Source organism: Maylandia zebra, linkage group LG20, assembly GCF_041146795.1.
Source record: "Maylandia zebra isolate NMK-2024a linkage group LG20, Mzebra_GT3a, whole genome shotgun sequence".
Lineage (NCBI taxonomy): Eukaryota > Metazoa > Chordata > Actinopteri > Cichliformes > Cichlidae > Maylandia > Maylandia zebra.
Genome location: NC_135186.1, coordinates 8228218 through 8513452, shown reverse-complemented (window position 1 = coordinate 8513452; position 285235 = coordinate 8228218). Strand labels below are relative to the sequence as shown.

Sequence of the window (285235 nt, the reverse complement as noted above, 5' to 3'; positions counted from 1 at the left end):
TACACATATTTAGTTCCATACTGACTAGATAGCATCGCAGTTGATTTGAGCTTTGCCACAGGATATATAAAATTGCAGCAGATCAGCAGTTTCTAAAATACTCAGAACAGCCAGTCTGGAGCCAACAACCACGCCAGACTCACTTTCTTCCCCGTTCTGATGCTCAATTTGAGCTTCAACAAGTCGTCTTGAACCAAGTCTACATGCATAAATGCGCTGAGTTGCTGAGTAGATATTTGCGTTTACGAACATGTGCCAAATCTGCCTATTTAACCCTGTAAAGCCTAATGATTGCCAGACATTTGTTTTTAAACTGAGGTGTTTATTGCTACATTTGAGTAGTTTATTGCCTAAAAATGCATTGTGCAATTTATTTTTGATGTTTGGCATTACAGGGTTGTAGAGAGTTTGCGCATGTCTCACTATATGTTTCAGCCTCTTTTGGAGTTAGATTGAATATAAGACATTGTTACTTTAGTGCTTAGCCCCCGAATTCTAAAAGGTCAGGTCAAAATATTGGTGATTTTAAAAAAAACTCAAGTGGTGTTGCTAGAAACTCTCCTGCTTTTCCAATAATATTACAGCTACCTGTCAACATTGATGAGACAAACACAGCCCACCCTGTCTCCAGCGAATGCATTAAAAGGTGATGATACAGCACTATGAAGCAAATCTCTTTAATCAAACTCAGACTCTAACTTCACTGTAACACACTGACTATGCATAAATTCTAAAACTATCTGAAAGTTTGTGTTTTATGTGCGGTCTGTATGAGTAATTTTGAACATTTTCTCACTTAAACCATGAGGGAGTAAAGCAAGGGAGTAAACTGAAAACAGAAAACAGCTTAGTATAAATGAACAGGAAGTGCATTTTTGATTTTACTGTGGGAGAATAAAACAAGCTGTATTCACACAAAATATTGCTGTAATACTTACAGCATGTTGAGAAAAACTTAAACCGTGGCGCATATTTCCCGCTCATTATCCCCACCATGCTCAGATCGGTAAATTATTTAAAGTGTTTTATTTCAACTTTAATCAGGGATTTGTTGCACTGGAGGTTTAGTGGATTTTTCAGTTGTGCTCTGCTGCTCTGAACATTGTTTTGTCGCACAGCACCTGTGTGTTTTGACAGACCTGCCAATGGGAGCAGTGAGGTCAGATCCCGTGAATATTAATTGCCTGTGAAACACGCTTTGAAATGGCAAAAGTGGCAGGATACTGATGGGAATTTATTTATTTATTTGTTTATTTGATGTTAGCCTTTTAAATTGGTGCAGAAAACAATGGTGGAAATGTTCATAAATACCAAGAATGTTTATTTTTGTCAGAATCTGTTGCATTGATATTTCTGCATATATACAGAAACTTTGAGCGAAAGTTAGACTAACTACTGAGAGATTTACGGCTTTTATGGTCGCTTTGGTTGGCTAACACTAACATTGTGGGGGTTTTTTCTGTTTCAGGTGATCGTTGTGAGTTTGACCACCGGCAGGGCAGGTGCATGCCAGGTGTGTGTCGTAACGGAGGGACGTGCCGGGAGCTTTCGGGTGGGGGTTTCCGATGCGAGTGCCCGGCAGGAGCCTATGAGCGACCGTACTGCACCGTCACCGCTCGGTCCTTCCCACCCAAGTCCTTTGTCATGTTCCGGGGGCTCAGACAGAGATTTCACCTCTCCATCTCGTTAACGTGAGTAGTCTTGAGTAAACATTCTGTCATTTCCTTTCCTCTCTTCTTCTCTATTATTTTTTTGTCTCTTCTTTCAGCTTCCATCAGATATAGCAGGATGGATCATTCTCTGATTTCCTCTTATAGTGTCTCCACTTTTCTTTAAGCTGTTTTTTAAAATTATATCATCTCCATCTTGGAGAGTGATCCTTTTATTTATGGCTTCCCTGTATCCTCCCTCTACCTCGCTTCTTTAAAAGCATTGCTTCTCCATTTAATCCCATCTGCTGTGCTTTGCTGTCTTTCTTTCTCTTCTATGTTCTTATCTTCCATCTGACTATCCTGCTGCAAAAAGCTCTGAAAGGAAATGACTTCATGGTTGGAACCAACTCAGAAAAAAACATGCTTCTTAGTCAGTAGGGCTATTAATTTAAAGTGCCCAATTAATAACTAAAACCACAGACTGTATACGAAAGAAGGCCATGGCACCATGATGTCACGTTCCCACTTTTGAAACTTTGAGTTTAGCATTACGGCTTGATTTTTTGGGGAAGAAGTGACTATGTATGAATGAGAAGGTAAAATGTTAAGTAAGCAGCTAATGTTAGCACAGCATATCAGGACAAACACCACCTCATCAAGCATGATGGTACAGGGCTGATGAATTGAGTTTTGTTCATGTGAGGTTATATTTGAGCCCTGGTTAGGACCAGAATATTTTTTTAATATGTCCTGATATGTAAACACAACTTTCAGCTGCTCCCTCATCGTGAGTCATCACAGCGGGTAACTGCATGTTTGGTTTTTACAATAGATACCTTTCCTCACACAACCCCCAAGAGATTTGTGTCTCCTCCTTAGGTTAAAAAAGGGAATCTTTTGCTTGTTAGGGTAGGCTGACGTGTAGTCCACCACAGTGGAGCCACATGATGTCCTGGCATGTTTTACCTTACCAGGCACAGACTGTGTACATTCTTTTAATCATGCGTGTACAAATGTGTATGGGGCACATTTGCCGCAAGATTTTGGCCAAGGTTTCAAGAATCTCACAGCATTTCTACACAAGTCATCATAATTTTTTTATTTACTAAGATTGTAAATTAAACCGTGGCACTGACTTTACCTACAAGAGAATTTTTGCAAATCTTTCCATTTTGCTTGGCTCGCTTGCAGCATGTTTTTATTTGAGTTAACACTTTCTGCCTGAGCATATATGTAATGCTAATGTTGTGGCAGAGGTCAGTGACTCCTTTTACCCATCCAAAATCATTTTTCAGTTGCTGCTTGCCTCTAGACATACAAAGCCCACAAGAGAATTGAAGTGGTGCTTAAGAGTGGTCAGGCAGGGTTATGGGATGGATGGTTGCCATGGGTGATGTCGTCTAATGATAGTTGCTAGGGTGATGTTGCCCATGGGGTTGTTGCTAAGCTGATGTGGCTACCATGGAGTAGTTGCAGTGAGACATTGCGGTCACTGTATTGCTTGCTAAATGAGCATTATTGGTGCATAAAAGCACTACATGTGGTTTCTTCTGTTGATTTGTGGTCACCATTAGTTAAGTTAAGGAATGAAGCATGAAGGGCATGTTTTCTTTTTTTTCAGAGAAGCTTGCTTTATGAGCATTTAGCAGGTATCGTGTTAACATTTCTCTGTGTGTTGTTGTTGGTTTAAAAGAGTCCCACGCTGGGTGGAAAAATCTGTGTATAGAAAGGAGTTAATCTTCCATTTTCTTTCAGTAATTTTAATCAAGGACTTCTTGAGAAAATAATGTGTGGTCTTTTTCAGCACCATGCTTTCACATTCGTTCAAACCCAGACAGATCTGTGAGTTTTGTTCTTAGTGTGTAGTTCTGCTTTATGGCAGCACCAAGCAGCAAGACTGAAAAATGAAGCCGGCAAAGTGCCAAAAAACTGCAGTTCCTTGAGTTGCCACTGGAGTCTGAGAACTTTAAAACTTGGTACAAAAAGCAGCTTTGGTTTCTAGTTAAAATCCCCCTTGATGATTTTTTTTATTTTATTTAGAATGGTCTTTTATTAGTTTTTGTTAAACTGTAATAAGTCTTAAATCATTGGGTGTAGTCACATTTTAAATGGAATTAAATTCAAATAAATAACATGGTTTGCTTTGTGCACAGTGGTACCACAGTGCCAGAGGTCTGTGCTCCAGTTTTCATGAAGAAAATTCCAGTATTTTATTAACATGTTACTAAATAGCAGTAACCATTTACAACTGGTGGGGAAATAATTACTTGGTGGTTGCCATCTGGTCTCATATTTCCATTAGCTGAGAACTTACGGCTTCATACTGCCATCCAAATATGTTTACTTTTGGCTCCATGTGAATAATATGGCAGCTTCCTACATGCTAATCCTGAAGCTTCAAGGGAAAGACTAACAAGCTAATGTGTGACATCACATTGGCTACGTCCATCTTTTATGTACAGTATAGGAGGGACATAAACTATATGGAAAACAAATTATTATGAAAATAGATAAACATGTTTTAAATTTAAGCTCCTGTTTCATGTGTTAATTGAGGGCAAAATAGACTTCCCTCCACAAGATGCCTTTTTTAGATTTCTATAGATCTAACTACATATGAAAGCATAAGCGACAATATGACTCTGCTCTCTATGAATATGAAACCACTGCCATGACTTGAGCTCAAGTTTTTAATGCATTTGAAAGGCAGTTGCATGAGAGAGAGTGTGTGCATGTGTGTTTCTGACAGCGTTTGTTTTCTTTTCTTCAGCTCTGCTTGAAATTGACTGCTAAGCTAACCGAGTTTAAGGAATAGAAATGATCATAAACACATGATTCCATCTTGTAGTTTATTGCTTTTGGGAATAAGTCACATCATATTAATTTGTTTAATGCAGTTCTTGGCGGCACGTAATGAATTTCACAAACAGCAATAACACTGACAAAAACAGACCTGCTGAACATATAAAGCATGCTTCTTTGCATTTATTTACTCCTTCGGCTCCTCTGTGTCTCCGCTTGGCTGACTCCACACATTATCTCCAGTTACTCTATCAAAGCTAAGGTTACAATTTTATTATTATTATTATTTTTTAGCTATTTCTGGTGGCACGGATATATTAGATATGCATACTAGATATTTTGGCACAGTGCAGTCGGAGCGACAGCAAATCCATACAAAGAAGGCACATATTTGCTAACCAGAAACCCTGGGTTTATTTTAGACAATGGCAGCGTCCTCAGATTCACCAGAACGGCGATAAGATGCTCTTATTTCCTTACAATTCTATAGTGCAGGAATGATTTCCATTGGAATTTAAATCAGGAAAATAAAATGCAGATATGATAATTTTAACTCAACAAGATAGGAAACAGTAGAAGAATATTTTTCTTCAACAACTTAAAACCGTTTGAAAGGCAGACATTTATAACCATGCTGCTCTAGGGCTTCTTTCCTGTAGCTGAACCTGACCTCCTGCATCTGTGCACTGGATTTATTTGACTGTCTAGCGGAGTTGGGCTGGATCCGATTTGTGACACCACTGAACCTCACTGAAAGTAGAGAAACCTTGAATAAAAATTTCCCTGCAGGTGCTATTTGTCACCTGCCTACAAATTGCAGTGTACGATTTTACAATTGAGGCGCTTAGTTGAAGGGAATAGTAAAAACAGGCAAACTGTTGTGGTATCATGTTTAAAACAACATCTCAGTACTTTTTAACGTGGACATTTTATGCAGTGAGAATCTTTTCTGTCTTGCCACCAGGACAGAGTATTTCTCATCTGTTCTGTGCAAAATAGACTTTTTATTTGCGTCTGAGCAGCTGAGGGAGAGGAAGACTCCAGCAGTATGGTTTATTAACTCTGGCATAGTCTGAATACCTTTTGTTCTTCCGCACTAGCCAGGAGTCATTTTTGTTCTGCTGTGTCTGAGATAGTTTTTTGTTTCTGTTTCTTCCTGTATCGGAGTGAAAAATATAATTTAAAATGTGTCATATTCTCTCTGCATGCATATAAAAATGTACAGCCATGGTAAAAAGAGAGTACACCCTCTATCAATTCTAAGGTAATAAAAATTCTGATCAGGCTTTAAAATTATTTAAATATAGCTGTTGTGGTCTGGGGTCGTTGTGTTTTGGACTTTCAAATCTTCCTAATTCATTATTGTTTTGTACTTTGAAAGTAGGTTTTTGTTTCTGTCTTTGGTTTTCTTGTCCTTTTGAGTTTTTGAATCCCCATCAGTTTCCTGTTGTATTATTTTATGTATCTGGTATAGTCACAAATTACGTTAGGTTTCTTAGTTCTCTCCCTGTCCTCTTAGCTTCTTTTCTGTGTTTTTGCCTTTAATATCATGTTGAGTCAGTCTTGTCTTTGTGTCAGTTTGCTCTTTTGTATGTGTCAAGCTAATCTGTCTTAATCCTGGTCCTTATATTAGTTACTTCCTGTTTTATTTTGATAGTCACTCATCTCTGTGCTTTATGTTTAGTTTTGCTTCCCTTGTCTCGTTATGCCTAATTTGTTCCTGCTGTGTTTCCCAGCTGACTTCACTCCCCTAATCACTCTCCTGTGTATATATGTGCCGGTCTCCCTTTGTCCTTTGTTGGAGCATCAGCTCATTTTCCCAGTGATTCTGGGTCCTTGTGCTGCCTAATGTCTTTCTAAGTGTCTTCATTGTTTAGAAGTTTTCAGTTCCTTTTGCATTTTCTGCTTACTTTTGGTTTGTGGATCATTCAGCCTAATAAACAGCTCGCCTTTTGTTAAGATTATTTCGTCTCCAAGCACCTACATTTGGGTCCTCAACATAACACTTGGCCTGTTCATCCCACAGACCAGTGTTGGGAAGGTTACTTTTAAAATGTATTCCATTACAGAATACAGATTACATGCCCCAAAATGTAATCTGTAACGCATTCCGTTACGTTACTCAATGACAGTAACGTATTCTGAATACTTTGGATTACTTAATATATTATCATGCTTTTTACAACAACGTGAATGTACTATTGCTGTGTGATTTATTACTATTACTGAAGGTCCGCGACTCCGAACTGTAGTAAACGGACCTCTGACTAATACGGCGGGGTCCCTGTCGGCTCGTAGCCGAAAAATAGCTTTACTTTGTTGTGTGGGTCAACTTTTCTTGCGAGAGACAGAGAGAGGCGTTGAAAGACTGCTCCAACGGAACTTATTGTTTCGGAGGAAAACACGAACACGGTGTACAGTCGAGTCTTAATAGCTTACTTACAACTGGGCTCGTCAGGCACTCTTCTTGGCTGCAGTGGTTATTATTATATTTACATGCTTCCAGCTCCCGTTTTTGCTCGATGACAACTCGTACTTTGCCTTTTTCTCCCTCCCTCGCTCACAGACACATTAACGTGTATGGCAGTCCATTCTCCCTGTAGCACGGACTACACTGCCCATGATGCTACATTCTTTAGAGCTATGCTTGTAGCATTCTGCCTGTTAGCTTAGCACAACAACAACAACAACAAAAGGCGCTCTCTCACCCAGGAAACACACAGTCGCAGAGAGAGAGCGTCGCCCTGTAACCATGGCAACCGTAACGCTGCCGCCTGGAACAAAGAGCATAGCTGTCAAACAAAACCCAAACAGTCCTGACCCGCGACAATATGAAACAGGAAAGTGTCAGAATCAGAATCAGAATACTTTATTGATCCCTGGGGGAAATTATTTTTTGTTACAGTGCTCCATTTTAAACCAACATTAAGACAAGACAGACAATACGCTAACTAAGAATAGTACAATATATACATATATATACATACATACATACATAAGTCACTTATAAATAAATATTTGGAAAAGAAACATGTGTAGTTGTAGCAGCAAACAGTGTGTTAAGTGGATGCGTTGTACAGGGAGATGGCCACAGGCAGGAATGATTTCCTGTGTCGTTCAGTGGTGCTTTTCGGTAATCTCAGTCTCTCACTGAACGAGCTCCTGTGACTGACCAACATGTCATGGAGTGGGTGGGAGGTGTTATCCAACATTGTCTTTATCTTGGACAGCATCCGCCTCTCCGACACCACCTTGAGGGAGTCCAGCTCCATCCCCACAACATTGCTGGCCTTACGGATCAGTTTATTAAGTCTGTTGGCATCTGCGACCCTCAGCCTGCTCCCCCAGCATGCAACAGCATAGAGGATCGCACTGGCCACCACAGACTCATAGAAAATCCTCAGCATTTTCTGGCAGATGTTGAAGGACCTCAGTCGCCTCAAAAAATAGAGACGACTCTGGCCCTTCCTGTAAAGTGCTGTGGTGTTTTTAGCCCAGTCCAGTTTATTGTCAATGTGTACTCCAAGGTATTTATAGTCCTCCACAATGTCAACACTGACCCCCTGGATTGAAACAGGGGTCAAGTGTTTCCTGGTCTTCCTGAAGTCCACGATCAGTTCCTTGGTCTTTGCCACGTTGAGCTGCAGATGATTCTGCTCACACCACGTGACAAAGGAGTCGACCACAGCCCGGTACTCTGTCTCATCATCCCTGCTGATGCATCCAACCACCGCAGAGTCATCAGAAAACTTCTGAAGATGGCAGGTCTCTGTGCAGTGGCTGAAGTCTGTGGTGTAGAGGGTGAAGAGGAAGGGGGAGAGGACAGTCCCCTGTGGTGCCCCTGTGTTGCTAATCACCTTGTCAGACACACACTGTGGGAGACGTACATATTGTGGTCTTCCTGTCAGGTAATCAACAATCCAGGACACCAGAGAAGCATCCACCTGCATCGCTGCTAACTTATCACCCAGGAGGATCGGCCTGATGGTGTTGAAAGCACTGGAAAAGTCAAAAAACATGACCCTCACAGTGCTCGCCGGCTGGTCCAGATGGGTGTAGACACGATTGAGCAGGTAGATGATGGCGTCCTCTGTTCCGAGGACGCCATCATCTACCTGCTCAAGTACCGCAGTGTAATCCATTTATTTCAACAAAGTAACTGTATTCTAAATACCACCTTTTTAAACGGCAACTGTAACGGAATACAGTTACTCATATTTTGTATTTTAAATACGTAACGGCGGTACATGTATTCCGTTACTCCCCAACACTGCCACAGACCATAACAACAACCTTAAATGCACAACAGTGCATGACATATTACACCACGTCATTATGTATTTAACAAGAATTAATCCAGAATGCTTTTTTTTTGGCAGCTTCAAAGCAAGTCCCCAGTTGGTATGAGGTGCTGATATTTGGCTTTCTCTTTGACTTTCTAGGTTTGGCAGGTCTGCAAACATAAGCCGGGCTGCCATGTTCTTTTTAGACAGACAAGACTTTCTCTTGGCAGCCCTTCCAAACATCCATACTAGTTCAGTCTTTTTCTAATTATACTGTCATGAATGTTAATATTTAACATGCTAACTGAGGCCTGTACCTCTTGGGTTTTTGCAATTTCTCTGAGCATGACGCAGTCTGGATGAATTTCCGGTTATGTCCACTCCTGCACATCAAAGATTCTCAGCTGTCTTGAATGTTTTCCACTTGTGAATAATCTTTCTCTGTGTATGCTTGGATAAGGCCTTTTAATGCTTTAATGCTTCAGAGGCTGATGGGCAGAAACAGTTGCTTCTTTACAATCGTTGCTGATGTCCTTCGTGTTTGGCATTGCGTTGATACACCCCAATGCTTCAGACCAACAAACTGCCAAAACTTCTACTTTTATAGCGGTAGTCATACTGATTATGATGATCAATTAATCACTGATCATCACAATTTGATCATCGATGCTAAGCATTAAGGGTGTACTTAGTCTTTCACTCCTTACCTAACAGTTTTGTTTTTACCATGGCTGTGTTAATAAATTCTCTACTGCATACAGCATTTGTCAATAAACTTCAAATTTCTATGTACATCCGTCTTTTAGATTTGCCACTCTGGAGAACAGTGGTCTTCTCTTCTATAATGGACGCTTTAACGAGAAACATGACTTCATTGCCTTAGAGATCCAAGAAGGACAAGTGGTGTTCAAATACTCCACAGGTATTGTATCTTTATGTGCACTCTTGTTTGGTTTTGTTTGCGTGAAATTTGTGCTCTATAAACAGAGACCATATGTCTGCTGTTGTTGTTTGCTTTTCTTTTGACCCATGAACATGTGCAGCAGGCCTGTAAAAACAAGCGTTCCTCCTGAGACACAAAAATCTGTTTATCTAAGAGTGGATTCAGGTAATGAATGCTGCTGATTTGGTCTTTGCAAACAGTTCTTACAGAGGTTTTGGGGTCATTGTAAATAAAGTCGATATATTTGGAGCATCGACACCCTTAAAAAAAGAGGAGACCCATAAGAGCTACATTTGAATTCATTTTAATGGCATATTCTTCATTTACCCGTCTGTAGGTGAGTCATCCACCCAGGTGAGTCCCTTCCTGCCAGGGGGTGTGAGCGATGGTAACTGGCATACAGTTCACATCCACTACTACAACAAGGTGGGTTTACATCCCAATCCCATCTTCATTGTGATCCTTGCATTTGAGCTTCCACTTTGGATTCTTGATGTACTTTTGCACTTTGTAAATTTGACTTGTTTTTATTGGTACTTTTGATGCGTGGGCAGAATAGTTTCTCAGCCTTCGAGCCGACGAAGCACTTTGAATTGAGCCAAAGTATTTGTGTCTACACGACTATGTGGGTGTTTGCGTGTCATCATTTTTATTCATGCATATTCGCCGCACATCTCCTTTAATTTTCTTCATGTTCTTTTATTTTCCTCAGCCTGCTACACGTTATGTGAGTATGAGCGTGTGTCAGAGCGCATATACACTTTCTCCTTTCTTAGCTTCTTTTGCTCCTCCTTTCTTTCACCAGCAGACAGTAAGGAGAATGAATGCGCTGTCTTTCTGCTCTTAGTCTGTTCTCTTGCCCATGTGTTTGTTTTTTTTTTCCTGTATGTCCTACTAACCACAGCTTCTCCCTTTTTTCTTCCTGTCATTGTGCAAAGTATTTGTGTAAATACTAATCTCATGTGTTTACTGCTATTTCGTATCTGATGTAGTGTTTCAATGCAATGACGAAAACTCTAGATTTAGTGAATGCTCTTGTATTTCTTGAATCTTGACTGGTTTTCTGTTTCTTTGGACTGTGTCTGGATGTCCAGCCCAAGCGCAGTATGAGTGGTGAGGCTCAGGGTCCGTCAGATGAGAAGATTGCTGTGGTGAGCGTTGATGACTGTGATACAGCCTTGTCACTTCGCTTTGGTACGCAGCTTGGAAATTACAGCTGTGCTGCACAGGGCAAACAAACCAGCAGTAAGAAGTAAGTTTTTTTCTTTTTTCACTTCTTAATTGCAACACTTTGCTGGGACCCAAACTTCTAATGGTCATATACCAATGTCAGCCGGTTTCTCAGTCATAACCATTGACGGTACAAAAAATGGATGCAAATTACAGAAAACTGTAAAAAGGAAAAAGTGCAAATGCAAGTGCCGTATACCTGCTTTCTATCTGAAGGCAGCCAGACAGTGTTACAAAACAGCTTAAGGTCCTATAGAAGTATATGGGATGGGTATGTGTTCTGTAAACACTTTCCTGCTGACTTTCTGGACTCAGTCACTCATTTCAGGCATTACTGAATAGAAAATATCAAGCTTGAGCTAAAAAAAACTTGCAATCTGGGATGTAGCAAAGTACTGTAGATGACCAGTACAACATCTGGCTAACATTGGTGAACATTCTCATGTAATTTGTAGTGACGCATTTTGGTTCATTTGGATTTTCCTCAATATGGAAAGAAACTAATTTGCGGGGAAAAGCTACAAGTTTACAAGCTCATCAACTGATTTGGACCAGAGTAAACAAACTTTAGGTGTGAAAACGCCCTACCTCATACTGTGTTTTAAAATATGTGTGAGCTAATGTACAAAAGACTGTCCTGCGCCATCATGCTAGGAGTACTTTCTGGCACACGCCATGACTTTGAGATCAGTGTTTATGCTGTATCAGTATGCTAATATCAGATACAAACTGCTCAGATACAACAGATACAATACGCAGCTCACTTTTGAATCTTCATTTTCGGTGGGAAACAGCCGTTTGCTGACTTGAGTGATCGGGTGACTCAGTTTCTAGCTAATGTAAGCTGGGTTTGCTTGCTTTTAGCGCTGTAAGAGAGGCATTGTGGCAAAGCTGGAGAGGAAGCATAAGTATCGCATCCTTTAGCTTTTATCACAACCGTTTGACTGAATTCAGGCTCTTAAATTCGGAGACTTAAATTTCTCAGTTTTAAGACGTTGAAGCAGAGCGTAGGAGGACTACAGTGTAATACTGTAGCTTGTTCTATAGCATAAACTTTGGTATATTCATACTGAGATAACTAATTTTAACATGAAATGAATCTATGAAATTTTTTGGTCAAAATGATAAATAAATACTGAATGATTCATTTAAAAAAAAAAGAACCTTAGGATGAATTCCTGCAGGTAAATTTGTTCTTTTGCCATCAGCATTGCAAATGAAAGGATGAATAGTAACTGACCCAGAGCTGTGGGAGGTGTTTGCACAGGATTTGCCAGCTTCTTTGCAAAGACATCTTTCATTAAACATAATCTGTAACTGAACAGAGGCTTAACAGATATTCAAAGACAATTTCCACTGAGTAGAAAACCAATAAAGCTGGTCATTATGTGCAGCTATGAGCAACATGCTGGCCAGCTGGTAGCTTTTTAAGCTATCTAAAGGTAAAGTGAGTGTGTGAAGTGACTGAGGGTAGCAGCATTACATTGGGAGATACATGCATTCACCGAGCATGTCTGTGTTCGCTTAATTACCAATTAAAGTTTCATACATCTGAAATGCTAAAGTTTAAACAAAATATTTATCCAGGCTTGTAAAAATTACCTACAGCAGAGATCAATATTTTGAAAAGAAAACAGAAAGGTGTTACATGTTAAAAAACGTTAAAAAACGCGCTGAAAGTTTAGAAATCTGACAGGATTTTAAAGTAACGATCAGGGTGATGAGGTGACGGTAGGGGAACTATGCGGGGGACTCAAGGCTTTAATGAGGCACGACTCTTTGACGTCTCTATGCTCCTTCATGTCTGTCTGTATCTCTCTGATGGTCTTGTTACCAGGCGTCTCATTCTGCTACACGGATATGTTCGTTTCTTTTCATTATCTCCGCTCGTCTCTCCGTCTCACACACACAATCTCTTAGGTGTGACTAAAAGATCCAAATTGTTGGTTTTAAATGCGTTGCACTGCCTGTTCCATCTGACCTTGTCGAACTTTTGTTCATTCTTTCTCAGCTACAGTTTGTGTGTGTCTAACCAACGAATGTCTCCATATATACTAACAAGTGCAAGAAAACACATACACATAAAGCGTATCCGCACATGCACTGAAAGAGCAGCGTGTCATAGTGTTGATGTCTGGCCTCGCCTCTGTAAGCTGTAATCACGTTTGCCGCGTCTGTCAGCACTAAGTGAGGCTGAGGGAAAAGAAAACGGATCAAAGAGGAAGGCTAAAGACTAACACGTCAACCCTCTCTTCCTCTTGCTCCCTTTCCATTTCTCCACCCGCCTCTTGCTCAGTCTTGACATTCTCTTCCAGTGATGTCCTCTGCTGACAAAACTTTGTCTCTCTTTGGTTCTCACTCAGCGCAGTCCCATAACTGTCACTTTCTATCCCGCCGAAATTTTCCTCCTCGTATTCCCTCTTTCCTTCCCAATACCCATCTGTCTCGTCATCTGCCTCTTGACATTTGGTGTAACTCACACTTAATCTCTTGTTTGTTCATCTATCTTTCAAGCTTTTTTCTTCCTTTGGCATTGCCATTCCCCCTCTTCCTCCTAGAGCAGGCTGCACTTAGGCTACGTTCACACTGCAGGTCTTAATGCTCAATTCCGATTTTTTGATCAAATCCGATTTTTTGTCTCCTCGTTCACACTACAAATAAAATGCGACAGCAAACGCGCTCTAGTGTGAACGCTCAAAGCGGCCCGCATGCGCAAAAGAAGATGTCACACACAACGCGCTCTGTTTAGACCAAGAACAAACAGTATTGTTTGACTGATGGCCGTTAATATAAAGACTTCGGACTTTACGTTTCCCAATTTTTGCTTTAAGTTATTTTGTTATTTACATAATAATGTAAATAACCTAATAATGATCCTTATTGCTGTTTAAGAGAGGAGCGGTGCTTCAAAGGATAGCTGCAGATTTCTGTCAGAATCTGCAGATTATACAGTACAAATAACATGTTCACGTTGTCTTCCCAACAGTTTCACTGACATCTACACTGGATGGCTAGGAAGCGTTCGCGATGTCTTCTCGGGCGCTGATAATTGGCTTCAGTCTTGTGTCGGTGACGTAAAAGGCGGATTTAATGCGACTTGACCGTTCAAACAGCAGTCGCTTTCTAAAACATCGGATATGTATCGGATTCAGTACCACATACGAAAGTGACCCAGATCGGATTTGAAAATATCGGATTTGCGCCGTTCACACTGTCATAGCATGATCGGATATGGGTCGCATAGGGTCAAAAAAATCGGATTTGATGCGCTTTCGCCTGCAGTGTGAACGTAGCCTTATATCTACCACCTTTTATTGCCGGATTGTGTCTCCTTTCTCCTTCTTCATCTTGTCATCCACCTCTACCTCTTCTCTCAAGACGGTTGATGTAACTCCTGTTTAATCTCCTGTTTGTTCATCTGTCTCTTCATCTGTCTCCTTTTCTTTCTCAGTGTATTTGTGTTCAATCTGTCTGTTCCTTCTCTGTTTCCATTTTTACCTTAAAAAACACCATCATCTAATTTATCCTCAACATCCCCTGCTTTTCTGTGATTTCGATTCTGAATGATGACACATTTCATTTACCTCTGATGACATGTTTAATCTCTAGGTTTGTTTAATCCCTCTCTCATACCCTCTTTCATGTTCTGCCTTCTTTTCACCCCTTCTTCTTTCATCCCTCTCTCCTCCCTCTCTTACTTGAAGAAGAATAATCCTGTGTTTCTTCCATAACCCCATTTGTTCTCCACTATATTTACTCCTTGCTTTCTATCTTTGTGTTTCTTAGGTCTCTGGACTTGACTGGTCCATTATTTCTGGGTGGAGTCCCTAATGTGCCAGACAACTTTCCCTTTGGCACCAGGGAGTTTATCGGTTGCATGAAAGAGCTGCACATCGATAGCAAACCGCTGGACATGGCTGGATTTATCGCCAATAATGGAACGCTTCCTGGTCAGTGCTGGGAACCATGTTTGCTTTCCTTCAAACATGTATTATTGTGCATTAGTAACATTTAGCTCCTTCTCAATAGCCTTTTCACCCATTGTGGCAAAACACACACAAACGTTAGTATTTAAATGAAGTAGCTTTTAAGGGTTTGTGTGCTACGAACCACTTTGTGCTTCTAAACATTATAGGAAACAATAATGGGGTAGAGCCACTTCTTCACATATAGTCATATATAGTTAGGCTTCATTGCACTGAAATTGGATTTTCACTGGTGGACTGGGTGCTTGCATTACTTTTTATTATAGTCAGTGAAATGAAAGGAAAACATTTGTTATACATCATTGTTTTGTTGTGCTACTATGTGTAACTGTTTGCATATCTTTCATTTTCATATCGTATTTTTGATGACTTTTAACCTTCCAGTCGCATTCAGGGCAAACAGTTACAGGGTGGCTGTAGCTCAGGTGGCAGAGCAGGTCAGCCACTAATCAGAAGGTCGGTGGTTCGATCCCAGGCTGCACCCTGGCTGCATGCCAAATATCCTTGGGCAAGATACTAACCCCCGTGTTTGCCTACTGGTGGTGGTCAGAGGGCCCGGTGGCGCCTGTGTCCGGCAGCCTCGCCTCTGTCAGGGCAGCTGTGGCTACAATGTAGCTTGCTATCGCCAGTGTGTGAATGTGTGTGTGAATGGGTGGATGACTGAATGTAGTGTAAAGCGCTATGGACTAGAAAAGCGCTATACAAATGCAGGCCATTTACCTTTACCAAATCTGTCCGATTTAAACATAAAACACTCAGAAATATTGTGTTTTACATCCGATTGCCTCAAGGCCTTATGACATCCTCCACACTATGCACTTGAACATATAAAAATGATGATCACCACTTTTCATTCAATTTTGAGTGTTTTTAACTAGACTGAAAACTTTAAACACCCTGAATTACTCCGACAGAGGAGTTTTAGAAATATTGGCCAATTTCTTTCAGGCATACCAAAAAGAAAAACATTTCCTTAACATTTGTTTTAGTCAATTATTTATTTAATTACGCTTTGCCTGACCAGCGGGTTGTTGTGTTTGGCGTTCCAAAGACTTGTTGGCAACAGGGAACTTGTAGAGGTCCCTCTGATGGACAAACAGTGTAACATCAACACTCATTACATGGTTGAAGGGTGTTTCTCCAGTCTTATTTACCTTTTAATTTGATCATTTATTGGTCATTGTAGGTATTTGTCGTTCCTGGTGTCATTATGATACCAACAGACCAACAAATAGCCAAAAAATCGGTTGAACTTTATTTTGAAAATGCTTGTGTGTGTGGGTAATGTTATAAAGCTCACAGTGACAGCATGAAGACTTATCATGTACAGTATGTTGCAATTCATTTTTATAACTTCAGTGATCTCTGCTGCTTCCACTAGGCTGCAGTGCCAAACATCCCTTCTGTAAGTCCAACCCGTGTCAGAACGGAGGAACCTGCAGTGTGAGCTGGGAGACTTTCTCCTGTGACTGTCCCCTAGGATACGGTGGGAAGGACTGCAGCCACGGTAAGAGGCCGAGATTTTTCTTATCCCGTAGCCCTACAGTAACTACACTAATAGCAACCTTTAACAATGTTAATTTTATCATGCCACTTCAGCATAATTATTAGTAAGTAGCAAGACAGTTGCTGGTGGAACGAGCATTTTCTAGCAGTGGCTGGGATTTTAACGTTTTATTTTTAAAACCTGATTTTCACAGGACTTTGTTTTTCGGCTGTAATTATACTAACACCTCATTAATTTGTTCACAGCTTACCTAAGCTTAAATCCCCCAGATAACACCTTTTCACTTAATGTGGCTCAGTGAGTGTTGACCTGCATAATATGAATGCACCGTCTTAAATAAAAAGGAAGAATTGATGATGGAAAAATACAGTCCAACAGACTGAGCTAAGAATAAATTTAGCCCATGAGACAGTTGTTACTAGATATCTGGCTGTATTTCCTGTGTATAACTGAACCGTAATAAACCTTTAGAGATTTCCCTCTCATGAGTGGACATTCACTAGCCCAGGTGGTTTTACTCATTTATTTTTACTGGCATGTCTTGATTGCGAGCACAGACATCCAACTCTAAGGGGAAATAAAGCGTCAAGATTCACTTGAGGGGAAAAAAAGAAAAAAAACATGGTGTTTATTGATCTCAGTGAAAAATGTTCACAAGTTCTGGGACTTAGTTTGTACTTCAGAGACTGCAGTGTAACATATGTTTCATCATTTAATTTTGGAAGCTTTTATACCTTTGATTGGTAATTAAACAACAGAGAGCAAACAACTGTGGAAGCTATTTGGGCATGAAATGCATTAAAGATCACGTCATGCCCGAACAGACATGGTCTGTTTGTCCTTCAAACCAACAAACCAATAGTCCTGATGATGCTACATGTGCTTTGAAAAACACACAATATTAAAGTGAACAACTACAAGAATTATGTTGCCGACTGACGGATAAGGACAACAGTATCATCTGGAAATTGTTTCGGAAATTTCACTAATTTTCATTTTCGTTTTTTTCTCTTCGCCTCAGTGATGACACACGTACACCGCTTTCTGGGTAACAGCGCCCTCTGGTGGGACCTGAAGAATGACGTAACCATCTCCGCACCCTGGTACCTCGGCCTGGTGTTCAGAACCAGAGCCCGTGAAGGGACTTTGCTGCAGGCCCAGGCTGGCCAGTATATCAGCCTGGTGTTCCAGGTGGGCACGAACACATTTAACATTTAAGAGGCAAGGTCGAGATGGTTAGCGGAGGAGGGATATTGAGGATGTTGAAGATAAAACTGCAGAGGGTTGATGTGACGGAGGAGGGATGGGCTGAGATGGATTGGGCAGCCAAAAGAAGAAGAAGTAGTATTAGTGGAAATTCAGTGGTTTACATTTTAATAATAATAAAAGAGTCTACAGCTGGGACTACTGTTCCCTTTTAAATAACACCAGGCTCCATGGAGTCTGAAAGCAGTTCACATTTCTTTAAAAGTATCCATATCTGGTGTTGAAGAAGCTTCTTATGTTTCACCGTCTGAAACACTGATTGTGAGTACATCTATAAATGGTGCCCTTCCTTTCACCAACCTTTCCACTATCACCAGAAACTCAAAAAGCTTTAACTGCATTTAGGCTTAAACACAATTTGAGCTTGTTTATATACGTTAAGTTTCAGATGCTAAATCCAAAGAGTGTTTTAAATTAGCAGAATCTCGGTGGAAGCTGAGCCAAGACGTCGGATTTCACGCTCCTACACACAGTCACACTCACACAGTCATAGCAGTGGATCGTTTTTTTCTCCCTCTCCCTCTTTTTTCTTCTTTTTGTTTTTCTTTTAATGTGATTTGCGAATTTTATTTATTCATTTATTCTTCTCGCTCTCATCAGGTAATTAATGGTCAGCTGGTCTTTTCGGTGACCCGCGGCTCAACCAGACCGGTGCGTTTGCGGTTGGATCAGGTTCAAGTGGCAGACGGCCGGTGGCACGACCTCCAGCTGGAGCTGCGAGACGTTCGCAGTGGCCGCGAGACTCGCTATGTCGCCACACTGCGGCTGGACTTCGGACTCTATCAGGTAGTGCAAATTATCATCGAAATCGAGCACACTTACCCTAGAGGCACATAGTACAGTCGATTTTTTTAAAGGGGGGGAAATTAAAGTCCTTTAATAGCTTGAAAAAAAAGTAAATTAAATATTAAATTTATCCTGCAAGCATAGTTTAAATGAATAAGAAGGTTTTTTGTCGTATCTGCTTTATGAAATCAATAAGGCTTAATTTGGCTTAAAAATTAATTTTTTTGACTGTGTTCAAATTAAAAGAGGCAATTCTTTTTTTCCAGTTGTAATTCTCCATTTATTCTGTCTGTTTGAAATCTGCAGCTCCCTGATGGGCTATATTATTTGGTGTAATCGCCAGAGAAGTACTTAATTGAAATTTTAAAGCATTTAATATGAATCGAGGAAAGCAAACCTATTTAATTTCCTCTAATCCAGAATGTCCCCATAAGTACAGACGTCTCTCTCACTTCCTGCTTTGAGCCAAAGCGATGAAGGATGTATTTTAGGATGCTAAACATGAATAAATAAATAACCAATTGTATGAATTCCTTAAATTAAGAAAGATATTAGTTTATTGTAGATTGGGCTGGTGAATTTTTGCGAAAACCACCAATCAGACAACCCCTTGTAAGCAGCACTAGGCAACGGTGGGAAGGAAGAACTCCCTTTCAACAGGATGAAACCATGCTCAGGGAAGGGCAGCCATCTGCTGCAATTGGCTGAGGGATGGGTTGGAGAGAAAAGTAAAAAAAAGAACATAGGGAGACTGAGGACACATATAATGATATGCAGTGATGTATAAACACATGGAGGGGAAAAAGACGTCAGTGGAGAAGAAATAATCAGCGCGTTACAGAAAGTCCTTCAGCAGACTGAGCTCATTGTAACATGAGAAGGAGCTAGTTCAGGGTCACCTAATCAGCCCTAACTGTAAGCTTTATTGAAATAAAAAGCTTTGTGTCTAATCTTAAAAATACTGGCATACATAGCAGCTAAAAGGAAATGGCAAGGTTTTGGCGTGCTTGGTCAACAGGTGCTTAATAAAGTACTCTTGCAGTCTGCGTTTTTGAAAGCAATGTTATGCAGGGTTAAATTTTCAGCTGAGATTCTAATGTCGGAGTTCATTTTCCTTAATTTACCTTACATATGAGCCATGGGTATAATTCGCATGACATGAAAAAAGTCTTTGGAACATACAAAAACGTATTTCACACACGTCTTAAGGTATATTCATAGTACATTTCAAGTATATTTCATCAAAAGTAAACCTTGTTATCTTCCTATCTTTTTATTTCTTACTGCATTATTACTTCTCCCTCCTTCCGTTCTTTGCCTAACAATCCTTGACAGTGTTATACAACATCCTGCCTTTTTAAAACAAATACAAAGCCTATATCAAAGAAACACACACACATACGCACATACATATAAATGTTTAGAACATATACAGGTTTTTCTAAAATCCTGCAGAGCGTCAGACTCCCCAAGATGTGGGCTTCTAATCCTCGTTTCACTAATCTCCGGTGGATTATTATGTCAGATTGTACTGTGCGATGTTTGTTTCCGTGCATGCGCTAGTATGATGTATGCGCCTGTACATATGTGGCAGTGACATGAACACAGAGAAGCACGTGCACAACCACCGTCCGTATTATAATCATCTTTGGCTCGGTTTAAGCAAACACAAACAGCCTTTGTCGTGTTTTTATGTCGTGCTATTCCCTAAATCGTCTGTCAGCACGTTATGTCTTTCATCTGTTCATTGTAGTTCACCAGGCTATTCTCCAAAGTGCATCAAGTAGCACACTGAGCAAATGGTGCAGAAAAACATTTCAAATACAAAATTATTAAACAATTAAACGGCAGTTGCCTTTGAAAGGGGTTTTGGCACATGTGCCGCTGTTATCAGACATATCTCAGCTTCCATTTTAGCATCTTCTACTGCTGCTGAAACGGTGATGAATGCGGCTCATTGATTTTGCTTTCATGATCCTCGCAAGCCAAGTTGCCTGTCAACATTTCTTCACAATTCTGCTGGAGTTATCACTTGAGCATTGACCTTCTCTGCAGTGATTGCATATTATGGTTTTCTTCTGTTTAATGAAGCCAATCATTCAGTCGAATTCTTTTCACGCTCCTCTCCACCTCCCCTTCTATTTGACTGACACAAGCCTCATAATAACCTGGCGCTGCTCGCTGATATATCGGTAAATAACAATATAGCGGTTTCTGGAAATCAATAATCCTTCCAGGGAAAAAAATCGTATCTTTTTCAGTTCATTTTGATGTAAACTCATAACAGAAACATCTTTTTAATTATGTTTTTACTGATGGTCACTAGCTTGTAACTATTTTTTTTTTACCCTTCATTGCTGAGTGTGTTTGCTGCTATTAATAATCATATTCTTTTCCTTTCCTGTCTCCATCTGTTCCCCCACCTCTTTCCTTCTTTCCCCATTAGGGAACAGTGATAGTGGGAAATGAGATTCATGGTTTGAAGGTGAAACATCTGCATGTTGGAGGAGTGCTGGGATCTGGGGAGGTTCAGAACGGGATAAGAGGATGCATACAGGTAAAGGATGGAGTTTTTAACTCATAAGATAAGATAAGATAAGATAAGATAACCTTTATTAGTCCCACATGTGGGAAATTTGTTTTGTCACAGCAGGAAGTGGACAGTGCAAAAGTTATGACGCAAAAATTCGAATACAATAAGAATAAATACAGTACACAGCTGTACAGAATAGAATAAAATAATATACTATATACAGTAGAATAAAATAGAATAAAAATAGAATACGAATGCTATATACAACTGAGTAAAAATACAACGATGCCAGAAAAGATTATTGCACTTAGTGTTATTGCACATGTGTGGATGTGTGTGTTTGTTCAGTTAAAGTCTTTGTTGTGGAGTCTGACAGCAGTGGGGAGGAAAGACCTGCGAAATCTCTCCGTCCCACACCGTGGGTGCCGCAGTCTCCCACTGAAGGAGCTGCTCAGTGCTGTCACAGTCTGCTGCATGGGGTGGGAGACGTTGTCCAACAGGGATGACAGCTTAGCCGCCATTCTCCTGTCACTCACCACCTCCACTGGGTCCAGAGGGCATCCTAGAACAGAGCTGGCCCTTCGGATCACCCTGTTCAGTCTCTTCCTGTCCCCAGCAGAGATGCTGCCGCCCCAGCAGACCACACCATAAAAGATAGCAGAAGCCACCACAGAGTCATAGAAGGTCTTCAGGAGTGGGCCCTCCACCCCAAACGACCTGAGTCTCCGCAGCAGGTACAGCCTGCTCTGCCCTTTCCTGTAGAGGGCGTCTGAGTTATGAGTCCAGTCCAGTCTGTTGTTCAGATGAACACCAAGGTACCTGTAGCTGTCCACAGCCTCAATGTCCATACCCTGGATGTTCAGTGGTTGCAGTGGAGAATGCTTGTGCCTGCGGAAGTCTACCACCAGCTCCTTGGTTTTACTGGCATTGATCTGGAGGTAGTTCAGCTGGCACCAGTCCACAAAGTCTTGAGTCAGTCCTCTGTACTCCTTGTCGTCCCCATCAGTGATGAGGCCGACTATTGCAGAGTCATCAGAGAACTTCTGCAGGAAGCACTGGGTGGAATTGTGGGAGAAGTCTGCAGTGTAGATGGTGAAGAGGAACGGAGCCAGAACCGTTCCCTGTGGGGCCCCTGTACTGCAGACGACCCTGTCCGACACACAGCCCTGAGTCCTCACATACTGTGGTCGGTCGGTGAGGTAGTCCAAAATCCAGGTAGTGAGGTGATGGTCCACTCCAGAGTTCTCCAGCTTGTCCTTCAGAACCGAGGGAAGAATGGTGTTGAAAGCACTGGAGAAATCAAAGAACATGATTCTCACAGTGCTTCCAGCGGTCTCCAGGTGAGCGAGGGAACGATGTAGGAGGTGAATGACGGCATCATCCGCTCGAATGCCAGGCTGGTAGGCAAACTGAAGTGGGTCCAGTGATGAGCTTGTTAGGCGCCGAAGCTGAGCCAGGACCAACCGCTCCAGGGTCTTCATCAGGTGGGATGTCAGAGCCACCGGCCTGTAGCTGTTGAGGTCCTTGGGGCGTGAAGTCTTTGGCACTGGTACAACACAGGAGGTTTTCCAGAGCTGTGGGACTCTTCCCAACCTCAGGCTCAGGTTGAAGAGGTGCTCCATCACCCCACACAGTTTGTCCGCGCAGGACCTGACGACCCTCGAGCTGATGCCATCTGGGCCCGCTGCCTTCTTGCCATTAATCCTCCTCAGTTCCCTCCTAACCTGGGTGGTTGAGAGAGACAGGCTGGAGCCTTGTGTTGAGTGTGTATTGGATGCTGTTGTTGGGGGTGGGGAGGAGTGAGCAGGGTGAATAGAGGAGGTGTGAAGTGTCTGAGGTGTCAGAGGTGGAACAGCAGCAGTGGGGGTGGGTGAGTCTGCAGCCGATGTTGTAGACTGTCTCATGGTTGAATCAAATCTGTTGAAGAAATGATTCAGTTCATTTGCCCACCTCACATCCCTACCAGGCAGAGAGTTCTGCTGTTTGTGGCCTGAGATGGTTCTGAGGCCTCTCCAGACTTCACCAACGTTGTTTTGCTGAAGCTGGTTCTCCATCTTCTGCCTGTAGCTGTCCTTCCCATTCCTTATCAGTCCCCTCAGCTCTCTCTGCACCCTTTTCAACTCCTCTTTGTCTATGGATTTGAAGGCCCTCCTCTTCTGCTTGAGGACAGCTTTAATTTCTGGGGTAATCCAAAATACAGTGAAGATAAAAAATAAAAGTAAAAAATGACTCTGGGATAGGCCGGTGAATACGCTAATACAGCTGCTATTGTTTTTGTGTGTTGTGTTGAGGTAACGTGACCCTCACTTTCTCTTCCTACAGGGCGTTCGATTAGGCGTGAGACCGGACGCCCCCGCTCTGCCCCGCCCCTCTAGAGCTGTCAAAGTGGAAACTGGCTGCAGTGTCGGTAATCCCTGCCTCTCGTCTCCCTGTCCAGCTCATAGCCGTTGTTCCGACCAATGGGAGAGGCACACCTGTCTATGTGAACCCGGTGAGTGAAGCAGATGGTGTGGGCTTTGCAGTTGAGCTTGATGCGAAGTATAGAGACGTCTATTTACAGATGTAAACTAACATGCAGTATGCTGGGGATCTCGAGTTATTAACCATTTTTAAAAACAACCTTTTTGTTCAGGAAAAAATTACTAATATTTTGACTTTTGATGTAAAACTGTGCCATTATTGGCTTGATGAACGCGTATGTACGAATGTTGTAGGTTTGTAAAAAAATTTATTTAATATAAGTGTTAGTGTGTCGTTTTCATGCTACCGTCACACTAAGGAAAACAGTTACTGGAGACCGTGGCACGAGTGAAATGTGACTGTTCAAAGTAATTTTGGTACGTCAAGACAGCGGTAAAACAGCATGAGGTTTGGCAATTACTTATAGTCTGTTTGTGATAACACAACAGTTAACCGATAAATCATGAAAAATCACAAGTCTGTTTCCACCTGTTGCAAATCTGTTACCGTCCACATGTACACAAATTCACTACTCACATTCAGAGTCCAGCCAGAACCAGCCATAGATTTGAAATAGAAATTCAGAAATTCCTCCACAAATGGTGACATAATTGCTACAAAAAAGATGATTTAACGGAAAAATTATATAGACACTTGGCAACCTTGCTTTTATATAGGGATGTAAGTAGAGCCGGTTAGCAACCAGCTAAATTGAGTCCTATAATGCAAAGAGATGTGTTGCAGACAAGTTGCACTCCTCAGTTCAGACAGACTTAGACTGATTACAGATGGCTTGGCAATCTGTATGAGAGTGACTGCAGTCGATCTGAGTCAGTTCTTCGTACAGTCAGATAATTTTGTGACATAATGCTCCTCCCACCCCTAAATGGACCCCTCCCCCAAAATAAATAAATAAATAAAAAAATTTAAGATTGCTTCACCATCTTTGTCCCGTCTCCTGCCTTAACCAACGTCTGGTAAATGTAGTATGCATTTTTTTTCCCACCCTCGGTCTTACAGCTACAGAATAATGCAACATGTTCACAGAAATATGTGAATTTGTAACACCTAAAACAAAGATCAGCACATTTAACAAGTCTCTTATTAAATGTGAAGACACAACATCACCGCTAACTTTTTCACTACAGGTGAAACTAATAGTCATAGTACCCCGCTCCCAAAAAACAACTACAAAAATGCTAAAAAGGATTGATGTGATGTGATTGTTGTAAAATGAATAGATTAACAGACAAAATGTAACACACCAAAAAGTATTTTCCATTGTTATTTTCCACTCCAAGCCAGGCAAAATGGTCTAAAGTTTTGACCATTGTAGACATTCAATGTAAAATAGCTGAGGTTTGAGAGTAAAAGGTTAAAGAAGCCGGCTTACTGAGAAACAACAAAAAAGGGGAGTAATTATAATGTGTCCATATGCGTAGGTGTCTCCCAGTGCTGTAACTGGGTTAAACTGATATTTGGGTTTGCATAATGAGTCCCCATCCACCTGAGACCAAGAGAAAGAGACCGACTGCAGGCTAACTTCCGAAAGCTCCTTAGTAAGGTGAATATAATGAGGTGGAATTAATGTGGAGGAAAGGAATATGATTAAAAGAGAAGGAGAGGGGTGGAGAAGTAAAGAGACAGAGGAGAGAGTAAGGAAAGTGTATACTGTATAGAGAGATGCAGCGAGGAAAAAAAACAATTGAAAGATGAAAAATGCAGAGGAGGAACAAAGGGAGTGAAAATATTAATGATTAATGAACAGAAAAAGGCGGGTGACAGAAATAGTGTAAAAAAAATGAAAAACACAAAGTTTGGAGGAAGGAAGGGGAAAAAAAAGAGGGCACGAGAAAGTCAAATCAAACAGCCTGAAAACACTAGTGACACGTCTGGGAATATACGTACACAGGGATGAACTTGGAGTTGAGAGAAAATTAACATGACAGCTGCACACATGAGAGTGAAGCAAGGAAGAAGAACAGCGTAAGGAGTGATATTTGATATTTATTTGGATCTAGCAGTTAGCAGCAGTGCATGCAACAGAAGCTCTTCAGCTCTAAAAGTATTGATGTAACATGTAAGGCCAGCTGAACGGGAGGCGATTAAGAGAGATTATTTATATTATGGGTAAAGGGGTGAGGATACAAAAGACTGGCTGGCAAGTTAGCAGAAAAAGAACCATTAAAGAGAAAACCAGAAGAAAGACAAAAGTTGCCTATCCACGTTTTGAGATTAGTCACCTTCCTTCAAATCTGCTTCAATATTTCTTCAGATTTTTTCTGTACATGTAGAAAAAACTATTCTCTTAATTTTTTTCATAAAACTCAAATATTTCTTTAAGATTAGGAAGAACTTTTGTAATGTAAAGCAAACACCAGCGACAGAAACAGTAAATTATAATCAGGCAGCATCCTCTAAGGCTGAGACGTGAAGCTGAGAGTGAAATGCAAAAAAAATCAAATTCAATAAGTTTCTATTTGAGGCTGGTTCCACATACGGGTCAATGCCAGTAGACCCAATGATGAAACGTCTGGAAGGGCACCTTTCTCTCTTTATAGAAAAAAAATGTGCTCAAAGCCTGACAATAAGAAAACAAAGTTTAAAGCATTTTTTTTATGAAAAATCTACTGATGTGTTTTTTTTTCTTTCTTATAACTCATTTGTTAAAGGATCAAAATTATGAAATGTGTTTTCAGTTTTCTTGTTTCCTGTTTTTTCATTAGCCAAACTTCAGTGTAGCGAATTTCAGCTTTACTCCCTCGTCTAAGTATGGCCAAAATGATAAACCCGAGTCCACAAATTAAATGGTGCGCTTTTATATCCAGTTTATGGTTACAACACAAAACTAACTGGAAAAGTGAAACTGATGGAGAAAACTCATCCATCCGCCCATTCATTCATTATCTTAACCACTTAGTCCTCTGTCACACAGGCCTACAGACTGATTGGTTACCCCCTCAGGGATTCCTTGACTAGTTTGCAAGTGGTTGTTAAAGGTTGCAGGCGATTGCTGCAACCTGTAGCACCAGTTGAAATTGGTCACAAAGAGAGTGGTGCCTCAAAAACCTCCATGTGATCACTTTGGTTGCTAGCAGATTCCCATAGGTAGGTGTAGTATGTATGAAAAGTGCCATCTTGTCAAACATTCACCTTTAACTCTTTCAGCTGTAGTGAAACTTGGAAAAAGTGCAACACAGAGAATGGAAAACATTCGCCTTCACCAAGTAAAAGTTGCGCGAACGACATTAGTTTCACTTAAGACAAACATTCTCTGAATGATGGAGATTTTGCGAATTTCACAGAGACAATCACAGCAATCACTCACCTACAGGTCAGAGAATTACCATTTTTCCCCTTTGACTGGTGGTTGCCATATGGTTGTTGAATTTCTAGGTCTATGAGACTGGGGCTTCATGCAGTTTGGGTTTGGGGGAGACCCTGCAACAGATTGCCAGCTTGTCACAGGCCTAAATTAGAGAGATGGACATCAATCAGCCAGTTTTAAATCACATGGAGAGGACACAAGCAGCCAAAAGGGGTTTCATTCAGTCTCAACACAGAAAGACCCCAACAGACCAGCAGATTCAAACCCAGGACTTTCTTGTTATAACACAGCACTAACAGTGCTGTTCTGTAGAAGTATAGGATGTGATTAGGTTGCCATTCCACTCTTTAAAAACAGACAAGCAAAATGGGTCACAGTTGTCACATATCAGACTGATTTTGCTTTGTAAGGAAAAGCAGCAGGCTTGAAATGAGATTCATGAGATTGGTAGTATGTCGTGCTTTTTAGCCGAATATGCCTGATTGCTAGGTCAGACTACCTCAGCACATAAGAAGAAATAAATAAATAAACATAGCAGCTTACACCCTCCCACGTCTGTGGAAAAAAAATTCAGGAAAGAGCATCAGGTATAACACTCCAAAGTCTTCTGCATAGACTGCTACCACAGCAGCTACCTTTAGAAGGCAGAAGTAGGTGATGAAAAGTTATCCAAGAAAGAAAAAGTGATGAAAATGCTCATGATGCTTGAGGGAGTGAAAGAGGAGTCAGTTTGACTATGTGGAGGATATAGTGAGACAGCCTCAGGCCTTGACAGCATGGTAGAGGAAGCAGAGAGGCACTGCTATCCCTGTAGCATCCTGCACCAGCCCGCAAGCTAATGCTAACACCTTGACTTGTTAACTTGGAGCATGCACTCAGACTCGGCACACACACACAGATGCCTTCACACTGAGACTCAACCACACACACACACACACACACACACACACACACACACACACACACACACACACACACACACACACACACACAGCGTTTCCACAAACTTAATATGCGTGCACTTATTTACTGTACACACATGCGCTTTCATTATCATTACATTTCATCAGCACAATGAGCATTAAAAATTGAGACTGTTATAGAATGAATGCTGCTTAGAGACAAATCAAAGTTTAATAACGGCAGAGGGAGAAAGAAGTAGATGCGCACTCTGAATAATTCCCTTTCATGTGTGTGTTTGTGTGTTTTGTCCTGGTGCTGAAGTTAGCTTAATGGGTCTTGGGTAACTGACAGCGCATCTGACCTGCAAAAGGCCTCCTAGAAGAAACACACCGCCTCTCTGTCAATCACACACACACACTGAAACAAGGTTCTGCATGACGAAGCAAGGAGATATCTGCCTTCTAGTCTCCTCACTGTCTGTGCGTGTGCGTGTGTTTGTGAGAAAGCATACAGCAAGTATGACTATGTGCGTGTTGCTGCCAGCTGCTTCAGACTAATTGGCCGTTGTGAAAAATGAGATCTAATATGAAAAATTGCAGCCATGTTGATTTATGTCCATTTGAGTTCTCGGACTGTTTAGAAGCCCACAAGATCATATGCAGAAAACACAATTGGAGAACGAGAACTCTTGTAACTGCTTTTACTGCAGTAGAGAGTAATTCATCAGTGTTTTTGCCTTTTGTCAAGGTGTTACAGACTGTAAACAAGTGCCAAATAAATATTTCTTTAAATGGAGTTTGGCGGTGGAAGTGCATTGTTGGTTTGGGCGTGGTGTGCAGCTGCAGTGTATTAAACGCCGTGCCTCTGGGAAAAGTGGTGGAGATATATGAGCTTCGAGTTGTAGTTTCCTGTGCTCTAACCTGGAAGAACAGGCCAGTAGATGCCAGATCCTCAGGGTGCTGAATCAGGGTAAAGTTGTACTCTGTGACAAATGACTCCTCAACTGGAAGTGTCATTTATTGATCAGATGTGATATCAAAATAAAAAACATACAGGTAGACCACTGTTATATGACTATATGAATGGTGCACTGCAAGTACTGTGTAGTGTGTACTTCTTTAATCAAAAATATCTCTGAAATGATTGCAGCTCAGGGGTATAAAGTGTGTAATAACATCATGACACTGAGTAATGTCTGCAGGGGATACAATGTCACAAGTAAAAGCACTTTAAAATAGCTTTACTACATTAACTCTGTCTCCAAATCTCCAAATCAGCAGCAACCTCTGCAGCAAAGTATTTGCTTCAGCAGCAGAGCCAGAACATTTTTATGAAGTTGATCGGGCTGAGACCATTACTTGCATGGTGCATAAAGATAACACAGGACGTGATCCTTCAGGTCTTAGGCCTACAGCAAATCACTATAGGCACTTTGATAACTTATAACTAGTGCTGTAAGCGTTAATCTTGTTAAAATGACGTTAACGCCATAACCGAAAAATCTCTGTTAGCGAGTTAGCGCGGATCGCCCTGTGCGTGGGGCTGCACAGCGTCAACACGTTAGCTCGTTAACGCATTAATGCATCAAAAGAAAGAGCAGGAAGTTCGATTTGTAACACTTTCAGATGATGTGAAAACACTGATGGCTGGAATATTTTGTCATTAGTGTTAATTAGTCAATGAAGCTCTCAAGAAAGTCAAGTCAAATAGTTGATGTCACTGTTAAAATGTGTGTTTGTGGGAACAATAGCATGGTGAAAGGGTTCTGCAGAACGCTCTGATAGAAAAGGACAAATTAATGACTTTAACAACTGTTCATTGATTTTTGTGGGGTAGCTAGAGGGTTGGCCATACGTCAGTGTGTGGTGTTCATGGCCTCCTCTTGATGCTTTCTTTTACCCAGCAAATATTTCTACACTGAAAAACTATCAGGTGGAGATCTTCTCTAGATGTCTAATCATGGTTAAGAAATACATACTCAAATGAAAGTTTGAGTAAGATGGTGGAGGTCGTGGTGATGCCAGTTGGAGGTCAGACATACAGAAGGAGGTTCATTCCTTCTGTATGTCTGAATTAGAGTAGAGAGAGTCTGTTTTGTTTTTAATCAATAAAGAGACAAAGAGTAGAATACAACAAAATTAAAAAGTTTCTTGAAAAGAGACAAACTCATTAGCAGTGAATCAAACTCTCACACACAGCTTCATGCTTTTGGATCCACAACTGAAATGACTGAATTAATTGACTTGTCGTTTGATTGATCCCGAGTTTATGATGGTAACATCATGACCAGAGTAAGGATAACTGTAAGAGTCTGATTCATTCAGTTCACCATGCAGCGAATGAAACAGAACTTAAATGTATAAAACGGCAGCTTAACTGTGTTGTAATACTCATCTGTGTATTACAAAAAAACCCCCAAAAAGATAAATGCAATTTCTTCCTTGTTATGAACTGATCTATATCTCTCACGTTCAAAGACACAGTATCACGTGATCTCTATGGAAACGTCGCTGACATCTGCCTGGCTCCGGTTCAGTTTTTGGCATTGTTCCACGACCAGTTTGTATCAGAGAGACGACACTGGGGTTTCAGTCGTGTTTGCTTGTCAACCTCTTGACGCTATGCAGCAGGGCACAGTGGGTTGCCTTTGCACAGAAGGTTCCTGCTAAAACATGTAACTAAAACAGCACAAACCGAACTAAAAGTTCAGTGCATATTTGAACGAGTGCTTTCTTTCTTTCATCGTGAGCCGCCGTTGTCACATAGTTACTGAACTCGGCGCTCAGTGTGAGCATTTTGTTTGGGAAATTTCGACACGCACAATCTTTCCACTGTCAGAGAAGACAGTTGGATACACAGAGGATGAATGGACGGTTCAGTGAACAGATGACTCATTGGTCTTTCCTGATTGTAGTCATGTGGAGAAGTCAAGCTGATGTTGTGTTACAGGAAAGTCAGACGCGAAGCTGTGAGTCACGCTGAATGTGTGTAGCGCTCGAGAAGCACAACTTTTCAAACCAACTCCTGCACCCTGACTGCGAAAGATGAAAAACACATGCACGCCATTCTTTGTTCTTCAGGCTCGAGCCTCTTTCTCGCTCTCGTGTTGTGTCGAGAAGGCCAGTGTCATTATACGCGTCTGAAAACAGCCAAGGCCGTTGTCGTCTCCCTTTTTTCTGTTGCCATGGTGAAACTGTAAAGATGTATAGTGCTGATAGAAGAGTGTACGTGTGTGTGTACCTATGTGTGAATGTGTGTGTGTGTTCAAGAAAAGCAACAGATGTAGAGAACAATAAAATTAAAGGTGGAGAAGACAGAAAATAGGCACAATGTTTTTGTGCATTTGTTGTTAGAAGAAATTGTGAGATGAATAATTGGAAACTGAACAATGGCTCCAATTAGCTTCATTGTGTGAAGTTTTGGAGATGAAGCTGGGTTAGTGTCTGTTTTTTTTAAAAATTATATAGCATGTTTGGGTTTGATTATGTACAGAGAGCAGAAAAAGTTAGAAGGCCATGCAATTACTGAAAAAGGATTCATTTGAATGCTGGTGTAAGTGAATACTGAGTACTAGCAGAAGCCAAGGCCACAGGCTTGAAAGCAAAGCGCCTTCTGTATTTTCTTTAGACGGACAAGTGAAAGCAGACCTTGCACATGTTTGTCTGCTTCGCTGAGAGGAATGCAGACCTCAACAAGCTGCACGCACACATCAGCCAGTCACACTTTGATCTGCAGAGACGTCCTTCTGTTCTGTGCCAGTAAATTAAAAAGAGGGCCTGAAAGCCAAGCTGGCTTAAGACACGAGGTGAAAGCAGAGATTTGTTGATCGGTCTGGAGCTCTGGATAAAATATGATGAAAACAAGTTGTCTGTGTTTGTGTTGTACAAGCAATCAATCATGACTGATTGGTGAGGACAAATTGTTTGACTCTCTAATGCTGTCAGGTAAGAATTTAGATTTTCTAAAACCTTGGTTTTTGACAACCTCGGCTTCACGTTGTGTTTATTAGTAATTAACATGCCTAATGTAGCAAAGACCTTTAATTCCCACGGCAGCCATAAACAAATGCACGATAGGTCCACATACAATAAAGGCATGAGTCTGTGCTACCTGATTAGATAGAAATCCAGGCATTTACATGTTATTTCTGTCTATTTGATAACCACAACCTTGCTAAACAAAAATATATGTTAAGTAAATGAAACCTCAAATAATAAAATATTGGCAGATTTTTCTGTGGCTCCACAGTTGCAGATGAGAATCCCCTGAGAAGGAAAAACCCAGCTGTATCAGTTGGATTCATTATTAATTATTACAGGCAAATCTTAGTTTTATTTTTATTATTCATTTGAGTCTGTGGAATGTTTTATTTTAAATTCATTGCTTTTATTTCTGGCTTCACGTGAGTGTAGATTTTTTTGTCATTGAGTAGTCCTGTAATATTTAAGTCCCCCTATTAAAAAAAAGGCTCCCTAATGACTAAATAGCACAATTATGCTCTTTTTAATTTAAAAGGAGGTCTAGGTGAGAGGCCTTCACTATTTGTGCTCAATACACTGCAAAATATGCATAAAGCGCTCAGCTTTAGTCATTAGATTAAAGAGGGGTTTTTATGTGCTGGCCTGTATTACCATATAAGAGGCGGGTGTGTTTGTGTGGAGTGTCTCGGGATTGCATTGAAGTGTATGACGGCTTCGTTCCTCATGCTGCACACAAGTATACCTTGGGAGTGTGCGCGTGTGTTGTTGAAGTGGCTTGTTCAGCTGTGTTGAAGTGTACTGTCTTTGCTTTTTATGTAGCACATTTCTGTGCTGTTATGAAAAAACGACATTTACACTTTCTTTTCCAGTGACATTATATTGCTTTCAGTTTTTCTGCACGTGACTTGTTGTCCATAAGTGGCACAGATGTTCCTGTACGCTATCTCAGCTGCTTGGTTGTGCCTCAGTGCGCACGCAAGGTCCACATACAGTAAATATCCTGCTACTAAGTAGTACAGTCTGCAGGTCCTATCTGCTTTGGTAGACTCCTGCCTCTATGCGTCTGGTGCTTAGGGCCTGTTCTTGTGCTGCCGTGATCAGAGCCTCTGTGCTGCCCTTTTAGCAGTTCTTTTCTGGCCACTGGTAAGATTTCTTGATGTCAGCCACTTCCTCTATTTGTCAGTGGTTCATCCCATTCAGGGCCATGGTCGTGTAGATTGCTCCTCTTTCTGTTCCTCACCGTCTGTCTTCAGCTGCCTGAGGCGTTCTTGGAGCAGCTCTTCTTGGGCGCCTGATATATTCACAGATGCTCCATGTTTCATTCTGGATTGTGCCTCTGACACTCACTAATCCTTGCCCTCGCCATTTGCAGTGCTCATAGAGCCTCAGGGTGCTGGACTTCCGGTTGTGAGGAGTTTTTGTTTCTTCACATCAGTGGCATCTCTCTCCTCCTGTGACCAGCTTGGTACGACAGTGGGGTATGTGCTGAGCAGTAGAGAGGATGTATTGATGGCTTGGATCTTATTCCTACCATTCAGCTGGCTTTTTAAAACCGTCTTATCTTCTGGAAGTACTTGTGGCTGACCTTTGTGCATCTTTATCATGGTTTCCCTTGGATTGTGGGATACCCAGGTACTTGTAGCTGTCCCATATATCTGCTATTCCTCCTTCTGGTGGCTCCACCCCTTCAGTCCAGGTTATCTTCTCTCTCTTTTTTACCATTTGGCCAATATACCCACTTATCCAGGCTAAATGGCATCCTGATGTCCTCGCTATCGATCCTGATGAGGAGGATTGGTGAGTGTGAGGTGACTGATGGTCACTCCAGTCCTGAATTTATATCTGTATCCAGTCTTAGTGATGAGCAGGCTTACAGGACTGACGCCTGTGCAGAACAGCAGTGTGAACAGTGATATATTTTGCATTTGATGGTGACACGTGTGGTTATTACCAGGTACTTCTTGGTGAGTTTGGATGTTGGCTTTCTGCTCATCCATAGTTCTCACATGTGTGGCATATACCCTCTCATTGGGTCGGCATATGTGATACATAATAGCATCTCTGCATCAGTTCTATATTATCAGCCGTTGTCCATGGATGCTTTGTTCCAGTAGCCTACTTCCCATCAACATGTCTTGGTTCCTCCACACCTGACGTGCATATATATTGCCGTATAGCAAGTGGAATGTTTTCTTGATGCTACTCTTGTACTTGTTTTGAACTCAGAAAAAAAAAAAAAAGGAAGAAGCGCTGTGTTAGTGTTTCAGCGGCTGACAGTGTAGCAATGCACCGTTGCGGCATGTTTTCCAGTGGCTCGCCCAGCCGAAGTGCGTCAGGAGAATGACATTTGTGATAATCGCTGTTTGATGTTTGAGATGTTTACTTGCGAGTTGACAGGTTATTATGTGTGGTACACAGATGGAAGACGCAGCGCCATACTGCATATTCAGATCTCAGTGTTTGCTGTGTTCTGCTTTTATTTCATCAAATTACTTGGAAGGGAAGTTCTTTACACACTAAGGTTGTCTTTTTTTTTCTGTAGATCATTGTTTCCAAAATAAATCCGTTTTTTAACGTTAATAAAACTTGGACATACTCAGTGTTAATATTTAGGTAGCAGTAGGATGAATGGATATTTGCTTAGACCCACTTAAATATGCATAACAAGTCTCCTGATATTTTTTCTTATAAGTTATTATAGCAAATAAAATTGAGGGTTAATCAGCCTATGACTTCCTCCCTGTGTCCATAGAGTTTAAAGGATGTGCCACTTGCTCAGGTGGAAGATACATGTCCAGTGAATTTAATCAAAAATATTATTTAATCTAACCTGCAAAACAAAACAAAAAACATTTAAGAACCAAGTTTTCTTACTGTGCTGAAGGTTTTTGACATCTCTCTTTGTGTCTCTCAGGTTATTATGGGAAAAGCTGCACTGACGCCTGTCATCTGAATCCATGTGAGAATGAGGCTCACTGCCACAGGAAGCCCAGCTCTTCCCATGGATACATTTGTGACTGCGGAGACAACCACTACGGGCAATACTGCCAGCACAGGTACACAGGCAAACGCCCACGCAACTGATGTAACATTTGAACTTCGGGTTACCTGCGAGGTGCCAACACAGACTACAACTCTTTGTAGTCTCTAGCCCACTTAAGCTCTGTTCAGTTATGTGCGTGTCTTGGTAGCTTTAGTTCAGCCTTGTTGCCCCACATCTCCAGCGTTCCATGTAATCCACTGTGGGATGAGCGGAGTCTCAAGTCAAAACACACACACACTCAGAGGTTATCTGTGGTTATGTTAAACTGTGTGAAGTAAGCGTAACCCTGACCTGACCCCGTGCCTCTTTCCTGCCTGTGAAATCCACACAGATTAAGATTTATCTCATGAGCTGCTCATTGTGTGAGCTTTTGTCCCAGATGAACATCTTTGATCTGGTGTGTTTTTCACAAGGACACACATTTTCACCTGCAAATGAAATATCGTAAAGTTTTTCCATATATTTGATTGGCAGACAGTGAGAGTTGTATGAAAATTAAATCAGCACTAAGACTGGATTTATAATAATTTTACAAAGATTATGCAACAAGTCATATGCGTGCACACACATATATGGCTCATTAACCATAGGTGGTCATGAGAGTACCTCTTTTTTCCTTTTTTTTAAGTTGCCACCATGCACTGAAGGATGATAACATCAGAAATGGATCGACATTTTATATTATGGCTACTTTTATTTGCAGATTTGCTGATTTATATCATTTTAAGGTTCAGGTTTTTATGCCTCATCAGAGTACCTTTAAAGTACTATTTATTTTAGCGAGTGAAATGACATAGTGGGCTTGTTATATTTTATAGAGGACTACTTCTGTCTGTCATCGTCACTTTAGGTGATGATTGACAGCTATTTGCATGAAGGTTTCTGCAAAAGTAAATCTTGCTGCTCTAGGTCTGTTAGTAATGGTTCCCTGCAAAACAATGCATCGATAATGTTAAAAGCATACATGTATTTCCCGGGTCATGAATGAGCCTAGCTTACCAATATCCATATCACAATAATGAGCCAGTTCCTATAGAACAAAAGTTCAGACTAACATCTAAAAATTAAAAGTTTTAGCTGTTTTAAAGCAAACGTGAAAAATAATCTTAAATGACTTGCCAGTTTGAACACATTTCTCATTTAGGAAAGACCCCTACAAGGCATATATTCATCAAAGCACAGCTGGAGCAGCTTCCGCTTAAGGCCCTGTCTTTGTTTCTGTGCACCCTGAGTTATGATCAGACAAAGTATTTTGCATTTAAGCTGCCAAAAATACACAACAGGGAGAGTCAACCCTGATATTCAGTTACAAATCACTCACATCTGAATTTTGCTCTCCGAGACTTTCCACAAGGTGCAATTAAGAGATGCTCACAACAGTCTGCATTAACTGCGAGAAGCACTCATCTCTTCAGTGAACCATTAGACGCTAGACATTAGAGTTTAGGAGGAAAGCACATTAGCTGAGATGTGAGCAAATAAGAAGTGTAGTGAACATAAAAAAAAGTTATTTTTATAGAGTTGAAATTCAGTGTCAGTTTAGTAGTTTGAGAAAACAGGTTTTAAAACGAATCGGTGAGCTTAATAAATGTTTTAAATGGGTGAAGGAGGCTTTCCTGTTTAATATGCGACTGTTCAAAGTGTGGCTGTGCCAGCAATAAGAAACATTTAAAGTTTGTGGCTATGTAGGAAGTCTAATGCACCTTGTAAACCTTATTGTCAAAAGTTAATCGATATATTGTGTATAATCATATCTTGTTTCTGTGTCTCAGCAAAAGTGCAAGTTCTTTGTTTGTACATCTACCTCCACATGCCAGTATTAATATTTCCTCCCAGTTCGATCCATACCTTTGCTTCCTTCATTTCATACTTGTTTCTTTCATCTCTTTGTTCCCACCAATTATTTGGAAATCAGAGGGAATGTTGAATCCTTTGAAGAGCGATTAAAAGTTTTTGACAGGCTGTGTTGCTCAGTTGGTGTTTTTCTCTTTTATCTGATCTATCTTGTGTTAATGACTCTGTGTCTCTGTGTGCGTGTAGGATTGATCATCAGTGTCCCAGGGGTTGGTGGGGATCTCCAACCTGTGGACCGTGCCACTGTGACACCAATAAAGGCTTCGATCCTGACTGTAATAAGACCAGCGGACAGTGTCAGTGCAAGGTAACCAGGAGAAACACACAAAGTACATACAACGATGTTGTGAAAGGTAGTAGAAATACTTTTTTTCCCTCTGGGTGTGTCGGTTTCCTCTGGATATTCCTCCCATAGTCCCTAAGCTGGATAAGGTGTTAAGAAATTAGATGAATGGATGGGTAGTTGTTGTATTACTTAAATCCTGGAGCTGCTCAAAAAGTAATTACAACACATTTTGCTATGGAACCAAATATTTAAAATTGTCATGTTTAAAATTTATGCTGTTTAGATTAAAAACACCTAATTAGTAAATTGATCATCTGCAGACCACCCAGTAAACGCCTCTCAGGTTGATAGGCTATCCAGATGTGTATATATAACAGCAACCACGATATGTTGATCATCCATAGATATTGAAATTTCCGATCCGTAAATACACGCGTATTGATATACTCCTCTGTAGCTGCTATATTGAATCCTGTTTTATCTAGGCTTTAATCCTGAAGATAATCTTTAATCTGTGTCATTTCCCCTAAATCCACACCTCGTGACTACATGAAGCACACATGATCACAGATCGGGGTCCAAGGGTTAAATTGGGAGGTTTTACTGAACAATCTCTATATTGAATTCCAGCTGGCAAGTAGTGTGTAGGTGGCATAAACAATGAGTGTGTCGGAAATGTGGTGCCTATAGCCGATCACCATGTTGATTTGACCCCGGACAAAGTAGTTATCAACAATTTAGATTCAATTTGAAGTTACTTTATTCTTCTCATTGTTGTGCTAACACAACAATGCTCTCATTTAGCCTACGTGCCAATCATGTCGAGGCAAGTATTGCAGTCAATATCTTAAAGTAAGGTTTAAAATGAGATCTTAACAGATTTATCTTTCTATACATTAACAGTTACTTTGGGAAGTCCTTCAGAATTACATTACATACACTGGTGATGCTGCACCATCATCCTCTAACCTGGTATTATTCTTGTCCTTACTGCAGAGTTAGGTCCCGTTCACATAGACCTAGACACTGGCTGGCAACCTGCCTGGCAACCACCAGTTGCTAGGGAAAAATGTATAATTCCCAACCAGATGCAAGTGGTTGTTGCAGGTATCTGGCAGATGCATTGAAAACAACTACTAAAATTGCAGTGACACAGGCCTGGAGACTGGTGAGTGACCCAATCATAGTCTGTTGGGAAGATGTCTGCAACTTGTCTGCAACTACTTGCTAAGCTGTGAAGAGTGCTACGCAAACAGAAAGTGGGGAATGTTATGTCTTTTGAAATGTGTTGGTTTCAGAGGTAAAGAGCCAGCTTTTGTTTTAAAGGTGAACATTCTTACTTCCAAGTTCCACTACCACTTGATGGTACACAGACAATTCAGCGTCTTCCAGACTTGGAAGACAACAGACAACTTTGGCAATCTGCTAGCGATCAAAGCAATCACAAGAAAGTTTTGGTGCTGTAACAACCTGCAAACACTTGCCACAAATTGTTTCTAGAGACCAGGCGGGTTGTCATCTCTAGTGGTGTGTGAGGCAAAGGCATCAATATCCTCTGTATTCTCAAGCTGTGCAAACTAAATCATCAACTGTAATGCATTGATTGATGCTCTTCAACTCTCTCTTATACATGGCTCCCCATCTGATTCGCTGTATAAATCTCACAGTCATGCACGCTGATGTAATTGTAACACGCTGATAGTTTGTATGGTTGAGACTCATGTGTCCGTCCATGTGTATATTCAGGAGTTCCACTTCCGTCCGCGAAACTCGGACACCTGCCTGCCGTGCGACTGCTACCCAGTGGGGTCCTTCTCGCGGGCATGCGACCCAGAGTCAGGACAGTGTCAGTGCAGGCCTGGCGTAATTGGTCGTCAGTGCAACTCGTGTGACAACCCTTTTGCTGAGGTCACAAACTCAGGCTGTGAAGGTGAGAAAAAGAAGCAGGTCAACTGAGTTTGTGTTTGTTTATTTTTAGCTTATTTTCTTTAAAAGAAATAAGAAAGAAAAAGAAGCAAGCACCAGCGGGGGTCTGAACTGTGTGTGTGTGTTTATTGTCATATTTTTGCATCTCACTGTTGCCTGTTGAGATTACTCCTGTTTACACAACAGGGGGCTACATCATTCATTCATTCATCTGCTGATGTGAAGCTCCGTATCATATCTGAGGCGTCACCGCTTGCAGGTGAAAAAAATCAAATAAATAAATAAAAAAACTTCAGTAATTCTAAAAACTGCCTGAAGGCAATATTAGTGTGAGGGAGTGAATCACTCGTAGAAAACGATTTGCTTTATGTTAAAAGTGTGTCACTGTCACAGCTCCATTGATAAAAACAAAGTAAATGAAAAAATCAGCTGCTTTTGTTCCAAGTTGGATTTAGTATTAAACCTTCTCTGCGAAGTCGTAGTTCCCAAAACTTGTCAAAACAATTTCATCATCCGTGTATCTTTTGTGGGACTGTCAGTAGACTGGTGGCAAACTCCAGATGACTTTAAACAAGGTGTATATTTTTTAGGATGGGTTCAAAAGCCTTCAGACTAAATCATCTGTAGAGACAAAGACATGTGAATGACAATAATGAGCCACTTCTGAGCTTTTACCCTATTTACCTTCTATTGTGTAATCACAGGATTCCTGTTTCTCCGCTGTTCCATCTTTTTAAAAATGGTCATGTTTGTCAAGTCTCTGCCTGAGCCCAGAGACACAAAGAAACTGTTAATTATAGTCATCGTCTATTTAACAGCTTCCAGTTGATTCTCTCTCCCTTTTTCCCCTGTTCTGTGCAGCTTTGTCAGTTCCAGCGTCTCCACTTGTAATTACTTCTTTTAGTGAGACGCTGCTGTTTTATTCTCTCACAATCATTTTCATTTTTTTCTCCGCAAGTCAAAAGAAAAACTTAAAAAAAAATGTATTTACATTGTGAGTCATATTTTGTCATGATTTTAAATGGAAAAGGTTGTTGAGCTGATAAGGATTTTAATTGGTGTTCTCTCTCCCGCAGTCATTTATGATGGTTGTCCAAAGACCATTACTCAGGGGATCTGGTGGCCGCGTACCAAGTTCAACCTGCCTGCCGCGGTGCCCTGCCCCAAAGGCTCTGTCGGTCCGTATACATTAACACAAATGCATTCAAACACATTGATTTTTCATACCAAATCATTGTGAGGAGACATTTTAAAAAAATTCATGTTTCTCCTCTTTGCAGGTGCTGCCATTAGACACTGTGATGCCGAGAGAGGCTGGTTGGAGCCGGACCTTTGCAACTGCACTTCACCTCCGTTTGTGGAGCTCAGTGCTGCTGTACGTAGACCACTAATGACAGTAATACAATAACTAATTCACTTTTTAACTCCATTAAAAGTTTGTTCTGAACATCTAAAATCTAAATTTCTCCTGCAGGAATATTTCAATTAAGTTTTTAATTTAATTTAATTTTTTTTTAAACAGTAACAGGAACCAATATTTTTAATATGCAGCTAGAACGCTTTCTCAGAGATTTCCAGTTTAATTCCTGTCTTGAAGGAATTCTTCAGTCTGAAAATTATTCAAGGACAGATTTGCCTGTTGGACAGACAGCTGAAATGCTCACGCATGCAAATATGTCATCTGGCATTAAATCTCTTCATTCATTCAATAAATATTTTTCCTGCGTCTGGATGTTTGTGTAGCTCGATTCCCTGGAGCGCAACGAGACAGAGCTGAACACCATCATGGAGAAGAAGCTTGCCCACCAGCTCCGTGATGTAACCGAGGCTACCACCCGGCTCTATGGCAATGACCTGCAGATAGCTGAGCGGCTGCTGTCACGCCTACTTACATTTGAGACCCAGCAGAGTGGCTTCGGACTCACCGCCACCCAGGACGCGTACTTCAACGAGGTAAAAATGACATATTTTTGAAAATTCCTTTATACGCTCCTGTTAGAGTCTTTACAAAGACACACTCTGCTTGAGTCTGTGTATTTTAGACTGATGTACTTGGGGAGGAGAGATGCGATGAGGATGCAGGTGTTGTGAAAAAAGGAAGACATTTTGCATTAACAAGGGCTGTTTACTGGTTCTTGATGATTCATCCTTTCTGATCTAAATCTAAGTGACGTCATGGAAAAAGTGTGGAAAGCAGCATTCACACAGACGATACAAACAATACAACGAACACCATCATGAGCAGTTCAAGGACAACTTTTAGGTATATTGATAAAATGCTGCATTTAGTGAGCAAAAGCAGGACTGTTTAAAATACAGATGAAGTGCAAGCTGTGAAAGGTTGTTGGAAGAATCCAGGTGTAAAAGTAAGGGGTGTTTTCATGTGTGAGAATCAAGTTTTTCTAAATCTCATTTTATTGGCAGCTTTTATCAGTGTGTCAATAGATTTAAGTGTAACTTAACAAGCGGATCACTAAGGAAAGCGTCCAACTAACTACTCTAAATGACCTCGTGAATATGATGCGAAATTATTAATAATATCTGCTCTCTTGGTGCAAAATTAAATATTACAATAAAACATTAAGTTGCGAGTTAAAATCTTTGTGTTACTATACTCCTGCCGCTAGCAACTACAAATCTGCACAGAATCTCCCAGAGGACATAAAATAGCTGCTGTTATTTAAAACTCTAGCTATGATTGATACACTCTACTATTATGGGGTACAGACCCAGTGACTAGATATTGCAACGAGATGTCTTTTCTCAGAAATTTGGAAGTAATGTTGCTATGGTGATGCGGTGACAGTAACTCATGAAGTATTGCAGCGCGTCATCTCCGCATATTAATTGACAGGCTCTCGTTTTACCTGATGCCGACGCCTTCAGCTGAGGATGCACCAGCTGACAGGCGATAATTTAAAAATTGTTGGCATTCTGACATAAAGGCGGTAACCAGACATCTCTGTTTTATTTTGCCAGAAATATTTAAGCTTATATATCAAACTCAGCTGACAAGGAATGAGCTGCTCCCATACATCACGAGTAAGTGGCTGAAGAATCCAGGAATGCAGGACCCCTCCTGCTAGCTTCAGCCTTCCAAACTGCTCGCTGACATGAAACTGACAGCTCACTCGCTTATAATACTTTACTGCGGTAGTTACACTTATTGTAATTCATGAGGTGAATTTAAATTGTAATTCCCGCTGGAACATTTTCTCTCCACGTCACTCAAACGGTTGTAAGAGTCGTAAAGTATAATGTGGGATTTCTGCTAGAAACAAGCAATTTTTCTCATGGTTATTAATTGAAACCTCACGACATTTTTCCCTCTTATGTCTTTAACTGATGAGTTGGCTCCTGCTTTTTAATGTTTCAGCCAGGGTGTGATTTATTCACTTTAATTAGGGACCTTAGTGGGCAATAAAAAGATGTATTTCTCTCCAGTACAGTATCCACAGCAGACAGCAGGATGCGATTCATAATTCATGCTAACAGGGAGGATTTTAAGCCACCCGATGGTAACCGTGAGCAGTAGAAAGTGAGTGGTTGTATTTTATTCTCCCGTAGTCTGAGCACAAAATGTCATTTGTGCCTATTTAGATGTTAAAGTTCCGTAATGCAATCCCCCCCAGTGTTTTCCCACTGACATTTGCTTTGTTACTCCACTGATTCTGCATAACGCGCTTGAACTAGTCCAAGTTTAAGGTTCTGGTTTTTTGTTACATCTGAGCCACAAATCTGGTGGCTAGGAGACAGAAAGTGCACGGCAACACAAAGGAGTAAGACTTCATCCTCCCTTCACTTTTCTTTTTATAAAGTCGTCTTAAACCTGTGTATATGAATTTGTTGTGGCACTCAAAAGGTATCTTAGCAAACACAGTCCACACACACACACACACACACACACACACACACACACACACACACACACACACACACACACAGACAGTTGCTATGGCAACTCAGCAGCAGTATTAATGATGTCCTAGAGTGAGAGAAAACAAAAACCTTTTCCTGCCTGTCCCTTCATTTAACCTGACAGTAAATCAGAAACACGGCCATTAGGGCTTCGTGATTGGTTAGCTGGTTTGTAGTGTCACAAAGCCGCTATACGGTGTGTTGCCACATTAGCACATTAATGCCCGGCTCACCTGACTCGTAACTTCGGCTTCTGGCTGTAAAACAGTTGTGCTGCCTGCATCTGGAGGTAATGAGGTAGCTTTTGGTTTATTATGGCATCACTAAAGGGAAGCTACAGTCCGACCTCTTTTTTTTCTTCTAAAGAATAGAAAATTTATATCTGATGATACTTGACACATCATTTTAAACAACAGCAGCTATTAGGCCAAGATGAACAGGTAATGCCTAACACGGTTTCTATAGTAACCCAGCGGCGGTAATAGAGCCCCGTGGCTTCAGCAGAGATGAAGGGAAGCGGGGAGGAAAGTAGAGTTTTCACATCAGGTATGTAGCAGTGAACGAAAGAAGATGAAAACCTTTCATGTTCAAGCTGTGATCAAATCCATCTGAATGCTGCTGTACTGATAGGAGACGGCTGGGGCTCACGTTTTGTCAAGTATGTGACAGCACAGCGACAGAATCTTTAAAATGTACTTGTAGTTTCTCTTAAATGAAGCGAAAGAATCGCTGAAGAGCTGAATTGAAAAAGACAATTTTTCAAAATTGCATGTTGCAAAAAAAAAGATAGCCCCTCTTTCTCTCTCCGTCATCCATGCTGCCTTTGTGAATCTCTCTTTCTGGATTCCCGTCATCCTTGGCCTCTATACTGTTTTACTCTCCTTTTCTTTCCCCCCTTCACCCTCTTTCTTTTCAATAAAGTTTATATGCGCTCTCGCCGGGTCTTGAGCTCAAGAGCCGCCAATTTTCCAATTTTCTAGTTTTCTCTAAGTGCAGGTGGAAGTTTAACTGGGCGTGTTTTCTAAGAGAACAGCAAGCATTTTCATTCAGAGGATAATTTATTCATAGCAGTCAGAATCTCTCACTACATGTGCTGAAACATTTACTGCACAGAGGTCATCTTCAAAAGTAGTTGTAGTCACATACAGGTAATGCTGTACGTGACTCGATAACCTCTAACGGATGATAAGAAGGGAGCACAAAAAACTAGAACAATGCCATTTTTTATGGTACCGTCACATTGTTCATTTTGTCCTTTCTCCCACCCCCAACAATCCTTTTCTTCACTTCATTTTTCCATCTCATCGCAACTTTCCACCTCCCTACCTCTGTGCCTTCTGCATGTGACTTCTCATCTCTCTTATTCTCTCTTTTTTCTCCTCTTTTCACTCACTCATGCACAAATTCTCTTCTTGAATCTTTCTTCATCTCCCCCAACAATTCATGCATTCTTTCTATGCTGCACTGCATGTACTTGTACCTTGTTTGCCTGACGGTTGTGTCATATGTTATTTTTTCCTTTCTTTTCTCCCCAGAGCAATATATTACACTGCAGTACTTTATTAGGTCTGACTGCAAGGGATCCTCCCTGTCTCTCTCTTTCTCTCTTTTCCACTGATATTTCTCTTTGTTCAGCCCTTCGTGCAAGGCTCTGCAGTCCAGACTAATCTCTAAGAGGCCTCCATCCATAGTCACCAATTCTCCGTAAAAAAGCAATGACATGGGAGCACTGACAGTGGTGAAGCTTGTTCTAATTGGGGTCAGGACTTAGCTTGGATTTTTTATCATAGTTGTGCTCAAAGCAGCCAGACAAACGGCGTGACGATGCAGCGTACTTCTCATCTGCTCAACCAGAACCAGATTCTCGTGTTCTGACCTTTAATTCCTCGTTTTTCTCCCACTGTTAAACTTTATTGTCTGAATTGTCTCCCTGTGTGCCTTCGCCGTCTCTTATTTCCTCTATCTTTTGTCTTTCCTTCACAATTTTGTGTTTTATATCAGTATGCAGTTAAATTTGAAATTGTGTTTCATTATTTATCTTAAAAAAACAACAACATAAAAAAAAACAGTGCTACCAGCACAGGGACACATTTATAGATTTGATTTATGCTGTTATAAAGACATGCAGGTTTTCACACAGTCAGCTTGGCTAAAACTAAACGTGAACCTGCCTGTTTACTATGTTTAATGTAAAGTCTTCAATACTGTAAAACCTTAAATTAGTTTCCTTTATATAACTTAGGTGTAAGGTGTAGGTGTATCAGTATCACTATAACAGTAATTTTGTAGGAATGGGCTATGAATGGTTTTTAAAAATATAGAGAATATAAATTATTTCTTTACAGGAGATCATACAAACAATGTCTTTCAGATGCAATGTGCACCTCACAAAAAAGGAAAGAAAAATAAGAAAATATTAAAATGTTTGTCATAACCCAACCACATGCCAAAAATACAACAATACAAAATGTGTTTATTCAAATAATTATTCATTAATGAAAATATGTTTGGTGCAAACTGAATGTATACCAATCAAATTCCATTAATGTTTCAATGTTTCAAATTGTACTTAAGTAAAAAAAATAAAATAAATAATAATAATAATTTACTTCTAATCTTGGGCATACCCAGGACATGCTGGAGTGATTTCATCCCCTGGCTGGCCTGGGAAAGCCTTGGTGTTCCCCTGGATAAGTGGAAGAAAATGGATGGATGGATGCATTTTGGGCAAAACATTTTTGAGTGCAGTCTCAGCAGGCTTCAAGTAGTATTCCAGTCATATGCAAACCAACATAATCTGTTCCCTGAAAGTCTCAGAACTACTCTGGTATAACAGAAGTCATCAGAGGATTCAGTGTTGTTAGCAGAAAACACCATAGCTGATTGTCCTCTGGCCACAAGTCAACTTTTATTTGAGTCTTTAACCAGTGTTTAAGCAGCTGTCTGCCTCCGTGTAGGACCAAATAACTTAAATATATATATTTTGTCATCACCCACAGTCTCAGACCGATAATATTTAACATTTTTTAACGGTTGTTATTAACTGTGAAGCTCGTGTGGCCACTGTCCTCGAAGACAGTGCAGCAAAGCACCTCCTAAGAAGCCATGATACTTTTATGGGCTCTTTTTCTGTTTTTATTTCTGCTTTTATTAATTCTTTATCCTTCTGCTGGTGCCAGAACGTCCTGCGAGGCTGCAGTGTGCTGTTGGGTCCGAGCACCTCTGGGCTTTGGCGTACTCTCGCTCAGAGTCAGAACCACATCCCAGGCGGCGGTCCGGGAGCGCTGACGGAGCTACTGGAGCAGTACGCCAAGAATCTGGCTCAGAACATGAAACTCACCTACCTCAACCCGGTGGCGCTGGTTGCTCCCAACATTGGTGAGTTTGGACTGCAGATGCAGACATGCAGACACAATACAATAATTAATCACCGATCACACCCCAAAATTAAACGAGACAGTAATGAAATCTCAATCTTTGCAAATGATATGCTTCAGTTTTCTCACAATACTGTAAATCGCTGCTGTGAAATCAGCGATAATGAGTCATTGTAAAGCATGGGGATGAACAGCACTAATGCGAGTGATGATGATGGCACAGCCAGAATGTTGGCAGCACCACAGAGAGATGGATTTCACACTCCCACTCAGACAGCAGCTAATGCTTTCAGCACATCCACAACCCCCCCCCCCCCCCCCCCCCCCCCCCCCCCCCCCCCCGAAGCACCGCAGCACTGGCCAACATACAACATACACAAAAAACACATACACGCTGGCGTTTAACATCACTGGACATGCAAAGCTCCTAAGAGTCAAGGTTATTAAAGTTTCATTTAGTTTCTGCCATCCCTTCACTTGTGCTTTTTGCTCTTATCCACATTTTTCTGTCACTTTCACAGTGTCAAAAAATGCTGTTAGATAATCTGCACCGCTTACAACAAGACGAGGTGTTGAAGTGTCAACAGCAGCAGCAGCTTTGGCAGGGATCAAGCCAGTGACAATGAATTTCACACTCGGTTAATGCTCTTAACTGCACACGCCGATTGAATTCCTTCAAAATACTTTACACCCAAAAACTCATCAAAGTTTCCAGCTGCTGAATTTTGCCTCAGCAGCTTCTTCTTGTGTACCTTTGGTCACACAGTCACTGTAATCTCCTCATGACGTACCTTTGTTGGCTAATATTGACTTACCACTTGAACTTCTATATGTTTGTGAATCTTTTTGTTAGTTATACCTGCGTTTGCTCTTGGATTCTTACAAAATCCAGTTATTTAACTCTGAATCGAAGCCAAGGCGACAAGAACAGAGCAGCAGTGAAGGCAACACTAATGAGAAACATGACTGACGCAAATTTTTTCGCTCCAGCAAACACACAAACACGTGGCTGATGCTCCAAACTAAACGGGTAAAAATGAATAACATGGGAGAGGACGTGGACGAACTTGATGGGTTGTCAGCCTTCGGTTAATTTCGATTTTTGCTGCTTTTGTTGATGATGCTGGCAGTAAAACCCCATATTTGCAATCTCTTACATTTTATTTAACAAATAAACCACTTTACATGAATATTATCGGATAAACTCTCATGCCTCTCACACCAACAGATTGAGTGCTGTTTGCTGGATCAAATGTTTCGTCGTTATTGAACACTCCATGCTGACGTACTTCCACTCTGTGCACTGTGTGCGTGTTTGGGAATTTTTATATTCTCTCGCTACCTAATGATTCACTAATCCATAGGGGAAAAAATATTTTTTAATGACACAGCTAAAAATGACAATTGTTCTATGACTGAATCAAAGAGGAAAAGCTAAACTTAAATAAAACAGATAAATCAAGTAGCTGCTGTCTCGTATTACTTTTACTGACTCAAGGTCACACGGGTCTGGCACGCAAGCTGCTTTGATGCTTAATGGCACAGAAGAAGATAAGAGTGCTGGTTGGGGCTGCACGATTATGGCTAAAATGATGATCACAGTCATTTTGTCCAGTATTGCAGTGAATAAACAGAACACTGGTTCAGCATCTTCACATCTCTACAAATCTCTGCACAGAAACAAAATTTTTCCTCCTCATTTCCTTAAATTCAGTGCAGCTCTTTGAAGAAAAAAAAAATTAAACTGTACCAAAACACAAAATTAAATCAAGAGGTCATATTCCTTTTAATCTCTTTAAACTACCATTTGCAGACAAATATGTGTTTGTACATATACACCATTCATTGTACCTGCATGATGGATGTGAATAAAACTCATATTGCCTTTATAAAATAATTAGGAAAATAGCATATCGTTTGTCCAGTGTGTCGACAATGTTATTGAAGCCTTCGTTACTCTTACTGTCTTCGGCCGTGTTGGTGATTTCAGTTGGTCAGTGTGAGCTGGATGGATGCACAGGCTGCTTTTATGGATGTATGAGCTGATGTTGAATGAGTCGCGTCAGCAACCATTGCCTTGTTTTCTTTGTCCTGCATTCATCATGCTGCAGTTTGCGGTGTTTTTCCAGGGGGTTGAATGTTGATTTGAATTTGAAGTGAAATTTGAATTTCAACGTAGTGTTACTCATGGGTGCTACAGCTACACATGTTTCTTTTCCAACTATTTATTTATAAGTGACTTATGTATGTATGTATGTATATATATGTATATATTGTACTATTCTTAGTTAGCGTATTGTCTGTCTTGTCTTAATGTTGGTTTAAAATGGAGCACTGTAACAAAAAATAATTTCCCCCAGGGATCAATAAAGTATTCTGATTCTGATTCTGATTCTGATGGAACACCTGTGATTGGCACATACAGACACACTGTCAGGCACTAATTTAGGGGGCGCTTGATTTGCTTTTGCTCTGTATTTTAATTGGCAAAGCAGTGTTAGATGGTCATATATGTCCAAAGTTTGAGATAATGAGGTCAGCATATGTAAAAGTAACCCATCAAGCTTCTGATTCCTCTAATTGCTTGGATTTAATTTTTTTTCCTACTTTTTTTCCTAGTCAGTTAGCTTAATGTTGGAGAATATTCTTGATATAGTTTGTGTACTAAGAGAAACATCACGGGTAGTATTATTAGGAGACAGTTTATCCCATAATGATTTCAGGGTTATTTCCAGGTAATGACCCAGTGTGGGGGTTCTTTCATTATTCTTCTTCTTGATGGATGCATTTTTGTAAACTGGACAAGTTTAAGATGAGACACTTTATTTTGTACACAACAGTGACATGTTTTTTAAGAGGTGTTGTAGAGAGCACAGTGTGTTCAGTTCTGCTCCAGTTAATCAGCCATTGCAAAAAGTAATATGCAGTGTTGGTGGGTTTTTTTAAACATATTATTTTTGTTAAAAGTAATGCAGTATGTTACTTAATTATTTGCCAGAGCACGTAAAAAGTTACACTACTTATTACATTACTTTCTCCTACACAAAGAAAATTTTAAAACGAACCCAAAGAGACTTCAAAATAATCACCACAGTGAAATATGAGCAGTTATAAATGGAGGCTGTAAGCTGGACTGCCCATCACTGTCTTTGTTACGTGTTGATGATCAGGCTCTGGCTGCTGTACTGGGGTCAGCATGCACTCACGTTTATCACCAGTTTGGGTTCTTGGCTAGCTTTGTGTTAGCGTGCTATTTGTGCAGATGCTTGCAAAAAGCTAAAGTTTTGTAGGCAGTGTAATGCAGTTGTTTGCAAGTAAAAGTAATTTCCATATCTCTGCTGTTAATCACTTCACTGTTTTCCTCCTGCACACGAACTGAAAGGAGCTCATTTTAACGCAAGTGGACAGGATGAAAAAAATGTGTTTGTTTGAGGAGTTTTTCTTCTGTCCATTTGTCCACAGCAATGCATTACATTACTGTGTTACTGAAAAATGTAATACAATTACAGTAACATGTTTCTTTGTGACATGCGACACCCAAAATATGGTGAAATAGGGACCAGTGACATTGGTTTGCTGTGATTGTGACACTTTGTCTTATAAAAGTTACTACAATGAGCATAGCTTAAAATCAGGATATGGACTATCTTTCCACTTTTTAACATACTTTTAAAATCAGAAAGCGAATGCATCACTGCTGCTATCTAAAGTGTAAGATACATGTTATTTTAACCAGTCATATTATGCTAATGTAACAACATAATTACCCTAATTACCCAACATCTGTGGGAATTTCATCCAAAAAATGTTTATATGTGTCTGTTGCTGCATGTTTATTAATCAGTTATGAACCTGGACCGCATGGAGAACCACACCCATGTGCGGAGGCGTTTCCCACGCTACCACACCACCCTGTTTCGTGGTCAGGCTTTGTGGGATCCCTATACTCATGTGATACTGCCCCCTGCTGCCCTGGTGCCACAACGGCAGCGGCTGCATAACTGGAAGGAGAAGGAGAGGACGGAAAAAGAACGTAAGAACAGACACACACACTGAATAAAAACCTTCACAGTGTTTCGGGCTGAACCCAAGAAACATATTCTGACTCAAACTTTTCAGTTTCAGCCTCAGATCCTCAAAACACCGCTTCGGCGCCTGTCAGTATCTCGGCCAATCAGACAGGAGAGTACACTGCAGCAAAACATACTGCTGCGTTGCCTGAGCCGCCCATAACCATCGTGATCCTGCTCATTTACCGAAGTCTGGGTGCTGCCCTTCCTCCCAAGTACCACACAGACAGACGAGGAGTGAGGTGGGAATCTGAAACACACTAAAGAAAATCTCATTACTGCAACTCCAAAAACTTCTCGTGATTTATGCTCGTATGTCTTTGATTTGGTGCTAATCAGTCTGCAAAAATTGCTTTTAAATAACGTGAGCATCACATCATTAAATGGGGATCATTATCTTTCAATTCTAGCATCAACATGCCAGGATTTTACATATATATGTGTATAAAAAAGATCCAATGACGATAATTTGTGCTATTGATCATTTAGTCTCCAAAAGTGGGAAAAAAGGTTGAAAAAGATCCATCACTGAAGCCCAAACCCACATCTTCAGGTTGCTTGTTTGTATGCGCAACCATGAAAGACACATATGAAACACGCAACACTGTATCAGATCTTTGCAAGTAGGACATGTTTGGCATCTTTGCTCAATAAATGATTAAAAGAAGTTGTGGCTAATTGAATTCATAGTCATATGAGGAACACTGGTAGGTCAGCAGAGTATCTGCATCAGGACTAATTCCAGCGATCTTTTCTCTGTTTTAATCATCCTGCCTTTACTTTGTTTTCTCTCTTCTTCCCTTCTGCTGTCCCCCACTTCTCCTCTGGGCCTAATTACCGAGTAACAAGCTGTCCACTTCTCAGTTGGTGTCAATAATCAGTCATTTGTGTCTTATCTGGTTTACAAAACACACTCTTCTTTTTTTCGGTTTGTCTCTTTTTTTGGTTACTGTGTCTCTGCCTTTTTTAGCATCCTAACCAGGATATCAAACTCTGCTTTCTGTCTGATCTGGAGGATGTGTTGTAACTTCTGTACTGTCTCTCCTTCAGGCTTCCCAGACATCCAGTAATGAACTCCCCAGTGGTCACTATCTCTGTCTACAACAACCAGACATTTGTGGGCGGACATTTAGAGCAACCCATCTTACTGGAGTTCAAGCTGCTAGAGACGGCCAATCGCAGCAAGCCTCTGTGTGTACAATGGAACCACAGCAGCCCGTGAGTACATAACATGCGATGTTTCGCACTGTATTGATACTGTCGATACTGAAGTCCAGGGTATTGCGGTATGTCACTGGGTGATTAAAAGATACACTACTGTGTAGAGTTTGGAAATATCAAACTGTCATTTTTGAAATTTGCTAAATGCAAATATCTTAAACTTCAGATTTGAAGTTAATATGATGACTTTGGGTTTTGTCTTGTTGGCTTTAAAATATAAAATATATCTTTATTCAGATTTTTCTGCAGACCTCTCACAGAAGGAAAAGTACAGATGTAGTTTTAACAATAAGAATGTGAAGTGTCCACTGTTGTAAGTCAGGATGCACAGGAACAAGAACTAGAAATGGTCTGTCGAACACAGAGGGCTGAATCCAAAGACACCCAGAAAATAAGTAAAAACTTGTGCAGCAGGCTGGTCCATTGTGACAAAATTTCATTGCAGGAACTCAAAATGATATTCAGTAGTTTGTTTGACCCCCGTGTGCTTTGATGTGGGGGGCTGACAATGTTGGGGCATTTTGTAGCTCTGGCAGTTCTCATTCTATTCATTCTATACGCCCTTGCACAAAGGAGCAGATACCGGTCCTGCTGATAGTAACTAGTAACTATAGTAACTCCTGGAATCTCCTCCATGTTCTTGAGACTGTGCTGGAAACACAGCAAACTTTCAATGGCAATCGCACGTAATGATGAGCCATCCTAGTTGGACTACTTGTGCAACCTCTGTAGGCTCAAGGTATCGCCTCATCCTACCACTAGTGACACTGACTCAAGTCAAATGCAAAAAAAACAAAAATTAAGAAAGAGTCAGAAAATATACCAATATCCTAGAAGTTGAATTAGCCTGATCATATACACTGATTAAAAAGTCTTTAATTTTTTTTAGCAGCACATATAATGAAGCCAATGTAGCCTACTATCTTTACCACAGTAAAAACTACCATACTAAACCATTATAAAAGTAGACGGGAGTGCCTGATCTGCTTTTAAAATACAAGACCACTTTAGCCAAAGGATTATTTCAAATGCTCACTGAACACCTTCTGACGTACACATATTTGACAGAGAAGTCTAATTAGCAACTTAATGCGTTCAGGTATTTAGACGTGGTCAAGATGACCTGCTGAAGTTTAAACTGAGCATTAGACTAGTGAAGAAAGATGATTTAAGTGATTTTGAACCTGGTGTGGTCTTTGGTGCCACATGTCCTGGTCTGAATAATTCAAACTGTTACCTACACAACAGGATGAACTAGGATTTTAATAGAAGATGGTCCAAAAAGGAGAAATATTGAGTTAGCAGCAGTTCTTTGGGTGAAAATGCCTTGAGGTCAGAGGAGAATGGCCAGACTGCTTTGAGCTGACTGGAAGGCAAAGGTAACTGAAATATCCACTCACTGAAAGAAAGGTACACAAAAGAGCATGTCTGAATGCACAGTATGTCCAACCTTGAAGCAGATTTATTTAACCTTTATTTATACAGGTAATCCCATTGAGACTCAATGTCTCATTTAGAAGAGAGGCCGGTTTCAGACAAACAATAAATGGTGGCCTGCGGCAGCAGATGACCACACCCAGTGGGTGCCACTCCTGTCAGCTAAGAACAGGATATTGAAAGGATAGACCCATCTTATAGCCTTGGATCAATGTTTCAGGCTGCTGCTGCTGCTGGTGTAATGGTGTGGGATATAGTCTTTGCACATTTTGGCCCCTTAGTACCAGCTGAGGATAATTTAAACAGCACAACTTTCTTTCAGTACTGTTGCTCACCACATCCATCCCTTTATGACAACAGTGTATTCATCTTCTGATGGCTGCATCCAGCGGGATCAAATGGCTTTGGGATGCGGTGTAACAGGAGATGTGCAGCTGACAAATCTGCAGCAGCTATGTCAATATGTATGGAAATATTTTTATGTCATATAAAATGCGTGAGCAAAAACTAATCAGAGCAAATAATTTAATTTCACAAGAGCAATTAAATTCCTCGCGTGTAATCTCTGAGGAATGTTTCCAGCACCTTGTTGAATCTGTGCCACAAAGAATTACAGCAGTTCTGAAAACAAAACAGGGGTCCGACCTGGCACTAACAAGGTGTACCTAATAAAGTGTCCACCGAGTGTTGTTTTGAGAGCATGTGACTTCTATTAATTATGAAAAACTGACACATGGACAGCAGCGGGACATCTTTCTTGAAATGTTGCTTATTATTCCTCGTTCCGTCTCTGTCCCTGCAGGTATGAGATGGGAGGTTGCTGGACGGTGAGAGACTGTATGGTGGTGTACAGAAACACGTCTCATGTGCGCTGTCAGTGCCAGAGACTGGGCACCTTTGGCGTGCTGATGGACAGTTCGCAAAGAGAGGTTAGTGATCAGTCAGTCAAGAGCTACTTACTTTTAATCAAGATAAATCAAGATAAGTCTTCATCCTCTCTCGTTCCCTGACCCTTTCTGTAGTAATCAAGCATTTCCCTTAAGTGAACCTTTTACTTCACCATGTCTGCCACTTTGCCCCAACACATTTTTTTTTCATTTAACAGTGTCAGCTGGTAATTGCCCAGTTTGAAGAAGGGGGGAAAAAGGGGAAAAATGTCTACAAATCCTGACTGACATTCAGAAGGCTGAAGAAAGGCCTTGTTACAGTTGTAGAAGATTTTCACAGCTTAATGTAAAACCCCTTACCCACCGCTCCCAAGCATACTAAGTTGAAGATGTGTCAGATCTCGAGAAAGGGAGCGTGTGGAATCAGAAACATCATTGTCTTGACGATTTCCATTTCTCCAAACTGGAAACAGTTATATAAGATTAAGTAATTCATCATCATTAGTCTGGTGGTATGGTGGGGTATCTTATTCTCACTCACTTGAGATGCTGCAGGGAAGCCCAGTTTGCCCAAATGAAATTCTGGTGGTGTCTGCTATGTTTGCCGGCAGCAGAGGCTTCCAGAGGAGGCAAATGCACGTGCTGAATTGATTTTATAATCTAGTTTCTCCTGACAGATAAGCTTGGTCTGCTAGCTAGCTTGGTTTGTCATCTGATTCCTCTGTTTTTTGTCCTGACTGCTTCAAGAAAAATATATTTTTTAGATGTTTTTAATAAAGGGATTTAATCTTGTACTTACCTTTCATTAGATTTCTTTCTATAGATCGCATACTTGGTTGTCATATAAATATTGTCAGTTCACACTGACGGCAGACAGGAGAGTTCAGATAGAGATGTTGCATTTCAATGCAGTTGTAACGATTCATCTTCTTGGATTGAAGTTTCTTTTTTCAACAAGTTTTCTCCCTCCTCTTCCTTTCACCCCCCTCCTTTGCATCTCTCTGTGAGTAGCAGTTGGAGGGCGACCTGGAGACGCTGGCCCTGGTCACATACTCTTCTTTGTGCGTCTCCATGCTGGCGCTGCTCCTCACTGTCCTGGTGCTCTCCTGTCTCCGGGGCCTCAAGTCTAACACCAGGAGCATCCATTCAAACACAGCGGCAGCCATGTTTTTATCAGAGCTGGTGTTTTTGCTTGGGGTCAATCAGACTGAACAACAGGTATGTACTGGCGGGGGTGGGCTTTCTGCATCCATCTTTTTTCTGTTGCCTATAGCTTTAGTTCCTTTTTTCACACCACTTCACAGTCAGTCACCACTTTATCCAGTGTACAGTCATGGTAAAAACAGAGTCCAACTTCTGTCATATCTAGATAGATAACCTGTGATGAACAGAAAAGTTATTATTTATTTAACAATAATGGAGCCACGTTGCAAAAGCACTGTTAGAAGACATCATTTTCTGTCCTACTTTGTCAATCTTTCACGTTGTTGTGGAGGAGTTTACTACTCTTTAGAGCATTGCTTCAGGTCGTTGAGGTTTGTAGGCATTTGTGTATGTATAGCTCTCCTAAAGTGGCACCACATTTCAGTCAAGGTGAAGTCTGGCCTTTGACTCAGACATTGGAATACTTGGATTCTTTTCTTTTTCAGGCGTTCTGCTGTAGTGCTTGGGATCATTATCTTGTTTGGGACAGGCTTTAGCTGTTGGACAGATGGCCTCAGATCTGACTCTAGAATACTTTGGTATACAGAGGTCAACTCAATGAGTGCGAGGTGCCCGGGTCCTGTGACCGCAAAACAAGCCCAGATACTCACCTCTCCACCACTGTGCTTGACAGTTGGTATGGGGTGCTTCTTCAAACATGGTGCTGTATACTATAGGCCAACGTCTCCACTTTGGTCTCGTTTATTCAAAGGGCGTTGCAAAGTCTTGTGGTTTGTTCAGCTTTTCAAACCTGAGCTATGCTGCCATGTTATTTTTAGAGAGTAGAGAATTTCTTCTGGCAAGCCTTCCAAACATGTCATACTTGTTCATGATGCTTGTAGAGTCTGAGATGTAGCTCTTGGGCTTTTTTTTTTTTTTGCAATTTCTCTGAGCATGCCCACTCCTGGGAAGATTGGCAACTATCTTGATTTTTTTTTTTTTACCAATCACTAAATAACAAAGGCTCATACTTTCTTTGTTTTTCCTCCAGTGTGTTACGGAAGCAGCCTTCCGTTGTGAGCATCCTCTTCACATAGGTCCATATCTTTGATAAAGACCGTGCTCACACTTCAGGGCATAAGTATTTTTTCTAAAAGTAGACTTGTTTGTATGTTTTGCCCGTGGAGTATCGCACTGCACTGCAATAGTTCTTTTTGCATTGGACAGACAGAGATTCAACATCCATCTATTCTTACTGTATTTATTTTTTCCCAATTGATTGGAAATGGCCTTCTAACCCTTGCCAGACTGATGGGCAGCTAGAATCATTTCTCTAAAATCAATGCTGATGTCTTTGGCATTCAGGTGTTAGCACACAGTTGGATGCTCCAGACCAGACAAACTTCTGGTTTTATAGAGGTGCCTACACCTGCTGATGATCTATTAACCAAGTAATCAAGGAGCTGATTATTTCTACTGCATCTCAATGCATAAAACCTTAAACCTTAAAATCTTAAAGAGGTTGTACTTTGTTTTTGCCGTGGCTGTGGTGTATATCTAATTTCTAGCGACATTTAGATTTACAAGTTCATTCATCTTCAAATAGTATCTGGCAGTGGCCATGTTTTTTCTTAAACTGTTGCCAAAAACAATATCATAAGATGTTCACTCTTTGCAGTTTTGATGTCGACAGCTCTTCTTGCCTCCTAGTATTTAGTGCTTCCCTACATCACACTGTCCTCTTTCCTTTACGTTAAGTCCTCTATCTTTTTTCTCGTCCTCTGCCAATGTTTTTTTTTGACCACTATATCTCTGTTTTATTGCATCACACGTTTCTATATAAAGTGTGTTTAAAGAGCAGCGAGTCTTGTCGAGAGGGTACTCCAAATATGTGCTCACTCAGCATGAAATCCAATTAATTAATCTTTATCCCCCACATAGTCGGCAGTACTGCTCTTACAGTGCGACTGGTTACTTCTAGCAGAACAATATGTTCTCTAATTCATGTACTCCATGCTTGGGAGAGCATTTCAGCGCTTGCAGCGGTTGTGTGTTAGTTTTTATGCGCCTGTGCATATTTAGTCTTTCCATGCTTATGTGTGTGGCTCGTAGTGTTTGCTTTTTGTGTGTGTGTGGGAGTGTGAGATTCATCAGCTGGCTGTATTACTGCCAAGGCGGCTGCTTTTTCTGTGTCATCTTTGGCTCTTCTTTGGAAATTCTACTGCGCGTCTTTTAACCTCTGGGACTTAAATGTCTGCTCTCCTTAATTTTCAGAGTTCTGAGTTGTATTCATTATAGATTTCATAAGCAAATGGGCCAGTTCATCCATTATCATATATGATAATATGACAGTCATATTTTATATTAACTTCTTTGAGACAAACTTATTTTAATACATAAATGTTTGTCTAAATCATCATTTGTCAACCTACAATACTCACATGGCCTTTTTGGGGTACTTGTCTGTGTTGAGTGCAGATTGCAGTCACATTTCAGAAAATCTGAGCTTGTAGAAGCTCACATGTGCTCAAAAGATGGTTGCTCATTAAACTGAGGGTTCAGTGAACTTGAACAACTTTGCCAGAGGACATCAAAGAAAATCTGATGTCATTCTTTGCAGTTTAAACTGTAATCTAAAAGACTATGCAACAGCTCCGCTCTCCTCTGTTAAAAGTACAGAGCATCAGTGGTGGACCTGCCAGTTCTGGTATTTTATGGCAAATACCAGTTGGGCTCCATGGCGCTAGGCAGTAATAACTGATCCCTTCAGAGGGCAGTGGGCCCTCCGGCCACCACAATTAAGTCTGTTTCTGAGAGGTCATTCTGTAGAGCTCTGGCAGTGCTTATCCTGTTCCTCTTTACACAGAGGAGCAGATACTGGGGCTGCTGATGGGTTAAGGAAATTCAGTGGCCCTGTCCAGAGTTACCGCTAGCCTTTATGATCTCAAGACTGCGCTGGGAGACAAAGCAAACCTTCTGGCATTTATACTTATTGATCCATCCGCTTCCATCGTGGAGGAAAACTGACACTATCAGTCATGGATTGGCCTCCTCAAAGCTCGGACCTCAACATTATTAAAGCAGTGTGGGATCATTTTGACAGAGAATGCAATAAAAGGCAGCCAACATCCAAAGAAGAGCTTTGAATGTCTTCCATAAAGCCTGGAAAACTATTCCTGGAGACTACGTAAAGAAATTACAAGATGCCTAAGAATAAAGGTGATCAGACCAAATATTGACTTAAAAGCTTGTTAAAACTATACAAAATCTTTATTTGCCTCATGTACTATGTTTCGATTTATATTTGCACAGTAAATCACTGCATCTGCATCTACATTTGCACATTACTGCAGCTTGTCTTTGTGTATGTTAAGAACGTATTTGGCTACAAGGTCACGTACTGACACGCCTGTCAGGTTCCCACAGACATCTTATTTAGTTGTGCATTTTCAAGCTGTTTCCTGAGGCTGGTTTAGATTTTAAACAAACACCACTGCAGTTCTCTTAGACGAAGTTGACTTGCTTTTTCAAAGTGCTGTAATTCAGTGCCACTTGAGTTTGAATGGCATCGTCCTCATCTGGTCAAACAAATCAATTCAGACTAAAAGGCTGCAGAGTTCAAATAAACCACTTCAGCCATTCTTGAATGCAGCCTGAAGGTAATTTCACAGAAAGCCAAAATGTTAATGCTCTGCATTATTCATGGGGAAGCCAAGTATCGCTGCCAAACCAACCAACAGCATCTAACTAAAGATGGCTTTGAAGTTTATCTCCTGCCTTTACTGGGATTCATTCCTGATGATATGCAATCTAGACGAATGACCTCAGAAATGAGTCCTGTGGCAGACTACGTCATCTTTTCATTTATACAGTGTCCAAGTTATTGTCAGAAAAGCAAAGTTTTCTATGTGAAAATGAGGCATAGATTAACCATCACCTGACACACCAGATGGTTTGTTTAACAGAACCATCTGAAAAGTCGTCCTTGGAAACTGTTTGGAAAAGGGTAGGCACGCACTTGGCAGGTATTTGGATTTGCCATCTGTCTATCACTGTCGATCATTGGCAGCCAATCAAAAGATTTGTTTTTGAACAAATAATCAATTCCCTCTGTTGTCACCATCAGCAAGGTGTATTTATTTCGGTCGAGCTAATTATTCCCCTTAAACAACAAATTTGCATTATTTTTGTTTTCTTGACGCATTTATTGTCGTAAATACATCATGTTTAAAAATAGCTGTTAAACTTCTACAATCACAATTAATATAAAGGCGACATTACCTGTTTGGGCATTATTTACCTTCCTTTGCAGATGGTGCACATTTTCGTAATCGTAATCATAATTAAAAGACTCTCTTGGGTGTTATTGGTAAAATTCAGCTCTTATAACATCCATTTACATTCTTTATTTTTTATGCTTTTCCTGGACGAATTGTAACATGCTGCCGTTATCGCTGTTCATTAGAAGCATTAGTAATTTAATCATGAACGGCTGTTATTTCATTGCTGACACCTGCTTTGCTGTAATAAAGACTCGTGGGTTGGTTGCCAAGACATCTGTATTTCAGCTGTCGCACAATCCTTGAAAGGATTATGTTTTTTTGTCTTTTCACTGCTAACGCATCTTTCCTGCCTTTCCCCCTTAGCCTACCCCTTTCATTCCTCTCTCTCTTGCCTCTTAATCGTTTTTTGTCACTTTCTTTCTGCTACCTATAATTTCCTGCTCCTCCCCTTTCCCTTTTTTTAATCACTCTTTTTTTAAAAAAAAACCTCTCCCCTCAGTTCCTGTGTACGGTCGTCGCCATCCTGTTGCATTACTTCTTCATGTCCACGTTCGCCTGGATGTTCGTGGAAGGTCTTCATATCTACCGAATGCAAACAGAGCAACGCAACATCAACTATGGAGCCATGAGATTCTATTACGCCATTGGCTGGGGCGTTCCCGCCATTATCACAGGTAACACAGTCATGTAGACATGCAGGCACGCAGTCCTCGATATGGCCTAGGAACATGTTTGTGCAGCCATGTAAAAGCAGACAGTCACAACCCTGTTCTTGCCACAGCTGCACAATAATGATTTTCTTATATGAGCACAGGCACACACACACACATACATGCATAGTGAGTCTGGCTGTGTAGATAAGGTGTCCTATTGACATTTGGATTAAACAGGTTTCAGTGGTATTTTATAACAGAGACAGTAAAGCAGAGATACTAATGCAAGCAATTTCTGCCATGACACAGTTTAAGAAAGTCATATCTTTCTACTTTCTTCTCTATCCCCTTCACACACACGCACAAACACACACACACAAACACACACGCCTAGATTGGTAGTTTGCATCCAAGCTCATAACATACTGTCAGCTTCCCTTTATCTGTTGCTGTTTGTGTCACTGTCTGTCTCTCAAACCTACACACACACACACACACACACACACACACACACACACACGAATGGATGTGTCTCCCACCATCATAAACACACTTTAGCACATGTCTCTTCCCTCGGGCTGTGAGGTGTGTTTATCTGTCTTTGTTCGGGCTTCTTCTGTCTTTTCTTTTGCAATTTATTTCAAATATTCTTAATAGCCACGCCTGTCAAAACATCGACAGTTTCGTCCAAACAAGGATACATGACTGATAAAGATATCACAGTTCAAGTCACAAATTTCCTACTAACCACATCTGGTGCTTATATGGAGCACTGGTGCCTCAGATTCTACACAGAATCTGTGCTGTATGTGCGCACACGAAAGAAACTTCAGGTGAAACCGTTTTGGTGTATCCCTGCTCAACGTAAAGAAAAAGACTGTTAGCTTACAGCCTGATCTTCTCCTAACTCTGACAGTCAGTGAATTTTTGTTCGTGAACTTGATTCACATGATTCAACCAGAAGCTGAAAATCAGGGGGTGAAACATTTCTGCTCTGATTTGGAATAATGTGTCATATAGGTTATACGAAGTTAAATTAAAAAGAGAAATGATGGTTTGTGTCTTTGGCATTTAATCGTAGCAGCTTAGTGCTCAAAGTTCAGCAGAATTTAACATTTAAAATCGAAAGATCCAAAGATGTAATCGAATATTTAGAGCGTGCTTTCAGGAGCAAATTTTCTCTAAGTCCTTGATTTATAAATCTAAAAATATTCATTTAATAAAAGCTAAAAACATACCTAACATTCATAGAAGTGTTGTGGTGTTCCAATAATGCCCTGCAGTCACTGCCTATACTGTTTCCCTATCTTTGAGGCTGCTGTCTCTCTGTGAGTGACAGCAGAGGACATCACAGAGCTGATCTGTCTAATCTCACCGCACATCTGTTTGCTTTAGGCCTGGCAGTAGGTTTGGACCCAGAGGGTTATGGAAACCCAGACTTCTGTTGGATATCCATCTATGACAAACTAATCTGGAGCTTCGCTGGTCCCATCGGCATCGTCATACTGGTAAACATCTCTCTGTTTGTCTGACACATGGCAGTGAACTCTACATGCACACAGACTTAAATGATATGAATGAAATCTCAACCTGCACTTCCTCAAGCAAACATAGGTTTAAACCTAATTAACATTCACAAGTGGCAGCCCTCCAAATGGATTTTAGAAAGGCGACCCACTTGAGCCCAATCATTTCATTCAGGCCTTTCGAAACTTCACTTCAAGAAATTTGATGCAGTGCTTTAAAGTGAATAATTACAGCGTATTACAGTCAGTAATCAGTAGCACACCTGTGAATCCACTTTTTCTTTTTTTTTTTCTTTTTTATACTGTCAGAGACTTGAATGGCTTTGCTTTTATTAAACGTATCTTTTCCCTCCTATGTGACTAATTTATCCACATTGATTTTGTCCTAGTCGTTGCTAATGGCCTTAGTGGATTAGCTGAAATGCATTTAAATGTTTTGTGTATTGATCTTTCACTTTTCAGTTGAATGGGGGCATTTTCACCATTGTAGCCAAGATGTCGTGTAACCCATCTCAGAAGGAGACCAAGAAACTTCCTGTCATGTAAGTGTCTGCCTTGACACTGTTCTCACTTTAAAAAAGTGACCTTGAAGCCTACCTTCCAAAGTACAATCCTTTTCTTGTGTTTTGTGCTGTTTCAGGCTTCAAAGGGTCCTATATAAAATTCCTGAGTTTCTCTAAAGTAGTCTTTCAGATTTGAGCTGTATGATAAGAATCGCTCTGTAGTTCCTCCAGTGCTTCTACTGTCGTCCATTAGTGTGGTTTCTCTTTGCTGTCTCTATATTTCTCTGTTACCCTAATCATGATGACATATAGTGAAAACGTCATTATTGTGTTATAAATAAAGGTTTAGTGTGATATAATGCTGCAGTCGACTGGTGTATGCATCAGAGTGTATCACAGATTCATTCTGGCAAATCCAATTCTAATCTTTTTTCTCCTCCACTGCCCTCTTTGCTTCTGTCTGCCTCTCTGCAGCGCCACTATCCGCAATGCCTTCTTGCTGTTGCTGGTGGCCACCTCCACCTGGCTGTGTGGTCTGATGGCTGTAAATAACAGCATACTGGCTTTCTACTACATATTTGATGTCCTCTGCCTAGTACAGGTACGAACAAAGCATGATCAGATACACAACAAAGTGCGATCTCTACCTGTAGCTTTTGAATCTTGTTTGTCAGTCTGTGTGTTTTTGTTTTTGTGATTTTTATTTTATATCTCTTTATCATCTTTCCCAGGGTCTGTCAGTGATGCTAGTCTTCACCGTGTTCAACTCAGAAGTTCAGGAGGCATGGAGAGTCGCCTGTTTGGGTAAGAAGAGTCCTGGAGAAGATCCCCCAAGACCACCGCAGAGCACAGTAAGTCCAACATACATAAATATCCAGTTTGCGAGCATATCTATACTGCTACCGCTAAAGCTAAACACCTTTTTTCATTCGTTTCTTGAATTAGCCTGACTGTTGAATCATTAATATACTGCATTAGCAGAATGCATGCACAAAAGTATAGCAAAATGAAGATGAAAACTAATTTTTAAAAGAACTATGGTATCCAAAAGATTATTATCATTATTATTGCACAGTGATGACAAGCTAAGTGAATCTAAGATCATAATGCAAAGGCATAAATGTCCTAGCTGCGTGATCCTTAAAGCCGTTTACTAAGTTTTCTCCTGCTGCTGTGCCCATTACTAGACAGCACAATAGCCCTCCTGCCCTGAATTTCTCCTTCCCTCTATCCTTCCATCAATCTTTCCTGTCGTGTCTCTGTCCTCTCCAGCTGCCCTCGGGGTTCCTAGCTGACCCACATAAAACATTATACCAGCTAGTGGATCTGCCTGCTCTTTAGCCCGCTTTCGCAAAAGCACTGTGCAGTGCCGATTTAATGATGCTTTTATGCGTGTGTATGAAATGCTATCCTACTTTCACATCTTTCCTTACTTCCCATGTCTCGTGTGTGTGTGTATGTGTGTGTGTGTGTGTGTGCTTGTGTGTATGAATTCTCAGCCGTCAGCATCAGAATCTTTACTATCGCTTCTGTGTGTTTGAACTTTGTATATATATACATGTTCCATATTTCCTTTGAATCTCTGTCAGTGCAGTGAACCCCATACAGTTTGTTGCCAGTTTGTGTGCGTGAGATGTTGGTGTGTATGTGTGGGGAAGTTTACATGTGTGCGCGTATGAGATGTGTTGTTTCCACCCTTTTAAACCCCATTTCCTCCAAAGCTCTTCCTCTCTATTACTGAGTCATATGGGCAAAATTCAAGACTATTATTATGTGCACTATGCTGTTTTTAGCACTGATGGATTATATGCATGGATGACCCCCTATTAGCGTCCTTTTGTGATTTATCAGCAGATAACAGAAGTCTTGTCACATCTCAGAGTCTTATGTTCCACATGCCTAGCCTCCTGGACACAGGTTGAAAGCTGGGAGCTATTTTTTAAAGCTTCTTGCGTGTGTTTTTGTGTGCTCAGGCACAGAACCCCTATCACAACCCTTCACTGTTGGAGCAGAGCGGGCTGCACCGCATCACACTGGGAACCTCCACCATCTCCTCCGTCAGCTCTGCCAGGTATCTGAACGCATGCACGCATGAATGGACACGTGTCACAGTTTTTACCAATATATTAAGGTAGATGTGCACATCGTGGTGGTTTAATGCCATAAAATATAACAACAATAAATTGATGCTTGAAAAACAAGGATAGTCTATCATTCAGATGGGATTCTGGCGGGTTTGTTGGGTCTGTGGTTTTTGGATAAAGTCGCCTTAGGGAGGAAATTCCCTCCCTGCATAAAACCCTGTTTTTCATTTTGTGGGTCAGTGGGGTAAAGATGAAGAAGATTAGACTGAACAATGTACTGTACTGCATGTAGAGCAACACTAATGTACCCTGAGAGTGGCTGTTAATATCTTCATGGCTCAGTGATTGTCTGTCTTCATGCCATGTCTTGGCCTGTATGAAGCGTGCACACTAGTATTTGTGTTTGAAAGGACTCTCGCTTTTTTTCAAATATGTATCTGCCTGTTTCTGTGTGCTTCTATTGTTTGTGTGTGTTCGCCTAACTTCTCTTCTACTCCCCTGTTAGAGAAAACCTTTTGGCTCGTCAGACTCTGGAGCAAAACATCGTCCACACTGGTGCAACCGACCTGGATGTAGCCATGTTCCACAGAGACGGGGGTGAATATGCATAATGAGCAGACATGAATCTCTGAAAAACAAAGACTTTATCTCTGCCCATATTTAACTAAGGATCAAGAACATTTACTCAAGAATACCAACACATCAGCCCTATCCTTTTCCTCACTTTCTCACTCCCGCTTTATCGTCCCTTCTCCCTTTCTTTATCCAGGTGAAGATTCCGACTCAGACTCTGATCTCTCTATGGAGGAAGAGCGCAGTCTCTCCATTCCTTCTTCGGAAAGCGAGGACAACGTCCGTCTCCGTGGCCGCATCCAGCGGCGATTCAAGCGCTCCAATCACGGCGAGCGCCTGCTCACAGAGCCCGCCAACAACGGCACCAAAGGTAGATTTTCCGTGTTACCGAGTTTATATTAATTCTATTTTTGACATTTTTATTGTTTAAAGTCAGTAATGGAGAAGTGTCTCATTAGGAGTGCTTCATCACTGAAAGCCTAAGAGTTATGGGTCCCATCAAAATGTTCTGCAATGTCTGGATGTCTTTTGTTGGCACAAAACATTTAATTTGTTCACTTTTTTTTAAAGACTACTTTTAAATGCTCATCCTCGGTATGTTTGAAAGGTAATTAAAGTTTACAAAGAGCTTCTTTGCAGAGTAATAAAGCTTTAGTCAGGTTGAGTTCATAGCAATTACAAGAACACAGAGTCAGTATGCAGACTCAAGGCAACAGCAGATTACTATAACTTCAATAGAAACTTTTAAAACTGCTGCTGCAGCATAATTCAATTATCTGCAATATCACTGTCCTTTTATAGTGTGTATTATGTGTCCAACCAACACATATTAAACATATGGATTCTGCCGGTCTGTGAAATAGCATTTAAATCATTTGTATATTGTATATTTGTATATTGTGCGCTATGTGTAAGCAAGAATAGCATCCACCTCCAGGAAGAGGAAATGTCAATGCAGGCATACATTAATCAATACACTCCTTCTTGTGATACACAATGACAAGTTTATCATGCATAATATATGAGTTTACGCACGTCATAGTGTGTGATATAAATGTCACGCGAGTACAGTTTCCGTGAAATGTTTCACACTGAGAAAATGCCAAATATCTGCAAATCTATAAATCCATTTAACCAATCAATTCTTAGCTTCTTAAGCCGCTGGGGTCACACGAACTCTGTTCAGAGTCTAACCAGACCACAGCCATCGTTCAATAGAGGAAGGCAAGATCCAGATGGCTGTTACAGTCCGATCAATACATCAGTGCAGTCAAACTGGAGGGCCTGAAACATTTTGGCTTTTTACTGAAAGGTCACAGTCTGAATGCGTCCAGTTCTCTGTGACAAAGCATTAACCCCTGCATCTCCGCAGTGTTCGAGGACTGCACCGGGAATGTGTTCAGGACAACAATATGAATAGATTTTCTTGTTTTTTATAACCCGGTGCCGATGATCTTTTGTTTTATTCACAGTCACAGCAGGCTTGCTGATTTTAAAAGCCTGAAAAAGATTAAAGCATTTGATGTATCAATGATGCTTGCTCTCATGCATGTTACAGCTGGAGGGAATAATCATTATTTCATTTCTTTGTAGTTCTGACGATGGATTATTTAGGAAGTTAATCATTTAAGCAAAATGTAAAATATTCTTTGGTTAATAAGTTAAAAAGGAAATACATGAAGTTTTCACCTTTAGTTTAGAAAAGATTCATTTAAAAAGTAAATCTGAAATAAATTGATAAAACTTTACTTGCAGCCTAAATTCTTCATCCACACAACTTTTCACAATTATTAAATCCTTACCACTGATAATATCCTTTACAAAATGTGGGTCCAAATAACACAGATTGGTTTAAAGGGCTGACATTGATGATGTCACTCTGTCTCGTTCTCCTTAAATCAGCTTCTGCTGTGCATGCTAAAAACTCGAGTTCATGGGTCGTTTGCAGCGGCCTGAAAAATGTCCTTTTTGACACTTTTAATTAGCTCTGGCTTCTGATTTGATAATGAACATATGCTATTTTGTATGCTGACAACTGCTATTAGTTGCAGACATCTGTTTTTGTGTTCTTGGGGACGTGCATGAGGCAATAAAATGAAATTAAAAAGATGAGAATATGATCCATTAGAATATAGCTCTTTATGACTGTTTTGTATAGGCTATAATAAAAATAACAACTATTTTAGTGACGACTGCATTAATAGTGATTCAGACTACTTCCCAATAAGGTCTCCTTTGTTTTGTTACTGCTCACTACTTAATGATCAGACATAGATTTCCCTCATGAGGTGTCACTGATGTTAAGTTTGCCAGTAACCACAGAGAGTTTTCCGTGTATGACAGAGCTGGACGGCAACGACCTTTTATCCTATTGGCCAGCTTTGGAAGAGTGCGACGCACGCACTCTGCAGAAGTGGGGCTCAGAGCGCCCCCTGGGGGCAGATTACAGCAAGGACGCAGCAAATAACAACCAGCTAGACGCAGCGCTCACTAGTGGAGACGAGAACGGCCTCACCCAGCCACACAGGCACCGCAAAGGTGAGAGACACACGTGAACAACTAGACACAATCGGAAGGGTGCACATACACTTTGGATTGTGCCTTATTTTACTTTTATGTGTAAATTAAAGCTTTAGATACAGACTCATGCAAGGTACAAACAGCAAAATGGAAAACAGTGATGACTATTCTGAAACAATGAAACTCGTTCCCTCCGGGTACTCCGGCTTCCTCCCACCGTGACATGCAGTTTGTGGGGATAGGTTAATTGATTAGTCTAAATTGCCCATAGGTGTGAATGTGAGTGTGAATGGTTGTCTGTCTCTGTGTGTTAGCCCTGCTACAGACTGTCGACCTGTCCAGGGTGTACCCCTGTGACAGCTAGGATAGGCTCCAGCACCCCCCGCGACCCTGAAAAGGATAAGCGGAAGCGAATGGATGGATGGAACTTTAATGTGACGTTAACAGACTCTTGCTACTTTTATTTCTTCTTTTTTGTCATCATTATAAATATCTACTTGGTAAAAGTCATTGATTGTCAGACAGACTGTGCCTCTGCATATCAGTGCCTGGTCTGAGTATCCTAAATCTGTGATCTTCTTCATCCTGTTATCTAATGAGTGTCTCCAGATATCCTGTCTGAGTAATGCAGAATGGAACATTTTGCCAAGAGGGAGATGGAGGTGGTGTCAGCTGCATGAGCTGAACCAGCAAAGCATAATTTAAACCAAAGTTCAATAACAGAGAATTTATCTGCTGTTTGAGCAGTTTGTCTCATATATGGGTTGATTATCTCAGTTCATCTTCGGGGTGACCCAGAGACCCGTCACTCACTCAAATATTTATTTTATTTTGGACCGTACTTTAGCTTTTTTGTTCCTGTAGTGCTGTAAATGTACAACCTGATAGTTTTCTTGTTGTCATTTAGACTTTGATAACCACATGTGTATTACATACAGATGTTTTGTATCCTAACATAACATAGTCATTGTTGCATTCCTGTCAACTCGAAGCAGTTTGACCAGTCTCCTCTGTCTGCTGACATCGACAGGGCATTCTCTGTAAACCATAGTGATGGTTGTGTGGGGAAAATCCTAATAGATCAGCAGTTTCTGAAATACTTAGAACAACGAACACCATGAACAACCATGTTCAGAGTCACTTTCCTCATTCTGATTCTCAGTTTGAACTTTAGCAGGTCGGTTTGACCATGTCTACATGCCTGAATGCACGGGAGTTCTTGCCATTTGATTGGTTCGTTAGCGATTTGTGTTGACAAGCTGCCGAACAGGTGTACCCAACAAAGTGTCTATTGAGTGTATGAAATATAATATGCATACTCAGCATATAGTGCACACATAAAGTATATAACTGGCATGTGCACATGTAGAAATAAAGGCCCAATCAGATGCAAGTAAGAAAAAGAAAAGGTTGTAGCCTGAAAGCATGAGTGACATTTCAGGGAATGAAAATAGCCATATACCCAGTCATATACCGACAAATGAACACCCGCGTAGGCATGCAAAAATGGTTTAATGTGAGTAGTCCTGCTTTTTGGTAAATGTGATAGTTGTGTGACTCATTTTCTGCCTCTTTCTAAATGGCTTCTCTTCATCATTTGATTTCTTCCGCTTTTCTTCGCCTTCTTCTCTCATCATGAGACTTTTACAATGTAAATGCCTGTCCTTACATTGTAAGGCAGTTGGATTCTCTCAAAAGTCTTAAGCTTCATGTAATCACAGTCACTGGAAAAAACATTTTTACTAGTTTTACTATGTTGTTGCCAAACCACAGTCGAATTGAAACAGTCCAGCGTCCCACGATGGATTAGCAGCCAATAAGGTCACAGCTACGACATGTTTTAGGTGTCACGACAGACTGACAGTTGATCTAATCATCAACCCAGTATTTTTTGAAAATGAGCGTTCGTGAGCACCTGTTATGTGCAGATTTACTTAAGAAGACGAGGCTAAGACAGCTTGTATTTCTCTGAAAGCTCTCTTTGTATCCTCAGGTTTCCTGATTTGATTATTTTAAGCCAGTTATTGTGATAGATGGATGATTCATCCAGTAACCTAATGGAATCTAATCTCTTCTTCAGGTTTCTCCTTCTTCTCCATTTCTACCACTAACGCCTTCCTCTTTTTTTCTTGTGGTTTCATTTTCTTTGTCCCAGGAATCCTCAAGAACCGTCTTGGCTGTCCTCCCGCACTCCAGGGTCTTTCCAGTATGGGCCGGGTCCCCAGTGAGCTCAACTGGTACCGAACCTCTACTCTTGGCCACCGAGGTGTTCCTGCTGCCTCCTACGGTCGTATGTACTCTGCCACAGCTGGTGCCACTGGAGGCTCCGGCTCTCTCTCCCAGCCAGCTTCCCGCTACTCCTCTAGGGAGCACCTGGACTCGCTTGCACGGAGGCAGCTGTCCAGGGATCCACTCGGGAGACAGACGGTCGGAGGATCAAGAGACCGGTTGGACTGCCGGGGCTCCAGGGACAACTTGGATCTCTTACCCAGGAGGAGAGAGCTGGGGCTGGGGCCAGGGTCAATGTTAGGGACCCTGGATCACCAGCGAGTCTCATTATCCAGGGAGAACTTGACAGGATCAAGGGACAGACTGGACAACCTCCATGCTACTGGTTTCCACGGATCGAGGGAGGATGTGAGTGGAAACGGAGGGGCTGTCAGTGCCGGGATTGAGGGATACCTCGGCGGATCAAGGTTGCAGCTGAGCTCGCTGACTCGGCGACAGGCCTCATCCCGGGAGCACCTCGAAGAAGCTCTCGTGAGCAGTAGATCAAGGGAGCAACTTGACACCAATGGAATGGGAGCCCAGGCCCAGCCGTGTCGGGAGTGGCTCCGCACTCTGCCACCCCGCCAGCCTTCACACCCTGACCAGCCGCCCTCCTCTTCTCCTCCTCCCCCGATATCTGAGGAGCCTCAGCAGGAGCACCTACCTCCTTCAGCTCACGCCAGAGGACGACTGGACTCAGCTTCATGTAGGTTTCCTGGTCAGGTTGCCCCCCAGGTCGCAGGTTCAAATCCAAACCCCTTGGGTCGACAACCGTCCAGTGAACACCTGGATATTCTTTCCTCCATTTTAGCATCCTTCAATTCCTCTGTCCTCACTCCTCCCCCTGCTGCCCCAAACACTGGTCCAAACGGCTCCGTCCACGGACCCTCCCCATCCCCGTCCCAGTCTGCCACCTCCCATAGCATATCTGAAGTCTCCCCTGACTCGGAGTAAGTCCTTCTGAGTGGAAAATCCACCCTCAACCCACCCTCCTCCTGTCCTTTTCTCACATGCATCTTCTTCTCTTCCTCTTTTCTCCAGCATCTGTCATCTTGGACTTTTGACTTGTGCTATTCTAGTTTGTTTATCTCAGCCTTCCCCAACCCTTTCAGCAGGCTTCCTGCGTTCCAGCTTCTTTATCATCTCTTCCCATGTGTCTCAGTCTATTTTCTTCTGTTTTCCATCTCCCTCTTCTCTCCCTCTCTTTTTCTTTGTCCTTTTGCCTGCAAAGCCCATTTCCATTTTACTTCTGTAGTTTCACTGTGAACTTGAATTTACAATTAGTGAAGTGCTGTACAGACGTAGTGATGACTCATTTTTCTTTCCTTCACCTTAGAGCCAACAGAAGTGAGGGACAGTCTTGATGACAACCTCCGCATCCCTTAATGCATTTCTACAGTGCTGGGGTCACATTGGACATGTTCAAAGGTCGCGGATGGACCTGAAGCACCGGGACAACCTGGAACATTCGAGGACAGGGAAACAAAACCGAGACAGAGGAAACGCAGAGACACAAAGACGGACAAAACATCCAATGATAACACAGATTCAAGAGAAAGTCAGTGGGCGGCGTGTACTGTGTAAAGAGTTTTCGAGTGTCACCGCCTACGGCGAACGACGATGTTTCTGTGGACGATGAGTCAACCACCTCTACTACCTACAAACTCGTAAAGGCAAAAACACAAACTCCTCAGATTTCAAACAAACGAGATCCGTCAAAATGAGAAAAAAAAAAAGAAACTGTAAATAACATTTTTATACATTTTGTATCTTTTTCATTGGAGATGAAGAAGAAATCTCTTGTGATGTTTCTTTTTTTTTTTTAATGACTGTGCTCATGTGAGGTTGTGAGTGAGGTTGGTGTGAGTGCAGTCTTGGTCGTTGCTGAGGGGGGGGATCCCCCTCCCCACAAAAAGAAAAAAAAACTCCCCAAATTTCTCCCTAAAAAAGGTTTTCCCTAGAAACATTTCCTCACACGCATCAACTTTATGTATAGCGACAGGGGTCTGGCAATAGAATCGAATGAGATTATCGAAACCGCGAGATGTGGTTGGAGGGAAAATATCGAAGCAGGAGGAGGAAGTGATTGTAAATAGAAGGAGGAGTTATTTTAAGAGATTTGATGGAGCGAGATGATTGTGCAGAGAAAAAGCCTGAAGGTTTAAAGTTGGCGGCTCAGCAGTTAAAAAGCTCAGTCACAAGCGTCAATGCATCAGCTCTGTGCTGTATATGAATGTGACCTTGTCATCTATCTGTGTATCTTCATGCCTGGTGCTATCTGAACCAGACCATATCAGACGGCTGATATTACAAGACCATATCTGTAGCGTTCTGGAGACCTGGTGGGTGAAGGTTGATATCTCTGTCTGCCTCTCTGGATGAGGATGTATCGCGTAACAACCATTTAAATCCCCTCAAAGTTTTGTGCACTTTGATGCCTGCCTCGAGGGACGACACAGGAGCAGCCGAACCTCAAGACCATTCGTAAAAGCTTCTCCGCAAAACTAAACCAAAGGGACTTAAAATCTGTATGAAACCCTGATATTCTTCTGTTTCCTCTGATGGAAATGACTCGTGCAGGGCGCGTTGTAGCTCGGTTTTGTTAAATCATGATCTTTTTCAGTAAGAAGTCTCAAATTAAAAGCTGTTTCTCTTCATGAGGCCGTGATCAGCGCTACTACATAACCCGCATAACTGTTTGCCATTTTATTTTACCCGCGTAGTACATAAGCAAGCGGATTTTCATGTGGGAAGGGAGCGGATAAGAGTCATCGTAACACACTCAGATATTTGTGTGAAGACATGAAAGCAGCACTGTGGTATGTTCACAGCATGGTGCCAACCTGAATATTTAAATTGCTCCTTTATATTTGAGAAATTCAACAGAAAAGAAGCTCATGCTTCAGAAACAATCGAACACGAGCCCACAAAAAAAAAAAACACGAAAACTGATTTTTATTTATTCAGATTCTCATTTAGATGGTTTCACAAAAAATGAGTTATCTTTCAAGATCCGTCAAAGCTTCTGCGGCAGATTGCAGAGGGGAGAGGAGATGTCAGCTGTGTCAGCGCTAAAAGCCTCTAAGTGGTTTCGAGATGCAGGTCTTTCCATCAGCAGCTGCACCTTTCTCGCAGCTGTCGGAGGAAGCCCAGAGTTCAGCCTTTAAGGTAACAACACATGGGCGTTTTCAGGAGTGGAGACGGGGACAGGGAGGCTTTTTTCTATAGGAAACTACAGCGGGTTGTAAAAACTGAAGGAAAATGGGAGTTCTGTGTTGCCAACATGTGTTGTCTGTATCTTTGAGCAGAAAACAGCCAAAAGCCAATGCAAAAAGTAATAAAAAAAAAATAAGGCTAAGATATTGCATAACGGGAAAGATTTTTTTTTTTTTAAAAAGATACCAAATCAGGCAAGGTTGCAAGAAGAACAAATTGGGTCAGGAAACATGACTGCAGAAATGTAGCCGCAGGAAGGAAGGCGTGGATGTTACTCATCACAGGGAGACAGAGAGAAAAAAAGACACGTGGATGGAAACGCTCGAAGTGGAAATAAACACACACCTTACAAATAAGTGCATATCCGCCTGCTCTGACCGCTGCTCTGCCGGTCCCGTGTCCCTGAGACGTGACAAGCACAACCTATTTGCGACAGTATTATTGCCAAAAAAGTCCCGAGTGCAGCGCAACACCACCCACCGGTCTGTTAGCCTGACAAATCCTATTTTCTTCTCCATCTATATTTTTCTTCAGCTGACCTTCAACTTTGAAAGACATGAGATTTACTTTATTTATTGATAATTTATTGACACTGTATTGGTTTCTTATTTTCGCCATCTGAATGAGAGGATGTTGAGGAAGCGTGTGTGTGTGTGCGCGTGTGTGTGCAAATGTTCTTGTTGTCATATGTAACATTTCCTGTCATCTGACTCTCACGGCTACAAATCCACAGATGAAAGGCAAGAAAAGAATCCGAACTTACACCTGGAATTCAAATCTGAAGAGTTTAGTCAGTATTCAAACTGGATCTGTTGTCTAATCTTAACTGGTAATCTATCCAATTAATTGACTACAGGTTTAACAGTAGTTCGGACCAATCCGAGCCACAGAAGCGAGGGCAGACAAACAAACAAGCAAAAACCACCAACAACAACAAAAGATGATTAGAGACAAAAGGAGAGGAACAGAGAGAGGTGGAGAGATGATGGGAGGTTGTATTTGTTAGCTTGTGTGTTCATTATTGGATGCCTTCTATCTTGCCGTCTGGATGGAAACAGCTGTCCCCCTGTTACCGCGGAAACAAGAGAAATGTTGGACATTAAAAAAGAAAAAAAATGACTTATTCCTACAAGGCTCTGTGTTCTTTCTGATTATTCTTGTCTGGGAGACACAAAGAGCTTTGCTGTTTCATATTCATGCCAACAGACATTTTCAGGTGTAGAAAAAGTGACCCGAGGAAAGATCCTGTGACAGGGTGACACGTTTTTCTCTAGAAGGCTCCTCTCCCTGACTTGCGTTGACTCTCAAAGTATTCTGTCACATTCAGAGACATCGGAGGAGGGCGGAGACGTTCAGCTCAAGAGACGGCGGGGATCAGCGGCGCATACATGCATCTTAAGATTTTAACCTACGCAGGGCTGAAGCAAAAAACTCATCAGTGCTCTTATTAGATTATTAATGTTACCGCTTGGTCACAGCCAGGTTCATTAGGCACTGATGTGCAGTAGTAAAGCTAAAAATATTTGATCTAAAACGTTGGGATCCGAAGGGGGGAAATGGACATTTTTGGGAAATATGCTTCCTGCCAAAAGTTGGCTGTGAAGATCAATACCACTCTCTCCTGAGTGTCAGCTGGCATAAAGCAGAGGGAGAGCAGCCATTTTTCAAAGCGTTGCATTTTTCATCTATTCTCTAAGTGTTTGAACTGTACCGGGGGCCTTAACAGCATTCATCAAAAAGATAATGGCCTCTTTTGGTGTTTTTGACGATCGCTGAGTGCGCCTAATTATTTTGCTGAAGATACTCTTAAAGAGTTTTCTTTTTTTAAACAGCACTGTGGTGGTGGAACCCCTCCTACCACCACAGTCCCAGCAGAGAACTTTAAAAATGGCCAAAAGAATGTGGACACAAGGCAACCTGACCTTCTGTCCATGTACTCCAGTGTATTTGTAGCTAAGTGGTGTGACCCAATACTTTCCTCTATATGCTGCCTTACAACTCAATATTACAGACCTCTCATTTTCAGAAGAAGACGCACAACAATCACAGGTGTGCACATACGTCAGTGTGGTACCTGTTTCTCCCACTTATTTATTCACTTACACATTTGTTTACTTACATATCAAAAACAAAGTTAAAGCATGCACTAAAAAAGTCTGTTAAAAGATTGTCCTTTTAGGAATGTCATTTCGTCCCATGTGCGTGTCACCTGCGTACATTCTTCTTTTAAAATAACCTCGAACGAACTTTGACCTTTAAAAAAATTAAAATAAAAAATACACCATTAAGACGATCAATGAAAATTGATTTTTTTCAATCCGGGGCTAGATTGTGATAGATGACACGTAAAACAGGGTTGTCATTACAAACCATTTCAACAAGGAGTATAAAGTGACTTACAGTTCTCCGTACTGTTGTGTCGTTTTTAAAGATTAGTTCAAAAACTGCTTAAAATGTTTCTCTATTAAGATGGAACTCACATTGCAGAGGGATTGGCTGCCGTGATTACAACAATTGTTGCTCAATGTGAAACTCTTCAGCAGCAATGTGTAACAAAAAACAAAAAGTAGTGTCATGGCGTATACACAAAACAATACAAGAATGACACTCCGAAAAATAGAAACATTTGAGCGTATCAGCCAGTCGGGTCAGACGTTTTCTCCGCTTCGTCGCCACTACTGGAGGAAGATGGCGGCACGTCCTCGCCCATCCTCTTTAGCTTGGCCTTGTAGTAGGCCTTCTTCATCCTGAAGGCTTTCTCCTTCTGCCGGGCTGCTCTCCTCTTCTCCCTCACCAGCTCCTGCTCCCACGCCAGCACCTTCATCCTATTCTCCCACTCCAGGATCTTCATCTGCTGCTGCTGCTCCAGAGCGTCCGATCTCTGCTGGTGCTCCAGTCTGGACAGGTCTACGGAGTCGTGCTGAGCTGGGCGGCGCCCGGCGTCTTCCGTCTTGCCGCCTGATGGTTGGAGATGCTGGCTGCTGAGCCTGGAGGTGCCTGAGAGGTCAAAGTTCAAAAGCTTCACTGTGGTTTGTACTAAAAAGCACGATCTGAGGTTTGCAAGGCAACTTTAGATTCACTTTTCTTACTTTCAAGGCTGTTTAACACCAGGAGCTGCAGTTTAGAGAATAAGGCTGAAATTTAAAAAAAACAAAACACAATTTAATCCCAGTCAGATCTACCTGCGCCTTAATGCCAGAGCAAAGCTGATAAACCTATCGTCTTACAGTTTTAACCTGGACTATATTTTGAAAATCCTCAGATTTATTTAGGATAATAGTTTTTCCTTCTTGTGAGCCACTGTGCGATCTGATGCAGGCACAGCTGTGCTAACTGTTAGACTCAAAAAGCCCGAGTTGGCTCACCAAAGGTATACCTTGTCACAGGTAAACAAAGCAAACTAAATAAATACAGCAGGTTATAGTTTGTGTTAGATATAATATGTGTCACAGGGATTAGATGTGAAATGCTATGAATTACTTAGAAAAGTTTCTTAATAAAGTGGGTTAATGAAAACAAACTTGAACATGCTTTTGCAGTACAGCCACAGGTGTAAGCTGATGATTTATATATCCATGTGTGAGGTTGTCATACAGTGTCTGGGTCAATTCATAACTGTATCATCGATGGAAAATCTATTTAGAACTCTGCAAAGAAAAATTCTAATTTACTGACCTGAATGCTTCTTCTGCTAAATGCTCTTTTTCAATGCTAAAAAGTACTGTACTACATGTGATACCATCAGGAAAGACTGTCAGCATGAAACACACACAAACAGTAAAAACATCCCTGGATAGAAAAACGTAACCTGAAGAAAGATTTCTGAAGACTAGCTCGCCTATGAGAGTTCAGGCTGTGTTTGGTCACACCAAACAATGACTTTCAAGCTCGTCAGAACTGTATATACTTTACTTTTTGCCTCATATATTACATTTAAGTAATATATGACGAGTGGCTCAAGATTTTTGCACAGTACTGCAGGTTGTCAAAACATTCAATTTCAGCCACAAAAGGGGAGCCTCGGAGATAAATTAGAGGAAAAGCAGAGGAATGAACTAAACAGCTATTTAGTCTCATATTTATGATGCACAGTGAGCGTGTAACACCATGGTACACGGGCACTCCAAACAGCATACCCCCTGCTATTAATTGGGCTATCAATCTTCTTAATGACAGTAATTTATTTAGGTTGGTCACATGGGCTGCTTCTTCCCATTCACAATCTTCTAATAAGCATTCAACACTAAAGCCATCTCTGCAGCAAAACAGCTATAACTTATTGAAGTCTGTGTATAATTACGCCCTTTCCTCCTCACCCTTAGTAATGTTAACTGAGCCAATTATCTCCTTCAGCTCAAGGTTATTGTTTCTTAATTAAGAGTGGAGTATTAATCAAGTTAATAGTAGAATATCCCACTATTTGCCCACAGAAAGTTCCCTGCGCAAGGGTTTCCAAGCAACACATGCTCAAGCAGCTTGCAGGGTGTTATTTGTTGGTACCTGGTGCTGTAAAGTAGGCAGCAGGGAATGCCACATCCTGTAGCTCTGCATTGTGGGAGGTGGAGTTTGTAGAGGGGCTGTGGTGCAGATCTGACCAGTCGTTGCCTGTTATTCTGTCCAAGGCGTCACGCTGGAGGCAGATGGCCACTTGCTCCTTGCTGTCCTCTGCCTAAGAAGGAGGCGAGCCATTTGGTGTTTCTGGGATTAATGTCTGAACCTAAGGTGTCATGAGCAGCTCCAGGTTTACCTCTTAAATAAAATGAAACCAAAACTTTAAAAGTAATTACCTGATTCACGCTGCCATTCACCTGTCCTGTCACCATCAAACAGCCTGATAATAAGGAAGAAAAAAAAAAAAGGATAAGGAGACAACCAGGGAGGGACTGCAAGTATATGTCTATCAGAAAAATGAACAAAGAGCGCCTCCCTCTGGTGGACACAAGCACAACATCACCATAAAGCACCTTAATCATGATGGCCATCAAAAAAAGCAGAAATGATATCGGAGCTTCTGCAAAGCAAACCTAGAAAGTAAAAAAGTCCACAAAGTAAGTGCTGTCAGTAACCTGGTGGCAGGTTTACTAAATGGAATGAAGTGAAAAGCGTAAAACGTTTAACAAACTCTCAGGACTTCATTATACTATAAGACACTTTAAGTAACTGCTGGGTTAACTGAACATTTCTTGGTGTAGATGAGCAGTATCGTGCAAAATGGGGACAGTCATAAAATGAGCACAGTCCTTTTAATCGCTCTGTAAACAGAGTGAAACAATATTATTACAATACTTCACTTGTGACTTGATATTTTTGTGATTTTTAACATTTTACTCATTATTCTGAGTATTGCAATAACATATATTGTGATTTATCACCGTTTTTCAACTGCAAATAATGTTGCAGTTACATGCAATGTACTTCGTATAAAGCAGTAATTAACTGTGACAAATCACTGAAAACCATATATGTGCTGCAGTCTACACAGAGAGGAATTCACATCTTATTAATATATCAGTGCTCAACAACCTTCCTGTTCTTTAGGACCAGAGTACAAGCAGCTGAGACAGAGAGCTGTACTCTGGGAATACTACGAATGAGAGGGCTGATTTCATATATCACCATCCAGAGACAACGTTAGCAGAGCAAACTTACACGAAATAAACTCTGACCCAAAAACCATCAAACACACTTTTCTTGACAAAGTTATCTCCTAATACAAAGCAAGCTCATGGCTCAGTCACATGAGTAAAAATAGAACAACAACCTTCTTACATCCACACACACAAAAAAATTACTTTTCACAGGTCAAATAACAGGAGGCATCCTTTCCGCAATAAGTCGCAGTCTGACTTAGACCAACTGCAATCATTCTCAGACTGACTGTCAAATCTGAAGGTTTGCAAAATAACTTGTCTAATTTATGAAGGCGGACAGATCACCAACATGTGACCATCAGTCTGAACGAGTCTGTGTCAGTGAGCATGACTTGAGGGGACTTGAATCAACAGGCTGCTAGCTGGTTGTACTTTAGTTACATTCCTATAGAACATGAAGGCTAATATCATATTAGAAAATGTGAAAAATCCCAATAATATTATATCGTGGTGTGTCTGATGATTCCCACTTCTCACTATTAAACACACTTTTCATGCCTGTGCTCCCAGGTTATTTAATTACATCAAAGACATAACAACAACAATAATTATTATTTTTCATTTAATAAAAAAAATTATATAATGCTAAAGAGCTTTAAAAGAAAGAGAAAAACCCGGAAAAACAAACAAACCTTTAAGTTACCCGGATTTGTTTTACAGGGTCAGTAAACGAATGAATGAGATATTGGGTGTTCCAACTTTCTGTTAAACAAACAAACATCATTACAGTCTTAATGAATTACCCTAATTAAATCCATTGCTTAACCCCTTGAACTACGCAGTAGACCAAACTAATGCACCTTATATTCATTGTATGTTAAAAATGTATTTAATGAGCCATAATTTAATAATAATGGAAACATAGTTGCTATCCCAGGAGGAAGTCTTATTACTTCAGCGGACTCTGAATGCTGGCTGCTGCTCCTTGCTGTTGTTTTTAGGCTATAATGACACGGGATATAGAAACCTTAAATCAAAGACATAACAGACACCATATAAATCAACTCTGAAATTGCATAAACTGTACAGCTGTGCTCGGTAATGTCCTGATGACCACTCGTCCTGGGACAGATGTTTTTACACTCCTGTCTAGACTGGTGTAGCCACACGCACACACACCAACGATAACACCACATCACGATTAAACCATCTTAACAAACAGCGATGAAGCAGTTATCACACCAAGATCTCGTGAATTCTCTTATCAGATTTCTGTCATTCCTTTCAAGATGTTCTCCAGTCTGAAAAACTGGAAGTGACCCACCTTCCAGCAGCTTGCGGACCGCTGCTTTGTGGCCAGCTCCCCCTGCGTGGCTGGTAAGGGCAGCCTCGCCCATCGTCTGAAGTTTGATTGATTTGCAACAGGCCCTGCATCGGGCAAAATGAATGTCCTGGACGTCCTTAACCAGCCAGTCCTTGTAAACATCCTTTGCGAGCCAGGAATCTTGGAATTTACATTTGCCAGGCATAGCTAGCTCTAAAAGTTAGCTGGACCGCTACCTCCCAGCCTGGAGCAACCTCTTACCTTATGTACTGCCTCGTGATGCGTTCACGTGTTCTGCGAGGATTTGAAGACACGTTTACGCTGTTGCGCATGTATCTTTTGGCATTAGGTTACAAAATATCGTGAAAACGTTATAATTTAAACGCTGAGATAATTAACATGACTTTCCAGTTATGTACCCCAAATCCCACCGAAGTAGGCAACGCAGTAGAATCAGAGTGCCTGAATTTCATCACTACAGGTGCAGCTGTGGAATTAAAATGATAATAACGGCTTTTTGTATAAAGAAGTGGGTGTAAAAGCGCTTTGAAACTTCTTAGTAGGTATCCTGGTATTTTAAAATCAATGCCTGCGACTGAGGCTACTGACTGAGTTTTATCGAATATCCTTAAACGCAGCATAACATAGAAGGCTGTCCCTCACGTGCACAGAGTTCACCAATAAAAATACGATTAAACTCCTACTAGCCAATCAGCGTTGAGAAAGCCGGTAGTCCAGCTTGATTGGTTGAAACCCGGCAAGAACGACTGTACAGAAACACATGGGTACCAGACTAATAATGATCTTATAACGTTTCTGAACAGTTTCCTGCATTGGGAGCGTGTGTAAGTAGGCACGTCGAGATATTATTGTTTACCTGTTAAAGTTTTCTGCCGTTCGATATCTTATTCCTTTCCAAATAAGACAAGAAGAACTCCTCCTGTTAGCTTGTTTTGCTAATCATAAGGGTAATCTTCACTCAGCATTAGACTTTAGTAAATACAACAGCAGACTGCACTACCCGGAGTCTCAGCATGCTTTACAAGTACGATTTGTAAGTTAAAACTGCATATCTTCCCTTCATAATGGTCTTAATTTTTCGGCTGCTCTCTTTAGGGGTCGCCAAAGCGGGTCATCTGTCTGTATTGCACCGTATCCCCGTCATGTGCCTTTGTTGACCGCAGTTAATCTTTAAGTGATGGAGACGGTGGCCCTGGTTGCTCCAGTTACAGCTTTGGAGTTCCTTCAGGATGCGTTTCTAATTAAAGGTTAGTGTTCAACATATAAGATAAGCAAGTAGTTATTCTTGTGATGCTCTGCTGTGTTTTTCCACAGTGCTCCTATATTAACTGCATTTTTGTTACAAGTTCTTTATTGTTAAACTTTAACTTATTCAGAACTTCTTCATTTTGTATCTGTGCCACATTCTCTTTGTAACTCTGGTTGCTGTAATGGTTAGCTTGAACTTTAGAGTTCCAAATTTTGTACATTATTGCACAATACAAACACACACAACTTTTCTTTCATGGCAGGTGAGGGTCCGGTCTTGTCGGTGTACAGACTCAAGCCTTGCCCTAAAGCCTGTGCCTCATTGAGCATTCTCCATCATTACCGGATTCATGGAATAAGACCTAGAAGGTGGGAAGCTGAGCCACCACGGAGTGCCGGTTAGTATAAGCTGTTAGTATGAGCTGTTTCTTGTTTTGTTTGATTGTTTTTACTATATGTTAATATGTCGAGAAAATTATTTACAGAGCAATACGAAAGTGAAAGAAAGGCAAGTCTGGAACCAAGAATGGGTTCTCAGCTATGATAAAAGTTAAAGTATAAGCAGTTAAAGGTATGCTTGCAGGTGTTAGATTAAATTGAGGATATACAGTATACATATTATCTTTATTAGACAATTATTTATTGCGTATTAAAAGTCTTTATTCACGTAAAGCCTCCAGCTATTTTTGCTCTAATTTTTTTAAATTTTAATATACATAAATTTTTTTGCTCTTATTCACCAGCACTGAGCACTACAGAGCCAAATGTCTGCGACCTTGCAGTATTTGGAGGCAAAGCTGTGAGGCTTGTAAGGTTCCGTGTGGAGGATGGGGAGCATCTTCGCCTGGAGGTCCTGGGTCCCCTCATGGAGCTACAGGACTGGGCTCTGGATGTCCGCTGGCTCTCTGGAGGCAAACAGCCACTGCTGTGTGTGGCTCTTGCTCATAATAGTGCTCTTCTCTTGGATGTCACAAAAGGAAATGCCGTGGTGCAGCGTTCCTGTCTGGAGGGGTGTTTGCTGTACTCTGCTCTCCTTCTGGTTCATGAATCCTGGGTGGATACTGTCATAGTTGGAGGGACTGTGTTCAATCAGCTGGTTCTCTGGAAACCAGGAGACAAAAGTGGCAATCCTGAAAACAAAGCTCCAATTGAAAGGCGTCTACTGGGCCACACTGGGGTCATCTTCAGTATCTCTTACCTCCAGGAGAAAGGATATTTAGCTTCAGCCTCTGATGACCGCAGTGTACGGGTGTGGGGTGTTGGCACTTTAGGTGGGCCTGAAGGTAAATGTGGGGACTTGAACCCAGTTTGTTTAAGGATCCTATATGGACATCAGGCCAGGGTGTTCTCAGTCCGTCTCTCATTAGGGAATATCTTCAGCGCTGGGGAAGATGGCACCTGTTTAGTCTGGGACTGGGCTGGAAGCGGGAAGGTGGTTCGCACGTTGAAGGGACACCGAGCAGGGGGTGTTCGTGCACTGGCAGTCAGTGAGGGAAAGGATGCGAGCTGGGTGGCTACAGGAGGGGCGGATGGAGGGGTAAGGTTGTGGAGAGTGAAGGGCAATGAGAAGAAGGAGTGTCTAGAGGAGGAGACAGTGACAGAGAAACTGACCGACCTGAAATTTCCTGGTCAAGGCCTGCCTAAAGTTGTTTGCTTAGCAGGAGAAGAGGATGGTAGTACAAGCTGGAGTCAGTGTAAGCCTGTAGTTTGCACTGACAAAGGAATAGTTTACCAATATAGTGTTGGGAAGTGGGAAGTAGTGTGGAATGGGACTCCAGAGTTTCAGTCCTACTGTGTGATGGAAACGATAACTATCACTGTGAAGGAGTCGACAACCAAAGTTGATTTGTGTGCTGTGGGAAACCTCAGTGGGTGCTTACAGATCTTTCCCATGTCTCATCCTCAGTCTGGAATTCTGCTTACATGTGGATCAGGGAAGATCCATAGTCTTATTTGGCAGAAGGAAAAAGAGCGTGCGTATTTGTTAGCTTCAGGTGCTGAAGGGCGTGTCTATCGCTGGTGTGTAGAGACAAAATTCAATGAAACCTGTTCTTTAGCTCTCAGCATCACTGCTCTACCTTCTTTCCTCCTCCCCTCTTGCGCTAAGCGCTGGCTTACAGCTGCAGTGCGCCTCCAGCGCAGGTCAAGGGAGGTGCTTTGGGTGTGTGGAGACAGGAGAGGATCCCTGCTTCTGTTTCAGGAAAGAGAAAACTCAAAGCAAAGAAAAGGAGATGGTGAGGAAACAAATGAAGAATTACTGACAGATGGTAAACAAGGTGACGATGAGGAAGGTGGGCCTGAGGGAGAGGGGAAAGGCAAGATGGAGAATGAAGGAAGCAAAGAGGTGCATGACCTTTTGCTGCATCCTCTGAGCTGTCTGTTTGGGGTGCACGGGAAACAAGGTGTAACCTCAGTGTATGAGTACCAAGGCTTGTTCTATAGCACTGGCAGGGACGGCTGTGTTAGAGTTTTCAGTGTGCGTCCATCGTCACCAAAGAATCTTGAGGAAAGTAGAGAAGATAACGCTGCGGAAACAAGTGAAATGAATGAAGAAAGGCTTCAGCTGGAGGTTCTCAGGGTCCAGCGTGCCTGCAAAGGAATGGAGTGGCTGGAGAGGATTTTAATTCTCGAACCTGAAAAAGAAGTTGAGGAGGAAGAGGTCACCGAGGAATGTGAAGAGCTGTATAACAAAGAACACCAATTGACCGAACAGGTGGAGGTTAAAGGGGAGGAGGCAGAAGAAGAGCGCTTCAGAGAAGTAGAGAAGGAAGGCAGAGAAGCCAGATTTGTAATTGTCGGCTTTCATGCAGTCCATTTTGTTGTTTGGGATCCAGTGAGGCAGGAGAGACTGTTAGCAGTGCCTTGTGGTGGGGGGCACCGCTCTTGGAGTCTGTGGCCATCCCACAAAGGAATTTGGCTCGGATATGGAGCTTTGGTGTTTATCAAGCAGGGGGCAGTCCTGGCTTCACAGCCCCCCGGAGAAGCAATGGGTTGGGATGGAAAGACAGGAAGGGCTGGAGGAACAGGACTGAAAGATGGAGTCCATGGAAGAGGAATTGGGTGTGTATGCAGGCTGGGGAGGATAACAGACTTTGGGAACAGGAATCAGGCAAACCACTGGGAGTTAGTAGTGACAGGTGGAGAGGACACTAGCCTGAGTGTCCTGGCGGTACATCCCTTTTCTGGCAATATTAAAGTTCTTTCAGTTATTACCGACCACATCTCGAGCATCCGCACGGTGACTGCGATTGTTCGCCCAGAAGGGGGGAGTGAAAGCCAGTCAAAGCCTCTCTCTGCTCTGCTCGTGTCAGCCGGTGGGCGGGCTCAAATCCAAGTTTACCGGCTGTTAATTGTTTGGGACGGGCAGAGACTGGCTCCTTCCTGTCAGGTGATCCAGGTAGCCAGTCACCGTTTGGACAAAGAGTGGGAGAGGAGGCGCAACAGACACAAGATGGTGAAAATGGACCCGGAAACGAGGCAAGTTTTTTAAAGCTAGTGTTTAGATAGCCTCTGACCTCCTGTTATTTGTTCTCTGCATATATTTTCTCTTCCTCACAAAAAATCTGTGTTCAAAGACAATCTGCTGTTTTTGTTGTTTTTTTTTTTTTAGCTGAATATAACTTCAGTGTTTTTGTTTTTTGCATTTTAAAAAATGCACCTCTGATTACAGCTCTCGTCTGTGTGTTTTCAGGTACATGTCTGCGACAGTGGTGGATGAAGAAGTAAACCGTGTCCTCGTGGCTCTGTCCTGCAGTGACGGGGCTGTCAGGTTGGTATTCATCACAGCAAGGGTTCACACAGCTGGAATTTTCATTGAAGCTGCAGAAAAGAGAAAATCAGAGTGTCTTCGCATTGAGTTGATGCTCTCAAAAAGTATTATATTCAGTACTGGGGTGATGGTACTGGTGATTATAATAACCATAATGATGAATGTAACAGAATCAAAGGCTTTACATTTCATTTATGTGTGTCCGATTGTGTATTGTGGCAATAATGAACTGCAATCATCAGTTTTGTATTTTCAAGTATTTTTGCTCAATTTTGCCAACACGTGTACCATGCAGTCACAGATGTTAACATATGTGTAAGGAAATATGCATTGATCCTGCAAGATCTTATGTGGTCAGAACATCAGTATAATAACCAGCATTATGAATTTTTACCTAGTTATAGTCCAAAATCTCTTCCTCCTTGACACTTGTTTATTTGGGCTGAACAATGGGAGTTTTTGGAGTTTAACATATTATTCTGTAAACATCTTACTCGCATGTTTATTTTGTATTCTCATATAGCCTGGTATTGAATTTAGTCAAGTTATACTGTGGTAAGTTTTAGCATAGATTTTTAATCTTATTTTTCATGTATATTCAGATAATTAAAAGAAAATATGGTCATTAAAAGTCGGGTGGAAAATTAAAGGAACTGTTTTGGTAATCATGTACATGAACCCTGTGTGCTGCTATAGTGTCTAATGTTCTCCCTTAATACTCTTCTCACTGTTTCCTCACATCCATTACTGTTTTTTCCAGACTGTTCTCTGTCAATGAAGCGAAAGGTCAAATCGATTTGCTGTGGGAAACATTCTACCATCAACGCTGTGTACTCAGTGTCGCCACCTGCAGCCTGGAGGATGACAAAGGCAACAGGTTATGACTGTGATTGCTCATCTTTTTTTCCTGGGTTGTTATGTCATGCTTTACAGAACCAGACCACTGCTTTTGCTGTTTAATCTTTTTAGACTTAAAGTGAAATATATTTTTTTAAAAGCAGCTGGCGTATTAATACTACAGATGTACAGTATTTAGGAAAGCATGGAGAAAGTAGTTCTTTTTTTAACACTTAGTTTTATATCTATAACTGTGTCTCTCTTGCAGGTATAAGCTGCTGTTCAGCGCTGCGACTGATGGGAAAATCGCAGTGTGGAATTTGACCGACTCTTTGTCCTCATCAACGGATAATTCGAGCTGTGCTGCAACATCACCAGTCCCCTGCCTCGATGTTCCCGCCCACCAGAGTGGGATTAACTCATTGGCTGTTTGGGCAGAAAAAATGGGACAACAACAGGGTAGTTGCCTGGTAACTGTTGCTAGCGGAGGAGATGATGGACAGCTGACTGTGTCCACAATCGGGGTGCAGCACTCAGAAGGTGGGAAAATCGGGAGCCAAGTAGGGTTTTCTCAGATTTCTGAGTCTCAGCCTCTCCTACAAAAGCAGCTCCAGTGTCCAGACAGGCTTCAGATTCATCTCCACTCCCAGTGCCACATATCACTGGCCCATGCTGCCCCTCTAACAGCGCTGAAGGTCCTGAGACCAGACCTCTTGGTCTCCACTTCCTCAGATCAGAGGGTTTGCCTTTGGAAGGTCTGCAGTAACAGTATCAGCCACTATGGGGCAATGTGCTCCCACGTTGCTGATGCTGCAGGGCTCGCAGTCTGGGAAAGTGAGGAAGGAAATCAGAAAGTGAAGATAGGATTTGAGTCTGAGCAGGAGAATGCTGGGAGGCTCAAGAGGGATAAAGAAACAGCTGATGAGAAAAGCAGTAAAGAACCTGTTGAGGTAGAGAGCGAGACAGGTGACCCAGTTAGTAAGACTACTGGTGAGAAAGAAGAGACGGGCACAAGTCCAAGAAATCAACCAGAGAATGACTGCGTAGGTAAGCCTGTGAGTGCAGTAAAGCCTGAGACAGGTTTGAGGGAGCGATGGGAGCGATGGGCGCTCGTCTGCGGTCAGGGCTTCCAGCTACTACGAGTCAAGAATCCGGAGATGGATGCAGAGAAAAATGGAGAAAAGGGAAAGCTGGACGAGCGAATTAAAGTGACTCTCCAAGAAAAATGATTCTGAATAAAAAGATTAAAGATACTTTTGTAAAAACTTCACAAAGGGACATATTTTTTAAAATTATTTCTCAATTACCTGTCTTAATTGCAGCTGTATACTTTGATGTAAATGTATGTCTCTGGTAATTGTTTAAAGTATTTATTCTCTAGTTTTTGTTTCTTTATTTTTTGTTGCATGAAAATGATAAAAACATTTATTCCCAGTCAGCTACGTAGAAAAGGATGCTGGTGTTATTTGTCTCTCAGAAACAGTTCATAACTTCCCTTCCAATCATTCATGTCAACTAAAAGGTAAACCTGTTTCTCCATCACCTGTTCAGCTCTGATGGTTCAGTAAGGACATCTCCTGGTTTCATCTTCATGTTTCCCTCTCACCAGATATCGGTTGGGATATCTGGTGAGAGGGAAACTGTGTTGACCAGCGCCTTTACGGCTGTGGCTCCAGCAAACGTCAGTTGATACTAGAAAGTAATATTAAATAAATTATAACAACATGTTATCAAGCTTAAACGTGCTGCTGTTGTTTAGCGCCACAATAAACAAACGAGACGGGACTTAGGACAGCAAAGCCGATCAGCTGATCATTGATCAGTTTCATGATTGAAGTAGCAACAGGAGATGGAGGGAGAGAGAATGAGAGAAGAAGAGGCAGCTGCAGCGTAAAGACACAGATTAACTCCAGCTTTGTGTCTTTTTGCTTCTTTTTTTTTTTAATTTTTGCTGAAGTTCGGGACAATTCGCGTTTCTTTACACCTAAATACGGAACTTTAAAGTTCGACCTCATCAGCTGTAATTGGTCCTGCCCAGAGTCGATCATGACCAATTGGCCAATCCACCACCTTTCATTGTTTATACCGTTACAAAAAAACGTCGCCCCATAAAAACGAAAAATCACCATTGGCCCACCGCCGATGGCCAGTCCAGCTATGTTCCCAGTGTACGGTAATTAAATGAAGGATTAAAAATGTTCTTTAATTTGTCTTAACTGATTTCAGATCCTTTAGAAAGCAAACCATTTATTAATTTCGTAGATGCGAGCAGCTATTTTTTTTCCTGGTGTTTCCTTTAAGAAAACACTGAAAGCATTCACGGCACAGAGAACATTAAAAACCATCTCTGATGTGTTTGTGGCATCTGTGGCCTACTTTAGGGAATAGTACCAAGCTGCACAAAGATGGCTGAAGTGACTGGAGTTATTTTTAATACAGTATGGTGCATCTCATCCAGCCAGGAAATAAAGGCCTTTTTGTTTTTAGATGAAGAGTCTTGGGAGTTCATTTCTCCACACAGTAAAAACCTCAAAACAGAAATTTGCAGTGTAAATCTAGGCTATCACCTCACCTACTCCCAAGATTTGTCCTCAAGCAAGGTACTTAAATTCAGATTGGTTTATGTTCCAAAAATGTGTCTGTCTAACATTGTGATGAGCTTAAAGCTAGACATAAAAATGCAAACTGTCAAAATAATTGTCACAGGACAAATTATTTGAGATTAGAAGTCTCAGGAATCTCCTCTGAGACCTGACTAATCTGCAGCAGAGGCTCCCACTTTGTCACGCAGCAACCACGAGGGTTTAAAAAAGTAATTGTAGTTTGAGTCAGTTCATAGTGTCAGTATGCTGTGTGTTATTGGCTGAAAGCGAGGATTTATATAACCACTCCTGCCTATACTGTGTATATTTGCGTATTTGTTTATAAAATGCAAATGTAGTGCTTTGAGATGAGATGCTTAAGTGGCACGTTGATATGCGACTGTGTGTGTGTGTGTGTGTGTGTGTGTGTGTGTGTGTGTGTGTGTGTGTGTGTGTGTGAGTGTGTGAGAGTGTCCCTGGCATGCAAATGTAGCTGTGGAAGATGCCAAAGAGAATATTCACCTCAGGCATGTTAAATGTCAAAAAGTACAAAAGAGTGTGTGCTCAATGTGTGTTGATTCACTGTCACCTGCTTGGAATTTAACTACGAACACAGATGAAGTGCCCACCTGCACTCTGTGTGTGTGTGTGTTTGCTTGTATTCCTCATGTTGTGGGGACATTATAAAGTCAGTCACATGTGGGGACAGGGGGAGGGTGAAAAACAAGTCCTCTGAATATTAGTATTAGATTACTACATTTAAAGGTGAATTCCTGGTTTATTATTAGACTTCCAATAAATTATGGCAAGTCCATGTAATGTCCTCAGAAGTAATGGAAATAGGACTCTGTGATGATTACTGGTTACTTGACACATGGTCTAAATGCTGGGATTACTGACATTAGCTAAATTAGATTCCAGTGTGTGCACATATCTGGATGTGTACGCACTTGGACGGCTGTGTGCAGGTTGGGGCACATGGAGGGGCCGACTGCAGGTGTCCATGAATATTTTAATATTTCAGTCTTGTCTCATATTGCTTTCTGCTGACCTCCCATCTCACTGCCTGCCACTCACAATGAAAGAAGAAGGAAGAGAGAGGAAGGAGGAAACGGTGAGTAAAAGAGAGGGAGGGTGTTGAAGAAGAGGGACCTGAAAGAACGGGGAAGACAGCTTCTTGCACCATTTCCCATAGCTCTCTTTGTGACCACAACTGTCAGTTAGGAAGGAAGAAAAGATGAGGGGCTAGGGTGAGTGAGCGCATGAGTGCTTGCATGGTGAAGGTGGTGGGGGGCTTCTTGCTGCTGGTTTTTGTTGTTTGAGGAGCGAGAGAGGCAGGATTGTAGGATAATACAGGGGTAAAAAAAAAACCAACTATTAAACTTTTAAGAAATTTTACACTTTATGAAAACCTTTTTGTTTGTCTAGAATTTCGCCTGTGGTTTTCAAGCAGGAGAGTGGAAATAATTGATAAAAATCCAGTTTCAGAGATCTTCACAGACTGGTGTGGGGAAGTGTGAGCTGGGAAATTGCCCCTGAGTCTTCTGACCCACTGACCCTGTGTCAGCATCTGCAGAAGGAGGAGCATTTTACATCTATCAGAGAGGTACACTCGCTCTCTCTCCTGGCTTTTCATCACTGTTTCTGATGTTGATCCATTACTTATTGTTGTTTGTATTGTTGTGATGTTTTGTTTGTTTATTTGTTTTCCCTTTTTGTTCCTCAACTTTAATGGGTAATACTCAAATATTATCTATAAACATTATAGTGTACAGTACCACGCAAAAGTAATGATTACTTTATATTTTTTCCTTCCAAGCCAGCCAACCCATTCTTGTAAATTTGTTCTGTCTTTAGGCACTTTGTTACTAGCAGCCTGTGACAGAAGCACATCATTTTTCACATTCAACAGAAAAACAGTATGCCCTTCAGTTGATCCACTGTTCACTGAAGGGCCAGTGCAGGGTCTCAGTGAAGGGTGGCTGTCAAGAAGCCATTCATAAGAAGGGAAACAGGGAGAAAAGGCTGATATATGTCAAATTACACAAGAATTGGACTTAAAATCAGTCACAACAGGCCTTAGGAATGAATCTCAATTTTAAAGTTTTGGTTCAAATCATCTTTAACATGAACAACAGTGAGTCTCTACAGCCATCTGTAAAACCTGGTAGAGCTTCCATCATGTTAGACTTCAACATTACTGAAGCAGTGTGGGATCATCTTGACAGAGAACGGAACAAAAAGCAGCCAACGTCCAAAGAAGAGCTTTGAATGTCCTTCAAAAAAGCCTGGCCACGTGTACCTGGAGACTGCTTAAATAAATTAGAATAAAGCCTAAGAGTGACTGTACTGAAGAATAAAGGTGGTCTTACAAAATATTGACTTTCATCCTTATTCGAATTGTACAAACTGTTTTTGCCTTGTAGTGTGTATTTACATTTATGTTTGCACATTTCAGCAAATCACTGCAAATCCTTCTTAATTCACTTACAAATATAAAGAAATGAAGGCTGGGAGGAGAGCTTTGCTTTGGTGTCAACATGTCTATTAGTCTTAACAATGTTTATCTTTTGTCTTAACCCAAATCCAAAAGTATGGTATGAAGGGAATTCCATCCAGCAACTGTTTCTTTCTCTAAAAGTGGACTGCCTTTCAGATAGACTTAGTGTGATCGCTACAGCTACAAAGATTAAAGAAAATGTATATTTGCTCTCAGGCTCCTGGACTGGTAATGTTACCTGACCGCCTGCCTTTCATTGGTTCATCTGGGACTAAATCAACAGGTAATCAATGAGATTCAAGGACTATATTACTGAAGAGTTAGATAAAGTGATCTAACTCACAGCTATTATAATTAATGAGTGTTTTATTTTGTGCAATGTGGTTATTTCTGTGGCAGAGTTGCCCCTTTGACAGTGCAAGGTCTCCACAAACAAAATGATACAAGTTATGAAATCATACAAGCAGAAGTTTTCATGTAGCATAAATCCAACTCAAATTGTGTCACCTCTTTATAGACATGTCTTTATCTCACCACATGACAATATTCTGACACTGGTCAACAAATGCACTTTGTTGAACACTGTCCTTTTCAATGTGCTATAGAAAAAGAGATTGATTGATAGAATGAGGATTTTGCTACTGGGACTCTTTAACCTGCACTGTGAAAATGTTCACTTGCTCACCTTTTTTAGTTAGCACTTTCCATTTTTATGTCATGATGCTCACAGTATTGGACAATGAGGATTTCGGCATTTAAGAAATACGTTTTCAAGATTAGACTTTCCATACTTTTTTCCAACAAATCAAGGCGACGTCAGCGATAAACATGGGGATAGACTTCATCAAAAAATGAAAGTTATGGAAAAATTATATTAGGGAAATCAAATCAGTTCTTGTTAGTGCATCAGTTCCAATTACAGTTTATTGACAAAGCAAAAGTTTCTCTTACCATCTCCACTGCTTTTGTTTACAGCCAAGCCAACCCCCTCCTCTCCAGGTCTCTGGCACCCCCACCAGTCCAGTCGCAGAAAGCGTAACAGACAGCAGAAGACTTCTTTCTCCTCTGACACTCACCCTCATCCAGGACCCTCCTCCATCCTCCTCTCAGACGCCACCATGACTCCTTGGGGAAGGCTGGCTCTATCTGAGTCCTGCTTTGACTCAATTCCCAAAATACTTACTCCACGACCCTCTCCACCTCCACCCCCAGCCTCTCCTGTTCCCGAGCAAATACCGTCAGCTACCCCATATCATGGCAGGAGACAAGAAGAAGACAAAGACAGTTCAGGCTCAAGTTTTAACTCTCAAATTCCATCTCCACCTGTGGCAGTCACGCAAAACAGCGCAGGTATGACTACAAAAAGGGACAGCCATTACCAAACAAAACCAGATGACAATATTACTTAAAGTCTAATGAGTCCAGCTACACACATAACGTCCCTGCAGGAACACTTGGTAGTGATTGATACCTAATAGCTGATAGTTAATTTAACGGAGCCTGTAAAATTTAAAAAGAATTCAAATAAGATCACTCACACACTTTAATATACTGTAATTATGCTTTACGATACAAAGAAAAAGTTGGCAGCAGACAGATTATTTTAAAAAATGTTTTTCATGACCCGCCAATTTCCGGGGGCGAGGTCACTGAGGCAGTTAAACAACTCCTTGGTGGCAGAGCCCCTGGTGTTGATGAGGTCCGCCCCGAGTTCCTGAAGGCTCTGGACGTTGTAGGGCTGTCCTGGTTGACACGCCTCTGCAATGTTGCGTGGAGATCAGGGGCAGTACCTGTGGACTGGCAGACCGGGGTGGTGGTCCCCATCTTTAAGAAAGGGGACCGGAGGGTGTGTTCCAACTACAGGGGGATCACACTCCTCAGCCTCCCTGGGAAAGTCTATGCCAGGGTGCTGGAAAGGAGAGTTCGTCCGTTAGTTGAACCTCGGATACAGGAGGAACAATGCGGTTTCCGTCCTGGTCGCGGAACACTGGACCAGCTCTTTATCCTCTCCAGGATACTTGAGGGTGCATGGGAATTTGCCCAACCAGTCTACATGTGTTTTGTGGACTTGGAGAAGGCATTCGACCGTGTCCCTCGGGGTGTCCTGTGGGAGGTGTTGCGGGAATATGGGGTGTCTGGCCCATTGCTACGGGCCATTCGATCCCTATACAACCGTTGCAAGAGCTTGGTTCGCATTGCCGGCAATAAGTCGGACTCGTTCCCGGTGGGTGATGGGCTCCGCCAGGGCTGCCCTTTGTCACCGGTTCTGTTCATAATTTTTATGGACAGGATTTCTAGGCGCAGCCAAGTGGCGGAGGGCTTTCGCTTTGGTGGCCTCAGAATCTCATCTCTGATTTTTGCAGATGATGTGGTTCTGTTGGCTTCATCGGGTGAGGGCCTCCAGCTCGCACTGGAACGGTTCGCAGCCGAGTGTGAAGCAGCGGGAATGAGGATCAGCACCTCCAAATCTGAGGCCATGGTTCTCAGCCGGAAAAGGGTGGAGTGCCCACTCCGGGTCCGGGATGAGTTCCTGCCCCAAGTGGAGGAGTTCAAGTATCTCGGGGTCTTGTTCGCGAGTGATGGGAGAAGGGAGCCGGAGATCGACAGACGGATTGGGGCTGCAGCTGCAGTAATGCGGACGCTGCACCGGTCCGTCGTGGTGAAGAGGGAGCTGAGTGTAAAAGCGAAGCTCTCAATTTACCGGTCGGTCTACGTCCCTACCCTCACCTATGGCCACGAGCTGTGGGTAGTGACCGAAAGAACGAGATCGCGGATACAAGCGGCAGAAATGAGCTTCCTCCGAAGGGTGGCTGGCCTCTCCCTTAGAGATAGGGTGAGAAGTTCGGCCATCCGGGAGGGGCTCAGAGTAGAGCAGCTGCTGCTCCACATCGAAAGGAGCCAGCTGAGGTGGTTCGGGCATCTGACAAGGATGCCCCCTGGGCGCCTCCTGGGTGAGGTGTTCCAGGCATGTTCCACCGGGAGGAGGCCCCGGGGCAGACCCAGGACACGCTGGAGAGATTATATCTCTCGGCTGGCCTGGGAACGCCTTGGTATTCCCCCGGATAAGCTGGAGGAGGTGGCTGGGGAGAGGGAGGTCTGGGCCTCTTTGCTTAGGCTGCTGCCCCCGCGACCCGGCCCCGGACAAAGCGGATGAGGATGGATGGATGTTTTTCATGATTAATTATTAATGCTAAATGGAACACACCCAGTGTTATCACATGTAACCCATTAATTATTATTAAGTATTATGTTTCCTTGTTATTAACTATGATAACTTTAGTGCTACATTGTGTGTCTTATAAAAATACTTTGTCATGTTACATTATACAAAGCACATAAATAGAGTGAATGCAGCTAAAAATCATGTTAGCCTAGCTTTGAGTTACATTGTAAGAAGAGGAACAGAGGCATCAGTTATCAGTTAATCTGACTCATTTAACATGTATCTCCTGTTGATATTATTGTGATATAAAATATGTAATATTCTATATTTAATATTGTCCTTTAACTGTCTGTGTTTTAATACTGTCCCTGCCCTAACCAGAACATCTTTTTGCACAGGTGGAGCAGCTAAAGATTTGCAGCTGAGGCGGAGGGTGTTGCCTCAGTGTCGGCTTCCTCGTGCCCCCCGTCTCCCACCGCTTCACCCCGTCACTGACCTCAGTTTCTCTCGGAGCTTCACTTTCTCCTTCTTCGAGCTGCCGCTGCACCAGTCTCCTCGCTGGCGTGCCGAGCGTGTCAAAAACCTCTTATTGCTTTTGAAACAGATACACTACTGAAGACGCAGAGCTGCGTGTTCCTACTGATAGTTCAAATCTGCCTTTCTTGAGTATATTATTGTATTAGTAAAATGTGATATTTTATTTTCAAAGTAAGAGTGATGGGTGAGGGATTTTTTTTTTTTTTGGCACAATAGGATAAGACAATAAGACTGCATGTTATTCTATTCATTCTGTTTTCGTTGCTTTTCGAGAGCTGGATTTTATTTGTTTGATGTTTTGAAATTTATTTAAAAAATAGTTTCTAAGGGTGTGAGTTCATTCCTCTGGTTTTCAGCTCCACAGCAATTTACTTACGTTCCTGTTGTGTGTATTGTGTTATGCGTTATGTGTGTGTATATTTATGAAATAAAAACAACTTTACTATCATTCTAGTTGCTCTGTTTTATCAGCTTTCTCTGTTTTAATGGCTTCTGTTTCATACAGATAGACCTCCTGTAGATTCTCATTTACTCTATAACCTTATCCCTGCCTACCTTTCTCACCCTGTTCTCTCTCTCTCCCTCTCTCTCTCTCACACACACACACAAACACACACACACACACACACACACACGTGAGTCTGTGGAAGCTGAGCTGGAATAATAGAGGCATTCAGAGGTACTGAATGAGCTGGTGAATGGGAGGAGAAAGGGGCTGTAAACTAACTGTAATGTCCAGAGTTCAAGGCTCTTTTCCACTTTCCGTGACTCACGTGTAAAAGCGTGTGAAAGTGTGTGAAAGCTTGTGTGTGTGTGCGTTACCCTAATACATGCACTCTCACTGTCACCCAAGTGATCTCTTTGTAATAATGCGGCTTCTTGCTGATCGAGATTAAGTAAGTCTTTTTTCATTCACTGCTTTAATTTGTTTAAGTTTTCCTGAAGAAGCACTTCTTTTCGCTTTTGTCATGTGACTTTATTCACAGATTTAGCACACATGAAAACAGGTCAGCAAGGCACATTAAACAAACACACAGTGTTCAAACGCAGGCAGAATGAAACTTCACTGTGCTCTCAGTAATCTTCCACAGTTATTTCAGATGGACAGCGTTGAGCAAAATGACCGGCCACGCTCCAGGCAGCTTGTTCTCGCACACGCCCTGGACGAAGCACAGCTGGATCTCCTCGGGCAGAGGCTAGAAAAGAAGTGTCTGTCACTTTCGGAGAGGGTAAAGTCACAATGTCGGTGAGTCAAAGGATAACATTTTTTGGCCTTACTGCGTTTGACCCAGCTGTGTTTATCTGAGGCTCTATAGCTGATAGCTTGTGCGTGTTTTCCTCCAGGTGTTCTGGTTCCAGGATAAAAAGCTTCGTGCTGGAGGTTATTCCCGTCCTGTCATGGCTCCCTCATTACTCCGTTAGACACAACGCCGTCGGAGATCTGGTGTCTGGCATCAGCGTTGGGATCATGCATCTACCCCAGGGTTAGGCTACAGCAACAGATAAGAGTATCATAAAAGTCACAAAAGAGTCTGAACTACAGTCTGCCACAATACCTTCACTCACAAATCTATAAAGGCTTCATTCCCCTCCCTTATCGCATTAAGATTTACAATATGACTTTGATTGATAAAGACTAAAGAACTATAATAATCTTTAACCAACAATAAATTATTAAATCCATCAAACTTTCACGTAGATCTTTGTGGCAACTTTGTGGCCCTAACCTTAATTTAAGCACTTAAGTGAGCTGTTTCTTTCTTGTGCATTTTAATATGCTGAATCCAAATATAACATCTAAAATAACTAATTCACAATCATATTTAAGTTTCTGCATTTTACAGCCTGTAAGGTTAAGGTGTAGTGTGTAGGTGGGAGGTTGTGATGCAGAGAAACATTGCTTTCATTGGATAAATATGTAAGCCTGGCCACACGTTTTAATTATTTCAAAATGGAAACTGCAACTGCCAATTCTAGAGGTCACAGCACATTGTGAAAGGAAATAATTTAAAAACATATAACTTTGCTTTGCAGCATTACAGACAAAGTGTCAAATTGAGCTAAGATTTATAATTTCAAGTTCATATCAGACTTCATATGAACCCAGTTTCATTCAAATTTGCTGAAGGGTTTAGAATGAGTGTAAATGTGAAAATTGGCACCTATATTATCCACAGATTTATTCAACACTGATTTGCACAGCCGCCTCCTTTATTCTTTTCCAGGTATGGCCAATGCCATGTTGGCAGGAATTCCTCCAGCATTTGGTCTGTACGCTTCTCTTTATCCTCTGATCGTCTACTTCATCTTTGGCACTTCCAGACACCTCTCCATCGGTGATTCTTACATTTGACGCTTTTTCTGGATTTTCCTACAGTCATTCCATACAGTGACGTTTCCATGAGCACCTCTGAAAATCTATTAGGAATTTTTTCTGTTGCAAAAAAAATAATTTAATCGTTTAAAAAGTATTTTTCTTATTCAATCATTTTACTAAATAAAGCCTAATTCAGTAACTAAAGATACTTCAGGAAAGAGTAAACTAGTTCTGCTGCTCTGTGTGTGTGTGTGTGTGTGTGTGTGTGTGTGTGTGTGTGTGTGTGTGTGTGTGTGTGTGTGTGTGTGTGTGTGTGTGTGTGTGTGTGTGACAGGTACCTTTGCTGTCCTGTCCATCATGATTGGGACTGTGACAGCTAATGTGGAGTTGCTTAGCGACGGTGATGAAGCAGCTGTTGAAGCAGCCAAAGTAAACGTAACGGTGCAAGTCACCTTCCTTTGTGGCCTAATACAAGTACGCACACACACACACACACACACACACACACACACACACACACACACACACACACACACACACACATCCAGAATTGTGATTCTGATATTTTGTAAACTACCATTCATTTATTTTTAATTAATTAAGACTAGAGTGGCACTCAGTCAAAATGGAAATACTAAACCTTCTTGTGTCTGCGTTTGTGTGTCTTTAGCTCCTTTTGTACCTGCTGCGGGGAGGTGTTGTGTGCCGCTGGCTGTCGGATCCTGTAATCAGAGCCTACACCACAGCAGCCGCCCTGCACATGATCATCGTACAGCTGCCGCTAATGACAGGAGCACCAGTACAGAAACATACTGGACTGCTGGCTTCACCTAGGGTCAGTTGAAACAGCTGCACTATCATGCACACATTCAGGCACGCCACCTTTGAGCTGAAATAAGTAAGTCCAGAAACAAGAAACAAAGGAGAGCATCATCCTTTTTTCTAGACTTCATGTAAAAAAACCTCTCTGTGAACTTTTTTTTTTTATCAGGAATAAAGAAATAATCTAATGATACCTCCTAACTGCATGGGCCGTGGCTGTAAATTACTTTCTTTTTCTTTGGCACTACGTGGTGCAAATTAAACTCCTTCAAAGACACATCGTGTCACCTCTACACTGACAGTATTGCACTTCTTAAGTGTCAGGGTGTTTTATCAGCACTTTGCAGGTGGTTGATTTCCTCCAGAGCCACTGAACTGTAAGGTTTGATGTGCACTAGAGCACATGAATCTGAAAATGTGAAAACCATTTAGTTGGGCATTTGGACATGTGAGTATATTCTTCTGGAGCTACCTCAGGTGGCCGTAAGAGCAAATGCAGTTTCCTGCTGCGTTATTAAAGCAGGTCCTATAATTTGAAAGTGCAGCTGGAAGTTTTGTGTGTGTGTCTTGCAGACTTTCATAGATGTTCTGTATGGAGTGACCAATGCTGTAACAGGAACTCTGTTAGTCTCTTTGGTTTCTTTGCTGATGCTCATCGGAGGCAAACTGCTGAATGAGCGGTTTAAGAACAAACTGCCTGTCGCCATACCATGGGAGCTTATACTGGTGAAACACACACAGACACACACGCACACACACGCACACACACAAACACATAAACAGTAGACTCATGTCCATAAGATGCACCCAGATGGACAGATGCCACGGTGATGAACTGATGAATGACTCATAATTATATAATAATCTGTTTTTAATCTCCAAAGCCACGATTCTCCACATACAGCAAATATGTGCACCTGGACACTGGTTAATCATCATTCTCTTGTCTGATGTGTTGATAAGAATTGAATTTGTTTGTTTGTACTGCTTCTCAGTTCTTCAAGTAATTTAAAGATTTCAATTAAGGATTACTGTAACATTTTTTAATGTAGTTACAGCTATGTAATTACACAGCTATTTAATTTTATAACAAAAAAAGAGAGCGAGAGAGGTAAAAAACGTACTGCGTGCAAAAGAACTCCCGACGTTTTTTATGCTTCATGTTTTCAGTTATATACAATTGTAGGTTTTGTAGTATATCATGGGGGAAAAAGCTTTAAGACAAAGGCTAGTTTTATCAGTTATCTGTTTATGTCAGTGTGTACTTGAACTGGCCGATTTATGTGATATTAGGATGCAGATTACTTTATATTCTTCTTTTCCAAAGTGAACATTCAGTGCAGAAAATGTCACTTCCACTGCTTTTCTCTCATAGATTGTTCTCAGCACCCTCCTGTCAGTACAGATGGATCTGGCTGGACAGCACAGAGTCCAGGTGGTGGGACACATACCCAGTGGGTCAGTAGAACTGGGTTATTGTTTGTTTGCTTTAGTCATTTAGATTTGCTTTTTCTTTTTTCTTCTTTTCTTCTTCTTTTAAAAAAAAAAAAATCAAATAGTCACGATTGTCAATGATTGTCAAGCTGGAAATGCTAACTTCTAACTGTCAAATGTAATATTCCCTCCAACACAAAAGCAACAAAAAGACTCTGAAAAATCCTTTTAGAAAAATGGTCTGAAATGAATCAGTTTAATGTGACTCCAGAAAAATGTAATTCTCTCTAACTCAAAGTGAGTCAAGTAGATTTATGGCAGAAAAAGACATTATGCTGCTTTTATTTACCTATTAGCTTTAAAGTGTTAATATCATGCAAAGAAAATGACACTAACATCTAAACTGTAGCTCACAAATATTTCTATGAGAAGAAAAGTATCAGTTCTTCATGCTTTTGTTGTCATGTTGCAAATGTGCTGCTAGCTTTGTCACACCTGATAGCTTTAAGAAAATGCTGTGTTATGATGAATAATTCACAAGGTAGTCATAATTCTTTATAATACTGAATATTATAATTTCTTTCCTTTTAATAATATCTTAGTCACTGAGTCAAAGAACCTCTCCTCCTCCTCCTGCTCCTCTCCAGCCTGTCTCCCCCAGCTCTTCCCTCCTTGTCTCAGTCCAGAGAGCTTTTCATTCCAGCTCTGTCCTTGGCTTTGATTGGCTTCAGTTTCCTCTCAGCCATGGGCTCAATGTTTGCCAACAAACATGGCTACTGTGTGGACCCGAGTCAGGTACATTCACCCCAATAACAGTTTAACTCAGATCAGAAAATACATACTCTGTTATTTGTTTCAATATCGTGCAGAGAAACTGAGAGAAGTAAAGTTAATTAAAGGTGTTTTAATGAAACTGCACTTCCAGTGCCTTCTGGAAATTAAAGTGGTGTCCCCAGATTTCTGCAAATGTAGGCACACTTGCTGAACCTCAGCTTTGATTCCCTTCAAACTCTTTTTTTGAAGTTTGTCTGACTTTCCTGGATGAATCTTCTTTGAACAATTCACTGCAACTACTTCCTTTTTTAGCCTCATTGTTAAATCTGCTGTAGAGACGACTGAGAGTAAGTCAGAGTTTTCTGGCCGTGCAACCCAGGGCAGGGCAAAAATGAAGAGTAGGGTGATGTACTGTAGATACAGAACATGTAGAAATCAAATATAAGTGATAAATGTGATGTAGCTAGTCATTTAGCCATTTAAAGATGTGGACTCAGCTGTATGTCCCTGCCTCAGGACCTGCTGGCGCTGGGTCTGTGTAACACCATTGGAGCGATGTTTCAGTGCTTTGCTGTCAGCTGCTCCTTTTCTCGCAGCATGGTCCAGGAAAGCATCGGTGTCAAAACACAGGTCAATTATCTTTTTCAGAAGTCCAGCTCCCTTCAGCTAAACACATTTTTAATCAGGCTAAAATAGCACCTACTAAAACGTTATGAGTCTCATAATGTGCTGTAAGTCATTTTCTTCTTTGCTTGCGGTGTTCTTTTTGTTCATATTTTTAGATGGCTGGTCTGGTGTCAGCTCTGTTGATTCTGACAGTCTTGTTGGAGATTGGTTATCTCTTTGAGCAGCTGCCAAAGGTAAAGCGAATCTAACATAACAGGTATTATTAATGTTTATTATACAAGCTCTTACAGCTAGAGTTCAAATCACCAGACTCTCACCCATGGCAGTCACGTTTTCCAGACAGCAACAGAGAAATGGAATATTTAAAGTTTTTAGTATTATTTTGATGATAAGTAAGAACTTCTTTCTGGCAAGTTTACACGTGATTACAGGACATGAAATGAGGTGAGTCAATGTCTCGTAGCGCTAAGAGAATGAGACAACAAAGCAATCCACTGTTGTTGTAATGGAAACAAATGCTGCAGACGTTTGTGTTTGCAGTTCTGCAGACACCTTTACTTTCCCTAAAGCATGGAAACGATCGCCAGGGTGATTCACGTGTCTGAGCCAATGTTGGGTAATGGTTTGCTGTGTGTACCAGGCAGTGCTGGCAGTGATTATCGTGGTGAACCTTCAGGGCATACTGGCTCAGTTCAGAGATGTGCGTCTGCTCTGGAAATCTGACAGATTAGACCTGGTGGGCTTGGCGCACACACATCATTAATCATAGCACAGAAACAGCTACAAACACCATTCCGGGACTGATCCAGGAATTTTCCCTCTCTTCTCCCTGCGTTCCTTTAGCTCGTGTGGATAGTGTCACTGACTTCCACCTTCATTTTTAACCTGGATCTGGGTCTGGCTGTGGCTGTCGTCTTCTCTCTGGTCACACTCCTTTACAGGACACAACAGTCAGTGAATGTGATTTTACAAACCTTACATGGAGCATTTTGGACCAAAAGAAAAAAAAGATCACTGTATTTATTTTGGAGTGAAAATCCAAAAGTCCCTGCCAACATTTATTATGTTTTCACAAAGTCATTGCTTCACATACTTTTATATGGTTTAAATGGTTCCACTGTCTGTTTCTCTCCCCCCTCAGGACTCAGGACGACTTGTGCACTCATCAGTATTCCCCTCTGTCTCTCTCACACTTTTCATCTTGTCCTCATCTTCCAGCTCCACCACCGTTGTTTTGGGTCACATTCCTGGTACAGACTGTTACAGAGATGTGGAGCTCTACCTTGAGGTAAACTTCAGAAAAATATAAATCCATCTCACAACATCAAAGAAAAGAAATAATCAGAAAATCATTAAAACACAACCCCAGTGCAGTCCCTGTTCTGTTTTGTTACAGTTTTAACTTTGAAATCTTTTCCAAGCGACTATAAACGTTGAGAACATGACGGTCGTTGATCTAAAGAAGAGATTCTTTGAAATTCTTATAAGGTCAGAGTATAAATGAGGTTTCACTACACAGCTGCAGAACTGACTGAATTTAAACTCTCTTCAGACTTCTTGTTACACTTTTATTTGGGGTTTCTCCTCCTTCAGCATCTCTCTGTGATTTAAGCTTCTTTCTGATCAGCTTCAGTTTTACACACCCTTTATATTTGCTCCTTAAGGCGAAGTATTCCTTGTGTCCAGATGTGTAAAATATGTCTGTAGGACGAGGGTTAATAATCCAGTCGTTCGTAATTGGGTCATGGGCTATTAAAATGTGAAGAGCTACAACGATTTATTGATTGGCAGAGATGAATCACGCTGACATTACATGACTCCCGATGATCCTGGCTGGCTGCAGTCTGTGAGCTAGCGTATGTAAAGTGGTATCAGTATGAAAGCCAGTCAATTATGAATTCTCCACAGCTTGTTTTGTATCTGCACATCAATCTTTCAGACAGAGGCTGGTGTGCAAATTAGCATAAACACATCAACATCAGCGTGAAAGACTTTTTGTAGATTTTTTTGACATAATGGAAAAGCCTTTGGGAAATACGTAGATATATTTAAGCTGGAATATTTCAGTAGCTGTGTATGCATGCATCACAGCTATTAAATCCCTTTGCCCTCATCAAAACGAATCTCCGTTGTTTATGTTGATGATATAAAGTACTAAACCCCCCACCGAGAGAAAAAGCATACATGACACCCAATAACAAACCATGTTTTCTTCCTCAGGTCAGGTTTTATTAAGTGAAACTGTCACAGAGCCAAAACCTACTAAAAATACACCCCAGGCTGAAACCGACCATCTGTCACACATCAAAATACCAAACTGCAACCCAAGGCAATCTGTCTGGGCACAGAGCATCAGTGACTTCCTCTTAACTTCTCACTCTCTGTTCCCTCCACTCGATTCTCTCCTCAGTCTGTTACTCTGGTGGCTGCTGCACATCTGCCCTCTGTGTATGTTCTTCATCTTACATCATAGATGTTGTGGTACTGTATACAGTGGAATTCCCTGTAGAAGACCCTACATGAATCACAGATTACCCAACAAAAGATCCAGATTAGCTGAGAAAAAAGAACCCATGTCTCTAAAGTCTAAATACAAACAGCCATTTTCTTACTCTTTAACTTAGCGGTTAGCAGTTAAGTCTCAGGGTCATGTTTTATTTGAGCAATAAGAAACAGCCTTTTTTTTCTATAGCTATATAGACTTAAACTGTTTGACCTTAAAATGAAGAATTTAAGTCTTTATGTGTATAGATATTTAATGGTAACAATAATGAATATTAAGTCTGTCCATACATATGCTGAAAATATAACAGCAAAATAGAGAACATATACAAATACCTTCATCAATATCTAGTAGCATCTTTTTTTAATGAACAAAGGAGATGGCACAGGTGTTACCCTACTGTACTGCACACATCTGTTTTTCTAATGTCCCTTAAAGTGAGTGCACCAGAATTTTGCTGCAAGTACTGCCCGTGTGTCACTACAGTAACCTGTTACACCTGTCCACTGTTAAATGCATGTCTGTTTTTCTTAACAGGCGAAGCAAATTCCAGGCGTGACGATACTCACATGTTCAAGTCCACTTTACTTTGCCAACTCTGAACTGGTGTTCACAAAGATAAGACAGGTGCCAATACACACACACACACACACACACACACACACACACACACACACACACACACATACATATGCACACACACATTGATCTCCTAGAGCTCTGTCCTGATATGTAACTATTAATCTTGAATCTTCAACCTAATGATTACCAAACATTAAGTCTTTTAGACATAAAACTCTAATCAGCCAATCACATAGCAGTAGCTCAGAGACAGGTGATTTAGGTGACTTTGAACGTAGGATGAGAAAAGATGGGCTGGACTGAGTATTTCACAAACTGCTGATCTACTGCAATTTTCCCACATGACCATCTCTACAGTTTGCAAAGAATGGGATGAAAGAGAGAAAATATCCCGTGAGCAGCAGTTCTAAAGGAAAAATGCCCTTTTCATGTCAGAGGTCAAAGGAAAAGGACTCGACATGGTAGACATGGTAACAGAAAAGTGACAGTAAATCAAATAATCACAGATTACAACCATGAAGAGCATCTCTGAACACAAATGTCGAAGCAAACGAACTGCAGCACCACAGGACCACACTGAGTACCACTCCTGTCAGCTAAAGACAAAAAACTGAAGCTGCAATTTGGCAAAACTGGACAGTAGAAAATTGGAAAAATGTACCCTCATCTGATGAGTTTTGATTTCTGCTGCAACGTTCAGATGAGAGGGTCAGGATTTGGTGTAAATAACATGAAAACTTGGCTCCATCCTACCTCGTATCAACAGTTCACTGTATTCAGATGATATCCATGGTCACCAGATCCCACAGCGCACCGTTTGGATGTGGTGGAATTTGAGATTCACATGAAGGATGTGCAGCCGACAAATATGCAGCAACTGTGTGATGCTGGCACATCAGCGTGAGACCAAAATCTCTGAGGAATGTTTCCAGAAACTGAATCGGTGAAAATGTCCAGTGAGTGTAACTCTGAGTTTCATCGCCAGCCCCATGCTTTATGCAATGTGCTTGTGTGTGTATTTGTGCACTGGATTTGATCCCTCTAGTTGAAATAGAAAAATCTCAAAAGCATGTTTGAAGCACTGAAATGTAAATTTTTCACTTGTAACTTTTCCTCTTCACTTCTTTCCTCTTGCAACTTGGAGACGGTGAATCATGGTCAGAAGGAAAACTCAGCTGGAGTTCACATCGCTGCTTCTTCGGTTTCTTCCCCCCCAGCGCAGACACACATGCACACCTACTGCTTGGTTCTGGATCTCAGCTCTGTTACCTTCATGGACTCTGTGGCCATGACGGCACTTTGCAAGGTGAGGAGAGAAGTGCAGGATGAATGCAGCCAATGTATTTCTATGAAGAAATAATTTATTTGTTTGATATATTTATATTTACTCTAAACAGTCTAAAGGGAACTTATTCTCTGAGGCACTGTCATAGTGGGCAGTATTGTAGGTTTTTTATTTGTTCTCTGAAAACTTCTCTTTCCACTATCACCCAGAAAAAAAAATTTACTGAATAAAATCTATAGAAGCCAGTAACATGCTACGAATAATGCAAATGCTAATGTAAATGGGTAAGATGCTAAATAATGACAAGATAATTAAAATCTACAAGACTCCAGGTCAAACAGAGTCCAGATATATTTTTCTGAGACAATAGTTCTAAATTCCTAAAAATTTATCTTCATGTTTGAAAGTAAAGTGAAACGTATTTTGCAGGTTTTTTTGTGTGTGTGCTGGAACAGATCAGTGTTGTGTCAGCAGCAAATGTGGAGATTATGAAGGAAACTACAACAGACTGAAGCTGAATGAACAAAATAATGACATTTTCTTTCTCACTAAGCTAAAGCTTTTCTTTACCTACAACTTTTTGTCACAGATAAGACAGAAAATATAGTTTAGAGAAATATTCAGTCAGTTGTTTTACGTCAATATCACTAAAAATAAATTCAGCTTTAGAAATTGGATCACCAAACAGATGTATTCACTAATTCTCAAGGCCTCGGGAGGGAAAAAGTGCTGTCAGCCTGATATCTTTTTGCTGATTAAAGATATTAGCAAGAAATGGTTATGTAAGAAAAGACCAGCGTACTGGTCACGTGTGAGATAAAAACAAACCACGCGATTAACAACGTCACACGTGTGCATGTTGACGCAGAGCTTTTGCATAATTCTTATCTAATGGATAAGAAGAATTGAAACGTATTCGTCCCACTATGTATACATGTGCTTTTATATGATATTGGTAATGTTTATATGGTCACAAGATCCCTATGTTTGTGTGTGTTTTCACCAGGTTGTAGAAGTCTTGGACATCCAGGGTGTCGGTGTTTTTCTGGCAGCTTGCCCAGGTCAGCCTCATGTTTCATGCGCTCTTACTGTATCTCCCACAGAGTGACTTATCTTCTATTTCTCTCTCACACACTCATTCACGCACACACCCACACACACACACCCTCCGTTTCTCTTGGGTTTGGCTGTTACTGTTTCCACAGGTCAGGTTCTCACAACCCCTCCTAACTGGAGCTTTGCTTCAAGCTTCTTTTTCTTTCATTTTGAACTTCATGTAGCTGTCGCATTTTTTTTTTCTTTAGGAGCTTTTTTTTGTATGCCAGTGCACACACGGCAGGTTGTGTCTTTCTAATGAGACATGGGAGTGTAAAAGCATTTTCCATGTGATTAACATCAGTAAATATTTCAAATTACGCTGTAAATTCTGTGATTTCTAATTCTCTCTGCATGTTTACAGAGAAAGTTTTATCCCAGCTCCAGACTCAGGGTTGTATACCAGACAGCCTGCCCCGCTCCTGTCTCTTTCCATCAGTCCATCATGCCGTCCAGCACTGCCTCACCATCCTACCCAGGTCCCTGGAGGTACGCACCATATATATATATATATATATATATATATATATATATATATATATATATATATATATATATATATATAGGTAGATAGATAGATAGATAGATAGATAGACAATTCTTTTATTCTGCCTATTGCAACTGCTCAACTCCACTTTCACGGGGAAGCAGAGCTCATACACTCCTAAAATCATCTCATATTTTTAAATATGTGTTTTGTTGAGCAGCAGGTTTTCTGCTGTGTTTGTGTAGCCACATCGAACATGTAACTGTTTACAGCTCCTCTGTACTGTACTACTGCATCTGTGAAACTGACTCACTCACTTGTGTAGTCAGTACAGGCTGAAAAATACTAAGTGTGAAAATGCAAATTGAGAAAAGAAAAGACAAGAAAGAAGGGTAGGGGTGTAGTTAGTTAGAGGTGAATTTAGCAGACTGTAGGCTGGTACACTGTCTCTGATTGAGGCGGGAGGATTGAAGCTGTGTTAGCTGGATTTGCATGTGAGTCTTTTCAGTTGCATTTTTAGATCATGTATGAAGGTGATTGGATCTGGCTGACCAGAGGAGACAGTGTGGATCACAAAATATTATTTCTGTGTCCGAAAACTCTCTTTGCTCATTCAATCATTTCTCCCAATATAAAATTAAAATGCTTAGTCATAGTTACCAGTAAACTGAGATTTTGGACACTTATTGTCACAGGTGCAGTCACAGCTCTTGGGAGAATTGTATGCGTGTTGTGAACACTATGTTTGTTTTGTTCTGTTGGGGGGATTTTTACACTCTATCTATTGAACTGTAAATCTGGTGAACTGATATTTTGCTGCACTGGTTTTCTTTCCTTTAAATTGCTCATTTAAACTGTAATCTGCTATTGTGTGCTTTTGTGTCGCATTTCAACATATTTAAAGATTTTCTTTGTTTATTCTTTGCTTCTAATCAGGAAATCAACTCGGACACAAGCATTTGTTAAAACAACAAAGGGACAATAATTCTGCATAAAGCAGACCCCAAACACAACCCTGGGGTGGACGGCGTCCATTTATTTTTGACAGAAATGCTCTTTTGCATTTGCATGTTGCACATTTCCCAGGTTGGCTTTTCTCAGTCTTTGCTTTTTTGTATTTCCACAAATAAATGTAACAACAAATGTATTCTCCATTTCATGCTGTTATTAAACATTCTGAAATTTTGCTGATTTTCAATGCAGAGTGAAAAGTTTGAATCTCCTGGTTTTGAGCCTAGTACACCTGCTGCTCCGCAGCACTATCTGTCACACCAGAAAGGACTCAAACCCAAACATCCTAGCTTTGAAGAGAAGCGCCTTATCCATTAAGCTGTTGAGACTTGAGAATACCTGATGACAATGCAGACACAGAGCACTGATGGGCTTATTCATTAACCGAGGCAACAGTGTTCTTACAGTTTTTCTCCGTCGCTTTGGTGCTTTTCTCACATCACTATTAACATTAAAATGCTCACTTTTTGTACAGCCATTTACAGTAAAATCTACAGTAAAGTTAAACATTCCTGTAGTTAGGGAAGTAAGTGAGTACAAGACACTGAATACGTATGTTTCCCATTTTTACTGTGTAGGCTGTTTGTAATTCTACAACATTGTGCAAAAGAAAAATACTCTACAGTCACTTATTTAGAATAAACATAAGAAACACCCTTTTGGAAGAGCTGTGCACAAATGTGAACAATATAACAGTACATATTGTAGCTGAACATATGTAAATCATTCTGGCACATCCAGACGTTCCCGTCTGTCTGGCTACATATTTTCATCTACATCACAATGGATACCATTCCTTGCAATGCAGCGAGGAAAATATCACCTGTAGTGGCGAATCCACCCTCTGCATGACTCAGCTGTGATGTCATCCCATGCTGCATCCATGGCTGCTAGCAGGGCCATTTGCGCATGTGAATGCCAGTCATAAACCTTCCACCTCCAGGCAGAGAAAAACTCCTCTTATCGGATTAAGGAATGGGGAGTAGGGAGGGAGAAATTCAACCAGCATTATGTCATGTGCTGCAAACCACTGTCTGACCAGATATGAGTGGTGAAAACGGATATTATCCCACACAACGACATACTTGTTAAGTTGGCCTCAACCCCTCTCATTCTCAGGGACTATGTCCCTGTAAAGAGTGTCTAAAAAAGTCAGGAAATGTTGTGTATTTTATGGACCAAGAAGGAGAATATGGGTGAGGATGCCATTGTCTGAGATGGCTGCACACATTGTAACATTCTCTCCACACCGGCCTGGGACATCGGTGGTTGCTCCCTGTCCAATGTGATTTCTTCCACGCCTTCTGCCTTTGGCCAGATTGAAACCCGCCTCATCAACGTATATGAACGTGTGCAGTGGTTCCTCTCCCTTTAGAGAGAGAGAGAAAATGGAACATCTTTTCCTGTGTAACATAATGCATTTTGTATGTTCTGTGAGTATATATACAAAATTGCTAGACTACTGCATAAAACTACACAAAGTAAAACAGTTTACAGTGCTGAAGGTTAGAGTATACATAGAAGACATGTTTTACCTGTACATACTAGTGACGGATCTCCTTCACTCTTTCACTGTTCTGTTCAAATGGCACTTTGTACAATTCTTTCATGCCCATTTCTTTTCTCTTGAGCACTCTGTCAGTTGTTGCAATTGACACAGATCCAATATTGCCAAATACACCGTTATCCTCTATGACAGCGCTTTGGGTTTCTTTCAACTTTATTGCATTGTTTGCAATCACCATTGCACAAATGGCTTCCTCTTGCTGCGGGGTAAAAAGGGGCCCTCTTCCACCTCCGCGAGGTTGTCTTTCAATCCTTTGTGGTGCAGATTACAGTAAAATTACAGTAATCTACACTCAACATGAGATATTATGAGATGTTGGATTACTTTTCAATACTATACATATCTGTTCTCCCTATGAAATGTTTGAATGATTGAACTCCCAGTGGTTCTTTCAACATTTGGTTGCACCCTCCCTCATCCATTATGAGGCCATGATTGACAACATGGTCAACAAGTGTTGCCCTAATTTCATTAGGAATCGGCCCATGTATTTTGGCGTCTTCTCCCTCTTCCCCTGTTTTGTCCCCCCCACATCCTCACGCCTCTTCCACGATGCTGACCTTCCTGTCCTGCTCAGTTCATATAGGCTTCCCAATTGAGGGTTCATGGGATTGATCCATGAGTGATTGTGAACAAGCGGCTTGGCATTGGTTACAACTAATACTTCACACACCTCCTTGTCAGTGAAAGCTGAAGTTCACCTGAGAGAAATTGTTCAATTTCCGGGACATTTCCAGGAAAAAATAATAATTAAAAAAAGTATAACATTTGCTTGACAGCATTTGAAAACTATACTTGTATATAATGACTCAAGCAATGAAATGAAGACAATTAGTTTTATTGGGAACGACTATTCAGCATCCAAAAGTATAGTTCATTTTGACTGACATGACATAAGCAAATGATAATGTTGTCGACGGCAGAGAATTGTATGAAAGCAACTGATACATGTCCAAGAGCACTTACAATTTGTTCAGAGGAAGGAGAAATTGCTACTATGATGTGCACAAATGACTAAATGTTGTTGAGGTTGCACTAATGGCTTTGAGAATTTTCATTCTGACCTGAGAAAAGCACCAAAGCGACTGAGAAAAACTGTAAATAACCTATCCAATATAGAGTAATCCATAAAGATATACGAGCTTTGAATGTGATGCACACGCTTCAGAATGTGGTAACAGCATGCCTATTGTCATGGTCCGGAGTCTGTTACTCCGTGTTTTAGTTTATTATTATTCTGTGGTTTTGTTTATTCTGGGTTTTTGTACTCTGCTTTTTCACGTTTCATGTTCCTATGTTCTGTGTCCCCCAGTCTGTGTCAAGTTTGTGTGTGAGTTGTGTCATTACGTGTATGTGTTTCCTGTTTTACTTTGAAGGTCTCTGTCTGATGTCAGTGCGTTCTCTTTACGTTTCCCCTGCCTCGTCAGCTGTGATGTCTCCCAGGTGTGTTTCCCTCCTGTTTCCCATCCCCTGATTGCTGGTCTGTGTATTTATAGTGTGTGTTCCCTCGTCCTCGTTGCATTATTCCCCTCCATCATTCTGTGTAATTCCCTGTGTATCCCTACATCGCCATTTCTGGTTAGTCTCTGTTAGTTTTTCCCTGTTTAGGTCGTACTTCTTCAGGCTTCTTGAAGGGCATTCAAAGCTCTTCTTCAGATGAAAGACATGTGGATGAGAAAGAACCAGTACTTTCTGATCAATGTCATTGCTGGATTTATTAAAGAGGAAAAAGACATACATGTTTTAGCCATGAGCCATCATTAGCATAACGTAAAACAAAAAGCAGTGACAATATATGCCTATTGTCACTGGTCCAAACGCCTATTCAAGTCCTCTCATCAAACACTGAATAATCATATATCTTTGTGAGAATAATTTGAGCACACTCCCAATGTCAGTATCACTTAAAGACAATCTTATTAGAAACATAATAAAATTGTGCATTACAAAGTTTTCATTGATTTTAAAAGAATGTATGTAACAATCTCTATGTGAGTTTTCAAGGTTGCTGACGTGACATTGCAAATGCGTGTGTGGTGTGTCGAACCATGTTGGAAAAAGGTCAGGATGAAGTCTATGAACCTTCACTATCATTAACTTTGACAGGATTACCCCGTTGACTCACTCAATCCCTGACACTGGCTCAAGTAGTAATGAACAGCCTAGCTAGTGTACTATTTCCTGTAGCTTCACATTATCACGTCGCTGTGGCGACTAAACAACAAGACTTGGAACCATGTGATAAAAATCCAGGTTGGTCAGGTTTGTAACACATGCACCAAAGCCATACTGCCATGAACTATGTGACTGGATTGTGACACCCTGTTTTTGTTTTCATGCATTTTTAAAGTTATACAATGATTTAATGCACACAATAATGCAGGTGTTACGACCCGGCTCAAAAGCCGCAACATAAAAAAAGGAGATGAATAACAGAGTGTGGGTGAGAAGAGGTTTCATCCTAAAATGGAAAACCAGGTTGGCTAAAATGGCTGGTGCCACCAAGGCAAAGACTAGTGCACTGCCGGGAAGCTTGCCTCAGGTATGCTTTTATCCACACCTATTAGCACCAGCTGAAAACACAGACGATTAGAAGCTGCACAGGGACGTAACACCTCCTCCCTTAAAAGGGTTCCTCTAGGACCCCTAAACAAATTAAAAGTCCCTCTGAAGCCTTGATCCCTCAAAAGTAAGTTGGCATCTTTAAGCATGGATGCCCCTACATGAGGATCTGAAGTTGCCACACTGAACACACAAAAAGTAACATGTGACCAACACAAAGGAGCACAACAGTCAAACCCAAAATGATTACCCGACCTGCTACAACACAAAACCAAAAGTAGCAACAAATAATCACAAGTGATCTGTTGTCTCCACCACACAGTCACATACAAGTGGCCCTATACCACAACAAGTTACTTTAATCCAAAAAGTTCAGTAAATCAAGCACACTAGTGACCAACCACAAAATAGAGAGCTATGGCCACACAATGATCACATCAAGGGTGGCTCAGCACCCCACAGTGTTATTGCCATCACCTGGCCAACAACACTCACAAGTGATCCAACAAAATAGCCATATTCCAAAATAGCCCCCACTTATGTTACGACCCGGCTCAAAAGCCGCAACATAAAAAAAGGAGATGAATAACAGAGTGTGGGTGAGAAGAGGTTTCATCCTAAAATGGAAATCCAGGTTGGCTAAAATGGCTGGTGCCACCAAGGCAAAGACTAGTGCACTGCTGGGAAGCTTGCCTCAGGTATGCTTTTATCCACACCTGACTAGGTGTGGCCAATTAGCACCAGCTGAAAACACTGAGACGATTAGAAGTTGCACAGGGACGTAACACAGGTTAACAATACAGCTTGTATTTAATGACCGGCTCAGTCGTCTCCGTCTCCGTCTCCGTCGCCGCCGCCGCTGCCTTCCGCTGCCTTCCGCTGCCTTCCGCTGTCTTCCGCGCGGCCGGCCTCCGGACCGACTCAGTCGTCTCCTTCGCCGATGACGGCGAAGGACCAGTCACTGGGTAAAACTATGCAAAACTGAACAAAAATAAATTCTCTCTCTTTTTTTTTTTTTTTTAGAAAATGTTTGATGAATTGTAAATGTGTTCAAATGTGTTTACACATCATGATGTGCAACTGTAATTAATGATTCACCATTTCAAACATAATATCCAAGATGATTAAACTGATATTATAGTCATAACAGATCCCCTCCCTTTACTGTTCTCTTAAATATCAACTTGATTTCGGGTAGCAGTCATGTGTCTTTCCAAGAAAATGTTCTCGAGTTCAAAGTTTTTCATGTAGATCCTTCTCATTAAAATATGCTGATAAAAGTTGTACAAAAGGTTAGACCCTTCTCAGTCTTATCAATAGACAAAGGGGCCGCATTATAAGACCTGTTAATATTCTTTCCTGAGGAAGAAACCTCACCAGATATGTCTACTGTGCCTTTTGCAAAACACTGAAGACAAGAGTCAATCTCATTTGTGAGTAGGAATGAGAATTGATAAGAATTACATCCAATTCCATTATCGACATTACTTATCGATTTGATTCCTTATTAATTCTCAATTCTAGATTGGGTTCTCACTAGCTCTGCATTTAGAGTTACCACCATCACTAAGCAGCATATCAAAGACATTACATTTGTGCAAATTAATTGCATGTTGTCTGGTCAAATGTTCGCGTACGCTGGAGGTATTTCATCTCTTTGTTATGATTAGTGTCAGGTCAATACTCAAAAAAGTAACACTTTTATTAAAGGTAATGCAGTACATTACTTAATTACTTCAAGAAGAAAATAATTCATTATACTCCTCATTACATTACTTTCATCTTACTCTGTAAAATGATCTGAAGTACACTGTCTTATAATAACCATTTCACAATATAAACTTGAGGCTACAGCCCCACACACCAACACAAATCCCTATCCTGATGAGGACACATATATGAAGAGAAAGCCAACAGAACAAATGAAAGAGGAAGCATATGTTTCTTCTACTGTAGAAACATACACTGATAGAAATGGAGGCTGCAGCCTGACTGCTCATCCGTTTGTTACCTGATGAAGTTCAGCATCAGCTTCACCGCAGCTCACAAATGATGGCTCACTTGAGCCGTCCTGGGCTGAGGTCGGCATTCCATCAGCTTTAGCATCACTCTGGGTTCTAGGCTAGATTAGCATTAGCATGCTGTCTGTGCAGGTGTTTGCAAAGAGCCAAAGTTGTGGTGGTAGCATAATGCAGCTGTTTCTGTCCTGGATGCAGTTTGCACTTTACCATTATGCCCTTGTCCTTTAGAGCAATAAAAATAGAAGTAAGGTCCATACCCATGATGCAAACCATCCTGCTATTTTCCTCAGCTGACAACTGAAATTAGCTGAATGTAGTGCAAGTGCAAGAATCGATGAGTCCAAGAGATTCGACTACTAGGAACTGGTTCTTGAAGAGAACTGGTTCTCGATTCCCATCCCTTTTCATGTAACATCATCCTCTGGGGTCTTGGTCATTGTTTTCAGTCTTATCACATATTAGCGCTCAGTTACACAGGCCTAAGGACGGATCAGGGTTCCCATGGCAACCTCCAGATAGTAGAACAAAATATGTATTCCCCAGCTGGTTTGCGAGTACTTGCTGGGTGAAATCGGCCACAATGTGGGTGCTGTATCTCTTTGTGGCCTTCCAGTTGCTTTGGCTGCTAACAGATTGCCACAGTAGTTTGCATGGAAAATGGCAACTTGTCTGCAAACACTTGCAACATGTTTGGCAATGAACAGCGAAACTGCAGAATGTCTAAAGCCAACCACAATCTTTTCTCTGTCAGAGTAAAAGTTGTCCCTTATGTGCAACCAACACAGTTCAAAAGGCACAACTTTTACTTTGAAAGTGAAAAGTCTCTGTTTGTGGTTGGATTTGCTCTTTTTCAGGTTTCACTACAGCTCAGGCAGCAAATGGTAAATGATTGCAAACGAGTCTGGGTTTTCCATGCAAACTATTGGCGACTGTCACCAATACTTATGGTATACTTATACTTGTGTTTCTAAGTATTTTGACAGTGCTAGATTTTAACCAAAGCACTTTTATCTAATGTTCACACACACGCTTACACTCCAATGGGGCAACTCTGGCTTTACTATCTTGCCCAAGGATACTTCGACATGCAGACTGGAGGAGCCTGAGATTAAACCATCAACTTCAAATTTGCAGACAACTGTGTCTCTCTGTGTGTGCCGGTACTCTGAAGTACTTCATTCCAGATGTATGTTCACTTTGAAATAACTATATGCATGCTGTATTAAAATGCCAAGCTTTGGCTTTTCTTTGAGAGTAACTTCCTATAAATAGATTGTGTACATAATGTCGAGATCAAAAAGTAATTGGACACGAAGTCAGAAAAAGTTATTATATTTAATATTGTGTGGAAAATGCTTTTACTTTTTGACCCACAGACATCAGCAGATGGTTTGCCTCTTCCCCGGTGAAGCTCTCCCTGTCATTCACAGCAGTCACTGTCAGCTTTTGGTTGTTTGGGGACTCAATCAATCAAAAATATGCAACCTCTTCACCATGTGTTCACATTGGCAGTATGAATGATGAAATGTCATCTCATGAGTTTTGATGAATTTGGCTGAATCTGAGCACTCATTTTGCTTGTGTATATCTTGGCATTCACCCCATTGCTTCTGCCAGCAGTAAATCCTCAATAAATGTCATGTTGCCAGTGTCTTTGGCAGCTAGACATGCCCAAGTAACTTTGATGTCTCTCTAACAGATTAATGCTTTGATTGAATCACATTATTCATATTATTTACTTGTATAGTCAATTTTTTAAATTGACAGGTAATTCCATCTCAGCGTAACAAGTGACTATCAACTCTGAATGAGTTTTTTCCTTCGTGAACTTACGCTGAAATAAATCACAGCTGCCCACAATATGTTATATTGCAGATGAAATACTATTCATTAACTGCACAAATATTGTGTTCTGCATGCTAGTACTACAACTAGCATGCAGAATGTAATACTAATACTGTGCCATACTAGTACTATTGTTGCAGTACTGGTATACTGCAATAAACATAGTGGAACATACATTACAAACAGTGCATAGTGGAATCTAAATGGATCTGAATGGTGTCTAAATACACTTCAGAGCTTCATTACAGAAGCTCTGAAGTGTGACGTGGGTTTCCAAATACAGATCATTAACTTTGACTAAATTATCTTTTTCAGAGAGACTGCAAATCTAAGTCACTGGGTCAGGAAGCAATGAATAGCCTTGCTTCACGCCGTTGCATTACTGTTGCAAACTAATCAGTAAGACCCAGTTAAATATCAACCAGGTTTCTGGTACTGGCTGTGCGTGTTTTTCTAAGAAAATGTCCATGGTGGAAAGATTAAATCTGAGCAAAGTTCACTGTGATGTTAAAAATTCTTCTAGATAAAATAGATAAAGCCTTTTTTTTTATCAGTGAACAAAGAGGCTACTTTCAGAAGTTGACATTCTTTCCTAAGGACAAAATCTCACCAGATGTGTCTGCTGTGCCTTTTGTGACATGAAGTAAGAAGCACTGAAAACGAGAAACTAATTTGTAAGTTCTTAACCTTCTGGGCTCTTGGCCATTACTGCTCTGTACAGATGTGTCTGATGTTTCATGTTACTGTGTAAAAATGTATAAATTCAAATGATTTTAACAAAAACGTAATCATTTTCTTTTTAACATGAGTTCCTTTGCAATGCTAACACAAAACCTTCTTTAGTTTCTTTAAATGGTGCATTATGTTTAAAGCAGTTCTATATCAGCCTGTCAAAAAATCAATACAGTAAAAAGTGTTGTTGCTGTTGTTTAAACTGTGTTGAATTTCAGTCTTTTTGAAATGCTATATGCTCCGTTTACTATTAACATGACAATGATGAGTAAAATAAATGTATATACAATACAAAGTAAAGGTCTGGAGTCATCTTTCATTTTATTACATTTTATTTAAAAAAAAGGCAAATATGTGCAGTGATTTATTGAAAGATGTGTATAGATACATAGAAATACAGTATATATAACACAATCAGAGCTTGTACAAGTCTAATAATCATCGATATTTGGTATAATTACCTTTATTCTTCAACACAGTCTGAAGTCTCTTAGCCAGCTTTCTTATACTTTCTTTAAGTAATACTTCTCTAGGCTTCTTGAAGAGCATTCAAAGCTCTTCTTCAGATGAAAGACATGTGGATGAGAAAGAACCAGTACTTTCTGATCAATGTCATTGCTGGATTTATTAAAGAGGAAAAAGACATACATGTTTTAGCCATGAGCCATCATTAGCATAACGTAAAACAAAAAGCAGTGACAATATATGCCTATTGTCACTGGTCCAAACGCCTATTCGAGTCCTCTCATCAAACACTGAATAATCATATATCTTTGTGAGAATAATTTGAGCACACTCCCAATGTCAGTATCACTTAAAGACAATCTTATTAGAAACATAATAAAATTGTGCATTACAAAGTTTTCATTGATTTTAAAAGAATGTATGTAACAATCTCTATGTGAGTTTTCAAGGTTGCTGACGTGACATTGCAAATGCGTGTGTGGTGTGTCGAACCATGTTGGAAAAAGGTCAGGATGAAGTCTATGAACCTTCACTATCATTAACTTTGACAGGATTACCCCGTTGACTCACTCAATCCCTGACACTGGCTCAAGAAGTAATGAACAGCCTAGCTAGTGTACTATTTCCTGTAGCTTCACATTATCACGTCGCTGTGGCGACTAAACAACAAGACTTGGAACCATGTGATAAAAATCCAGGTTGGTCAGGTTTGTAACACATGCACCAAAGCCATACTGCCATGAACTATGTGACTGGATTGTACAATGATTTAATGCACACAATAATGTAGGTTAACAATACAGCTTGTATTTAATGACAGGGATGTGTGGATATCCCCAAATAATATTAAATTTAGCTATAGAATCTATATGGTTACAGATTATATGTGAAGCTAGTGTGTAAGAGGGGCGATAAGGATGTGTGTATTTGAGGTTTTTTTTTATGTATATGAGTATTTATTTCATATATTTATAAATCTCTAAGATTTAGTGTGTAATGTGAGGGAGGACAAATATGAATAAGCAACGACAGGATCATAAATCAAATCAAATCAAAATCAAATCACTTTTATTGTCACATCACATGTGCAGGTACATTGGTACAGCACATGTGAGTGAAATTCTTGTGTGTGAGCTTCACAAGCAACAGAGTTGTGCAAAATACAATAATGTAAACAAGAAAAATACAAGAATGGCTACATCTGAAACTAATAAATATATGTACAATATATAATAGTATATGCATTTCTGGATGTGTATACTAAATATTTTTCTACGTGTGTGTGTGTGTGTGTGTGTGTGTGTGTGTGTGTGTGTGTGTGTGTGTGTGTGTACACACACACACATAAAGCTCCAAGTCCAAAAATAAAACCGACTATATTTCTGGTTGGCTATCAGTTTATCCAGTGATCTGTGATTATCCTTCAGTGTGACCACAAATAAATCAAATAAATCTGACTCTGCTGAAAGGACCAATATCTTTAATCATGCACAGATAAAACATAGAACACAGATAAGGTGCAATAAAGGAAACTAATGCGCAGCAATTCAGTCTGCTGTCTATACCACAAAGTCTTTTATGGTAGTACCATAACATGCCAGAGTACAAATTCATTCTGAGACAAACCATGATTAACAATAAATAAATAAATAATTTTAAGTACAACATGAGCGACGGAAATCCCTCATTAAATCATAAAACAAAAATGTTCTGAACTTGTACAGCACGTACAAGGAACTTTGTCCTCTTCCTCGACTGACATGTGCTGTGTCAAATCTAGAGTTGTCTTCAAGGTCTCAAAGCAATCAGATCACAAGACAGACAGCAACTATCCTCAGGCAAGTTGGGGAGAGAGGAGCTCAGGAGCTCTCTTGGCTTTCAGAATAAAACTTTGCCTTTATCTCTTTGCTACAAAAAAAAAAGAATATAGGAATACTTAGAAATACCGTCACTACTTGCAGCCACTTGGATCTGATGCAGAAGATTTCATTTGATGCCTGTGCACCATTGTCCACAAGAAGGATTTATTTATCCCAATAGGTATGTACAACTTTATTACTAGCTTTTGATACAGCTGCAGACATAACAAGGTAGTTACTGACAAATGTTTAAAGATTTTCAAAAACACATTATTTTTCCCCCACAATAATTATATTTTATCATGATAATTTTTCAACAATGTCTAAAGTACTGGCAAAGATAAGAAGCATTTTTGTACTTCAGCCATGGCAGAGAGAAGGCGAATGAGTTACAGCGTCCACAGGGAGGTCCTGGATGAAGAAGCAATGGATGAGATGGGACAAAAGTCTGTATCAAAAACATCTCTGCGTGAGAAGGTCAAAAAGTCAGTAAGGTAAAGCACTTTACAGTATATTTAATCAACTGTATATCTCATCCCATTCACAAATGACATTAACCTCCTAGGACCTGGTGTCCACATATGTGGACATCACATTTTGGGTTATTTTGACTAAAATACTCAATTTTGCTCTACATGGGCCTGATATCCACTTACGAGGACATTATACTGCGTCTGTTCTATCAAACTTTTAAACAAATATCCTCATACGTGGCTCTTATTTTTCTTAAAAACAAAAATAAGGTTTAAAAAAATCTGGTAATTCTTTGTTTTTTCATTCATCGGGCCCCAATCAGCCCAAATATCAAAGAGAAATTAAAAATGCATGTCGTGAAAGAGTTCAGGTCTTAGGAGGTTAATACTATAAACAATAAGCGTTCTACTGATGAATGATATCAGCAGACATACTCCAGTTTTACAGTTGATCATAGAAACGATGAGATCAATGAACTGAACAAAAAAAAAGTATATAGACGAGTAACATCAGCATCACCACAGGTATTATGCCAAAAAAATTTATTTCTAAAGACCACAAGCTGGCTGTACACATGCATATATCTGCTGTAAAGTCTTTAACTTCATGTGGCTGTCAGACTGTGTAGAAAGGGCGATGGCTCACTTTTGGGACCAGCCTCAAGTGGCTATCCTAGGAACTGCAATTATAGATTGAATTCATAGCTCTTGATCACATAAACCAAATCAAACTCAAAGAAAAGTGTTAAGTCTTGCTCTATCTAATTATTGCATGCAAAAGCCATATTGAGGTATGAGTCTCACTTCACACTTTTGTTAAAGCGTCTGCACTGGTCTACACTTAGGTTAAGATATTTTAAAGTTTTAAAAAAAAGTTTTAAAAAAGTTAAAAATCTTGATTCTTATGGCCTTAAGAGTTAAAGCTCCCCCACATCAGTCTATTCCACTCCTATTCTCCAAACCGGATCCTTAGGTCAGCAGATAGAGGTCTTCTGGTGATTCGACGTACCCGTCTGAAAACTAAGGGGGATTGCAAACCTTTGCGACAAAATTGTGGAACAGCTTATATCGCTCTATTCTCACCCTTGACTCTGTGGCATACAACATCTGAAAACACATCTTTTCAGACAGGCACTTGGGTAATGTCTCTGTGTTTTGTGTGGTTTTACTTGATTTAGGTGTGCTCATTTTGAATGCCTCTGTAAAGCACGTAGTGGCTGGTTTTCGTCTTACTTATTAACTTTTTCAGTAGTTCAGTAAAAAAGCTGGAGACATCAGAAGTGGTTTGGCATCAACTTCATGATTAATAAAAAAGCTTATCCCTGAAGTATTTTCTTTTAAATATCACTTTCTGCATCTATTTTTACCCTCTGCTGACACAAAACACATCAGGTGTTCTGGCCACCAGATGAAGAGCTGCCTGCTGGGTACTGTTCCTATTTTGTCATGGCTTCCCCGTTACCCCATCAGAGAAAATGCCTTGGGTGACCTGATTTCTGGGATAAGTGTGGGCATCATGCAGCTGCCACAGGGTGAGATGAAAGTTCAAGAGATAGTAGGAGAGCTAGATATAGATATAATGTTCTAATTTGTTTATCATAAACTGCGGTCAAAAATGTTTCTTCTCCATTGTTGAAATAATAAAATGTTTCTTTATTTATTATAAAAAGTGTAGAAAATCCTCTGTTCCTATCACTGCAGGTATGGCCTATGCCTTGCTGGCATCTGTTCCTCCAGTATTTGGCTTGTACTCATCCTTCTACCCAGTCCTTATCTACTTCATCTTTGGCACATCCAAACACATCTCAGTGGGTATGTAATAGTTTATGGTTGCGTGTTCTATTACAGCTTGGTATTAAACTAGTAATAATGTGGCAACAGATAGTTACTACTATTAATTACAAATTAACATACAAGTAAATATCTTGCCTCAATAGTGGTTATATATGAGTAATATTACCTTGAAATGTGTGTATCACAACAGAAAGTGATGGCAATAATACTTATTCATACTTATACAAACGTATGTCTATGAGAGAAAAAGATGAAGAGTAATAGTACTTTGGTATATTAATAATTAAAATATTAATGATGACCTGATATCAATAAAATGGTAACCTTTACACCTTTGAATTTTCACATGCTGACATTAGTAGCAAAGTTGACGAGATGGTGACCCCAAATTAAAAAGGTGATATTAGGTGATTTCTTTTATATTTAACAAATAAAAAGGTGAAATTAATTCCATCGTAAATCCCCAGCATTCTTTAGTGTTTAAAGGTTTAACACTACTCAGCATTATTTTTAATGTTGTGTGATAATTACCTGGAAACGTGTGACAACTACGTTCAACAACCACTATGAAGAGTGCCGTAGTTTTACAAGTTTATTATGTCGGCCAGCTTTAAGGCCAGAAAATGTCTGATTTATATATTTTAAAGTCTAAAGGTTTGCTTACATGTGCATTTGTAGACATATTAGAAAATATTCAGTAAGACGTTCTTGTAGAGACACATCAACACTTGTCTAAAATAAAAGTTTTTGTAATTATATAATATTTGTATATAATATTTATTTCCTAAATCACTAGATGACATTAAAAGACACTTGGAAAAGTTGCCTTTTAAACTGGCTAATCAAAAAGGAAACAACTTGGAAGCGAAGTAACATTAATCAGAACGAATGGAGACTTTATACCCTAGTGATATGATTCCCTCAGAGCAAAGTCCAAATGACTTCATGTTTGTGAAGGACCCATCAGTTTCCAGGCTGAAATAAATCAGTAAAATAAAAAAAAATCTGTAATAATAAAATTATTAATCAGTGGAATAACATGTTGCTCCACTATGTTTTCATAACGCCGCCTAATAGAAATCATTTTCTATCTCTGTTTTTTAGGAACATATGCAGTGATGAGCGTGATGATAGGAGGAGTGACTGAGCGACTGGCCCCAGACTCAAAGTTTATGACATGGGACAATGTGACCAACACCAGTATAATTGACACAGTTGCCCGTGATGACGAAAGGGTCCGAGTGGCTGCAGCTGTCACATTTGTATCTGGGTTATTTCAAGTAAATATTTGAAATCACTCAAAATTTCCACCCTGCATTCGTAAATTTTGGAGCCATAAATGGGCACTTGTCTCACTGAGTTTGGACGTTTCTTTTGAACAAATGGAAATATCTTGTCACCATCAACAGGCAGCTGCTGCTCAAACATTAGTGAATAAAGTAAAATGCTGTGCAAATGCTAATAAGCTTACATAGCTCTTTGAGGCCCATCTGCCTGACAGCAAATGCTTTTAGACTTCAGTTTCAATACGTTATTGATTACTTCAAAAGAATGAAAAGAAGCTTCTCGCTGCATGAGCCTGCAGGGACTCTGGGAACTTCAGCCTGGAAACTGATGATGTTTTTGAGTCCAACGGCTAAAAGGGTCAATTTAATCTATTTCATTAATTTTAAACACTATCTTTTTGCATTTCTAATAATTTGCACAGCTCCTGTGTCGTGAATGTGAAATGCAAATGAGTGATCTGAGCATTCACTTTTGCAGCTACTGCATGTTAATCTCTGCTGATTCATGTGATGTGTGTGTAGATTCTACTCGGTCTGGTCCAGTTTGGTTTTGTGGTAACCTACTTGTCTGAGCCACTGGTCCGAGGTTATACCACAGGAGCTGCTATCCATGTCATCGTGTCTCAGCTCAAATACACCTTTGGCGTTAACCCTGTGAGACATAATGGACCTTTATCCCTGATATATGTAAGAATTACATTAACTTAACCATTTAGTGCTCTTGCTGGCAATTTTATGTACGTTTTTTTTGAATGTTTTGTATTTTAGATCTATTCAATTATTCACCTATTTTAGCAGTCATTTTCTTGCTCCTGTCTTCCTAGACTGTATTGGAGATATGCTATCTCCTCCCGCAGTCAAACATCGGCACTCTTGTGACCAGTGTTATTACCATACTCGGCCTTATCGCTGCTAAGGAGCTCAATGCATTTTTGGGCAAGAAAATACCCGTTCCTATACCCGTGGAGCTGATTGCTGTAAGTATGCAAGAATACAAACAGTACTGTGCAAAAGTCTTGAGTCACACTTTATATCTTTCTATATTACTTCCAATGAGCCAAACATGTCTTCAACAATAGTTCTCTAGTCTTTCTCAAGGTCAAGGTTTTTTGTTAGTTTTTTTTAAACACTGGCTGTTTTTTCTCTCATTTTCAATCTGGTCTTTGTACCCGACCATTTCACAGAATTGTGTTTTGTTTGTTCACCCATTTAACACCAACCTATGAATCATTGGCCAGTGGTGCACCTATTTGGTACCCTGAGGTACCCCTAAGCAAGGTACCTTCCCTGCCCACTGCTTCACTGAGTGAATGGGTTAAATGCAGAGAGGAATTTCCCCATGGGGATCAATAAAGTATATATGTTATTTATATGGTTGGCTCAACAACAACAAAAATGCATTTTCAATATGTGTCACATACACAAATGTCAGCAAAGAGCTGACAGATGCATCTGACCTCTACTGCTCACTGAAGCCTCATCATTAACAGTCTCAGTGGAAGAGTGGCTGTCAAGAAGCCGATTTATACAAGAACTGGACTAAAAGTCAGCAACTGCAGGTCTTATGAATTAGTAATCCAAATTTGAAAATTCTGTTGTCAAGATGACAACAGCGTCTACAGTCCAGCTGTAAAACACGGGGTGGCTCTCTCATGGTTTGGGGCAGCATTTCAGCCAGTGGTGTTGGTGGTCATAAATTTATGGATTTATGACCACAGAAAAGTACCATCAGAGTTTGATGCACCATGCAATACCACCTGGAAAGCATCTGATTGACAACAACTTCATTTTTCAGCATGGCAATGATTGCAAACACACTCCCAATGTGGGAAAAGCATACATACAAGAGAACAATATCCCAGACCTCAATATTATTGAAGCAGTGTAGCATCATTTTGACTCGAAAGGAATAAAAGGCAGAAACATCCAAAGAAGCCTGGAGAACTATTCCTCAAAACTACTTGAAAATTTCAAAAAAATGAAAATGAATATTAAAATAGCGACCCTCAAGTTTGTAAGAATTGTACTGATTAGATTTTTGTTTGCACCTTACAATAAATCGCTACACTTAATTCTTATTTTCCAAGTAAAATATACAGAAACTGAGTATTGTTCAAGACTTTGTACTGCACCATACAGAATGTGTACCCTGAAAATCACTATTATTTTATTTCCAGATCATTATAGCTACAGTTATCTCATGGCAATTTTACCTGCAGCAGGAATATGGAGTGGATGTAGTGGGAGTTATTCCCTCAGGGTGAGAAACAAACACACACACACACACACACACACACACACACACACACACACACACACACACACACACACACACATCTGTCACTTGAAAAGTGACAGTCACTATGAAAAGTAAAGCTTTTCTTCACTCTTGTCTCTTCCTGTATATCAGTCTCCAGCCACCTGTTTTCCCAGACACCTCTGTCTTTGGTCAAGTGATCGGTGATGGCTTTGCTCTGTCTGTGGTTGGCTACGGCATTGCCATCTCTCTGGGACGAATCTTTGCCCTAAAATATGGATACAAGGTTGACAGCAACCAGGTAGGATGATTATAGGTGGACACAAACATGAAGCGATACTTTAGTACACCGACTGTAAATAAAAAGTGTGTTTCATGTTTTAGGAACTAGTTGCTCTGGGTCTGAGTAACTCCATTGGAGGAATTTTTCAGTGTTTTACTGTCAGCTGCTCCATGTCTCGCACTATGGTTCAGGAAAGTGCAGGGGGCAAAACTCAGGTCAGTAGAGACTTCAAAAAACTTTCTCTTGTTTTCTCACCTATCATTCCTAGTATCCATGTTAAAGAATACACCCTAACCAGCAAGCACCAAAAGAGGTTTAAAGCTGGGATATGGAACCTGTTTTTGGTGTGTTTGAAATTAAAAAACAACCCCAGGATAATTATCCAGCATCTTGCAACTCAATTGATCTAAAAAAAAACACTCTTGCACCTCCTTTTGGTTCAATGTTCACCTTTTAGAAAATCTAGGCCATGACAGGAGTCTTGTTTACAAACCAAATCAATGAGCAGTATAAAACAGTATGAAAAATGTATAACAGGGAAAAATGTTGTTGTAGATGACTCTCATCTGAAGAAGCCAATATTAGGAGCTCAAATCCCATGTGACGTCAGATGCACTGACTTACTTTTGGTGGATTCTACATGTAGCTCTAAGTGAGAAAAAACAATTTGAAATGATCTTTTAGACAGTTTAATATCTTTTCTAGAGATCAAAATCTCTTACTTGGGAGACCTTTGCCCCACATAAATCAACCCAGAACCAACTATTTTAGCTCCACACATTATACCACAAACTCTGTAATGTATGAATCTGATATTTTGCCCTAAACAAACCACAAAATATCATGAAACTCTGTTCCCTTGCCATAGCCTTCAACTGATTTAGTAAATCCAATAAAGATAGAACGGTTTTCTTTATTTGTCTTCTGTAACATTTGCCGCTTTTCCCATCTTTGTTCTGCTATCTTTGATATTTGAACGCTAATGACGTTTAATGCTTTGCCATATTTAAGCTCTAAAGGGATGCTTCATGAGATCATTGAAAGCATAAACATTCTCATCCCTGCACTTCACTCTGCCTCTAGCGAAAAACAAAGATCACAAAGGTTAAATGCAATGAACCACACATCATAATTAACGTTACTCTGATACAGTGCATGATTAAAAAACACTTAGGGAATTGATTTTTTTTCACATCATCAAACTCCACCTACACAAGTACAAATTTACTGAAAGGCTAAACTGATTTAGTCTGACAACACCATTAATCAGCCATGGGCTATCGAGGAGAGGAGAGGGTTCAATCGATGTGAGTTTGCTTTATAATCATATTCAAACTAATGATCCTGACATCAAGCAACTGTTTCGCCGATCTCACTGCCATTCACTGTGTGCATATTTCCCTGCCTCTTCGCTCCAGGTTGCTGGGGCTCTGTCAGCAGTAGTGATCCTTTTTATCACATTGTGGATTGGATCACTCTTTGAAGATCTGCCCAAGGTAGATGTGTGTGCGTGTGTGTGTGTGTTCCTGTCTAACTATCCTTGTGAGGACCGAAATCTGCATTCTACTATACTTGTGAGAACCAACAGTCACTTGTAAGGACACACTCACCGGTCCTCACAAGTTTGAAGGCCTTTTTGAGGATCAAAATGTGGTTTTAGTGTCAGGGTTATAATTAGGTTATGGTTAGGTTTAGGGTAAGGGTTAGGCATTCATTTTTAATGGTTAGGGTAAGGGGCTAGGGAAACCATTATGTCAATGAAGGTCCTCACTAAGATAGCTGAACGGGGTTTTGTGTGTGTGTGTGTGTGTGGGGGGGGGGGGGGGGGGGGGGGGGGTTAGGGTTAGGGGTTAGGCTGAGGTTATGTTGTCAAAATGCACAAACAGGTATTTCTTCTGCCTCAGGCTAAAGTTATCAGCTACTTTTAGAAAATAGTTTTTTTAAGCCCAAACATGGACTGAGCATGATGTAATAACTGCTATTAAACAGTACTTCAGTGAGAGGCTAATGAAACTCGTTTCGACTGTTTCGAGAAACGTTTCCACTTAAACCGTTTCCCTGATTTTGCAGGCGGTCTTGGCTGCCATCATCCATGTCAACCTCCATAGCATGATGAAGCAGTTCTTGGACATCCCTGCTTTGTGGAAAACCAACAGAGTGGATATGGTGAGTGCACTAAAAAGGCCACAAGGAAGTGGTTAATGCAGCAAAGGTATTTTACTGTGTTAACATAGCATATCTTGTACTGCATATACTGCATATCTTCCTTACCTGCTGACTTTTAGATTAAGTACTATCCTGCTTCACAGTGCCATTTTATAGAAATGATTTGGAATACAAACTACCTGGATGAGCAACTCCATATAAGAAATAATCCTGGCTTCATATGTTTCAACTAATTTCCTTGGAATTAGCTAAAAAAAAAAAAAAAAAAAAAAAAAGTGTTAAGCAAATAATGCCCATAAAATTAATGACAGTTTTCTGCCAACATGTGTACATGTACAACATGTGACCTGCTAATAACAATCATATGTTTGCTTCCTCACAATAGTCCCCCATTCGCTGTGGAACGTTTATGTACAGTGGGGCAAAAAAGTATTTAGTCAGCCACCGATTGTGCAAGTTCCCCCACTTAAAATGATGACAGAGGTCAGTAATTTGCACCAGAGGTACACTTCAACTGTGAGAGACAGAATGTGAAAAAAAAATCCATGAATTCACATGGTAGGATTTGTAAAGAATTTATTCGTAAATCAGGGTGGAAAATAAGTATTTGGTCACCTCAAACAAGGAAAATCTCTGGCTCTCACAGACCTGTAACGTCTTCTGCAAGAAGCTTTTCTGTTCCCCCACTCGTTACCTGTATGAATGGCACCTGTTTGAACTCATCATCTGTATAAAAGACACCTGTCCACAGCCTCAAACAGTCAGACTCCAAACTCCGCCATGGCCAAGACCAAAGAGCTTTCGAAGGACACCAGGAAAAGTATTGTAGACCTGCACCAGACTGGGAAGAGTGAATCTACAATAGGCAAGCAGCTTGGTGTGAAAAAATCAACTGTGGGAGCAATCATCAGAAAATGGAAGACATACAAGACCACTGATAATCTCCCACGATCTGGGGCTCCACGCAAGATCTCATCCCGTGGGGGCAAAATGATCATGAGAACGGTGAGCAAAGATCCCAGAACCACACGGGGGGACCTGGTGAATGACCTGCAGAGAGCTGGGACCAAAGTAACAAAGGTCACCATCAGTAACACACTACAACGGCAGGGAATCAAATCCCGCAGTGCCAGACGTGTTCCGCTGCTGAAGCCAGTGCATGTCCAGGCCCGTCTGAAGTTTGCCAGAGAGCACATGGATGATACAGCAGAGGATTGGGAGAATGTCATGTGGTCAGATGAAACCAAAGTAGAACTTTTTGGTATAAATTCAACTCGTCGTGTTTGGAGGAAGAAGAATACTGAGTTGCATCCCAAGAACACCATACCTACTGTGAAGCATGGGGGTGGAAACATCATGCTATGGGGCTGTTTTTCTGCCAAGGGGACAGGACGACTGATCCGTGTTAAGGACAGAATGAATGGGGCCATGTATCGTGAGATTTTGAGCCAAAACCTCCTTCCATCAGTGAGAACTTTGAAGATGAAACGAGGCTGGGTCTTCCAACATGACAATGATCCAAAACACACTGCCCGGGCAACAAAGGAGTGGCTCCGTAAGAAGCATTTGAAAGTCCTGGAGTGGCCTAGCCAGTCTCCAGACCTCAACCCCATAGAAAATCTGTGGCGGGAGTTGAAAGTCCGTGTTGCTCGGCGACAGCCCCAAAACATCACTGCTCTCGAGAAGATCTGCATGGAGGAATGGGCCAAAATACCAGCTACTGTGTGTGCAAACCTGGTAAAGACCTATAGTAAACGTTTGACCTCTGTTATTGCCAACAAAGGTTATGTTACAAAGTATTGAGTTGTATTTTTGTTATTGACCAAATACTTATTTTCCACCCTGATTTACGAATAAATTCTTTACAAATCCTACCATGTGGATTCATGGATTTTTTTTTTTCACATTCTGTCTCTCACAGTTGAAGTGTACCTCTGGTGCAAATTACTGACCTCTGTCATCATTTTAGGTGGGGGAACTTGCACAATCGGTGGCTGACTAAATACTTTTTTGCCCCACTGTAGGTCTTTGCAAGTATGCAGGCAGACAGGCTTGTGTGAAATAAAAACCAACAGCGCAGAGCCCAGTGGCATTGACACAGGTAGAATGGCCAATGATAGAAAAGTGGACTTGAACAAGAAAGACAGCGACATTTCACCACAGGGAGGAAAATGCAGAAAAAACTTCAATGACTTTTTATTTCAAATTACAATGTAATTATATTTACAAATACTGTATATTGTATGTATGTGTTTTAATACTATGCAATACTATATAAGTATAATCTACTAATACTTAAAGGTAGGCACGCTAGAATGAGATGGTACCAAGTCAGGTTATTACAGGATATAGAAAAATAATTATACTATAAGTAAATTAAAGTACAGTGTAAGTCATTTTTAAAATTGTGCAATTTCATTGTAAATTTGCAGAAATACTAATTATATTTCCCCATCTCACATCCAACCAATGCTGTGATGGTGATGTGTGTGATAGAGTTTCTTTTATTCCACTGGCCCTTTACTTTGCCAATATAAATGTCACAGTGACTGTTCTCCCTTACCAATTTACTAGAAAAAATAATAACTGTCAAAATTTTCAGACCTATGTCACCTCATAATGATAGAGACAAGTCTTAATTTTTTTCCTACAATCCCTGTTCAAACATAACTTTTAAAAGGACTGTAAAGGAAAGAAGTGTCTCCTTTACTGTGAAATACTCAAGATTTAGAGGTTTAGCCTCTTCATAATATGATCCGGGTCCTCCAAAGTAATGTGCACGTACAGTGTAAAATGGGGAAGTATTGTTGTTTTTCAGTAAAATTATCAAGAAATTAAACAGTACCTAAAATTAATTATGCAGTACCATGATTAATTGTAGTATAAATAATTTCAAATACTTATACAAAGTACTAGAAGTAATCATTTTTATTTATTTAATTACATTTATTATTTAAATATAATTTTAAAAAATACAATAAATATAATTTTTTAATAATCGGTCATTTAATTTCAAATAAAATTGAAACATTGAAATTTCATTTAACTTTAAGCGAATGACGTCTTTGGTCTGGGGCCATATTATAAAGTGTTTCTGGCAATGTTGCCCTCTTTTTTTCATGCTATCAAATCTATTCTGGGCTTCACAGGTAGGGGGCGTTAAAGAGACCGAGACTAACGTCTTTCAAATATAATAGAGGCAGGGAAACAATGTACAGTATGCGACAAATGAGGCCCTTTTTTTTTTATTACAGCAGAACACAGGCGTAAGCTATTCCTTATGCTCTCTGTTTCTCTTTGCAGCTGGTCTGGGTAGCCACCTTCATCCTCACCTTGCTGTTAAACCCTGACATAGGACTGGCTGCATCCATTGGTTTCTCCTTGCTTACTGTCATCTTCAGGACACAGCTGTAGGCACACTTTGCGTTGGGTTATATATATATTCACAATTAATTATGTTTTTTCACAACCATGTGGTCTGTCCTGACCCATGTGTTCATGTCAGCATGTCAGCACAACTTCACTACAAGTACGCAAACAAGACATGTGCACCAAAAGAAAACAATAGCTGCTTTTTTTGTTACTGGTTTGGTCCTCCGCTTGCCAAACAGCCATACACAGCACTATCTTATATACACTTCCCTCTGTAAACATGGCCTGCATGTGTATGTATATATATATATATATATATATATATATATATATATATATATATATATATATATATATATATATATATATATATATATATATATATATATATATACACATATAGGGAAGTGTCCAGTTGAACATTGAAACTCACTACAATTCAAACTGATTAATGGCCTATTAATGGATTAAAGCATTAGAAATGATTAATTAAGGTTTTCTGTGTGTGACTATTTCAGACCTAAATATTCCATACTAGGGCAGGTCCCTGAAACTGACATTTACAAGCCACTGGACGAATACCATCAGGTACAGAACTGCTTTTTTTTTTTTTTTTTGCTTTTTAAATCAACTGAAAATGAAATGGAAAATGAGCACTGGTACAGAAATGAACAGCATGTTTTTAGTGTAGTTACTCTTATATCATACTGATACTATATAAAATGTCTTCTTTTATTATTATTTCAAAATTTCAGTTTAGCAAGTCCCAGCAGTCGGCCATGAAATACGTTTTCTAATCACATTACATCTCTGTACTTTAAATAGTTTTGTATTATCAAGTTTTAAATATAATTTTTCAAAAGTGAATTACTTAATAAGTGTTGTTTTTATTCTGTCAGAATTTTACTTGGTTTGGTCATTGATGAGGAAAGCATGGATATGTAACAGATGAAATAATGATGAAACAATGAACTTTTTTCTCACAACATTTTAGTTTTTGTAGTTCCACAAAGACAGTTTAACAAAAACTACAAATTCCTCATTGGCTGGGATGTAAATTTAAGATGCTTCCTGTTTTTTAGTTAATTAATTACCATTACCATTGGTAGCTTATGCCCAGTGGATGGTGATCAGGGGTGGAGGCCCAGTTTACAATGAGGTATGCTGCAGTTATAGGGGCATCACAAACAGCCTTCCTAGGAAGCTCTACGCCGGGGTACTGGAGACAAGATTTCATCCATTAGTCGAACCTTGGATGCAGGACATTTGGTACTCATACAATAATAGTGAGAGGTTGGCCTGAATTACCACGAACAAATCAGACCATTTCCTGGTGGAGCTGGACTCCATTCACGATAGAGGGTAGAACATCCAACGGTGTTGGATGTTGTACCAGTCTGTTTTGGTTAAGCGGACTATTTAAAACAAGCTACATTCACACCTTCACCTATGGCGACAACCTCTGGGTAGTGACCAAAAGAATGAGATCACTGATCCAAGCCATGGAAATTAGCTTTCTTAGACATGGAAATGAGGTTTTGCGACATTTAGGGGAATTTCTTAACTAAAATGAGCCAGTTGAGATGGTTTAGGCATCTGACCAGGATGCCTTCAGGACATATGATAAAGTGAGGTGTTTTAGGCAAGCTTCAGGACCCAGAACACACTGGAGAGAATTCACTGGCATGGATGGATGGATGGATGGATAGATTGATATTAGATAAATTGCTATGAAATTATGAACAAAAATCCATATATCTGATTGGTCAGGTGTAACTTTTACTTCATACTAAAGCCATAATGGAATGTTTTGATTGATTAGCCTGTTTAATCCATTCGATTTTAGGTGAGGCAAGTGCCAGGGATTTTGATCTTCCGTTCCTCTGCCACCCTCTACTTTGCCAATGCTGAGATGTACCAGGAAACCTTGAACTCAAAGGTGAGAACACAGATATCCTAAACCGAAGCTTCAAACCAAATCTTAATGCTAAAAAAAGTTTTTTTTACAAAGTGACAAAAAAATGTCTTTTAAAAACATCATCACTCTTAAATTCTCACAAAGTGCACAAATTAACTTATGTGGGTGCATTCACCCCCACCAAGACCATAAAGCCAAAAACAAAACACAGTATCAGTTTACAAAGCACAGCATGACATACTAAAAGCTCAGATTTACATGAATACACAGAAACAGCACACCACAGCTACACACACACGGAGAAAAAGAAGCAGCCAAACACATCATGTCGCCATTTCCGTGCAATTAACTCCTCTTTTAAAAACATGATTTCTGACACACTAATAGCCAACCAGACTTGTCACCAATTCACACATCACAACTGTGACAGACATTGTTCGCAATGTCATTCTCTTCTCTCATTTTTTTCCCCGCTCAGCTTTTGTTTAAAACACCCCATCCCACTCGCTCCTACGCTTTCTTCCTGCCCCTCCTCTTCTGTCACGCCGCTTTGGGGTCAGTGGGAAGACAGACAGAGGGAAGTTGGAAATAGGATGACAAAAGATGCGGAGAGGGAAGGCACAGACACTGAATAAGAGAAGGAGATAATGGAAATGTTTAATTCATTAAAATGTCAGCATGTCAAAGTCAAAGGGTTGCTTTCATGCACAAATAAGCTCTTGCTGAGCAGTCTGGCAGAGGCTGCAGGTTTGTTTGCAAGGTGAGACAGACTCAGGTGCTTTTGTGACACCAGTTCTGACGCGTTCTCGAGAAATGTACGATTACTCCCTGCGTGTCCTCACCGGCACTAACGAAGCTCATGAGCCATGCTGTTACAGGATTGTTACTGCTCCAACTAGTGATGTCATTCAGCACAAAGTTCCACACAGAAAAGCCCCAGCAATCAAGCCCAGGACCTTGTTGCTGTAGGCTAACAGTCCTAACCACTGGACACTACACTGCCAACAACGGGAAAGAAATAGCCAAAGTATGTCCTTATATACTTTTTACTCACTTTTACTCATGATGTTAGAACTATAATTAGGGCCAGGCTTGTAACATGAATGTTACAATTGACTGTAAAAATAAGTCATATATAGCAAAGACCAAGCCTCATAAAAATGCAGTGCATGACACTAAGGTACACACTAAGTTACATTCTTTGCCATGCATTCGAATTACAATTTGCTAGAAATATAAAGGATCATAATTTAAATGAAAAATAAAGTTGGATCAGGCATGCCCAATTTTGTCTTTTTCTCCACAACAAGTTCTTTTTTTTTTTTTTTGCCTGTCCCGTTTGGCTCCTCAGGCGTCAGAATTGTTGTCTGAAGGCCAACAAAGATACCCAACAGATTTACTTTATTAGGTGGATCATCACGGCCTTGCCATATTGGTCCATTTGATCGACCTTTGTTGTTGTTATTTATTTTGTTTTATTTTATTTTCAGTTGTTACATATGGGACAGACATGGCTGGGGGATAGAAAAGGGAGAAAGAAAGATGAAGGAAAAGAAAAACAGAGGGGAAGAGGGACACTGAGAAAGGGCACTCAAAAAGAAAAAAAAAAACTCCCAGACCACCTGTTGAGAGAAAAACAGACAAAACAAGCAAAAATAAAGAGAGCAACATAATAAACACAACACCATCGCATTAATCTAGCTAAGTGTAAATAACAGTAAATACTAAATATTGAAAGTAGTTGTGCAGCACGCAGGACCGACGGCGCACCATGTGCTTTGTGGTAGCAGCCAAGAAAGGTGTTGTTTGTGTGTGTGAACAGTGAACACCTGTGTGCACACTTGTGTGGATGAGCGCGCTTCTTTTAGTCAAAGAACTTGACTTACAACAAGTAAGTCAAGTAAAAGAAAGAAATCCATTACCATTCCTAATAATCAGTCATTGTATTGTAACAGTGACTCCTTTCATTCAAGCTGCTGTCCACCACACCTTGCTTGGTTGTTTGTTGTGGTTAGATTATGTTGGTGCTAAACAGAAACTGGACTGACTGAACTGGCCAAACTGGCTGAGAATCCCTGCACAAAAGTTTAAGCACCCAACATAATGCATCACCTAAAGGTGAATGGTAATTTGTCTCTTCTTGTGTTAGCCCTGTGACACGCTGACTCACTTTCTAGGGTGTACCCCGTCTCTGATAACTGGAGACAAATGACTGGATGATTCCAAAGTCATATGAAGTAAAAGATTTTTGTGTAGTATGTTCTCCTAGTCCTGTCTTTTCTGGGAAATGTTAGTTTCCCATTATTAAAACACCAACCAAACACTTTAAGTTTACAGCTTAACAAAAGGTTTTAGTTTTTTTTTTATCAGACAGGGTAACTAGCAGTGGTATTAAGTAACTGATCTGACTGTTCTTTGTTTTGTTTTGTAGTCTGGCTTTGACATTACAAAGCTCCTGTCAGCAAAGAAAAAACTGGAAGCCAAAAAGCAGAGACACGAGAAAAAAGAAGCCAAGAGAGTCAAAAAAGAGCTCAAGAAGAATGGGGTGGACGTGGTAAGGACAAACTAAGAGATGACAGATTTAGAGGACTTTATTTCACATTCGAATGCAAGAGCTTTCTTCCACAAATACCTGTTTCAGCATTCCAGACCCTATAGCTTCGATTGTGGTCGTCTTAAATGTCACTGATTAATATCTACCCAGAACAGGGAGCTAAACATGGAGGAGCAGAACCATGTGTCTGTCATTGAAGTAGATGCTGAGCGGGACCCCTCACTCCCAAGAGCCATTGTTCTCGACCTTGGCCCTGTCAACTTCCTGGACACCGTGGGGGTCAAGACACTACGAAGTGTAAGGACAGATCAGTCACATTTACATGCATATATACAAAAAGAGCAAAATGTAACATCTTTTTCAAATGCTTAAAAAAACTGAAGACAACTGCAAACTGCAAAAATCAATCCCTCTGTCCCTTTTGTTATAATTTAGCTCTCAGGTGGTAAATTTCTATGAATCGAATCATGAGAATAATGAGATCATTCGCAGTTTGTCCCTCACTCTGTGCTTTTTTGTGTGTTTCAGATTCGGAGAGACTACGGAGAAATTGGAGTGGAGGTGTTTCTTGCTGGTTGCCAAAGTAAGTCCAGTTACTTTCAACACTCTCACTGGAAATAAATGCAATACACTTTATTATGACTTTATAAGGATTTGGTAGATATAATTTTCTTTGTGCAGTTTTCTAAGAACCCATTTGTCTTTTTGCCTTGTAGTGATCTAAAAACACCTTCTGAAAACCATTAAGGTGGAACAGAAATACTCCCAAATAATATTACTTTTTACTCTTACTCTTCTTATGTCTTTTTACTTTTACACATGCAGTCCTGATCTACTCGGCCACATGCAATCTGAAGCGTTCAATGACAGTAGATGTATGTAATTAGCCCTATTCATGGCAAGCTAACACATATTTTTAAAATGACATCTGGTCTAACTAATGTGTTTTAAAGCCTTTACTCTCAGCTTTTATTTTTTGACATAATAGCCTCCTAATTTAGGCCTTACTTGAAGTATGTGGACAAAACACATTTCTCTGGAACCCGGCTGTGTGGAGGTGGGGGATCTTATTTCACAGGATCAGCGCCTGCACTTAGTACAGGCTCGGGACTTAGCAGTTAGACAAAACCAAAAAGGACACAAGACAAAAACAGAAAGTGTTAAAGTGAACTTTGAACTTTAGAAAACAACTAAGGAAAAGCAAGGAAAAGAATTACACAGGACAGGAAGCAAAGGGCAAATGGCTGGATGGCTCTAAGGACCAAAACAAATTCTGTTTTTCCTCGCTTTTTCTAGAACGTTTCAGTTTAACTGAGAAAGAAATGACATGGAAGTGTTTGTATGACAGCCTTAATAAGAGCTGTTTGAGTTCTTGGAAATACCAAGGAAAGGCGCTTCGTTTATTACTTCCTCTAGCAGATGACACATTGCTCCATCCTCTATGAAAGGGAAGAAATGATTTCATTTCATAATTCACAGCAATAACAATCCAGCCATTCATAAAAACAATTAACTAACCTGATTAAGTGGCATAGATCATGTAAATGTAGGTTTACCACTCAATGGTGAATTTATATAAACTCTCCAAATTAAGATAATGGGCTATATTACCTGATAAAATTACATTTAAAATGTATTTAAAAGCTTGCATTTGTAATGTCCATTTCTGTATTTCCAGAATTTGGGATGATCATGAACATAATGAGAAATAGGGTGGCTGTAATTTATTAAGCAGAGCGTTGGTGATTCAATCCCTGGCTGCTCCACTCTTCATCCCAAATATCCTCGGGCAAGATAATCCCAAGTTGCTCTTCAATGCATCTATTGGAGTATGAATGTGTGTGAAAGTTAGATGGAAAACACTTAAGCATAAAAAAAACCCTAGTGTAACTGGGTGAATGAGTATAAAGTGCTTTGAGCGCTAAAGTTCTGCAGAATGACGCTGTATAAGAACCAGTCCATATATGTCTGAGCCTTTGTGATAAAAGGTGAACACAGAGAATTTTACTTCAGATATAGAAATCCTAGACAAAGAGGATAATAGATCACATCTAGCAGAACTAAAAAAGAAAAGAAAAAAGAAGAAGATTTATTTCATTTTGTGGGGTATATTTTCCTGTTTCTTTCAAATTAAAGGCCTCATAATTGCAAAATTACTGATGTGATGAGGAAAGACAAGTCTGACTGTGAAACTGCATGCTTATTGACTAATGACTCCTGACTGACAGGTCGTAAGCCCATGAGGTTTCTTACCACAGACAATCGTCTGTCCTGAAACATGCTAGCCTATGACCAAGATTTAATGTAACCACGATTTTATTTTTGATTCGCTGTGATCCAAAAAGTGCGACTAAGCCCACAAACTTGACAGGAAATTGTTCCCAAAGGTTCCATCAGAAAGCCATTTTTCCATTGACCTCTATACGACCAGTCTTTTTACGACAACAGCTATCTGGTGGGCTTCAGACAGAATGCAGCTTTTAGGCGCTTCCACAGTGACTTCGTTTTTCTGACCTGGAAGCTACCACCATGTTTGATCCTGTCTATGATTCGAATGTTTCCTATGAAAACAATGAACAAATGCAAGAATTAAAAATAGTAGAGTATATTACATTTTAAATACAGCAAGTCCCATGAGGAATACAGTCTCAGTCACTGAAAGACGGACAAAGTATACATGAACACGCATAAATAAAGAAAGGAAGACACAAGCAGGAAGGCGCGGAAGGAGGGGGGAAGTGAACTCTAGGAAAGAGCACAATGAAAGCCAAAGAAAATTGTGGAGCTCATAACAAGTTTATTGTTAGTTAATATTTACACAGGTAGGAATTTTATACAAGAGCAGCCCTTCCTGTTTCTCTGTTCTCTCCTTTTCACATTTAAGACCTTGTTTCTTTTTCTGCTCTCCATGCTCCACTCTGTGCCTCCATCTCTTGTTTCTATTCTATTGCTTTTCTTCCTACACCGACATGCTCAATTACCCATTTCATCTTCCTCCAGCTTTCTTCGCACGTCTCTTTTTGTGTCTTCATCTCTGCCTCTCTCTGTGTCTGTCTAGGCGGTGTGGTGGATAACCTGCAGACCGCAGGTTTCTTTAATGACAAAGTAACAAAGTCTTGTCTCTTCACCACCGTCCACGACGCCGTTCTGTACTGTCAGTCTGCCATAGCACAGAGCCAAAGCATGGAATATAAGGTATGAGCACTCAAGCATGCACATCATGGCACATGATGGAGGATGTCAAAATGCACTTTGATGTTATATAAAGTGATGAAGAATGCAAAGAATCAATCCTTTGCACTTAAACCTCCAAAGCAGGAAACTTTCTTTGATATTTATTTGTTGCAAGTCATTAAGCTGCACAGCATTGTTGCTTTCTCAAACACCCAACCTCTAATTTGATGTTTGTGGGTGGCTAAATTTGCAGGAAGCTGGTGTTACTATGTTTCTTCCTATGAGTTATATGGGCATACTCTCAAATCTGTCCATTAAATAAGAAGTTGAAGGAGCCGGAAGGTGCTTATTATAGCGTGCTTTGAACAGTGGGAGCGGTTATATCTATGTTTGCATGCTTTGTTTTCTTGTAATGTTTAACTTTAAAGACTTTGTTTCCATCTTGCTGTAATCACCATGTGGAAAATGTGAAGCCACATTCCTGATTACCTTACTTCATTGCTAATTATATTAGGGGAGTGATTGAGTTCACTTGCAGTCAGTGGTGTGGAAATTATTCATTAAGCTAATCTTTATAGACAATAATTAAAATGTTTTTTCGGGATTGGTTCATTGATCCTTAATATGTCCAAGTAGTGTGACCTGCACCTCAAATTGACTGCACAACCTGAGGCAGATGGGTGTTGGAAAAACAAGGCAAACATTTTCTTTATTTTGAAATTTTTTGAGTATCTACATGTATTTTTATGTGGTTTAACTCAAAGTTCAATTTAAAACACCAGAATTTTTCACCTCATGTATACATTTAAGTATCAGAAATGCTTCACACACCCACCACACACCATCAGTCTCTGTCTGAAGGCAAATTATATTCTGCCTACACTAGGCCAGTGTGTGTGCACGCACGCGTGTGCATACGTGTGTGTACGTCTGTGAGCTAATCTCATTTATTCACCTGTGCTTCCATGCATGTCCGCAAATTGTTCGGCGTGTATGCTTTTGTTTCTGCCTGGTCTGCCTCGGTATTTAATTGTTTACGTGTCTTAATGTTTCTGTTCCTGTAGAAAGACAAAGGAACAAAGACTATTCAGGGTGTAAAATACAATTAACAGAAGCAAAGCCCTTTCACAGAAGAAGTGGGAAGCTCACACAAAAACGCTCACATATAGCTGTCTAATTTTCCACTGCTATTAGCTTAACCTAGCATTGTGAATTATATTGATGGGCTGATGAATGCTAACATCAGCAGCTTTCCCTAATGTTGTTCCTTATTGTGATCCTAACTGGGATAGCTGATCAAGTACACACAAACATGCTGTTTTGTGTTTGCTTTTTGTGATGTAAAAGTCGACCGTTGGTCTCACACACACAAAAAGCAAACACAAAACAAAATCACACATAGTCATGTGCATGCAGAATTCCCTTTGAATCCACATAAACAGCCTATACTATATACTGATACCAGTATGGATCCATACTGTGGGTTTACGTGCAGATGAGAGGTTTTTGGAAGGTGATAATATAGGAAGCATCTCCCACACTACATGGACAAATGCACATAACAAACTGCTTTGCCATGAAAACCTGTGTAAAGAGGCTCCCTGTGCACGACTTGGTGCTGGTGTTAATGCCAGAGGAGGCTTCGAGATCTGCAGTTATTGAGTCAGAAGAGTGTTGGAGACTTTTACTCACTATGTGATTCAGCACTCTGTATTTAGTATTTAGTATTTATTTATTTATTGTCATTGTCAAGAACAATGAAATTGCGTTTGGGGCTTCCATACAACCCAAAAAAAAAGAAGAAAATAATAAATACCCCTTAAAACCCAAGTGTACATATTTAACCCAGTGTGACTCCAATGCAATAAGACAATCCTTAGCAATAATGTTCGTAGAAATTCAGACAAAGACCTGAGAAACATGACAAAATACAACAATGCAACCCATTCAATATTATTGTACTGTGAGATATGATATCAGATATGATAGTTATCTATTTAAGAAAGAGGGGGGGGCAGGAGGGGGAAGAGAATAAAGATATGATGCACCAATGCAGACCAGTTCATTGCTATTAAGAAGTTGGATATGGTTATTGTCCGTGAGAGGGGGGCAGAGAGTTCAGGAGCCTCACAGCCTGTGGATACAGGCTGTTGGCCAGTCTGGATGTTCTGGCCTGTATAGACCTGTACCTTCTCCCTGAGGGCAGCAGATGGAAAAGGTGGCGCGCAGGGTGATGTTGGTCCCGCAGGATACTGTGCACCCTCCTCAGACAGCGAGTGGGGAAGATATTACTGATCTCTGGCAGACTTGTTCCAATAATTCTGCCAGCTTCTTTCACCACCCGCTGGAGTGCTTGCTGATCGGCCTTGGTGCAGCTGGGGAACCACACTAGAAATCCATACGTCAGAACGCTGCTGATGGCACAGTTGTAGAAGTTCAACATCAGAGATCTGGGAATGTGTGCGCTCCGCAGTCTCCTCAGGTAGTAGAGGCGCTGTTGGGCCTTCCGTACAACTGAGGTGATATGGTTGCCCCAGGACAGGTCCTCGGTCACAGTTACCCCCAAGAATTTAAAACTGCTCACCCTCTCCACCGCCTCACTGCCAATGAAGAGAGGCAGATGGTTGTTATGACCCCTCTTCCGGAAATCTACAATCTCTGCTACCCTGTCGTATAAGTTTACATTGTCTGCCACTTTGTGGCTGGGTTGTTGTGACAGCTAAATGCTTCCCCTTTTCGACAACAACACCACTTACAGCCGGTCATTGAATATCTAGACCCATGTCTTGCAACAGTGGCAAACTGTTACAGCACTATGTGCAATTTCAGTAGGAGCTTTAGGAGAACCCAGTCTTTCACAAATGTTTGTGACAGACTGCATGGCTATGGTTTGGCAATGGGACTAAAAACACCTGAATTCAAAAAGGGATAACATGGTGAATCTCCAGTTCACTTAATTTGAAATCTATCATGTTACTCTCTCTAAGGTAAACTTTAACTGAAAAAATTAATATAACAATATTGTGGAGCTTCTTCTATATTTGATCACTCCTGTTTTATTTCACAGGAGACTGCTGCAACACATTTTTGAGTCCACGGAGGAAACAATATGATATTATAAAGAAGTGACAGACACTCTGTCTGTTGGAGGAGTTATCCATGGAGCTTCAGAACTGAATCTACCTTCTGTCTCAAACACAGACATTTACACACAGTACAACAAACACAGTACACATCATGTGTATGCATATGCACAGCTATCTGTTATATGTGTACGATTATATGGCTATAAGAGTTTGTATGTAATAGAAGTCACTGTAATAAGCTTCACTTTTCTGATCAATATTATATGCAATTTTTTTAAACCTTTAAGTGCATTAGATTAATTTAATTTCACATTATCTGTAAAAGTATACTATCCTTCCAGTATGTGTGCATCCATATAGGTAATGGTCTGCATATTATATGGTGCTCTGTGTATAGACGTATAGACTCTAATCAATCAATCAGTCAATCAAATAATATGTATAGATTGTTTTTCTCCAGTGTAATTTTTAGACGAACCTTGCGTGTGTTTTTTAGTTTTGTTTGTGTTGTGTTAGTGTTTTGTTTAGTTTTTTACTGTTAATCATTACATAAATGCTTGCCATGATAGATTATTTATGAAGGCAGTGTTCTTGCTCTTACATGGAAAAATAAATATTATTTTAAGATACTTTTTGTCTGTCGCTTTTGTTTGTTTCCCTTCTGAACAGAGGCAGTATTAATTACATTTTTTTTCTCCAAGGAAGACGTTTCATTCTGTGTCACAACAACAGGAAATCTCTCGACGCTTTTGAAACAGTCTGGGCAGATGACGCAGTTGTGGATGTAGGATATTCTGTTCTCTCTGAACTGGGACTGGCTGCCTGATGGCTGCTTAAATATAAACAGACACCATTCATCATATTTTGACTCTTTAACGTTAGGCATGGTCAAAAGAAAGGCATGTGACTGAATAGATTCCAGCTGTCTTCACTCTTAGATCTGCCTATGTCTGCTGTTGGTCACGGGTGTGCATACATGTCTGCACGAAGTGAGTGAAGAATAAAAACATTTATATCCAGTGTTTCACCCAAAAAAGATGTGCCTCTGCTGTTAAGCAAAACCGGGTATAATGAGTCATTGTTTATTGCAATAGGAAAACAGTGAATCATATTTAGCTGTAACAAAACAGTCCATTTTCCCATAAAGGTTTCCATTAAAATGCCCTTTTTGTTCTTTGGCATAAAAACAAACCTCCTATTTTCTGTGTGTTTACTTTCAGAGTTCAAAAAATATACAGCCTGTACATATTAAATAAGTAACAGCATGGTTCTGCTCTAACACTTAGAGCATGTTTTGGTTAGCAGCCATGTAAAAAACAGCAATGATTTGAAGTCCTCTCGGGTTAAAGATTTGCACCATGACATTTCTACATAACTGTAACAAGGTAAGAAGTTAAACCACTAGAAGTCAGGTTTGATATCGTCAGATGTATATATGCTGGGTGAGGATGAATCTTGGCCTAAACCAACTACTATTACCATGTGGGTGGTGATAAGTTCTGAAACCAGGATCTTTTTCCAACATTAAATCTGCACTAATCCGTATTTTAAATAAATAAGAGCTGCCATGATTGTGTGCAGTGTTACAGTGGTCACTATAAATGTCAGCCCCACAGAGAGGTGGTTAGAAACACAAGTGATTGTTAATATTACTCTTTGTCAACAGAATATGCAAACACCTACTTAAAGTGTCCAAGCAGAACTTTCTGGTAATATTCTGTTTTGTTTCTTTCATATTCTTCCTTACCTTTAATGAGTAAAAGGAATTTGTGACACATTCACTACTGCAAATTAAAAGGGTAGCCCAAATATAAACTCAGGGGACATTTCATTAGGTGATGTGATCAGTGTGGATAAAATCTTTTAGCGACATTTCCAGTAACTTGCTGAATATTTGCCATGAAGAATTATGGCATACCTAAATAAAGTTGCCCTTAAGCATGTGCTTCATTAATGGAATGCCAGTGTTTATCCTAAAGAGAGACTGGACCGAGATTATTTTTTTTAATCTTTGCCCATCTACTTCAGCTTATGTATATATTTTTTTATATATATATATGTGTGTGTATTTAAGATTGTGTACATTGTTCACATCACCTCCACAAAAATGTAAACTGTAGAGCGTGTGGTTGGAAGAACTGTATTGTTTGTAATTCAGGTCTTAATGTGAAATATATGAAAATTTTGCATGAAACATATGAAACAGGGCTGTATATATGACATAGTGATTGTAGTACTATTATAGTACTAGCCAGTACAGTTGACTATACTAAAGAATCGGGTATGTGACAGAAATCGTGCAGTTGTTATTTTTCCACCATTGCAGGTCTGTGAGTTACCCATGGCTAGTACTGTCATTTTCAGATGTAAGCACAATATGTCTTCTTCCTGTATTGTATGATTTTCATCATTTTCTGTACGTATCTGTTCTTTTCTCAAGCAAGGTAGGCGGAAGCAAGTATACTCTGCTTCTCGTAAAAGAGCACGGCCTTGCAATGGCTTTGTTTGAGAACATGTTCATCTACATTCTACAAATTTATTTTAGCTCACAAAGTAATGCAGAGACTATATATACCATGCCAAGAAGAAACATTCCATACCGAGAAGTATTTTAACCTAACCCTAGAGCTGTAACATGGGGCTGTTTTGGAGGACAATCACAACCAACTTGTTTTGTGGTGTCAAATGGAGCAGGCGCTCCATTGCAAAGAATGCATGGGGGATGCCCATGGTACTATTAATAAGTAAATATTAATGGGTCTGGTATGTTCCAATGTGAGCCATGTGGGCTGAGTTGTTTTTTTTAAGTGTGTGCTAAATGAGGCTAAATAGAAAGGGCGCATCCCCGCGTCTGGGGAAAAAGTGTGTGTGAGTATCAGCTCTCTGTGCGTATGTATGAGAGAGAGAGAGGGCGTGTGTGAATACTTTAGGTTCTCCCTCAAACGCCGCCGATTGCATTCTTCTCTTGACGGGCGGCGAGAGGAGAACGTCGAAGCGAGAGGCAAGGAGAGCAAGAGAGAGATTAAGGCTGAAACTTCTCTGCAGACGCTCCTGAACAGGTCAGCTCCTGAACGCTGAACACTGAACGCTTCATATTCTTAGAATATTCTTTTAATACTTCTGCATATGGGGAATTACAGTGCGGGGCAATACGGGACCCTTCTACTGTTTTTCTCCAGCATCGACACAATGTTATTGCTTTAACCAGTGAAACTTGTTTTGTGGTGGGTTCATGCGCATCCAATAACATTTCAGGCTTTCATTCATCATTTCATCATAAATGTGAGTGGTACTGTTGCAGCGCACAGATCCACTGCCGGGCACTGGTATCGATACGCTGCGCATAGCAGAGGAATCGATGAATTAAAAGCTAGTAGGTATCAGAGATGCGTGCAGGAACCAATCATTTGCTCTCCTTACTGGTGGCACGCAATTGATGTCCCGTCGTCGCGCATCTCAGTTATTTTACGTATTTATTGGCGCACGGAGACGGGAATGTTTGATTGCAGCACAAAATGAAAAAAAAAAGGGGGGGGGGGGGGGGGGGGGGGGTTTGTACACACATGTCGCCAATGTGTTCCAGTAATGATAAGTCCGCACGAACGGAAGCTTATTTCCGCCTGTGTGCGACACATGAATACTGTTACTCACTGACTTATTTGCCCTCTTATGATCCTGTCAAAAGAGGGCACGAGCCACGTTTCCCCGCATAGAAACGGGTACGAAAACAGACACGGAGCGCATTGCTGAGGGAAAACTATCAATCACAATCCATTCTCTTACACCCGAATATGGATGTCCGGACATCACTGGCTACTGGTATTGAACCTAAATTAACAATGGAAATGTTGAGCGGAAGTAGATATAGAGTTTACTCACGTTGTAGCTAAGTATTTCTTTCATTTAATTAAATCTATAAATAAATAAAAGGTTGGGTTACAGTTTACCAAAACTGAAAGGGACGACGCGATATCTCAGAAAACTGCTTCACACCAGAGCTATTTTTATATCAGGTGATTTGCCAAGTGTTACACACGCCGCCCTCTTCGTTGTAAACCACCAATACTATGCAGACTGACACAGTGTATTCAGATAGACCTAGAAAAAAAAGCCTCAATGATGCAAGACATGAAGGAAAAGAGAGAAGGAGGAAGGGGTGTTGTGTAGAAGAAAGAAGTAGGATACAATAAGATTTGTAGAGCAGTAGAAAAGGTAGAATAACTGGAAAGGCATATCCCTCTTTTTTGAATTTTTTTTTTTTCCTGCGGCATTTACAGCATAACTAATCCAGTTTATACAGTTTAGAACTACGGAAAATCTTCTTCTTCCGGCTGCTCCCTTTAGGGGTCGCCACAGCGAATCACCTGCCTGTATCTCATCCCATCACCAGCATCCTCCTCTGTCACACTAACCCTCTCCCTCCTTCACTACATCCACCAGTCTCCTCGGTGGTCTTCCTCTCTTCTTCTTCCTTACATGGCACCTCCATCTTCGACACTTGTTGTCCAGCATATCCACCATCCCTCCTCCGGACGTGCCAAAACCACCCCAGCCTTGCCTCTCCAACTTTGCCTGATAATTTATAGCCTGTGGAAACTAAACAAGTAAACATTCATTTATATTTCATCAGAGCTTTCCCGCGCTTTTTGTCATCTCGTTTTCGTGCACGACAGTGTAGTAACGCAGTTCGGTGACATCGCAGGCGCAGTGTAGGTGTCTAAACTCAATTAGAGAGAGAAGGGTTAAAGAAAGAGAGAGCACGTGGAGAGAGAGAGCGAGAGAGAGCCCATATGGTCTCGTGACGTAACGCCGGACGCTCGAGCCTCTGCTTGTGTGTGTTTATGTGTGTGCGTGTGTGCGCGCGCTCTGCTTAGAATCCAGAACGGCACCCTAATAATACAACAACAACAAAAACAACAATGAACGCCGTGACCGCCGCGTCCTGCCTGCTCGTCGCCGGCTTCAGCTGCTACCTCTACGGCAGCGACGTGTTGTCATCGCTGCTCCGTGTCTCTGTTACAGACTCCTCCATGCCCGAGCCGGGAGCTGCTCCGCGGCGAAGTCCGCAGGGAGTCCCCTACTCTGACCTGCCGCACATCGTCAACGCAGACGGATTGCACCTGTTCTGCCGCTACTGGGAACCCACCGGTCAGCCAAGGTCAGTGAAACGGCAACTAAATGTGTGGCTGCGTTCCCTCTGTGTGTCCCTTTGTTAGCCCATAATCTGTTGGTCTGCAGAGGAGTGTGCGGCTGTCATTTAAAATGAAAATAAAAATATCTAAAACGTGCAGTAATTGTGTTCACATGATTGCTCTCCTGTGAGTCACATGATGACTTTTTGACGCTTAATTTTCAGACATGCGCGCAGTCCACTATTCAGCTACAGTTACAGAGTTTGTTCCGTTCAGTGTAAAACCGGCACCAGTGCAAACAGTTTGAGTTCATTTACTTGTATAAATGAGAAGTTCACTCAAGTTTCACTTTCAAACCGCCTCCCAGAAGGAACTCTGCGACTGGTTAAACAAGTTCAAGAGCTCTCCAATCACAACTCGCCATCTTCTACGCTAGTACAAGAAACCAGAATATGTACTTGCAGATGGGATATGAGGCCTAACATCGTCTGAAAAGCACCCAAGATTAAAAACAGGCTGTGTGCAGTATTGTCTGACCCATGCTCAGAGACATTTTAATTGTGTTAATCTCCTCATAAAGGGGTGACCAGATGCACCAGTGACAAACACTGGGCCATGGTGACCTTCATTAACACACACAAAAAAGCAGATCCAAGATCAGTTGATTTGAATTTATATATAAGCCTGCAAAGCTGATCTTTTTTAAACAAAGCTAAAATATCACACGGTTATCTCTCCTCATAGAAGCTTCATTTGACAACATCAAAAGTGTTTTTGTAAGAAGAAGCCCTTGACACAAATGTAAAACCATACAGAGACTGCATACATCATCTCTGTTTAAGAAACCTCATATGGAGCCAAGCATGTCTTCCATCTGAGCTGCAGCTGCTCGTAGAGACACATGAGAGAACCGATGAATGAGCTGAGAGTGTCACTCCAGACAGCTCCTTTTCAAAACCAGCGGAATTACTGGTTTTACAGCATCGGCATTTGTCCACCCCGTAATCGCAGACGCTTGAGTTTTTAAGGTTGTTTCCTTTCGCCTTCCCAGCAACAGTGAACGGCATCATAGTTCATGTGCGAAAGGCCTCAAATCCTGACTCATCCGGCATTCTGGTGTGTGAAAGAGTGTAAATGGCACTCCTGCCTCTTAGCCAAAGAGACATCAGACAACAGAGCTGGTTGATTAATGGGTCGAGTTTGTTAAAAAAACACACTGACTGGTTCGATAGTGAAACTTTCCGCAGTCTGCTGTTGCAGGCCCTTTCGCTATCACTCACACACTTTGAACATTTTGAAGTCTGCAGCCTCTGCACATGTGGCTGTGGCATGAAACAGAACGCAGAGGTCACATTCGTTTACAAATCACACTGTCACATGCTGGACGAGAGCACAAAAAGACAGATGTGGAAGTACCACCAAACATCTGGAATCAAGTTATTACTGCTCACCCACACGTCTCAGGGGAGCAACGACTCATTAACTCATACTGTGTCTACACCCTTGCTGTAAAATTGTGTATTTGCTCCATAATCTTCGTCTTATAGTTTACCACAGCATGGGCGGTCGTGGCTCAAGAGTTGGGAGGTCGCCTTGTAATCGGAAGGTTGCCGGTTCGAGCCCCGGCTTGGACAGTCTCGGTCGTTGTGTCCTTGGGCAAGACACTTCACCCCCTACTGGTGGTGGTCAGAGGGCCCGGTGGCGCCAGTGTCCGGCAGCCTCGCCTCTGTCAGTGCACCCCAGGGTGGCTGTGGCTACAATGTAGCTTGCCATCACCAGTGTATGAATGTGTGCGTGGATGACTGGATATGTAAAGCGCTTTGGGGTCCTTAGGGACTAGTAAAGCGCTATATAAATACAGGCCATTTACCATTTATTTACCATGTGTGAATGTATGCATGTTTACTCTGCACGCATACATATTTTGTGTGTTTATAGCTGTGTATGTGAGTAGCAAAGCCTAGATAGCTCTATATCCTAGCTTTTACTAAAACATAAATGTGCAAGTGGGACAAAAATTACTGCTTGTACGGCTAAAGCTAAAGCCTCACTGTAGTCACATGAAAACACCAAAATCACCCAACAATATTGTAAGGCTTGTAAATGTGGTATCTGGTCTTGGCTCATACTGCTGCACATGCTAGGTGAGTTTATTTGAGTTTAGTGTCTCGCAAGATCACATTTAACAAGTAGAGCTATAAAACAGCCAACTCTCTGACTGGTGGACAAGCCACCAGAGCCACCTTGTCAATAGAGCTTTTGGAAATACGCAGTATGATTGTTGTTTGTGGTCCCCAATGTCCCCAGTGTCAAAAATACATAAATAACAAAATTAATTCCAGTGGTTCATCATCTCAGCTGATGATTTCTCCTCCTAATCATATGTAAGAGAAGTTAAAAGCTGAATCATTGCAGAATTAAAATAGCTGCAGAGTCCTCTGTGTTGTAACACTTTTAGAGCAGAGCTTTGCCTGACTTATATAAGAGCTTTCTCACTGGAGGGCCAGCCAATGAGCACGCTAAAACTGCATGCAGGGATGGTAACAGGGAGACATGCAAGAGTCAGTTTAATGATGTAATGTGTATTGCCCAACTCTTACTTAGAGACTGATACAATAATGCGTAGTTATATAGCTGAATTCAGTTATTTTTCTTGGTGTTTTGTGGGCAACGTTTTACAGCCTCCTAATCAGCAGTTTATTAGCAATGTAAAGTGAATAAAACCCCAGAAGCTGCATTAAAATGTTTACAGGATGCTTAAACTCTTCAGTGAAACCCAGACTTATAAAATTCTTTATTTGAGACAGCAGCTCCCGTACGTTAGACGAGGTAGGTTTATTAGTTTTAAATGATCACAGGTGGTCGTCTAACTGTTCTCTGTATTACTTTAGGGTCTTTACCTTGAAACTATAAAGCAGCTTGCAGGGATTATTTTTGTGATTTGGTGAACTGAATAGACCACCAAGATATCCATATGTTCTTCAGGATATCCAAACGTTATCCCTGTTAGTTCAGAGTTAAAAGCAGCGTCTCCCAAAACTTAGTGTGATCTAAATCTCACGTTGTAAAATCAAAGTTGGACAGTGAAGGTACAACTGCCGAGGACAAAGCGGCACTCAGTCTTTTGTCTGTCGTACGGCCTACGCTTAAGAAATTCTCTCCTGTTTTTACATGTTTCACAATGACTTTTCTGTAGTCTGGATGATGGATCCACAGGCTCACAGCTACCCACTCACTGCAGTAATCAGATTAGTAATTTAACACAAAGTGACACAGTGTGTCCAATTTGTGAAGTCTAAGTCTTTGTAAGTGCAGCTTAGCCAGAAACTTTTTAACAATATTATGTGTTCATGTGTTATTAGAAAGGGCTTACAGTTGTAATCTAAGTAGAACTATATCTGAACTGGTATATACAGTACCTAGGGGAAGCTGAATATGTTATAGGTTAATAGATTGTTCCTGAAAGCAGCAGCAGGAGTATTTATCTTTTTCACTTTTGTGATAAGAATAGTTTCACGTCGGCCTCAGTAGCACCTCGTGTAGAGATAAACTCTGAGGATCAAAGGAATCTCCAGACAGGGTGTTTTCCTTTTGACAGTTTATTAAAAACAGCGAAGGGTTTGTGTGGTTATGAATAGAGTGTAGCAATGATAATGACATTATGTGATCATCTAGGACTACAGCTTATTATTTTATTTATCATTGTTTTTGCCAGTGAATCAGACAATGATAAAAATGAGAATTTCATGAAGGCAAAGTGACCTCACAGCTACTTTCACCACGGCTGTTAACATCACCAAAGTTATGAAGAGAGGTGTTGTAACCATGGTGGCAGGCCAGCAATTAATGACTCATATCTGTGTGGGCCATGTAGTTTATTGCATGTCATGTTTGATTAGTGACGAAGCAGAAACTGAGCACACGGTTGGAAAGCAAATGTATGCACTGGAAACTTCAGCTCCTCAAAGCATGTCCATGCAGGTGTTTACCAGGCAGCCAGCACCACGCACCTTTGTAGAGCTTGTACAGAATCAAGCTTCCACAAATCATTGATTATTGCTGTTTAATTAACAAGATAATCCTGCTTGGAGCAATAGCCACACGCTCTGACTGATGGACATATACGAAATTTAGGTAACTTCTAGGGTGGCTTTGCTGTTGTTCAACATTTTCCAGAGTGAAACTAGTTTCATAAACACTAACACTGACTACTGTTATAAACCATATCAGTGCTCCTCTGTTTTTATATCTTATTTCACGTTTAACTTGTACTAAATAAGACATTTTCATTCTTAAGTTAAATAAGGCTCTGTTACCTTCACTCTGTTGTTGCCATTTCATTTAATGATGCATGAAGAATGCAGATGTACAGAATAGATTTTTATGTTCACAAGCTGTTAACTGGCTTTATCTTTTATTATACAACGTAAAGCCATATTATATAGTTCTTTATTTTTTTCAGTATTTGTTATTTGCATTAGGATTAGAGGAAAGGCCAAAGGTCAAAGGCTTCTGAAAGTTCTTTCCCTAGAAGCAGGAAGTAGGTGAAAAGTCGACGGGTGGACTACTTGGATATAAACAATGATTGACAGATCTTCCACTACTCGGATGGACACTAGTATACCACACACACATACATTGTACACCTGTATTTTTACAGAATACAGCACACGTACACCAATCAGGCATCACATTATGACCTTTCTATCAGAACCAGCAATTTGAGCTACAGTTTTTCTGTCACGGTCTGGCTGGCAGACTGTGGGGATATGGGGGAATGAGGACCCAAAACGCATGGTTCTGCGATGCAAACAGTGCACTTTATTTACAGTGAAGGCTGTAAACACAATAACTCCCCATTGCTCCCTTGAATCCCGTGTGTGTGCGCTCGTGCTCCCCGCTGTTGTGTTCTCGCACACCCTGTGCATGCTGCTGTTCTGGTCCACTCTTCCACCTGGGGGGGAAACCACAGAAACAGCCATCAACACCAACCCTGGCGGGAGCTCCAACACTCTCCTAAGTAGCTCCCCCGACGAGCCCTGATCACCAACAGGTGTGTGGCAGGAACTTCAGGTGTGGCCAGTCCTCCTGCAGGGCCACACCCGTCAGGCCTGCATGTGGCTGTTCTCCATCCTCCAGCCACACATGTACACACTCACACCCTGCCTATACATATAATGAGTGGAACACAGACTAACACAGCATTGTGCAGAAAGACACACACATCACCAAATAATAACGATAATAATAATCATCATAATAATAATAACAACAACAATAACAACAACAACAACAACAGTCAAAACTGCTCACGGACCCCCAGTCCTCCAGAGCCGGGTCTGTGAAATTTTCAGTAATTTGAGCTACAGTGGCTCGTGCTTTGGATCGGTCCACATGGGCTAGCCTTTGCTCCCCACATGCATCAGTCAGCCTTGGCTGCCTATCACCCTGTTGATGGTTCACCACTGTTCCTTCCTTGGACCACTTTTGATAGATACTGACCACTGCAGACTGACACTGACACCCCACAAGAGCTGTAGTTGTGGAGATGCTCTGACCCGGTCGTCTAGCCATCACGGTTTGTCTCTTGCCAAACTCTCTTAAATCCTTACTCTCGCCCATTTTTTGTTTATAACACATCGACTTTGAGGACAAAATGTTCACCTGTCCCCTAATATAGCCCATGCGCTAACAGGTGCCATGATAAAAAGATAGTAAGGACTATTCACTTCACCTGTCAGTGGTTATAATGTTATACCTGATCGGTGTATGCACAGGTTGTGTAAACAGGCCATGGTCTTATCAGCCTTTTTTGCTGATAAACTCTAAACAAGCTTCTTTGTGTGTTCATGTTTCTGGGGTCAGCCTCTTTAATTTCCTCGCTGCTCATTTCCACTGTATCCATGATACAGTATGAAGACAAAAGATGCACTGCATCGTATTTCTTTTCGTGTTGGAGCTTGGGGGGAAATTAGGCTGAGTAATTGAGTATAAAATATGAGCACCATGTGAAATTTCCCAAATGGGTGATTCCAGGTGCCAGCTGGGATAATTTACTGTAAATTAATATAGAAAAGAGAGAAAAAAAGAACGGACTCCAAGTGATCTACTAAACAGTAAGTAATCATGTTTGCATAATTATCACCTCCAGCAGCCTTTACATTAAAATGAGTTGAGCCATGGATTTTCCAATTGAAAGCATAAATAGCCACTTCAGGTGGTTATGGTAGGTAATTTGGTAACACTTATGATAACAGTGATGCATTGTAACAGCAAGTAGTGATAAAAAACATATTAAAATGCAGTAAGATAGTAAATGAAGTGCTATAGCATTACATCACCATTGGTTTAAATTATAAACAAGAACAAATATGCAACAGGTGTAAGTGCATACCTGTGCAATATGACTGAAATGTCAAATTATTCAAAATCGTAATAGCTTCATATTTCAGACATATGCATTAGTTCCAATGATTTCCAGTGTTCTTGGTCTATCTGCATGTCTGTATTTGGGCTCCTTGGGGAAAATAATTTCTACTAAATAAAAAATCTGAACAAGACACTTCAAAAAAATGGAGAAGGATACAGACAGAACAGTGACAAAATAAGAATGAATCACAATCGAGCTGCCGCAGTAATCAGGAGGTACAAAATGAGTACAGTGCAGTTTATCACAGTAGCTGTGTGGCTCTGCTTTTAAAACGATGTCAGAGATGGTGCACCTCATGAGCAGTCAAGCCCCATAAAACTCTGGGGAAGTGCTTCAGTCTTGGCACAAGAGAATTTTGTGACAGCTCAAAGTATGCGTGTAAATGTGAAGATGTAAAAGTCTTAATATCGGAAGTACAGTTTTTTGGTCAATTCAGATTCAGTACATTTCTTCAGCTCAGACGGTGTCCAGCATGTTTGGTGTGAAGCTCCAGTAAATGCTTAAGAGGTGGGAGTGTGATAATGTAATGGCTATTTACATTTATAGGCAGCACCACAGGAGCCTGTGGGTAAACCAAAATAGGGACTGACTGACTCTCTCAGTCTCCAGAAACCTGACAGGAGAGGAATATTCCAGCTTGTTAACAATTCAAAGCATGTGGCTAAAATCAAATTATGGCTGGGCCACAACCATTTGGGGTTATTTTAAAGAGAAAAGTTGTGCAATAGGAAAAAACGCTTTTGTGTGCGTTACTCGTGTCCTCCATGCTGAGGGGGATTGAATCCATCATTAACACTCTCTGTGCCAATGACAAAATATTACAGCAATCAGTGTTTTTACATTGTGGATTAGTGTTAAAAGTTGAACTTTCTGCTTTTTATTTTGATATAGAGTGCTTATCAAATTTATTAGACCACCAAAGTTTATGCTACAGCTGTCCTGAATTAGTATTGGTGATTACCAAAATAATTTCTTTATGTTTCAGTAATGGTTAATCCACCTGTATGCACAGGCTCTAAACTGTAACCCTGCTCACTCAGTTTAAAAGTAACATGATTAGTGGAAGGTGAAACAATTGTGGTTCATTTATTCCTGTTTACTGTATGAAACAGAGGAACAGGTTAACATGTTAATGTGAAGCCATTATTACACACGCTGCCCATAACTCATGTATGGTAACGTCGTTCCTCTCAGGATGTTTTTGCACTGGACGCTGACTGTGCAGACCAGTTCACTTCATTTATCTTTTGATATGAAGCCCTGCTTTACATGTGCATCTCATGCCTGAGCTGATGTCCTTCTGCTTGAAAGTAGACAGCTGGCAAATGTACTGTGACATTTCATTTTTAAACCTTTCACAAACAACGGGCTGTTTGACATTAAATTAATACCATTTGTTGGAATTTCAACAGCATGTGCGCTCTTTAGTTGAACTGATCGTTTTTTTATTTGAAATGTTTCACGGTGCAGAAGAGTATTATTTATCTAAAGACCGTAAATATTTAGCTGTTTTTTCTGGTTTGAGTTTTCATTTCACTGGTGTAAACTTTCCCGGTAAACATCTTGACATTAAATAACTGTCGGCTGACCGTCTCTCCTCAATATTTAATCTTGGTGGAAAAACGGCAGCGTTGGCCTCTGAGATATAAGTCTGCCTTCAACATCGTCTGGAGTAAGAGAGTCAGAAAGAATCCACAGAAACATAAAGATCAGTGGAAGAAAGCCAAATTAAAAATATTTGAGCCCATGAGCATGACAGGGGCCCAGTCCTTAGTACGTGCACTTTGCAGTGTTTTGCCATCATACTGCCACCAGTTTTTACCCTCAAGATAACATTGCTGTCTCAACCATGTTTACTGGGTTTCTGATGAGACTGCCTGCAGTCTGTCTGCCTCCATTTCTTTCCATCACACAGCAGTCGCTCTCTTGTCTGTTTGCGTGTGTGTTTTTTACTGTCAAGCACACCCTTGCACACCTTCTATAATAACACCACCATTTCTAGCGTAGCTTTCCATAGCAGTTTGTCACAGTTTCTCTCTCTCCAAACCTCCTTGTCATTTTCCGCCTGTCACATCGTTCTTCTCTGTCATATCCACTTTGTTTTGCTGGGATTGCATCAAATCTTCCTGTCACCTTGGAAGTTACTGACTCATACGAAAGTCTGAAGGTCTGAAATGTTTTGAATCGAGCAGACTTGTTACAATGCAGTCTTTGTGTGTCTTCTACCACTGCATTTCATGTTGCAGAGTTAAAGAACTTGTATAGCAGTGCAAGGTGCTTTGGTTCCTAGATTTCTTCCAGTCACCTGTTGCATTAAAAATAATCTCATGCTGTGCAAAAGGCATGCTCTCTATAAAGACCACTGTTAAAAACAAAAATGTAGAACTTGACAGGACACCAACTGCAAACCCCATATAGTACTTGTATTGTGCATTATTTTTAATCCAATGACATTTCATCGCTGTGAGGCTTTCTCAGATTAAGCTCTGTGACATGCTTAAATGCCTAGAGCCAGACAGCATAAATAATCCTGTGGCAAGAGTTCCTGTGGAAAAATGTACAAGGACTTATTTGTGTCCTCTGTTTTACTGTTTGCGAGCATCAAAATGCCAGAAATGATTTAACTTTGCATTTGAACTGGAGAATTTGAGCTCTGCTGGTAGGTTCTATAATCTTGCTTGTAGTCCATCAGCATTGTGTTAAGGGGATTAGCTCCTTGGTTTTGTTTAGGCCTGTGGTTGTTTAGAGTAGCTCTGAGTAGAGCCAGTGGGAGGCATGAGTGTTTTAATAAGGCTGGTTATAAGCCATGCTGTTCCAGCAGCTAAAACTGTGTGAGAGACAAGTGGGTCTCTGGTTCCCATGAGAGAAAAGACAGAATAAAAAGAAATAATGAGAAGGGGTGAGAAAAGTCTCTCTTTTTTTGTATGATTTAAGTATTTCAGCTTCATGTATGAAATAATGTGAGCTCTAATTCATTATGCAAAAGATTCATCATGCAAGTGTAATGAGCCACACCAGGATACAGCTTAGAGTTCATTTGCAGCTGCTCCAGCTTTCAAGACATCAAGAGAAAAACTTCCAATTCTAAACATCATTAATTCAACATACAGATTCAACATACAGAACTGCAACAGACTTCTTTCCTGTGGACAGACGAGACCAAAGTAGAGATGTTTAGCCATAGTGCACAGCACCATTTTTGGCAAAAAATTAAACATAGCATTTGTGTGCAAAAAACTCATGGTGGTGGAGGGTGGATGATTTGGACCTGTTGTGCAGCTACAGCATGTGGGCACCTTGCAGTCACTGAATTGACTATGAGCTCCTCCCTACCAACGTATTCTAGAGTTAATGTGAGCCGATCTGTCCGAAAGCTAAAGCTCGACCCAATCTGGGCCGTACAACAGGACTGCACAGAGTCCTGTGAAAACTCCAATTCAAAGTTGTATATCGCATGTGTGTCTTCTCAGACATACAATATGCACCTATGGCTTGAATGGTTCGTGTAGTTGTATGAGTGTAAAGTGTAAATTCCAGATATCGTCTAATCCAGTTATCCAAAAGTGCACGTGACTAACATTTGATATTTTGAAACTCCTATTGTTCTTCTTCTGTAGCGAGAACTCGTCCACTCAGTTAAAGGTAAAGTTTGTATTTCACAAAGAGTCAAATGTCAAAATACCACAGTCTTCTGAACTATTTGCAAGTAATTGATTCAAGCGAACTCCTCCTGCCTCTTCCTAGGAGACATTTAGCAAAGTGAAATTGCTTGCTTTGCAAGGCTGACCCAACACATCACTGCGGCCTGAATATTTCTGAAAATGATTCTTCTGGAGATTCCTGCTGTTGAATGAATAGAAACATATGTTAAGATTCAGTTAAATCCTTACATCTCTTACTGTTAGCTGCCATCAGACAGTAGCTACACAGATGAAGCGCCATTAAGCTACAGTAAAACCTACTGAAGGATGAGAAAGACGGAGGACACTGGAAGAAAGAGGAAGAAAATGATAAGATCCCACAGACATAGGAGGCATTTGAAAAGCAAAGACAGCAAATTAGCAAAGAGGGCGTGTATCCTATTGTTCACCATGCAGTTGTCTTTACGGTTAGCTTAGACTAACCCCAATAATCCCCTGCTGCCCCTTGGCATGTGTGTTACACAATATTATTCTCATACAAAGATGGTCATTCACACACATGCTTTTTTTTGCGAGCCGAGGAACATGTAGCCCGAAGCGACGGCTCTCTCCCAAAAAAAAAACAAGGAAAAGAGCTGTTAGTGAAATTTGCTAATGAAGCCTGATGAACATCTTCTATTATACTCCTCTGCATCCACCCCTCAGCTTGCCTCAAACTTTCAGTTCCTTTCCTCCTGTTTCACTTGGTTCCTTTTTTCCCTCCCTCTGAATACATTTGGGCTAATTGTCTGCTGCTGATTGAAGCTTTCACAGCCTTCTCAGTGCTGCTGCTGCTGCTGCTTAGAGTGGAAAAAAACGCTTGAGCATTTCGGTGCCGCTCCGCTGCTTAATATGCACCGATAGCAGAGGCAAAACCTTTTAAAAGAAACTTGTCTGACAGGAGAAGACTAGACTGTTAATTAGCAAAAGATATCCCTTTCTGAGTACACAGGAACTAATAGCCTCATGTCACAAAATACCTTTAATGTTTGAAATATAAAATTGTCTATTTGGGTGTAGAAGAAGAAATGATGCTTTGTTATATTTAGGGAGGCGTTAAGCAAGTCTCTACATGCTTGAAGAACAGTATGTTGGTGTAAGATTCTGAAAATGTGTTACACATCACTGACAGTGTGCAGGGATGCAGTAGAAATACTTGTCAACTGTGTAACTTCTAGAGCTAATGAATCTTTTGTCTCTATGCTATCCTTGTGATGGACATGTGCAGTGTGTACCTTATCTCTTGCTCATTGTCAGTTAGAACAGGCTCCAACTTGTGTCCTGCTCCAAACGGATAAGCAGCAAGAAAAGAAACAGATGAAAATGGATGAGCAGTGATGGTTCACTCTTTGTTTTACTGGACTCCTCTGATTCTGTTTTGAGTTGAAGAGGAAGGGATTGGTTGAGGCAGGCATGCAGGCAGATGGACGATAGCTGTTATCTCTGAAAACACAGCCTGCCCATTCTTTATCTGCCATTCTTTATCTGCCATTTTTTCCCAATGTCTGGCTTCACAATCCCCCCTTGACACACGTACGCAAATACATTGATGCACATCCAGTCAAGTAAGTGGTGGGCAGATGCGTGAATTAAATCCTACTGTTAATAGGTTTCTTTTAGATTACATTTAGATGATGCTTTTCCATCCACGAACAATTCTACTTTAACCCCATTTTAAGTGGTCAGTGTAGGAGTTTATCAGGAAATCTAGGAAGTACGGTTCTGCACAAAAAACGGGATAAAGGTCTGTGTTTGTGAAGAGCTAAACTATTTTTTTGTGTGTTTTTTCCTCTCAGGGCTCTGGTATTTATTGCCCATGGAGCTGGGGAACATTGTGGCCCATATGATGAGATGGCACAGAGACTGAAAGAACTCTCCTTGCTGGTATTTGCACACGACCACGGTGAGTGACAAACACGTAAATCACAGTGCTGTTTTGCATCCATGCATTTACACATATGGCTGCCTTCATTTTTTATCGGTAGTTTGCACGCAAAGCAACTGGCACAGAAAATCCATCACTAAGGAGAACTAAGGCTATCAGGGAGAATTAATTAGTTTTCATTTTCCCCTGTTGTTCCACGGCACTGCCTCTCTGCTTTGTTGTTTTAATGCCATGTCGAGGAAAACTTCACATTCAAGGCTGGCTGTAATAATGAAACTTGTGACTTGTGGTTTAGAAACATCCAACTGACCTCTTGGCAAAAGAAAAGAGCCCACACAAGAATCAGACAAGACACAGCATGCTTTAGGCTTTGGGTTTCGGTTTAATGAAACAACATCTCTGTTAAAGATCACCCTTAATAGCACTCTCGAAATCTTTTCATTAAGGAAACTATGAAACTCTTGCGATAGATAGAACTGCACAGGCTTCAAATTCCCATGTTGGAGTGAAAAGATGTATTTGGTACTTTAACGCATTCTATTCAATCAAAAATCATGAAGACTTTCCATAATTGTTCATCAGCTGAAAAGGCTGATTGAGTGGATTCATCAAAGTTTAAAAACTGGCTCATCATGGTACTAAACTGTGAACTTTTTGAGTAATATGTGGACTGTGAAATGACACACAGAAACTGGCTATGGTGGTGCTTTAAATTAACCACCAATATTTTGAAATTTACCTGTTAAACATTATGCGCCTAAATGTTGTGCCTTTGAGAAAGACGCCTGTAATTGTGTAGATACACTGTGGGTTTGGGTTTACTGAGGTCAGTAAATCTTTGCTATAGACTGAGACATCGCCACATATACTTAGGAGCAGAAGTCATAAAAAGAACTTCAGGAATCACTCACGTAGTGACTTGGTCGGGGGAAGTGAAAGCTTTTGGGATTTCCCTGATCAACACCTTTGAACATTTACGGCACATTTCCACCCTTGTTTGAAACGATCAGTTGACAGACTACAGTGACCACCTTGGTTGTCCATCCATCCATTCGCTTCCGCTTATCCTTTTCAGGGTCGCGGGGGGCGCTGGAGCCTATCCCAGCTGTCATAGGGCGAGAGGCGGGGTACACCCTGGACAGGTCGCCAGTCTGTCGCAGGGCCAACACACAGGGACAGACAACCATTCGCACTCACATTCACTTGCACATTCACACCTAGTGGCAATTTGGATTAATCAATTAACCTATCCCCACAAGCTGCATGTCTTTGGACGGTGGGAGGAAGCCAGAGTACCCGGAGGGAACCCACGCAAACACGGGGAGAACATGCAAACTCCACACAGAAAGACCCCAGCCTGGTGTTGGAATTGAACTCAGGACCTTCTTGCTGTGCGGCAACAGTGCTAACCACCGTGCCACCGTGCTGCCCCACCTTGGTTGTATTTCCTCAAAAACAAAAGAAAAAAATTTATTTTTTTATTATTCCGGAAAATATTATTTTATTTTCCGAAGCGCAATGTTGGGGGGGGGGGGTTTGTTTGTTCTTTTAATTTACTCAGTAATGGGTGTGATTGAAAATGTAGCGAAGTACAATACTTTTTAAAAAATATACTTAAGTAAAAGTAAAATTACCGACTTGAAAAATGACTTTAAAAAGTACAAATAAACAAAAAAAAAACTACTCAATTACAGTAACGCATGTAAATGTAATTCGTTACTTTCCACCTTTGCAAAGTTGTTTTATGCAAAGCCATCAGAAATCCATGCCAGCAACCAATAACCAAGCTCAGAGGAATGCAATTCAGATGGATTTGACAATCTGGGAGCAGTTCTCAAATGGAACTGACTTCACCTTAAAAGCACTTGATATAGTTTATAAAGCATAATCTAGTCACTACATGTTCAATGTGTTCACTTAAAAAAGAAAATGTAAAATTCTTTCAAATGAAAGCTTTGGGTAGAAAGAGAAGGACACAGAGTGTTAGCTTTTTAGTCGATAGTAATTAGGTAATGGCTTGTTAGTCAGTAGTAATTAGATAAAGGGAAATGTCTGTCCCGATGCCTCCATCAACAAGGAACGATGTGCTCGTGGGCTAAATACAGCAGGGACGTTTAAATCCATGTGACTGTGCAGCAGTTGCCGTTGAACATCAGTCTGTGCACTCAATAAAACTCCATAATAACATAAAAAGAGTGAGAATGAGATGACAAAAAAGTCTCAGTGGCAGAAATGTGAAAATATTTACAGAGGTGAAGATCCTAATAAAGAGCTGACAGATAATAAACTGCAGTGAATGATAAGGACGGCTGAGGCTGCTCGCAGAGGAGCAGTTTGTTCAATGCCTTGCAGTAAAATGTCACACTGTTAAATGGAAAATACTGAACTGGAACAAGTCCCTGTAGACTCCAGTTTTTCATCTATTTCTTCCACATTTACACACACACACAGCGCCTTGGGCAGCTCTTGATAGAGTTCGCAGATGAGATGTTTCACTCTTTCTCCTTTTTTCTGTCTCTTGTGTTTTCTTTCTAATTGTGGGCCGGTAAGGTTTTCATTCATTCACACCCTGCATTGACTGGTGTTTTTTTTTCTTTTTTCTATCTAGAACAGGCTGCATCTATTTTTTTTACCAGTTAACAATATTCACAGATCAAGCTGCAGATGGCTGTTGTTTCTTTGAAAGTTACTGATTTACAGAATGCAAAAGCAAAATGCAAACTTCAAAAACCAGCTAGCTAGCAAATATTAATAATAACCTTTGTAGTTCTTATTATCTTTATATGCTTTATTACTAGTGAGTGTCGATTTTAACCACCTTTCTGATCTGGATCTTAGATCTCTGAGAGCGTGAGATCTGTTGATCTGCCATGCTCTGGGGGCTGTAACGCTTACTGGAAATCGTTTATGTAAGGGGTATCTCTGAAGAAATGCTCTTCACGGCTTTTTGACTTTGCATCTCATAATGCAAATGCAGATACTATGATGGGCTAATAAAAAGGACCTCTCTCTCTCTCCTACATGAAAAGCTCAGTCGTAACCTGACTCATTCACTGCAAGTATCACAGGTTAGAACTTAAAGTCCACGATGCTGTAAACCATATTACTGAGGCAACAAGGCATTTTCAGATACTTATTGACTGGTTATGGCCACAGAGAGTCCAAAAGCCTGCTGTGTTTCTCAGTAAATGTGTGAGGGTTTGTCTCCTTCCCTGTCTGGAAATTTGCAGAGATGTGGGTAAAAAGAGCAGTGACACACCAGAGGTGGATCCCTCCACAGGAAAACAAAAAGTCATTGAAGCAAAGCAGTTTTCCATTTGTCTATACTTTGGTAAACAAGGGAAAGAAATTCCCAGATTCCCTGAGCTCGACAAAGGTTCTGAAGTTCTGAATCTATTTAGGTACCGTTCATAATTATTCTGTAAATGCCGTGCTGACATTCATTATTTTCACTCTCCTCTGATTCATAACTGTTTCTAAAATCTTTGTATGTAACATGCACATTTGTTCAAAGCAAAAAGGATGAGGAAATAGGACTTTTTTGGTGGTGGGGGTTGGTTGTTTTCTTTTTACCTGTTGCAGCTTTTGTAATGAAACGGTTTGTTGGATCTGAGTCCTGGAATGTTCTCATGGCCTTATCATAACCATCAGTTGTCTAAAAGGTTAGGTGTGTGCGGGGATATGTGTGTTTTCCAGGAATACCTGTTATTACCTGTACTAACAGAAGATATGGATTTAATGGGGTGAGAAGCCATTGAAAGAATAGAGCGGTGGTGGTTTACTGTGCATTGATCTCAAGTTTGCACCACTCCATCACTGAAGCTGTGATTGGACATTGATTTGCACACAGTGATGATTGCTTTTGATGCTATTGATGGACAGGAAAGCACTGAGGGTGAAGACGTGCTCTTGTACAACCCTTTTTCCAAAGAAGCTGGAATGATGAAAAACAAAAGGACAAAAAGACAAACTATCAGATGTTAAAAAAAAAGGAAATATTATTCTTTTTAGAAAAATTGGGTGACATGTTTGGACTTCTTGCAGGCCACTTTAGCACCTAGATTTTTCTTTTTTTTTTTACTATGAACCCATGCTGTGGTGATGTGGTTTGGCATTGTCTTACTAAATAAATAAACAAACCCTTTCCTGGAAAAGATGTTTTCTGTATTTCAGAGCTTGGATATATTGTATGTGTTTTGACATTCATGATAATAGACATACATGATTGACATTCATGATAATAGACATACATGATTGTCCCCGCCACTAACACATGACCCTACGCTGTGTCACTGCATCATTTCATGTTTGGCACTGATCACCACCTGCACTCATGTATATATCTTTCTACGTAGCACTCATAATTCTTATTCTCATGTATATATCTCATGTATATCTCATGCACATATCTTTCTTTCTACATAGCACTTTAATTCTTATTGTCTGCACTGAAGCACCGCAGCAATTTCCTAATGTTGTAAACCTCAACATCTGGCAATAAACCCATTCTGATTCTGATTCTGATTCTGATAAGAGAGCAGCTGAGCTGTCAGGTGACCACCACCTGGTGGTGAGTTGGATCTTGTGGTGCAGAAGGATGCTGGGTAAGCCTGGCGTGCCAAAACATTTAGTTTGAGGATGTGCTGCGAGCACATAGCAGAGGCCCCTACCCCAGAGATCTTCAACTCCCACCATCAGCAGAGATTCAACAGCATCCTGAGGGAGACTGTGGACATTGAGCCTGAATAGATCCACACCTCAGATGAGCTACAGCTGTGAGGGGGCATGTGCCTGCAGTGGTGGCCATTTCCGAATGAGATGCTGGACCCCAGCCATCAAGCTGAAAGAAAGAGTCCTGTCGACCTTGGTTGGTTGGAATTCGTAGAAGGTTGGAAGGTACCTGCAACTCAAGCCATGCGTGGCTTGTGCTAAGGAGGAGATTGAATATGATTTTCAGTCAGCCAAAGCGGAATCTGGTAAACTGTCCAACTACTCAGTAGGGTGGAGCTGCTGACCTGAAATGAAGACATTGTCGGGCAGTGGCGCTCTAGAATCCAACTTATATGCCTTTCGTACTGTCACGGTCCGCTGTGACAGACCGTGCGGTGGTGTGTATGGCGGACCCAGGTGCGAACACAGGTGAGCAGACGGGAGTGAACTTTAAACAAAAGCGAGCCTTTTATTGTGGCTGATGACAAGGTATACAAATACAGCAGGGATAGCGTGGCTAAACAGAAACCTAAACTGGGAATAACTAAGGTAAAGCTATGACTAAGAATGCAATAGACCGGGCATGGAAACATAGAGGGTGGAAACACAGACGACGCGACACAGACTACATGAAACACAGAGACTAAATACACAAGAGGGATGATCAGGGGAAGTGGCCACACATGGGAACACAGCTGACACAGATAAACATAACAAGACATGGCAGGAGTAAACAACACTGACGGGAGACTGTCAAAGTAAAACAGGAAGTACACAGAGGTGCAAACAGGAGGAGAGAGAGAGCACGGGCATAGTGGGCTGGGGAAACATGGAAATGAAACACGAGGGGAGATGAGGGCTCACAGATACATAGAGGGGCACACAGGGGATAAGAGTCACAAGGGGAAGTCAAACAAGGAACAACATAACAGGACAACTCAGGAAACATGACCTAAATAAGGAACGAAATACAAAAATACAAGGAACTGAGAATACTGGGCCCACATGGCCCAGGACCATGACACGTAGAGGATCAGGGACTGGAGTAGATGAGAAGCTCTTGATGCTGTGGGACTGTCTTAGATGACACACCTCTGAAATAGGACATGGAAGTTTGGGACAGTGCCTGTAGACACTTGTGTTCCAACTTGCTGGGGATTGCCCTGCCTACCTGGGATGGTCGCATGGGCCCTAGAGAGGAATGATGGCAGAATGTTCACATACTGTTCAGCATTTATGGTTAGCCAGGCCATGTAAAAAAACTACTCTTCTCATACCATAATGGATGCTTATATGTAGCCACTGAGTTCTAGTTTCATAGCCCTTTTCTTGCTTAGAGACTTCTCTGAATTCTTCTAATCCCATGTCATGTAGTGGTTATGTAGATAATGAAACCATTATCTACATAACCATCCACCAATGCTCTGCAATTTTACAACAACAAAAAAGAAAGAAAAAAAGAAAAAAAAGAAACATCACAAACTTCTTAAAAGTGGTAAACCCTTCCACATGTTTACTTGAAAACATCTTGAAATTCAAAATAAGCATACATTTTTTGAATGCGTCCCATCTTTTTTGGAGTGTTTTATAGGAAGCATGCATTTCTAAACACTGACACACTTTCAACATTACAGAGCCAACGAGAGAAGGTGTGAGATGCACATGTGAATGTTTATTAGCTAGTGTTATTGGGTTGGTGGTTACCATGGCAGCCAGCCTCACCTCTCTTATTGGTGCGGAAAGCCTGAGGACAGCACATATATATAATATATGGATGTGCACATACATATTCAGATATTTTCCCTCCTCTCCATCTGTCAAGCTCGCTTCTATCATCTCTGTTTTCGTCTTTTCTTGCTTTCATCTTCTTGTTTGCCCCCTTTTCCCTCCTCTTTTGTCTTAAACCATCATTTTTTTCACTTCAACTCTTCCCCCATACTTTTCCTCTACTAGTCCATTTTATTCTTACTCTCCCTGTTTTTTCTGTTTCCCTTTCCATCATTTCCTTTATTTTTCTTTACGTCTCTCATCACCAAAGCAGAAGGCTTCCCCTTGAGTTGAATTGTATGTGGATGCAGTCAGTCCTTAAAAAGTTTAAGGAATAAATGTAAAACATATTTTTATAGTATGCCTGTGATTTGCCTTTTATTCTCATGCAGTTACCCTTTCAACAGTTTTGTGTTTAATTCAACTTGTTGAACTGCTATAAGCTATAACTCTAGGCTTATAATTACCCTTGTATCATGCTACTTTGCCCTCTTTTCATAAAAAAATTTGAAGTTTTCTTGTTTTTGAAGGTCTTAAATAATGTGTTAAACTTTCCTGATTCTTTCTTCCACAGTTGGCCATGGCCAGAGCGAAGGTGACAGGATGAACATTAAGGACTTTCAGATTTATATCAGAGACTCCCTTCAGCACATTGACCTGATGAAGTCTCGCCACCCTGACCTACCTGTATTTATTGTAGGCCACTCCATGGTAAGACACTTTCCATGAATGTGTGTCAGTTCCTGGAATAAACCATGCATGTCTTTGGAATTGTTTGCACAATGATGTCCTTGGCTTTTGTCTTGTTCTGTGTCCTGGGAGCAGTGTTGTCTTTTGATCAGGTTGGTTTTCCTGTTTTGTTTGGTGTTAAATTGCATAATGTGCCTGAGATCCTCATACAGTATGCTTGACACAAATAGAGCGAGAGAGCTGGCGAAAACCAATGTACAAGTCCCGCTCAAGCACATATTTGATGAGGCTTCCTGTGACATTTTGACACGTAAATGGGGAAAGTGTTACTCGTCTAGTTGCATGGTTTACTGCTGCTCTGGACATGCAAGTCTAGATAAACTGGTTGTTGAATATCAGCAGAATCAGGCATTTTTTAAGTAGCAGTGATTAAGTAATATACTAAGTAAAATACTTAGTAACTTGCTACCTTTAATTATTAATTGACTTGCTAGGAGAACCGCTTACAGTTTTTGTGTTTAATGGTCAAACTTTACCTATCATCTAAAGTATAACAGACCAACAGTTCAGGGAAGGCTTGCGAAGTTCGCTGTTCTTGGTAAACCCCAGTTTACCTTTCACCTTTCACACAGTGCCACAGATTCCCGAGAGCCTGCAGCTGCTACGGAAAACCTCCAACAGGGCAGTCGCAGGTTCAGTGACCTGCTCAAGGGCAAATGTGGCTGCATGACAGACACAGACAGAGAGTGTTCACTTTCGTCAGTTTGCGTAGAAATCTTCTATTGACCTGCCTCATCATTGACTAGCTTATTTGTTATTATCCACTAATGAAACAGATTTACCTAGCAAAATGAAAGCATTACGGATTCCAGTATCATCTACATTACATCTCAATAGAAGCTAAAGCTAGCTGCTGTACAAGCAAGGAGCTGGTGCTAAGTAATGAGCTACTGGCTGCTGTATTTTACTTGCAGTCCTTCAGAATTATTCGTTTTGGGGTTTTTTTCCCATTTTAAATACAGCCAACTAACTTTCAAAACCCTATCTTAAACTTAACAGACCGTTATGCTAGCTGCTTGTCATTCTCGAAGCTAAACATATTACTCCTTGACTTGTTCTTATATTGTACTTTTCTACTCTGAGTGGTCAAAAGACTCTTTGCTACAAGAAAATTCAGTGAAATGCAGTATTAGTTGTTCATTTAACTGAACCAATTAAGCGTAGACCACTTGTTTTCCTCAAAGCTTATCCAGCTAGGCTTGAATATCCGGGCTAGTGCTAATTGAAATGGCAGTTCATTACATAGCTCACTCAGAGAAGCATAAAATCTTTAATTCTCACATAAACAGCTATGGCCAGTTAAGAATCGTTAATTGACTTCACAGTGGACTGTGGAGGGAGAGCTACAGGGTGTGAACTCCACACAGAAAGGCCAAACCAGGAGGTTCACTGGGCAGTGCACCACAAAGTTGCTCTACTTTCTTAAACAACGCTGACACATGCGAAGAAAAATTCCTAAACTAAGAATTAAAGCTTCGCTTTAATCCCTTGTTAACCGTAACAGTTAAGTTCAGCAGAAAAAGTTATGCTGGGTCTTCAGCTGGTTTAAACTTCAGTGCAGCGAACATGAAAAGAAAATTCAAATAGCCTTTACTGTGGCTCTGTGAATTCGGCAGACTCAAAACTGAACCAGAATTCTCATTAAAAATAATTAGACAACGCCTGGAAAGCTTCAAGGCCAGCTTTGGAGCTATTTTTAACTGATTGGTTTATTCTGTTTTCACAGCCTCTCGTTGTTGTGCTCTGCGACCCAACTCTCAGCACAGCTAACAGATCACAAATGGTAGTGATGAGTTATATAATAAATGATTACTGTCAGTGTTTCTAGGTCGAGTCACTTTGTACTCCCGTGAACTTGTTTCGGTTAGATGAGCAAGTCGCTCCGATTCTGCATGCCAACATTTTTTATGCTTTCATATGTGAGGCTTTATGTTTCATAAGGAAACTGACATCACTCACTGAAGTCAAAATCTAAAACAATAAGTCCTTTGAGCATTGCGCTGTGCAAGTCAGAACGCTTCGAAACGAACCCAAGTATGCTTTCAAACATTTTTAGTGCACAGCTGCAGGTATCAAGCAGAGAATTGTGAGTTCATTGCAGAACTGTTTCGCCATGCCTTCCAGCAAAGCTCTACATGCTGGTGTATAAATACTGGCTCATGAAGCCTGTTTTTGTGATTAGGCCCTTTAGTTCATTCAGACAATCACTAGCTAAGTTCAGGATATACTTTTTTGTATTATTTTCTGCTATAAAGATTTTAATTGCTATGTTTTGCATCTAACTGTCCTCTATTAGAGATAACAGCTCCTCCTTCTTTGATGTCTTTCTTTTAAATAGGTCATATTTACTGTCGTCACTTGGGCCTTTAGTTGCTTCAAACAACATGCTGTTTAATTAATGGGTCCGCCTTGGCGAGCCATTTATGGCTCATGCGCTTCAGTGCAGTAGGACTGTATACAGACTGAGGCTGTGATGAAGGGATCTTAGAAGCACAGAAGTACATACTTTGTGTAAACTCCACTGTGGGATCCCAGGCTGAGGCAGAGTGCTTGTTTAGACAGCAGATTCTGTAAATATTAAGAGACAGCTGAGCAAAGTCACAGCAAAATCTCTTTCTTTTCCAACTTCTTTCTCTATTTTTCATCATCCCTCACTTTCCTGCTTCTTTTGGACTTCTAATAAATCCATTCAGTGTGTCTCCTTTGGCCTTTTCTGCTGCTGGCTAAGGATTATGCTTGTGTGTGTACACATGGACAGTTGTGGACACCCTAGATATTCTTCAAATCTGCCTGAGGGAAGCGTGTAAGTCTGTGCAGCAGGGAGCTTCTTGTTCCCCTTCTGGTGATGAAAATTAAATCACTCAGACTGAAGCAGACCCTACTTACTCATGGACATTGAAAATCATAAGACTCTTAAGTTATTGGTTAGACTCAGGTCCTTCTTTTTTTTTTCTTTTTTTTTGGTACCACCTGTGATAGCAATGGAAATGAAATCGACTGGGATTTATGTCGCTTTTTCTCATCTGACTGACTACTCGAAGCACAGAGAGGCCCCAGCTGGAGATAAACCTGTTTTAACTTTCTCAAAGGCAGTTTTGAGTACCTGGGCTTGTGTCTGTCTATCTGCATTGATGTCTATTGACAGCAACAATGCAAGAAACTAAACAGCAGGGGTGTCAAATATAAAGCCCAGGGGCTAGAATTGGTCTGACAAAGACTCCAGTCCAGCTCACTGGACTATGACCTCAATTATGGCCAAACTACAGTTACTACTACAAATAATTATTATGTGGAAAACAATTAAATGACTGAAAAGTTCCTATTTTTTCACATTTTTTTTTACAATGGGTCCACAGTAACAAAAAAATATCTGAATATTTTCTGTTAATTGACAAAAACTTTCAGTTTTCTAATTACAGGGCAGTCTGGGCAATTAGCTTTTTCTCAATCTTTACACTTTTATGTCTTACAATTTAAGCCCAAAGAGTGATGCTGACAAAATAATTTCATTTACAACAACAGCATTTCAATGTTGTGTAGAAAAATGACATACTGTTATAATTGCTCTTCTTTTTCTTATATTAAGAAATCACCAGGATTAAAAATGCAGGTAAACTTCTGCACAGTGAAAGACAGAAAGGGTCCGGCCCGCTTAAGATTAAAGTGATCTGTATGTGGCGCACGATGTAAAATGAGTTAGACATCCCTGTCGAACAGTCATGAAACTTCACAAGCGTAACTGAGACTTAACTAAAGCCAAGTTTGGAAATGACTCATTTGTGTTTTAGACCCATAAATACAAGTATACATGTAAAAATGAAGTAGTCACTGCTCTATGGTCTATGGGGGTGGCTGTGTTTTTGTGTAAAGACCACAAACATCGTCCATTTCAGTGACTCAGATCAGCTGACATCGCAGGCTGGAAGCAGCCACACCCATAATGATGCACAACTTTTAGCTTGTGCTAAAATTTAATTAAATCAACTTAATGGTGTGAGTTATAAAAGTCAGCTTTATTTTTTACCCCGTTGCTTGTTGCTAGACAACATCAGAGGAGTTTGTAAGTTTTTTTAGGTTACAGCTGGAACCAGAGGAAAATCCTAAAAAACACCCTGAAGATGAAGTCAGTTGTGTAGTTGACTGTGTAGTGTAGAAATGGGTGTGTCTGAGGTTTCACTGGTGTCACTAATGTCAGTTGGTCACTAGTTTCCCTTTCCATTTAGTTTCATACCCTTCTCCCTAGATATAACTTTTTTTTTTTTTTTTCATTTTCATCTCTCTTCATTTCATCCTCTGCTACATTCTTGTTTCCTTTGAAACAAATAAAAACCCAAACTCAGTTTTCAGGAAACCTGCCGCGGGTCAAGTGATGTGCAACTGTGTTTTTACAGGCCTCATTTCCCAGTTTCCCGGTGTTTTCACTTTGCATCCTGTTTCTATTAGTCTGTTCCTCTGCTTCTTCAGTTTTATAAATCTCTCAGGCCACGATGACGCAAAAACTCCAAACGACAACACAATAGAGACCACCTGGGTATTCTGCTGTGTGTGTTGAGAGGCTGCTCGAGTGATAACATCCTGTAATGTAGTCGGCAGAGTCAAGCTGCAGTGACGCTGTAAAGAAAGTCACAGTTCTAACTGATCAAAATGTTAATTTAATTTATAGTTATTCACAATTGAACCATGTTTTTCATAATATTTTATATTTTATTATATTTATTAAGACCTGTGAAACAGGAAAAAGTCTGTTAAATTTCAGATTCTTTGATCTTATAGTGTAATTTATGTCACAGTAGTCTGAAAGTGATTTGCGACCTACTGATGATCATATAAACCTCAGAACATGGGCATTTTTGTAGCGTGGGTTTAAGTTTTTAGTTCAAGCTATTTACAGCTTGATGAAAAAACTACCACAATTCATTTTCACAGTTTCCAGAACACATAAACATGTGTGAGAACTTTTAAACGTGCGACAGCAAGAACTAAAAAACACATTACGGTTGCAAATTTACACAAAACCAAACACTCGACTTTTTTCAGGGGCTCCGCTGTATCTCTTTTGGTTGAGCAGTGACACAGAAGTTTTTAGCAGTTTGTCCACGTTGTATCTGCTCGTGGGATGCTGTAAAATCCCTTCAGCTTTGGCGTCTTCCCACTCGTACTCATTTATTTCTTTCTCCATCAGTATTTCTGGCCGAGGCTTACTTGTCCTTCCTCTGTGACAGCCTTTTATGTAACGGTTCAGCAGTGCTTAGGAACTATTTGTTCAGCTTCTAAGCCCTCTGTCTCATCTCCCCTCAGTATCCATTACTCACAGTAAACAAAAATTCCCTTTGTGATGCACCGTGGCTTCAATAAAAACGCTTCTTCATTTCTAATCGGCTTGGAAAACTTACATATAATGGGTGACATTTTTTTAATGTGAGACATTAGTTCAAGTTAAACATCTCTTGGTGCACTCCCTAATTTGTCCTCTTGGCACCATTGAACAACACCATTGCATTAAGGGAATGTCTTCAGTTGTTTTTGTTGTTTTTGTTGTTTTTTTTTAGTGGTGAGTTCATACTGAATGCAACAGGTGTTCACTTATTGGCCATATAATGTTTATTAAGCCTACATCATATAATGCCACTATTTTAGCCTTCTACTCCATAAAATGTCAGTGGTGTACTCTCTGTGTACACCATGCAGTGTTAGTGGGGCAGCTGTACAGTCCATATAATATCAGAGTGTTAGCTCCTTGGGCTATTTTTTGACAGTTCGAGTCCACCCACTGACAGTGTGTAGCACTGTGTACAATACCAGCATTCATTTTGTCAACTCTAGTTCAGAGGTAGAAGAGTGTATAAGGCCTCTTATCAGCTTCTGAAAGAGCCTCTCTGTCCCAGTCATCCATCTGTCACTCTGTCTCCCTCTCTTCCCTTCCCTATTCACACTTATCTCACTCTATCAGTGCAGACCCTTTGACACAACTGCATTCATTGGCATTTTTTGGTGATATTTAACAGGCACTAAATATGCTGAACCAATCAGCCAATTTGCAGCTTTTAGCAGCCCCACCACTACCCACCACCACCAAAAAAAATGCAACTTGAAGTTGAGCATTACTTCTGTTTTTGCAGCAGTGCGTCCTGGTGTTCACATGTAGATGTTTTAGCGAAAGACAAAAATAAGAAGAAAGGGGAGATTCAGGCAGCTGCCCTCTTTTTTTCATACTCCCTGTGTGTTTGCATGCAGGCGGCGATGCGCGAGCGTGCACTTGTGTCTTTACAGAGTGAAGTTTTCTGGTGGGAACGGTTTTGTCTTCCTTTCGGTACCCTTTTTCAACAAAGCGAGGCTGTGATTGGCCCCCGGGCTGATGAATATTCACGTAGGTGACAAAGAAAGCTCCCCGCATAAACAAAGTTGAAGCCAATTAGTCTCCCACACAGAATCACTGTGCTCCCGTGCGTGTGTGTGTCATGCACTTGTTGCATACGAGAGGAGAAACCGTGCCAGAGTCGACCCTGACGAATCGATTTAGGTTTTGGCTGCCATGGAGCTGCTAATTGTCGTGGCCCTACGTTACAGAATTGAAATCACAATATGAAAAAATGTCAGCGTGGGTGCTATAGTGTGGCCCTGGTGCGGATGTTCTGTGGAGCTCAGCAGTGTTGTGCCCCCGGGGCCCATGGTCCCACACTGACATTTCTCTGTGTGGAACAATAGTAAGAAAAAATAGGGTTGGAGATCTACACAAAAGATGGCTTGTTTCATGTTAGCTGTGACCTCTGAATAGTTTTCCTACTGCTCCTTGCATCAAGACCTTTCACCTACTTTAGGACCTTTCCACTTTGATCACATTAGAAAAGACACTCCTTTTCCTCTATTGGAGTCTAAAGAAGTAAGACGTGCCGAGTCTGTCTCCTTACTGAAACCCTGTCTTTATAACTAATGCTGTTATCTGTGGTTTTCTCTGTTTTGTTAATTTTTTTCTCATTTTTTCAATTTATTTTGGGTCCCTTGAGAACAATATGCTTTATTTTTAAATAAGAAGATATCATACATCGTACATGATGAGGTTACTACTGCACTGATCAGTACACAGCGACCAGTGACAACATCCACTTTGGTGAAATCTCCACGACTGCCATTTTCTTTTTTATTTTAGATATATGTGCGTCTTTTTCTTTGGCCTAGTGAGTGCTCTCACCTTTATTTTGGTGTGTTATATAGTTTTTTTTATCAAACAACAGCTGTCGACCGTAGCACCGCAGAATCTTTCATCTACTCATGACTGGAGGCTCATGCTCGTGACAGCATGACAGGATATAAAGATTACAGCATCCTCCCTCTGCTCAGCTGTGTTGTTAGCTAGCTGCTTCTTTTGATAGGCGGATGAAGACAGAAGTACAAAGAAAAATTAGTTCTTACATAAAGAAAGCTGTGCACAACAAGTAGGCTATGATTTCTGGAAATTTACATGAATGTTGGCGTTATTAAGTGTGTTTTTTGTACACCACCAGGCAGCTGCCATTCAGTCTTATAATTTTAAGAAAAGAAAGTCGATTTCTCCCAAACCAGGATTTTCACACGTTAAAAAAAATGTTGTACATGCCCAAAGTAAAATATTTTAAGTTTTACTTTTCTAGATAATTTTAAATAATGTAAGCAAGTTTGGTAACCGCAAGAATCTTCATATCATATTTTACATACGACATCTTTAAGCAGCATATAAAATTAAAGAGGAAAATTCAAAATTAAGTGACAGAAGCATGACATGCGGGCAATAGATTTAAAGAAATAGCTTGACAAATATTATTTGTATTACAGTTTCATTAAGCTAATATGTTCTGCATTTCTTTTATAGGGTGGTGCTATCTCAATCCTGACAGCCTGTGAAAGACCTGGTGATTTTGTTGGAGTGGTTCTGATAGCTCCCCTGGTCCAGATGAACCCGGAGTCAGCCACACCATTCAAGGTACCACATACCAATCACCGACCCTTTAAACCACTATTCTCTTCTTTCTGTTCTTTTTCTCTCCTCTCCCAACCCAAGAGGCAGTTATCTTACTTTACTCAGGTTTGCTGTGGATGGTGTCTATAATACTTATAATACTGGCACCTTTTATTTTGTGTGTTTCAAAGGCAACAATCAGTTCAGGTATCACTAGAGCTGCATAAATGGCCTCTCACTGAGTCTTTGATACAAGTATGTCCCAAGTGTGGCCAATCTCTGACAAATCTCACAGAGGAGGCTGTTTTAACAGAAATAAATGACTTTTTTATTCCTTATTTTATGAATTAAAAGTCTAACACTAATACATAATAGTGCAATATTTAAAACCAAAATAGGAGAAGGAAACAGTCTTCATGAATGATGTCACATGAAAATAAGCTATGCTCTTCTCTGTTTGTAGGTTTTCATGGCAAAACTGCTGAACCACATGCTGCCCAGCCTCACTATGGGCTCCATCGAGTCCAAATGGCTCTCACGGGACAAGAGGCAGGTGAGAGACTGATGCTGGCAATGTGTGTTTTGGGTGGCTGAGCACTCTTGTTGTTTGAAATTGAAATATCACTCACTGAGACTGTGGGAAATAGAATTTTCAAGGTGTAAATTTGTCCACGGTTGATTGTCTACGCTAATGTCAAGTCACACTATGTTTATTGTCCAATCCCATGCCAAAACACCACATCTTTGTAGACACTGTACGCCTTTTCCAAACAGCAGGACAGGTTTGCGTGCGTTTATTGGTTGTGTTATTTTGTAAACACAGTACATGCTACACACCCATACTTTGTAGTGCCCCTAGAGACATCCCTGGAGAAACAGAAACAAATTCTCATGGCATGTCACCACGCCTAAATTTTGCACGAATTTGAGTCTGCGTGTGTGTGTGTGTGTGTGTGTATGCCTAGTTTACATCAACATTCCTACATCCTGCTGCTTCTGCTTCCTACAGTCAGTCAGAGGAAGTTGTGTTCTTCCAGATACAAGAATAAACAATAGCAGATAAATACTGAATCAAAGGATGTAATCATGTAACAGGTAATCTAGGCACACAGGTATCCAACTGCATAATGAGACTATGTGATACGATATTGTTACTAGAAGGAAAGTTGCAGGGGTGGATCATACTTTGCTCTGATTTCTCACTGTAACCTTTTCTTCATGTGTTTTCAGTAAAGTAGAAAGCTCAATTTCACAACTGAATATGAAACCGTTCGGTAGCCTTATGTTGTTTTATTCATTGGGAATGAACGTCTCAGTCAAGTTCGGTACATAAATGTTCATGGCCTCAAGATGTTCTTTCACCAAAAGACAGGAGAAAAGTAAAAAAACTAAATGAAATTTGCTGTTGCAGGATTTATATTTCTTTTTTCATCATCTACCACCAATCAGCTCACAAACGATCTTATGATGAGCTTAATGAATACTTTTTTGTATTGGTCCTTTTTGCTCCTGTAACTGCAAGTCATTGTTATTTAGTGAACATGCAGTGACACTACTTGTGTCACTAGTTGTGTAATATTCAAGATGCACACAACAGTGTCCACTGATCAGTTTGCTGATTGTCGCATAACAAACAAATGCAAAATGTTACTAATTTTAAAATGAGGGATGATAAAGCATGATGCAGAACCATAAACGAAGCATTGATGCACATACATAAAGATACAAAGTCCACCATGCTACAAGACCCTGCAGCAGTTACATTCTTGCACGTTATCTTTAAAACGTGAAATACAATCTTTAACATTTAATACAAAAAACAGTGAAAAAAATAGGTTGAAAAGAAATAATAAACTATTACTCTCATCAAAACATTTTGAAGTTAATTTATTTCATTTTGTAGCCCAAAGTTTTCGATGATAGATTAGATGGAAGGATGTCGTCTACAGCACGAGGTTTCACAGTCTCCTGGGCTGATGTGGTGTCATTAGTCAAGCCACCTGTGACAATAGAGGAATGCTCTTTCTGTCAAAGTCAGCCACAGCTGTGCTTACATAGATGCTGAATAGACATGAGTAACTGTATGACTTATGTGACAGCTACTTGTAACTACATGTTTAATGTCAGAGAAACAGGGAATTCCCTCTCCGATTTACCTCCTTAGCTTCCTTTTTCCTCCTTTTTCCTTTCTGCTTCCTTTTAACATAACTCCACTTTATCATCCTGCTTCGCTCACATTTTTATTTCTAAATAAAACTCACTGTCCATTTATTAGCGACCATTTGTTCCCGCTTCCCCTCCAACTGCCACAGATTTCCCAGGAGTCTTTTCATTTTCATGCCCATATTTTCTCCCTGAGAACAACTTTTCTCCCTTCAGCGTTATGCCATATTTGGAGAAAACTACAGTATGTATTTGCTTGTTCATTCTAGGCTGTGCACACCCTTTCTAAATGTGTAACACATATCTTCTCATAGTTGTATATTGCGAGAAATTAGAAAATGATTAGGCTTGCAAGATCTTGCATTTATTACAAGTTGTATTAACATTTAAGTGGGGTTTTTATTGAGCATTCTAACAAATTAAAATTAAAAAAAATTAAATATTAATTTACTTGTATGAGTTTTAACAACTTGAACACATAAAATGTATTTCTCCAGCATATACTGTAATCTATAATGCAGTTCAAACGTGTTGTAGCTTCCAGCTAATTTTAAATCAAAACACTGACCACAACCTGGCCAGATGTATTTGGCATCTGTTACCATGGTGATTTAAGCCAGGTAAAGGAGAGGAGTAAGAAAATGGCCAGTTTAACTCGCTTTATCTATCAGTGGTTTTAACTTTTAGGGTGATTGGGTGATGGCAAAATGAAATCCGCCATATATTATGTTAATTTTTGAATGAAAACAACTGAATCCTCATTTAGTCTGTTGTCATCACATCCTTTAGTGTGTACAGAATGTTGTGGTAGCAACCGGGAGAATTGTTTTTGTTCAGTCAGTTGCGTGCTGAAGAAAGAGAGGGAAAAGAAGCAGACAGTTGTCAAACCAAAGATAAGTGATATGCAGCGTCGTGAGAATCCAGCAATGACCGGCAGACCAAGGCCAAACAACATGCAACCTGCAGGGACTTCGTATCATCATGGCAGGCCCAGTTTTCCACCAAGAGTAAGGCACAATCTGAAGCAGGATAATGCTGGACTCAGAGCCCAACTGGAAGAGACTCAGTGTCAGCTACACATGTGTAAATCCAGTCTTAGAGAAGCAAACACGAAGGCCTTGTATTTTGAGAGTCAGGTGGATGAGTATCGCAGAAAGTTCTACTATTTGGATATAGAAACTGAGAAGACAATCAACGATCTGAAAAAGCAGCTGGACGCAGCGCTCAGTAATGAAACCAAGTCTTACCTGCAGGACATTCACACGCTCAAATTTGAGCTTCGTGAAGCTAAAATTGAACGAATCAACAATGCAAACAGGTTGATTCTAGCAGATAAGATCATGCATAAGCTTACTTCTAACCTGGGCGATGCCAACAAGAAGCTGCAGCAGCCGAACAGAAACTCTATAGACACCCAAACGATGATCAGTGACGCTCCTTCAAAGAACCAGTGCTGTGAGATGCAACAGATGTGCATTGACCAACTCCAGCAGCAGCTTCAAAACGCTAAGGAAGAACTGAAGAAGCAAGCTGAGGAACACGAGGATGAGAAAGAGGCTTTACGCTCTGAAATTAAGCAACTTAAAGGCCTCAAAGAACAAAATGAGGAGAAGCTGATGAGTTTAGAGAAAGAGCTAAACGACACGAAAGCTTCCTACATCGCACTCCTGGAGGAGCAAAAGAAGGAGAATGCTAACTTCACACAGGCACTGCAAAAAGAAGAGGAGGAGAAGGCCTCACTTCTAAAGACTCTGAAGGAGCAAGAGGACATGGAGAAGAGATTGGAGGAACTCACGTCTATAATCAATGAGTTAGAACAAGAGTCGGAAGAGAGGAAGAGGAGTTGCTGGCCTTTTAGGTTCTTTTCTTAACTGGCATCTGTCAGTCTGTATTAAAAAATGAATAAATAAATGTGTTTTATGAAATAGCCTTTCAGTCTTGTGCTTTTGTTTAGGTGACAACATGAGTGCACAGTTTTGGGGCAACATTTTGAATACGTTAGGGCAATAAAATGACTGGGTAACACCTTAAAATAAAAAAATTCAAATGAAACTTTACACAACTTAAAATTCACAACCATTACTTGAATTTACTTACAGTACAATAAAAAAAAATGAAAAACCTGACTTTTCCCCTCATTCTTATGTTCTTAGGTATTTGTAGGTAAATATAATTACATTTAAATTCAAATAAGATACACTGAAATTACATTTAATTACAAGGGAATTACATCCATAGATGTGGGCTGTATTATAAAGTGTTACCAAGGACTTTAGTTAAGGTTAGCAGAAGATCACATTTTCCCTGATACATTTGAAGTTTGCATGAAATACTTCACATTATAAGTATAATTTTTTTCAAAGAAACAATGGAAATGACTGAAAAGCTGTCAGAGCTGTTGCATTTAAATGTAGCCAATAGGGACAAAATATTGTTTATATATTAATATTGTTTCTTGCAGATACAGTATCAGGTAAAATATTTTATACATGTACATATATATATATATATATATATATATATATATATATATATATATATATATATATATATATATATATATATATATATATATATATATATATATATATATATATATATGCGCGACTAAGGGCATAATTAAAGAGAATGTAAGTGTATTTTATTTAAAAGTAAATTGTTAAGTAAATTGTAAAGTAAAAGTAAATTAACAATCTAAAAGTAAATTGTTATTATACTTAGCTACAAATATTGGGTTAACAACTCAGGTTTTTAAGGGAAATAGTAGTAGTAGTAGTAATTTTGCAGGAAAACAAAAAAATGTGTGGGTTGAGTGGGTTTTCTCCGGATACTCCGGCTTCCTCCCACATTCAAAATATGTGCAGTTAGTGAGGATAGGTTAATTGGAAATTTCCCATAGGTGTGAATGCAGGAGTGAATGGTTGTCTGTGTCTATGTGTTAGCCCTGCGACAGACTGGCAACCTGTCCAGGTTGAACCCTGCCTCCCGCCCTAAGGCAGCTGGGATAGGCTCCAGCCCCCTCCCATGACCCTGAAAAAGGAGAAGTGGAAATGAATGGATGGATGGATGGAACAAAAAATAGATAGATGCATAGGAATAAGGGGGTAACAAGTGAAGTGGAGTGGCTTAACCTTGCCTAACTTCTAGGTCTTTTATGTTTTAAGTGAAAGAAATTAAATTAGACGTGGCTCCATCAGTTTAAGGTCACATAGGCCTGCACATTTATTTTATTCTGATAAGTTGGCAAGGGAATTTTAATGTTGATAAATAATAGAATATCCATCATAGAGATATATAGGGACATATAATGAACATTAAATAAACCTGTAAAAAACAGATGTAAAAAGGCAAGGCAGTTAATATGAATGTCAGTGAATGTGACATCTGTTATAGAGCGCTTTGAGTACTCTGAGAGAGTAGAAAAGCGCTATATAAGAATCAGTCCATTTACCATTTATATATTAATATTGTTTCTTGCAGATACTGTAAAATACAATTTTCCACATTTCACACTGTGTACTTTTGAAAAGTTTTTCTCACAGTTTTCTGTTATAAGTTTGGTTTGAGAAACAAAGTGAATATTTGATCACTGTACTAGCTGTTAGATTCAGCATTTAAAATGCAGAAAGGACTCTTTATTGTTCATCTGCTCTTAGGAGACTCCAGGCCATCTGTGCATGAGCGACCGTTTTCCCTTTTAATTTGTACCATTTTTCTTCTGGCTGACACGTTTGTGCAATTTATTGCCCACAGTAGCGCTGCATGCATCTAATTGTACACAGACTCTCACTGATGATGTAGAGGTGTCAAAAACTTAAAAACTTGGCATTACAGGGTTGAAGGAGCATTTGTGCTCTATGAAAGGATTGCTGAGTTGAGTTAAGCCTGACCAAAATTATTTCTCTGAGCTTAATTAGAAAGAGGAACAGCAGGAATGAACTTACATTGATATCAGTCCAACATCCGGTGGAGAGAGATGATAAACCAAAGCATCTCCACCCTGGCCTCTTTTGTTTCTCTCCTGTCAGGTGGAGGCATATGACGCTGATGAGCTAAACTATCACGGCGGGATGCGAGTATCATTCGGCATGCAGCTGATGGCGGCAGTGGAGCGTATGCAGAGGGAGATCCCGTCCATCAGCTGGCCCTTCCTGCTCCTTCACGGTGACGCCGACAAACTCTGTGACATCAGAGGCTCCAGGATGATGTATGACAATTCACCGAGTACAGACAAGAAAATCAAGGTGTGTATGGTTAATTTACAGAAAACTGTATCTGTAGAACTGCCTTAGGTTCAACAAGGTGTTGGAAACATTCCTCTAAGATTTAGATTCATATTGATAGATTAGCATCACATAGTTGGTGAAGATTTGTTGACTCATTGTCATGTTCAATACACCAGTTTGACATGATATGAATAAAACATGCCATGCTGGAAGCAGCCATCAGAAGATGGATGGTTGGATGGTGGTGGTCAGCAACAGTACACGCTGGGTACAATGCTCAGTTGGCACTAAGGAGCCCAATTACACCACCAGCAACACACTAAACTATTAGCACGAAGCAGGACTGCTTCATGCTTTAATGGTGCTGTAGAAATAAAATAAAATTGAATTGAGTTGAGTTGAACTGAATGTTGTTTATGCCAAATTCTCTCCCTACTATCTCAACGTTGAAGCTGAAATCGAGAGTCATCAGACCAAACAACACAATTTCTGGTCTTTTGATATCCAATTTTGGTGAGCAGGTGTGAAACACAGACTCAGTTTTCTGTTCTTAGCTGAGAGGACTGGGGTGGTCTTCTGCTGCTTGAAGGTTCAATCTATTGTGCACTGAGAGAAATTGTTATGCATATCTTGGTTAGTTGGTTATTTGACTTATTGTTGCCTTCTTGTCAGTTCAAAGCAGTGTGACCATTACCGTGACATCTGACAGTGTCCAGGAAAATCCCAGTAGATTAGCAGTTTCTGAAATACTCCAAATACACCAAACGCCATGCCACGTTCAAAGTCATTTAAATTATGTTTCTTCCCCATTTTGATGGTTGGCCTGAATTTCAGCAGGTCTATATGTCTAAATACACTGATATGTTTAAATATTTGCGTTAATAAAGTTTCAGATGAGCGTTTATAAAGTGCAACAACTGAACGTGACACAGTGCATAAATATGGTGAATAACGTTGCCTCCAGCATTAAAGGTGTCTTCTGACACTTTAAAAATGATGATTCGAGATTACAAAGCTGAGGTCTTTGTGTTTGATTAATACAGAGACTGTCCGTCATTAAAACTCGTTGTTATTAAAATATAACATAGAGATGGGTGGCAAACTAAAGGAAAAATATACAAAGCCTTGACTTTACAGTCAGGGATTTTACACAATGCTGTGAAGCATTTTACAGTGATGTGATGCAACACATGCCTATACCTGTATTACATTATGAAATGCAGCTTAAACCTCTTAAATCCAAAGAGCTTCAACACTGGTATTTGTAAAGAGGGAAGTTTCACACACTATGTTGTCACATGGTTCATCACATGGAGGTTAAAAAGAGGATGAACAAGAGACATGAGAATGAGACACATGAGAAGTGAAATCAGATATAATGAATGTTCTGTTTTCGTGCAGCACAGTGAGACAGATAGTGCAGGGAGCAGAAAATCAAGTGGTGCTTGTGAGGCTCAGATGCTTCTTTATCACATGTTTTATCAAAGTAATAATTGGACCAAATGCAGGGGCTTTCCACGTTAGTTCAAGCTGTAAACGGAAGTCATTTGATCACAGCAAAATGTTTGGTGTGATCAAATGACTTTTGTATTAAATCCCTGTAGGTTTGGCAAAGCAGGAAGAACCCGTTGCAACTTTGAACACACTGCAAGTTGTTAAAAAGCATTGTAGAACAAAAATGAAATGGTTTTACATACATCCCTCTGATCGTTTCTTATCATTTCTAAATGTTATCCCAGATCTACGAAGGAGGCTACCACGCTCTTCACCATGACCTCCCTGAGGTGGCTGAGTCCGTGCTAAAGGAGCTGACCACCTGGATCACAGAGCACATCCCAGCTGCAACATCGCAGGAAGCGCAAGGCTCCTAAATGTATGGCCTGCACACCTCTGTTGAAGCTCTGAGGAAACTGCCAATCTCGTCATAAAATGCCTGCTCACGTTCCTGTAGTGCGTCAGGCGTAATAATACTACTGCACTTTCCTGTCTGGGAGTTATTTGGGCATACTGATGGACATTATAGTCTCTGTATAACAGGTTTATTAGCAAATCCTCTGGGCTACTGTAAAAAAAAAACACACACACTCTTCCTCCTATCTGTACATCAGGCCACTGATATAAATTGGGCAATAGGGTCAGTTCTTATTGTAAATACTCTGTAGCAATGGTCAGCATCATGGCAAAATTTCTGATCAGGGATGTGCCTCATGTGTTTATATGCTTCACATCATCTCCACTGAACTGCTCGTGTGCAGCTTTCAGAGAGTAAAGACTGTCACAAACTTTACTCCCTAAAAGCAAGGGTTCGAAGTGCAATAATGGGTATGGCCTTTCATTTTCTCATTTTATAAACAGGCCAGATCTTTTAAATATTAATAACAGAGGCAGCAGAATACAGAAGCATTTCTTTCTGCCTCAACTACCATTAACAGACTGGGTTAGAGGTCAGGAACAGAAGGAGGTTGGCACCTTTGGAGCGGTTGTCGGTTCAGGGATGCATGAATACTTAATAGATAACATATCATTTAGCGACACTGAATAGCCATCTTAAAGTCTCCTTAGTTTACTCCACCATACTCTCTGACCTTATCCCATCTCCTCTTCCTCTCCTGCCTCCTCACTGACTGCGCTGTTTTGTAATATCACATTTCTGATAAAGGCAGCTTTTATAGAGCTGATCAGAAGCATATACTGAAAGCACTCTATATGTAATAGTCTTCTCCTGACTTCCTCTTTGCTTGATCTGAGGACAGATGGTTAGCCTAAAGACAGATGGTTGACAGTGATACATCATATGAGGATAAGGTACTGTAGTCAGTCTAAATCCAGATGATGATCTAGCTTCATAAATTTTGTCCTAATGACGATATAAGTACTTCTTATCTGCCTAACTGAGTGACCGATTATTAAAATAGTTTTCCATATAGGTGCTATGTATGCGATCCTAGTCAAGAGTGTAAGATGGGGCTAAATTATTCAGATGAAACTGCTTTGAATCGCTCTGCAGGTGGGAGGTCAAAGGTGAAGTGTTCTCTGACCTTTATGGCCGTAGTCGAGCTCACTGTCAGTTGTTCACTGAGGCCAAGCCTTGATTGATTAAGTTCAGGCTGCAAACTTAGGGGGCCAGCTATAAAGTGAAAGGGGAACATGACATGACTTTATTCCAGGAAGCAGCCAGTCTGGCTTCGTTTTTTTTTAATCTTGTTCTGTAAAACTAACCTTTGATGTTCTTAAAGTATAGGGACATCAAAGGTGAGGACAAGGGGCCGTTCAAAGGGTTAGCATTTAAAATCAGCTCTTGCTCGATGTGGGTTTTCAGCTGAACCACAGCAATAATGTCAAAGCAGCCTACATTTGTGGTTTGTCAGTAATTACAAACTAGACAGACACGCTCTGAACTACCTATTTGATAGTGTCGTGTAGACTGTAATTACTGGTCACATACACTTAGCTTTTACCTGTTCGTCAAGCACAATGAGGTTTCAGATTATTAAACGTGCACCGCTCACAACTTGGAAAGCAATTAGGGTCTTTTGTGGTGCTTAATTTTTGACACCAGACATCCGTGATACCGCTTTTAGTGACTCGTTCTGTGGTGAACACATCCAGTAAGCAGTTCTTTGATAGAGATTCAACTGGCCAGCCTGTTTTCTTTTTTTTTCTTTTTTCGGTATTACCCGGAGTTCAAAGAGACTCATGCACATAGTGAAGGGGGAAGCTTGCTGCTGTAACCACGGTTACTCTTGTTTAGTCATAGCAGCAGCAGTGTGGCAGAAGAGTCCTTTTTTTCTTTTTGACATGTGTTGTCACCACGGTGACCACGAAAAGACTGACAGAATGAGAGCAATTTCTGGCCTCTCTGTCTTTATGTCTCTTCCCTTCACCCCGCCTTGTCTCACCCATACTATTTTTTCTTTGTTTGTTTGTTTGTTTATTTTTTAGCCACAGTAACCGGTGCTCTTTGTTCCATCCATCATGCAAGCCTTTGTTCTACTACATACTCAAACATTGTGTACCCTCAGCCACCCACACTGTCCCTAGTGGCCAATTATCAGAGCTGCAACAGGTTATATTGTAAAGTGTTCAGATACAATTTTTATTCTTTTTTTCTGATTCTTGGACCATATGGCTGAGACCAAGGGTGCTAGATGTAGGTGGGAGGAAGGGGCCATTAAATCTTTTTTCTTTCTTCAGCTTCTTCTTTAGGTGAGCTGGTGTGCTTTAAATCAGAAAATGGGTTTCTGCAACATTAACCAACAAGAAAGACTTTTACATCGCAGCAAAACAATCAGAAGGAGCAATTTAAAATGTCATATTAAAGACATTTTAGTCTGACGTTGTTTTGCTCCCAGTATGAAAAGATTACATAAAATGACTGATGATGAGGGAAAAGGCTCTATTATCAGGACTGGCTTAGGCAGTAGACCATGTGTTTTTTTTTGGGAGGGGGTTGTGGGAAGGAGAGGTTATCATAAGGTCAGTAGTTTGACTTCCAGGTCTGATATCTTTAAGAGCTTTTTGCCCACCTGCTTTGAAATAAGTCAAGCGTGACACATACTTTAACTTTAAATGTGACCTGAAGTCGCTTACTTACAAACGTTGATGTGGCTTCTTCTTCTATTAACATCTTTCCTGGTGTTTTCAGACTGAACTGCGTCAGCTGTATTATCGAGTTGCATTAGAAAATAAAATAATTAATCGTTATCGGCAGAGTGCTTTCCATAATGTGAAAAAAATAGCATTGAATACAAAATACAACATGAGACATGAAAGCAAACAAATCAGTGTAGAAGAGGGAATAAATAGAAGGAACTTCAGGATGTAAGTGCATCCTCTTCTCTATTTTTACAGACGTCAAAAAATACTTTGCCAGAACAAATATTGGATTACTTTGCAGCGGGTGCAGACATAGATGGAGATGTAAATGTATTCATCAGTCCCGATGGGAGTCAGACCCTTAACCTCAACTGAACTGCAGGGGTTTTTATCACCAGCCCTTCAAACACAATCTGCTCCTGATTAGGCTGCAGCAGGAACAGCGCACACAAGTGTCGCGCGGTCCCAGTTTTATTCAAACTCATAATAGCACCCCTGCTGCAACGCATCAGCGCGATTGTTTCAGCCTCGCAGGATCCTGCGTAATTTCAAAAAGCTGTACCTGTCAGACTACATGAGTGCATAATACTGCTGTCGCTGGCTACGGGGGTGGAGAGAGATGGAGATATGGTGAGAGGGGAAGAGAAAGAAAAAGGAGAGGAGAGAAGCTGTCAGTAACCATGGCAGCACTGTTTTTTTGTTTTTTTTTTCAGAGTAAAAATGTGAATTCATTAATGCTACAGGAAGTGTGCCAGACGTTTGTGTGCTTTCAGGGCCGGTTGTCCATTTGCTGCTCTGAGGATTCCCTTTTGTGTGAGCACTGAGATAAGAGAGCAAATAATTAGCATCATCAGCTCACAGTGAATAATAAGAGCTGCGCACACTCAGTGAATTTGAAAAAAAAAAAAAAAGACTGTCTAGTCTGCTGTTTGGTCCAAAAACATACTATTCCCATTGAATGATTTCGAAGACATAACAAGGCCTTTTATCACATAGGTTTGTGCATTTTCCCTATGGAAGCAAAACCTTTTCACTGGATTTGAGTCCTTTCTTAATAAAGTGTAGTCCCCTTATATTGTCTTTACATCTTGTGAAGGCTTGTAAGCCATCACATGCTCCCTTTTCCCTGATATGTATCCTTACAAGCATGGAGTGAGAGAAGGAATGCCATAAATGTGCACATATATTACTCTATTAATAAATGATAATCCACTTGACTGTTAAGGTCCTTCAGTTTTTAGGCTTAGGAAGTTGAAATTAAAGTAGAGAAAAGAATGAGGGCAGGAAACCACTCAATCTAATTTGGCTGCAGCTTTCATAAAGAAATGTGTCACAGCTGGCCTACAGGGTGATGTAATTAGGCCACTTCAGTTTAATGTTTGTCATTTTTTTATTTCGACTGTATGACTGTTTCTAAGAGAAGAGCTGTTTTATGCTAATAAGCCTGAGGTGCAAAGGCCAGTCTTTATGTAGTTTTATAAGATTAAAGTGCACTTGAAAGATTCAGTTCGCATGAATGGGGCTCTGGAGTGAATGCTGAAGAAAGCAGCAAGAATTGAAGGGGTCGTCTTCCAAAGTGAATGTAAATCCAGGAAAACGGTTTTATCTTATTGTCGTAATCATGTGTGTAGAAACAAAAACAGATGCTCCAGGTTGTTAACACGTAAACCTTTAAATGTTTGAATCGTCATAACTGTGTTTTGGAGCAACGCCCCAGCTCAAATCTTGCTGTTCTAACTGACAGTTTTGACAAACTTGATTTGTTTCCAGCCGTCACGCTGCTTGGTTGCTGAACACAATTGTAATACTCTGTACATAGAAATGCTAATGAAGAAATGAAGACTACATTGTATTTTACATATCTTTTATTTATCTTGTATTTATAGAAATTCATTTAATGTATAGGCATCAAAGTACTGATAACACATCACGACAAGGCACTTTTTTTATACCACAATCCAATCGCTCATTGAGTTTCCCATCTATTCAAGACTTCATAACACTTTTGTTGTTATGGAAACTGGTTGACGGTTGTATGTTTGTACAGTTAAGCAACCCAGAAAATGTATGGCAGTGTTTCTGAAAAGACTCTGTCTACTGAAGTTCATGTCTTGAAAAACGTCACACACTGTCTTTGTCAAAGATTTTTGTTTAAACTTCCAGATTTTAATTTGACTTTTTTTTTTGTTCTTTTTAAAATATATATATATATTTTTAAAAAATGATTAACAACCAAAGGGTGTTACTGCTAAAGGTTTGTTGCCTTGTACTTCTTTATCAAATTAGATTTTCAGGAAGTTGTTTTCTCATTTTGATCTTTATCTAAGGTGAAATAAACATGAGTGCAAAACATTTACGTAACACCTGCAATTTATACACCACGCAAACTACTGAAAGAAAAAAAAAACAGTTATCAGGTTTTCAAGCAGATAAAAAAGCAACTCTAATCAATTTGGGGAAATTTTTAATTTCATATAATTGAAGAGATTTTTGTGACAATAACTTTTGTACATTTATTTTTGAATTGTATTCTGGTTGTTGTCTGTGCCTTATTATGCTAATGAATGTGGTTTTATGCTCACTTGTGAGTCTGTGAGTGTTTTCTGCACTTGAAGCATCTGTTTCTCTGTTTACTCTTTTCTGAGTGCGTGTGTGTGAGTGTGTGTGGTCATGTCTGTTTCCGTTCCTGGTTGAGTAATTGTGTCTTTCTGCTTATCGTCTTCCTGTCTGTCTGTCTGTTTTCACTGATGTCTGTCTAAATTTCTGTCTTTATCGTAGGTCTAAGCAGGTTGGGGTTGAAAACTGTTTCCGAGTCTTTCAGTACAGGCTCAGCTAATACCTCCCAGATTCTTTAAAGACCTGTTTTGTCTAAGCCATTTAGAGAAATGCAATATTTAACACAAAAATTGATGCATTTGGCTTGCTAATATGGCAACAGTGTTGCTGGGTTGTCTTAAAGTTATTTATTTTGCTCCCAGTGGGACTCAACAGAAAAAACAGGAAGTTCAATCAATCACATAATAATAATAACAATAATAATGATACGAGGGTTTGTAAAACAACAGAAATAACATGCAGATTTTTCCATTCTGACCGCTGTGTATTGAACGCCTACATTATTTAAGTGCTGTGAGGTTAAAATTATAACTCTAGAAAGTCTCACAGTTATGTCGTCTGTCTTAGAGAGTCCAACATTTACTTTAATCTGTGTTTGTGTCAGTATTTCATTTTGATTTTTAAGGGTGGCACGGTAGCCTTCTTGGTAGGAAAAGCTCGACATCTTGATAAGCTGAGGAATTTTGGCACTGCGGACAAAATTGTAAACACAAACCCTAACGTCATCTTCGTAATCGTGCATTTGCAATGTCAAATCAATCAAATGGTTAGTGTTTAGAGACCATACACCACAACCTACAAAAAAAAGGATTTGTTTTGTTTTTTTATGACAAAACTTTATTGAGTCTTCCTTATTAAATTTTTTTTCTCAGTTTATGTAGTACTGGATGTACTTTATGTTAACAGTGTTGATGTGAAAAATATGCCAGTTTTTAAACATTTTCTACTCCTCTAAAGACCGTAGTGCACACTTTCATTTAACATTGTCCTATACTTCTCATACTTCGCACTGATGCATTATAGTCACATCATAGGTTGAGTGTCAGCATTTGACATTTTACTTCAAATCTGGCACAAAATTGTATATAATATGTAATAATGGAAATACTTCTGAATGGCTGAATGGCAACTTATTTGTTACTAGACTGTTGATAATGTCCATACTCTCTTACAGAATAAATGACTGTTTAACTGAACAGGCTGGCTGGCTGGACTTACTGCTGTCTCAATTCTGTTATGTGGCTGGGTATGCATAAAGAGGGGAGGTTATCAGTCATCTTCATTGTTATTATTTTATTTTGAAATCACATGTAGCTCATGACCTTAACATTTAAGGTCACGATTAAGGTCATAAAAAGAACAGAGTATCACATGTGAGAATTTTTCAAATTTCTCAAAGAGTGTAAACAAAGAAAAAACATTTGGATTCAGCTCCTACTTCAGGTGAAATGAAGCTTGGAAAGTAGATTTTTTACACAGTAATACATATTGCAGGGTTAAGTGAGGTGTGACACAGGTCAGTAGGCTTGGTCGACCTGATTTTAGTAGTGTTTCATGAGCAAAACTAAAGACTTACCTTGGGAGAAAAAAAATCAGCATTTGTTTGCCAGGCTGAAAAGTACGCATCAGGCAGTAGGTGGCAGTACTGGCTCATACAATTCACTGAAGACAGGCTTGGTTATATGAATGTGGTACTGGAACTGGTACACACACATGCAAAGCATGAATGAACCGAGGACTGGTGTGAGATTTCTAGGGTTTTTTTTCAGTCTTGGAGCATGAATGTACTCTGACATCTTTTCCACAAGCTAAGGTCCTTGTGTTAAGTGCTGTCTTGTCTTCCAAGTGCTGACCAACCTTTCTCTCTGTCTCTCTGCTACTGCTCTGTCTACCTCTCCCTAGCCTCAGCGTGTGCGTGTGTGTATGTGCATAATAACTCTTCTTACTTCCTCTCAGGAGTAGGCATGGCCACCTAAACTCTAATGATACACCTGTCACTCGTTACCTTCATCACCCTCATCTACAGTACTTAAAACCAGCTCTGCTTATCATTCACTGCCAGACTGTTGCACTACACTGCTGCTAGCATTTAAAATTCCAGTCCTATTTAGCTTTGCCTGTACCTCACTGCCTTAGATTCATTCCTGAAGAGTCAGCTGATTGTTTTGGGAGGAAGCCAGCCCTGAGCCCATCTCCAAGGACTACCAGCAGGTGGAGTGAACATTTGGAGAGCAGAGTCTGGGGAGTGTTTCAGCATCAACCCTGGGAGTCAAGTTTTTTAGACATCTGGACATGGATTTTGTTTGGAGCTTCAGATTAATCAGTCTGGGGGAGGTTTGATTTGTTAGTCTGTCTTAACTACTTTAGAAATCTCCTTTCTGATCTGGTTTGATACTCAGACTTGTGAATGAACAATCTGCAGGCAGATCATTGCAGATTTATCCAATGGAAGAGACTAAACTTGATAGAAATATTTTTGAATTTCATTCTGCATCATTCTGAGTTTTTCTGCTGGCAATGTTCACATTAAAATCTTTGAGCCCTTTCTTGAGTGTCCTTTTGGTAACAAAACACAACACCTTGTTTAATAAATTTAACTGTATTCTTAGAGTGGCAACATGAAAACATCACTTATGTATAATTGTTTTGGCTTTCCTCCTTTACCATTTTTTTTCTGCTCAAAGATTTTTGCCATGTAAAGTACAGCCGTAGAGTCATTTAACATTCTTCGAGTTTATTTGTCTTAATGCACAGGTGACACAAAGTTTGCTAGAAGCATAATAAGCCACGCAAAGCACATCAATGGAAGCAAATCAGATGGGACCTATCATCACTCTTCTCTCCTCCTCATCCATCAAAGTTGCTGTATGTCTGAAGTCCAAGACTCAAGTGTTTGGAAAGGAAAAATACAAAAGCTGTCCAATTTTCTTCTGGTTCCCTGTTTTCTCTGCTTTTCCTCCTCCTCTTTACCCAGTAAATAGGTTAGTAGCTCTCCTTGAGACATTTTTAGAGTTTGTCAGGACCACATTAGCAGTAACTCTCAAAGGATGATACTTCCAGGAAAACCATGGCCAGAATCCACACTCTAAATCTGTATATTATACCACCATGATAAGAGATAGATAGATAGATAGATAGATAGATAGATAGATAGATAGATAGATAGATAGATAGATAGATAGATGAAACTTTATTAATCCCTCGGGTAGGTTCCTCCGGGAAATTCAGTTGCATATTACAGATACAATAAGGGGAATGAGAGTAAGGAAATACACAATCTAACCCTGGGCCATTTTATATATACAAATTATACATAGGTGAGTTCTCAGGATAAGGGATAGGGAAGTTGGGTTAACAATAACTAATTTCCACAGTGTATCGTTTTCCACAATCTAACCTGTTCAATGACAATGTGGAGGTATATTTTTTATATATAAACGTTTTACTTGTTTTATGGAGTTCATTCTTCCAGCAGGGGGAGCCTGGAGGTAGACTTTCCCGTTTGTTGGAAACAAAGACCTGAGCCAATCAGAAATCGGTTCAAGGAATTAAATCCGGGCTCGTTGTGGCCATGGCAACGGATTTACCTTGGTGACAGCTGAGAAATAGAAATGGAAGAAGAGATGCGACATGGGCTGTAATGGTCCTGAGCAATACTCTCAGAATACTTCAGATCCACCCTCAGTGACCCCACTGCACCATGACAGGTTAATTTCTGCAGGGGGTGGACTCCCGAAGATCTGCAGTAAAACAAAGTAAACAAAGGCAGGAATATGAAAAGGGAAACAGCAACCTTCAGTAGTACCCTAATTCAGTAGAGCTCTGTGTATGAAAATAGAAGTAAATATAGACTGGTGCATTTAAGGAGATGATATTCAGAAGGTTACATGAAGATTTGATGTATTGGCTCAGAGGGTGATAGCAGAGACTGTTGCCTAATCTGAACATATCTATGAAAGCCCAGAGAGTCTGGAAAGAAGGAAAGGATAAAAGATACCAGGTTAAGGACGAAAATTAGAAAGTGATGAGAGCATGTGAACACCAACGAGGTTAAGGCCGTTCAAGAAAGGTTTTTTGTTGCAGCTTTTTATACAGTTTACTATTTGATATCATCCCATTTCAGCAATTAATTTGTCAGGAAAATGTGTGTTACTTGGGTTACAGTGAAACAAAATTGACCATTGTCCTCATAACTATAATGATAATTCTCAGAGACACCTCATTGGCAGCTGGACAAAGGCAGATATTCACATTCAGCAGCGTCTACATATATAAAGAATGTTTAAATTATTACACACACACACATCTTTACCAAATTGTCAAGGCCACTTCTGTAGGTGTGGTCCTCTTGTGACTGTACAAATATGGTTCTGCCTTCTCTACCGCGTCTAATCCAAGAGCTGTATGTAATTGGCTGTGGTATTGGAATTTTTTATTTTAATTGGCCCTGTTTTCTGTCACTCTACGTCAAACGCTCTCTGCTCACTGTGTAACCACGCCTCCTCATGCTTTCCGGAGCCAGTGGTTCATTCGTGCGTGTAGAGCCGTGGATTGCCTCGCCGGGAGGGAGGAAACGTGTTTCGTTTAATTTTGCTGGGTTCTCGTGCTGTCATTAGCAGTGCTGCTACTACAGTAACGTTTTAAACAGTATTTTCGCGGGTACTTTGCGTTGTAATTAACGGCGGCGTGGCATAACGTTGCGAACAACTAGGTTAGGCTCTGTCACCTGGCTGCAGCAGCTGACTTGGTGTCTTGCGGAGAGTGGCGACAGTTCCCAAAAGAAAACAAGCAATTGCTAGTTAGCAATTCAGCCAGTTAGCCTGCTAGCTAGCTAGCTCTTGCCTTATTGCCACAGCAAGTCCCTCCCTCACAAAGTGCGTGGACGCTGTTGGCTGCGACGGTGAAGTCGAGTGTTTTTTTTTCTTTCTTTCTTTTCCTTTTTTTTAAACTCCCCTCCTATCAACTTAATAGCCAGCATCCCTATACAGTTGGTTTGCACGGGAAATACCCCCCCTCAAAGGTTAGATAGGTTAGGAGACGGTAACGTAAAATTGCTGGCTTTACGTTCGACAAGTGTGTTCTGTGGAGGGATACGGATCATACACTGGCAGAGAGACTGGCTAAAAGAAGACGCGAAATAAGAGCGAACAAGGAAGACACCAGGAAGGAGGGGACTGGCTAGTTTAGCCGGTGAGACTGAATCGCACGTAAGTGACTCATACTTCGCAGCAGTAAGTTAGCTTGACAAATGGCTTAACCTGTACAACTTGCACTGCTTGCGGCTATCAAGTCTTCTACTCTTCTGCGGCTTAGCACCTACAACCAGTACGCCATACTACAAATGTTAGCTAGCTGCACAGGCTTCCTTGAAGGTGGCTTAGTAGCTAGCACGACAGCTAATTGAATGGTTCGAAAGTGAAAATGTGCTTGAAACACATCTCGACTACGCTTTCTTCACTCGTTCCGTCTTAACTAAGGCTCAGTTAAATAGAGGAGTTTAGACAAGTTGGATGTGTGGCTTGAACAGCACCGTGTACCAGCTAGTTGTCATGAGTGGGAGCTTTTTAGCCGCTTTGCTAGCTAATTCCTGCCGGCTACCCACTCAGATTGACAGCTCAGCTTCTGACGACACGAAACCTGAATAGTAGTGAAACCCAGCTTTTATCGCCCCTTTACAAAACACAAGGCTCATATCTATTACGTGCAGCTGTGGGAACTGTGTGTTCCTGAGCTGAACCAAAGATAAACTTGTCAATGTCATGCAGAGTTCACATGACATTACACTATCTTGGTTATAAATGACTGTAGCTGTCAAACTACTCAGTTAATCAGTTTTCTCATTTGTATAGGTTTCATCAGTCACTTAGCATTCACAAGTCATGCACACGTTTATAGTAGTCTATAGTAAGCCACAGCTGTGTAAATCAGCAAATAGGCAACAGCACAGCCCTGCACTTAAACACAATTATGATTCTGTACCAAGATCAGTTGTGACAAATATTCTCTTCTCTTTTAGATAGTACATCAAGCCACACACAGCCATGAGTATTGAGATACCGGTTGGGTTGACAGAACTGCTGCAGGGCTACACTGTGGAGGTGCTCCGACAAAGGCCGTCAGACCTGGTGGATTTTGCCGTACAATACTTTACCCGTTTGCGGGACACCAGAAGTCAGGATGGGGCCAGCACAGGCGGCAAGACGGGAAAAGGAGTGATGTTTGACGGGGAGCCGATGCAAACAGAGTCCAATGGAGAGGATGATGAAGATGATGACTCCGACTTTGAACGTAGGTTGATCTTTTTGTTGTTGAGATTGTCAGCTGTTGTGGTGCAGGTGCTTGTGTGAGTAAAATGGGACACAATGAGTGATTGTTTGATTTTGTTAGGGAAAGAGCAAGTGAAGGTGAGGCCCAAAGACTTGTCACTGATATGGTCAGAATTTATCCGTCTTCTTGGGAGATTCTTTAGCGTGTTATGTCTGCCATATTTTCATACATGCACTTGCTCTCAGAAAATCCCACTGAGCAGACAGCTTGGCAAAGCAGACATGATCTAATCTGGGTCTACTACATTCTCATCATCTGACTTTCAGGATCAGAAATAATTTATTATTTACATGTCTAAGGATCTGAAAGAGCCGTCTTTGTTAAATGTAGATTCAATGTGCTCTTTAACATATTCTTAAATTAAATTTATACTTCCAGAAAACTGAAGTAGCCCAAGATGCGAAAGGTAACAAGGTAAAGCTGTCCTGTAACGACATATAATGTTGTAATAACAAAATCGGCATGATGTTTTCCCAGAGCAGTGAATGTGTGTGTATATATAACTCTAAATTGTACCTCAATAGTGATACTGGGCCTCTTTTGCATCAATCCCTTGTGTTTGGCACACTGGCATAAGATATAAGCTGCTCCCAAACTCAGCTGTCCTCTGTGCTCCTGAGAGCAATGTGACCTAGATCACACCAGTATGTTCACTGGCATCATCTGTAAACTATCATGTATATATGTGAAACTATGTGGAGATAAAAACTGAAGCCCCTTTTTTGTTTGTAAATAGTAATTGGAACCCAAATGCTGCAACCTAGCTGGCTGCACAGCTTTTGTCAAATCACCAGCAGGTACCGGAGCACTAAAGTGAATTTTGGGCTTCATGAGATCTATTCTTTTTGGGCCTGTTGTTAGTATTCCTTTTTTTTTGAGCTTCTATTCTAGTTTTGTGGTTTAACAATTATGCCAAATATACAGTTTTAAATATACAGTTTTAATCTCTCCTGAAAGCAATGTTGGCCAGCCTTGTAGATTGGTACAAGCTGGCTCATGGTGAACAGGGATTATGTTTTCTTTTTCTGCTAATACAAAATGGGTTCTGCCCGCTGTAAAACAGCTGTGACTTCAGCTGAGAGAGTTGTGTGTGTGTGTGTGTGTGTGTGTGTGCGTGCGTACGCTTTGGTGTACACGCGCCAGATGTATTTGAGTTTCAGTGAGTCCTTTTGCATACTTGTGAAAGTAAGCAGTTGTGTTATGGCATTCTTTCACAACCGTTCAAATTCCAGCCTGGTGACGACATAAAAAAATGTGTCCAAGTACACTGTGATTAGCAATCACACCTCATTCTAGGGGATAATAAAGGAAAGGGAGCTGCAACAGTTGTGCTCCAGGGAGAAATCTGGATTCTGGAGTTCACACACATGACTTCCATGACATTAGATTATCCAGTAGGCTTGTGTATACTTCCCCCCAGGGAACATTAACATTATTTCTCATGGTAATAACACAGGCCTGCATAATGAAAGGTATCATGTGCTCTTGCCTGACCACTGCTGCAGCCTATAGGTATAAAGAGTGATCTAATTCAGTTAGTTCACTAGCACGTGCTCTAAGACAGTTGCTTGAGTACTGAAGACACCAAATTAGCATTTTTAATCCACAAACCAAGAACGTCATTACTTATTTTTTTAGGTGAGAAATACAAACCTGGTTCTGTTAGCTATAAATGGGACATTCTGCATAACTATCAGCACAGTCTGCAAACTATGCTGGTAAAATACAAATGTCATACTTCTACTTACTTGAATTATGATTGGTTATTTGGGGCATTTTATTGAATTTGGTACTTGCTGCATGTCCTCTCTTGCATGCCTTCTGCTCAAGACTAGGAGTAATTTTTCTCACATTTAGAGCACAAGTGATTAAACTGTATTACTGCTGAGTTGGCAGGTAAGGTATTTTGAGTTGCTATCCTCTTTATAAAGTATGGCTGTTGTGAAATTAGTATTGAGCTGAAATAGTATTGAGCTGTGCAGTCTAATATAAATATTGTTTAGCTGGCCCTGAATTCAAGAAAAAATTGAAAGAAGTTCAAGGTGCTTTTCCAGTTGTGTTGTTTTGGTTGATTTTTTTTTTCATGAATCTGTGGTATCTGGATATTCTTTAGACGTTAATTCTATTGTTTTAATAGGCTACTTACATTTACGATGACTCACCAGTGTGCTCTTAACCTTTCTTTTGCTCTGAAGGAAATCATTGTGTGTTGGCTAAAGGCCTAACATGTAAATGAACTAGATAGCTGCTTGTGTATTTCCATGGATGGTACACCGTATCCCTAAAAACAGGACGTCTTGTGGTAATTTACTTGTCTTGTTTCTGTAACCCCTGCTGCCTGAATCCACTTAGGGCTCACCACACAGGTCTAAGCTGGTTAACAATAGAGGATTTAGTTATACATCCATCATATTTTGGTGATATTCAGGTTTTTAAGTAACCCTTTTTATATTGAGGCTGAGCTTTTAAGAAGTCATTTATTGACAATTTTATAATCTTCTTTCTTTTTGCTGAATGGGTGACATGGACACCAAACTGGGTTTCTGGTAGTGAATTTAAGATTTGTATTTGGCAGGAGTAAAATTCACTTCTGTGAATATTAGGATTGCATCATACTTACCTTTAATGGTTAGTAGCTGAATCCAGAACAAATGCGTCCATTTTACTCAATTTTCAGAAATACAGTGATAATGAGAAATAGGGTGCAACACAAGGGCATCTTTCTAATTTGTATATGTGGTTTTCCTCTCCTTGCCTCCTCTACTGTCAGTTTAGCAGTGCTTGTTCACTAAGAGAAACAGGAGGGGATGAATGGATGCCTCTGACTGAAACGAGCAGGGCTTTTTAGTCAAAGATGGATGGAGGGACAGATGACTCCTAGAGATGATAATAGAAACTAATTAAAAGTGTTTTTATAAGAAAGACAGCAGGGATAAAGCAGAGGCTGTATTAAAAAAATAATTGAGGGAGGAGAAGAGAATGGGTTTATGTAATTATTCTAAGCTGCACAAAACTTTGTAGAAATGCTTTGTAGCTAGATGGTTGTGCTGCATGGATTCATAACAGAATGCTAGCTTAGATTTTTCTCTTCAGAGTGCAGATTTTCCATAGATTAATAGGTCTTAGCCAGTTTGTCTAGTAATGATTTAACTGTAACACTTTAAAGTTTTTTTCCTTCCTTAAAAGCATCGGTCCATATTTTCAAAATTCTACCTTCGTGTGTTGTTTTGATTATTTATAAGCACTGGTATTTTGAAAACAGATATCTTGAGAGGAGTCATAACGTCATCAGTGTTTCCTTTTCATCGCAGCAGCTCTCTTGCAACAGTAAGTGCAAATTTTCCCAGATGGTTGGTATCCATTTCGGACTGCAAATCTTCTGTTGCTGTTAAACACACCATTAGATTAAGAGATAAGGTCTGTTAGATTTTTTTTTTTTAATGATACATAGACATCTTTCTAAGAAGGGTGTCCACCAGCCTTTAAATGTCATCAAAATGAAACGCATTAAATAACAGGATTGAGGGCCTTACAAAAATTTAATAAAGTGCAATAAAAGGTTTCCAGATCTCAAACTCATTTGCTGTTTTACTTAGGTGCAAATTAAACGTGACAGTGTGTCATCAGGTTTGTTTTGATGTGATTAAACCTAGAGTAAATGTTTTGAGTTAGTGTGTTTGCCCTGTTAAGAGTAAATACTGTTAGAAATTTATGTATTTAAGTTCTTCTACCAAAGAAAATGTACAGGAAACATTAAAGCTCTATGGTTGAAACACCAGTAATTGAAAAAAAAAATATTTTTGAGTTTGTGTTGCAAGTGTCAAGTGTTTTAGTTTCTGTCATATCTGTCCAACATGATAGAAAAACACTGTCATGCACTTGTAGATTTGCATTGAAGATGTGGTTGTGTTCTAGTTTTGCATGGCCACAAGAGTCCCCCAGTCCCAGAATTCATCATCTGGCCAAATCCGAAAGCTTCATCAGAGCTCAAAATTTATCAGTCCAAGTTTGGCATATGAGCTGACAAATGTGTGGATGTGTTTGTCAATGCAGACCACAGTTTGTTTCTGTGTGGAATAGATAAAATGTGTTTCTTGCATGTTTGGTTTGTGTCAAAGGCTCTGCGTAATTTAGCTCGGAGTATGGCCGCACACAATGTGATGAAATTCTGCCTGTGACCTCTTTCTGTCTCCACCCTTGCTCTGTCACCACCACCTCAGTGTTGTTTACACCCTGCTCCCCCCAGTCTCTTCCTTTGCTCCCATAGTGTTCTCCCTTTCTCCCTCTATGGCCCTCTTTTTTTCCCTCCATATTTTTCCTATGTCTCTTAAGCAGTTTGATTTGGCTTTTTTTTTTTTAGTAGATAAAATTAACTCATAACATGATTGTCAGAACAAACTGCTTCTAAAAGAGAAAACAGAGAGACTCCTATAGTTTTCTTTGATGTAAATTGTGATCCTGCTACTGTTTTCATTTTTTTCTATCCCTCTCTAATTCATACATTTGCTACTGGACCATTTCCCCCCCTTAATATTGCTTTGTGCTTTAGTTTCACTTATTTGGGATGAAAGTACAGACTGCTTTGTCTCTAAAGACACTAATAATTGGTTCAGTAAGACGAGCTGAGATGTCAGTTTTCATTTTCGTCTAGGAGCTTTGTGTCTGTGCACAGTGGTAACAGTGATTAGTGGAAGAGGGAGTACATGTACACTCAAATGACTTTTGTCACTGTAAGTGTGCACAATTTTATATCTGTAGGTTTGCGTGCTTGTGACTAGTCTCAGTTTAGTGTTGTGCAACAGGTGACCTGATTAGTAGACAGCAGTGTATGTCCAGGGTGCTTTTAGCCTGCAGGCAAATCTCATCCAGCCTACTATGGAGACCAGTTGGACTGGCAGTCTGATGGTGTTAAGTGGAAAAGCCCCCAGACGGCTCATACTACTCTGCCTGGCTGATAGTTCACTAATGCAGTTGCTGTCTTTACTCTTGTCTTATTTTTATCATATGCAAAAAAGACAAGTTTTGAAAATGCCTTTTTTTAGCCTTCTGTCCAGATGAAAACAGGGTTTTTGTTCATGTTCAGGGCGAGTAATTATCAAATTACCAGCATGGTGTTTGTGTGACCCTCGTAGGATTGGCTACCTCCATAGACTGAACCTGACTGAATCTAAACTCGGTAGCCCAAACACATAAACTGAACCAGCTGTAAGATAATGGAGTGCTGGTAATAGGATATTCAGAGGGGAGTAATACCACACTTATGGCATTAAGAAGAAGAAGGAGTAGGCTGTACTAGCTGAAAAGTCTTCAGATACAACTATGAAAAATTTTGCCTATCCCAGTTGGTGACAATACGTGATATTACCAATTATTAAGTCATAAAATCTGTCTGGGTCTGTCTCACCTTTGCTCTTCTCCATGCCCTTCCTACACACAGCAGTTTCAGTGTGACAGTGACACCACTTTAATCAAGAAATTGAGGAGTAGTGGCAAAGTTGTGCGTCAGCAGACACAATTACAATACATGCCTACTGGTGGTGGTCAGAGGGCCCGGTGGCGCCAGTGTCCGGCAGCCTCGCCTCTGTCAGTGCGCCCCAGGGTGGCTGTGGCTACAATGTAGCTTGCCATCACCAGTGTGTGAATGTGTGTGTGAATGGGTGGATGACTGGATATGTAAAGCGCTTTGGGGTCCTTAGGGACTAGTAAGGCGCTATATAAATACAGGCCATTTACCATTTACCATTTACCATTTAATAATGATATTCATTTTCTGCATTAATTGGAAAATAAGCTAAAAATTGCCTGGATTGACTAATCATTAATACCAGAGATCATTATCCATCTATTTTAAATACCGTGTAGAGTACATAGCAGAAGATGTGATGTTCCAAATTCACGATACTGGAATTTGAACCACGTTTATGGTCAAATACGTCTTTAAGCACCTAATTTTTAAGCCCACTTTTTGTGCTGATGTCAATAACAAGTTTATGTATGTAAAGCTGAGAAAAAGCATTTAAGAAATTTTTTTTCAGTATTGTATCATATATTATAAATTAACTAGTAATGTAACTGTTTTGCTTATGCTAAATAACTTTGTACTGCTGCTAAATGATTCGTGGTTAAAGCATGCCAGTCTAATGGGGGGTGGAGTCTTTAAACATGGCTAAGGTCATAATCTCTTTCGTGCACTCTGCGTTTTCTTTTCCTTTTTAGCACCAGGGGAGTAGTATGCATGTATGTATGTATGTATGTAATTTTTGTCTGCCTGTTGATCAGACTGTAGAACTCTAAATTTGTCTCTTTGTTGCGTTATTCCTTTGATTTCTTCAGATTGTGTGTGTGTGTGGTGTTTTGTTTTTGTTTTTTTTAAATCTGCTTAAACTTCGTTATCAGCTTTTTAAATTTTTTTTTTATCTTGGTGTCTCTTTGTTTGAATGTCTTTGTAGCCTTATCTCTCTACCTTTCTTCACCCTGTTTCTTCACATCTCTTTGAATTAAAAAAAAATGTATATGGAAACCAACAAATTTTCTTAATTCTGTTGTCCTGTTTGTATATTTCTGTATATTTCTGACTTTTTGAAGTATTTGTCTTTACATCATTTTCTGGATCTATATCTTTTTAAAATAACAATACACTAAAATAGTTTGAGATGGCTATAGTGTCAGTTCTTTAGTCACTCTTCAAGTCTCAAACACTTTATGTGGAAATGAGATTTCAGGAGACATTTATGTAGCTGTCCTAATCTCCGTTGTCCATTTAAGGGATTGTCATCGGTTATTGGTACAGCAGGCTATGAGACAACTTGGCTTGCATGTATTTGCTAGTAGACATCATTTGAACCTTTGTACTTCCTTGTTCTCTATCCTCTAGCCATCTTAGTCCCTGCAACAAAATAAGGAAGTGGTGAGGGATGACTGGCTTAAAGAGAGAGATTGCATTTTATCTTCTGCTGCTCCTGTTTGAAGTTAATATGCATCCCGTGTCTCTAGCACACTATTCTTGTGAATCATAATGCTGTCTGAACCCTGCCTCGCCAGTCCAGTTAAAGCCTTCAGTGACACATATATGTAGATTTATTACCGCCATCAGAGGCATCTAGATTACATATTTCTGGACAACAGATCTGAGTATGATGCCAGCCTTCTTGGTGTACATTAAATCCAGGCTGGAACCCTCTCAGGAGACTGTCTCTGTCCCAGTCGTGCAAAAGGGTCAGGTTGACCAGTGCAGACTACTGTCATGTCATCATGTTGATCTCTTTGGTGCATTAGAAGAAGTTGTGATGTTTTGTGAATTCAGTTCATTATGTGTTATGTCTCACCTTTGATTGTCATATGCAATAGATAATGTGGTATAAGCCAGACTTCCCATCAGTGGAAATGATCAGGTCTGTACTTTAGTTTGATTTGGTTTCACTCTTTCTTGAAAAATAAAACTATAGTCTTTTTTTTGAAAAAGTTAAAGGCTCAAAGTTATTTAGCTTACCCCAGTGTTCTAACAAAACATGCTGTATTTATCCTACTATACGCACTGTATATGAAGATGTGCAAATTAAAGTAAGAAGAAAGAGAGCAGGAAGTAAAAGAGCTGAGAAGCATCAGAGCTGAGAAGCATCAATGTTTTTTGTAGAAAATGTTTTAACCAGTTGTTTTTCCCCCAATTTGGACAATCCACAAAGCAAGAGTTTTAGTTTCAATTCACTGGCCAAATAAAGGCAATAAAACTAACACTAAACCAATATTCTAGGTATCAGAAACATGCTCATTTATTGATGTTTCTCCTGGGAGAAAAGCGGGGGAACTACAGAGGGGAGTGAACAGATGAGGGCATGGGATAGCAACAAAGTTAAGGAGGATGACAAAGACCTGAATTGAAATTATAAAAAGAAACAAATACAACTAAAGGATGTGGGACTCATTCCTCCAGCGTTTAGGGTTGTTACTGGCGCCACATTTGTCTCAGAGGGCCATAGCTCCAGGCTGGAATTTGGGAATCCCGGTCCTTACTAAGAAGTAAACCAATGCTTTTTTTTTTTTTGCTTTTTTCCACACATTTTCATGGCACTCTGATTCCTGATTTATACCAAAGATGTATCGTCACAGAAATGTATCAGATCCATATGTCTTATATTGTTTTGTCATTTTTGAGCACTCTTAGCCACTATTGAATTGTCTGCAAACATGCTTCCTGTGTGAACAAGTGCTTTTCCTTTTCATGGAGCAGCCATTGTTGATTATTCTCTCTTAGCTCATGCTGCTCTCATATATTCATATAGAAAACATCTATAAATGGAAATTATAGCGCATATAGTACAGAGCAGGATTGTCAAACTCATTTTACATCACTTCAGTTTTAAGTGGGCTGCATCAGTGCAAGTCCCCCTTCCTGACAATGGATGGAAGTTTAACTACATATTTAATCCTTGAGATATCTTAAGATCAGAAAAAAGTGCAAAAGTACATCTCAGATTTTCTACATGATAAAGAAATGCTGATGCAGCAAATGGAAGAAAGCTGTCAGCACAAATTAAATATGTACAATTACAGAAAGAAAATCCTGGTAGCCCAGACTCCTGTAATTACAAAATTGAAAAGTTTTGAACAGAAATTCCTATAGTGGATGGTGATAAAAAAGGAATTTTTCCGTCATTTAATTCTTTATCTCTTACAAAATTACTTTTGAAGTATGAATAGCCATTTCCCTAAGCTTTCCAGTGGGCCGGATTAGAGTTTTTACCAGGCTGATTCTGGCCACTGGGCCTTATGATTGACACCCCTGGTGTAGAGGAAAAATTGTGTTCACATAAGGTTCAAAGGTGAATGCTGAAGGGAAACTTGGTTGTCTGAGTATGTATATACACATTTTGAATAATTCATTTAGTATGAAGTCAGCTGCCTGTTCAATGCAGTAAACTCAGATAAGCCTGTGACCAACAGTTGTTGTTTTAGTTCTGTTTCACAACCTAGCGATGTGAGATAAGAATGAACTGACGAACCTGAAACCTGGTCGGTTATCAGTTTATTTTTTTTAATTTCTACCAAAAATACGTGCATTTATTAAAAAAAATAAAAGATATCATAGTAACTTAGTATTTAATGTCCGCCATTGGCAGGTTGTTTACCTATGTGTTAGCCATGACAGAACACATCATTTTAACCTTGGTTCTTAAATAAGTAGGACATTGTGTAAAAGGAAATTTATGATTCATATTTTGCAAATCATGTAAATCCTATATTTTAATTAAAAATAGGACAAAGATGACATCATGTTGAAATTGATATATACACTCTTTAAACATTTGAATTTGGATTTTATGTCAACAGTCATGTGCTCCCTTTGTTCTCTCAATCGGTCTGTCAGCTTGCCGTTCTGTTTCCACTGGAACCTACTGTGTCATTCTCACGATCCCCTGTCTCTCTTGGCCTGCGTGTGTTTGTCTTGATGTACTTGCCCAATCTCATTAGGTGACATGGCTTAGAGAGAGAGGTTATTAGGGCGGTTTAGCAGAACCATCTTTGGCACAGTAAGAAAGAGAATTAACAAGGGTTCGAGGTATTGAGAAAGAAGGAAAGCATGAATGAGAAGAGGAGACTGAATGAGCGAGAAAGCTGTGGTTAATATCAGCCAAATATCTTTAAAGTTTTACTTTATCTGCTCTTTCAGCCTCTTTAGCTGACAGGATGTAAATACTGTTCAGAAGTATTCTATAATACAATATTTTGTTGCATAACTGCTTAAAGGAGATTTGTTATAATCAACCTAAATAATCAGTGGCACAGTGGCCTCCATCAAGTGTTGCTGAGGAGGTAAAAATTAACCTTGCAGGGTTTTTGTTTTCTTTAACTCATCAAATAACATTTTAATATTGGAGCCACTAGGCAGCAGGTATTTGTATAAATTTGTTGTTCAAATAAAAACAATCGCAACAAAATTCAGACTGGGCATCCTGGAACTTTATATTTCATGGGATTTTATTGAATGCACAAGGAGAAAGCTTTATGTAGACAAGCACTAATGCTTGTTTGTGTAATTTGTTACATATGAAACTAGCCATTTTTTTTATTTTTTTTTATTTTTTTTTGTGTTAGGCAAAAGTCATTGGGGATTTTTTTTTTAATTTCTAAACTCCTTTGATTTGTAAAAGGAGAGATGAACCTGAAGTATATAGGTTATAGCAAATTGGAGTCCTTCATGTTCCTCAAACCTCGGCCTTCCAAAAATCCTTCCTTCCATACCAACCAACACTATAGGTTAGTGTGGAGGGAAGGGTTGTAGGGAATGGTGGTAGTTTACATCAATACTAGAGCTATTCCTTCTGGACTTCCAGTGTTCATTTTAAAACAAGATGTAAGCCTGTTATAGATCATTTATGAATGCAACATCTGGAATTAAAATACTTACTAGCACAGTAATAAAAGAAATAAAATGGTCTTCAGGGTTGGACAAGTTGCTCCATAGTCTATCGACTATTTGGCGTCACTGCTAGGCAGCAGAACAGGCCTCCTGATCCACCTTCCATATTGCATAATGTGTGGCCCTGTTGAGAGAGAAACACGCAGACTGGAGTTTCTCACTTGCTGCATAAAGAAAAGTTTAAACATTAACATATGATGCTCATTGATTTAGACTACCATAATTAGTTAATGTAAGTGGATAGATAAACAGCTATGCTGAGCAGCTATAACAGTAGCAACTTGTAACACTCGCTGGTTCTTTACTCATTTACCTTGGACCTACAGATCTACTGTCTGTATTTTTACCGAAATGTACAAATGTACTCTGTTCTCTAGCTTAAAAAAATTCTATTAAGGAAAAAATCCAGCAGTTTGCCTTGTTTCTCATTTGATGATGATGGATCAGTGTCGCCACTTTAAAGGTAAGCATTAATTTCAAAGCCAGTTTTGTTTTTTGTTGTTTTTTTTCCCCCCGCACCTAGAATTTTGGGATGTTTTTAGTTTACAGACAAACATGATTGAAAACACAACCACCTTGTAGGAGGAAATGGCAGGTTGCTTTTAACAAAACCATGTGAATGGACTATACTTGGTGAAAGAAATTTGTTTTATTTGCTAACAGTTGATAATGATAAATGGTGAATCCCAAAACCCACCAGTAGTTTTCACCACTTACCTGACAATAGGGGGTCTAAATAACTACCTTTAAAATAAAAATGAAATGGTTCGCTTCAAGACATGTAGATTGCCTTTAACATGGCGCTCTAAACTGTTGCAGCTATTGTTACCATAGAAACCACTGTCCTTGAAAATACTCTCAGCCAATTGCTGCTGGACATGACAGTGAAAGGGAGCGGTCTCACATAATTGTGAATCAGATAAAGAAAGTTGGGAGGTCACAGGTAGTTCACAGCCCTCACTTCCATAACAAGTATCTGTAGCAATATATTTGCATAGCCTTGATATGACTGACTTTCATATCCCTGTCCTTGCGTTGCACTTCTGATAATGTGGGTTTGTATAACCCTATTACTGTTTTTCTTCTTAAAAGAGTAGCTGCTCTGTTCATTGGCAGTCAGTAAGAATTGAAGCTGCAAGTGAGAATCAAAGAAAATAAGAGTGATTAATTAAAAACAAACGGAGGATGAGTGCAACCTGTCACTTGTTTGCTTTTGCTGTTTGTTGTAAATTTATCTTTCTAAATCTTATAGACTTCCTTCATTTCCATAGTAACACAAACTAATTATGTGTACTGGGTTGGATTTGTTGACTTGACTGAAGGACCAGGTTAAACACACTTGGCTGTTTCAGTGGCATAACAAGTGGTACCCATGAGTTAGGTAATTAAATTCACTACCATTTGACATTTAACTGTAAACATAAGCTTGAGAATTTGGAATTTTGACCCACTTTTGTGACTGTAAATGGTCATGTAATGGGAAACCACATTGGCTTTGTTTATGTTATACTTCAGTGCTTTGATCAGAATGTGTTACGCTCTAGGCTGTGCAGGCTGACCGTTCTGCAGTTCATAGTTGTACCACCACACAGTACTGTTGAAGGTCATATATTTTTATTTTTTTTTAACTTGGGCGTTAATGACATTCTTTGTCATCCTGCAGATTAAAATAAATGCATGCAGCATTATCATGGGTACAAGTAATCTTACATCAGTTAGCCACAGTAACAACACCAACTCCCTAATATTATATAGATCTGCTTTGTACCCCCAAAGTAGCCTTTACCATTCAATGTATGAACATTGGTGCACTGGGAATGCACGTTTTCACATTTGCAAATGTGCAAGATCCTTCGGGTCCTGAGAGTACATAAATAAGAGTACAAAATACCATCCTGAGCAGTAACCAGTCATTGGCTGTAATACCACTGTCTGGTGTGAGGAGTAATATTGGTACTAATATTGATATTGGCCAGATGGCACATGATTCATTATAGCTATTCATGTTTTTTGCTTTGGTTGCCTTTGTCATATGAAGGATGTGTCATCCCTTGAGCCCTTTTCTGACATGGGATACATAAATCTTTATCAATCTATCAAAGTAACAGTATTCATAATGGCAAGGTATGTTGCTGTGCTAAATTGTGTGTGTTATTTACTTTTAAATCGGATGCTTTGTAATGCGCTTGTGTAGCACCTGTACACTTCACATGATGACATAATTAAAGATGCTTCGCCCTACATGCGGTTACGAAAACGCGTCTATATACACTTTACTAAAATTAACTAAGCAACAACAACAAAAAAAATATAAATTGTGTCTCTATGTTGGGGATATTATTTATGGCACCCTGTACATAAATTCACACTACATTCTCACTTTGTAGAAGGTTATGATGCCTGTAGTCTGCAAACTAACCTTAGTTCCTGTTAATGTACTTGCCAAAGCTCAGATTATTTTCATTACTGGTGAATCTCTAGTCTGACACGTCACAGTTTTCATTCAGACTGTTAAGTTTTATTCCATAAACATTTCAGTCTTTAATACAGCAACTTGAGTGAAGAAAAACTCAATGTAGGAGAGGTCTGTGTGCATCTCTTTCAACTAAAGTCTTGCTCACAAAAAATGGAAAAGCAGAAGCACAGAAAACTGCAGGACCATAATCTGGGAGTTCTCTGCACGACATCAGAGTCACCAAAAAGGGAATCGAGGTTGGTCATGACACAGGCGCCTGAGGCTAAGGACTATAAATTATTTCCTGCTATTTACAGATGATAAATGTTGCAGAAAAACTACACCAGCTAGGTTCATAAATTTAGTACCAGATAAAGTCAGAAGGGGGATTGCTGTCATATACGTTCTGCAGCGTCAGTTTTCACCGGTGACTGATAATAATGCCCAACTTGTGCAGATTTATAATCCAGCAAACTGTCAGTTATATCGCAGATTCTGCTAACATTAACGTACTAAACACTACTTACAAACCAAACCTTTTTTGGTCTTTAAACGTTTTTTTTAAATGGAAATTTAATTGTTGCAATTATACTCGTGTTCATATCTTGGCTGTTACTTGTCTCTGACAAGCTGGCAGCTTGTTTTGGGCTGCTATCACTGCCAATACTCAGCCACACTCGGCTGAATTGTGTTAGAAGCATCGTGTTAACCTCATAATCCCGTAGTCCTAATTCCTCCAAAACACAGGTGAATCCTTCAGCGCCATTTCTGCAGGAATTTAAACTGTTCCTGTGGTCTTCCCCTGTTTTTTGTAATATTAACCATCTTTTATCATCCTTTTTCTTGTGCAAGATTACACAAATTCCTTGATACTGGCACAAGTACTGTGCATCAGCTTTGACATCAGCATAAAGCTGTCATCAGTGGTCACCAGTAACTATTAGCTGTCTTCATGAATGTGGTGTTTCTAAGAATTTCTTTTTGGGAGTAGGCAGCATATTGGTCATTAGAGAGAGTGTATTGCCCCCCTGAGAGAAGTAGTCTGGGAAAACAAACTACAGTGTAGTCATTTAGCTTGGTCACTCCCATAATCAAGTCATAACTACTAGGTTATGAGTCAGTAATATGTATTTTATTGAGTAGACAATCATCAGTGAACTGTAACCTCTCTTAGTTTACTCAGAATGGTCAGGATTGCATCAAGTAGCTCCTGCTGGATTAAAGTGACATTTGACGCTGATTAGTCTTGGTGTCATGTGGCATAGTTTGTCTGTGCCTGTTTGTTTGTTTGTTTTTTGTTTTCATTGATGCTATGTGATGTCCAATAATTGAAAAAGATAGCACACTCATGATGTTTGTAAAAGAGTGGTGCTTCTTTTGCTGCACTAACTGCTACCCTGTGTAAATACTTGGGAATTGCATAGTATTAACACTACCAGGGGCATGGGGGATTTCCAAAGACCTTAAATAAGCACTTTCTTGTGGTGCTTGAATATCATTTGCAAAAGCCTTCGTACGCCTGTGTCTGTGCTGCCATTGCTGCTGCTTACAAACTTTGAAATTTTAGTGAGACTTTTGTGATAACTTGGAGTATATACTTAAGTCAGACTTCAGATAACTGAGTAATCAAAATAAACATTACATTTTTAGCTGTGTTGTCGATCTTTTCAGCCACCTCACATGTAAGCTGTGCGGCCAATTTATTTTTTTCTCTGTGTGAATTGTGTGCTTTTTGGGTTACACAGTAAACCATCTCCTAAGGGATGTGTTTAGCTTTCCACTCCATAGATGACTCTTTGAGTTATCTTTCTCACCAAAAACAAAGGATGACAGGTTTGTTATATTACAGCCAGCTACAAGTTGACTTTGGAAAGTAGCACATTTTAAAAAGCCAGAATGTACCTTCTACTTGACACAAAGAAAACATTTTGCTCCCTGTGTGAGTCTAACTAGGAAGTGGCAGGGCACATTTTTTTGGTTTTCTGGTTATTTGCTACAAGTTCACTTTGGAGTGCATTTGATTTTTAGTGGTCAAAAACTATCCAGAAGTTCCCATAAACACGGGTAATACAGGAAATTGTATTAGTGAGAATGTTTTGACAATATTACTTTAATATCACATTTTGTGACAGATTGAAGTAATAAACACAAGAAAAATAGTCAATTTGAGCTTAAAGACGTTAGAGGCATTGGAAAACCTGATGGCTGTGGTGATGGGAAAGGGTTAACACCAATGCAGCTATAAGCAGTACAGGGTTACTTCCTTTTAAGGACCTAAGTCTTAGGGAGCGTGTGATAGAGGGAGTTAGATACTGGGAAAATGAGTGAGTCACATATGGGGCAAGGGGAAAGAGGGAGAGGACGAGACTTTTTTTTGTGTTGAGAGATGGTAAGAGTTAAATCATAGGCAGGATGTGGAGTGAGCAGAAAGTCGTATGGTGTGAAACACAGACTGAAACAGTAACTAAACTAAGTGTAATAGCAAAAAGAGGAAGCATTATGACAAAAAAGATGAAGGTATAGGCTTTGAGAACTGCTGAGACGTTTGTTTTGGCAAGGACGAATCGAAATAGTCTGAATCGGTGAACAGTAGGATGCAACATTTACAACAAATGTCACTGCAGGCACAGTACTGTAGACAAGGAAGGAAAGGGCAGTGTAAAGATACAAGCAAGGTAGATCCTCCAAGACCAACATAAACGGAAGGGGAAAAAAGTAGTATGTACATATCAAAAGTATAGGAAAAGACAATGTGGAGGATAAGATGAATAAAACAAAAATAAATTATTACATAGTCATAAATTCCAGAACACATGGTAAATTACAGCTAACTATAGGCTGTGCCAGTTTAATTTCTTTGTCCCTTTATATCCATACTTTCTATATTACATGTCATCAACCATTAGTTTTTGCATCAGCATGTCACAGTGACTGTACAAGCTATTGTTTTATGCCGAATTGCCTAAGATGGGGTATAAGATATAGCCCAGTTACTGAGTAAAATTGCTCTTGCACCATTCAGTGTAGCACTGGTAGATTTACTGCTCTTTATAGAGATATAAAAGCTATTTTTCCTCCTTAAAAATCTATATCAGCACTTGCCAAAATCCTGCTTGGCTCATTGCAGTAGCACCTCATATCTCGCCACTCAATTGTCTTTTTACTCCCGTGAACTCCTGAAGAATTGCTGCTTAAAATCTCCTAAATTTCTATGCTGTCCTGATTAACAGGTTATGTTATTAGTCTGCATCCATAAAGAACTATTTCTTGCACAGTCTTCCAACTGTTAAAAAGAGTTATATTGAAAAGTTGTTTTTGGTTATTTGGGCTGAGGCTTAACAGGTGAGATTGATGTCATGTATTTTTCAACAGTACCACCATAGTTTTTGCTGCTGTGACTTATCTTGCTTATTTTAGGTGTTGAACTTTAAAAAAAGAGCCCAAAGTTCACAAGCTTGATCCTTGTAGTCTCCATCCTACTGCTGGTGGTATGAACGTGCAGTTATGAACTGGTGTTAACTATAATTTTGTTGAAATATTAAGCATTTTCAGAGTGTGCTCTGTCTATTTGGTAAGGTCCCAATTTGCTAGATGCAGTAATTGGCAGGTTGCTTGACACTCATAATTTGACTCTGGTATGACGCACTGCAACCAGCAGGCATGATATGTCAGCGTTCTTGATACCTGCATTGCACTACACATTTTAACCCACTATGACACAAAAAGATGCCACAAGGTTTGTTATCGATCTGCTTCCTCTCTGTAAAGCAACCACGTGTTGGCACATTCAGAAACCACACACTGAACTGATTTATCAGAAAACAGTGAGAATACTGTTCTTGATAAGACAATTGAGATCAAATTATTTAATTTTTACTGCAAAGCTATTTTGTCACCACTTTTTTTTTTCTTCAGTTTTTTACACTTGCTGCTTAGTTCACCTAGAGTTATGGAAAAAAAAAACATTTGGTCAACAAGACCAGTCTAAAAGGAATAAGTTGTTGTAGCTCTATTGTTGCCGAAAAAAAGACAAACATTCACTACTCTGGGACTAAGACTCTGAGACGACCCAGTCGCCCACCATGTCCACCTATTGTATCCCTACTAGAGCTGTGCCGTGTCATATTGCCCAATAATACAAGTATAAATGTTTACATGATATTAAAATGTCATATCATGATATCATTGCTATAGCAACATTATGCATTTACCTTAGTAGTTGTGTGCACTAAGGAGACGAGACTAGGTATGTCTGTGAGCAAAGCTGCCTGTAAGGCCTCCCATGAAGATTTAGTACCTAAAAAGAGAACTAGCTTAACAGCCTATAACAAAGCGTAGTACTTTGGGAAATCTGCAAGAAGATTGTTCCTGCTAGGGAACAAGATGGAAACGGCAAACTTGGTTCACCACTTCAAAAACATACCAGTGAGTACAAGGATACAAAGGAGGAGATGCTAGAAGCTGGTGATATGCGACCCAAAAGTAAACAAACGACTCACTTGCTAGCTGCACACCATATGACAGGAAGAGCAAACAGTGGATGGTCACATGGTAAAAAGGCAGGGTTTTAAAGCAAGTGGTTAAAAATCTTGGCCCAAGATATACAACATACCAGCTAGAAAATGTTTTTCAGTTTTATTTTACAGGATTAACTCTTACTTCTGTTGCTGTTAAACTAAAGTGTTAAACAACTATATTATAGTTTTACTTAAAATTTCCAGAGAAAATACTACCTAGGCTACTTTAGTGCTTACATCTTTATGCTTGATATATTGCTGTGTCACTACTGTTGCACTGTAATGCTCCTGGTGCTGGCACCTTGCTTCAATAGCTTCACACTTCAAATTATGTAATGGGTCATTTGTGACAGTTGCTCATTAGAAAAGGATATTATAAATAATGCTGCCTGCAAGCTGCAAGCTTTGATGAAATGTTGTTCTGTATTTTTTCTGTAGATTCAGAAATCTTCTTGAAATATTGTGATATAATTTTGAGGGTATATTGCCCCTATTCCCTACTATGCATTTAGTTAAATTTAATAAAACTGTATTCATTAAAAATCGCTGTTAAAAATTGTATTAAAAAATGTATTGTTGCCGACTGGTGATATATAGGGGTACATGTGTAAATGTTATCTGTGGAGGAGGACATGCAGGGTAATGGCAGAGAATTTTTTTTCCCCCACTTCAGACCAGTCTGCCAATCCTCTGTACTTTTCCCTCCAGTGAGTGGATTTGTATTCAGTGTACAAGGGAGTGTGCAGTACTTCTCGAGCTGATGATGTGCTTTATTGAGTCTCCTTTTGAGCTTGCCAGTTATGTGTCTACATCTCCTGTTTGTGTGCCTATATGAACACCTTTCTTATGCTTTATGTATCTGTGTGGATTGCTCTTTCTGTCTTGCTGTGGGTCCAAATGCCTGTTTAAGCTACTGTTTGTAAATGCATGCGAGTGTGTTTATGTGAGATCGTGCCAGTAGAGTCTTGCTGAAGTCCTTGGTGGCTAGCTCTGGAGGAGAGGTAACACGTGAGGGGAAGCTCCACATCTGACCCTGACCCTTGACGCTCTTATCAATCAGGCCTTGAGAGGCGGAGAAAGTAAGAGGAACAGGCATAAGCATAGAGGCTGAGAGGACTGGATGAAAAAAGATGGAGAGAGGAGGAACAGATGGCAGGAATTGTTGCTGAGCAGGGAATATGCTTTAGGTGAGGGGGGAGAGAGGAATAGATAGAATACTCCAAATCACAAATGTCTGTAAAGTCGTAGTTTATTCTCAGGGCTAGTACCAACTAAGTTATTATATTTGTTTTTTTGCATTTATTGAAAGATTATTGAATGTGTGTTTTTATATTTTGGATGTATTCATAGATCAGCTGTGAACATTTTAGATGCAGTTGTTGTTTTTTTCTATGAGACATAAAGCCACAATATCAAAACAATAATACTAACATTTCATTTTTGCAGGTTGAGCCAAGTTGTAGGGATGAAACTATACAAATTTCTCAGTAATTGGGAGTTGCTACTGTGGAATTAGAGATGAAAAAGCAATCAATCATTACACTTCTTCAGCTATGTTTGATATGCTGGCAAAATAATGGTCTTCCCCCTCCTGTAATAGGACCTGTGCATGTGTATCATTTTTTAAACTTGAGTTAGGGTTAGACTTTAAGGTAAATTTTCTTAATTTAATAGAGGGTGTCAAATAGTCACACATAGTCTATTTTCAGTGTTGTTCTGAAAAATTGCCAGCAGCACATACATGCCAAGCACGATCAAGTCCCCGTAGGGCTGTGCGATATGTCCAAAATCTCATATCCCGATATTAAGACATCTATCGTCCGATAACGGTATAAATCACAAAAATGTAACATTTTCTGTAAATTCTGTGAATCTCGGGCAGCTCGACTTGCGTGAAGTGTTTCCAGCTGGGTGTCACAAACCTGAAGTCGAGTGTTTTAACTGATGCATGAAACTATACATTTTTAGACATAGGTTGTAACGGCCGCCGTTTTCTTTGAGTATTTATTACACAGCGTGCTGCGGGGAAAAGCCTGTTCTAACATTTGAGTCCAAGGTTTATTTTTTTAGCACCTGATGGCTCATTTTGCTTCTCATCCGTAAACACTCTGCATCTTTCACGTGAATCAGTTTATTTTGAAAAGTCTCAACAAGATTTTGAGCTTTATTGTGCAAGGTTTACGTGGAACAAGTGAACACGCGGTGGTTTTACCGTTGTTGTTGCTAATGACAACGCATAAAAACAAACACTTGTCTGTCTGTAGTGTGGTTATATTCAGTGTTGGGACTAATGCGTTATTAAGTAACGCGTTACAGTAACTACGTTATTATTGTGGTAACGAACACGGTAACTAGTTATTATGCCAAAACCAGGAACGCGTTACTCGTTACTGGGATTTAGATAGGCTCGTTATTCGTTACTTCGTGTGGTGGCTATTGCGGAGCTTCCACAGATTCAATAACATTAGCAAGTGGTGGAGGCCAGCAGGTGGATGAAGGAAAAGGGAGGCAAGAGGAGAGACCTGAAGCGGCCGCTGGTCCGAGAGTGTCAGGTGAACTGAACTTCAGGTAAGAAGTTATAATCTGCAGTCCATCTGGGTCAGATATGAACCAAGTTTAGGTGGAGTTTATTTTCGTTATGCTGACTTTTTCGTACTGCGTGCTAGCTAGCATGACGGAGTTTCTATACAGCTGGGTGGGTGCTATGTTACTGATGTTGAACTTTATTTTGTTCATAAGGTTAATTAGTAGAGTTGCCAACTGTCCTGTAAAAAACGGAATCATCTCATTCAGAGAAAATATTATGCGTTTCGTGTTGAGCTGAGAAGGAACGCAGTTTGTCCCAGACTTCAGCTACAATGAAAAAGACACAAAGCTGGAGTTATTCTATGTCTTTGCTGCACAGCTGCCTCTTCTCCTCTCATTCTCTCCCCCTCCCTCTGCTGTTTCTACTTCAATCATGAAACTGATCAATGATCAGCTGATCGGCTTTTCTCTCTTGTTTATTTATCGCCCACTTTGCGCCAGAAAGAGGAAACCAGCGGATGTCGTGGTAAACAACAGCAGCACTTTTAAGCTTGATCAGCTGTTGTTAGAATTTATTTAATATTAATTTCTAGTATCAGCTGATGTTTGCTGGAGCCACAGCTGTAAAAGCTGCTGGTCATTATGTCGGTTTGGATATGTGGTGAGAGGGAAACATGAAGATGAAACCAGGAGATGTCCTTACTGAATCATCAGAGCTGTGATGGAGAAACAGGTTTACCTTTTAGGTGACATGAATGAGTTGAAGAGAAGTTATGAACTGTTTCTGAGAGACAAATAACACCAGGATCCTTTTCTAAGTAGCTGACAGCTGGTAACTGTGCAGGGGCGGGTCTAGCAAAGTGCTGCCAGAGGTCCATGTAGGGAATTAAAAGGGAAAGGGGGGCACAAGGAAATACTTTCTTATTCTCATTTAAAATGTCACTTTTAAAAAAATAATTATCTGAGTCTTACAACAAACAATTGATTGATACATATATACCATCAGAACAGTGTACATCACTGTCACAACAGTGTTTATTTTCATTCAAAGGCTTTATGATTTTTCCTATAATGGTGGGCCGGTCTCTAGTCAAAATGCCCGGGACAATTATTTTTTTTGTCCCAGTCCAGCTCTGTATGCAGCTCATATGCAGTCTGGTGTTACCTACATCTTCCTATTCAGAAGGCAGAATTTCCGAGTTCTGAGTACAATCGAAAGCACCACGACTGCAGTCTTTGTGTTGGATGTAAAAAGCAGGCTAGGATAGAATCAGGCGTGGGATTTCTCTCGTGGAAATGTGCACATAATTTTTTCCTTTCTATTGGTAGGTGGCACAGTGCACTTGTGGCAAGTAAGCAAGCTAGAAGACTGGCAATCTTGCTGGGTATCCAGTTACGGAAGCAACACATTAACAAGAGAATTCTGAGTAAAACCAAAGTTACTTTCCCTAGTAACTAGTTACTCTGAAAGTAACGAGTAACTTGAAGTAACTGAGTTACTTTTGATAGAAGTAACTAGTAATGTAACTAAGTTACTAATTTAAAGCAACTTACCCAACACTGGTTACATTAAATAGAAGAGAAAGAGAGAACTTGAAGAAATTAATATAGCCACTACAGTGACCATCAAAATAATGAAAAAATATTGCTGTAAACAGTTTATTTTGCGACACCACGAAACAAACAATAGCGTAAAATGAAACGATAGACGTTTTTACATCGTCATCTGATATATATCGTTATATCGAACAGCCCTAAGTCCCCGTCACTATTTTATTCTGCCAGACTCATTCTGTTTAATAGATTGAAGACTCTAAATGGTGTTTGACTCTCTGCCAGGATGGCTAATGTAATGGACTGACCCGGTCTTTTAAAAGCCAAAAATTTCCTCCATTTCAGTGTTACTATTCCAGGAAGAGTGGTTAAACGGAAACTAGGAGGTGTGAGCAGCTATTACCAGACAAATCCAAACTTTTCACTTTTTTTCTTGTAGCACTACGCTTTGAAAGCCAGCGCTGCTTCCTTAGTTTAAGTTGGGGCTCATTTATTCCTTGTTAACTGTAGCAGATCTGTCTTTTGTGTTTTCTTCAACTGTACCTCTCAAACTTGTCAGTCTTATTAGCGTCATCACCTAGTAGGCCTGTTGTTGAAGCAAACATTGCAGAATTGGAATTTGAAGCATCTTGTGGCTAAATACCTCATTTGGTCTCCTCCAGCTAACTGAATGATGTATTGATGGGCTGAGCAGACAGTTACACACTGAGAAAGGTTGCAAGGGAAATCGATAGAAAACACCAAGCAGGGAATCTCTCTCTCTCCCTCCCCCTGTCATATCAGTTTGCCCACTTCCTGTATTTATGCACAGTCTCAAGTCAGGGTGCTCTCTTTTTTTCCTTCCTTTTTTCCTTTTCTGTATTGATAGTCATACAAGGTAGCTCAATAGTCATCACTCATCAAATGCTATCAAGGCATTTTATAGTCTTTTTTTCTTTTTTTTCCTTCACTTTGTTTCCCCCTCCACAGTCAGAATCACTCTATCACCCCTTCTGGTGTTTTTGTTTCTTCCTCTGTGGTCCCCTCTCTATTTTACTCTTCCCTCCATCTGTTAATGCTGTTATAGCTGTGCGTGGGAGTATAGGGAGGGATGGAGAGAAATGGAAAAAACATGAGGAGGGGGGTGCTCTTCTACTTGTTACGAGCTGGATTGTTTGGGGTGGGGTGGGGTGGGTGTGTGGGTGTGTTTGGGGGGGGGGGAGATTGTGAAGGGGGTTGTGTTGTTATGGCAATGAGATCTTCTTTGTGTTAGGTTGCCAAGGCAACTTCAGGCGTACACTTGGTACCGCCACCACCACCACCCTACCCCGCCCCCAACCCCCTCAGCCACATGACTGCAGGGAGAGCACTTCACGCTTTGCATGCGCAGCCTTATGCACCCACACACTGGAAATGCATAAAAGCATGTGCACACACAATTTTATTATATCTACATCCTTTTAACAGAGGACTCTGCAGAGTGACAGTACCCAAATCACTTTTAAACTGACTATTGTAAACAAACTATTTTACAGTTAAGGTTTAGATATACTTTTTTTTTTTTAGCCATTAGCATGGACATTTGAAAATTATCCAAACATCTACTGGCTACACTGGAACACTTGATCAGCAAAGTCATCAGACCAGAGTCAATGGGTTTTTAGAGTAGATTTATTTTTAAATATTAGAGATCTACTTTTCAGATTTTTTGGGGGTGGGGCTGAAAAGATTTCTGCAGCACAATTGTTTCTCACCTCAACACTGCACCTAAATCACCCTGAAAGATCCACGTCTACTTGCTGTTTCGTTTGTTGACTTTGGTTGCAGTTTGACACACATGGTGGTGAAGTGCATAGCTCTAAAAAACCACAGGACCAGAGAAAAGTCATCTCACTGTTCACGTCACTGCCCAGACTTTATATCGCTAAAATGGTCTGTTCTGAAGTAAACACAGTGCAGCAGCAGATCGCCAGTGCAGTGATCATCACTTATGTGAACTGCTGCAGATCAGCAGTTTGTGATAAGATCCTGCGGGTGTAGCTCCTCATACCACTGTCATTTCAGTGCAACCTTCATGGCAGCACTGAAATATGGTTGCAGTATCACAGCAGCAGTAATCCCAGGGCAGCGCTAAATATATCAGAGCCCTCAGTGTTATATGGAATCAAGCAGTATGCTGCCTACAATCAGGGGACACAGACAACCAACGGGAACTTAACCTCCTAGGACCTGGTGTCCACATATGTGGACATCACATTTTGGGTTATTTAGACCAAAATACTAAATTTAGCTCTACAAGGGCCTGATATCCACTTACGAGGACATTATACTGCCACTGTTCTATCGAAATTTTAAACGAATGTCCTCATATGGCGCTCTTTTTTTTTAATTTATTTTTTTTTTTTTAGAAACAAAAATCTGGTTTAAAAAAAAATCTGGTAATTCTTTGTTTTTATATTCATCGGGTCCCAATATGCCCAAATATCAAAGAGAAATTAAAAATGCATGCCATGGAAGAGTTCGAGTCTTAGGAGGTTAAAAGCAATTCTTATGGACTTGTCTCTGCCCAAAAGAAACTAGATGAGCCTTTGAAAACTTCTGGACTCTAAGAAGAGGGAATCAATCTTTTGCATTCAAATAAAAAAACACCAAAAAACCCAAAAGAATTTAGGCACCATTTGAGGATACAGTAAAATCACGGAGGAGGACAGTATTAACTTGTAAAATATGTGATTAGTTAGTCTTTTAGATAGACCATATAAAGGAACGTGAAACCTAAGCAACAGTGGTCCGGAAATCAGTGTGTGCTTTAAATGTAAAGGGCAAAAGTACAGACAACAGCCGTAAAACAAAGTATTGTCTGCATATATTCAGTCAAAGAGCAGTGAGGTGGGCATTATTGCAGCTTTTTGCTGAACAAAGTACATCAGTGTTTCCAAGCATGGCCTTTTGTGGTCTATGTGTGGATCTTAAATTCTGTGTGAGAATATATATATATTTTTTCCTCTCTCGTCTTTGTGCCTCTTGCCTGCGGTACCTGCAGCGATCTGACCTGTTCGTGAGTTTGAGTCGGATCAAAACAAATCATTTTAAGCAGTTTGGAATGCGTCCTCCCTGTTGGTGGGTGAATGGTAGCGCTTAAGGGAAATGGGGATTGTGTTGAAGGGAGAGAAAAGTATGTTTGGGAAAGGGTAAAAATTAGGTTAAGCTGAAGTTAAATCTTCCCAGGTGGTGTCGGGATTTTTCTCAATGCACCTCTTTTAAGAAACCAGCTTATGTTATGTTTTTCGTTCAGTGTATCACAAATTGTATATCTTCAGACCTACCAAGCTCTTATGGAAGGGCTGATAGATGAATGAGCAGGTGAACCTGAGGTCACTGATGGAAGAATGTTAGTGCTATGTGCATGTGTGTTAAAGGCATAGTACATTGTTATGTATTTTAGCATTGATGTCCAAGTTAACTACAGCACATATTCATCTTGTTAGTTATAGAAAACAGTATTCTAGTTTATTCAAGAACACTTACAGTCAGTGATAGACCATTTAATTTTAACCCTGAACTAATGGGTGGGTTGTTTTCCAGCCTTGCTTTTTTGCAGGTTTCACCTTGAGTGATGTGTGCTGACCACATTTCTTATGGACATGATTTCCAGTGAAAGAGGTGGAGGAACAACTAAACATGTGAAAAAAGGGCAAAAGTATACTACTGCTCTCTGTGAAGCTAAGACTTGTTGACTTTGGTTGCATGACGACGCATCTGAAGTCAGAGTGTTGTTAGACTTTCCCATTGTAGCTTGTAAAAATCAATAAGAAGATGTTTTTAAAGCTCATCACAGTAATTACCAATACAGAAAACAGTGTGCATTTATGAAGCCATATTGACATCACTACTGTAAGACATAAGTTAGGTGCCCGGACTGAGATTTTTTTCTAATTTCACATGAAATATATTAGGCTCCCTGTTAAATAAGTGAAATAGGATATCAGTGTAATTGTGTGTCACCACTGACTGCTCATGTGATAAACAAAACAGTGACCCTTTTGTAGATAAAAAAGACTACTTTTGGATTTTTTTTTTTTAATCTGCATTTATGAGCCATTTGTGGGGTGTTTTTGTTTTGTTTCTTAGACAAACATTGTTTTGTCAAAGTGCTATTTTACAACCCAACACCCCCCCCCCCCCCCCCCCCCCCCCCCCCCACACACACACACACACACACACTTCATGTATTAGTGTTGGCAAAATGAAGATTAATCTACTTCCTGTTTTGGCTAATGTTCATTAACATTACCCACCCAGTTTTATGAGAGAACACAAGGTTATCTGCCTCTACTTTGTGTAGAGCCTCTTCAAGAGCTAGGTTTTTGCTTTTATTTGAATGGTTAAATCACAATCTGCCAAGGACTGCTTCTGTTGGGCTTGTAACTTTTATGGGAGGCTCCGACACTGTTTTACTCATGCATGGCATTAAAACTGAACATGCAAGCAGGCAGATCCAGATTTCAAGTAAAGGAGATCACAAGAACCTGACTATCTGGTATATATGTGAGAGCTAACACACACACACACGCACACTTGTGTATCATTTACTCTTGGATGTGACACAGATGTCAGTGTACTATTAACTAGGACCCCTCTATGGCTTTATCTGTTGAGCCAAAGTAAGCCTGATCTCCAGAGAGAGCAGGCATTGTTAAACCCTCTCCATATCCCCAGATGACTGCAGTAAAGTGGTGTGTGTATGTGAGTTTTCCCCAAGCTCCTGTCTTCACAGTCCAGATCTAATTTGCTCTGACAGGATGGTAATAAGGTAGCAATAGACACATGCTGTGTGTGTGTGTATCTGTATTTCAGCCGTGAACCATACCCACGCTGGCTTGTAACAGCCCACTGCTAGAAAGCAGGTGTTTAGAACCTCAAACTTACCCTCTGCGTGCGTAAATGAAGGCCATGTTGCACACAGACTTAAATACTCACAATCACATACAAACTCGAGGGCACAGCTGTTGCACTGGCTTTACCGAAGAAACACATTATGTAACCAACTTTAGTTTGTCCAGGTAGAAGTGATATTGTCTCATTTTGTATCTCATTACTTCCCAGCCATAACACACACACACACACACACACACACACACACACACACACACACACACACACACACACACACACTGCTGAGACATTGTTTCACTGTACATATGCTCTCATCTACACTGCTATCTATTTATACCCAGCTGTGTTCTTCCGGGCTGCCATAGCTCTGAAAATTTTCTTTTGTCAAGTGCGCAGGACTTGAAATCATGACCACATATTAAACTTGATTATAGTTGTTGTTGAAACATTTCCAGGAAACATTCCCTGATTTAGGTAGGATGTTTTTCCTGTGTTTGGGTTTAATGTTGTTACTAACATTGGCTAAAGCCAGCTCCTGTATAATCAACTATCAAAGTAACACAGGAAATTAATGTGTTATTGTCCAAACTCTGAATAATAACGGCTAGAAATGTTAAAGCTGTTTTATTTCCTTTGAAGAGCTCATTGACCTGTTAATAATTTCTTTGCCACAGGGCCTCACTGGTCCTTGATCTTGAGAGGCCATAAAGCCAGGAGAAAAGATTGTGAGCAAAAGGATGGCTTCCTGGCAAGTATTCCTGTGGCTCAGCTGGGAAAAGTCTGGGGGAAAAAAAACCCAAAACAACAAAAAGGGGCAGCACCAGCAGTGAGTGTAGCTGCTCCATGCCCAAATGGTCAGCTTACACTCGCAGAACTAGACCAGTTTCAGGCTGTAGTCTCACCCAGTTAACTCTAAGACTACAGCCCTACTTTTCATGTCTGGTATGCACTGTGGATAGCTCGTTTGTAGCATGATAAAAAGTTCAGTATTAATACATGCAAGTTTATTGGTGTCCCTAAGGAGAAAGGCCTTTACTAGGTGTTTTAATCAAGACTGAAGGCAAAGTCCATTTCTTGTTTTATTGCTCCTTGTATCATGATTGACACCATAAGGGGACTTTTTCATGATTGCTCTTATTTATAAATTATAGGGCAGTGTAATAAAAGAAGGGTTGTTCCACTTTATTTTACACATGTCACCACATCTGAAACTGTATTGTAATCTGAGTTCATAGTGCACTCCATCCACTTGTATGAACATGACGCAAGTTGATAAGCATCTCTGTGAATATGCAGTTATTAATGTAAATACATTGACCAACATTTGGCTCAGTGTTTGTTTAGTTTGTACAGAGTACAATGTGTTAGCTTGGGTTTCAGGAATACATTGATTTTTTTTTTTATTGCCGAATCTAGGATGAGCAGAACTCAGAAAAACACAACCTGCCGCCTCATATTTTGTTTTTTCTTCATCACATTGCATTGATCTGCAGCGATTACCGTTACATACTGGTAGTGGAGGTGCATGCTGTTTTGAGTCCTTGAAAGCTGAATTTGAAAGCAGAGACATGTGCTACCCTGGCGGCTCAAAAAATGTCAACAGCGCCCCAGCAGCATCTGTGCATCCAAACAGTGCTATGCAGCAGCTTGAAGCTGGCTACACTGGCGTGCATACAAGTCGTCTTGTTGAAACAAAATATAAACAAACCGCAAACCTCTGAACGCAGAAACCTGTCAACACTTGGGGGGGGGGGAATTGTGTTGCTTATTTAGGCAACCAAATGATTATTACATGTAATGTGATCTGTCAGCTAGATTTTATTCCAGCATAACCTTCATTAGACGTACGAATAGTTGGATATGCTTTACTTGTAAACATGCATCTGAGACTTCCTTATTAAGTTATTTGTTGCATATTCATATCTCTATTTTGTTTTTGTTTTTTGTGATCAACTTTTGTTTTATTTTTCCACTTTGTAGTCATGAAAAAATGCATCTCTTCAGCTCAGGGAAAGTGTGTGTGTGTGTGTGTGTGTGTGTGTGTGTGTGTGTGTGTCTTTAGTCACTGCTCATTAATGTGTATAAAGAGACTGATAACTGTGCTAATCTGAAAATGCTCTTTGTGGCGTTCTCTTATCTCTAAATCTCACCTGGTTGCACTTGGTTTCTCTCTAAATCTTCTTGCCCACCTGCATCTCTGAATGTGTCCCACTTTTAGTCTCATTATTTCTGTCTGTCTACCTTTTGTCCAATCTCCTTCAATTATGAACACCGTCTATTCAGAGCACACAATAGTTATATGGATTTTTTTCTTCTTCCATATAATCATGAAATTGTATTAAATGTCACCACATTAAAACAGAATTCTTTCTTTCTGTCTGTTCACAGCTCCACCACCAAGCAGATTCAACAGGAGAGTGTCGGGTAAGTTCACCGGCGTGTGTTTGTGTGTGTTTGACGTCATGTCCCCCAAGTGTAAACCACACCATTGGCGACATTACATACATCACTGCCAAAACAGCTTACCAACAGTTTATTTGTGTGTGTGCGTGCCTGTGGGGCTGATTAGTATCTGCTTTTGCAGTAGAACTGTGTTTAGGCATTTTTTTGGGGGGGTAATCACTGTATTTGTGCACGTCACAAATGTACAACAGTGTTAAGAAGCTTCACTGTGGTGTGTTTTGGGTCTTGTGTGTCTGCCTCGTCTCTGTTTCTGTGCTTTAGCGTCTGTGGTTTGGTGTGCGCTGTGCTCTTGTTTTCTCACGCTCCGTCATACTTCTGTAGTGTTTACACGAGTGGCTGAATGTCGTCAGCCGTCACAGAGCGCTGCACTTTGATTCGGCTCTGGGTGTGTCCCCTGATGTTTATCTGCACTGCCTTTTTATCATTACTGACCTCTTGTCTTTACCCCAGTCTTATGGTTTCCTTGGAGAAATTGCACATTTTAACAGAAAGTGCACATTTTAGCAACTTTATTTTCTTTGTTTTTTCTTTTCTTTTTTTAAAAGCTAATTTAGAACAATGACATTTTGCTGCCCAGAGGTCCTTGTTGCTATGATTTGGTAAACAAAACTGTTCAAATATTCTTTGTTGACAAAGATACTGTGTGGTGCCACAACCTTTGTTGTGGTAATGTTGTAAGACACGATGATCCCTTCTGATCCATGAGGAAGAATTGCTTTAATATAACAACAAAGATGGAGCGTCACTGTGCTGCTTGTCATGTTTCCCAGAGATGTCACTGCAAAGATTCTTCAGAAACGAAGGCCCATGTTTGTAGTTTTCTTTTTCAGGCATTTGTATGTATATTCAATGATGGCTTCATTTTTTATTTTTTTGGCATTTTGGTTGTGATATACAGTCCTTTGCAAAAGTCTTGAGCTCCCCTTGTTTCTTTATATTTTACGAGGAGCCACACTTTTTTATTTTTAAAGTAGTCTTGAGCAGTAGTTCTCTTTCTAAAGGTCTTTCAAAGGTTTTCTTTGGATTTTGGCTGCTTTTTCACGCATTTTTAGTCCAACGTATGTACCTGGCCTTTTACACAGGATGCTTTTCTTTTTTTTTCTCTCTCTCTCTTTTCCTGCCTAGAAATCCCTCAGGAATTAATCAGTTCTGTATCTACTAGGGGTGCAACGATACACAAAATTCACGGTTCGGTTCGGTTCGATACTTTGGTGTCACGGTTCGATATTTTTTCGATACAAAATAAAATGTTCATGCCTTTCTAATTTGTCATTTATTAAAATTATAAATATATATTTTAACTCAAAAGTACAGTTTTTAAATTTAACCCTAACCCTTGTGCGTGTTTTTTATTTTGACAGCGAATGCGCACCTGCGGACCACTTATGTGCAGCCCTGGTTATTTAGCTCATCATATCGCAGCCACAGAAATTCTTTTGTCCATGAAACCATAAAGCTGCACTTTCTTTTTGCCTTATAGTCTGATTTGTCATAACTTCTCCGTTTTGCGGTAAGCTTTTCTTTGGCTGTCACTTCTTCACCCTGACCTGTCTTATTTGGCTCAGCAGAACTAAAATATATATCCTGCTGCTTTTACACACGCACTCACATAAGCTCAGCGATTCTCTGCGCGATCAACCTCTCACATGTTTAAGCTTGCTGCGGGAGATTTCACTTGTCATGTTTGCATAGTAAGCTAACGATTAATAAGACGATGTCAGAGGAATTGGTGCACAAATTATCATCACTCACAGATCAGTGCTGTCGCTCTCTATACACAGTTCGCACGATTGCAAAGTGAAAGCAAAAAAACAAGCGCAAATTCAAACGCGATTTCAATATGTCACATATTGACAGTGGCTCACCGATGCCAATGACATAATTACCCAGCTACATTTCTGAAAGAATGCAAAAGCATTGACATATATTTTTCCTTCCTACAATAGCCCGACGGGCAGGGCAGAGATAGATTTTGGTAGCCCGACTGAAAAAATCGCTAGCTCCAGGACGTCGGGCTAGCGATATTGCAAGCCCTGTATCTGATTGAGGAATCACTCATCTTTGGAAAAGAGAGTTTATTACAGAGAAATGTCTCTTTCCAAAATAAAAGCTATACTATCCGCTTCTTCTGGGCTATATTCTCAGCAGCATAAGGAGAATCATGTGCTAACAGCTGTCTAAATGACTCGGCTAAAGTTAGTAGCATGCTTGCTTGTTTTTGTCTGCTTCCACTTGTCTTTGCACTAGGATGATGTCGGCGTAAATGTGCAGTCATATTCGTTGTGTTCCCACTAGTGCTTTCAGGTTAATCTCGTTGAAATGACCTTAACGCCACAACACGGCAAATCTCCGTTAACGAGCTACCGCCGATCGCCCTGTGCATGGGGCTAGACGGCCAACACGTTAACGAGCTAACTGCGCTAACACACTAGTTCCCACCCATGTAATTGAGCATTGCATGGCACATCCAACATACTGTTTTACTTTAGTCCATGACTCGCCTACCTTCAGGGTCATACGTCACATGAAAACCAAAATAATCCCAAACGCCAGATCTGAATGAGGGTGGGGGAGGTCCATGTTGCAAGGAGAGCTTAACTTCTGTCTTGCTAGCTTGCCCTGCTCTCTTCCTTCTGACGATGCTGTCTGTGTTGAGCGCTCAGTGGATCTGTGCTCGACAGTGCAGCCTAGGCGGAGTAGTCGAACGCAGATTCACTGAGCGCTCAACACAGACAGCATCGTCAGAAGGAAAGTTGATAAAATAAATTACAAATGTTGTATTGTTCGATACATATGCGTACGGAACCGAAAGCACTGTATCGAACGGTTCAATATCGATACGAATATCGTTGCACCCCTAGTATCTACACATAGCAGACAATCATTTTTCAATTGTATCCTGAGGCAATTTGTTACTAACAGCCTGTTGCAAAAACAAATTTGCTCCAGTTAAAAAGTTTAATCTTTTAAAAAATCCCAAAGAAGAGCTATTTGGAAAACTGTAGAAGTGGAGGATAAAGGAAGAGGTTATAGGCCTTAAAAACACACACACAAACAAACAACAACTTACACCAGATGAACAAATATCCCACGAATCCCCAAATTTCACAAGAACTGGATTGAAAGTCAGTGGGGACAGGTCTTATGGCGTAATGAATCCAAATTTGAAATTTTTGTTTAAAATTTCTGTTGGTATTGATGGAGAAGGAAAAAGAGGTTCAACAATGTCTACAGCCATCTGTAAAACATGGTGGAGGCCCTGTCATGCTTTTCAAGCTGCACGTCAGTCAGTGGTGTTGAGGATCTTGTCAAAATTGATGAAATTATGAACCCAGAAAACTACGATCAGATTTTGCAATATATCTAAAAGGCAGCCAAAATCCAAAGAAATGAGTTATCTGTGTGTTTCATTAAAAATAAAGGGGTGGTCTGCCTTTAAATGAATAAGAGAAGAAAAGGGAGTAGAATACTGTCCAGAAAAGGTGTAATGATGTCATCCAACAGTTACACAAAAGCATTTACTCTTTGCTTTTCTAAATGGTGAGGTAGGTGTAGCATCCAAAACTTAATATGTGACTAATTTCACAAGGAGATTGTTATTTAGATACAAAGATGTTTGCCTAAAACCTTCTTGGCATTGTCTTGTAATTAGGATTCCTTAATAATTAGATTATTTTGTGATATTAAACCACTGGTCTGTGGTTCATTTAGTAACAGGCGTGATTTCACTTTCAGACCGTCTAGTGCAGTGTTCGACAACACTTCCAAATAAGTTAATTAAACAAAGATGGGGCATCGTTTGTTGTGGCTTGGCACTATAAATCAAAATATCCTCTCTGTACAGTGATATTATGAGAGTCCTGTTTTGTATTGTAGCAGTTAATATGAGGATCTGCTCAGAGTTTCTGTCCGCTCTAATGCAAGAACAAATAGTTGGGGGGGAGAGGGCCGCTCTCCAAGGACGTGCTAAGTAAAGGAATTTCTGATGACGTAGTTTAAATTGTTAAACAAAAAATTCAGCCTTGGAGCTTTTAAACTGTGCTTTAAATCAAAAAATGCACTTATCATCATTATTTTCTTTTTTAATAATACAGCGTTTGGTCCAAACACTTGTATTTTGGGGCAGAAAAAGTAAGGAATAACCTATTTGGATGATCAATATGTCCATTACCTTTGTGGGTCTTGGGTGTGATGCCTCATTGTTTAAGATTGTGTTCTCACTCCTAATTAACTACCATATTCTGAATTAAAGAGCACTGAAACTCACACTTTTGCATTTTTATTTCTTCAAACTGAAACAAATGAGTTAGCACATTGACTCTCTAGAGATCACACTGCTTCAAACATCATTGTTATGACTGCTGGAAGAGAAGACTCTACTCTTGCGCGCACACACACACACACACACGGAGGCATCAATGTGTTTTGTGAGAAGTGGTGTCTCTCTCTACAGAGAGGGAGGAAACAGATAAATAGTGACTATCTAAAATTACCTTGTCAGTGTTTGTCATGCACTGTAGCAAAACATGTCGCTGCACATGTGTCATTTCCTCAATCCAGTGTCCTGCGGTCCTCTCTTTCCCTACGCTTGTGTGTAGAAACATTTGTTTGTTTTTCCTTGTCCAGAAGAATGTGATAAAATTGAATTATCTTACAAACATAATTATCTTACATACACACTTTTTGTTGAGTGGACTCTGGGCTGTTAAGAGTGGTTCATTTTGAAGTTAATTTAGTAAATTAGCTTACCGGTACCAGTTTACAATGTAAGGGACAGAGTAGTGTATTTTTGACAAGGTTTGTCATTTTTAAGGCAAGTTTTTGGTATGTTTATAACTTGAGGTTACTCTATTCCGTAACCCCTGTTCTCTGATAACACTATGGCTGAGAGAGCGTTCCCCATACAGGTAAAAGGTGCAGCAGTGAGAGTTTGCAGCCATCTTTAAACCACGGTGAAGGCTTAATAGTGGTTTTGGGCTGCATTTCAGCCAGAGGTGTTGGGTCTTGTCAAAATGGACAAGAAGTTATGAAGAGTCACGAAAAATGCCATCAGATTTTGATGCAGCATACAATACTATTTGGAAAGTGTCTAGTAACAGATTAATCTTTCAGCATGACAATGATCCCAAACAGACTTCCAAGGGAATAAAAGCATCCCTGGATACAAAATCCCATAGTGCAATGCCATCAGTCACAGTGGCTTTGGGACCTGAACATTATTGAAGCAGTGTCGGATTATCTTGACAGAAAACAGAACAAAAGTTAGCCAACATCTAAAGAAGAGCTTTGAATGTCCTTCAAGAAGCCTGGAGAACTATCCTTGAAGACTACTTAAAAAAAAAAAAAAAAAATACAAGAAAGATTGCATAAGAGAGTTCAGGCTGTATTGAAGAATATTTCCATGTATGTTTGCTTGTTTCAGTAAATCACTGCATGTATTTCCCATTTTCCTAACAAAATATAAATGAATGGGGATGGGGTCCAAACTTTTGCACCATACTGTAATTAATTTTTTAGTTGAAGTGGCTTAATGCTTACTCAGAAAGAGTAGTAGAAAACTGTATTTTTTACCTGGATTTCTTTGTCTGTAGTGTGTGCGGAACCATTAAACCCAGACGAGGATGACGAGGACACTGAACCCAGAGTGGTTCACCCAAAAACAGACGAACAGCGCTGCAGACTGCAAGAGGCCTGCCGAGACATCCTACTCTTCAAAACACTAGATCAAGTAAATCAGTCACACAAACAAACAAAACAAAACAGGAAGAGATGTGTACACAGATGGTTAGCAATGGATAAAACTATTAAAAAAAAAAAGGGGGGGGAAGAAAGGTTGAACAAAGAATGATTCCTGAAGGGATTCCTTCCTCATTAAACCTGTCAGTGAGGCCATGAAACAATATTTATTATTAACTTGGGTACAGTGCAGTAGAGTTACATGCAAATAATGCTATATTACTACTTGTGGTGTTTGTGTGTGCAATGAATTACTGACTCGTTTGGGTCACATAAACAGCACAGGTAAATTATGTTTCTTAAAGTCAATTGCTGTTGGGGTAAATCTGACATTGTGAAAAAAAATATTGTATTGTGGACTCGAAAATGGTCCTCTTCCTTTCCCTTGTGTATTTTCTAATACCATTTCCCTGATGGGATAATTAAATTTCTTCTTGTCTCCCTTCAGGAGCAACACACACACAGAAGCTAACTGAAATTATTGATGCACGAGCGCATGCGCACACAAAATATATTTTCCCTGTTACTCATCTTCCTCATTTGTGGCTGACATCCTTTTTCTGTTCCCGTATGAAGGAGCAGTTCTCACAGGTGCTGGACGCTATGTTTGAGTCGATTGTTAAGCCTCAGGAGCACGTCATAGACCAGGGACATGATGGAGACAACTTCTATGTCATAGAGAGGTAAGAAGCAGATGCCCGTGTCAGATCATTAAAACTGGGACTGTTTGTTTATTCAAATACAGCCTGTTTATTTAGGCTAGGCTGGATGGCAAAAAGGCCAGTGATGGTGTTTTACAGCATAACTGTTGCAAAAGACGGTGATGACCAGAGTTCCTGTTTTGTATATTTGAGTTATTATATTATACTGAAAGACCAGACAATATACATTTGTATTATTTAAACCAATGCAGTGCCATATTCCTGCATCATAATGTAGCATCAGTCTGTATGGAAAAGAGTCAGACAATTATGAGCCTCATAAAGTATAAAACAATAAATCCTTCCATTACATCCTAAACAACTGCAAACTAGATCTGACATAGTGATATCACTTAGAAAGTATATTATGGTAATTAAGAAATGAGTAGAAGGTAGTTTAAAAAAGCACGGCTGTTCTTTTAGAAATCAGTAAATAAGTTGTGACTGCTGGTCATAACAGTTGGGCTTGGGTTTGTGCATTGTTCAGGTTTGACAGGCGTGTGTATCTGTGTTTATGGTATTAGTGGAGCTGTGTATTTCACCTGCTGTATTGTTAATGTAAACACATGGTGCGTTCACAGGTCTTTACATGCCAGGTTAAAGTTGACTTGCATTAAATATACCCTCTGCGTTATATGTAATATGGAAAAATGAACACATTGTGATTTGGAAAATTATAATTACTCATTCGTCTGCAGGAAGTTGTGCTGATTGCTGCATTAACTTTCTCAGGCCTTGGTGAAATACAAACATTTTAAGTTCATTTCAAGAGTTTTGTACTTTAAAATATGTTAGATGCAACTTGAAAGGTTTCCATGGTGATCTCGAAGAGTACAGTGCTCTTGTAGGATATAGCATCTTTGTCGCTTACATTACTCTAACCAAAGTGATTACTTAAGAATGACTTAGGGATTACTTGCACTGAAAAAAGCCTGACCTCAAGATGTCAGTTTTTAACCTCTACCACTGAAGAGAGAACAGACTTCCCACTGTGTTTCTGGTGGCCTGCCAACGTTTGTCCCACCCTGGCCTCAGTTCATTCTTGGCATGGCTCATATCAGTGCAGTACAGCAGTGTAGTTCCACTCGTGTGCTATCGTTTCATCTGCACACACACTTTTAAACACAGCGTGCTCCCTGTACATGAGACATGCAGTGACCTTTATGAGCAGCATGCCTGCCTGATCATATACTATCCTGTGGTTTTTTTCCTAGCCTGTGCAAAGTGTAGGTGGCAGCTAATGTCACGAGCAGGGTGGGGTGTGAACATGGACACACAGAGAGACGAAGGGATAAACAGAAAAGAAAAGCAGTGAGGATAATAGGATAAAGCAACATTGCTTGTTTCCCATTTAATCTTTTTCGTATGTCACTGAGGCATATTTGTATTATAGACATCTCCTGCTTTCCTTATGGTGTCATATTATTAATCAGCTTAAACAGATTGGTCTGTTTCTGCTGTCAGCTGATTCTGAATGGCATAACTAAATGGGTTTGTGTAGCTGACGTGTGTGCCACTATATGGTAAATGTCCACTTAACAAAATCATAGACAGTCAGTTCTAAAGCCTCTAAGACAGGAAGTGGCTAGAAATCCTTCAGAGCTCCTCAAGGATGAGGAGTAAATATATAATGGGAGGAGTGACGTGAAAGATGTGAAAAAGGATCATTGTTGCTTTCAGCTGTGATTACTTAAAGTGTTATTACTGTAATCATTAAATTAAAAGTTTCAGTTTTGAAATCATTAAGTTGCGTAATCTTTCTCTCCTGCCTGGGTTTTTCTCATGAAAGCTGTAATGTCTTATATATTTTCAAATCACTGTGAAGCTCAGTGCCCAAAATAATTTTTTAATTCTGTTTACTGATATTGAGCATTTGCACCGTGTATCTAGTTTAAACATCACTGAAGGCTGTGCCCAAGGGTGGGCTTAGAAAAATTATGTACACATCCCCTAAGTGCAGGAAGAAACATCCGTTTGTCCTTGAGCAGCAGTTCCACAAATATACTCGTCGTTTTCTCATTTGCTGCAGTTTATCAAGAAAGTACATTTAACACTAGAAACACTTTGAGTTCAAAAGCACTGAACTACGCTAGTGTGATGTTATTCCTAGTGGTTGAATGAAGAAACAGAGGTGGTGAAAGAATCATGGCTCTTTGTTTATATTGACCCAGACATATTTATCCAAGCATGAAATTTATCAGTGGCCACCAGGTTTCACACCTGTTTGGTTGTTGAATAATGTGTGAACAACACATACAGATGGGTCTAGAGGGGGGAAGAAAAGAGAGGCTATAAAACTGTCGAAGTAACTTGCAACAGCTTTAATCCGCTTTGGCATGGATTCTACAAATCTATGAAACTCTACCAGAAGGATTTAACACATGTAATGCAAATACAGCTTTCGGATCTCATATCATATCTACTATCATTTAAATTTAATTCATTTTAAATTTTAATTTATCAATGGATTTGAATCACATCATAAAGCCATTCATTAACTTCTCTTGCCCTATGAATGGCAGAATGGTCTCACCATAGGATGAAGGTGACCACATCGAACAAGTTTGCATTGATTTGCAATGAACAGATCCACCAGATCCTTCACTGCTTAACTTTCTCACTCATCTGTAGCTACATCTTAACTTCAGGCAGCTGGCGAAACAGGTTATCATTGTTCCCTCTGTCATGATAATCCAGTCGACGTAAGCTAATACTCAGTCGCCACCGATAGGGTTTTATCCCTTCTACGCAGCCAATGGGAAGACTGGCTAGCCTACAAAATTAGGGGTTAATCCTGCCAAGCAACAACGCTGCAAATTACCTACTCCAGGTTTAATCCTCGTGCAGACAGAGAGGGAGAGTGGGCTTCTCAACTGAAGCATTAGTCTCAATGAGTCAAGTAGGCACTATAACCTTTTTTTATTAGACAGTGGGATAATATAACAAATCCAACTGTTTTCCTGTCATGTTTTCCTGCTATTAAATCTTTTACATAGTGGATTGCAAAACAGGATGCTTTGTAAAATGAAAGAATTTGACTGGAATGATTTGCAAAACATTTGAAGTACATTTAATTGGTAGAAGAACAACGACAAAACAGAAAATGGTAAAAGTGAGGAATTTTCTTGAGTTTGAAAAATATATGATCATTTTAAATTTGATGCCAGTACCACATTTTAGAAAAGTTAAGACTTTTGTTAATCACATTTTCTTTCAAACATGGTTAATGGTACTGTTGGAGTTATAATAGTGAAATGTGTTGTCATTCTCACTAAATATTTTTGAGCGGTTCGGCAATCCTCCGTGGTATTTTGCATTTCATATTGTACCAGATGCTTTTAATAAGCGACAGCTCTGGACTGCAGTCAGATCAGTTTATCACCCCAACACTCTTACTGTGGAGCTATAATGTTGTAAGAAAGTAGTTTGCTATAGTCAGGCTGATATAGATACAGCAGCATGTACTACTTCAAAATTTGCATTGCTTGTTCAGAGTCGGTGGTCCACAAACATGTGAGCTAATGCCTAAAGCCCATAGAAATTGCCTATGCTTATTTTGAATGGTGCAGTCCTGATGGCACCTCTGTACCTAAATGAGCTTGTGCCCAGAGGATGTGTCAATTACACTTTTATTCATTGCTGACAGTGTTTTTCACACGTGTTCCTGAGCTTGTATGAACCCACTGATTTTTCCATTATAAAATCTTTTATGTTTTAAATGTAGTGCCTCCTCAGGGCCTTATGATTCTGCCTGTTCCCTATTAGTTTTCAGCCTTGTCCCTTGGAAACAAAGATTTTCCTTGTTATATTACACTGAGAGATGTATTACAAATTATTGAGCTTCTTCTTACACAGTATTTCTCAGGGAAATAGACACTTCTCCATCTTTACTTCCTCTCTGAGATGCTCTTCAAATTAAGTGAGTTCAGGTATTTTTTGCAGTGATACGTTTTCCCTGGTTATACCTGTGCGCGCCCATCAATCCATTTTAGATAGCTTCACAGAACATTGCAGCATCTTTATGTGCTTACATTACTGAAATATAGCATTGAAATGATTTGCAAATCAATGCATTCTGTTGTTTTGTTTTGTTTTTCTTTTTAAGAATAAACACAAGTCACCAAGTGTACCACACTATCACGGTCCTATCCACAGGATAGAGATGCTCTGTAAATAGATAACCATGTACACCATTTTGTAGTTAATAAACATTACTCATTTTGGGTGATCAGTGATGACTGTCATCAAAAAACCTCTTATAGCAACTAAAATGGTACATTTTTTTCAAAGCTTGTGGAGAGGTTGAACACAGTCAGAGGAAGAAGCCATAAAATGTTTATGCAGATCTTGAATCACTTTCTTTGAAACTGCAGCTCTGTCCAAGTGCCCCACTTTTCTCACTTTGAGACTCTGCTGCTGACTTCTTGTTATTTCTAACCTTCTGTCAATCGCTCTCTCGCCTTCTCTCCAGGGGTGTGTATGACATAGTGGTTTCAGGAAAATGCGTGGGTCAGTATAACAATAAGGGCAGCTTTGGAGAGCTGGCACTCATGTACAACACGCCACGTGCCGCCACCATTGTAGCCACCCAGGACGGAGCGCTATGGGGACTGGTAAGAACTTATAATCCACTTTAAATCCTTTTCTAAAGCCACCACCTACATGAAACTCCATTATTAAGCATTTTCTAACTCCATTTTGTTCTTTGTTTTTCAGTAACATTTCAGTTATGACCTCTTTGAACTTACATCAACTGTTGTACATCTGTTGTAATAGTATAGCAGCCTGTACGGGTCTGTAAAGCTCAGGTTTAAACTGTTTTCATTGAAAATTGTCTCAAGAGTATTGCACTGTGAAGGCTGGGAGCTGTTTCTGTGACTGAACACAGTTTAATAGGCTGTGATGCTGAAGCACGTTAAGAATGGACTCCTGTAATCTATGAATGGAGCCAGTGGCTTTGTAATGTCTTTTGCCGCTGCAGCTCCACCTGCTGGCCAAGCAGAGGAAGAACAATGTGACTTTTTCTCTATATGAGGTATTTGTTTATTAGAGACATTTTTCCTCTCCTAGGACCGTGCTACATTTCGTAGACTCATTGTAAAGAACAATGCCAAGAAGAGGAGGATGTACGAGTGTTTCATTGAGTCAGTGCCCCTACTCAAATCACTGGAGGTGAGTTATACTTGGATTGGTTTGAAATAAGCCTCATCTTACTCAGTTTAGGCCCCCCCACCCCCACACCCTCATATTAAAGAGTCTAAAGTTCAGCAGAAAGTATAAGAATGTGATTGATGAATCTGAGATGAGCTGGATTGACTTTGGGGGTATTTGCAACATTTTTGACGCATTTCTTCTACAATATTGCCATTTTCCCTTAAATGTTTGTCTTCTCTCTTTCCAGGCAACAGAGAGGATGAAGCTAGTTGATGTATTAGGAGCAAAGCAGTTCACAGATGCCGAACGTATCATCACACAGGTGAGAGATGCATTTATCAGATGTAGTTTCACGCTGCAGCGTTGAAGGTCTTTACATTCATATAGAGCATATATATATGTAAGTGTCTTTTCTTTCTCCTCAGGGAGACAAAGCTGATTGTTTCTACATTGTAGAGTCTGGGGAGGTCAAGATCATGATGAAGAGTAAAGTAAGAAGCTCAACTTCTTTGAATGAATGTATTTTCAATGTGCATTTCTATAAGCAGAAAACTTAGGATCATACTTACTGGTTTAACAGTATGCAGTTAGACAAAAGCCTGATTATATTCTTTCACCAGGTAATTTCTGTACAGCACAATAGCAACCCACACTCTCCATTGAAATCCATCACAACACAAAAGCGTGTCCTCTATTTGCCTAGCAACTATGGGATTCATGATTGTCTGCTCAGTCTGCTGAGTGCCTCTTGCTTCGGGGTTGAGGCTCCTAACCTTTAATCCTGTTCCCTTTTCTCCTCCCCCCTCTCCTGCAGACGAAGGCAGACCACGCAGACAATGCGGAGGTGGAGATAACACGCTGTACCAGGGGTCAGTACTTCGGGGAGCTGGCCTTGGTCACTAACAAGCCCCGGGCCGCCTCAGCCTACGCAGTGGGAGATGTCAAGTGTTTGGGTAAGACAAAATATACTTGGACATCAATGCCAATCCTGCTATCTCAAGGATAGTGATAAGGAACTTAGATGTGTGTAACCCTTGTATATAGTTGGGCATCATATAAAATCTGTGAATGAATAGTATTTAAACCACTCAAACTTTCAACAGGTCTGTGGTATTCATTTTCTACTAATTGAACTGTTACAAGCATTTTGGCCTGAGATATCAAGTGGCATTTGAATTTTGATTAATTCACGGCCGGCTGTTCATCGCCTTTTTTTTTTTTTTTCTCTTTGATTGAAGGTCATTGTGTCATTATTTTGCTTTTAAAGTGGGTACACTAATTCAGGCTCTTCAGAGTGTGTATGAGCAGCTCTTCAGTTTTGAAAATGAACAGGATTATTATTATTTTTATTTTTTTTAATAACTGGTTGTGTTTTTGTAGCATCCCTGTGGTTTTTATTTAGTTTTCCAGTCATCTCTGTTATTTGTTTTAATGGTGTATTAGCTCCACTCTGTATTCCCCTGTTTACTCCTCTTTAGTGTTAACCATAAATACACTGTTAGTATACACTCTTATCCATCTTGTATTTCAGTGTATTTTCTGTTCCCTGACGGTACCCCAGCTTGTCTTGAACAAATGCTTGATCTTTTAAGAAGAGGAAGTGTCATTAATCTGTACTGCAGCGGCATATTCTGTCTGCTGTACTCCTGTCACTCTCCCACCGTTGTTAAAGATGAGCAGGACTTCAAAGGCCCCCTGGTGCCTGTAGTGCTGTTATGAACATGTATATCTGTCACAGTGCATCTGTGACAGATAAGATAAGCAGTCTGCTAAATGTATTAATGATGCATCAGAAACATTTCACTGATGACTGAAGTTGTTGTTTCATTCGGGATGAATGCTTATGCTCGCATTTGTCCTGATGGAGGTGAATTTGTCTGGTACTTTGGAGACCTCGGGGTTCAAGTGGGGTTCTTGTGAGATGTGTTTCCAGCTTGGCAGCTTCAGATGATTCTAATCGCAACTCTACTCGTTGCACTTGCGCCTCAGAAATACGTCTACCCTGATATTCTAATGTAGATGTTTGGGAAAGCCAATCCTTTATTTATTCTTTTCAGGAAATTTACATCACAAAGGCAGACAGCTTCAGCACAGACATAATGCCTCACATCCCAAACAGAAAAACTTTATCTATTCCTCATGGCTCCAACTTCCTGTTGAGCTGCACACCAAAGTATCTGTGGTTAAAGACTACTTCTGCTTCTGGGTGGTTATCGGTATTGGTTATGTCCTCCTCCTACCTCTCTTAAAGTCCACAACCATCCCCTTGTATTTGCGATGTTAAGATGGAGATGATTACATTCCCTCCAATCTACAAAGTCCTGTGTTTACATATATATGTAACTTTATGTGGGGAAACATTTCAACAGTACCCCTTGTAGACTGTTTAAATGTGTTGTGACAACTGAATTTAATCCTCAGATGTATTTCACATCCATCTCTGTTTCTCTGTTTAGTAATAGACATCCAGGCATTTGAGCGCCTCCTGGGCTCCTGTAAGGAGATCATGAAGAGGAACATCGCCCACTATGAGGAGCAGCTGGTGGCTCTGTTTGGCTCCAGCATGGACCTGAGAGACTGAGCCTCCCATACCACCCTCCGTGCCTTCTACTACAAACACACATACAGACAGACAGACACACAGACATATGTCCTTTCCCACATCATGCAGTGGCTATAGAGACTCATAAGCTTTACACAGATGGTGCAAATGCATGAAAGTGTACTTGGCTCACCTCCAGGTATATAAATCAGAGTATGAACACACACTCCATCACACACACACATTCACTGATCTCTGTAGGCACTGAGAGACGCTCACTTAAGTCTGCTCACCCTCGTGCACAACCAGCTCAACAGACCCCTTGTTAAGCTGACTTTGGTTAGATATACACATACAGAGCTAGCTGAAGGCCACATACCTTGTTACTTGAGCCAGCTTCAACCTCTCAGTATGAATGCCTTTGCTGCAGTGACCTAAAACAGGTAAAAGCAGTGTAAGGACGTATAGTACACAAGCACTCCATACACACGTCCAAAAAGACACAGAGCTTCACATGTGCAGGCTTTGCATTCACGTGAGCACTTAAACAACTCCAAGTTGTTCCAAGCCTCAGCCAAGGACACATCAACCCATGGAGACAGACACACACACACACACACACACACACACACACACACACACACACACACACACACACACACGCGGGTACAACATATAGGCAACCACAGTTGCAAAAACGGATACACTGTGGTAAAATGGAGATGAAAAACTTCCCTGAAAAGGAAAACTTCAAATTCAAAAAGGCAAAAAAAAAAGAGAGTTTAAAAAAAGATACATTTTAGAAACATTTTATGAAGATTCAAAACAGAAGCTTTGATAAAATATTTAAATTAACAAAAAAAGAGTGTTTCCTCTTTGGGGGGGCTGGGGTGCAGAACTTTGTGAGCGCGCTCCGTTTCTTCCTCTACTGTTGTTGATCGAGTTGAGTTAGTGCTGGTGATTATTGCAGTACCACAGAAGAAGCAGTGAAAACAACCCTATGTTTTCTGGGCCATTGTTATTCGTCATTGACTCCACACATCATTGTATTGAATTAATTAATAATGTATTGTTATATTCTTTTTTTGCTTTTTGTTTTGTTTTACTTTGACCAGTTCTGATAAAATTCACCATCATCTCTGACACAATGTAAAGAGAAAAAAAAGGAAGAAAAAAAAAAATCTAATATAACATTAGTGCTTATTTCGCCTTGATTATCCTTGAATAAGTTGTCCTGGATTTAAAAATGGAAAAAAAATAAATAAAAAATTTTGTTAAAAAATCTTGCCTCTGTTAAATTTCTAATGCAACTTGATATTTTTTTCAGTGCCATATTAATAACATGTAAATGCAAGTATTTGGGTGATTCAAATGCAGTGCATGTAACACTGAGCTTTGGTTGATTCTCACAGGCAGTTTGTGGTCCTTCATTATGTTCTAGCCTTCAGCTTATGTAGTAAGAGACTACTCATCACTACTGCACTGCTTTGTTAACGTCATTTCCCTTTGTTTCCATGTGTCAATTTTCATCTTTCCTAAAGGTGCTTGTACATGATTCAGCTGTGACTCAACTTTAGACAATACTTACTGCAGATCACTGTTTTTAATTAATTTTTTAAAGTTACAATAATAGTCATACATTATGCATTATTTAAATAATAGCCAAAATATTCCACCTACTATATAACACAAAGAAGCCACTCATGACCTCACTGAAAAGGTCAACGGAACAGATTTTCCTTTAATTTGTCACTTTTTGTGTATATGTAATACAACTCCCATTCGCTGGGGGCAGACGTGACAGCACGCACTCTTGACGTGAGCAGCAGCATTTCCTCCCGTTATGGACGTACCGGTTTGATGGTAGGGGAAACTGATACAGGAGCGGACGCTATGAACGGCCATAAGCTTATACAGTCGTGAAGCCAGATTTAGAGCTTACCGCAGATCAGCTGTGAAACAAACTCCTGTGAGAGGACGACCAGAAACGGCAACCAACCACGAGACTTAAAAAAATGTAGGTAACTTTGTGGTGGTAGGAAGCGACCGAAAAGGTGAACTTGTTGCTTTAGAATAAACTTAAAATGAGTTTCTTACTAATATTTAACTAGCGTCACTACGCACCCACGGGGTACTGCTTATTGACGCCTAAAGCTGTAAATAAGCACATGGGCATGCTAGCATGTCGCTGTGAATGAGAGTTCATTTAACTTGCATAGAAGTGGACGCCAATAAGGGAGGAGTAGATGACAAATATATATATATTTTAAAAAATACCCAGCTTATTTTTATATCAATATTTTATCTCAAATGTGCTTAATTATTTTACGATCAGGGGAGTTGTGGGCAGTGAAACATCGAATAACTACAACTCCCACAAAGCATACATTTCTGCTCTTGCTACTACCTGGGGGGAAAAAAACTTTGTCTGTAATAAATCTGTTTTCTGATTAACGAGAGCATTAAAACGGTATTACCACGTTTAGTTTAGCGTCTTACTTTCTTCCCTCTTTAAGGTACCCGATATTTATCTTGTTGCCCTCCCACCCCGTGTTATTTCTCACTATAAAGGTTTTTGGGCTATCTGGCCAAGGAAAAACATAAAAAGAAGCATCTTATAAGTGAGAGAGGTTAGAGAAAGGGAGTAATCCCTTATTTTTAAATCATACATGAGTAATAATATTAACGATATATTTTAGTATTCTATTGTTGTATTTAATGAATGTACACTGCTGTACGCAGACATGAAACGCGGTTATACTACGCATGTGCAGAGGGCGACAACATTGAGTGTCTATTACGCATGCGCGAAACCTCTGAGCACGGAAAGTAACGTTTTTAGTAATTACTGTTCTTGTTGGAAAATCTGGCATCCTCGCTTCATTCAGACGTCACATAATCACATCAGTGTTTTATGAAGAAGCGGGAGCTTTAGTGAAAAATAACGTAGGAAACACACAACTAAAGTTAGAGGCGTGGCTGTGATCGCAGTGTTCCCATAATGCATTGCGCGTGTGTAAACGTTTATAGTATATTTAATAATTTACCATGTAGCGTTTGTGTTTTCCTAAAAGGTAGCGTGAAATTTCCGAACAGTATTAGTTTGTGTCTGTTTAGTTGTGGCATTATTAAACGTTAAAGTGCGAACCGTAATAGAGACTGCTATGTCGGAGAATGGGGTCGGCCTGCCGCTCGTCTAGTCTCCAGTACACTCTTGTTTCTCTTCAGATCGTATAAATCTTTCGCCTTTTACTAAAGATTTCCGTGGAGTGGAACAATAAGAGTTTAATCTAATTTTTTGATGCCCTACGTTAGTGGGGCTTGTTTCACTGTGAAAAATTAATGTTTGTTTCTAAATGTTGGTCTATAAGTTCTGTTGGAAGTATCTCAGTGTGGTTTAGTGGTCTGTAAAACTGCTGTTTTTGGTATCAATCTGACACCAAGTAAATATAGGACCAGTACTGCCAATACTGACACTTTGCAACCCATAAAGGCAGTTTATGCACAAGATTGCAGTGTATGGCATGAATCATCATAGGTTTGCCATTTCTGAACATATTTAATAACCACTAAATCACTGTGATTCTTCAATAATGAGTTAACACAATAAAAAAAACACCTTTCAGATTTTCCTGCATTTTGATACTAGGTCTTTTGGAGACAAGAAATATGCATGTGCCTGTCTCTAAACCAAAGCACATGTTGTTTAACTGTGCTATAGGCTAGAGCCTATTGCACTAGTATCACCCAATACCAGGGGGGGTTTGCAATACTATTGACAGTTGAATCGAACTGCCAACCTCTAGTGTGGTTCTTGGTAATAGATAAAAGTGTTACTTTCAAAACGTCACTTTTCCATGTCCACCCCCTTCACAATAAAAGCCCAGATTTTGGCTGTCTTTTTGTACTAGTTTTACTAAATAAAGTAGTTTTGGTTCATTTGTTTTGTATTTTAAAATTAACTAATAAATGTTAGTTTTTTTTGTTGTCATTTTCCTTATCAAATAACAGACCTATTCCTGTTTTGGTAGGGAATGTCTGCAAAGCATATATTGTGAAAGTTTATAAGACGATTGCATTAGTCTCTAAACATACGTTCCAAAAACAGCATAAGCTGTGACTTCAGTTGAATTTGAATTTCGCAAACACACACACACACACAGTCAGATAAAAGTGGACCTCTTTACAGAAACAACAAAACATATAGAGCACACAAAACACTGCTGTTGATTTAAACATAATATGGAAATGTCAGTCATTTTAATGCAAAATCCGAAAAAGAATAAGGTTTCTTTTACTCTCGAGCAGTGACAGGAAGTTTCCAACCTCTGTTTTTCATCATACCCGATGTAAGTGTTGTGGCTTCAATACTGAATATAATTAAAGTTTAAAAGGCAGAGTCAGACATCAAAAAGAAGGTAGTCAGTGCCTTATTCAGTAAACTCCCATTTCCTGTTGAAGGAGAGTATGTGAAGTAGCATTGCATAGCCAGTAACACATTCAAATCAGTTTGACAGTCAGCTGTTTCGTTTCAGCATTTCTCTCTTGGTGAGTTATTTATTTATTTATTTAGTCCAAGAAAAACTTAAATTAAAAACGACTGCAATGTTTTTCTCACTGTCAGTCATTTTTCACATTTTGCATGCACGACTTGGGGTGAACCCAGTTTTGCTTCTTCTTTAAGACCACTTTAATTACTGGTTTGTGACTCTAATGTGGACGACTTGACTATAATTTAAAATAACATATATATAGAGATATACTGCAGTGTGAATGCATTTGGGGTTTTTACATAAGAAGCAAGTACAGCTTGGCTTTGAGTTGAATTAGCTGGATTAGTTCGTTTCAGCGTCAGTTTGTGCTGACTAAACTGCACTTCAGCCTTTCTGAAGAAGCACTGTGGTGAAACTGTGACAGATAACTACTGCTTCCCCATTTAGAATGATAACAGCTATTAAACATCAGGACCTCAGCGTACATGAACAGAATCTATTCATCAGTTAAACGCTCTCACATCTCAAGCGCACATAAAAATGCATGAGCGCGGCTATGATTGCACTTTGATGTGTATTTGAGAATTGCGATATTAATTGTGAGGCAGTTTAAATCCACAGTGTGGATTTGAACCAAATGGACTTCACACGTAGGCTTACACTTACACTCCAGATCAGAAGTTTGAGCTCTTTGTAGTATTTAAAGGAGAGTGAGACAAGATCTCAGCATATGATACTCCAGCATGTCGTAGATAAAATGGAACTTAAAAGTCGGTTCAGTCACACCCCCACATCACATCTCTCACATCATACTTGGTAAGTGATGCGAGAGATGTATTTTGGCAGTTTCTTTAGGCTTCTCGAGTTCCCGTTTCTGCGTTCAACACGTAAAAGCTGCTGCTGCCCTGCCTGCTGTTTCAGCAGCTCTCACATCCACCTGTAGGATCCACCGTTATATTATGCGCCCCCCTTCCGGCTCTCCTCCCTGCTTTCTCCTATCTTGTCACTTTTGTCTTACTTCTCTCTATCACCTTTTCTGTCCCTTTGAAGAAGTGCGGCTCCATAAATATTAAAGAGGTAAGTATTACTTCTCAGTTGCAGTGAATTTATAGAAGAAAATAAACTGTAGAAAAACAAACAGAAGAAAGTAGAAGAGAAATAATAATTGAACATAAACCACTGACGCACTCCGGGGCCTGATTAACCCTGGCAGGGCCTCCTTGGATGAGGGTGTCTAGTGAATTATATTACTATATATACATTTGCTGTTTCTGGTGTGGTTTTGAAAGCAAATGAATGCCTTCATCTCTAATCCTTGCTCGCACTGCCTGTTGGGTAACAGACACAGTGTTTTAACCACTCAGCTAAGGAGGAACTGCATGCTTGAGACACTTCCTGATATTTTCACACTTAACCATAGAAGGTAAATGGAGACTGACTTGAAACCCTGATCGTCGCAGGTCTGAACCCGTAACGTCAACGTCCGACGATCCGAGGCGACAAAACTTCTACGAGGTCTCAACACTGGATGGAGACGTTAAAGAGAAGCTACACGTAGTCTCCGAGCAGCCAGAGAAGGTCCACGCCGTTCCCATCCACCAGCGTCCCGACCTGCTCGTTCCCTGCGCAGACCTCGTCAACTGCGAGTGGCAGAGGAGCCAGGCCGCCCGGGTTCACTCTCTCCAAAAATCCTGCTCAGAGTTTCCTGTCAACCTGGTCCTCCTGCAGGGCCGCGGGGAGACTGAGAGGCTACTCGGCCACGCCAGGCTGTCTCGGGTCGTGGGTCACAGCGGCAGCCTTTTTGTCGAGTCAGTAGTTGTGTCCGAGGCGGAGCGAGGCAAGGGCTATGGCCGCACTCTGATGGAGAAGACCGAACGTTACGCCAGAAGTCGAGGGTTCAAGCGTCTCTGTCTGACCACCCACGATAAGCAGCACTTCTACGCCCACCTTGGCTATGTGCTGTCGACACCAGTGCAGAACGCGGGGGCCATGACGGCATTCATTCCCATGGAGACGCTTCTGAGGTTCTCCCGAATGCCGAGTGAGGAAACGAGCGTGCAGACGCAAACAAAGATGCACGCTCAAGGGGACAGAGACTCAGGAGGTGGTTGTGCTGTACGGTCGCCTCCATCCTTTAGTTTACCTCCTCCTCCTCCACCACCTCCTCCTCCTCCCACTATCCCTCGTCCTCCCCCTCCTCCTCAGTGTGCAGGGCAGTGTGTAGTTCAGACTCTGACTGAAACTCCGTACAGAGATGCCAAAGGACTTCCCATCTACTGGATGCACAAGGACATTTGATGATCGCTGTCAGATACACACCAAAAGACAGAAATAAGCACAAACTCACAAAACACACACATATTGGAAGAAGAAGTGTGACATAGAAAGAACTGTGCTAGCAAACCAAAGAAGTAAACACTCGCACTCAACACTTTTACTTTTTCCACGTCACAGTTTGCAGAAGTATTTCCCAACACCTGTGAACAGATGCTGCGTGTGAACCCAGCTGCATGTGTACCTGTACGTCTGCATCGCTGCACTGAGTAAAAGAGAAATGATGGTGAACATAAGGACCCAGCAAGAAACTGGGGATAAACTTTAATGCTTCAGTTTCACTCAAGAATGTACTTTTTTTTATTGTAGTGACTGATGTTTGAGCCTAACTCTGTACAGTGTAGCCTGTGTGATACACAGACGGGATCTGCAGCAGCAGAATTAAACTCATCGGTTCAGTTTGCTGTGTTTACTTGAAAAGAGCTTAAATAATTGTAATTATTACAACCAGTACAGCTGAGCAAAGCATAAACGTGACTCCCCTGCTCCCAGCTTCCAATGCGGGACCTTGGCACAGCAGAATTTACAGCCCAGAGTGTGTTATGTGTTTTTTTTCTGGCAGTTAAGCGAATTAACTGCAGGCAGGAGCGCACACTCGCTGCAGATTATGGTTATATCGTAATAAATATTACATATTTTCCTTGTTGTTGTTTTTTTTATGTGTTTTGTAATCCGGGTTTTGAGGTTTGATTGAAACAAGAATAAATTAAAGATCATGACTATTTCCTATTGCTGTGAGACTGCTTGACTTCCATAAAAATGTGTTTTGGTCCCCAAATGTCGAGAAAAGGTGGCGCTGTCGCCGCTTCATGCGCAAAAGCGCAGCGCGGTGGTCATGTTAAAGGCGCTTTTAGTGCTCCGTTGAGTAGAAAAGCGCAATATAAGAATCAGTCCAATTACCGTTTAGCCTTACACATCAGTGGGGCCACACAGCTACAGCGATGGGGCACGCCTATCACTGTTCGGCACCGAGTGCGCGCGGAGAATCCAGGTTAGCGCTGGGGAGAGGGAAAAAAAATCCCTCAAGCAGAATCTAATCTGAGCTCTAATCGGATGAGAGGGTGACTCACATCTCTCACCTCAGTGAAATATCAGTCTATCCCGGACTGTCTGAATGGCGGCATCAGTGTAACGTTTAAGGAAAGGGGGCGGAGCTCGATGCGCAACAGGTGCGAGGCTGCAGTTTCATCTTTGCAGCTCTTAGCCCAAAGATGCACACCGTCTACCTCCACCTGTCCATGTCTCAACTCCAATCGCTTCATCTGGAGTTCTTCGGCCGTAAGCTGGCTGTGCATTCAGCAGGAACTAGAAGCTCCACGTCGGCTTTGACTGCTTCCCCTGCAGCGGATACACCAGCAGCGCCAGCTCCCCTCCTGTTTCCTCACATTGAGAAAGGTTTGAAGTGAGAAAAACTAAAAAATAAGCTTTTCTGCGTTTGTTGAGCTGCTTTGATGTAGAATTTTTCGCAGAATAATGCGAATCACAGTCATTGTTGCACTCAGTGATAAATACTTCATATCTGCAGTGACAGCTTGGACCAGTGCAGATATAACCAATCTCAACCACTTAAGTAACTTGTTGCCCATCAGTCTTCCAAAAATCTGTCTGCTGCTGTTATTTTCTCATGTTGTTTTTATTTGGTTCATTGAAATGTTAAAGATTTCTTACAGTGGGTGAAAAATGATTGGAATAAAGAGACTTTCTTATCATTATAGCTTTGACTGGTCTTTATTTTTGCATTTCTTATCATGTTTTTCTGTCAGATAAAAGCCCGTACTTGTATATACAAAGTTAACCATTTAAATGCAGAAAAGTTCATCAGGACGATTTCTTTCTCCTGCCAGGAAGGACACATCTGTGGGTGAGCAGCCATGGAGCTGTCTCTCCTCCTCCTCCCCGTCTTCTTCATCTCTTCCCTCCGTTGCAACTCGCTGCCACAGAATTCCCCCCAGGCGGATGCCTTCATCGGCACCTCGCTGCAAGCTGTGGCTGCAGCTCATCCCATCCTGCAGAACCAGCCTTTCATCCTGGTGTGGAACATGCCCACGGCAAACTGTCCACAGCGATACAACATCCACCTGGACCTGGGAGACTTTCATATTGTGGAGAACAAGAAGGAGCGCTTCCAGGGACAGGTGATCGTCCCTCATCCATTTATTTTACTGATATTCTACTTTAAAACCATAGAAAGAGGGCTGGTGAGGGCACTGTAACAGTAACAAGGATTAAATGTGCAATAAATCCAAAACAAGTGAAAAAGGGAAAATGTTTGATTTTCCAGAAAATGACCATCTTCTACCGCGACCACTTGGGAAAATATCCATACCTCTCCCGAAATGGCAAGAAAGTGAATGGAGGACTCCCTCAGCTCAGCGACCTGGCCTCTCACCTCTCCCTCACGGTGACGCAGCTGTCCGACCTCCTGCTACCAGATTTTAGCGGCCTAGCTGTCATCGACTGGGAGGAATGGAGACCGTTGTGGGAGACGAACTTTGGATCTAAGCTGGAGTACCGGAGGTTGTCCAAACTGCTGGTGAAACAGGAGCAACCAGATCTTTCAGAGCGGGCAGTGACATCGCTGGCGAGGCAGATGTTTGAGGAGAGCGCTCGGAAGTTCATGGAAGAGACACTCCAGTCTGCGGTCGGAGAACGCCCCAAAGGCTTCTGGGGGTTTTATGGTTTTCCCGCCTGCTTTAACAAGAACAAGAGAAAGACAGGTTGGTCTAACACTAACGTTGAACACGTTGGTTTTCTAGCAATCTGAACAATAATGACAACTCCTTTTGTACCGATGATACAGGCTGATCTCTGTCTTTTATTTGTATTTCTGTGTGATCAGATAAAACTTACACAGGACACTGCCTCAGGGGGACCAGGCAGCAGAATGATGAGCTGTCCTGGCTTTGGACTAAGTCCTCCGCTCTCTACCCCAGCATCTACCTGCCACAGAAACTGGCAGGGTCTGCAGATGCAGCTCTAATGGTCAGGTACAAGAAAATCAGCAAGAAATGCATTCACTTACACTCTGCTGCCTCAGGCACTCACATATCCAATCATGACAAGGGTATGAGCAGTCCTGTCATTTAGCTTTTGTTAGCCATGATGGCCAGACAGGTGGTTTCGCTTACTCACGGGTTGCTCTGTCTTCTTTAACCAGACACCGACTGCTGGAGGCTTTGAGGGTGGCGTCAGGTTGGCCATATCACAACAACACCGACCACGCCACACCCGTCCTCCCCTACGCCAGGCTAGCATTCACACACTCACTCAAGTTTCTCAGTAAGGTAGGACTTTTTTAGCATACATCACATAATATTAAGATTTTAAATATGTGGCATGACAAACTGTGTGTGTGTGTGTGCGTGTGCGTGTGTGTGCAGATGGACCTGGAGCACACACTTGGAGAGAGTGCATCACTGGGGGCAGCTGGAGTTGTGCTGTGGGGAGAACTGAAATTCGCCAAAAACAAGGTGTGCATGTGAGAAAACATTATCAGTGTGTGTGTGTGCGCGCCTATGTGTAACCATATTGATCTTCCCAAACCATCCAGAAACAGTGCGTTCTCCTCAGAGACTACGTCCACAATGTCTTGGGTCCCTTCGTTCGATCTCTGAGGTCTGACGCAGAGCGCTGCAGCCTCCAGGTTTGCCACGGCAATGGACGCTGCACCAGGAGACACCTGGGCTCTGGCCACCGGCTCAGTGACTCTTCCAAACATTTCCAGAAACACTTCATGTGTCATTGCTACCAAGGCTGGACAGGGCAGGGGTGCCAAGACAAGAAGAGCAAGAGCAGAGAGGAGGAAGATTGACCTGAGCTTTTTTGTTACGGTGCTGTCCATTTATGAGTTCATGGGGATAATAATACTACTAATGGAAGTTACAGTTTTGAGCAATGTAGTCCAAGTTCATTTTAATTTCATTAGTCCAAAGTTGTTGTTTTTTTTTTTAAATCTTCTCTGCCCTTTCTGTTTTCCAGTGCAACCAGTTGTTAACACCTTGCTGTAAATCCTTTGCATTCCTATTTATGGAGTCATCTCTTGATTGTAAACTTTAACAATGATACACCTACCTCCGCAGAGGTTGTGAAGTTGGTACCCATGGAGATAATTCTGCCATCATGCACTTTAATAGTCTCCTGTGGTCTTTCAGTTGTTTAGACTTTTTGGCTGTTTCTGTGGTCGTGTGTCATAAATGAAAGGAAGAAAAGAAACTGTGTTTGGCTACATTAAAGGGACCTGTACTTAAATTTGACTCTAATGGACTTTGCATAGGAAGACTAAAGTGTAATGTTTTACTGTTGCAAGATTTTTTTTTTCTCAACCAATAGTAAAATAGTGTCTTGTTACCATGGAAGAAAAGACACATTTTAAACTTGACATGTGTACATAAAATCTGACTGAAAAATCCAATCAAACATCACCATGAACGACAGAACACTGTAAATAAACGACTTGGTGAAAACACGTAACTATACATTTACCCAGTCATACAATACATACTTGACAAAGTTGATGAAATCAGAAGTCCGTTTAATTTTCTGGCCGTCCACAGCGTTTGTACTTTATGTGTTTCCTGTGATGCCCACAGTGAGTCACCCAAAACGACTGACAGCACAGTATAAAAACAGCTTGTACGTTTTTAGACACAGTGGCAATGACATAATGGTCTCACACAGGCACGTGCAGAGGGGGGGGGGCTTGAGCACCCGCCCCTTTCCTGATGGGTTCCCAAAGTGCCCTTTTGTTGAGGCAACTTTTTAAAAAAAATATATTATTATTATTTTTTTAATGTGTGTGTGCGTGCGGAGTCCTGTCTGTGCCCCTCAACAATAATGTTTAACTATTAATCACAGTTTTGCTAAATAAAAGGATCTGGCTTGTATTAGTCACATGATCACATTTAACCAATGATCGCCCTTGACGGCAGAACGCGCTAGTTACGAGCCGGGAACGAGCTCACAAAGAGCACGCGCATTTTTTGCGGTCCGGAGCTGTAGGAGAAACACAAGTTAACTCAGAGACACAGACTTACTATATTTCTTCCATACAGACTGATGCCACAAAACCAGTAAGTAGGTGTACAGCGTACACTGTAGTGTGTAGCACCGAGGAGTATTAGCTAGTGATGGGCAGATGAAGCTTCATGAAGCACTGAAGCTTTTCATCCAATTGGTTCACCCCAGCACAAAGCTTCTTGAAGCTTCATTTGCTCTAGTAGGACACCTACTGGACGTAAAAATATTAGTTGGCATGAATTTGAAGAGTGTGGCCTTTTGCACACAGCCTGTAAATGTCAACAACAAAAGGAGTGTGTAAAACATGTATATTGTAGTGATGGCAGTATACTGTGTATATTTATACTGGCAGTATGGAAAATGATTATTTGGAAATGCTTAAAATGGAAATGATCATTTACTGTGAGGTGAGGTGTGGTTGGGTAGCTCTAGTAATAAATAATAATGTAAGGATTCTGGATCAGCACCATGATGCCCATAGTATATACAGTATTCTGAACAAGGTCTAAAATGTCACTGTGTGTGCGTGCATGTGTGTGTTTTATGTATATGGATTATTTTAAATTATTACTCATGATATAACATTGTCCAGACATGCCTGGTAAGGACATGAGGAGGAAACAGAGCTGTGTGAGGCTACTAAAGGCAGTGCTATAACATTTTTCTGTCATCATTTTATTATAGATTAAGTGCTGGAGTTGTTAGGTGTGGATAATTAAATTATAGTTTATTGCAATAGGAAGTTGTGCCTTGTTCTCAGAAAGACAGCAAGTGGTATATGATATATGTGATATATGAGAAGATGGGATGGAAGGAAGAAGAGAAGCAAAGAGTGATTCACAGGCAGAGCCTAAGTGCTGTCACCAATCTTTGCATTTAGTTATTATCTCGTGACACTTGTTTAATCAGCTACCATCTCTCCTATGGACTTTTTAATGTCTACAGTCTCAGATCAACACAGCCCTGCCCTCCAGCACTATCCACAGCAACCCCTCAACAGCAACATTGTACCCATCAGGTAAAACATCGGCTACGTTTGCTTTGCCTTGTTGCCCATATTAGATTCTTGATGAATGTGTGTTGTTGTTATTCAGCCTGGCTCAATGTGCCTGCCCCTTTTTAGCTTTAAGCATCCGCCCCTTTAAACCTCTCTGCACGGCCCTGGTCTGACATTATTTCAAGCAATGTGAGATCAACCACTTCCCTTCTGCCACACTGCCACCATTAAACAAAAGCTTTATTTAAAAGTCCTTCTCAAATAATCCTAGTAAGCCTAGAAGTTGTTTTTCAGAAAACTCCAATCTCATATTTCTACGGTAATAATCTGAAAACGCTGTCGGTGTTTTGTTTTCTGTGCATATCTTCCTCACGTCCCTCCTGTCGCTCTCTTGGCTGTCAGGTTGTGCCTGAGTGCGTGCAGCTCTTGGATCAGCAGTGACAGCTCTGTGGCTGCAGCCTCTTTTTCTCTCACCGCCTCCGTCAGCATCCGTATTGCGCCGCCCTGCTGGACTGGAAGAGGAGCAGCCAACAATAAATGTTTGCTTTTGTTTGCACATTTCTTTTATTTTTTTTCTATTTATTTTTTATCTCACCTAAGAAGTAAAAAATGAGTAACACTGTGAGCAGAAGCAAAGTGATGATAGCGCAGCCCATGGCATAGGCCCGGGATGAACTTGGCGTCAGCATGTCCTGCAGTCGGCTCTGCCAGGATTTGCTGCCTGGGTGGCCTCTTTGATTGGCAGCTGTCGTGTCGCAGGTGTAAATGTTCCCATTTGGCGAAGGTGTGTACACCGGACGAGGAGCCCTCATTCCTGAAATCGCATTTTGTCAGAGTCAGTGTTTTAATGCGTCATCGCACTGTGGATGGTGTGTTTGGGGTGATTTTACCTTTGTGGCTGTGCTCGGGGTGTGTTCGGTGGAGGTCGTTGATGGAATCGACAGAATGCAGCTCGATCTCGGTGAGATCTCTGTCGCTGACTCTGTAGAACTGAGGAGTGGTCTGGGTGGAAGAGGGCCTCGACATGTCTCCTTGTCTTGAGAGAAAAATCAGGAGGAAAATATGCTCGCTGTTTGCTCCAAAAGGCTCAACTAATGAGCAATTCCTTTGTTGATCATTTAAATGAGAGGTGCTGCAATCTTGGAATAGTTCTGAAATGCAAAGAGAGGCTGTGCAATTTTAAAGTTCCATAATAATAATACATTTGAAGCTTGGGTCTGTAAAGATTATGTTTCTCTACCAGAGCTCTGTTCCTATGGAACAAGCTCAGACCTTAACTCAGTCATCAACCTTCGTCTGTTCTCTCCCATAGTTTGTGTTTGGTTCTCATCTCTCTGTGCTCTCCATAAGGTGGCTTTACCGAAATCTCTTCCTGTTAAAACACAGATCTTCCTTCCTACTGTCACCTGCATGCTCACAGGGGATTATCTGATGTTTGAGGTTTCCTTTCTAATATTGCTTTCCTTCTTGAAGTGAATGCTGCTGCGCGTTGGTGGTATGTAGGTAAATTTTAACTAAACTGATCTCAGTCACTGCCTTTGGAAAGTGGACCACAGCTGCATGAAAAAAGATTTTCATAAAATATGACCAAAAACATTGTACGATTTTTCAAGTCCTTAAAGTAGTAAAATAGGCCCAGATTAAGTAAGTGAAGCATTAGATTCAGACTGGGTTATTTATCAGTGAAAATGTGCCAGTATTACACAACTTTCAGTGAAGATTTTTAAGCCCTTGCTTTCAGTATCTGTAGATTGCTTTAATCCTACACACCATCTTGGAGGAATTTTATCCCATACAGAAAAGCTTTAGGATGCTGGTGGGATTCCTCGGATGCTCAATTCAGGAACATTTCTACTGGGTTAAGGTCAGGTCAGGACTTTGACTGCTCAAACCCCCAAAATTCATAACCCAGAGTTAGTTAAACTCCAGGGATATCACTCTGTCCAGTTAGGAAGCTTCAACCACGTCTGACAGTTTGCTCAGAAACATGTACATGAGTAACCCAATCAATGATATTGTGTGCTTCTCCTGTTCCTCCTGCTGGGTTGAAGCGCTTCTACAGCCATTTCCAGCTCTTCTTAAGTAACTGCATGTTACCTGGCATCTCCTCCACACTCTGGAGACTGTGCTGACCTGCAAACCTTTTTGTGATGGCATTTATGAAGGTGCCATCCCGGAGGAGCTAGATTACACATGTAGTCACAAGAACACTAGGAAAAAAAGCAAAACTAAAAAAAAAAGGGATAAGGACAGAGAAAGAGTCTATAACATCTGCAAAACAATTCCTTTTTGGGGGTTGTCTTGTTTTTGCTTCTCTGGTGAATCTGTTGTCACTTTCAGTGAAAGGATTTGAAATGGATTCATAATGGTTTATACCTACTAAATGAACACACTGACATCCCTGAGGTTAAACAACACCACCCTCTTTCATGCTGTAGATAGGAGAATAATGTGTCAACCTTTACTCAAACACAACATTTGCTCCACAGAGGTTGTTAGAGAAGCCTTCAGTGGCTTAGATGCTATATCCTACATTGCTTTGTGACTTCCTGGACTATCACATGACTGGTTCTCCTGGTTTCTCTCATGCCACTGAAATTCCCAGTCTTTTTGGAGCCTGGTTAAATGAAATGAGGACACAGATACTAAATAAGTAAACACAGATTAGGTCTTTTTTGGAGGGAAGAAGTTTGTGATATATTCTGCTGGTGGAATAAAGCAGCAGGTGATGGCTCGGGGTATGAGGGTTGCCTATTTGAAGAGAAAACACACAGGTCAAATGGGCAGCTGATTAATCAGAGCTATTATTAAAGCTGGCTGCCTAACTGATAAAGGCACAGTGCTGCTTGAATTTCAGACAAGGGCCAAAGGATGTTTCTATCTAGAGACTAACATAATTCTAAGTGGGATACAGGATTTTATGAACCCACCTAAATAATGTAAACTCATGGACCTGAGCAGATTTCTTTTACTTTTTAAGTACAAAAAAGTAACATTTTCTTCTCACCTACCTTGTGTCACCATAAACAAATGCTGTGTTAGATTTTGTCTCTTCTCGTCAGTCACTCTTCTTGCTCCCCCAGTTCTCACACATCCAGACACTCGATGGCCAAAACATATGGCTGCACCCAGTGGCGCAGCAGTTAAATCAATTCAATCTCCCGATGGGTCTTTCAGGGGCCACACTGTGACAAAATAAATCCAAATAAACTCCCGTTCAATCCCAGCAGTAAAATCTTAATATTTTAAAGCCAAAGGGAAAGCGTAGATTTTTCCCAAGGGTCCTTCTGCTCCTGAGTGTCACTGAGCAACTGCAGGATGCCCCAGAGCCACCCCTCCTACTACTAACTATGTTTGTGTGTCTGATTTAGCCCACCCTAGTTTTTTTCACCCCTGCTCCAAGCATGCTTGTGCACACGCCCCAGCTTTCCAGGCCTTAAAGGCCTAAAATAGCAGAAGGAACACGGGGTTATTATTAGCTGCTCAGCCAAAAGGATGACTCAAAGATCTGGGTGGAGGGCATGATGGGGGTACAGAGGGATAAACACACTCATAAATACTCACAAGGACAAATATCACAGTCTGGCAGCTTCACCTGGCCAAAATATCCTCTCAAGTGTGAGAATCAAGAATGGATGCTGTAGTGTGTACGTAGAGGGTGGAGTAACTGTGTGTCATGCTAAACTGAATGCTGATAAAGGATGTTAGGCTCATTATGAAAAATCATCAAAATGTGCTTTGAAAACAATGAAAGCAATGGCTCAATGGGGCCCATTTAATATCCTCTCTGTTTCTTTCATTCTTGATCATTGAACGAGAGCAAAAAATCTGCATAGTCTTCAGATTCAATGCTTTTTTTTTTCAGGCTTTTCTTCGCTAGTTATGCTAAAAGATTTTTGGTATTTTATAAAAATATTGACACTGCACGAGGCTCTGAAAATCAGGTTTTACTTTATGTGAGAGCAGAAACACTCCAGAGCTAAACATTTCCACATTTATTAAACTGAGCTGATATACATATAATAATTTTTATTTTGAATTTAGTCTCCCAAAGAAAGAGAACTTTAAGGATTTGTTGTTTATGTGTAAAACAACAGAATTTCATGAAGCTGATGTAAACAAATGTTTTTTTAAATTATTTTATTTTATTTTATTTTATGAATGAAGTGGGAAGCCAGTAATCTCAGGTAACACCCACATTGTGTTTTCTTTTATAAGATTGAGCGTGATTCGCTGAACCAACCAGCAAACGTCTGCGCGCCAGCGGTCCAATAACTACATAACCCACAAGTCCTTGCAGCTAATCGTTGCGCTTCATGTGGTTTTGCTAGGTGAGCGCACGCACACTGCACTGAAGAGTTTAGAAGCACAGCGGAACTTTTGTCTCACTGTCCTTGTCACTCTTTCTGTTCCTCATTGTACTACCACAATGTTATCTTTTATGTGATCCCTGTTTTACTTGACTGTATGTCTATAATGTGATAAATAAAGTTTAAAAAAAAAAAAAAAAAAAAAAAAGCACAGCGGAAGTGTTACCCCGTCAGGAGCAGCGAGAGTGAGTGCTGAATTTAGCGGGGACTCAGGTGTCATGATGTGGGCTCGGTTGACGGTTGGAGCCGGGGCTTCGGGGCTCGGGTTGCGGGCTGCAGGGGACGGTTTGCTGCGGTTCGTTGGAGCTGGATGTGCGGGGAGGAGGCAGCAACAGAGCCGGGCTGCCAGCACAGAGGTAAGCAGAGCCGTGAACTTCAGTCCTTGCAAGTGTGCCAAAGGCTTTTGGCATCAGACTTCACACGCACCTTTTGTTGTTATGAGTTATTTATCTATTTGCTGAATTTTCACTCATTTCATTTGTCACGTGTTCAATATTACTTATTAATTTTTTTTTAAACTCTAACTTTGGTCCTGTGGTATTTTAATCCTACTTTATAAGACTTTAAAGGACAATTTCAGGCCTGTAACTCACGTACTTTAATGAGATTTAAATGATATTTTTGATTGACTCGCTGAAGAAATCTTGCTCTATTATTGTTACTGCCTACTGTGTGTGTCTTTAGTCCTGTCTACCTCCCCTCACCCCCAACAGGTCACCTCAGAGGCCTGCCTGGTTCTTCCTGTTAAAAAGGACTTTTAACTTTCCACTGCCGCCAAGTGCTTGCTCATTGGGGGGTTGGTATGATTGTCTGATTGTTGAGGTTTCTCTTTATTGCTGTAGGGGTTTACCTTACAATATAAAGCTCCTTGAGGTGACTGTTGTGATAAGGGTTAAGGCGCTGTATTAATAAAACTGAGTTGAATTAATACAGTATTAACATGTGAGTTTGTGACAGCAATGGCTCGCCCATGCACACATAATGTATATCTGTCCCTGCAGAGTGGCCCTCCCCCCCTGCCTGCTTCACTTCACTGAGCTGCACAAAATGGCTTTATTAAAACCACGAGGGACTGACTCTGCAGTACTGTCAGCAAGGTTTAACGCAGGGCCAACTTACCCTTTCATCCATCTTTTTACTCTTTCATGACATCCCTATGCTTTTGTAGGTTTGTATGCAAAGAGGGTTTGGGTCAAAACAGTTGATCAATATAGGATCAGTCTTGTTCTTTCACTTTCAAGTACAAAGCAGTATAAATCCACAACGACTTAGGAGTATATGGGTCTGCAACCAGAGCAGCCACATGCCTTCGGTTTGTTTGCAGTAACGGCTGACTGTGGACAGTTTGGAAAGGTGCAGACACACTCTGTCCCACGATGCGTTGCTGTGGCTGATAAGCCCACCTTCAGCTGGTTCAAAGGTCAGACTGAAGAGAGCACGAGAGAGAGGCCTATCAGCTGAGCTGTCTATTAATCAAAGATGTGTTGTTATTATGTTCCTGCTCACTGTGTTATTTGCAGAACATGCTAAACTACTAAACCTTTTAGAAACACTTTAATAGATTTAATAGCATGCAAGAACTCAGCAGTCACAGTATTTCATCTGTGGACTTTCACTACAAGCCTGATGTTTTCTTTTCCCCAGACTGCCTTGAAGAAGACTCCACTATTTGACTTCCACAGGGGGCAGGGGGGAAAGATGGTGGAGTTTGCAGGCTGGAGTATGCCCGTTCAGTATAAAGACAGTCACATTGCCTCTCACATGCACACCAGAGAGCACTGCTCCATCTTTGATGTCAGTCACATGTTGCAGGTGAGGCATGCGCTCTTAAACATGGGTGCAGATTTCAAGTAGAGCATCGCAACTTGGATTTGAGACTTTCTGAGATATTCTGCTGTAAATATTGGGAGCAGAGTGTGACCCCTGTGTCAAGCAATGTGTGTGTCAAGTGAAGAAATGTATGTGTTAGTCACATCATGGCAGAGTAAAAATGTCTAGTGTCTGGCTGTTGTTTTTATCCACCACCCAACTCTCCAGGAAACTGCTGCTGTTAAAGATTTAATTACAGACTTTTTGTTTTTCTCTGTCAGACCAACATCCACGGCAAAGACGGGGTGAAGTTTATGGAGTCACTGGTGGTGGCAGACATCGCAGAACTCAAGGACAACCAGGTAACGATTTAACGTTAACCAGGCCCGGCCCTAACCAATCTGGCGCCCTAGGCAAGATTTTAGGTGGTGCCCCCCTACATCGGCAGTGTAGTGTATGTACTCACAAGAAACCGAATAGCTTTGTCTTTGACCTTTTTTTTTTTTTTTTTTTTTACTTAAAGAAAGCAAATTCACAATCAGAATAATTAACAAGATAAAAAAAATATATGAATAAATAAATGAATACAAAAAATAAAAAATGAATATATGAAATACAATAAATTTCATTTCATTTATTTATTTTTTTCACACTTGGTACAACAGATCAAACAAACCAACCACACTTTCTATCAATAAAGCACTACAACCATGTGTGAAAAGGAGCAGGAAGAAGAAAATATTCTTATTAAACCCCGCCCCCTATCTACATTCCAACTTATATTACAAGTGGGCACCAAAAATCAGGGAACAAACTAATATTAACATTTCTCTCCGGTCCTAACCCAAACCAAACAACAAATATACCACTCCACATAGTAACAAGGAGAAAAATAAAATTAAATAAATAAAACAAAAAATTATAATGGATCCATTTTCAATGAACTCCAATTTCATTCGCATTCTTCATATTGAGTTATCGTTTTAAGCATGTAACACTTTTTAAAACAATGTAAACTTATACAATTCTTTAAATTATAATGAAGAGAGTTCCACAGTCGTATACCCCTAACGGTTGGACTCCTTAATCTTTGTGTAGTCCTAGCTAACTGATGCTTAAAATAAAATTTCCTTCTGCTATCTTCTCCCCCTGAACACATTAAAAATACTCTTTGTAACTTAAAGGGCAAAATATTATTTTTAGCCTTAAACATAATTAATAGTGTCCGTAATTTCACTAAATCTCCTAATTTTAATCATTTTGATTTTATAAATAATTTATTTGTATGTTCTCTATATTTAACGTTATGGATCATTCGTATCACTTTCTTCTGTAATAAGTTTAGAGGTTTTATAATATTCTCATATGTATTCCCCCAAACTTCAACACAGTAACTAAAATATGAGAAAAACAATGAAAAATATAAAATGCGCATTGTTTTATGATCTAATAAATCTCTTAAATTTCCCAAAATATAAATGCTTTTGACCATCTTCTTTCTAATATACTCAATATGAGATTTCCACGTCAAATTTTCATCTACTATTACACCCAAAAAACGAAATTTCTCCTCCTCTTCTTTTCTCTTTTTTCTTCCATGAGCACCTGACAGTTTTGGCCGTTTTGACATCTTGTGTTGATTTTTTTGATGTGGTGACGTCCAAAAGGAACCATAATACGGGAAGGGAGGGGGCGCACCATGCGGGGAGGGGGGGGCGTAATGTTGTAACAAATAATATTTCTATTAAATAAGCTTTACTTTGCATTTTAATTAACGTGGGATTATTTTTTGTATTTAGAAATAATAGTACCAACTTTTTTTTTTCTTCAACATTTGTGGCACTGGCGTGGCGCCCCCTGATGGACGGCGCCCTTAGCATTTGCCTATACGGCCTATGCCACGGGCCGGCCCTGACGTTAACCATTGTTTCGTTTTAAAACTGCTTTTACTGACTTTTTGTTCACTTTGAGGCAAGTGAGGGGAAGCTGTGAACACAAAACTAGCAGATCAGACATGTTGACTTTAATCAATTTTTTTTTCCTTCCAAAAATATAATCGTCTGGTGCTGAGCAGGCAGTGTACACAGTTTATACTGAGAGGGTTTCCTCTAAATCACCTGCCGGTTGTATTTAGAGACAAACAATGAGACTGTATCCACTGCAGCATGAGGGCATCAGTTCACTCTTGTTGTGTGAATGATTATAAAGGATATATCTTTAATCAACTTAAAAAACATATTCAAACATGTACATACATGTACATACATGTATGTATACACACAGGGCTGCACATAAGTGGTCCGCAGGTGCGCATGGGCTTTCAAAATAAAAGACGCGCACCAGATAAGAAGTTGCAACGCGCGTTTGCGTACATAAGATTTTTTGGAGGAGGACAGACATTTGTTTAGCACTCTTAAAGATGTCGAAGAAGCAAGCTCCTTTTAATCAATTACTTTGGTGTTCCTCCACCTCCAAAGAAATGTCAGCAGGAGTCCGAACCGCAAAAGAAGCACGTATTCTCGGAAAAGTGGTTGCAGGAGGTGAGCTGGCTTCAAAGAAATGATGAACGCACTGAGATGCGGTGCAGAATATGCCGTGAAAGTCTCACTCTAGTGGACAAAAACAGTGCCTTTTATATAATATAAAAGGCACCACTTTTCCGAGAATACGCGCTTATTTTGTGATAAGTCAGAGAGAATTCATGACGATGTTTATGTGAAGCGTAGTTTGGATCTTCTTTTGCTGCTGGTTCAGTCAATATTGTTTGGAGAAAGAGATAAAAACCTGCAGCTTCAGAATGTAGCGCAAACGCAAAGCGCGGACCCGCTGACACATCACTGACACTTTCAGCCCCGGCCGTGCCCGTGCCGTCGGGTGAGAAAGGCGACATCTCACTGATTCTGATGTTTCGGCGGCTGCCTGCTTTTTGTTCAGAGTCTGTGTACCTGCTCTCATTTACTGTTTAAGCTGTTTGGTGGTTGTTGAAAATTTTGTGAGGTTTAACCTGAGATTTTGGCGTTTCTGGCAAAATACATTTATATTTAAAAATCGATTCAGATTTTAATGAATCGATATCACGTTATCCAAGCTAGAATCTATTTTAATCGATAAATTGGTAATTAAAACCCACCCCTAGTTCCAAGATCTGCGTGAGCACCCAACTGTGTCCAAGTTTCAACCATCTAGCTCAGGGGTGGGCAATTCCAGGCCCTGAGGGCCGGTGTCCTGCAGGTTTTAGATCTCGCCTTGGGTCAGCACACCTGAATCACGTGATTAGTTCGTTACCAGGCCTCTGGAGAACTTCAGGACATATTGAGGAGCTAATTTAGCCATTTAAATCAGCTGTGTTGGTTCAAGGACACATCTAAAATGTGCAGGGACACCGGCCCTCGAGGCCTGGAGTTGCCCACCCCTGATCTAGCTGTTGACTTGAGGTGAAGTTGAAGAATTTGCACATAGTCCTCATTCTTCATTATTCAAACTATTTTGTGTAATGTACTAGTGTCACTGGTAGTAAAGCCTCACCTTTACTCCTCCAAACGTACCTCCTGTCGTTGTGGCCAAAAAAGCTTTTCTTGTCTGACCATAAAACTTTTTCTTGTCCATGTGAACAGCTGCAAATTCCATTCAAGCTTGAAGATGCTGATTTTGGAGTGTGTGCTTCTTTCTTAATTGGTACCCTTTTAGTTCACAGCGACGTAAAACCTCACTGTGGACAGTGATGATGGCGTTCCAGCAGTATACAGTTATACAGGCTTGAGTCCTTGTGGTTCCTGGATTGTTTGTCTTTCCTTCAGTTGTTTGAACTGATGATCTTGGAATCTGCAGTTGTTTAGAAATGGCCCCAAGAGACCTTCCCAGCTTGTCTAAATCTGAAGTTTCTCTTAAGGCATCTTCACTGAGTTGGGTTTTCAGTTATTCTGAGTATTGGCTAATCCAGTGAGTGCAAGAGAGACTTAAAGATGAGAAACTTAACATAAACACGATGTCCACAGTGTCCTTTTTTCTGTTTCCTTCATTTCCTTTCTTGCCTCACCTCCAAGGGCACGTTGACCCTCTTCACTAATGAGAAAGGTGGGATTATTGATGACCTCATTGTGACAAAGACGGACCAGGGCTACCTCTACGTTGTCTCCAATGCCGGCTGTGCTGACAAGGACTCTGTTCATATGAAGGTGAATTCAAGAAAAGTATGTAGCAAAGAGACCGAGATTTAAAAAGCATCTGATGTGTGTGGGTGTGTTTTGTTTTCAGGCCAGACTGGCAGAGTTCAAATATGCAGGTTCTGATGTGGATCTGGAGTTTCTTGATTGCGCACTGATTGCTGTGCAAGGTAGAATATTTGTGTGACAGTCCGCCTTCTTTTTCTTTTCATCGGTGCTCTTACTATAGTCTTCATCACTTCCTTTCCTTTATACTTCTCTTCCTGCTTCCTTTTCATCTTAATTTACTTTCCTCTGGTTTTGCTTTCCCTCATTTGCTCTTTCTCTGTCCATCTATGAATTTTGGCTATTGCTTCTGATTTTTTAATTTTTTTATTTTTTTTTTCCTTTTCTTTTTGAACTCCTGCAGTTTAGGTGTTTCAGATCTTGCAGATAAGAATTTATTTGCATGTCTCCAGGTCCCACTATGTCTCAGGTGCTCCAGGCGGGATTGAAGGAGGACCTCAGTAAGCTAACTTTCATGACCTCTGCCCTGGCCACAGTGTTCGGTGTCCCTGACTGCAGACTAACTCGATGTGGATACACTGGAGAGGACGGGGTGGAGGTGAGCACATATGTGTGTGCTTGCAGGTTCTTTCATGCTTCGGGACAACTAGTTTTGTATTATAACTTGTGTTTAATGGACAGTGTTTTTATTAAAAAAAAAAAAAAAAAAAAAAAAAAGCTATACTGGCAAGCAGTTCTGTGGGGTCCCACGCCTCTGCTGGCCCTGTCCCCCATCACTCCCTCTGACAACCAAAAGCCCATGCAAGTCCTCGAATGTCCGTTATTGCCTGGACAGTGTGTTATTTCTTTCTAACCTCGGTGTGTAACTCTTATTAGGCCTGGTCTTTAGTGAGCTAACCACTGGGACTTGTGCAAAAGCCCACACTCTCAGATACAGTGCCATTTATGGAAAAGAGTGCAGCTCTAAAAGAGGCATATGTGACCTATCGAAACCACAAATGCAAAACCAAATGTTAGGCCAAAGTCAAAAGGCTGTGGACTAACTACTCTGTATCCTGCCATTGTTGATTCACAAGTTGTCTTTTTAAAAAAAAAAAAAAAAAAAAAGATTAGTTACTTGCTGATATGCACCCGCTCAAAAAGGAAGAACCTGTTTCATATGAATGATCTACTAAAAGAAGTGATTTTTTTTTTTTTTTTTAAGGGAACTGCAGGTCCTTGAAGGGTAATACAGTTTGAAGCTGGAGGATCTCTATATAAATATCCGCGATAAGCTAGGTTCCCTAACTTTCAGTAGCTGTTGAAAGGATAAAGTTGTGGTATATCAGTGGTTAGAAATACCATTATTACTTTAGGATTAGTTTAACACAAAGTTAGTGCTGATCCGGGACCATTGCTGGAGTCACAGTGCGCAGCATCAAGGTCCTTTCATATTGGCGGCAGCATGTGCTGCTAATGCTAGCTAAAATGCAAGGATCCGGAATTTGTTGCGCTGGCTGCTGAGCTCTGTGGGTTTTTGCAGCAGCTCTACTTGTACTAGATGCACCTGCTCCTTGTCGTTTCTATCTCTGACACACAAATCTTTTTACACATACAAATCCTGATTTACAAGTAAAAAATATTTATGACCACAATTTGAGCCCATAGAGGCGGCTTAAACATTTGACGAACAAGTTAAAGTTTGCTGGTTTTTGTGTCCAGGAGGAGACACAAATCTCTTTGAGTTTGTGTCAGGAAGCTGATTCTGCTGTTTGAAAAAATAAATAAAAAATCTGACAAATAAAACAGAGAGAGGTACCTGCTGTGGTGACCCCCTTGTGAATAAGGGAGCAGCTGACAACAGCTTCTTAATATGTAATCAACATCCTGAAGTAGGCTTAATACACTTGCACTTATTCGGGCATTCATTTGATGCAAATCATGTTTGAGGAAACGTCGTCTCTGCAAACTGCTGCTTTGATTGTTAACAACAAGATTCAGTTTAATTTTTGGTGCCATCAGCTGTAGATCTGCCTGGTTTCTTGTAGCTAGAGCGCCATCTAGTTCTGCTATATCGTTTTCCAAGACAAAAAGACTCCTCAATGTCTTGTTCCAGAAATTCTTACTCAAAACATCCAGAAACCTTATTGTGAGCACTTAATCTAGAAAATGTTTTCTGTTGGCTGAATTACAGCAGCCAGCTGTATCACTCAATACAATAAAGAGATTGTGTAATTGAAGGTTTGCATCCTGTGAAGCTTTCATTACACAAGCTAGCTGCACGTCTTTTGATTGGCACATATAAAATAGTTCCTACATTGACTGACACACACACCAGGGTCTGTGGCTGACAGATCTGTAATAAACTTCTCCAAAACTGGTATAAATTGCACTATGTATCATGACATGCGTAGATGTATCTTGAGGTGAAATTTGTAATTCTCTGAACTTTATTGACATTAAAGGTACTTGGATAGAGACGTGGCTCTACAGTTTGCCTGTGTCTCTGTGTGTCAGATCTCCGTCCCTGAGTCCAGAGTGGTGGAGCTGACGGAGAAGCTACTGACCAACAGTGAGGTGAAGCTGGCCGGGCTGGGAGCTAGGGACAGCCTACGACTGGAGGCGGGGCTTTGTCTTTATGGCAATGACATCGATGAGACCACTACACCTGTGGAGGCCACGCTTGTCTGGACCATAGGTTGGGGTTTAATTTTTTTGGTCGTTTATTCTTTTTTTCTAACGGCTGCTTTTGTGTGAGGCTGTCATGAAACTTGTGATTTAAAAACATTTAAATTATTTTGTTTTTATTTGCCACTTAATAAGCAGCTGTCGACTAAGGCGTCACTCAAAGGTAAACGTTCTTCTGATTGGTCTCCGAAGGCGAGAAGCAGCACATGTGTTAGGATCTTTTCCTAATAGTGTCACAATTGCATACCAATTAGATACCACCATCTGATAATTTGGAATTGCACATAAGATTTTTATTTCCTTTTTTTAATTTTTATTAGAGGATCCCAGATGTTGTTGTGCATGCCTGCCTTTTCATTCAGTCTGTCAACGAACTCTGCTGGTGTCTCACACACAGGAAAGCGCAGACGCCAGGCCAAAGATTTTCCCGGTGCTGACATCATCATACCTCAGATCAAAGCCAAGACAGCCAGGAAGAGAGTGGGTCTGGTGTCCACCGGCCCCCCAGTCCGGCAGCACACCCCTATTCTCAGCCCTGATGGAAAGGTCATAGGTCAGAATGTGCCAAAGTGCAAACAGACATAAAAACATACCCCCCCCCCCCCCCCCCAAACAATTATGAGAGTATTGTTGTTTGCCACAGTATCTGTTATGATGTTGCCAATTGGGGTCTCCAGACTCAGACATTTTCAAATCTTACATGTTAGGGCTTTAAAATAGATACGATCGCAATGTTTGTATTTCTGTGGTATCATATCAAATGTCAGTGAGATGATTGTTAAGTGTTTCTTCACACGCTGCATGATTGCAGACATGACAGTGCCTGTCATATAGAAATAAATGACTGAAAAAAACTGTACAACAGGATTTCCTTGGAAAGACAAATTCCTTTGTGTTTTGTACAGGTGAGGTGACCAGCGGCTGCCCCTCTCCTTGCCTGAAAAAGAACATTGCCATGGGTTACGTGGATGCGGCATTCGCCAAAAATGGAACAGCCATCCAGGTCGAGGTCAGGAAAAAGGCAGTGCCGGCCACCGTCAGCAAGATGCCCTTTGTGCCCACCAAGTACTATACTGGTTAGGAGAGACACTTTTATAGCGAGTATAGGTGCTGCTGAGCGTTCCTTCAAACGATCCCGTATTTGCCAGCACTGCCCCTTCATTCTTAGCTCACTATTTAAAATGTACAAACCTTCACTGGTGAGTCCAACAGAGGAAAAATTAGTCCAAAAATTACTACTGACTATTGATCGGTCACAAATATATTAAGTTTAAAGTACTCAGTGTTCATATTCAGTCACCAGGGCTGCTGCTTTGAGAATGGACATTATAGGAGCTCATGTAGAAAACAGGGTGTCCAGATGACCCTCTTCATAATGTATTGCAAAGCATTTTTATCCCTTGTCCCCCCCGTCCCACGTATTAAGAGTGTGTCCCACATTTTGATTGGCTCTGCAGGATGTGCATGTCTATAAAGTCTGGCTTGTAATCAAACTGTCTGAAGACAGCAGGGAAGGCCTTATATTCAAGTGGAAGTTAGTCCCACTTAGAGTCATGTAGCTCTGCCCATCAGGGAAAGATGATTTTTCGGAAATGTGATGGAAACTGCCACAAAGAAAATTATTATGTTAAACTGGGAAATTCAATTTGTCCAGCTAAAAAGTTCCACATCGTCTCGTTTTTTTTTTTTTTTTTTTTTTTTTTTTTTTTGGGATCGGGTCACCCTACATAGAAAGACTTTGCACAGACTGCCAGTCCTTATTTAATAATTCAGTATTATGCATGCATCAGGTTAAGAAATTCATGGTGCACTAACATGGGTTCCCCTGCGGATGATGGGGCTGAGACATTGTTCACGTTGTTCCGAGACCAAGTTATTTTGGATTTTTTTTTTGTTTGTTTAATGAAATACTTTGCCGCACTTTAATTTTTCCAGTGGGAGTAACAAAGATGTAAACACTAGCATTTCACTTTTTATTGCTAACAAAACATGAAATCATTTCAGTTTGTCACTGTTGGACCAAAACAGAAACTGCACACTTGTGAATGTTATAAACCAAATTTCCAGTGACCATGGTTTTATAAAATGCCTGATTTGTAAACAGTGGCGACTTGTTGTCCTTCAATGCAAAATGTCTCTGTCTGAAGTGTTGTAGTTTTTACTTTACTTTTTTACTCTTGGTTTGGTGATTCATAAAGAAATCTTAAGATAAAAACACTTTGCACCTGGGCAACATGTGGTACAAGACTAACTTGAAAAGATGTTAATTGTAATTGTTTTCTGTCTGCTTCTAATGAAATTTTAATTATCAAATGGGACACTGTCTTATGACTTATGTATGTCTGCAAAACTACTGACTCTTAGGTTCTCTTGAGTATTTGCTGTGAGTTTGTACTAATACTTGGACTAATTATGGAGTTTTTGTAAACATTTTCTATTGATATGAGGTCTCTTCTTTAATAAAGGTGATTTTTGTTCAGTCCTCTTCTGTCAACTTCAACACCCTTTGTCCAGAATATCCATTAATCCTGTTATGCACAGGTCCATCTAAGCCTTGCCTCTCTTTGTTTTTAAACCATGGTTTAAAGACAAAGTTAGCGGTTCCCCCACCTCAAGCTCTGTATCCTGTATTTATTGTTAGTGCCACCATCTCCAAATGTCAGGTCTCGATACTGTGTTGTGAATAATACCCAAATCAGATACAGTAAAAGATTTAAATTCAAGATTACATTGGTAAAATGTTCATCTCCAAGCATGAGTCTGGAGGGATGTAAATGTGTTTTCCCCAAATTCGACTCATGGCTCACACCTTTGAATCAATAAAACACGATTAAAGGCGAGCCGTTTGGTATGAAAACCCCAGAAATTCCAACTTCAGTTCAAAACAAATGCATGACTCAATTTATTTAATCATATCAAGTCCACAAAGGAACTTCATTTACGACGTGTGACGTTGGCTTTACACGTAACCGGAAAGGAGGGACTTTAACTGAACAAACCTGGCAACCCCGGCTGCCGGTTTTATCAGTAGCTACTGAGGGGAAGATGGTGGACTTGGCGACTACAGCGTGCTCAAAACTCCGTCCCAAACGCTTTGAAAAATACTTACCATCTCACCCTAATATTAGATATAGATTACCCGGGGAAAATCATAGATAATACACCGGGGCAGCTGCTAAAGACAGCCACTTTTCCGCCAACAGACAACTCTTTATTCATAGGCTGAAGAAAGCGAAAAGTTACGGAACGTGGTGTTGGTTGGTGATCGTAACGGAGGCTAGCCAGCGATAACACGAAAGCAAGTGGCTTAAAAACCATCAACAACCCCCCTAACCCTTGTAAATACGAACAGGCTGCAGTTCCTGCTGTTTTCACGCCCGTCGTTCAAATCCTTGAGCTAGCTAACCTCAGCTAGCTTTGTTGTGAAACGGAGGATCAAAGCTGCTCGAAATGCCGCGGAATAAGACGGGGAAACGTGGCTCCGGTAAGCCGGGTAAGTAGCAATAGCAGCCATGCTAACTCGAGCTCAAGCAGGAATATAAGGGAATAGAAGTCTGAATACGGTTTGAACAGATCTAGCAGTACACTTGGAAGAAAGACTAGCAGTTTGAAGCAGGGGTATTTTTGCCATATGGAATAGACGCTAACAGACGGGCAGCCTGTTGCTTCCTAACTTTAGCATGCGAGTTGTTTTGGACCCTGTCGTGCACATCCATGTGGGTATAATCAGTGCTACAGCTTAGCAGTGCAGTCTGCATTTTCTTGGCGTTAATGCTAAAGTCAGTTTGACACTCTAATAAGCGCGAGGAGCGGTCCAGGAAAGCTTGATGCATTTTTTTTAATAGCTGCAGACTTCTGCATTGAGAATTATTATTTAAGCTCATTTACATATGAATGCATCAATAAATGCAAAAAAAGGTTGCAATACAGAAGTGAATGCCCGTTTTTCATGTTTTCTTCTCCATCATGGCCATTCTTGCATTACATTCACCTTCCCCTCCGTTCATGAACCTGTCCACTGCTCTTGCTCCAAATATACAATCTATTTCAACCATCCGTTCATTCCATCATGTCCAGGCTCTCTCCGTCAGGAGGTTCTTCAGCTGCAGCTGTCGACAAAGGCGTCACTCAAAGGTAACTCCTCTGATTCTTGACTCCCGACCCCAGCTTCTACATCTGGTTCTAACCTTGTCCAGAAGCTCTTGAACCTCATGATAGTGCATGCAGCAAATCAAACGACCATGTCGTTGTCGTCTATTCCAGCTGCACTCTTCCTTCTGCGTGCCTTGGCTGTTCACTTTAATAAGATGTAGCAGTTATATCTGAATGTTCTCATTCTTTGTGTGCACGTCTCACGTGAACACCATGCACTTGTCCTGGCTTTAAGGCAAGATTAAAAGATAGACATTACAGAAGTATGAATGTCATCTAATGACTTTGGACCTTTTCATCCACCCGTCCTGCTGCACTTACAGGTGTTTGGTTTATTTATTTTAAAAAAACTTTTCTTGTTTTATCACCATCTACTCTGATCTTGAACTGGAATTTTTCCTCTTCTTACCTGCACTAATACCATAAACAATTATTTGTTGCTTCCTGTGCGACTATGTCATGTGTAAGCAATGTCAGGTCAGCGTGACATTCTGGACGCTGAGTTAAAGTCACTGGTGACACATTGCTCTATGTGGCAATCCCTAACTTACTGTCACATGTTCCTTATTAACACATAATATAATCATGTTAATGTTTGAGCTTCCTTTGAAACCCAAAGCTTTCTGCAAACTTTAATGTACGGGATGGATGGACGGGGAGAATTTCAGTGTAAATTTTTGAAGTTGTTTAATTTATGCAGGATAACAGGATTTAAAGTTATGAGCCACAGTTCAGCAATAATCCCCAGCTGGTAGAAACATGGGGAAACCAAGTATTTTACATGCTGGTCCAAAGTGTAAGTGTGGCTAAAGGAAGAATCCCAGATTACAGAGGATAGGCTTAAGAAAAGAAGAAGGAGAACCAAAGCATTTCATTATCTTTGGGAAGAGGCCAACAGGGGCAGAAACAAGAATCACGTGTATTGTCAGTATTTAGCTTTATTCAGATAATTCAGTAGTACAGCGTTTTAAATAATCGACTTAAAAATAGTGCGAAGCTGACAATATGCAGATATAAATATCATTAAAATGACTTATTTGCCAGGGAAAAGGCAAGTACAGTGCTAACAGGATGGGGCCCAGGATACAACCTTGTGGAACACCTCATATTATTCAGTTGATGATGGATAATTGTGAGAAATGACTGACAAAGTCCTATGTGAGAGAGATACAAAGACAACCTTTTAAAGCTATCTTTAACCTCTCAAGCAATAAATGATTGTGAATGGAGACAGCACTGACAACCAGCAGTACCAGTAGAGAATACTTCTACATATTCCAGTAGAAACAGACTATTTAAACTCTAAAAACAGTAGTTTTTGTTATCGATGCAGATTTATGCATCGGTTTCCTGCAACACTCCGCGTGGTGTGGTATTTTAAGTTGAAGAATTTAGTTTTCCTTCAGGGTCTGTTTCTGGATGACTTCAAATAGGCCTTGCAGTTTTAGAACAAGCGCTGACGGTGAGAAAAATAGATGTCTGAATATTAGCTGTGCTGCTTGACTTCTCCAACTGTAGGGGTAGTGATCCATTCAGATGTTTAGCAAAGTGCCTGCAAGGAGAATGCAGGTTAATTTAGCCGTTGGAGTCCTATGTCCTCCATCTATAGCATGTGGGCTTTTTAAAAAGCTCCCACCTCCTCGGCTCGAATCTGTCAGCAGAGCCTTATTTCCAAGTGGCCGACCAACTGCTGGAGCCGTGTGAGTGACTGCTACATAAGCATAAAGTGGCAATGTGGAGAGGACACGTGAGTCCTGGCGGGGAGCTCACACTTCACTAACTGAGCTGTGTGTGGGCAGGCCTGCGTAGGAAGGTGTGGAGCTCTGTGTAACCAGTGAAGTGACCAGCAGTTCAAGGATGGTGACTGGGAAACTGCCGACTGATATTGGCCCACAGAGTGTGTTATCTCAGCTACCAACAGTATGTTTGCCTCGGGCCATTCTGTCAGAGTAATCAGAACATCACATAAGGAAAGCGCACTTCAAGGAACGCTGTTTCGATCATCGTCTTTTTTTCTGAATTTACATTTTTTCCTGTATTTCCTCATGTGTTGTTTCACAATTATTTAAAAGAAAAGAGTTATATGATTATTAAGTATTAAGTAGTAGCAGTTGTTGCTAGGAATCATGAACCGATTCTTGGTAGAGACATTTGGTGTAGTGGCAATAATACCTGCTACGCTCAAATATTAGGTGTAACAGTTGTTGCTCGTACTGTTTCCAGAGCCTTTAAATGATGGATAGGAATTAATCAGCAATGATGACAAAGGAATTAAGCAGTGCTTGGCTTGTGAATACAGGTAAGAAACTCTGTAAAGGAAAGGTAAAACTTAAGATCTGACAACAGTGGCTCAACAACTGAGTCCACTCCAGTCAAATGGCTGAACTTTAGCCTAGTTTACACTCTTTACTCTGAGGTCAAACATGGTCCTAGTTTCTTTTCATTTCTTTTTATCTGGGAAAACAGGTGGAAATAACTACAAGATATTGCAAAATGTGTCAACAAAGTTTGTGTATTTGCTGTGCTTTTGTGTTTGGTATTGAACAGAATGGAGTGATTTTCCTATTTCGAATTGCCCCAACACCGGTGACCTTTGGGCTACCCCAGCTGTCCTGTTTGACCTCGACACGAACACCTAAACACACGCATACTCGCGCACACACAGTCTGACCGTTCTGGATCCCACACACTGAATGAACGAATAAATGAAAACCACACTGGTCTTCAGTAATCCCAACAACAGTAGAAAGTCCTGAGCCAGCAGGAGTGTTAGCTTAGCTCGGCATGCCTCACTCTTAGCCCTTCTCATACACACACGGCAGAGCTGTGTGGAAACAGAACATCTGGCGCTAATAAACAAATAAAAGATGACGGAGCATTACCTAACGGAAAATCCTTGAGTTATCTGGTGTTTGCTGTGGTTAGAGACTTCATAGTATCATGTTATCCTAATGGAGCACTTTTCTGTGGAACATTCGGCTTACTTGTCATTTAGTAGAATAGGAGGCTGCTTGGTGTGATGCACTTTTTCACTTTCCTTGTGTTTTGTTTATTTATTTTTTTATATTCCACTGCAGCATGTCATTACATTTTTGGCTCCTTTCTCTTGGTTTGTGTGTTGTTGTTATTTATTTGTTTTTAATTTAAAAAAAAAAAAAGATTCCTAATATGCAGCAGATGTAAGGTGGTCTTAAAAAACAGAGCATAAAAGAAAAATGCTTGAAAACATTTTTTTTCTTTGCTATACCATGTGCATACAAATGAAGCGATTCTGACCACTAAAGTCAGACTAAAATATTTAGCATTGAATTTTTTTGTTCCACTGAATCTAACACCGTTCTGGTGTTTGTGCGAGTTTGGCTGCTTTCTGGTGTTTATGGAAAAGTCGAAGAATTACGCAGCTTTTTTCAACTATCACAGATGTGTTTGGGTTTGTTTTTTTCCTGTTAGTTTGGTAAGCTTCACACTAAGAGGAAGTTGTGCTAACAGGTAATATAAGTGATGTGTTACTCAACACGTCCTGCTGCCTTGGTAAATGGCAGAACAGGTTTCAGTTTTACTGTAATGTTTTTTTTTGCATATGATTGGAAGTGAGCTGCTTATAGTGACATAAGAGGGCCTCAGTGTCATCCAGATCTTCTTTAATCATATAATAATTGGGAGCGCTAATCAAAAGGTTTGGGCTAACTTCTGTTGTGTTTTATAACAAAAAGAAAAAAGGACTTATGTTAGACATTAAAGCATCAGTGTATACAGTTTCCATCCATCTTCTTCCAAATATAAATCCTTTTGCTCTGCTGTTTTTTCTTATTTTATCTTTTCCGTCTCCAGGTGCTAAAAATGGAGTAAAGGGAGAGGCGGCAGCCAGCGATGATGAGCTGACGTCGGACGTTCTCAGCCACTACAGCAGTGCCAGCGAGAGCACCTCGGTGGTGGAAGAGGGCACGGGTAAATACACTACACAATTCATTCCCTCTGCATGTGCATTCAGTCTGGGTTAGGACCATTATTTCCTAATTGATTTGCCACTAAACGATCTGTGTATCTGTGGCCGGAGTCTCCAGTCAAAACTTCAAACAGTTGCCTTTTAATGCAGTCGTATCAGTTTTCTGTGTTGTTTGATCTGACACAGGAAGTGAGCAGGTGGATGAGCAAACTGCCCAGGAAGAAACGGAAGACAAACTCAAACTGTGTATAGACAACCTGACTGATAAGAGGTGAGAAACATTTTTTTTATTTTTTAAATCAATCAAGAAGTGTCAAGAAAGAAAAATGAGCATGCAATGGCATTATTAACTGCAAAAAAATGGCTTCAACACCTTTTGTTGTTGTTTTCTTCCTCATGTCTTAGTGCAAAGACTCGTCTAGCTGCTCTTGAGTCGTTGCGACAGGCCTTCTCCTCCAGAGTGCTGTACGACTTCCTGACAGAGAGGCGCCTCACCATCAGTGACTGCCTGGAAAGGAGCCTCAGAAAAGGTAATGCAAAACAACACGAATGGGTCTGGATTGTTTCAGTTAATCTTGCTTTCTGTTAACCTGTTGATGCCACTTTGTAGAAATTCAAAAGATTTATGAAAACTGTGTTTGTTTGTTTGTTTTTTTTTTAAATGGAACGGAAGCGTGAGAATGATTTAAAAACTGCAGGTACTGATGAAACTTTTTCTCCTCGTGTGTCCAGGCAGCGGGGAGGAGAAGGCGGCGTCGGCCACGGTTTTTGCTCTGCTCTGCATTCAGCTGGGGGGCGGAGACGAGGCGGAGGAGGGCTTCAAAATGCTTCGCCCGCCTCTCACGGCCACCTTGAGTGACAGCAGTGCCAGCATAGCAGCTCGCCAGAGTGTGAGTAATCACATGAAATTTGTGAACGTTAATGCAGATCTGGATTTAGGATGGCCTATTCGGAGGGGGGAGGGGTGTTTTTTTATTTTCTGCTTAAATGTTATCTGCATGATTTAGATTCTAACCAAGCCCAGATTGTGTTAGGATCACACATGAAGTGTCGCTGTCTGTCCTCAGATGCTTGTGTGTTAGTTTGACCGTTGTTACATCTGTGTCCCCGTTAGTGTGCCAGGACTCTGGGGATGTGCTGCTATGTCTCATCTGCTGAAGATGGAGAGGTGAGAACACTTTGTAGCTTATCAGTTTAATTCTAAGAAGCATAAGCTGGACGTTTTCAGAGTAAAAGAAAAAGACTTAAATAACTTATGCTGTTATGCATTGATGTTACCTCCTCACAGGACTTAATCAAGTCATTGGCTCTTCTGGAGAGTGTGTTCATGTCTTCGTACCCTAATGGAGAGGGAGTTCTGCCCACACCAAAACCTGGAAGTGCAGGTCTGCACACTGCTGCCCTGCAGGCCTGGTCACTGCTGGTCACCATCTGTCCCACTTCTAGACTGACTGTGCTGCTCAGCCAGTGAGTAAAACAACCTTCTTATGGCATCTTCTGTTATGACTGGCAACTGACTTTAGTTTTAAACTGAGAGGCGACAGCAGTAGTATCTAGCAGTGTAGCTAATTGGTAATCGTATGCCTCTTTCTTGCTGTAGTCACCTCCCTAAACTACAGGCGTGTCTTCAGAGCAGCGATGTGAACTACAGAATCGCAGTAGGAGAGACCATCGCCCTGCTGGTGGAGCTGGGGCGAGAGATAGACGAGGTACACACCTGAACAATAAGAACAGACAAGTACACTCACTTACAGGCGTATAGGTTTAAACGTCTCCTGTGTTAGTGCACTACATATTTGCGTGTGAATGTCTGCAGGAGTTTGAGGTGGAGGACGGTGAAAGTCTGTGTGAATGCCTGAAGAGTTTGGCCACAGACGGCAACAAGCACAGAGCCAAGAACGACAGAAGGAAACAACGCTCCATCTTCAGAGAGGTGCTGCATTACATAGAGGTATGTTATCTCATGTTGAAGCCGTGTAAAGACTGACAAATGTTTTTAGGTGCCCGATGTTCTGTTTTAAGTTGCTGAGTAGCTTTCTTCAACATCGCTTTACCCACATCTGAGCTTCTCACTTCTCATTTCTTTCTCCAGAACGAGGACTTCACAGAAGAGAAAATCAGGTTTGGAGTGGAGAACGTTTACATTGACAGCTGGGTGAGGAGAAGGATCTACGACGCCTTCAAAGAGATCCTCGAGTCTGGAGTCAGAGACCATCTGCAGGTGAGGAAACGGAACAAAATGCCTTCGTCTTTATCATTGATCACCAGAGTGGGCTTGTTTTCATACAGCCTCATTTACTGCCGCTGCTCGGTGCTTTCTGTCTCTTCAGTCTTGTCTTCTGTCATATCTTGCACCGACTGCAGAAAACAAAAACCTGAAGTTGAGTGGGAAGACTGGTACTGGCTGCTCAGCCAGCAGGCTGCGAGGATACCAAATGTAATTTTGTGTGGAGGATATGCCAGTCGGCACACAATGAGCACACCTACACACGAGCCGCTTGTGTGGGCAAATCCCACTGCCTCTGTTAGGTTTATTTAGGGCAAATAAGCTATGAAATGATGCACAAACACTCTGAACTAAATGATCCAATGTTTAAAGTGACGCCTCTACTGAAAAAATCCACTAGAATGAGATACTATACCTTTAAGAAGGCATGACGTGGTACTTAATTTAGTAAGTTTAATGTTTTGTTGTTTTGTTTTTTTTAACTGGATTTTTTAAGATGCCTTTTGTATGTACCCTCCACTTGTGGTACAGGTGAGAGTTGCATATAAGTGGGACTTGTCAAGTGAAAGGTTGCTGGTTTGATTCCAGCTAGAGATACAAATCCCAGGAAGGGCATCCGGCATAAAACTGCCAAATCAAACAGGCGGAGCTCCCCGCTCTCACGACTCCTTGTAGCAAGGGAGCTGCCAAAAATAGCTTTGTTTATGGAATAAAACATACATTTATTGCCCATCCTCCTGCATCGCAGTCTGCATAGCATAAATGCAACAAAGGAAAATCGGTTTTATCGTCTAATTTTTGTTTTGGTGCAGTTCAACCAACTACTGAGAGACATCTTTGGCCTTGGCCCACCACTCATCCTGGACGCTGCGGTCAAAGGCAACAAGATCTCACGGTTTGAGAAGGTAACAGCAGCTTCTGCTGAAACAATCTGACCTCTGCCTTTGAGTATTTTCTTTAAAAATGTAGCGTTTGAAATGACCGGTGTGTGATTACGACCTTGCTTTTATTTTTTGGCTTAAACAGCATCTTTTCAACTCGGCTGCCTTCAAAGCCAGAACTAAACAGAGGAACAAGGTCCGGGACAAACGTGCCGATGTCATGTAAGAGCACGGCCACAATGAAGAAACCGAGGAACTCCTTTCATGGATACAACGTGATGCCTTCAGCTCTTCGCAAGCATACACTCAGCAAACAGGGTTATTTTTGTTTGTTTGTTCGTTTTTTTGCCACTTGTGCTCTTCACATGCAGTGTCATTCTCCAAATTTAAGGCGGCCAGCGTTTATTCTCAGTTTGCGGAGGACAGGTCCCGATGTTCTTTCAAATCAGGCGCTGGCTTTGCTGCCATAGCGTTTCTGATTCTCCACAGTGAACATGAGCTGTGAAACAAAGCAGAACTTCCTTTCAGTGGGATTATAATGACTCAATTCAGTGCAAATACAGAGGAAAAGGTAAAATCTCACTTACAGAGTCACACTCAGTTCAATCTGTTTTCCTGTCATCTGACCGGTGAGGCAGGTATTTTACATTTTGATACCTATGGTCCCATTTAATATCTTAACCTATCCAATAATGAACTGATGTTAAAAGAGCCAAGGACGTATTCTGGAAAAACACTGCCTCGCTACATTTCAGCTGCCAAACCAGAAACTAACTTTACAAACAATGCAACCTAAAGGAAAATGTGTGTGGTGTTTTGTGGGGGGGTGTGTTTTATTGGAAATTCATTCAATCATGACAATTGAAAATTAAAAAGGGAAAAAAAGGGGGGGGGGAAAAAAAATCAAATAAGAGGTAATATTGTCATGTTTGTATTCATATTTTTTTTGGAGTTGTATTTCATTTTAACCATTTATAGTGAAGAATTGTATTTTAATAATAATTTATTAAAGGGGACATAATGTGTGTGGTTTTTTAAGACTTAAAAAAAATACTACAACTTGTTTACAGACAGAATTATTGGATAAAGATGGTAAAATGAATCTGCTGCCTCTTTTTTTTTTTTTTTTTTTTTTTTCCCTTGTATTTTTGTTGCAGGTTGGTGACTCATACCATCTATCCATGTGTATGTACTGTAGATAAAGTGAAGATTGGGGTTTATGGAGATATGTGTTTATAAAATGTTGGCTGATAACATACACACCACTAATCAAAGCTGCTGATGAGTGAGCAGTTTGGGTTTCTAAAGGGTCAAAGCCAACAGGTTTGACCCCTCACCCTGGATAAAAGTTATGATCTCACCAAACTCTTATCGGTGCTTCTTGACAAAAGTTTGAATAAAGAGAATTTAAGCACTCTGTTTTCTCCTAAGTTCATAAAGTTACATCAGAAAGGAGGTCTAGTTTCTGCCCGGAAACATGATATTTAGCGGATTTAAGTGTTAGTGTGAGCACAGGTGCTTTACATGAAAATCCTAAAATATGTGAAATTATTGTAATTTAAGCTCTTAATTACCTTTAAGAATAATTTTCCAAGCTCCAAGCATAGTAATTGTACAGTGTAGTTTGGCCAAGTTTAGTCTGTGTTTTCAGAAAGAAAACACCTCATTAATCATGAGACAGATTTCACGCTGCCAAAATCCCTATTTATATATCACCGTGGACAGCGAGTAACCACTAAAAAAATGTTTTTAAAAAGTATGTCCTGGTCACTTTAGTTTTAAAAAATTCTTCGCACTTTCATTCAGACTGTAAATGTTTCAACGGATCTCTGCTGCCTCTCTGTGGTCATTTCCCTCAACTACACCCCCCCCCCCCAACCTGAGCCAAGTGGTATCGCCCATTCATGAATTCAACATGGAGTCGCTGGTGCAGCGAAAATCATTCTTCTGACATGTTGAGCTGCAGCCAAAGAAGCGATATACAAACGCTAACAGAGCTGTGTGGAGGTATTCGTGAGTCGAGATGCAGTGAGCCTCAGACTTCATATAGTTTTAACATTTAATGCACGATGTATGACCGTGCAGCGGACTGCAGCGACTGTTGAAGTTTCAGGGTTTAAGGCTTGACAGGAACTACGAGTGAACCACGACAGGCTCTGATGGAGCCCAGACAAATCACCGGGGTGTACGGAGAGGTGAGCGGCCTGCCTGCGCCTGTTTCAGCCCATGTGAGAGAAGAGCAGCTCCAGGAGCCCCGGATATACACGGTGACAGCAGGTGAGCGCTCCCCCTCCCTCCCCATGTGTGCACAGATGATGATGATGGTCATTATTTATTTATTACCACCCGGCTTCCCACTGTCAGCTAATTTATGTTCACTGCATGGATAGTTCATGAAAAAACAAACTGAAAACCTGCTCAGTACTGACCCCAAAATGTAGAGGAGTGGGAGAAAGGGGGAATAAAATGCACCCAACTGAAACTTCTTTAAGTAAAATACACGATTTATTATTAGTACATATGCTTCATAGTAGGAAGTGCTTTCCATTTAGGGTCCTTTTAAATTTAGTGTGCACTTAAAGTTGATCCTAGCCATCTGCATTCAAGAATACTTCCTTTTCAGCAGCAGTTGTTCATAAGTAAGTACATAAGTGAGTGACTATGAGGTGATTAATACCCACGTGATCGCTTGGTCAGTAGGTCTTGGATATGACCTGATATCTTAGTCTGATGATCTAGTGGAGTAACTACTGGGACGTCGTGCCATGGTTGTATGAAGCTGTTAATTTGCACCTTAATGTGACAGTTTATGGAGTTGTTTTGGGGATTGGGGGGAGTTATTTTTTTAAACACTCAGTCCAGTAGTTGTCCAATCCAGCTCACACTCTCCTCATGTTAACTGGAATCAACAAGCAAGATTAAAAGAGCTCCTCACTACTTGCTTTCATTTCAGCATAAGCAATCAGAAGATGTTTCCATGTGGAGGGCCGTTTTTGTTTGCTTTTTTGTGAGAGCCTGCCGTTTGAGTACAAGAGCAGTGACCTTGTCTTAAGGGTTTAAAAGGCTTTGCAGCGTAAACCCGTCTGTGTCGGGGGAATTCCATTCAGCCTCTACGTTACTGGTTCATTTTAAACGGGATTGTGAAGCTGAGGGATCAACGCTCGAGTCAGCTTTAACTCTGCAAGGAGAGCCAGCAACCCCCACCGTCCATCTCACAGGGGAGAAAAGCTATCGGAGAAAATAGTGCAACCATGAATAATAATTTAACTGGATCATTAAAATAACAAGTGAAGAAAATGAGCAGATATTTTGGTTTAATCTGACGGGGGAACACTATCTTTTATTATATTAACATTTTCTTGCCAGGATGTCATGCAGACACATATGGCTTTTTCTCTGTTCTGTGACAAGTAATAAACTTTTCTATGTTCACTGTGTCCATGTGCAGAGTGGAGTCAGAGCGAACTGGTCCGATGCTCCAGACTCCGATACTTGCAGGAGTTCACGCTGATCTCGGAGAGCAACACTCACAAGAGCATCAGGACTGTTCTTCCACCAGGACCGTGTGTGTCTGTGTCCGGAGAGTGAGTTGGGCCATAATTTAATAGTAATAATAATGGCACATTTTCTAATGTAAAATCTTAATTGGTTGGCAAAAAACAGTGCCTGAAAATTTCTACTGACTTGATCTCAGGTGGTTTTACTTGTCCGCCTGCTGCTGTGATGTACGAGTGCACCACAGGGTGTCTCAGAAAGCTGGAAATCCACTGAGTGTGATTGAGGTGCAGTAGAGAAGCAGTGGGATCCCTCTGTCTGCATCAAATTTTGGAGTCAGTTTTTCTTTGTCTTTTATTTTTTTAGGTTGTTGAGTGGATTCTCTCCCATTCGAGGCCTGAGAGCTGTTATCAGAGAGACGAGCGGTCACCAGCTCCTCGAGGTAAGAAAAACGGGACGCTTCATTTTGTAATGTCTGCGTTCGCGCATCTTAACAGGCTGCTGTTTACGGTCGTGTCTGTTTAGATATGGAACTGCCACGGCCTCAGAAAATGCCTCAACCTGACTGCTCTTAACAAACATGGCCGAGTGTATGATGACGGTGAGATGAAATCCTGACGTATCGCCACCAGAAACCGATAAGAATCAAGGACACGGTCTCATCACCGTGCTGCCATATTGTTCTGCATCCATTTACGTCTGTATTTTTAAAACAAACAAACACTTATTCTCACATGTGTTTATTTTCAGCCCAGTTTGGCTGCCTGTCGTGGTCAGCGTGTGAGAACAAACTGCTGTACGTAGCGGAGAGAAGCAAGAACGCATCAGCCGAAACGCAAGATGGGGGACACGCGTGGAGAAAGGTATGATGCAAACATATGTTCGTGCTGTTTTGCTAACCTTACAGCAGAGTGTTTGAGTGCCGGACTCTTGTTCTGGTTTTTTGGGGGGACGTGGGTTCCGATGCCCAATCAGGACAGGAGTTTGTACTGTGAAGATTGGGGGGAGGCCCTGACCAATAGGAGCGAGCCGGCAATTTGTGTGGTGGATTTGGAGATCGGCACGGCCAGCGTGTTGGAGGGCGTTCCGCCTGATGTTTCACCTGGACAGGTGAGGATGCAGAAGTTTACGGCACTGAACCTTAAATGTTCAAACACCTTATTCTGTAAGTAACTTTCATACAAACTAACAGGAGGATGTTTTTTTCTCTCTCTGTACATTTGTGTGTTTTTATCTCCAGGCTCTGTGGGCTCCCGGCAGTCAGGCAGTGTTTTTCATTGGCTGGTACCACGAACCCTTCAGACTCGGACTGAAGTTCTGCTCCAACCGCAGGTTAGAGAGCTGCTTTAAATGCGCTTACAGAAACAGCAAAATGACACTGAAACTTGTGAATGTTTTCAGACACTATGAAAAGAAAATGTAGCTAGTTTGACTGAAGCAAATACACGATTTCTGTATACATATACATTTAAAATGTACTTCTTCACTTTATGTCTCTGATGGTCTAAACTCTTTCAGGTCAGCCTTGTTCAAGATTGATCTGTGTGGACATTGTGGTGAGAGCATTCTCTTTGTCTGTTTGTTAATATATTAAAGTTGTGCCCCCACTTTGCTCAGCTAGCCCCTCTCGTCTTCCAAACCAGAACGTCTGTCGGGGGAAAACCTTTCAGTGTCTAATCCCAGGCTAAGTCCTGATGGGTCCACGCTGATCTACCTGCAGGGTGCAGTGTTTGGTCCTCACAACCAGTGCCTCAGTCTGCAGCAGGTGCTGTATGTGTGCTCATGTATGTGGTGTTTTTGTGCATGTCTGTGTGTTCTTTCTCTTAATGGCTGACTGCGGACTGACTCATGGATCATCCTCCACAGCTGGATCTGGAAAGCGGGGAGACATCTACGCTGCTGGATGTTGTCAGCAGGCCACAGGCTGGTACGTTACAGTTCCTGAAGGTGCCAAAAGAGAGGCTCGTGTCAGTTTCAATTAGAATTTTGTAACTATGATGGATGAGTTTTTCAAAATTCAGATTTGAAGAACTGTAAATTCTCACAGTAAGAGATTAATGCATCAAGAGAACTTAAGTGTTACTTGTGATTGCTCGTAAAGATTGAGGAGCTCGGTGGAGAGTTGAACTCCTCTGCACGTCTTTCTGTTCCAGGTGAGTTTGCAGGCATGTATGAAGCGCTGCCGTCCTGCTGCTGGTCTGCAGACAGCCAGAGAGTAATGTTCAGCAGCGCCTGCAGGAACTGGAAGGTAACAAACACATTTCTCTGGCACAACCTGGTATAACTGAAACAACTCCTATTTTTTTGTCTATAACATGTTGTGTTCGTGACACACACACACACACACACACACACACACACACACTTCTCCATGGCTCATTTTGCGTTTCTCTCTTTCAGGGTCTCTTCCTAGTTGACAGAAGATCAAAGATAGTCACCTCCCTCTCTGATAGTAAGAGTCCGTCCTCTCCTCCACCTCTATCACCACCACCACCACCTCCTCCTCCTCTTTCCCTCCTGTCCTCATCTCCATCACTTCTTTTCCCTCCTCCTCCTTCTCCCCTCTCTCCTCTGCTCCCCCCTTCCCCTTTCCCATGTTGGGCTTCCTGTCCTCTCCCATCTCCTCTTTTCCCTCCTCCAGACGATTCCCCCTCTGTTTCTCATTCATCATCTCCTGTTTCTCCGACTCCTCCTTCCCCTTTTCTTCCACCTCCGCCTTCTCCTTTTCTTCCGGTTCCAGTTCCTCCTCTGCCTCATGAATCTCCCCTTCCTCCTCCACTTCCTTCTGATTCTCTTTCTGAACCTCCCCCTCCTCCTCCTCCACTGTTTAATCTTCACCAGGACGACAAGGGAGAACAGAAAGGTATGACAAGACCAAAAAAAAGAACAGCACATCTTACCTCTCTAAGGGTTGACCTTTCTCTCTGTTTGTTTCACCCCTGTCAAGAGCCTGTGTGTTTATTCTTCATCTCTTCTTTCACCCTCTTCACCTCCGTCTTTGTTTCCTCCTCTTCAGACCTCTCGGATTCTTCTTCCCAACTTTATGGCAGCTGGAAACTGCTGACAGTCCAGAGAGACCTGATGGTGGTCTGCTGCTCCAGCCCGAACACCCCTCCCACTCTGGTCGGACAAACCACAACGCCACATGTGAACACAAACATGCAATTCATGTGTGAATGTTTTCAGTTATTTAAAATGATTTAATATGTTTCTGTTTATCTGCCTCTTGTTTCCACGGGGATGGACGTGCATGCAGAGGGTGGGGTTTGTCCCGCGTGCAGGTGAGGCCGTGTCCTGGCAAACTCTGCAGGAGCCCCTCATGACCTTTGACTTCAACTGGAAAGTTCTAGATGTGACTCTTCCATCGGACGAGGAGAACGCAAACTACCGTGAGCTTTCAGTTTCTCCTTCAGTAGACGTGTTTTGAGTTTCAGCTCCATTGTCCTCTTACTTCCTCTCTGTCTTATACAGCTGGCTTAGACTTTGGTGCAGTCTTGGTTAAACCATCTTGTCCCCTTGGTGAAACCAGGACACCTCTTGTGGTCTTCATCCATGGTCTGTATTCATGTCCCTACTTGTTATGCCGTGTTATTGCCTTTTTTCTGTCTACTGTGTGAGTGATTTATTAAATCGTTTTCCTGTTATTGCTGTTTGCACCACTAGGGGGCCCTCACTCTCAGTTCCCTGCAGAGTGGAACAGCACCACAGCTGGGCTGGCTAAACTCGGCTTTGCTGTCCTCATGGGTGAGATACATGTGCTGCGTAGATTTTGTCAGGCTCTCATGCCGTGCACACAAGTTTAACATTTTGGAAAATGAGGTGGATTTAATTTAATTTAAGGTAAAGATTCAAAACTGGATTAGCTTGTTGTCTTCAGAGAGTTATAAATACAGCAAACGGTATATTTGTTTCTTTTTTGGTTTATTCAGTTAATAGTAATAATTAAACAGACCATAAAAAGTACACATGTGAAACAATGGAGTAAAGGCGCTGATTCGCTACCCATTTTCTGCTGCTTATCTGAGTCCAGCTCTCAGGGGTAATAGTCTAATCATAGAACCCCAGACCTCCCTCTCCCCAGCCACCTCCTTCAGGGACATTGAGATGTTTGAAAGCCAGCCAAGAGATAATCTTTCCAGTGTGTCCTGGGTCTTTCCCAGAGCTGCCTTCTTGTAGGACATGCCTGAAATACCACTCTTATGCAAGGGCCAGGAGCCCTCCTAATCAGTTGCCTGAACTACCACAGCTTTCCCTTTCAATGTGGAGGAGCAGCAACTTTACTCTGAGTCCCTCTTCAGTGACTCCTCACCCTGTCTCGTGAGAGCCCAGCAACCCTTTGAAGGAAGTTAATTTTTGCAGCTTGTATCTGTGATCTCATTATTTCAGTCACTACCCAGAGGCTCGTGACCATAGGCGAAGTCAAAGCTTTGTCTTCACACCAGTCAGTCGGTCGGTGTCCTGCTCCACTCTATCATCACTCATAAACAGGACCCTGACATACTTAAACTCCTCCACTTGGGTCAGTACCCTGTCCCTGACCCGGAGTCGACACACCTTTTTTTTGTCAGCTGAGAACCGCGGCCCAAGTGTGTCTCTGATTCTTTTTATTCTAAATATGAACCTTTTAAAAAAAAAAAATACATATATATACATAAATACACAATCATCCCACCATTACCAGATACATTATGTCATCTTGGTTTTTTTTAATAAAAGAAAGAAAATACAGAAACTTAATATCTTCTGGTGAACAAGCAAATCAGTCGCCATCTACAACAACTACAAGCCTTTCAGGGTTAATATTATTAATATTGATATTGTTAGTATTTCTTTAACATTTCAGTTTTGATTTTGCGGTTTTTCCCTCTCTAATTTTGTGTCTCTACCCAGTGAACTACAGGGGATCCACGGGGTTCGGCCAGCACAGCATTTTGTCACTGATCGGTCAGATTGGGAGCCAGGATGTAAAAGATGTGCAGGTATGTCCTTTTTGTTTTTTCTGCTCCCAAATCCAGGAAAGAGTGTCAGCAACAAATCCTGCCAGTGACGCAGTTTGTCAGAATTACAAAAACATAATTATTTTTCCCATATTTGACCATATCTGCACATGTAGCTCTATCACTTACACAGTCACCCCTGCAGATGTAAGGAAATGATCTGTCCTGGCTTCCTTGTCTTTCACCCAGAGGGCTGTGCTTACTGCGCTGGAGCGTGACCCGAACCTCGACCCCGATCGCTTGGCTGCAATAGGTGGTTCTCACGGCGGTTTCCTGGCCTGTCACCTGCTCGGTCAGTATCCTGAGTCCTACAGAGTGTGCGCAGCCAGGAACCCTGTCATTAATGCTGCTACTCTATTGGGAACCAGTGATATAGTGGACTGGTGAGGCAGATATGCATCGACAGATCAGAGCTTTTGTTCTGCTGAATCAGATCAAATCCACTTCATACGTAAATGCTTTCTGTCACCCCATCTCCAGGCGTTACACCAGTGCTGGGTTTCACTACTCGTACGACCAGATACCCACTGCTGAGGCCCTGGCTGCTATGTTACAGAAGTCACCCATCGCACATGCCGCCAAGGTCAAACACAAACACAAAAATCCCATGTGATAACCTTAATGAAACGACCAGAAGCGATAGCTACAAAGCTGCTTTAATAAGGAAATCTTCTTTAGACCCCTCTAGAGCTCACAATGCTGATTAAATCCCAGACTCTACAATGACGAGACAAAGGTGCCTCAGAGATGATGTTACCGCTCTTATACTCTCAGTTGTGTCTCTAAAAACTAAGCCCGCCCTGTGAAAGTTCAGTCGTTGCAATTGTAAACACAGGACTTTTTTATAGTGATGTTTTTTGAGTCAAAAATGTGGGTAAAGAAATGTGCTGTGTGACAATGTGCAGATCAAGGCTCCGGTGCTGCTGATGCTGGGAGGCAGAGACAGGAGGGTGTCTCCACACCAGGGGATGGAGCTTTATAAAGCACTGAAGAGCCGAGGTTCACCTGTCAGGTACGACGGGGCACAACAAACTACATAAAGACAATCTGACAGTGTGAGCCCTGCCACACTGGTTTTACTCATATTCAACTCAGTCATTCCTGTCATTTATTTCTTTAAAATCAGGTTGCTGTGGTTTCCTGAAGATGGACATTCTCTGTCCAGAGTGGACACACAGGTTGACTGCTTCCTCAACACAGCGCTGTGGCTGCACCAGCATCTCTGACCACGCACACACACACGTACGCACGCACAGCCACGAGGCCGTTTTTGTTGTTTTTTTTGCTTCAGCTCGACGCTCTGAGAAAAGTGGTAGAAATCTGGTTTTTGATCAAAGCTGAGAATCTTAAACATCGCAGACTTTTTAATAACTAAACAACGCTTTTTTAGGTAAAGTAAAAAAAAATAAAAGCATGAAATAAAGAACATTTTTACAATGCAGCAATCATGTGTGCATGTCTTGTTTGTTTTATCATACATCACTTTATCTAAGCCAGGGGTGTCAAACATAAGGCCCAGAGGCCAGAATGGGCCCGGTAAAGAGTTCAATACGGCCCACTGGCGAGTGTATAGATTGTGACGTTTTAAACTGTATTTTCATATTTTTTACAACTTTTTCTATTGAAAGAAATGTCTGTTTCTACACTAGATAGAAAAAATGTATATTTTTTTATTGGAAAACTTTTTCTGTAATTTTATGCACTGGTCCGGCCCACCTCAGGACCAGTGACTCTATGTGGTCACTTCCCAGTCCAGGCGGCCAAAGATCTACCAGCACACATGGGGCATGTAATTTAAGGAACTATCCAGCAGATGGCGGTCTCTTCATATTGTAGCCATAGACATCAGCTGGCTATGCATGTGTCGGTTCAGATGCATGAGATTAGCCAACTTAAATGAGTAGCCATCAAACAGGTGGTTGTAATCACATCTGCTGCGTTCAAGTTAACACAGAAATAAATGAAAAGTGGAAAAACTGAAAAATCAAAGCAAACCAGGACTCCAAGTGTCATTTGAGTCTTTGTAAGCACACAGACCCGCTGCAGAGCTGCAAACCACCTGAAACTTAAGCTGGAGCCTTTAAATGAGACTCTCAAGCAGCTTCCTCATGTGGCTGCCTGAACAAATAGTCTACTGTAATGCTGACCTTTAAGCACAGGCAAAGAGATAAAGCAACTCCGGGAAAGAAACGTGTTTAGATTTAATGGTGATGAACTTTGCAGGAAAGAAATCCTAGATATCTGGTAAAAAAGATGGTTGTTTAACTTGTCTTTAATACATTTTGCACTAGGCTGGAATTTCCCTTATTTCTGGGGTGCTTCAATCATGACTTCCCCACAAACACCGGAGTGTTTAATATAAAGCTGTAATTTTCCACTCGCAAACCTTGCACTTGGCTAAGAGGTGTGCTGAAACAGTGGCTGAGGAAAGCAGAGCCAGTTTGTCAGTACTTTGGTGGCCTTGTCGATAGCGGCCTTGAACAGTACCACCGCTTCATTTCCCAGACAACACAAGTGGACATTCCTACAGCTGATAGTACTGACAAATGAAATTCACAGATGCACATTTGGAAAGATTAAGTGGTGAGATGAGACGCCGAGGTGGGCGATGTCTTCCAGAGGTCTCACGCTGGTGTCCCAGACACGGTGGCGGAGATAATTGGCCTCCCCACCAACACTTTGCTCCTGTGGCCTTGACTGCAGCAGCTGCCGCCTGATGAAGTCACTGCCACGTGGGTGTTGGGTGGGGTCACCAATTCTGAGTGAAAGACGGAGGTTGCGTTGATGAGGAAGTGACAAATGAAGACGAGGAGTGAGACAGAAGCGAGCCGGTGTTCGAGACAATGAATGAGCCAGATAGAAGGGAGAAGTTCCTCTCAGCGGTATTTGCTGTGTGGGCTGGGGCTCAGAGGTGAAGCATTGTTGAAAGCTGGAGACAGGGAAAAGACTCATGCTCATGCTGGGTGAATGTAGGAGGTAGACAGACAAAGAGAGGGAAGAGTGAAAGTGTGTTGTCCGACACTGGTGGACAAAGAGCCTTTGGTGTTTGGTTCATTCTGGTGCTTCCCCGCTGCAGCTGGCTGCAGGACAAGTAAAGTAAAAGAGAACAGCAGAGGACGATGGAAACGAGCAAGGGAATCAATCTGGCAGTGTTGCAAGTGCATCCTCTGGAGAGCATGAGCAACAAATGTAGTGTGTCCTTAAAATCTGAGTGAGCTGAAGGAGTAGAAGACAAAAGAAAAAGATAGATGTCCTAAATCACTATCTTTAGCTGATGAACAGTATCTGAAAGACATGTCCTTAAGAAATAGAAGAAAATCAAGTAAAGATCCGACACAGGACCTGAGAGATACACTTGGCCTTTCACTTGATCAGTTTGAAGCCTCATTAGAAATTGCCTCAGTGGAACGTGGCTCCCAGTCAGCCATTCTTAGAAATCAACAAGCCTGGAGAACTATTCCTGAACAGTAGAAATTACAAGGAAGAAAGGACAAGAAAGCTCAGCTAAGAGAGATCAGGCTGTGTGAAGAATAAAGGTGGTCATATCAAGCGCTCATTTTTAAGCTCATTTTTGCAGAATATGCTTTTTATGTGTTTGAATGTTTCAACAATATTTATTTAAATTTTCCAAACAAAAAGTAAAGAAGTGAGGACGGGATCAATACTTTTGCACAGCACTGTACACATACTTACATACACATGCCAGAGGAAACAGGCCTAAATAACTCTTTCACTGCTGCGGTTTAGAAGCCCCGTATATTTTCAAATCCACATAATAAAACAAAAACTGCAAACTGTGTTAAAGGTGAATGAGATGGCATTTGATGTCGACGGGCTTTGAATTTGTCTCACTTTTCTTCTGGCTGCAAAAGTTTGTTCCAACATTCATTTCCTAGTCATCAAATGTAAAACAATGGATTCACAAGGTGAGTAAGTTTAATTCTCAGCCGCAACCTTTCAACATCTGTTGCTCTTCCACTTTAGAGTGGGAATTTCCCATCTCCTCACCCACACCCTTCAGCCATGGCCTTCACCTGTGGACACTGGTTGTGTGCCAGGGTGTTACGTGTGCATTGCTGAAAAGAGCCAGTACAAAAAAATTGGTCCTTTTACTGTCTAACTTTAAACAAATTAATAAAATGCATCCCAGGCCTTTT

At 40.6% G+C, this 285235-nt stretch overlaps 14 protein-coding genes and 1 non-coding gene across 31 annotated transcripts in view; 13 read left to right on the top strand and 2 right to left on the bottom strand.

Annotated features, from left to right (window-relative positions):
- The window catches only part of celsr3 (cadherin, EGF LAG seven-pass G-type receptor 3), a 125575-nt gene extending 51194 nt beyond the window's left edge, over nucleotides 1-74381 (top strand). The window contains exons 4-37 of one of the 3 annotated variants that reach the window (XM_004554002.5): nucleotides 1469-1691; nucleotides 9544-9659; nucleotides 10018-10106; nucleotides 10393-10407; nucleotides 10775-10932; nucleotides 14697-14860; nucleotides 16278-16403; nucleotides 17425-17594; nucleotides 18270-18455; nucleotides 20902-21012; nucleotides 23311-23479; nucleotides 34574-34715; nucleotides 36743-36863; nucleotides 38589-38772; nucleotides 39845-39946; nucleotides 40049-40143; nucleotides 40512-40721; nucleotides 45866-46064; nucleotides 49908-50096; nucleotides 50183-50375; nucleotides 51184-51351; nucleotides 53594-53720; nucleotides 54690-54896; nucleotides 59604-59778; nucleotides 61153-61265; nucleotides 61746-61825; nucleotides 62261-62387; nucleotides 62518-62637; nucleotides 63760-63857; nucleotides 64376-64467; nucleotides 64640-64813; nucleotides 66787-66981; nucleotides 69119-69937; nucleotides 70568-74381. In XM_004554002.5, coding sequence (XP_004554059.3) covers nucleotides 1469-1691; nucleotides 9544-9659; nucleotides 10018-10106; nucleotides 10393-10407; nucleotides 10775-10932; nucleotides 14697-14860; nucleotides 16278-16403; nucleotides 17425-17594; nucleotides 18270-18455; nucleotides 20902-21012; nucleotides 23311-23479; nucleotides 34574-34715; nucleotides 36743-36863; nucleotides 38589-38772; nucleotides 39845-39946; nucleotides 40049-40143; nucleotides 40512-40721; nucleotides 45866-46064; nucleotides 49908-50096; nucleotides 50183-50375; nucleotides 51184-51351; nucleotides 53594-53720; nucleotides 54690-54896; nucleotides 59604-59778; nucleotides 61153-61265; nucleotides 61746-61825; nucleotides 62261-62387; nucleotides 62518-62637; nucleotides 63760-63857; nucleotides 64376-64467; nucleotides 64640-64813; nucleotides 66787-66981; nucleotides 69119-69937; nucleotides 70568-70569 — 5459 coding nt within the window. In that variant the 3' untranslated portion in view covers nucleotides 70570-74381. Of the gene's footprint in view, nucleotides 1-1468; nucleotides 1692-9543; nucleotides 9660-10017; nucleotides 10107-10392; nucleotides 10408-10774; nucleotides 10933-14696; nucleotides 14861-16277; nucleotides 16404-17424; nucleotides 17595-18269; nucleotides 18456-20901; nucleotides 21013-23310; nucleotides 23480-34573; nucleotides 34716-36742; nucleotides 36864-38588; nucleotides 38773-39844; nucleotides 39947-40048; nucleotides 40144-40511; nucleotides 40722-45865; nucleotides 46065-49907; nucleotides 50097-50182; nucleotides 50376-51183; nucleotides 51352-53593; nucleotides 53721-54689; nucleotides 54897-59603; nucleotides 59779-61152; nucleotides 61266-61745; nucleotides 61826-62260; nucleotides 62388-62517; nucleotides 62638-63759; nucleotides 63858-64375; nucleotides 64468-64639; nucleotides 64814-66786; nucleotides 66982-69118; nucleotides 70182-70567 lie in introns of all 3 variants that reach the window. The other 2 variants (XM_004554000.5, XM_004554001.5) reach the window with 2 other exon arrangements.
- Nucleotides 74382-74497: 116 nt separating this feature from the next.
- Nucleotides 74498-79669, bottom strand: fsbp (fibrinogen silencer binding protein). 2 transcript variants are annotated; one of them, XM_004554003.4, is made up of 5 exons: nucleotides 79363-79669; nucleotides 77235-77278; nucleotides 76948-77116; nucleotides 75537-75581; nucleotides 74498-75444 (listed from the first exon to the last, which is right to left on the bottom strand). In XM_004554003.4, the coding sequence occupies exons 1-5, from the start codon at nucleotides 79565-79567 to the stop codon at nucleotides 75083-75085; spliced, it is 825 nt and encodes a 274-aa protein (XP_004554060.1). In that variant the 5' UTR covers nucleotides 79568-79669; the 3' UTR covers nucleotides 74498-75082. The 2 variants fall into 2 exon arrangements, with proteins under 2 accessions (XP_004554060.1, XP_004554061.1); XM_004554004.5 differs by lacking the exon at nucleotides 75537-75581 and having other exon boundaries at nucleotides 79363-79666.
- Nucleotides 79670-80084: 415 nt separating this feature from the next.
- Nucleotides 80085-86675, top strand: wdr6 (WD repeat domain 6). Of its 4 annotated transcripts, none has more exons than XM_004554005.3 (7): nucleotides 80085-80207; nucleotides 80479-80630; nucleotides 80895-81029; nucleotides 81375-84108; nucleotides 84323-84400; nucleotides 85161-85277; nucleotides 85506-86675. In XM_004554005.3, the coding sequence occupies exons 2-7, from the start codon at nucleotides 80561-80563 to the stop codon at nucleotides 86464-86466; spliced, it is 4095 nt and encodes a 1364-aa protein (XP_004554062.3). In that variant the 5' UTR covers nucleotides 80085-80207; nucleotides 80479-80560; the 3' UTR covers nucleotides 86467-86675. The 4 variants fall into 4 exon arrangements, with proteins under 4 accessions (XP_004554062.3, XP_076734421.1, XP_004554064.3 ...); XM_076878306.1 differs by having other exon boundaries at nucleotides 80096-80215; XM_004554007.5 differs by having other exon boundaries at nucleotides 80102-80147.
- Nucleotides 86676-89307: 2632 nt separating this feature from the next.
- Nucleotides 89308-94369, top strand: LOC112430973 (uncharacterized). Its single transcript, XM_076878309.1, has 4 exons — nucleotides 89308-89425; nucleotides 90536-90602; nucleotides 91295-91669; nucleotides 93881-94369. Exons 2-4 carry the CDS (start codon nucleotides 90551-90553, stop codon nucleotides 94096-94098), a joined length of 645 nt encoding a protein of 214 aa, XP_076734424.1. The 5' UTR covers nucleotides 89308-89425; nucleotides 90536-90550; the 3' UTR covers nucleotides 94099-94369.
- Nucleotides 94370-94795: 426 nt separating this feature from the next.
- On the top strand, nucleotides 94796-107143 carry slc26a6.1 (solute carrier family 26 member 6, tandem duplicate 1). Of its 5 annotated transcripts, none has more exons than XM_014407483.4 (19): nucleotides 94796-94915; nucleotides 95120-95265; nucleotides 95364-95503; nucleotides 96245-96355; nucleotides 96671-96810; nucleotides 97007-97171; nucleotides 97732-97884; nucleotides 98534-98616; nucleotides 99240-99387; nucleotides 99883-99996; nucleotides 100149-100226; nucleotides 100634-100729; nucleotides 100837-100943; nucleotides 101212-101281; nucleotides 103034-103123; nucleotides 104223-104384; nucleotides 105370-105424; nucleotides 105823-105947; nucleotides 106882-107143. In XM_014407483.4, the coding sequence occupies exons 2-19, from the start codon at nucleotides 95120-95122 to the stop codon at nucleotides 106909-106911; spliced, it is 2013 nt and encodes a 670-aa protein (XP_014262969.3). In that variant the 5' UTR covers nucleotides 94796-94915; the 3' UTR covers nucleotides 106912-107143. The 5 variants fall into 5 exon arrangements, 4 of the variants coding, with proteins under 4 accessions (XP_014262969.3, XP_014262970.3, XP_023008074.3 ...); XM_014407484.4 differs by having other exon boundaries at nucleotides 95111-95265; XM_023152306.3 differs by lacking the exon at nucleotides 94796-94915 and having other exon boundaries at nucleotides 94972-95265.
- A 10794-nt stretch (nucleotides 107144-117937) lies between these two features.
- slc26a6.2 (solute carrier family 26 member 6, tandem duplicate 2) lies at nucleotides 117938-140997 on the top strand. The gene is made up of 20 exons (XM_004554008.3): nucleotides 117938-118188; nucleotides 118372-118501; nucleotides 119873-120012; nucleotides 120182-120292; nucleotides 121379-121554; nucleotides 122083-122247; nucleotides 122385-122537; nucleotides 123738-123820; nucleotides 123971-124118; nucleotides 124202-124315; nucleotides 125519-125596; nucleotides 126171-126266; nucleotides 129570-129676; nucleotides 130157-130226; nucleotides 131485-131577; nucleotides 133988-134110; nucleotides 134261-134407; nucleotides 134639-134693; nucleotides 137169-137305; nucleotides 140352-140997. The coding sequence occupies exons 2-20, from the start codon at nucleotides 118374-118376 to the stop codon at nucleotides 140373-140375; spliced, it is 2148 nt and encodes a 715-aa protein (XP_004554065.2). The 5' UTR covers nucleotides 117938-118188; nucleotides 118372-118373; the 3' UTR covers nucleotides 140376-140997.
- A 2227-nt stretch (nucleotides 140998-143224) lies between these two features.
- mgll (monoglyceride lipase) lies at nucleotides 143225-187454 on the top strand. Of its 2 annotated transcripts, XM_076878124.1 has the most exons (8): nucleotides 143225-143429; nucleotides 145393-145528; nucleotides 157409-157515; nucleotides 164549-164685; nucleotides 172571-172681; nucleotides 173121-173210; nucleotides 178849-179064; nucleotides 180786-187454. In XM_076878124.1, the coding sequence occupies exons 2-8, from the start codon at nucleotides 145401-145403 to the stop codon at nucleotides 180915-180917; spliced, it is 921 nt and encodes a 306-aa protein (XP_076734239.1). In that variant the 5' UTR covers nucleotides 143225-143429; nucleotides 145393-145400; the 3' UTR covers nucleotides 180918-187454. The 2 variants fall into 2 exon arrangements, with proteins under 2 accessions (XP_076734239.1, XP_076734238.1); XM_076878123.1 differs by lacking the exon at nucleotides 143225-143429 and having other exon boundaries at nucleotides 145200-145528.
- A 3355-nt stretch (nucleotides 187455-190809) lies between these two features.
- Nucleotides 190810-236808, top strand: prkar2aa (protein kinase, cAMP-dependent, regulatory, type II, alpha A). 2 transcript variants are annotated; one of them, XM_076878122.1, is made up of 11 exons: nucleotides 190810-191465; nucleotides 192279-192546; nucleotides 221318-221353; nucleotides 226984-227120; nucleotides 227705-227811; nucleotides 232301-232442; nucleotides 232900-233001; nucleotides 233231-233305; nucleotides 233409-233474; nucleotides 233798-233936; nucleotides 235440-236808. In XM_076878122.1, exons 2-11 carry the CDS (start codon nucleotides 192300-192302, stop codon nucleotides 235562-235564), a joined length of 1176 nt encoding a protein of 391 aa, XP_076734237.1. In that variant the 5' UTR covers nucleotides 190810-191465; nucleotides 192279-192299; the 3' UTR covers nucleotides 235565-236808. The 2 variants fall into 2 exon arrangements, with proteins under 2 accessions (XP_076734237.1, XP_004554067.1); XM_004554010.5 differs by having other exon boundaries at nucleotides 192275-192546.
- Nucleotides 236809-236975: 167 nt separating this feature from the next.
- Nucleotides 236976-243249, top strand: naa80 (N-alpha-acetyltransferase 80, NatH catalytic subunit). Its single transcript, XM_004554014.4, has 2 exons — nucleotides 236976-237542; nucleotides 241479-243249. Coding segments are annotated over exons 1-2 (840 nt in total). The 5' UTR covers nucleotides 236976-237540; the 3' UTR covers nucleotides 242317-243249.
- On the top strand, nucleotides 238734-238847 carry LOC111500415 (U5 spliceosomal RNA). The gene has a single exon (XR_002721092.2). It is a non-coding gene; the product is annotated as a U5 spliceosomal RNA (small nuclear RNA).
- On the top strand, nucleotides 240055-246612 carry hyal3 (hyaluronidase 3). Of its 3 annotated transcripts, none has more exons than XM_004554013.3 (7): nucleotides 240055-240073; nucleotides 244197-244487; nucleotides 244634-245069; nucleotides 245192-245339; nucleotides 245510-245636; nucleotides 245733-245822; nucleotides 245903-246612. In XM_004554013.3, exons 2-7 carry the CDS (start codon nucleotides 244224-244226, stop codon nucleotides 246161-246163), a joined length of 1326 nt encoding a protein of 441 aa, XP_004554070.3. In that variant the 5' UTR covers nucleotides 240055-240073; nucleotides 244197-244223; the 3' UTR covers nucleotides 246164-246612. The 3 variants fall into 3 exon arrangements, with proteins under 3 accessions (XP_004554070.3, XP_004554068.3, XP_004554069.3); XM_004554011.6 differs by lacking the exon at nucleotides 240055-240073 and adding an exon at nucleotides 243479-243747; XM_004554012.6 differs by lacking the exon at nucleotides 240055-240073 and adding an exon at nucleotides 243479-243754.
- A 250-nt stretch (nucleotides 246613-246862) lies between these two features.
- si:dkey-20d21.12 (uncharacterized) lies at nucleotides 246863-251716 on the bottom strand. Of its 2 annotated transcripts, none has more exons than XM_004554015.5 (4): nucleotides 251377-251716; nucleotides 249256-249516; nucleotides 248961-249179; nucleotides 246863-248877 (listed from the first exon to the last, which is right to left on the bottom strand). In XM_004554015.5, exons 1-4 carry the CDS (start codon nucleotides 251387-251389, stop codon nucleotides 248735-248737), a joined length of 636 nt encoding a protein of 211 aa, XP_004554072.1. In that variant the 5' UTR covers nucleotides 251390-251716; the 3' UTR covers nucleotides 246863-248734. The 2 variants fall into 2 exon arrangements, with proteins under 2 accessions (XP_004554072.1, XP_012775337.1); XM_012919883.4 differs by having other exon boundaries at nucleotides 249256-249401.
- Nucleotides 251717-252684: 968 nt separating this feature from the next.
- amt (aminomethyltransferase) lies at nucleotides 252685-263859 on the top strand. The gene is made up of 9 exons (XM_004554016.3): nucleotides 252685-253091; nucleotides 254380-254547; nucleotides 254826-254906; nucleotides 258588-258719; nucleotides 258799-258877; nucleotides 259166-259311; nucleotides 261210-261390; nucleotides 261778-261933; nucleotides 262286-263859. Exons 1-9 carry the CDS (start codon nucleotides 252954-252956, stop codon nucleotides 262459-262461), a joined length of 1257 nt encoding a protein of 418 aa, XP_004554073.1. The 5' UTR covers nucleotides 252685-252953; the 3' UTR covers nucleotides 262462-263859.
- Nucleotides 263860-264372: 513 nt separating this feature from the next.
- On the top strand, nucleotides 264373-274003 carry ifrd2 (interferon-related developmental regulator 2). Of its 2 annotated transcripts, XM_004554017.5 has the most exons (13): nucleotides 264373-264873; nucleotides 265458-265514; nucleotides 269364-269480; nucleotides 269665-269749; nucleotides 269884-270008; nucleotides 270211-270368; nucleotides 270593-270646; nucleotides 270767-270945; nucleotides 271079-271187; nucleotides 271295-271429; nucleotides 271571-271699; nucleotides 272518-272610; nucleotides 272732-274003. In XM_004554017.5, the coding sequence occupies exons 1-13, from the start codon at nucleotides 264831-264833 to the stop codon at nucleotides 272810-272812; spliced, it is 1365 nt and encodes a 454-aa protein (XP_004554074.1). In that variant the 5' UTR covers nucleotides 264373-264830; the 3' UTR covers nucleotides 272813-274003. The 2 variants fall into 2 exon arrangements, with proteins under 2 accessions (XP_004554074.1, XP_004554075.1); XM_004554018.4 differs by lacking the exon at nucleotides 265458-265514 and having other exon boundaries at nucleotides 264375-264873.
- Nucleotides 274004-274481: 478 nt separating this feature from the next.
- zgc:136971 (S9 family peptidase) lies at nucleotides 274482-282519 on the top strand. Its single transcript, XM_004554019.2, has 21 exons — nucleotides 274482-274863; nucleotides 276035-276170; nucleotides 276448-276523; nucleotides 276607-276682; nucleotides 276832-276944; nucleotides 277057-277191; nucleotides 277322-277413; nucleotides 277600-277637; nucleotides 277725-277846; nucleotides 277948-278008; nucleotides 278235-278329; nucleotides 278482-278533; nucleotides 279098-279204; nucleotides 279338-279470; nucleotides 279553-279636; nucleotides 279745-279825; nucleotides 280972-281060; nucleotides 281268-281461; nucleotides 281559-281661; nucleotides 281984-282090; nucleotides 282205-282519. Exons 1-21 carry the CDS (start codon nucleotides 274746-274748, stop codon nucleotides 282302-282304), a joined length of 2112 nt encoding a protein of 703 aa, XP_004554076.2. The 5' UTR covers nucleotides 274482-274745; the 3' UTR covers nucleotides 282305-282519.
- Nucleotides 282520-285235: the final 2716 nt, after the last annotated feature.

What these genes read in the sequence shown, in the direction of transcription:
- fsbp (XM_004554003.4), bottom strand. Translation starts at nt 79,567, where the DNA reads ATGCCTGGCAAATGTAAATTCCAAGATTCCTGGCTCGCAAAGGATGTT. An exon ending in GGTCCGCAAGCTGCTGGAAG is followed by an intron (nt 77,279 to 79,362) that starts GTGGGTCACTTC and finishes CCTTATTATCAG; the next exon opens with GCTGTTTGATGGTGACAGGA. An exon ending in TGCCTACTTTACAGCACCAG is followed by an intron (nt 75,582 to 76,947) that starts GTACCAACAAAT and finishes TTTAAATTTCAG; the next exon opens with CCTTATTCTCTAAACTGCAG.
- wdr6 (XM_004554005.3), top strand. Translation starts at nt 80,561, where the DNA reads ATGGAGACGGTGGCCCTGGTTGCTCCAGTTACAGCTTTGGAGTTCCTT. An exon ending in TGAGCCACCACGGAGTGCCG is followed by an intron (nt 81,030 to 81,374) that starts GTTAGTATAAGC and finishes CTTATTCACCAG; the next exon opens with CACTGAGCACTACAGAGCCA. An exon ending in GAGGATGACAAAGGCAACAG is followed by an intron (nt 85,278 to 85,505) that starts GTTATGACTGTG and finishes TCTCTCTTGCAG; the next exon opens with GTATAAGCTGCTGTTCAGCG.
- LOC112430973 (XM_076878309.1), top strand. Translation starts at nt 90,551, where the DNA reads ATGTTACCTGACCGCCTGCCTTTCATTGGTTCATCTGGGACTAAATCA. An exon ending in ATCTGGGACTAAATCAACAG is followed by an intron (nt 90,603 to 91,294) that starts GTAATCAATGAG and finishes TTTTGTTTACAG; the next exon opens with CCAAGCCAACCCCCTCCTCT. An exon ending in AGTCACGCAAAACAGCGCAG is followed by an intron (nt 91,670 to 93,880) that starts GTATGACTACAA and finishes CTTTTTGCACAG; the next exon opens with GTGGAGCAGCTAAAGATTTG.
- slc26a6.1 (XM_023152306.3), top strand. Translation starts at nt 95,075, where the DNA reads ATGAAACTTCACTGTGCTCTCAGTAATCTTCCACAGTTATTTCAGATG. An exon ending in TCCTTTGTGGCCTAATACAA is followed by an intron (nt 96,811 to 97,006) that starts GTACGCACACAC and finishes GTGTGTCTTTAG; the next exon opens with CTCCTTTTGTACCTGCTGCG. An exon ending in TACCATGGGAGCTTATACTG is followed by an intron (nt 97,885 to 98,533) that starts GTGAAACACACA and finishes TTTCTCTCATAG; the next exon opens with ATTGTTCTCAGCACCCTCCT.
- slc26a6.2 (XM_004554008.3), top strand. Translation starts at nt 118,374, where the DNA reads ATGGCAGAGAGAAGGCGAATGAGTTACAGCGTCCACAGGGAGGTCCTG. An exon ending in TTGTATCTGGGTTATTTCAA is followed by an intron (nt 121,555 to 122,082) that starts GTAAATATTTGA and finishes ATGTGTGTGTAG; the next exon opens with ATTCTACTCGGTCTGGTCCA. An exon ending in GTTTCTTGCTGGTTGCCAAA is followed by an intron (nt 134,694 to 137,168) that starts GTAAGTCCAGTT and finishes GTGTCTGTCTAG; the next exon opens with GCGGTGTGGTGGATAACCTG.
- mgll (XM_076878123.1), top strand. Translation starts at nt 145,290, where the DNA reads ATGAACGCCGTGACCGCCGCGTCCTGCCTGCTCGTCGCCGGCTTCAGC. An exon ending in TCTCACGGGACAAGAGGCAG is followed by an intron (nt 173,211 to 178,848) that starts GTGAGAGACTGA and finishes CTCTCCTGTCAG; the next exon opens with GTGGAGGCATATGACGCTGA. An exon ending in GTACAGACAAGAAAATCAAG is followed by an intron (nt 179,065 to 180,785) that starts GTGTGTATGGTT and finishes ATGTTATCCCAG; the next exon opens with ATCTACGAAGGAGGCTACCA.
- prkar2aa (XM_076878122.1), top strand. Translation starts at nt 192,300, where the DNA reads ATGAGTATTGAGATACCGGTTGGGTTGACAGAACTGCTGCAGGGCTAC. An exon ending in TCTTCAAAACACTAGATCAA is followed by an intron (nt 227,121 to 227,704) that starts GTAAATCAGTCA and finishes TCCCGTATGAAG; the next exon opens with GAGCAGTTCTCACAGGTGCT. An exon ending in GGGAGATGTCAAGTGTTTGG is followed by an intron (nt 233,937 to 235,439) that starts GTAAGACAAAAT and finishes TTCTCTGTTTAG; the next exon opens with TAATAGACATCCAGGCATTT.
- hyal3 (XM_004554013.3), top strand. Translation starts at nt 244,224, where the DNA reads ATGGAGCTGTCTCTCCTCCTCCTCCCCGTCTTCTTCATCTCTTCCCTC. An exon ending in CAAGAACAAGAGAAAGACAG is followed by an intron (nt 245,070 to 245,191) that starts GTTGGTCTAACA and finishes CTGTGTGATCAG; the next exon opens with ATAAAACTTACACAGGACAC. An exon ending in CACTCAAGTTTCTCAGTAAG is followed by an intron (nt 245,637 to 245,732) that starts GTAGGACTTTTT and finishes GTGTGTGTGCAG; the next exon opens with ATGGACCTGGAGCACACACT.
- si:dkey-20d21.12 (XM_004554015.5), bottom strand. An exon ending in CCCCGAGCACAGCCACAAAG is followed by an intron (nt 249,180 to 249,255) that starts GTAAAATCACCC and finishes ATGCGATTTCAG; the next exon opens with GAATGAGGGCTCCTCGTCCG. An exon ending in ACTCATTTTTTACTTCTTAG is followed by an intron (nt 248,878 to 248,960) that starts GTGAGATAAAAA and finishes CTCCTCTTCCAG; the next exon opens with TCCAGCAGGGCGGCGCAATA.
- amt (XM_004554016.3), top strand. Translation starts at nt 252,954, where the DNA reads ATGATGTGGGCTCGGTTGACGGTTGGAGCCGGGGCTTCGGGGCTCGGG. An exon ending in CGCACTGATTGCTGTGCAAG is followed by an intron (nt 258,878 to 259,165) that starts GTAGAATATTTG and finishes GCATGTCTCCAG; the next exon opens with GTCCCACTATGTCTCAGGTG. An exon ending in CCCTGATGGAAAGGTCATAG is followed by an intron (nt 261,934 to 262,285) that starts GTCAGAATGTGC and finishes TGTTTTGTACAG; the next exon opens with GTGAGGTGACCAGCGGCTGC.
- ifrd2 (XM_004554017.5), top strand. Translation starts at nt 264,831, where the DNA reads ATGCCGCGGAATAAGACGGGGAAACGTGGCTCCGGTAAGCCGG. An exon ending in ACGTGGCTCCGGTAAGCCGG is followed by an intron (nt 264,874 to 265,457) that starts GTAAGTAGCAAT and finishes CATCATGTCCAG; the next exon opens with GCTCTCTCCGTCAGGAGGTT. An exon ending in AGGTGCTGCATTACATAGAG is followed by an intron (nt 271,430 to 271,570) that starts GTATGTTATCTC and finishes TTCTTTCTCCAG; the next exon opens with AACGAGGACTTCACAGAAGA.
- zgc:136971 (XM_004554019.2), top strand. Translation starts at nt 274,746, where the DNA reads ATGGAGCCCAGACAAATCACCGGGGTGTACGGAGAGGTGAGCGGCCTG. An exon ending in TGTGTGTCTGTGTCCGGAGA is followed by an intron (nt 276,171 to 276,447) that starts GTGAGTTGGGCC and finishes TTATTTTTTTAG; the next exon opens with GTTGTTGAGTGGATTCTCTC. An exon ending in AAGTTCTGCTCCAACCGCAG is followed by an intron (nt 277,414 to 277,599) that starts GTTAGAGAGCTG and finishes AAACTCTTTCAG; the next exon opens with GTCAGCCTTGTTCAAGATTG.